This window comes from Loxodonta africana, chromosome 6 (assembly GCF_030014295.1).
Source record: "Loxodonta africana isolate mLoxAfr1 chromosome 6, mLoxAfr1.hap2, whole genome shotgun sequence".
Classification (NCBI taxonomy): Eukaryota; Metazoa; Chordata; class Mammalia; order Proboscidea; family Elephantidae; genus Loxodonta; species Loxodonta africana.
Genome location: NC_087347.1, coordinates 23,575,131 through 23,863,488, shown reverse-complemented (window position 1 = coordinate 23,863,488; position 288,358 = coordinate 23,575,131). Strand labels below are relative to the sequence as shown.

The window sequence follows — 288,358 nt, the reverse complement described above, 5'->3', positions numbered from 1 at the left end:
GTTACGTTAGTGAGGCTCTAGCACTGTGTCTTATGTCAATCACTTTAGAGATACAAAAGGAGCAGTTTAGACACAGAAGTAAGCAAGCAAGGACAACCTGGGGAAGATTGATGCCACATGGAGATCACCAAGGAACCAAGTAATAGAAGCGGAAAAAAGACGAGGCCCTTCCCCCAAAGCCAACAGAGAAAGAAAGCCTTCCCCTGGAGCCAGTGGCCTGAATTCAGACTTCTAGTCTCTTAAACTGTGAGAAAACAAATTTCTGCTCATTAAAGCCACCTGCTTGTGGTATTTCTGTTACAGCAGAGCTAGATAACCAAGACATTGGTTTAGGTTTAGGCTCAATCACTCCCCCCCCCCCCCAACTAAGACAAGTACCAGAAATTGGGGCTAAACTGGCAGTTTGGGTTAAAGAGGTCTGTGCTATGGAGATAGAAAAATAGAGGGGCAGTCAACAACCAGGGAATTACAAAAAGTAACTTAGAATTACCTTTAGTGATTTTTCCCATCTTGAGAAAAAAATACCAAGTCAATACATAGAAAAAGTAATTATAATTCTATGTCATAAGAGTGCCTTTAATGGATGGTAAAACCAAAAACCAAACCCACTGCCGTCGAGTCGATTCCGACTCATAGCAGCCCTATAGGACAGAGTAGAACTGCCCCATAGAGTTTCCAAGAAGCCTGGCGGACTCGAACTGCTGACCTCTTGGTTAACAGCCATAGCACTTAACCACTATGCCACCAGGGTTTCCTAATGGATGGTACTAAAAGAAAATAAAACAGCCAAAGGTTAGATAGAAGGAAAGATACAGAATACCACAGGAAGAGATCAAAACTGGAAGAAAAGGAGAAATAGCAGGTGGGAGGGGATCAACAAATCCCACCCAGGCAACTTCCAGTCCCTGACAAATTGCCCTTTCTCTTCATAATTTGTCCCTCTGGCTTCTGTTTTAATGCTTTTGTTTCTATCTTCCCCACTGAATGGACAAAATAAGCCCAGTTTAGGATGGATCTGAGTTTCCTGGGTGGCACACACTGTTTGTACTCACCTACTAATCAAAAGTTTGGTGGTTCGAATCTACCCAGTGGAGCTGTGGAAGAAAAACCTGGCAATCTGTTTCCATAAAATGAGCCAAGAGAACCCTATGGAGCAATTCTACTCTGTAACACAGGCAGTCACCACAAGTTGGAATCAACTGGACAGCAATGGGTTTGGTTTTTCTGGTTTGGGATGGATCTACCACATTGCCAGTCAGTAATACTCATCTCTCCAACACTAGCTTCCTTATTTTAGTCCACATGCCCTCTCCTTCACGTCTCCCTCCCTCCATTCAGTTATAATCCTCTAGTCTATTTGACTGTCATAGGACTTCACACATCCCTGAGTCTTTACCCAGCTCTATGCTCCTGGAGGGTCTAGACCCATCATTGCAGCCTGTGACAGTGTCTCCCTTGGCCTCACCATCACAACCACCATGGAAGATATCTCTGCTACAGACAACAAACCTAGCTCTTTGGGGGAAATAATTGTAGGAATGCCTAAAACCCAAACTAGATGTAAGAAGGACACTCCCTCTGACCTATCACTCAGTAACAACCCCATTTACATCACTCAGTTACATAGGACCGACTGTGTAGTAAATCACTGTGTATTGCATCGGTAAGGATAGCAATGGTTCTGCCTTTGAGAGCACAAAGGCATGTGGTTTTCCACAGTAAGATTTATAGTAGAAACCCTGCTTAAGCTCTCAAAGAAGGGTGAAAAGGAGACAGAACAAGGACTTTTAGGCCACAAGCAGCCGCAACCCCTGCTCATCTAACGGTATCTGGATATAGATGTGGAATTTGGGTGGGGGGGGCAGGAGGTAGATGTTCCTTCCATGACCCTTGGTCTTTAAAGTAGCCTAGACAGCCTGGTCTTTGGTCCAGCAGCTGAGCCTGTCCCACTCATTCTTTCATCAAGCCCAGAATCCATTGTGTTAAGGTCAGGGAGATTATAAAATCTCAATATTTCATTATTGTTTATATAGGTGTTACCTATTATTCATGTTACTTAATGAGTTTTAGTAGTACCAGTGGGTAAGAGCTGTTGTACTGTGGAAGTCAGAACACATTTAAATTTTTTACACTAATTCTTAAAGGGAAAAAAAAAAATCCAGTGTTCTAAGTTCATTCATCATAAGATGTATTTCCTGGAATGTAAACTTGAAGTATGACAGAGATGTCCTTTACCCCGAATAAGAGTGCTGCCACCCTTTTGCCTGACTGATGCCCTCCTCTGTGACCAAACCTTCAAGCGTAGATGGCGCCTTTGCTGAGCCTTCCCCCACTCTCTGTAAGAATTAAGTGTGTTAACCTCTAATTCTTAATCCTTGCTCCCCAGGGCAGAGGGCTATTTCCTTGCAGAAAACGGGGAGCACCCTTTCCTTAGCAAATTGAAAGAGCATTCCCTCAAAGGGGTGAGTTTTCATTCTACATCTCTGTGCTGCTTACCTCTAGAAGTTTTCCAGATGAGAATAAAATGAAATTGGCCTCGCTTGGAGAAGCCAGCAGACATTTCCTTTTAGAAAAACTGGAAGAAACCAAAGAAAATTGAACTGCATTTAAATCCACTTCTAAATTTTCCTAATCCTAAAAATTTTTTATCAAAATTAACAAGAAAAAGAATAAAACATATATGTATGTATATGTGTGCCTTGGAAACCCTATGCGGCAGTTCTACTCTATCCTACAGGGTTGCTAGGAGTTGTGATCGACTCAACGGCAATGGGTTTTATCGAAATTTTAAACGTACATGCATTTAAGCCAACACATCCAATGGCAATGAACTGGAAACAATGTTAATGTGCACCAATAAATTATGGTACATCCACACAGTGGAATGCTCAGCAGCTGTTAAAGAGAATAAATTAAAAAAAAAAAAAAGTCTCTTAAAGGGAATAAATTAGATTTATATAAATTGCGTTGGAATAATCTCCCAAGATTAGGGGGAAAAAACTAAGGTGCAAGAGATACATATGCTATAATCCCATTTGTGTGAAAAAGGACGTATACAGACAGAAATATAGTTACAGACACAGATATCTTTGTATATAGTCACTTGCATTTGCATAAACCTTTTCTGGAAGGATGAGCAAGAAACAGTTACGAGCGTTACAGCGCTCCTTCCACGTATGCCACTGCATTTTTCCTTTTTATGTGGCAAGCTTTGAGGAAAGGATTTCCTAGCTCTTCTAACCAGGTTTATCATTCCATGAACCAGAGACAGGAAAAGGAGGGCTAGAAGGTTCCCAGGTCTCAATTTTGTCCTTCCCGCTCATTGCCTAGAAGGAATCTACTGTAGCTTACATGAGTTGTCTTTCTGATGGTCCCTTTATGAGGCTCATTTACATTGTGACCAACTCTTTATAGGCTACGGAGTCTCTATATATCAGTATCACTAAGCCTCAGATGCACTAGCAGCTACTGTTATGGTCGGGCAAGGAAACTCCTCCAGTGACTTAGAGTTTGACAGTATAGAAGAGGTATTACCGCCATCATAGACATGACCTTGTCAGGCCTGTTCAGAGGCACAGAACCATTACTCTCTAGCATAAATCACTTTGAAATCCCAGCCTCTGAGAGTAGGGGCTAGAGGTAGAAGTCCTATTTCATGAGCATGTCAAAACTCCTTCAAATGCTGTGAATTATTTCCTTTGTCCCAGCTCGTTACTCATTTTTCATTCATTTGCTCCCTCTTCATCCCCTTTCCCTCACGGCCGATCCCCCTTCTAATCTTTTAAGAAGAGTGCTCTTCTTTTGTCTATATGAGTGGATAAAGACTCATGGATACGTAGATGAATTTAACAAATTTCCAAATATAATACTCTTTGCCTTTCTCACTTTCATTTTCTTGAAAATAGAAGGTTTACATCATATTCCATTGCAATTTTTAAACCTAGCTTCCATTAATTTCTCATTCCATGGCATGGGAAAATAATTACTGTTGTGATATGTATTTTAATTTTTGCTCTGTAAAAACACTAACAGATAATGAATTCTCCAAACTGGAATGGTGATGACTGGATCAGATTTTTTTTCAGCCAGGATTGTTTTCCAAAGAGTTTACAGAGAAACATTCCTTAAAGGAGTGAGGATTTTGCACAGCATTAATTTCCTTGCACAAGGCTATTTTGGGTGCACATTGTCAACAGATCCTAGTGGCTTGTTTATTTCGAACGCACAGCTAGCATACTTCACATACTAGTATAGAATGCCAAGAGAAATCATAACCAAGTCCATGGCCTCCAGTCTCAGTATGCAGGACATGGAGAAGTCAAATTAGAATGCACAGACAGCATGAGGGCCCAGCCTCTGATCTCAGGTTTGAACATAATTACCTGTGAGACCTAGATCAAACCACTTCAACGCTCCAGGCCTCACGTGGACAATAAAGGCAATGGGTTAGGTGGTCTTCCAGTTTTATGAAGGTGGGTGAGAATGTCCTTATTAAAAATCCATTTTCCAGTGAGATCTTTCATCTCAAAAAACTGTCACTCTCTCCTTTGGCAATTGACTTCATTTCACCTGAAAATAGTTTCAAGGAGGAGGGTAGTTGTGCATAGAGATGATATAGCTCCTAGTATGGCAGGGTCTCCCAATTCCTCACCTCTTCAGATGTGCGGAGGTAATACGATTCCCTTACTTCTCTGGTGGTTTTCCTCGTGAACCCTCATCAATCTGGGTAGTGAAGAAACTCTGTTTTAGCTCGATCCCATAAGATTAGTCTGATTCAGTCATTTAAACACCCTCTTCAGAAAACGCTTCAGGCTTCTTCAGGGATGGTGATCAGACTGGTAGAATTTTGTTCTCATCCCTGAATCTCCCCAAGAGGAGAAGTGCACAATGGCTGATCTGAGGAGTTCCATGAAGTTGTGGCTGCTGAGGTGTGACAGGCCCCCTGGCTTTTCAGCTGACATGCTGGCACATGTCACAGAATCCATTGCCCTGACCACTTCCCAAAAGTGTTGTAGTCTAGGCACAGCTCCACTTCTTAGCTGCCATCAGCACTCCACCCATCCAACAGCCACTCAGCACCTCTGCATTCTCTTGTCAGGGTGTATTGTACCCTTCTGGTCCCTTGAATGCCACGCACTGTCTGGACTCCCTCATGGCTGCTGCTGGCCAGCATCCTGGGGTCCACTGAAAGTGGATCTTACAAGAAAGGTTTCCACTAGCCCTATTAATCTCAGGTTCTCTCCATAAGTAACTGTCTTAGCTTCCTAGCTCTGCTGTAACAGAAATACCACAAGCGGGTGGTTTTAATGAACAGAAATTTGTTTTCTCACAAGTTAAACCAAAAAACCAAACCCACTGTCGCTGAGTTGATTCCAACTCATAGTGACCCTAGAGGACAGGGTAGAACTGCCCCATTGAGTTTCCAAGGAGCACCTGGCGGATTCAAACTGCCAAGCTCCTAGTTAGCAGCTGTAGCACTTAACCACTATGCCACCAGGGTTTTCTCTCACAGGTTAGGAGGCTTAAAGTCCACATTCAGAGCACCAGCTCTAGGGGAAGACTGTCTGTCTGCTCTGGGGGGAATATCGTGTCTCAGCTTCTCTAGCCTTGGTGTTCCTCGGTTCTTGGCAGTCTTCACATGGTATCTATCATCCCACCATTTGTGCTTGATTTTCTCTGTGTCTACGCTGCTCTTGGAAACCCTGGTGGGGTAGTGGGTAAGTGCTCCAGCTGCTAACCAAAAGGTTGGCAGTTCAAATCCACCAGGTGCTCCTCGAAAACTCTATGAGGCAGTTCTACTCTGTCCTATAAGGTCACTACGAGTTGGACTCGATGGCACCAGGGTTTGGTAGGTTTGGATACTGCTCTTATATCCCTTGGAAGCTGTTAGGTTTAAGACACACCTGTCACTGATGTGGCCTCATTAACACAACAAAGAAAATTCTATTCACAAATGGGATTATACCCACAGGTTAGCATTCCAACACATATTTTGGGGGAGGGGGAGGGGGACACAATTCAATCCATAACAGGAGCTAAGTACATCTAAAGTCCATCCCCCTTGCTGTTGAGCCTGGTCTGGGAGCTTAGGGAAGAGAGAGCATGTTTCGCTGAAATCTTGGAATCTGACCTACTCAGTCTACTTTTGTCTCCCTTCTCACTGTAATTCATAAGGACCAGAAGGAGCAGACTTCAGACTTACCACTTCCTCTAAGTCTTCCGTTCCTTCTACTCTAGGACAGCAAACCTCCTGACCCAGACATCATCAGCAGAGGGCAGGAAAGGGGTGTCTGCACTGAACTCTGGAAGAATCTGGGTCCTGGGTCTAGGATCTGAGTCTTCCTGGCTTGATCCTAATATGTTAAAAGGAGTTAAAATAATTTGGCAAATCCTTTCTCTCTCGACCAAGCTTGGATTTCAAGTTTATTGGCCCAGTGGAAAATCCAATTTTTGTCTTTGTCTTTGTGTTCCTGCTGTAGCAATCCTAAACCTCCCCAAGGTAAATAAAAGAGCATGCCTAGCAGAATGGAGGAAGACCAGGAAAAGGAAATGCAAAGGAGAGAAGCACATGAAAATATTTCACAAAAATATTTTCCCTATTACAATATGCAATATGCTATGTGTTAAAAAGAGAGGTCAGAGAAAAAGGAAATGGAAGAAGTAAGAACAGATTAAATTATACAGCTTATTTCTAACATATTAGGATAAAATCAACTCAGCCTTAACTGATAGACCTGGAGGAATCTCTCTCCCATTTTTTTCCTTTCTTATGGTCTGGCCATAAAATACAGACACCTGGAAATATTAAGTTGTGGGCAAAAACAAACAAAAAAAAAGCCACATTTCTGCATGCTTAAATAATACTCATTTCATTGGAGTTACAACTGTTACCAAGGAGCCCTAGTGGCTGAACAACTAAGTGCCCGGCTACTAAGTAAAAGTTTCGTGGTTTGAACCGGATCAGCAGCTCCATGGGAGAAAGGCCTAACTATCTGCTCCTGTAAAGATTGTTGTTGTTAGATACCATCGAGTCAGTTTCGACTCATAGTGACCCTAGGTACAACAGAACGAAACACTGCCCTGTCCTGTACCATCCTCATAATCCTTGCTATGCTTGAGCCCATCATTGCAGCCACTGGGACAATTCATCTCATTGAGGGTCTTCCTCTCTTTCACCGACCCTCCATTTTACCAAGCTTGATGTCCTTCTCCAGGGACTGGTCCTTCCTGATAAGTCCAAAGTACTTGAGACAAAGCCTTACCATCCTCACTTCTAACCAGCATTCTGGCTGTACTTTTTCCAAGACAGATTTGTTCTTTCTTCCGGCAGTCCATGGTATATTCAATGTTCTTCCCCAGCACCACAATTCAAAGGCATCAGTTCTTCTTACAGGATGAGGCAGTTCTACTCTGTCACATGGGGTCACTACGAGTCCAAATCAACTCAATGGCACCTAACGACAACAACAAAAACAACCTATTGCCACTTTGACCTAATTTTAGGGGTTGCATTAGCTTTTTAAAATGTAGTTTATGGAAATACAGAAAAGTGCACTTATCCTAAGTGTGCATCTCAATGAATTTTCACAAAGTGGACACACCTGTGTACCCGCAAACAGATCAAGAAAACAGAATATTACCGACACCCCACAAGCCTCCTAATGCTTTCTTCCACTCATTATATCCCCAGCCCAGGGTAATTTCTAGCCTGGATTTTTAGCACCACCAATTATTTTTGCTTGTTTGTAAACTTTATGTACTTCATGTGTACTTATTTCTGTCTGGCTTCTTTCACTCAACATTGTGAGATTCATCCATGCAGTTGCATGTAGTTGTAGTTCATTTATTCTCGTTACTGCAAATGGTTCCGCTGTATGAATATACCACAATTTATTTATTCGGTCCATTGTAAATGGACATTTGACTTGTTTCCAGTTTGAGGCTATTATGAATAGTGCTGCTATCAATAGTTTTATACATGTCTTTTTTTTTTTATTATTATTGTGCTGTAACTGAAAGTTTACAAATCAAGTCAGTCTCTCATACAAAAACCTATATACACCTTGCTACATACTCCCAATTTATCTTTCCCTAATGAGACAGCCTGCTCCCTCTCTCCACTCTCTCTTTTTGTGTGCATTTCTCCAGCTTCTAACCCCCTCTACCCTCTAATCTCCCCTCCAGGGAGGAGATGCCAACATAGTCTCAAGTGTCCACCTGATCCAAGAAGCTCACTCCTTACCAGCATCCCTCTCCTACCCATTGTCCAGTCCAACCCCTGTCTGAAGAGCTGGCTTCGGGAATGGTTCCCGTCCTGGGCCAACAGAAGGTCTGGGGGCCGTGACCACCGGGGTCCTTCTAGCCTCAGTCAGACCATTGAGTCTGGTCTTTTTAGGAGAATTTGGGGTCTGCATCCCACTGCTCTCCTGCTCCCTCGGAGGTTCTCTGTTGTGTTCCCTGTCAGGGCAGTCATCGGTTGTAGCTGGGCATCATCTAGCTCTTCTGGGCTCAGGCTGATGTAGTCTCTGGTTCATGTGGCCCTTTCTGTCTCTTGGGCTCGTAATTACCTTGTACATGTCTTTTGATAAATACATGTATTTATTGCTGTTAGGTATATATCTAGGAGGAATTGCTGGAATACAGGGTGCATACATTTAGTTTTAATATATTCTGCAAACAGTTTTCCAATGTTATTATACCAATTTATACTCTCACCAGCAGTATATGAGAGTTCCAAATTATCCATACACTTAATAATGTCTATCTTTTTCCTTTTAGCCATTCTAGTGTGTGTATGGTAGTGGTATTGCCCTGTGACTTTAATAGGCATTTGGGAGAACAGTGTGTGTGCATGTGTTTGTTTCATCAAATTCTTTGGAACAAGGCTGAATGAGTTAGGTCCCGGGTCTGGATCTTACTGTGTAAAGTTAGAGAGAGAAGTGCATTTTCCTTATCTGTTAAATGAGATGATTGAAAATGACAGTGCTTAGAAAAAGCGATCACCTTAAGTTATGTCTAGATGTCTAGATGCATAGAGAGAGAGAGAGACAGATAGATGGACTGATTGATAGATGATGGATGGATGGATATAGAGTGATGGATCAGGGCCGGGACAGGGAGAGAAAGAAGAAGGGATTATATTCTCCTATATTTCTAGACCATGTGTCTGATCTGGGACAGCCACATTCGGAGCCTAGAAACATGTGGTCTTCTCATAATACTTAGTGTAGATTATGGCTATCTCCCTTCCTTAACTTTGAAGTAATTGCCATGAACTTCTCTTCTGCTATCATCTCTCAGAGTTGAAAATCCAAGTTACTTAAATACGTACAAGTAGCCACAGAGGTAGATTCACCTGGGACATGCTAACAGACCCAAGACATGCATTACACAAGGCCTTTGCTGTGGTATACATTTCTGCTGAGGGAATCCAGAAGCTGAGAGAACAATTATCATTTGGAAGATTTAGAAAGACAATGAAAGAAATAGCTTGGTCCCTTCCTCAAGAAATATAATTATCTGAAACAGCAGACATCTTAGGATAGAGTTCAAGGTGATACCCAGGGCAACCACAGAGAAGTGAAAGGAGAGGAGAATTTGAGAGCGCAGTATGCTCTGATGGATCTTAAAAATATGATCTTCTCTAAAAAATAATGTTGCTTTTGACCCTGAGCCATCATGTGTGCACTAATATGTTGTATTTACAAGATTCAAAGCTGTTTGTAATTCTCGACCAACCACATCAAAATCCTTGAATTTGCAGAGTGCATTGCAGGTTTCAAGGAGCTTTTATACCTATTGTTCTTTTTTCTCAATCTGGCTGAAGCATTGACCCAAGATTGAGATTGCAACATAATAGTATAGCCTATGGACTTGTAGGAGAGGCCAGAAGCCAGGAATGGTCTCATAACTGGGGAAGGAGAAGCCTTAGTTCAACAGCATCCATGTTGAAGTTGTCATTGTGAGTTGGTGCTGAGTAGACTCCGACTCATGGCAACCCGATGTGTGCAGAGTAGAACGGCTCCATAGAGTTTTCAAGAATATTATCCTTCAGAAGCAGATCATCAGGACTGTCTCCCAAGGTGCCTCTAGGTGGGTTTGAACTGCCAAACTTTCAGCTAGTAGCCAACCACTTAACCATTTGTACCACCCAAGGATTCCTCATGTTAGGGAATATCATTTTTTGACTACTAGCCCTTCAAACATTATGCTCAGTCTTGCCCCTCAACTCCCAGCCAACTTTCAAGGACCAAGCTGGCAAGTTGAGTTGATCTCTTCCTTCTAAATGTAGGAAGGGCCTCGTGGGCACCCATCTATACCTGAGGGCAATGAGAGTTCCCAACATGTCTCCTGTACTTGTTTGCTGGGTGTGGTACACTGGTTACCCAATTTATTTCTCAACAGTTATGACATTTGATCTCCCTTTACCTTGGCTCAGGAGTGAGTCAGTACACACAACTCAGGCACAAACACTCAAAAGCAAAAGTTTTTGCATCATAGACAGCTTGTCACACCTGAAAATCTAGAATGCCATGGTGCAGAAAAATCCTTTTCCTGGAAAATGACTAGTCTTTCTCCATGTGTCTGCTCATCCCATTTCCTCACCGTATTATAGCTGGCTTCAGATATGAAGTAAAGTTTAGGGGTGGAGGGAGATGCCCCAATTCTTTAAATCAACATATCCACATTTTTCCATGGTTAAGAGCAAGTGCTTTCAAGCCAAGGGAAACTAGATTAGGATCCTGGCTCTAACACTTGCTAGCTCTAGGACCTAGGGACCTAAGGAATCCCTCTCAGCCTCAGTTCTCTCATCTGTAAAGTAGGGGAAATAGGCTTGTTATGAAGTTTAAATGAGATACTTCAGACAAAGAGTTTATTAAGCATCCTCAATCAATGATAGGTGTTATTATTGCTATTTCTGTTCCATTACCCCCATCACAAACTGTAGTGTTCACTATTAGACTCTGCCCTTATCATCCCTAGACATTTCTGCTTCAGTGCTCACTCACATGACTTCTAACTGCCCGAATCTTCTTTCTCTTGCCACCAAAGCCTGCCTTGCCAACCCATGCAGCAGTTCAGGAATTGATGCCCTGGAAGCAGTCCTCAACCAAGGAATGATGGGAGTTGGTACAACAATACCCCAGCAACTTCACTTCTCAGGAAGAATAACTCTGTTTTATCTATATATGTTTTATCTACTTCTCAGAGTACAGTGTTACAGCAGGACTTCCCTTAGGGAACCCACGACCCTCTCCTTTGGCCCATGGATCATTCCCCTTCTTTGGACAATCCAAATGCAAATCTCCATTCTCTCTTGTGGCAAAAAAAAAAAAAAAAAATTCCTTCCATCTGGTAAAGCCATTGCTACCTTCCTGATATTCAACCATTTCAGGAGAAAGTATATGATCTGCACTGAAGGCATTGATGAAAAACAATATCCCAGGAATTGATGGAATACCAATTGAGATGTTTTGACAAATGAATGCAATGATGGAAGTGCTCACTCGCTTATGCCAAGAAATTTGAGAGACACCTACTTGGCCAGCCGACTGGAAGAGATACAGATCTGTACCCATTCCAAAGAAAGATGATCCAACAGAATGCAGAAATTATCAAACAATATCATTAATATCACATGCAAGTAAAACTACTCTAAAGATAATTCAAAAACAGTTGCAGCAGTACATCAATAGAGAACGTCAGAAATTCAAGCCAGATTCAGAAGAGGACTTGGAATGAGGGATAACATTGCTGATATCAAATGGATCTTGGCTGAAAGCAAAGGATACCAGAAAGATGTTTATCTGTGTTTTATTGACTATGCAAAGGCATTCAACTGTGTGGACCATAACAAATTATGGATAACATTACAAAGAATGGGAATTCCAGAACACTTAATTGGTCTCATGCGGAACCTATACATAGAGCAAGAGGCAGTTGTTTGAACAGAACAGGGGGATACTGCATGGTTTAAAATCATCATATGCATTCTATGTGTATGATGAGAAAATAATCAGAGAAGCTTGACTATATCAGGATTAGAGGAAGTCTTTTTAACAACCTGAAATATGCAAATAACACAACCTTGCTTGCTGAAAGTGAAGAGGACTGGAGTCGCTTGCTGATGAAGATCAAAGAATACAGCCTTCAGTATGGATTACACCTCAACATAAAAACAGCAAATATCCTCAAAACTGGACCAATGAGCAATGTCATGATAAATGGAGAAAATATTGAAGTTGTCAAGGGTTTCATTTTACTTGGATCCACATCGATGCCCATGGAGGCAGCAGTCAAGGGATCAGGCAATGTATTCCATTGGACAAATCTGCTGCAGGAGACCTTTTAAAGCATTGAAGAGCAAGGATGTCACCTTGGGGACTAAGGTGCACCTGACCCAAGCCATGGTATTTTCAGTTTGCCTCATATGCATGTGAAGGCTGGACAGTGACTGAGGAGGACTGAAGAAGAATTGATGCATTTTTTTTTTATTGTGCTTTAGGTGAAAGTTCACTGCTTAATTTGATTTCTTATACACAAATTTATACACATATTGTTACGTGGCATTAGTTGTAATCCCTACAATGTGACAGCACACTCCCCCTTTCCATCCCAGGTTTCTTGTGTCCATTCAACAAGTTCCTGTCCTTTCTTACATTGTCATCCTGCCTCCAGACAGGAGCCACCCATTTGGTCTCGTGTATATGATTGAACTAAGAAGCACAACCTTCACAAATATTATTTTATGTTTTATAGTCCACTCTAATCTTTGAAGAGTAGACTTTGGAAAAGATTTTAGTTCTGGGTTAACAGAGCATCTGGGGGCTATAGTTTCGATGCATTTGAATTATGGTGTTGGTGAAGAATGTTGAGTATGCCATGGACCGCCAGAAAAGTGGGCAGAAGTCTTGGATGAGGTACAGCCAGAGTGCTCCTTAGAAGCATGGATAGAGAGACTTCCTGTCACTTACTTTGGACATGTTATCAGCTGCCAGAGAAGGATATCATGCTTGGTAAATTAGAGAGTCAGCAAAAAAGAGGAAGACCCTCAAAGAGATGGATTGGCATGCGGCTGCAACAATGGGCTCAAACGTAGCAACGATTGTGAGGATGGCAAAGGATTGAACAGTGTTTTGCTCTGTTGTACCTAGGGTCACTATGAGTCAGAACCAACTCGGTGACACCTAGCAACAACAAAAACAACAAGCTTCCTGACACCTATGAAGTGGGGGGGGAGGAACCTCTTTTTTGTTAATGATAAGCCAACGGCCAAAAATAAGAACTGCTCATTTTTCCATCAGGTAGCCTTTTTCCATGTAGATAGCTTGGCTCACTTCACCACAGCTCTGCTTCTTCCCTAACGGTGATGGAAGACCATAGAGATACATGCTGATGTTTGCTGAAAAGAACAAAGCCATGGGAAACAAAATGGACCAAAAGTCAGTTTGTATTTACCGAATTTATTTAATTGACTTATTTAGATTGGGGGTACCAGTCTAACAGGCTCTGGTTGTCTTAATCAAAAAAGAATATCCCTGAAAGGACATTAATGGTGCAAAATCATCAAGACACTGGAAGATGTGACTTAGAAAATGAATGACAATCCAAGGAAATCTAAGGACTTGGCAATTGGAGCCATAACGAAAGTCTTCCAGCTAGAACTATCTGGTCCATACAATGCCCGCTGATATGACAATAACTACTAAGTTTCCCCACATCAAAATCCCTCCCTCAGAGCCAAAGTTCCCAGAGAAAGACACTAATTGGCCAAGCCTAGGACACTTGTCTTCCTTTGGCTGCAGTGCCACAGAAAGAGGGAAGTAGATTTCTTCCAGCAAAAATATCTACCCCTAAATTGTGATTCCACACAAACAATCACGAAGATGGCACGGAAAAGGGCAATGTTCTTTTCTGTTATACATAAGATGTAACAGAGCTGACTCAACAGCAACTAAAAACAACCAAATGGTAATGGGAGGTCAACATAAAAGAGGAGGTTAAATAATGGACAAAAGTCCATTACGGACACCCAGCAATTACTGATCTTCCGTAGGTCTTAGTCTTAGTCCCATTTTCATCATCTGTAAATGGGAGTTGGACTGAGTAATACTTAAGATTCTTTCTAGACCCTAAAGATTCAAATTCTATCACCTGTCTCATGTCTTCCTCTGACAGTCAGTTATATTTTTGAAAGCCAGCATGAGAGAGAACTTACAGATGGGTGCACTTTACCAGAGATGTCATTCGTTGTGTTGTTGTTAGTTGCCTTCAAATCAATTCTAACTGGTGATGACCTCATGTGTGCAGAGTAAAACTGCTCTATAGGGTTTTCAGTGACTGATCTTTCAGAATGAGATCGCTAGTCCTGTCTTCCAAGGTGTCTCTGGATGGGTTCGAACCACCAAACTTTTTGGCTGATAGTCGAGCATTTAACTGTTTGCGCCACCCAGGGAATCAACCAAAGGTGAGGACACAACAAATGTTGAGTGAGCTAAGCTTATCATAAGTAAAAAAAAAAAAAAAACTTGACATTCCACTGAAATGCCTCCCTGCTTACCTATGTAGTCTCAAAAACTACCATATTTATTTTGTTCATATTCAAAGGAAAATACCCCATTTCCTGCCTCTTTTTAGATGGATTTCTCAACACTGTTTCTGCTCTTGGGTCTCCTTTAGATCCAAATTATTTGTTTCTCTGGACCTACGTAATCTTCCTGAACTTGTCTTCCAATCCTCCACTTGAGTCATCCATCTAACCAAAGCTAGGAAGTTCATAATTTATTTATTAAACTACTATTTAATTGTTCCCAGTTGTCCATGTACTTTGTCCTTTAGAGAGCTAAAATGATTGTTTAAAATCAATCGTTTCAGCTATTTTAGATTTTTATTCTGTCAAGCATGTCTTTTTGTTTGTTTTCATTCCTATTTTATTCTAGATGGAAATTGCTTTCCCACCCCTCCCCACCCCCTAACCACCACCAATGACTAAAAATAACCAATTTGGAATGTTTCTGTGCATTTCTTTAGCAAAGACTTCAGATAATTCTCTGTAGTTCTTTCTTCTTTGGGCAGCCCTCTCCAGATCCCCTATGGTTTCCATTTAGAAAACAGGACAATCCCTCTGTAATGATTTTTTTCTTTTCTTTTCTTTCTCAGATCTTTACATAGCTCTCTTTGCATTCTCCAGTGTGTTATCCACATACTAGTTTTTTTAAGTCCCACATTCTTCTTTTTCAGGACCGCGGTCCTTTGTGCTTTAATTACGGTGTCTTAAGAGATTCTTCAGCTGCTTTCATGCTCGTGAATTTTATACTTCCTCTTATTGCACCTTATTCACCAGATTTCTTAATTCCTCAAAATTTGCTTTCTTGAAATCCAATACCTTTGTATAGCTGTATTGTTTGAACCTACATCTTATTATACTTAATGTGAGTCATCTGTGGACACTGGAAACCCTTTTGCTTGTCTGCTATCTTCAAATAATGATTTTTTAGCTCCCCCCCACTGTTAAAAATCATATATACTATTACTATTTCCTTCCAGCAATTTAGAATCTGTAAAAATAATCAAAACTCTAATATTTAATGAAATTAAAATATTAAATAGAATTAAAATAATGTAATTCTTTCATCCCTTAATAAACACCTTTGTTGAGGATCAAGCCAGAATTATCTAGCACAGTGCAGGCCTTTTTTTTTTTTTTTAATGATCAGGAATCAATTTCTTTATGAGATGGACCTAGTTTCAGGAATCAATTTCTTTATGAGATGGACCTAGTTTTGTTGTTTTTAGTTGCTGTCAAGTCGATTCTGACTCATAACGATAGGAAGAAGGATATATTGTTTATGAATCAATAACGGAAGAAGTTTGAAAGAATAAGGCAGAAGGATAAGGTACCAGAGAAGTTGGAAATATGTATATTAAATGTACAAGAATCTACCTTTTGAAAATGGCAAGTTACAGATAAATACAGAACTCAAACATGGAAAAATGAAGGTTAAAACCACTTCCTGGAACAAACTTAGTTCTTGGAATTCTTTTGGCTCAAATGTAAGGTTATTATCGTAAAAATCGTCATGTGCTGCAACCCTGTACCAACTTCAAAGTGAGTATCAACAAAGACGATTGCTCTTAGACTTGAGAAAGACTGTCTTGACGGAGGCAAGGCAAATAACACATGAATTCTGGTTGGTTTGAGTAGAAAGAGAACTAGTAATTGAGGAAAAGAGTTTAACCAAAAGGATTTGAGTCCATTTGATTAAAAGTATTTTTTAAAGTCTCACATGAGCATCCCTGAATATTAGAGTTTTTGAGGTTTATCCATCACTAGTCATTTTCCAATTAACTGTACATCCTAATACCCTCGACCTAGTTCAATGGCTTCAGTGACTGATAATTTTGCTTCTTTTCAGAACAGATACTGAAAGATGAAGCCTTAGGACTGTGATTACTATCATTTTGTGGGTTTGCATTTGCAATCCTAATTCTTTAGAGGTTGTTTTTTGCTTCCCAGTCATCATTTCAGTATCAGGTAGCACCCATCAGGTGAATTTGGTGCAACTCTGGAAGGACTTGCTGGGATTTTATCAAGATGTGATAATTCAATCTAATAATTGCTCAGTTAGTTCTTTCCTTAAGTAAAAGTTAGCTATAAGCATGCATATAAAATAATAATTAACTGCCACACTTGCATCCATATGTTTAACATTTTACATACATTATTAAGCAATGAAAAAAAATACAACATGGATGAATCTTAGGAAATAATGAGTCAGACAATTACAAAATGAGGAATATTCTATTAGAAAGGGAGCAGGGGAACATATTTAGTACAAAAGTCAATGCCATTTAAAAAAAAGAAGAAGAAGAAAAGCTGAGGAAATATATCTGATTAAAAGAAGCTAAAAGATCCCTGGTGGCAGAGTGGTTAAGTGCTCAGCTGTTAGCCTAAAGGTCAGAGGTTCGAACCTATCAGCCGCACCACAGAAGAAGATGTGACAGTCTGCTTCTACAAGGATTACAGCCTTGGAAACCCTATGAGGCAGCTCTACTCTGTCCTGTAGGGTTGCTATGAGTTGGAATCAACGGCACACAACAACAGCAACAAAAGAAGCTACAATTAAATGTAGTAACTGACCCTAGACTGGGTCCTAGACTAAAATGGAAACCTTCACTGGAAGGGGAAAAATCCTATAAAAGGCTATTAGGTCCACTAACAAAATTGGATAATGGATAGTAGATTGGATTAGATTGTATCAATATAAATTTATAGAGTTGATAACCGTACTAGGGTTATATAAGAGGAGATCCCTATTCTTAGGAAATAAAAACTAAAGTATTTATGGGTAAAGGATCATGGTGCATGTAACACTCTGAAAAGACTCAAAAATATGTATATATAAAAAAAATCATATATACATGAAAATCACATAGGTGTGGTAATCATGTATATATGGAAATTGTGTATGTATGTATGGAGAGACAGGCAGAGAAAGACATGGTGATCACAAACGATCAAGCAAATTGTGTGAACTGTTAACAATAGGTAAATCCAGGTAAAAGGTAAATGGGAGTATTTTGTATTATTTTTGCAATTTTTTTAATAAATTTTAAATTATTTCAAATAAAAAGTTTGAATAGTATATAAGGTTGATCAAAATAAGCTGGACTGAACAGAACTCATTCTGAGTGGTTCCTTTTACATAAAGCTCAAAAACAGGCAAAATTAAGCTATATTCTTTAGGCTTGCATAGTAGTAAAACTATAAAGAACAGTCGGGAAATGAATGTTATAATAGGTATGTGGGTAACATGATCCCATAATAGGATACCCTAATAGGACAGTGGTCACCTCTATTGGGGAGGTCATGCTGGGGACTTTGGAGTTCTAGCAACATTCTATTTTGTGCCCTGGGTGAAGATTACATGGATATTTGTTTCATAATCATTAAGGTGAACCTTTATATATTTTTTGAGCTTCTCTGTGTTTTTTTTTAAAGGAAAAAACACTACAGCACAGTGTCTGGGGCATAATCAGCACTCATATAGATGTGTTCAGTAGTGAATAAATGTATGACTCATTCGTCACTCAGTCTCTCAACAAATTTCTACCCCCTCTCACAACCAAAAAACCCACAGCCATCAAGTAGATCTGACTCATAGCGACCCTGTTGGACAGAGTAGAGCTGCCCCATAGGGTTTCCAAGGCTGTAATCTTTACAGAGCCAGACTGCCACATCTTTCTCCCATGGAGCAGCTGGTGGGTTCGAACCATCGACATTTTGGTTAGCAGCCAAGTGCTCTTTAACCACCATACCACCAGGGCTCCTTCCTCCTCTCCCAACAGGTAGCAAAATGACCAACTAATGACCAACTAATTGGTTAAATAGTATCATTACAACCACTTCAGAAACTGTTGTAGATTTTCAACAGCGTTGGTAGATTCAAATGAGATCATGTTTGTGAAAGCACTTTTTATATAAATATTAATTGTTCTTTTCTGATAGTTTAGAATTTCCCAAAAGAGACAAGCTCATTTTTTATTCTCTTGCTAATGCCTACCCTGGAGCCAAATACGTATTGACTGCACGATTAATCTTTGTCAAATAAATGAAAATCTAGTTTCTTAAAGTGATTACACTTTTCGAAGAATTTTTAACACGTGTGAACAAAATAGAAGTTATATAGAGAAAGCGAGGGAGGGAAAATATTTAAACAAAATATACTCGCTAATTGTTTCCTTTTAAGAATCACCAAAGAACACATATCTTTGTCAATATTTGTATCACACATCGCTCTTAAATGTAATTATTAGAGGAAGTATCCAGGACAGTAAAATAACTGGTTTTATAGTCAGGAAGGAAACCCTGGTGGCATAGTGGTTAAGTGCTACGGCTGCTAACCAAAAGGTTGGCAGTTCGAATCTGCCAGGTGCTCCTTGGAAACTCTACGGGGCAGTTCTACTCTGTCCTGTAGAGTCACTAGGAGTCGGAACTGACTCGACGGCAGTGAGTTTTGGGTTTATAGTCAGGAAACATGAATTTTACCCGTGACGAGGTTAACTTTCCCACTACCCATCTGTCAGGTTGTTATACTATATTGGCTTGTATGTTGCTATGAGACGGGAATCTATGCCACCAGTATTTCAACATGGTCTCCCAAGTTTCAGCGGCACTTCCAGGCTAAGACAAACTAAGAAGAAAGGTCTGGTGATCTAGTTCCAAAAATCGACCAATGAAAATCCTGTGGATCACAATAGAGTATTATCCAGTGCAGTGCTGGCACACGAGCCCACTAGGTTGGAAGGCGTTCAAAATACACGGTGGCCACAACAATGAACTTGATCATGAAGATGACACAAGACCTGGCAACATTTTGCTCTGTTGTACATGGAGTCATGATGAATCAGAGCCAATTCAAGGGGAACTAACAATGGGTTAACCTTCACCTAATGTCCCAGGCCTTGATTTCCTCACAATAACTTGAGGCCCTTGGAGTTAATTTCTCGTGTCTTTTACGTGCCCCTTGGAAAGTTTTCGTTATGAGATCAATAATTTTATAAAATGTTGTGAAAATATGAGATCAAATTCTTCTAACCAAGAATTAACTTTCCTTTAGAAAAGATTAAAAGTAAAAATCACATCTTCAATGTTTGGAGAGGAAACTTACCATTTCCCACAGGCATTTTGTGCTCACTCTACCATATAAAAGTTCTGTGAGGACTTCTCATGATATTGCAGATTTGGATACACAAGGCTTATCACTGGGGAAACTAATAAAGCATGGTTAACTGACAACCCAGGAGCTTCCCCTATTGCCTGAAAATAACAACCGCAACCAGTTGCCACAGAGTCCATTCCAACTCATGGCGACCATGTGTTGCAGAATAGAACTGAGCTCCACAGGGTTTTCATGGCTGTGACCTTTCAGAAGTAGATCACCAGGCCTTTCTTCCAAGGCATCCCTGTCCCTTTGCATACACAGTATAAAGAGATTCAACTCTGAGGCAACAACAACATATAGAAGAAACTGGACTGTTTCTGAGAAAGGCTAACTGACCGGCCCTGTATACAGAACTAACTGAAGAAAAGGATTCAAACAAATCAAGTGAGGACTCATATTTTAATGTGTACACATGCATATAAAAACCATGAAATTAATCTGTTCTGCACTGGGTGGTGCCCAAATCCCTAAAATTTTAAATAATGTATGGCCAATATTTCTTTAAATTATACAAACAGAGCAACAGTTGGGTGACAGGTGTTCTGTTTACTCACTGGTTTTGGAAATATTTCCTGCCTTTAGTTTAAAGTAATAATTATGGTCTTTTCTTAAGATATTATCTTCCCTACAGGGAATGGTGACATATTTGTTCTGGTCCTAAAAATACCCCTGTGTGCAGTCAAGGCAAAGAGTAGAGTGTTGGTTAGTATGAAAATCCATTCTTACTGGGCTGCTATTCTCAGTTTCTTTGAAGCCACAGATTAGGGCCCCAGAAGCCAGCACATTTGACACTGGAAGGGTCCTCTTGAACACCGCTTAAGAAAATCTCGCAAAGCTATTTAGAAAAACATAAATTCAAACCTAAGGTCATGTTTCTGTGTAATGCCTGTATATTTTCAATGTGTAGCTCTCTGAAAAGGTTGGTAAGAAAATTTTTGCCAATGCATGTGACTCAAAATCCTAAATGAGAAAGGAAAAAAAAGAGGGGGGGAGTTGCAAAGAGATGATGTTATTTATTTGCCCTAGGCAGATCAACCAGGTTTCTGCTGTTCTTACCTCTTACAGGAGACAAATAAGTCAATTCTAACTCATGGAGACCCCGTGTGTACAGAGTAGAACTGCGCTCTATAGGTTTTCAAGGCTGTGACCTTTCAGAAGCAGATCACCAGGCCTTTTTTCCAAGGCGCCGCAGGGTGGGTTCAAATCACCAACTTTTCAGTTAGTAGTCAAGTGTGTAGCCATTTGCACCATCCAGGGACTCTGTCTAATGCACTCACCACACCCATTGCAAGCCTCAGAACACCTGGGGCCTTATCTCACAAGTGCCCTAAAGGAATCGAGGCCCAGAATGTATGCAGGTATAAAGCATTGGTCCTGGCGTTGTTCTTCCACAAGCCTAATTCTTTTCATAATCATTCCTTTAATATCTAGTATTTGTATTTTGGGTTAGACTTGAGGCTAAATGAATACAGACATTTGTGCATGACCAGGTGGTTCTTTGATCATTGCCTATTCAAAAACTTAATTTAAAACCTATTTTTAAAAATGAAAAAGATGGTATCTGATTTGGATCATTTGAGAGAAGTTGGTAAGATTCAATACGAAAGGTCAAAAATATGAATTAAAAAGAGCAGCCTTGAAGAAAAAAAAAGTCACTCCCCCTCAGAACCAAAAAAACCAAACCCAGTGCCGTCGACTGGGTTCCGACTCATAGCGACCCATAGGACAGAGTAGAACCGCCCCATGGAGTTTCCAAGGAGCGCCTGGCAGATTCAAACTGCTGACCCTTTGGTTAGCAGCCGTAGCACTTAACCACTAGGTCACCAGGGTTTCCTTCCCCCTCAGAGAAGGCTGAAATACAGACAACTATCTTCATGATCCTTGTTGGTATGTTTGAGTTTATCGTTGTAGCTACGGTATCAGTCCATCACACTGAGGATTTCCCTCGTTTTCGCTGACCCTCTCCTTTTCCAAACATGATGTCTTTTTTTAGCATCTAGTCTTCCCTGATAACGTGTCCAAATGTTGTACCTAATTAAAGCACAGCACAGATTTCAGAGATTCAGAAGCACTCTGGGGCAAACTATGTCCACCTAAATATACGATCTCTATATAGTCAATACCTCCAGCTATCACATGATCATCAGTCTGTCTTCCAACTCCAACCTTTTAAAGGGGGGCCCAAAGGGGCACAGTACTTCAAAGAAGCAGGATATCCAACAGCCAAATACTGAAGGTCAGCCCCCTGGGATCACAGTTCCAGTTCCACACCTGACATTCTGCATTACCATGGGAACTGGCTTAATCTCTCAGTGTCTCAGTTTTCCAATGGATAAAGTGACTCTAATAATAACCACATTATTCCCTCAGGGAAACTGAGACGGAGTTTTAATCTTCTCATAGCAGGACTTCTTACGACAACTGAGGCATCTTCTGATTTGAATTATATTATTTTCTAAAAATATAAACATACGATTCATTTATCAGCTAAAAATAATAACAACTACTATTTATTAAGCCTCCAATATGTCAAGTAGTAAGTTAGGTGCTTTCGAAGACACTGATTTAATCCTCACAACCCTGTGGTTAAATTAGGTATCCTTGTTATAGTTAGTTGCTGTCAAGCCAGCTCCAACTCTTGGTGACCTTATTTATAACAGAGCAAAACATTGCCTGGTCCTGCGCCATCTACCAAACACGACGTCCTTTTCTAGTAACTGGTCTTTCCTGATGACATGTCCAAAGTAAGCAAGCCAAAGTCTTACTATCCTCGCTTCTAAGGAGCATTCTGGTTATATTTCTTTTAAGGCTGATCTGTTCATTCTTTTGGCAGTCCATCATATATGCAATAGTCTTCACCAACACCATAGTTTGGATGCATTAATTCCTTTTCATTCTCCCTTGTTCGTTGTCCAGCTTTTGCATGCATATGAGGCAATTGAACAGAACACAGCTTGGGTCAGGCTATCACCCATTTTTTACATATGAGGAAACAGACTCAAAGATGCCAAGTGACTTTCCCCAAGACTACATAACTGGTCATGGTGTGGACAGGATTCATACCTAGATTTATAGATTCTGACTCATAGTGACCTCCTGTACCAGAGTAGGGCTGTCACATAGGATTTTCTAGGCTATAATCTTTGCAGAAGTAAATTGCCATGTCTTTCTCCCATGAAACTGCTAGGTGGGTTCAAACTGCCAAGCACACAGTTAGCAGCTGAGTGCTTAAGCACTGCACCACCAGAGCTCCTTTTCAAAGTGTCTAGCAGATACTAAATATGCCTCCCATATAGGCAGAACAGGCTAAATAATCACATTCCTTAGCTTTTGACCCTTATTGCTTCAACTCAATGCAATAATACAGATGATGTCACTCTGATGAGAAGGCCTGGGAGTTGCATGTGTCATTGATTAATAAAAAGGTTTCAAAGAATATGAAAATTACTTAATGTCATAAAGACATATGTGCCATGATGTTTGTGCTTATTGCAGTATTGTAAGAGTACAAAAATAACAGAAAAAAGAAATTAGATGCTCACTAATAAAGGAATAACTAAATAAATTATAGCTTATTCATACACTAGACTATTGTTGTTATTATTAGCTGCCAAGTCAGCCCCTGACTCACGGTGACCCCACGTACAACAGAATGGAAATATTGTGATCCATAGAGTTTTCTTTGACCGGTTTTTGGAAGTAGATCTCCAGGCCTTTCTTCCTAGTGTATCTTAGACAGGAAGCTCGGCTGAAACCTGTTCAGCATCACAGCAACACACAAGCCTCTACCGACAGATACGTGGTAGCTCCACACGAGGTACGTTGGCCAGGAATCAAACCGCGGCCTCCTGCATGGAAGGTGAGAATTCTACCACTGAACCATCACGGCTCCCAATAGATTACTAGGCAACTATGAAAAAGACTAGATGCACTTCAAGATATGTTATAGAGTAAAACAAGCAAGTCACAGAACAACATGTATTACATAGATACTGTGTGCGCCTATGCTCCAATCTAGGTTATGAAGAAGTGGGTAGAGATATCTATATGGATCCAGATAGACATATTCTTTATGTACTTTCCAAGTACTTTAAGTACTAAGTACCTTTTAAGTCAATAGCAGTTACTGCCAAGAAGTGGAAAAGGTTGGGGGCAGGAAAATGGAATCTTTTACTCTAAACTTCTGTGTGGTCTGAATTTGGACAGTGAGCATTGATTGCTTTGTAATGGCTTAACTTCCTTAACAAATGCAAAGGAGTTTTTTGTTTGTCAAATCTTTCCAAACTTGGACTTAATGTGGAAACAAAAAGAAAAGGGGTCCTTGGTGGTGAAAACTGTATGACCTGCTTTTGTAGACTTAACCTTCTAGTGTACATATATCACACACATATCGCTACCTGGGAGTGATCAGTTCTTGAAGGATTTATAAATAAAGCTCTGTTTCTCATTGCCAGAAACCTGTACCATGCAATGACTCTTTTCTGCAACCCCAACAGACGGCAAGCTGGTAGCTAAGCAGTGTAAACAACTTAGAAGACCAACGTGAAGACCCTTCAGGAACCTTGGCACCTTCCTGATGCTTGGAAGTAGTCCCACTCATAATTGGAACCAGGTATGCCTGAAAGGGGAGCTGCTGCGTACGTCTACCCAATAAGGAACCCAACCAGCTACAGCATTCGCACCAAAGGAAACATGGGTAGAGCAGCTCACTGCCTGCCCAGATCCACCTTCTGGGACAACAGCTCAGCTCGTAATCTGAGCCCAGAAGCCCATCATGTGTGACTTGGTATAGGCCAGCAGCACCCCAATAGCTCTACTAAATGCTGACAATCCTCCAATAGATGAGACATGGTCTCTTGGTCTCTATATGGCCTTGTAAATGTATTTCTTGGGATATGCCAACGTGACCATTTCCAAGTAAATTCAGAGGGACTCTAAGCTGCATGCTAAGTACCGGGAAGAAGGAGAGAGGCTTAGCATGGCCTTTTCTCTCCCCATCTCAGATCAATCCATGTCTTTTATTCCATGTAAGAAACGTTTTCACTGGAATGGCCTAACCTGCCTCTGTCAGCCTGTTTTGCCAGGAACTAGGCAAGTATGAGTCTCTTAGTCTCTGCCAGTATTAACGTAGTCAGCAGGAAGGGGCAGTCCCCATCAAATACAGGGCGGGGGAGGGTGGGGAGGCAGGAAAAACTGAGAAGGAAGAAATTTAACGAGGAAAACTTGAAGGAAAACTTCTGGACAGTTTCACTGAGACCCACCTTTCCATGTTTGTGGGAAGATGCTATGGGATAAGTTATACACTGTTCCTGTTTCTCCCTTTTTGATAAGACAGGAATGATGAGGCCAGAAGAGGTGGGTTGTTGCAGGGAGCAGATAAGTGTGTGTGGTGATTAAAACCAAACATATGAAGAGCATCTAAAAGTGTGTATTGATAACAAGTGAAGCACCAGTCCAGTGGGACTCTTTTTAGTGAAAAGAAGAAAATTGAGCAACAAAAACCCTACAAGAAAAAAAACACAAAAAAGGAAACTGAGTATCTTAAAAGCCATACAGAAAAAGATATACCAGCTTCTTCCTTGCTCTTAGACTGGTACATTTTCAACATCTTAAATTGCCGATACAAAGAAAGAGCTTTTCTAAAAACTTTGAACCGGAAAAGGAAGACAAACCCTCAGGAGCCTTCGCTCTTTCTTTTGAGGTACCTAGTTGATATCATCAGCAACAGGTTGTCCACTAAGAGTAGGAGGTGTGGCAGGTGGAGCCTGGGACTGGTACAGCCCACAGCTGGCTGCCAGGTTCTCCAGAAAATAGTCTGTCTACAATGGCTCTCTGCTCCCTTACCCTGATACCTTCCATGGCCTCCAGCAGCATGTGAAGATCCATCCCTGCTTCCACCTGTCACCTCCCTGAAGTCTCAGATTTGATCACTCTCCCTACCAAAGCCAAAGTCTAGCTGCATCTGTGCCCTGGAGCCCACTCTGCTCATCCAGGGTTTTAACTACCACTTCTCTGTAGATGGAGTGGTACAAACAATTAAGCACTTAGCTACTAACTGTAAAAGTTGGCCGTTTGAATCCACCCAGAGGCACCTCAGATGAAAGTCCTGGCAATCTACTTCCGAAAGATCACAGTCGTTGAAAACCCTATGCAGCACAGGTCTACTCTGAAACGCATGAGGTGGCCATGAGTTGGAGTCACCTTAACGCCAACTGGTTTATGGGTCTCTGCAGATGACGTTCAATGTACAACTCTAGCCCTAAAAGCTCACACTCTGAAAATCTGGTCAACACATAAAGTATGCTAAAAAAAAATGTTTATGATATTAAGTTAGTCGACAATGATTTAGTACTATCACTTATTGTTTATAGTTTATTTTCTGACTCTTCCACTGGAAGATATTTTATGTCGACAGAGGGTTTGTCCTGGACACCACCAAATCCTTGATGCCTAGAGACGGGCTACACAAAACCATATTCAGGTAGTCCCCAACTTATGACATATTCAAGTTACGACCAACCATACTTACGACCGTCTGTTTTTATTTTTTTGTACATCTTATTGTTAGCAATACGTACTGCATACAATGTTGCAGCAGCGCATAAATTGCTGATGGTATCATTCTCAGATGTTTGTGTGTAATGTTTCCAACCCCTAAAGACAAATAAAGGTTGATTTATAAAGATACTGGTAATAAAAGGCAATAATAATGAAAACTAGAGAAAAAAGGTATTCAACTTAAGTCAGAACCGACCTACAACGGAGTTGTCAGAAGAAAACTACATCGTTACTCAGGGACCACCTGTAGACACTTCAGTAATGGCTCCTCCTAATTGAGATGTGCTGTACATGTAAAATGCACACTGATTCCAAAGACTTCATAGAACGAAAGAATGTAAAATACACATTAATATATTTCTACGCATTATATGTTGAAATGATAATATTTTCGATACATAGGGTTAAATTGTTGTTAGTTACCAATAAGTCGGGTCAGGCTCATGATGACCTTATGTATAACAGAATGAAATGTTGCCAGGTCCTGCTCCATCTTTGTCATTGCTAGTATGTTTGAGTTCATTGTGGCTGTTGCGTCAACCCATTTCATTGATGGTTTCCCTCATTTTTGCTGACCCTCTACTTTACTAAACGGGATGTCCTTCTCTAGCAATTGGTCTGATGATGAGTCCGAAGTAAGCGAAACATATTATTGAAATTAATTTTACCTACTTTTATTTTTTTAATGTGGCTACTAGAAAATTCAAAATTACATATGTGGCTCACGTTCTACTTCATTTGGGCAACATTGGCCTAGCCTATTGCCTGGCACACTGCAGGTGCCCAATATTTATAGAATAAATAGATAGATAATTACATACACATATACATTCACACTGTGGCTCCTTGGACCCACCATTTAAACTTGCTAAGCCTCTTTTGTGTACGGGGTCATCTCGACTTAATGGTAACTTAGTGAATGACAACAACAAAAAGCCTCTTTATTTTTACTCTTTGAAGAAAGAGTAAAAAAGTCTCTATCCCACAGGACTTGCGAAGATTAAATGAGATAGTGGTGCCCAAACATTAAAATATTATCCAAAGATAACTCATTTTTCTTTAAAGTTTGTTGACTGCTTGAAGAAGAAATGCAGGGTAACTGAATAATCTCCTAATTATTAAGACAGTCCTATTCTGAGAACACACAAACACAAAGAAAAACTCTGATTAAAAAAAAAAAAAGGATAGGATTAATTCTCTGAAACCATGTTCACTCCCAATCTTACGCAGTTATTACAGCAGAATTCAGCAGAAAAGGAAGAGTTTGCCAAAATTATAATGGAAAATAGGTTTCTTTGAAGCTTAGTGAAAACATAAATATTTGCATTATAGATTTAGGCTTTGGTGGGTTGTTTACTCTTTGGAGTAATTAGCCATTCATTTGGGTAAAGTACGTTTTTTACATGTCAAGTAGGCAATGGTTTCAAGGGGGAAAAGAAGATGGGACAGTGAATGAAAAGAAGGTCAAATTAGTTCAGGAAGTGGCAAGCTAGCATGTAGGAAAATCACAGCCATTCCTGACCAATGGGTCACTGAAGGTCTGCCCCCAATAACCATACCTGCAACTCTCCTGAATACAATTGAAATGGACAATTTAGGGGGAAAAGAAGAACCGAAATCCAAGCTTTTCCTCTTTATCACAGAGCAATCTATTTAAAGATAAGCCTGAAAGTACATAAAAATTTATTTAATTTGCAATTCAGTGAAAATTATATATACTTAAGAGAAAGGGGGTTACTGAACTCATTTTGTGCTTCAAATTTAATCAAAGGGAACTTGCTCTTAAGCACGGACCTATTCAAAATTCCTTAAAATATGCCTTGTAATAGAAAGTCTAGGTTTTGTTGTAGAGATGGAAGACCTCGTTTTTTTTTCTCACAAAAGCAGTTGCTGTCAGTTACTAAATGTTTGCCGTACACTAAAGCAGTGGTTCTAATTTGCCCCCCCGCCCCAGGGACACTGAGCAAAGGCTGGAGACATTTTTGGTTGTCATGTGGGAGTACGATGCTATTGGCATGTAGTGGGTATGGGTCAGGGATGCAGCTAAGCATCCGACAATGCAAAACACAGCTGGACCACAACACAGAATCATCTGGTCCAAAATACCATTAACGTCACTGTTGCGAAACCATGTACTAAAAGAACAGGGTCTATAAAACATTTCAGGCATTTTTTTAAGTGCTTTGTGCTGCACACAGCAGAAGATCGAATGAAGTTGGACACATTCTTGATGGCATACAGCAGACATTGTCGAGTTTTTGTTGAGTAACACTGAGTCTATTTCAACTCATAATGACCCTCTAAGGCTAAGAAAGCATAAACATCGTTCATGTAGTGAAAAAGGTAACTCATTATAAAAATATTTAGGGATAAACCATTAAATAAGTTTAAAAGTATATTGTTGGTGTTAGGTGCTGTTGAGTCAGTTCCAACTCATAGCAACCCTATGTACAACAGAACAGAACATTGCCCAGTCCTGTGCCATCCTCACAACTGTTGCTATAATTGAGCCCATCATTGCAGCCACTGTGTCAATCCATCTCCTTGAGGGCCTTCTTCTTTTTCCTTGACCCTCTGCTCTGCCAAGCATGATGTGCTTTTCCAGGGACAGGTCCCTCCTGATAGCATCTCCAAAGTATGTGAGACAAAGTCTCACCATCCTTGCTTCTAAGGAGCTTTCTAGCTGTACTTCTTCCAAGAGAGATTTGTTCATTCTTCTGTCAGTCCATGGTATATTCAATATTCTTCACCAACATCATAATTCAAATGCCATCAATTCTTCCTCAATCTTGCTTATTCACTGTCCAGCTTTTACATGCATATGAGGCAATTGAAAATACCATGGCTTGGGTCTATACCATACAATGTTCCACTGCTACGGCATAAGATTTTTACTGGCCAATTTTTTCAGAAGTCGACCGCCAGGTCCTTCTTCCTCGTCAGTGTTAGTCTGGAAGCTCCACTGAAACTTGTCCATCATGGGTGACCCTGCTGGTATTTGAAATACCATTGGCATAGCTTGCAGTATCATAGTAACACACAAGCCACCACAGTAGGAAGAACTGAGAGATGTGTGGGGTTTATAAATCAAGGAAAAAAACAATTCTAAGTGGTTAATATAATAGGCAAAGTTTACAAAGATGAAAAACTTTCCTTGATGAACTTTGGTCAACGTTAACTCATTTAGCCCCCGATATCTAAGAATTTTGTATGAGGGACTTGGGAGAATATTAACATAGAAAAGCCCATTGTTACCATAAGTAAACTGACCATATAGCTGAAGTTAGGATAAAAAAAAAAAAATAAAAGTTAGGATAACCCTATAAGAAATGCCTTTGGAATTAAAGAAAATCTGAGAGGCACTACACCATAGAAAATAAGAACCTAGGCTTTAGAATCATCAAAGGACAAGCCAGGATTTGAATTAAGACATGCTCTGGGGCAAGCCTCTTAATCCCTCTGAGCCTCAGATTTCTCATCTATAAAATGGGGATAAAAACACCCACTCAGTGGGGTGGCCGTGAGGATTATGTGCTATCGTGTATGTAAATTGTCTAGGATGGTGCCAATGACCCAACTGTTAATAAATACCAGTTGCCCTGCTTCTTAATTCCCCTAACGCTGTTTTCTTCTTCACTACACCTAGATGGTCATCATTAGGTGAGATGTAAGAGAAGGCCTCTTGGCTCTTGGAGGTATTATGGAAACCTTGGTGTTCTGAGAGATAGCTAACTCAAAACAAACAAAACACAACAACAAAAAGCCTTATATCCAGAAAACTATAATAAAAGAAAGAAGTAGTTGAGGAAGCTGGAAATCTGGTTTCAACAATACTGATGACAAACCTTGGAAAAGACAGAAGTCTGTTCATGTTGGAACATTCCCAGTTGAACAGGACACTAGTCAAGAACACAGTATAATTTATGTTATTTCAATAGAATAAGACATGACCTGGAATTTGGGAAAGAACCTGGTATCTACAGCTAAGTGGAAATCAAGAACTGGTTGCAGATGTTCTCAGGTCAAAATTTATTTGTGAAAATCTTAGAGGGTCTAGGTTACAGCTCCGAAAAGTTCAAAGGGTTTGAATCATATATTTATGATGGATTTTTCAAGTATCTTTATAGCCATATTTTAGTTTTTTGTATTTGTCATCATCCTATGAGATAAATACAGCAGGTGTTAATGTTCCCATTTTGTCAATCAGTAAACGGAAACTATGAGGTTAAGATATTTTGCAAAGGCTTTACTTTGAACTGGTGGCAAAATTGGTCCTAGAACCTCGAGTCTCCTCTCTTGAGCCTTCTTTCCATAACATACCCTCACACTCTTTCTTGTCACTTGCATAATCAATTTAACAAGTATTTTTGAGCGCTGAATCAACATAGTAATTCAGTCTGCTTCAAAGACCTACAATGTACTTAATTATATATTGCATACCTAATTATATATTATACAACATGTGCAGTATGTACGTAATTATAGCATGTCATATAGTAATATGACATAAGAGAGGTACAAAAAATATGCTCTCTGAATTGAAAGGAAGGAGAGATTCTATCAGGTAGAGGAATCAGGAAAGACTGGAGGTGGCATGTAAAGCCAGCGTTGATGGGTGAGTGGTATTTTGACAAAAGGAGACTCAGAGAAAGAGAAATGAGGAGAGAAAGAGAGCTGAATATTTGAAGGTATTTTCAGGGATCAGAGAGGGAAAATTTGACAGGACCATACAGTACAATATATCCAGAAGTGGGAGGTTAGCTTGGAAAGTTAGACTGACGCCATACTGTAGAAGTGTTGGAATGTCAGGGTGAGAAGATTATACTTAACTTTGTAAACAATGTGGAAATTTTATAAAGTGGGATGAGATCAGTTTGAACTTCTAACAACAGTTTTACTATTAAGTCAGTCCTGCTTCCATCTCCTACTGAAATCCGAGCATAGGTCTCTTAAGTATTGCTCACCTCTGGCTAGTCTCTATATTTCTCAAGTATAGAAGTTGTATCTTAATCATCTTTACATTTCAGTGGCAAGGTTAGCCTGCCTATCACACAGTAGACACTCAGCAAAGGTTTTTAGAGTAAACAGTTTTAAAAAGGAGTTGAAATAATGAATGAACAAATGAGCCAAGGAGGTGACCATGGAAATGAAGGGAATACACATAAGAAATAATGTGGGAAGGAGACCAACAGTGTTTGGTGTGACTTGATGGGATATGAAGCAGTGGAGAGGAAGAGCAGACATGACTTGGAGGCTTTGCTTCAGCTAACTGGGAGAATGGTGGGTATTGAAAATGGTTAGAAGACAGAGTTGATTTGGGGTAGGAGATGATAAGAGGAGACAAAGTGTGAACAGTGCATTAAATAGAGTTAGTGGGAAGCCTAGCTGCATTTCCACATTTTGGTGCACATATCACCTCCTGGATAAAATGTCTTAGCAGGAACACTACAGGGAATACTGCATATTCTGTCAATGAAGGAAAAGTGTGGTTGCCTAAAACTTGTACTTTGATGAAAAGTGGAGGTTTTATTAAAGATCGTGATACTTACCTGTGACAATTATGAAACCTTGAGAAAACACTAGATACTAGGTTACTAACTCAGGAAATCTTTGCCATTCATCTTTGTACAGTACCTACACTTAAAGAGTTTGGAGACTAGTGGGGGTGCCCAGTAAAAACCCAGTGCTGTCGAGTCGATTCTGACTCATAGCGACCCTATAGGACACAAATAGCACTTCTCACTATAGCAAGTGCCCTAAAAGAGGCATAACCATGCAGCAATGAGTGCAGCACTTCAAACACACTTAAGAGGCATTTTTCAATGAACAAATGAATTAGTATATGAGTGAATTAATAAGTACTGGCTCAGAAAAGCCTACAGAACACAAAACTATTTGTTCTGTGCATGTTACATTTGATATATTCCATATCAACCACATTGTTTAAAATATCTCTAGGCATTTGGGATGGATACATAAGAAATATTGATTCATTTTCAATTTTTTTTTAATCATTTCACTTTTATTTGACAAACCTAGGCAACCTTCCTCAACTGGTCAAGGAATTGGATAACAGGTAAGGTTGGAAAAGATTGGGTAAAGGAGTAGATGGGTCATTTCTCCCACAGGATCACAGTTCTTGTGGAACCATTTTCAATACCCACCATTCTCCCAGTTAGCTGAAGCAAAGCCTCCAAGTCATGTCTGCTCTTCCTCTCCACTGCTTCATATCCCATCAAGTCACACCAAACACTGTTGGTCTCCTTCCCACATTATTTCTTATGTGTATTCCCTTCATTTCCATGGTCACCTCCTTGGCTCATTTGTTCATTCATTATTTCAACTCCTTTTTAAAACTGTTTATTCTAAAAACCTTTGCTGAGTGTCTACTGTGTGATAGGCAGGCTAACCTTGCCACTGAAATGTAAAGATGATTGAGATACAACTAGTGTTGTGTGCCACTGAGGTGATTTCAGCTCATAGCAAGGCTATGGACAGCGTAGAACTGCCCCAAATGGTTTCCTGGGCTGTAATCTTTATGGAAGCAGATCATCATGTCTTTTCTCCCACAGAGTAGCTGGTGGGTTCAAACCACCCACCTGACTTTTTGGTTAACAGCCAAACATTTAACCATTGGGCCACCAGGGCTCCTTAGGATCACAGTGCACAGAGCAAATAAGCACCAACACTACCACCATCACCATCCCTCACACACACACAAATTAAGGCCAGGTGGTTCAAGTCCAAGTTTGCTAAACAGAAAGAGGAGCCAAAGGGTAAAGCCAACACAAGAAGCCATGGCAGCTCTCAGTGAAGAGTATCACTGCAAATAGAAGAAAAGTAAGATCGTTGAAATTTCCAAGAAATTGAGGGGCATTCACCACAATTGTTCATGGGGATCCCAGTCAATTGGATGGGCCTAAAAGGTACATGCAAATATACTTAAAAAATATACAAAATTATCGTGGTACAAAGTAAGCATTAGTACAGGGCATTTCTTACAGGCAGACACAGAGAGTTTCCATCTTTGGAAAATACCACCTGCAACTTTACACAAAAGTTTATATCTTTAATTTGTTATTTTCATATAAACATGGATTTAGAGATTTTTAACTTTTGAGAATACAATACATGCAAAAAGTGCACCAGGGATGATGTATTCATTTAAGACGGTCCAAGTAAGAATCAAAAAGTTTAGATGGCAATTTAGCACTAACATTTCTGGTATGATGGGAATTCTAATTTCTTTGGATGAGATGCATCTAAGTGAAGCTTTTGTAATTAAGGATTCCAAATTGCAGAGATTTTTTTTTTTTTAGTTGTGGTTTCATATATTATAGATATGACTAGTCATTCAATTCTCCTTGAATCTTATACCATTAGAGATGAGTGTTAGCTCCATGGCATTCTTGCCTGATGGGTAATATTATCATGGTTGAGAGGTTGGCACTTCAACTACCCAGAAAATATACATCCTTCGTCAAAATTATGGAGGAACAACAGTAAGGAAGTCACGTGTATTTAATGGCAAGGTGGCATTTTCACATTATACGGAATTGTGTTATGTTATTTGACTTTATTAAAAAAAGATATTGTAAAAGAGAAGAAAGAAAGGTAAATTATGGAAGAACATAAAGAGAATGAGGACTAAGTGCTTAAGGGTGGTCTGCAAATCTCAGAATTTGTTACTTGGAGACATCGTTAGGGACCTTGGACTTCAAATGGTCAAAGTCTGACATAGAAGCGTTGATCCAGGCAATAACATTTGGAGCAAGCCTCATTGCAACCAATATGAAGGGGATGATCAAATTATTAGGTCAAATTGGAATTTCATTAAATCAGAATAGCTAGAAGCCAGTGATTTCTAATCTGGAAACAAGGCAAGTCGTCATATACCCCTGAGGCTTCTGTTATTTTGTAATTGTAGAGCAGCTGGCTATCTGATCTCTAGGGTCCCTTCCTGATCTGTTGTTGTTAGTTGCTGTCGAGTTACTCTGACTCACGGCAACCCCATGTACAACAGGACATTGCGCAGTCCTGTGCCTTCTTCACCATCATTGGTACGCTAGAGTCTATTGTTATGGCTGTGTATTTTGAGCACCTCTAACCTAGAAGGCTCCTCTTCCAGCACTGTATCAGATACTATTCTGTTGTGATCCATAGGGTTTCCATTGGCTCATTTTCAGAAGTAGCACCAGGCCTTTCTTCCATTCCTGACCTAGAGTCCTAAAATTCTACAGTGCTGCCCATACCATCTATGGTGGAAAATGTCTATACTACTCATAAATGGTTATTTGACCTAAAGAAGGGCCCTTTGTTCCGTGAAAGTGGCTGATCATCCTCACCATTTTATTTCTTAACACTTAGAACTTTCGTGAAAGGTCTAATCCAGGAGGCACCAGATGTTATGGCATCCTAATTGCTGTAGATAATCAAGTGCTTAAAAGCGTTGTACGTGCGTGTGGAACATCTTCTGGGGCCCTGTTTCCCAGGCAAGAACATGGAAACAGCTGTCTCACTTGAGTTTAAGTTCTTAGGGTTAAAGGGATATGCTATTACCAAATCAGATTGGATGAATTACCTTTTAAAACAAAAATCGTTCCTCTGTAGTTACACAAAGCAACTGCTTAGTTTTAAGCCAAGTGCTGGGGATGGAAAGAACCTCACTCAAATTAAAATGTGTGCATGAGAGAGAGAGAGAAGAAATATATATATGCCTGTGTGATACGAAATGGGAAAAACAAAGAAAAGTCTCAAGCTCAATCATTACTGTTAAGATTTTTCTCTTTATAACCGGTTTTAAGCAATTTGATTTTGGTGTGCTTTGAAGTAATTATCTTCGTGACTTTTATGTTTGGGATTTGTTGATCTTCTTATATGGGTGAATTTATAGTTTTTTGTTTTTTAATCAAATTTCAAAATTTTCCAGCCATCATGTCTTCAAGTATATTTTCTGCCCCTTCACATATCCTGTCCCATGAGCCCTAAAGTTACACATGTATTTGTCCACTTTAAGTTACCCACAATTCACTGTTGTCCTATCCATTTTCCTGTCTTTTTTCTCTGTTTCATTTTTGATTGTTTCCATTGCTATGTTTTCAAATTTATTAACCTTTTCTTCTGCAGTGTCTAATCTGTAATTAATCCTAACCAGGGTATTTTTCATCTGAGACACTGTAGTTATTATCTCCAAGAGCTCAATTTGGGTAATATGTATATTTTCCATGTTTCTACTTAATAGAGTCACCATAAGGCAGAACCAACCAGATGGCAACCAGCACTATTTAATATGCTCGATCTTTCCTCTAGCTTCTTGAACATATAGAATACAGTCATAATAACTGTTTCAATACCCTTTTCTACTAATTCTACCATCTGTGTCATTTCTCAGTCAGTTTCAATTTCGCTCAGTAATCAGAAGGCCATTTTGGGGAGGAGAAATCACCAGCTTCACAGGATAATGCCTGATTAGTTTAAGCCAATCATAGTAGTTCCATTTCCCTTGTTAATGATGAGTTTATAAATGGGCACGTAATGCGTCCTGACCAATGAGATGCAAGGGAAGACTCGCTATGGAACTTATTGTGTAAAGACATATGTTTGAAGCTGCTCAGACAATTTTGACAAACCTGAGGATAAAGGCAGCAAAATGAAAAAGGCCATGGAAGAAGATGAAAAACATCTGTATCTCTGATGATATGTTTGAACCCTATAAATCAAGCCCCCAAATATCCCTACTTTCAAACTTCTTATTATATGGGATAACAAACCCACTTATTGTTTAAGCCATTTTGAGCTAGAGCTTTCTGTTATCTGCAGCTGAGAGCATTCCTACTATAGTGAAACCTGTGAGAGCCGGAACTCCACAGAACTGCTTTGTTTTTCTGGTTATCACAAATTTTCTGCCTATGACAGGATGCAGTTTTACCACTTTTCTATCACTTTCTGTTAAAACCTGCTGCCATAGAGTCAATTTCGACTCATAGCGACCCTACAGGACAGAGCAGAACTGCGCCATAGTTTCCAAGGAGCACCTGGTGGATTCGAACTGCCAACCTTTTGGTTAGTAGACGCAGCTCTTAACCACTACACCACCAGGGTGTCCATAACTCTCTATTAGTGGAAAATATTTGAGTTTACCTTCTCTGACAGGTTTCCACTTTACATAGGTTTTGGCTTTCTCAGGTTTTACTATAATGTACCAAGTGCTGACTTGGTGATTAACCTGCATTATCTTATTTAATTTCATTAGAAGTTCTGTAAGATGGATATCATTATTGCCATCTTTCAGAAAAGAACTTAAAGTTTAAAAACATATTTAATAACTTGTACCACTTCGTGAAGTATCAGAGCTAGAATTCAAACTCAGCTATGCCTGACTTCAGAGCCCAGACATGTCATGTGATAATTCTGCAATAGATGGTGGCTCGGTTTCATGGAATCATTAAAAATTATTTTGATGCCACCATCTTAGCCATGGCTACAGTGAGAATCGGTGTCTTTTTCTCTTTTCTCTGATAGCCAGACAGAGTCCTTCATGGCAAAATTCTTGCTTCCTGGCACTCAGCAATCCATTTAATCATAAAGATTTCCTAAAAGATAAGGACTTCAAGTACTTGCTGATGATCAAAGACCACAGCCTTCAGTATGGATTACACCTCATCTAAAGAAAACAAAAATCCTCACAACTGGGCCAATGAGCAACATCATAATAAACAGAGAAAAGATAGAATTTGTCAAGGATTTCATTTTACTTAGATCCACAATCAATACCCATGGAAGCAGCAGTCAGGAAATCAAATGAAGCATTGCATTGGGTAAATCTGCTGCAAATGACCTCTTTAAAGTGTTGAAAAGAAAGATGTCACCTTGGAGACTAAGATGCGCCTGACTCAAGTCATGGAGTTTCAATCACCTCCTATGCATGGGAAAGCTGGGTGATGAACAAGGAAGACCGGAGAAGAATTGACGCCTTCGAATTCTGGTGCTGGTGAAGAATATTGACTATACCATGGACTGCCAAAAGAAAGAACAAATCTGTCTTGGAAGAAGTACAACCAGTACACTCCTTAGAAGCAAGGATGGTGAGACTACATCTCACCTACTTTGGACATGTAACCAGAAGGGATCAGTCCCTGGAGAAGGACCTCACACTTTGTAATGTAGAGAGGGTCAGCGAAAAAGAGGAAGGCCCTCAAAGAGATGGATTGACACAGTGGCTGTAACAATGGACTCAAGCATAACAAGGATTATGAGGATGGTGCAGGACCTGGCAGTGTTTCGTTCTGTTGTACACAGGGTCACTATGAGTCGGAACCGACTCGACGGCATCTAATAACAGACAACAAAAGCTAAGGGAGGACAAATATTTCTCACTCTGAGGAAGTGCTTTCTAACAGGATGATCACCAAAAAGCAAATGAACTGCCTTAGGAAGTAGCCACTTCTGTGCCGTAGATGCTGAGTGGCCTTGTACTGAAGGTGTTACGTAAATCTGGCAGGCAGCTGGGTAAAGCAATCCATTCCTCATCTAAAATGTTAAGATTTCATGAAACTGACTAGTTTTCTGTGAATAACTTATCTTTGCCCTTTCTGTTTGTCATTTTTCCCTTTTATTTTTTTATTTCTCCAAAGAATGAAAAGATGTATGAGGGAAAGACCCAAATAACTTCCAACTTTACTAAGAAAAGATTCTCAGACGGTACAGTGTGACTATTCATATTTTATAGCCTGGCATTTCTTTCAATCTGCAAATATCAAGTGTCTGCCCTGTGTATACCACTTGGCTCAGCATTTTCTAACTAAAAAAAAAAGTACACTACACATTCCTTCCCATAAAGAACTTTCAATAACTTACTTGATCAGATGCGTGAGCATAAAAAGTTAATTAAAATATAAGACAAATCAAGTGGTGTTCTTTGACAGAATATGATTACAGGCAAAATGAGGTAGACTTTAGTGGTCTGGTGCTTTGAAAGAAAGAGATATTCTTCTTTTTGCATTCTTAAAGAAATAACTTCAAGCCAAACAAACTATTTGCTAATTGTTGGCAGGTTTTTTTCCTCCTTGGAGTAAATACCCATGTAGTAAACACTCCTTAGTTGCTAAGATGATCAAAAGTATTAGGCAAAATCTTGACCAACATCGACCACATAGAACAACATGTTTTCAATCACATCCTTACATTTTACATTTACAGCAGTACTTCCTAACCCAGGGTCCACAGATCCCCAAGGATCTTAGACAGATCCCAGAGGGGTGTGTGGCATTGGATGAAAAGAAATATCTTTAGTTTAACTAAGCTCTAACTGAAAAGTGGAGTCCCTGGCTGGTACAAATGGTTAATGCATTTGACTGCTGACTGAAAGGTTGGAGGTTCATGTCCACCCAGAGCCACCTCAGAAGAAAGACCTAGTGACCTACATCACAAAAAAATCAGCCACTGAAAACCCTATGGAGCACAGTTCTACTCTGGTACACATGGGGTCACCATGAGTTGGAATTAACTCTACAGCAACCGGTTCACTGAAATGTAATGTTTCCTTTAACGAACCGCAGTGGTATTAGCAATTTCTGTGACATTGCTACCAACAGAAATCGCAGGTATTTTCATAGCACATTACAATGTTGTGGGTATCTCAGTGGATCCTTTATGCTTGTCCCTACTCCAAAATGACAGTCATTATTAAGCCTGCTGCTATACTTTTATTTAACACATTAGTAAAGACACATGTATTTCTATATCTATTTGGAGCATCATTATGTTATGATTGGTTTCCTTGGTAATCCTATATGTTCTGTCTTATGCATTTAGAAACATTATTCTGAGACCCATAAGCTTTACCTAACTGCCAAAGGGTCTATGGCATGAAAAGCTTCCCCACCCCTGGTTCACACATCTTCATCTTCTGCTTTGATTTCAATGACTGTTCGGCAATTAGCTTGGCATCAGAGTCCCATGTTTGTGTTTGTCTTACATTTGAGTTTGGGGTCTTCAGGTTTAAAAAGTTTGGGAATAAACAGAGATCATTCATGCTAAACAGAACAAAATTTTAATTATTCTAAAGTTTTCAATTTGTCTCTCGTCTATACTTGGGGCATTTTTACCCCGATTCAATAAACGAAAGTAAACTAATCCCAAATCCCACTACCTTGTAAAAGTGAAGTGTCCAGATATGATGCATGAACTCATCAAGTCTTGGATCTGGAACGTATTTTATGGGTTTCAGGAGTTTCTACCCTGGAAATGAACTTCTTCCTGCCATAAGGAGAGGTATAATCTCCATTTTCTTTCCTTTTTGCTTTAAATTCCCTGAGCACAGTTTAACCTCAATGAACTCAGCCCTTATGGATCAGATGCTTGCTCTTTGTAGAGCTTATATTTCTTTTACACACAAAGCAAGTTAATTCATATTACATGAACACCTTTTTCAATGTACATGTAAAACTTCAGCAGGGCATACAAATTTGCATTTTTTTTTGTTTAGATTATGTTTGTTTGCTCTGAAATTAAATGTGAGGTGCATTTATTTCAAAGAAGTTAACCTCAGAAGATGGACTGTTGGCCAATTAAACTCATATGGTAAATTTATTTTACCGTATTCACGATGTTACCTCGTATTGCAGTTAAGGATCAACAGAAATTAAGTATAAGCTAGAATATTAACAGGAGGTGGTACATTGGTTCAGCAATTGTAAGAAATGTACCACACTAGGGCAAGATGTTATTAATATGGGAAATTGTGAGGGGGGGTATATGAGAACTCTGTACTTTCTGCTCAATTTTTCTGTAAACCTAAAAATGCTCTTGAAAAAATTAAGCCTGTTAACTTAAAAACAAAAAGAATGGCTGTTATTCTGCTTTATTTTATGTGAATATGGGAAAAGAATTTCAGGATGACACATTCAAAAGGAATTTTCTATGTGTGGGGTGTTTTAAATTTCTGAATGTCTTAAAATTCTCGCATTACAAACAGCTTCCAGGCATATGTACACATTGAAGAAAGAAAAACAAGTAACTGGTCAGGAAGAGCAGCCCATAGGAAGTCATGGTCCAACCATGACATTTTAGGCCACAGCCTTGGTGTATAGGCTGTTAATTCCCATGGAATTCCAAGGAAGAGTTTAACCATTTCTGCATATGTTGATTCACCTTTCTAGCCACTGAAAGCATGTTTTGTTTTGTTTTCAAAAAATTTATTTTCATCGAGGTTTTCTTCTTACCAAGATTGTATATTGAATTTTTTTAATAATTTTTTTTTTTGCTTTAAGAATACAAATAACCCAACATTTGCCATTTCAACATTTTTCACACGTATGATTCTGTGAGACCGATTACATCAATCGTGATGTACATACAACTATCACCAATATCTGTTCCCAAATTTTCCCTTCCCATTAAAAAAACCTCAATATTACCTAAGCAATGACTTCTCCCTCTCCCGGTCCATCCCAGCCGTGGCAACCACTAGTAAACTCTGATCTCTGGAAGAATTAGGGAAGTGGGTGTGCATCAACAGAGCTCATCTCTCTCCTTTTTCTTCCTCATGTGATAAGCCACATGAATCTTAACATTCAGTGCTATTTCAAGTGCTTAACTCTTTCAGACAAATGATGGTTTAAGCCTCAAGGGAATTTCACAGAAAATATGGTCCTGAAACAACTGCTTTCAGTAAAACTCATTGTAATAATTCACATAGTTTCATATCCGTAATTACACATTACATATTTCTTTTTCTAGAACCATACTTTGTCTCAACTTACAGCTTTTATGATCACATGTACCTTCACGGGAGATCCAGTATGAAAATTATGACAAGTCAGATGACTCAAACTTTCAAAATACGCTGATGATACCAATTTGGGTATCTCCTTTGTGTTTCCACACACGCATACACAAGAACCCAGTTAATTTCCAGTTTTAAACCTTATAGAACCCTCTTGAGAGATTACAAGGCTGTTTTCACGGCTTAGCGTTCCATGTGAAAACAAAACAAACAGGGTTTGACTTGAAATCATCTAGGCTTGGGTGGAGGTGTGTCTCACACTGGATTAAGGACGGCTGTAACATCTGATATGCTAATGATACACAGGCAATAATGGAAGGTGCAGGATGAGTGGAGCATCAGGGCTGCAGTAATTCATGCAGACTTAATTTATCTGGAATGTGGCTGGGGTTATTACCATGAAATTCTGTGAGGATGAGTAATTTCCACAACGTCACTCTTGAAGCTTAAGAGAGAATTTTACATTTTGAGGAGGTGGGGAAGGGTAGAGAAAAGACCTAAGATTCCTTTAAAAAAATAAGAAGAAGAACTGAACTATTTACACTAAGGAAAACTGGGATGAACGGGCAGACTTTCAAGTACGAAAAAGACAAATCTTTTTCATGAGAATCTTGTAATACTAAAAATGATCCTATTAATTAAAGATCATGCTCAGAGGCTGAAAAAAAAAATTCTTCCCACTCAGATTTGGATATCCAACTAAACAAGTCCCAATATAGACCTCCTCAGGTAAAATACTGCATAATGTCCTGTTGAAAACCATTGTCCAGCTTTGTGAATGCTCCCAGGTTGATGAACTCGCCATCTGATTTACATATTAAAGTAAGACTGAACTTTACTTTGCCCACGTAAAGATACTAACTACGCATCCAAGACTAATTTTGAAATATTTCTTAAGAAAAATTAAATGCTTTGTTTTCACAAATATGTAAAAACTCAAGTGAAAATATCAGGTCAAATACAATCTAGGTAGCCTACGTAAAATGTAGTATGTACAACTTTGCACAAATGCAGAGAAAATCTTAAAGGGCATCTCAAAACCATGAATCCAAGAAGTCTGATGCTGTTAGAGAATCATGGATTTATTTGCAAGGCAATAAAAAAAAAAGTCCTCCTATTTTACGCCCCCACCCCCCACCAGCACCGCAATTTTTTAGTAATCTCTGTGTGAGTCCATTGTCAACACTGTAAACACAAGCTCTGGGAAGAGGCAGATAGATGGCCATTAAAATCCCAGATCTCCAGCTTAATCGGTGTGACATTAAGCAAGTTGCTTAACTCTTTTGAGTCTCGTTTTTGCTGTAAAGTAGGACTGACAACACCTTATAAGGGTAGGTGCAAATTAAATAAGCAAGTCTATGATGAACTGAGCAAAATTCCTAGCACTTGATAGCACATAATATGTCACTATAAAAACTCATATCTGCACACTCAAACTTCGAAAAAGGATTTTCTAAGCTCTTTAATGGCATCCTGGGTAACTCAGTAAAGGATACTCGTAATTACATTAATACGCATAATCTTACTACTGTTTGATTCGAGGCAGCTTACAAATATACAGGAAATACAACAAGGAAATCAGCGCTAAGGATTTCATTCATTCAACACACGTTTATTGAATACCTACTATGTGCTCATTTCTGCAGTGACAAGACATGTGATCCTGCCTTCATGGAACATAACCCATTGCCATGAATTGATTCCGACCCAGAGAGACCCTGACAGGACAGAGCAGAGCTGCCTTATAGAGTTTCCAAGCCTGTAAATCTTTTCGGGAGCAGACTGACACATATTTCTCCCATGGAGCCACTGGTGAGTTCAAACCACTGACCTTTCGATTAGCAGTCAAGCCCTGAACCATTGCGTCACCAGGGCTCCTTTCATTGAATGTATGGTCTTATATACTTGGTAAAGACTCTCTAACAGCATAAGTCTTCTTAGAGTCATTGTTTTGTAATGTCCTTTAAGATGTTCTCTGCATTTGGGCCCAGTTGCATATGCCACATCTTACACAGCCAACTTAGATTATACTTGACCTGTAGAGTTTATACACAGAATTGTATAGAAACTATCATCAATATTAAGGCTTTAACAGTCATTCTGTTCTCGTCTCTGATATTTTGTCTTCAAATCACAGACAGGTCAATAAACCATCTTTGGATGAATATTCTTAGTTGGATGATTTGTACTAACAGACGGTTACTAGACATGTGAAACAGTGCTTCCTCTATCAGCATGATTGGGGTGATAGAAGGGCCTGCACCCCACACGCACACGTGCACGCATGCAGAGATTACACTGAGCAAGTATAGACTGCTCTATGCTGTGCATCTCAGCATGGCCTCAGCAGCCCCAGGGATGAACCCCAGAGTCAGGTCTGACAGTGTGCCTCCACCGGTCCTACAACTGTGACCACCTTCTCCAGTAACCTTCCAAGCTGTGATCTCTGAAGTGAGGATGCTCAAAGTGATGCGGCGTTGGGAAGACAATTTCATCTTAAATTTATCACAATAACAAAGCAAATTATGCCTTACTAATATTTAAGGTGCAGCGTGACCTTAGAGTGCTCACTTGGCCTGTATGCCATGTGTGATGCTACCTGGTACCTGAGGGAGGACCAGGCGCTTCCCACCGCAGTGGGACTTGACAGTGGTGTCTCCTCTCCTTTGTTCTTGTGCAGCATACTGGAACATTCTGCAGTTTACAGGTGCCAGACTAAACAGTTTTGGGGATTATGTTATCTGCTTTTAACTCAACCAAATAACAAAATGGACCAACGAATCAAAGAGGGTCTGGCAAAGAAACTGTGCATTGAAGACAACACAAACACTGGAAGTACAAGCAAACAATAAAAAGGAAGGAACAATCCTCAGTTTCAGAGGACCTGGAACTTCTCCTGTCCCCAGTACAGTCACTTTCGCAGCCCCATCAGTAAAAACAATGACAATTTAATCAGGTCTGACAAAAAGACGACTGGCAGAATCATGCCATCCAAACTCTCTAAAGTATGAGTTTTATCCACAATATCAAACAACAGCCTTGCCCTAAGTAGATGATGTGTCTTGAGATATTATTTAATGATAGATTAGAGTCACCGTGATCAGCAAGACATTTAAAACCTAAGCATTAAAAGCACGAAGCCCAAGCGATAAATTTTTGTTTTTTGGGGTTCTTTTTTTTAGGCAATTTTTAAAGTCATGTAATACTCATTCAGAACTTTACAAAATTTCTCTGAGCTTTAATGGAAAATATTTTAAAGTCATTTCTGACAGTTCTTGCATAATAATGAAAGAAAAAAATTCTGTCTGACACAGACAAGCAATTCCTGGGTAAGGCTGCAGGAATAGCATCCCACTTGAAACTTAGACTCTACTTCACTCAGCGCTGTTGTAACAAAGGCATAAAAGCCAGGCGTGCACGGAGACGCCCAGGATGCCACTGAAGGGCTTACTTTTCCCAAAAACAGTGCATTTCTTTCATAGAAGGTTCACAATGCTTTGTCACAGAGAGCGTTGATACCACACGTTTCCTTGTTGTCCACTGAGAGTAATTTCAAAAGTTGTCTAGCTTAAAAAGGAGTTACAGACTTTTTTAACTACGTACAAAAGCATTCTAAACTTGCCAACATTTTCCGTGATGACCGATAACTCTCAGTGGCATGCACCTTGAGGATTCATTGAGGTATATCCACCCAGCCATCTGTATCGAAGTGTCATCTGTCCCTTCAAAGTAAAGGCACAGTTTAGCAATAGCTGAATATAATCAGAGAGTAATGCTTTCAGAGAGTAATTCAAGCTATAAATTCCAAGTATTTGAAAACAGAAGTTTAGAAATATTTTCATTATGTGACTTGTCGAAGAATAAAAACGTATGTCACAATTAAAACTCCTATCTGCACACTCAAAGCTATAAAGGACTTTCTGACCTGCCTTGAAATCTGCAAAATGGAGAGTTTGAGGGAGTTTTCAAGCCATTGGTTAAAAATATAAAAGTTCACTGTATTATTAGTTAGGGAAGAAACACTAACTGACAGTGGAAAATATAGAAATTTACCAGCCGAATTTCAACAAAAACGTTGCATGATCGATGAATGAAATTTAAAAAGGAGTATATAAGGTGCAGCCATGGAGGCGCATCTTATTTGAATCTGTGCGTCTTTGAAAGTTGTATTTTTTCAGCTATGAAATCTGTCATAACCAAGTGTCAAAATAAACAACTTTGAGACAGACCTTCTAAGAACTGTTTCATAATATATTTAACTCATATTTTCAGAATAATGCAGTCTGTTTCATCACATTGCTCTTACAAAAATGTAATTCATAATAACTAATGAGACTAAAATATGTTAATATTTGAGTGAGAGCAAAAGAGTTTGATTAGTGATGAACAAAATACAGTGTTAACATTTATAAAATATGATGTCTTTTCTCAAAAACATCCAAAAATGTTTAACTTCTATTCTTACATGTGTTTTACAATGTACAGAATATGTGTGTACATAACATATATAAATATATTTATTTATAAATAATACAGTATATATTAGATCCAGTATATTATTTACAAATAAATTTATTTATAAATATATATGTATTTATTTATTAATATCTAATGTAAATAAATATAAATCTGTAAATGTATTTATATGTATAAATATATAAATTGTAAAAAATTTATTTATAAATTCATATAGGTATATATTTTTGATATTTATAAATGTAAAGAAATACATTTATAGGTTTATATATTTTTTAATAAATTTATTTATTAATTTATATATTTAATATACAAATATATGTAAACATTTACCAGTGGGGGTTTCAGGTAAAAACACAAAGGGGGCGTGGAGAACACTCTCCAGGTGACCGTTTCTTAGAATGTGGTCCACGAATGTGGTGCCTCTGGGTCACCCAGGGTGCTTGCTAAAAACGAAAATTCCTGGATTTTGCTCCAGAACTACTGATTCAGAATCTCTGCAGGTGTGTGGCCCAGGGTTCTGCATTTTTATCAAAGTCAAACAGTTCACAAAGGAGGGTCTCTAGCAAAAAGAATCATGCCTGCCTCTCAGCCATCATACGCAGTATCCCCCCGGCTCCCAGAGACTGCAGATGGAGCACAAGGCTCCATCCCCTCGGCTGGCAAAATGAGAAGTCTGCTCTCTGACTTATTAAAACGAAGGAGTCTTGGGAAAAGTAACAGCTGTATGATCAGAAAAAAGAGGATACATTGTGCATTCCTGCCTACAAGAGGAAAGAATTCAGTTTATTAGGAAAAATTTAACTTTTCTAGGACTTTTCCTCCCTAGAGCTCATGGTAATTTATGGATATTAACTTTTTTAACCACGCAAATCCCGATGGAATAGTTAGAAGGCCAAACTGTGAAATTCTGAATATAAAACTAAGTATCTAAAGGATAACACAGTTAAAAATTGTACAGATTTCAATATGCAGTCAAAAAATAAGGACTAGCTTCTCTCCAAGTAAATCTACACCAGATAGAAAGTGCCTTTTCTGTCAAACTTTGAGAACTTACAAATACATACTCTCCCCTTTTTTAAAGATAAATAGGACTTTACTTCAATAATACAGAACCAAGCAAAACAGTTCCGCTGCTTTCTATGTCCCTCACTGGCCTTGTAACCACAAAGTCATATACTCTTTGGATCTTACCTTACAGTTTGAAGGAGCATCTCAGCTTTCCTAGCCAAGCAAAAGCTTTTTTACGTTTTCTTGGTCCTGTTCTGTGTCATCTGCCTGTCAAGAAAGCAGTTGCTTGTTTGATTGTTAATTGCCCTTGTTTTTTTATTATAGAACACATTGAAATTTGGGTAAGTAACATGTTCTTCTTTGTAATTAGATACAGTAGTTAAAATATCTTTCAATTCACCATGCCATTTTCCTTTAATCAGCACATCAGCCAGGGTTTAAGATGATGACAGAGTCATATCTGCATTTTTACCACAGCGTACTGCTCAGAGAAAATTGTGTTGCCAATCCATTTTGTAATTGGAAAGAAATTCAAAGGTAGGAGTGTTCTTATTTTTGCAGACCTTGAAATGTGTAAACTAACTGAGAGGAAAATGTGGACACTACAATCGTTTCTATCACCAAGAGTCAAAAAGATTTTTCCATGGGTCTTAGGACATCTAGGACTATAGTCACCATGTATGGAGTGCTCGTTAGAGAACAAGAAGGTTTTAAACAAGTTCTCATCAAATCTCCTTCAGGGAAAAGTTTGTTTTTTGCTTTTTTTTAGCACCGTTTTTCAGATGAGGAAATTGAGTATTAGAGAGATTAAGTGATTTGCCCAAGGTCAACCAGGAAATAAGAAAGTCAGCCAAGCCTCCTGACGCTAAAGTTCATGCTCTTTCCGTGGAGCACCCCACATCCTATCCGACTCTCTCTCTCTCCCCTGTTGAATAGAAACCTGACTCTGGCATCCCCTCCTTCGGGGTTTATCTCCAGGTGAACTCACCCCACTTGGCCTTCCTTCCTTGGAACCAACTCACTCGTGAGTGAGGGATTAATACCGGTGACAAGTCAAAATGGGGAAGGGGGAGCCCTTTGGGTAAGAATCAGTGATTGAAAGAGTTTCTGGAGTCAGACTCCTGAAGTTCAAACCCTGGTTTTGCCATTGACTACCTGTCTTATCTTGGGCAAGTAACATAATCTTTCTGTTGCTGTTGTTAGGTGCCATGGAGTCAGTTCCAACTCAAAAGGACCCTATGTACAACAGAACAAAAAAACTGCCTGATCCTGTGCCATCCTCACAATCATTGCTTTGTTCAAGCGCAAGGTTGCAGCCACTGTGTCAGTCCATTTTGTTGATGGTCTTCTTCTTTTTCACTGCCCTCTACTTTACCAAGTATGATGTCTTTCTCCAGGAACCGGTTCCTCCTGACAACGTGTTCAAAGTATGTAAAACAAAGTCTCACCATCCTCCCTTCTAAGGAGCATTCTGGTTGTACTTATTCCATGACAGATTTGTCATTCTTCTGGCAATCCATGGTATATTCAATATTCTTCACCAACACCACAATTCAAAGGCATCAATTCTTCTTCAGTCTTCTTTATTCGTTGCCTAGCTTTCGCATCGCATGCACCCAAGGCAATTGAAAATACCATGGCTTGGGTCAGGCACACCTTAGTCCTCAAAGTGACATCTTTGCTTTTTAACACTTTGAAGAGGTCTTTTGCAGCAAATTTGCCCAATGCAATGCATCACTTGATTTCTTGACTGTTGCTTCCATGAGCACTGGTTGTGAATCCAAGTAAAATGAAATTCTTGACAGCTTCAATATTTTCTCCATTTATCATGATGATGCTTATTGGTCCAGTTGTGAGGATTTTTGTTTTATGTTGAGGTACAATCCATACTGAAGGCTGTTGTCTTTGATTTTCATCAGTAAGTACTTCAAGTCCTCTTCACTTTCAGCAAGCAAGGTTGTGTCATCTGCATATCATAGGTTGTTAATGAGTCTTCCTCCAATCCTGATACCGGGTTCTTCTTCATATACTCCAGCTTCTCGGATTATTTGTTCAGCATATAGATTGAATAAGTATGGTGAAGGGATACAACCCTGACGCACATCTTCCCTGATTTAAACCTCACAGTATCCCCTTCTCCTGTTTGAAACACTGCCTCTTGGTCTATGTATAGGTTCCACATGAGCGTCATTAAGTATTGTGGAACTCTTATTCTTCCCAATGTTGTCCATAATTTGTTATGATCCACACAGCTGAATGTATTTGCATAGTAAATAAAACACAGGTAAATATTTCTCTGGTATTCTCTTTCAGCCAAGATCCATCTGACATCAGCAACGATATCCCTGATTACACATCCTCTTCTGAATCCAGCTGGAATTTGTAGCAGTTCCCTGTCAATGAACTACTACTGCAACTGTTTTTTAATTATTTTCAGCAAAATTTTATTTGTGTGTGATATCAATATTTTTCAATAATTTCCACATTTTGTTTGATCTTCTTTCTTTGGAATGGGCACAAATATGGTTCTCTCTCAGTTGGGTAGCCAGGCAGCTGTCTTCCAAATTTCTTGGCATAAACAAGTGAGCACTTTCAGCATTACATCCATTTGTTGAAACATCTCAGTTGATGTTCTATCAATTCCTGGAGCCTTGTTTTTCTTCAATACATTCAGTGCAGCTTAGACTTCTTCCTTCAATAGCATTGGTTCTTGATCACATGCTGCCTTTTGAAATGGCTGAATGTTGACCAGTGCTTTTTGGTACAGTGACTCTGGGTATTTCATTGTTTTTTGATGCTCCCCACGTCATTCAATACTTTGCCTAGGTCCACATGTATAGTCATCAGTTTATGTTGCTGAAAAAAGGCATTTCCAACGAATAGATCATTTGGCTTGCAAAATTCTCTCATGCAATCTCTGCCATCATTTCTATTACCAAGGCCATATTTTCCAACCATGGGTCCTTCTTCTTTATTTCTAACTTTTGCATTCTAATCACCAGTAATTATCAATGTATCTTGATTGAAGTTTTGATCAATTTCAGCCTGCATAAGTTGGTAAAAAATCTTTAGTTTCTTCCTCTTTGGCATTAGTGGTTGGTGTATAAATTGGATTTATTTATTAACTGGTCTTCTTTGTAGGCATATGGATATTATCCTATCACCGACAGCACTGTACTTCAAGATAGATCTTGAAATGTACTCTTGGGCAATGAATACACCATTCATCTTCAATTCATCATTCCCGGCATAGTAGACCATACAATTGTCTAATTCAAAATAATCTATACCTCCATTTCAACTCACTAATGCCTAGGATATCAATCTTCAAGTGTTGCACTTTTGACAACTTCCAATTTGCCTTGATTCATACTTCGTACATTTCACATTCCAATTACTAATGGATGTTTGCAGCTGTCTCTTCTTATTTTGCGTTGTGCCACATCAGTAAATGAAGGTTCCGAAAGCTTAACCGCATCCGCCTCATTAAGGTCGACTCTACTTTTAGGAGGCAACTCTTCCCCAGTTGTATTTTGAGTGGCTTCCAACCTGAGGGGCTCATCTTCCAGCACGATATCGGACAACATTCTACTGCTATTCATAAGGTTTTCACTGGACAATTTTTTCTGAAGTTGATCACTGGGTCCTTCTTCCTAGTGTATCTTAGTCTGGAAGCCCTGCTGAATCCTGTCCCCCATGGGTGACACTACTGGTATTTGAAATATTGGTGGCATAGCTTCCGTTATCGCGGCAACACACAAGCCACCACAGTATGACAAACTGACAGACAAGTGGTGAGTGATCTTTCAATGACTTAAAAAATTTAAGTGAAGAACCTGGATGCTGGAGCTCAGACTGCCTGGGTTTGAACCCCAGTTCTGTCTGCCTCTGATCAGCTGAACCACTCTGGCAAACTCTTTACCTCTCTGGGCCTCGGTTTTTTGTTTTTTTGTTGTTCATTTGTTTACTGTGTTTTAGGTGAAAGTTTACAGCTCAAGTTAATTTCTTATTCAAAAATTTATTCACATATTGTTTTGCGATATTGGTTGCAATCCCCACAATGTGACAGCACACTCCATCTTTTAATCCCAGGTTTGCTGTGTTCATTCATCCAGTATCTGTCCCTTCCTGACTTCTCCTCTTGCTTTTGGGTAGGAGTAACCCATCTGGACTCATATATTTGCTTGAACTAAGAAGCAGGTTCCTCATGTGTGTTATCGTTTGTTTCACAGGCCTTTCTAATCTTTGTCTGAAAAGTAGGCTTTGAGAGGGGTTTCAGTTCTGGCTTAGCTGTGTCCAGGGGCATAGTCTCGGGGATTCCTCCAATCTCTGTCAGACTAGTAAGTCTGGTCTTTTTTGTGTGTGAATTTGAATGTTGCTCTACATTTTCCTCTCCTGCTCTGTTGTGGACTCTCCACGCTAATCCCTGTCAGAGAGGTTGGTGGTGATAGCCAGGCACCATCTACTTCTTCTGGACTCAGGCTGGTGGAGGTTCTGACTGATGTCGTCCTTTAGTCTCTTGGGCTAGTATTTCCCTTGTGTCTTTTGTTTTCTTCATTCTCTTTTGCTCCAGATAGGATGGAACCAATACATATATCTTTGATGGCTGCTGCAAGCTTTTAAGACCCCAGATGCTACTCACCAAAGTGGGATGTAGAACACTTTATTTATGAACTATATTATTGGGCCTCGGTTTTCACATCTATGACATGAGAGTATACTAGTACCAACCACATTAGAGTTGGGGTTAAATGAGACAATTCATTTAAAGTACTTAGAACTGAGTCTTGCACAGGATATGTACACAATTATCATTACTATTACTCTAAAACTTATCCTAGGAGTTACTAGGTGGTCCAAACAAACAGTTAAGTGCTCAACTACTAGCTGAAAGGTTTGTCAGCTTAAACCACCCAGAGGCACCTTGGAAGACAGGCCTGGGGGTCTGCTTCCAAAAGATCACAACCTTGAACCCTATGGAGCAGTTCTACTCTACACATATGGGGTTATCATGTGTCCAAACCAACTTGATAGCAACTAACCACAACAACATCTGTAAAAATGAGAATAAAAATACAACTTGAAGGAGTTACTGTGGAAATTGTGGTGATAAGTGTGGAGTGCTAAGCCCAGGGCATGGTGCAATGTTAGGTGACCAGTAAATGTCCACAGTCCACTCAAATGCAAGCTCATCAGGGTAGGGACCTGTTTACCCTCCTCACCTTTGTGTCCCCAGAACCTGGCATGTAGTAGGCACATAATACATTGAGAATGGTTACATTATCTATAACCAAAGGCCATGCCAAGCAGCATAGTATGCTGGGTTTGACCCACTCACCAGAAAAGAAAAGCTAGAACCCGTTGCTGTCAGCATATGCAGAAAGTTCCACACTTTCTAAATTAAAATTTTACTTGGAGATAAATTACCACTTATTTTTCATGCATAGACTTTTTTTTTTCTTTGCATTTGTTATTCCTGCTCCAATAGCGGTTATGAACCAGGCCACAGCAACCAGAGAGTGGTGCCTAAGATGGCACAGTGATCAGCCTATGGCCCATGGGCCATATCCAGCCTTTTCTGTGAGACCCACTAGCTAAGAATGGTTTTTACAGAAGAGCATCAACCGTGGATTTAAAGATATGGAACACTAACCTTGAGCCCCAGCTAAGCAAAACATTATCCTCCCTGAAAGAATTCATTCTTCTCATTAGTATATCTGGTTTGCAAAAATGATACTCAATTATTATTTCATCAATAAAAATATTTGTGGAAAAGATTTTCTCACTTGTCAGATGAGTACCTTGGGGTAGGACCAGGCAACATTTCATTCTGTTATACACAGAGTTGCCATGAGTCAAAACAGACCCAAGGGCAACTAACAACAATAGCCTCAATTTTACCTCTTGGCCTGCAAAATCTAAAATATTTACCCCTTGGCCCTTTCAGAAAAAGTTTGCCAGCCCCTGTCTTAAAGTATCTAAGCTGGCTGCTGTGAACTACAAAAACTTCACCGATCAACACATTGGCTTTGAGAAGGGACGGTACAATGTGTCTCAGAGGACCTTGTAAACCACATGAGAAAACACGCTGGGAAAATGATTTGCTGACACCCTAGTTCTATGCCTTCACAGTTTTAAAGTAAGAAAGTTTTGCCCACCCAATTCCAGTCCCACACACTCAGTGGTGAAATGTATTTATAAAGCCATGTGATCAGAAGCATCGCGTAGTGTTTTCTAGTGTGGGAAATAAGATCATCATGTTGTCTAAAAGGACCTATTCACTGGGAGGAAGCTATTTCATATCACATGATAAAAACATGTTAACTTCTAGAAACCACCGTGAAGGTTCTAGAGGCTATGCTCTTCTAATTTATTTCACTTATTTATTCATTTAAAATGTCACCTTTTCCCACGAGCCCTTAAAAGCACACACCATACTCAGTTTTACTCTGGATTAAGACATTTTTTGGCTCTTGACATCTCCTAAATGATGACAGCTAGATTCAAACATTAAAAGTCTACTAAAGAAAAATAGGAGTGGATTCCCCATTAGACAATTCTTGCCCAAGAGCCAGAAAGTTAAAACTCTGGAGCTATGAAGCCTGAGGGAAAAAGAAATTACAGAGAAAAATGCTCAGTCTTGAGATCCTAACAAAGTTCTTTCTAAAAATTCAAAAATCAGGATCTGGGTCAAACGGCAAAAAAAAAAAAAAAAGCACCACCATAGTGAGTTAGAAATTTCCAGAAGTCTCCAGTGAAGGAGTAGATGTTCGTATTAACAAAATATCCCACAACATGACAGAATATAAGAGGAAGAGACGTGCAGATATGCAAACAGGGAAAGGCAAGACTATAGAGTCCTTGCTTGTGTTTTATCTCGAGAAAGTGGTAGGAAAATGAGGTTGGAGGCCAGTTGTGATACCCATACTGTCAGACCTAGAGAGAATTAGGCAATATCAGTGGGGCTTGCAAACACCGCTCTACCAAAATAGTAGCTCTTTACTTCTAGGAGCCACAGGTCATGACCTCTCGGGGTTTTGGCCTCGGTACATGTCACCCACTGCGAAAATTACCCCCTGCTCTCTGCCTGCAGGGATAGTTCTGGGAAAGGGAACAAAGAGGTTTTGACAATTCTTAAAAAGTAGAAAATGTAAGAAGTCATGCCTTGGCTGTTTTTTCTTTTCACTCATTTGGACAGGGAACATCAGATTCCATACATTGCAATGTTTATAGATCACGTATCAATGCATCCAAGTATTCAAAACAGTTTGAGGCTTACGACGTAGCAAGCATCCCTATGACATCCCTTAAAAAAGCCAAATATGTATAATTTCTCACCACAAAACGTTTCAATACATGTTTAAACTACATGATGCAAATGGTCAAAAGACATTCAATGGTGCTTTTGAGAATTTATCAACCTGCAGTTCTCATAAAAGGGCCCATATAACGTCACCCCTTCTATAATAGGTTTTACAACAGAAAGAAAAAATAATCAAAGAGAAACCACAGAACCACAATCTTAAAGATGAAACTGACCTTGAGAAATTAGTCCATCACTCGGCTTCTCCCATTGCCTTCACACTTACCCCACACCTCAACCCAAAGAGTATCTTTAATGCTAAGCTTAAAAATAATGAGATACCACCAGTTTCCAAAACAAGGAATCTCCCGTTAAAGAAAATTTGACTTACGAATGACACAGCATATAAACGGTCACTACCAGTCTTTGGAGTTCCCAGGTGGTGTAAACAAAGCACTCGGCTGCAAGCCGAAAGGTTAGAAGTTTGAGTCCACCCAGGGACACCTCAGAAGAAAAGCCTGGTGATCTGTGTCCCAAAAATCAACCCCTGGGAACCCTAGGGAGCACAGTTCTACTCCGACTCACATGGGGTCACTATGAATCATTTAGGGCAGGTACAGTCAAACAACGTGCAGATATTTTCTCATGTCACCCAATTAGCAGATCTCATCTATGGAATAAAGCTGTCTGTCAAAACTTTTTGGCACCATGTTACCATGTAGCAGGTTATATCAGTGAGTCACAACCCATCTGTCATTTTGCCATCATTGTGCTATATTGTGGTGCCTTAAAGAGTCTTGGTAGTGCAGAGGTTAAAGTGCTTGGCTGCTAATCCAAAGGTCAGTGGTTCAAACTCACCAGCTGCTGTACAGGAGAAAGATGTGGCAGTCTGCTTCCATAAAGACTTACAGCCTTGGAAATCCTATGAGGCAATTCTACTCTGTCCCACAGGGTTCCTATGAGTTGGAATCAACCTGACGGCAGTGGGTTCGGTGGTGGCTTATGTGTTGCTAGGATGCTAGAAGCTATACCACCACTATTTCAAATACCAGCAGCGTCACTCATGGTGGACAAATTTCACAGAGCTCTCATACTAAGACTAGGAAGAAAGACCTGGCAATCTGCTTCTAAAAATTAGCCAGTGAAAACCCTATGGATCGCAACAGACTATTGTCCAGTATAGTGTTGGAAGATAAGCCCCTTGGGTTGGAAGTCACTCAAAATACACAGTGGCCACAACAATGAACTTGAGCATATCAACGATCACATAGATGGCACAGGACTGGGCAATATTTTGTTCTTTTGTACATGGGGCTGCTGCTATGAGTTGAAGCTGACTCAGCTGCAAAACAACAACAATATACCAGTAAGAATGTTGCTATAAGCTACAGACCGAACTCCAACTGACTTAAGAAAAAGGAAGTTTAATATCTTACATAACAGAAAGCCCAAAGTAGAGGAAAGTTTTAGGGTTGGATAATTCAGCAGACCAGTGATGTCTAGAGAAACCAGGTGCTTTCCTCTCCCCTCTACAGCCCACTATGCCAGATGCCACCTAGTATTGGGACCAAGATAGAGGAATCAGCACCAAACATCCTATCGTGAAGCCACAATGTTGAGAGACAGAAGATAAAGTGTATCTTCTTTTGTTTTTTTTCCTGGAACCAAAACCTTTCCCAGAAACCAGTTAGGACACGCCCTCTCATAGGTCACATGATCATTTTTAAACAAATCACAGGCAAAGGGGCTGTGATTACACTTCCAACAATCCCACCCACACCTGGACCTGAGGGACACATGTTCAAGCACTCCTAAAACACAGCTGCATGCAGATGGCTAAATACCTTAATAACATCAAAGTTCGATTAGGAAAGAAGGAGGCAATGGAGGCTGGGGAGGCAATCAACAATGTAACGCAGTGTAACCAGCAATGCCCACCGCTGAGATAAATAGTCCACCTGTCTGTGGACATTGTTTCTTACTGACTCTAAGGCAACATCAACAACTGACCACAGAACCTTGGGGTTTTCTTACACACAGAAATGAGGAGTCTAGAAACCAGAAGATAGAAAATACAGTGCAGTAACTATGTTAGTATGGCCTTTTTCTTATTCGATGATTTCTATTATCCCAACCCAGGAAACCCTGGTGGTGAAGTGGTTAAGAGCTATGACTGCTAACCAAAAGGTCAGCAGTTCAAATCCACCAGAGGCTCCTTGGAAACCCTCTAGGACAGTTCTACTCTGTCCTATAGAGTTGCTATGATTTGGAATCGACTCGACGGCAACAGGTTTGGGTTTGGTATTATATTACCAATGTGGTGGAGTGTAAAATATAGCAGACACATTAAAAAAAAAAAAGTATCAAATTAATTTCCTATAAAATCCCTCCCCATACAGTATTCCTTCTTCCACAACTGGATTCCCCATCGCCGTCACTCCCATCTCCTCCTATATGTACATCCCTGCCTCACCCACTGGAAGATGTCCTTCAGTCGCCAAGGGGAATTTAAGGATCATAGCTAGATAGCCCAACTTGGCTGTTCATCAGTCTTTCTCTGAACCCACAATAAGCTTCACATCTCCATAAGTTAAAACAAGCAAGGCATAAGACCCTGTAACTAATGGTTAAAAGCATGAGTCCCTGGGTAGCACAAATGATTAAGCCCTCGACTACTAGCTGAAAGGTTGGTGGTTTGAACCCAGCCAGAGATGCCTCGGAAGACAGGCCTGACAATCTGCTCCTGAAAGGTCACAGCCTTAAAAGCATGAGCTATGGAGTCAAAGAGGTGTCAGAGCAAAATCTAATTAACCCTTAGTTACCATCCTTGTGAATTCGAGTACATGTCTTAATCTTCCTTTGCTCTGGTAAAATCAGAGCTCTAATAACACTTACCTTCTAAAATTGTTGTGACCATAAGATAAAATAATGTGAATGAAGTGTTTGTCATAGCGCCTGGCACAAAGGAAGCATTAGATCAAATGAGCTATCATCATCACTTTTTTCCAGGAATTTGATCCATGTTAATAAAATCAGCACGTTGTAATTTCAAAGTGTGACTGCCCCCTCTGCACATTTCTAGCTGAAGTTTTGTTTTGTGGGATTTTTTTTTTCTGAAGTAACAATAATTTAATGACCTTCTGGGGCACTTGTCTCCTAAATTGGTGTTTGGCTGTTTCTCTATTACTCCCTATTTTGGTTTTTTCATTGATTTTATTTCTCTCTTTCCTAAATGAATTCTCCACATGGGAGAAAAAACGAGTGTTCATATTACAAAATGCCAAAGATCCAGGTAATTGTAGCTTAATGCTCTAAAAGGGGGACTAACAATTTCAAGATCAAAAATGATACTTCTCATTAATGTGGATGATCTTATATCTTAATTATACAAGGCCCAAATTCACACTGTTATAGACAAAACCAAAGTTTACATTGTGAACGTAACTGAGCAGAACCACGCTTGCAGCTCTAAGTCTGTGCACAACCGACACAGCTGCATAAGCAGCCCTTAGTCCGAGCACCGCCATTTCTCACTTGAACCATTTCAGTAGCTCCCTAACGGGTCTTCCTGACACTACTCCTTACCCCCTCCAGACTAGTCTTCATAAAAAGCCAGAGCAATCTTTCAAAAACAAAAATCAGATGGTCACTCCACTGCTCAAAACCCTCCAGTGCTTTGACATTTTATTTAGAATGAAATCCAATGTTCTCACGTGGGTAACAAGGCCATGAATGACCTGGACCCCCCAGCTCTCCCAGGCTCTGTCCCACCATTCTCCCCTCCCTCATTTATCCTCCAACATGCCAAACTCTTCCCTCTTATTGCCTTCACACTTTTTCTGATCCCTTGCATAGAACCGTTTTCCCAGGTTGTCCCATAGCTAATTCTTTCTTGCCACTCAAGGCTGCTCAGATGTCACTACTCAGACACACTAGGTCTAACCACTCTACCTAAACAGCACTCACTTCCAATCTTAACTTCTTATTCTGCTTTATTTTTTTTCCTACCATTACAGCTTGCCCTGTTGTTACTGTTAGGTGTTGTTGAGTCCATTCCAACTCACAGCGGCCCTATATAACAGAGTAGAACTGCCCCATACAGTTTCCTAGGCTGTAAATCTTTACAGAAGCAGATGGCCAGATCTTTTCTCCCACAGAGTCAATCACCAACCTTTTAGTTCTCAGTCAAGCACTTAACCATTGCGCCATCAGGTCTCCTTGCCCTGGCATTTATTTATGGTCTGTCTTCTCCACTGGAATGCAAGCTTCACGAGGATAAGCACTTTGTCACTTACACACATCTCTATATCCCCAGAGCCTAGCATAGTGTTTGGCACAGAGCAGACACTCAGTTCATGACTTTATAGCACAATATAGAAAGTTGGCCTTAACACAATAATTGTAGATGCTTTGGAAGACAGTGGGAGCCATCCTTATTTAAGAACAACACTTGCAGTGAATTTTTGGTGCTAGAGATGGTGTTATCATTCTTATAACCCCTTAAAAAGTGCCACCAAAAATCCTGATATTCAAATCAGACACAAACCAAAAACCAAACCTGCTGCCCTCAAGTCGATTCTGACTTATAGCAACTCTGTAGAACGGAATAGAACTACCCCCTAGGGTTCCCAAGGCCATAAATCTTTACAGAAGCAGACTGCCACATCTTTCTCCCGTAGAGAGGATGGTGGGTTTGGTTTGCCTCCGAGCACTTTAACCACTGCGCCACCATGGCTCCCTCAGCTAAACACAAAGGGTCTCTAAATTCATCTTAATGTCAAAGAAATCATTAGCAAAAAAAGTTAGACAATCTGATATGTTGTGAACGTACATTAAATATGCTATGCCTTTGCAGTAACTTGGAAACCCTGGTGCCATAGTGGTTAAGTACGTGACTGCTAATTCGCCAGGTGCTCCTTGGAAACTCTATGGGGCAGTTCTACTCTGTCCTATAGGGTCACTGGAGTCAGAATTGACTCTACAGCAGTGGGTTTGGTTTTGGTTTTGCAGTAACTTAATCCGTATTAAAATATATACATTTTTTACATTCATGGGAATAACCTGTGGAATGAAATCATTATTAATGACCACCAAGGAAAATCAGAGAAACAGTCATGTTATAAGATTTACAAATGCTTCCAAGTCATGGAAAGGAAAAATGTCATCCTTCGGCTCATAGTTTTCCAGTAAAAGGATATAAAACAGTGCTGTAATTATGTTCTGCAGATGTTGTGCTAATATTTTTGCCATTGCATATGAATTTAATCAGGTGGGGGGTGGCACAGAAAAGAATTGATGTATTTCCATATTCAGTAGTATTAGTTCATAAGGAAGGTTACTGCGTGTGCTGCTACACCGTAAATACTCCCAATGAAAGCAAAAACCGTGGTCTCTATAGCCAGATTATATCATTGCTGACAAATTTCTTCAAACTATCCACCATTCTTGATTCAAACTGTTTTTCTTCTTTTTCTGCCCACAATTTACAAGGGCATGATCAAAAAATTTCATTACTGATGCTCCACGATTGATTTGTGGCAATGTTAACTCAAGCTTTCCTCAATTTATAAAACAAAGTCACTTTAAGTTAGGCTTTTTGAAAGCCCTTTTGCAAATAACTCACTTTTTTTTAATAAAGTTAGCCTTTTTTTCCTTTTCTTCAGGTATCACCTGAGTTTAGGCAATAATTTTGTCTTGTCAAGCTGGACTTAGCAGCACAAGGTGTCTCCAAAAAACTTAAACCCAATACCATCCAGTCGATTCCAACTCCTAGCGATCCATTGGACAGAGAATGGCCCCATAGGCTTTTCAAGGCTGTAATCCTTACAGAAGCCAAATGCCACATCCTCGTCCACTGAGTAAGGTATCTATACCCCCCTTAAGATAGACTCCATCTACACAGCGTCGTTGTTTCAGTGTTCAAAGGATACTTCTGTCTTCAAAGTCATATTTCTCTGCCATGGACAGGTCAAATTCTTATTTCAGTGCTTACTCTCCTTGAACTCCTGGTAAAGATCTTTCTTTGAAATGGCTTTCTCGGAGCAACTATAACCCAAAAAGACAGTTAATGCCAGGAAAAAGTAAAGCAACATGACAAAATGAAGAAATGAACATCGTCATATGGTTTGGATTTGGGATTTTTTTCTCTTCTGTAGCATTTTTTACTTTGCTTTCGAGTTTTCTTTCCAGTAGTTGAAAAACACTGAGAGATGAGAGAATCTAATTCTCTTTAACCCTGCTATAGCCTAAGAATAAAAAGGGGTGACTTCGAGTTGAGATCAGTTAGTGACCTGTTCATTTCCTCCTTTGCAAGGACAAGTCTTTCCTACCGGCTGAAGTCTAGCTGCTTGATAATGGATATTTAACCATAAGGGCCCCAAGGAGGGGAAAAAAACCTCATTCCTAAAACTGAAACTTACAGATCGAATACAAATGTAAACGTTCGCTGCAACTCTAAAATACGTTTTAATTTGGGTGACATGAAGACTTGACAATTTTTTTTCCAGGAACAATAAAATGAAGCTAACAAGGACAGAGCATTTTTTTGTTTTTCAAATAAAAACCAGAATCCTAACTCTCATTTCATATATTTGCCTTTGAAAAATGTAAGAGACAGAAAAAGTATACTCCAGAAACTTTAAAATTGACTCAGAGTTTAATATTTTCATTGCAATTTCCAAACAAAAAAGACCAGGTTCTAACTTTACTTCCAAGAAAAGGAAATGCTTTCAGAAATTTCTCAGAAAATGAAATCCTTAACTGCCCTGGGCATGTCGAGAGAGGTGTGGGGAATTTTCAGATGTCTTTTTTTTTTTTTTTTTTTTTTAGCGTCCTTTGTCCCAGGGCTTGAAACCGGTTCATTCCAGATCCAACTCCCCCTGAGAATTTGCCTTTCTAACACGTTCCCAGGTGACGCTACTGCTGCTGGTTGGGGACCAATTCCAGAACCACTAGCAGAGCAGTGGTTCTCAAAATTTATTATACACAAGAATCACCTGGGGATCTTATTAAAATGTAGATTCTGGTTGAGTACATCTGGGGTGGAAACGCAAATTCTCAGCAGGAGTTCAAGCCACAACAAACCTGTTTGAATCCCTGGTTTGTCTGAGATCAGCTCCCCTTGCTTGATTGTAGTGACCTGAGCTCCCATGGACTCTGACTTCCTATTATGTTTTACCAGGAAAGTAATTCTAAAGTAAACTAGTTTTATAAAGTAGTGAAACCCTACCTCAGCGACAAACATGCTCAAACACACACAAACCCTCCATCCCTGGCCAAACGACAATCCCAGCTGTGTCTGCCTGTGATCTGAATTCTAGTGGCCAAGCACGCCCTCTTTGAAGTGGAGGGCACCTCTGCCGACCTGCATTTGGCTAACTTTGCACTGTTTCTCTAAGCCTGACCCCTGAACTGATTGTCTGATGACTAATTCATATGCTAAGAGGGCGGTATATCAGTATCACTGAGCTGCCTGCGTTTGTCATTAAGGGTTTGTAGTAAAAAGAAAGATGAAAGAGAAAGGTGTAATATTAGACCAGCAACCAAACATCTTATTGAGTGCGTTTTGAAAATGTGACTTATGAGAGAAATAGGCAACTCGTTTTCAATAAGCCTTTCAAGTAATGTAGGAGGCCTATATATTTTTTTTATTCGTAACGTCCCAAACTTTAATTCCTTTCTTTCCAAACTATTGGCTACTTTTAAAAATCTATGTTATGCATGAACAACAACACTGTTATGCATGTTTCAAAATTGTCTAAGAACGTCAAGATTAATCCTTCAATGGGCAGAATATGAATTTTGAGTTAATCATGTCTGCCTCTGAAACTAGTCTGTTCTTCTGCCGCCATTACGTCACCAAAGGCACCAAATGAAATTTAAAGAAAAGAGTGTATGTATATGAGTGTCTCTGTTTGGAAAAGCTAAGTGGCTTGTTAAACCAATTGCCAATTTTACTGAGCTGTTAAGATAACCTTTTATGTTTCACATACATGCAGAGGATGAGAAGTCTAATTTTTTAGCTTCTCAAGAAAGAAGTTCTAGTGAATTTTGTCCACAATCCTTTGTCCACAAGATTTATGTTCTATTAATACTGTGAAAGATAGTCTGTTGGGACATCTTGGCAAATGCTGCAATGAAATTCTTTAGAGGAATAGTGGAGCCTCTAAATGCAGATAATGGCTCTTTGAACAGACTCTAAAGACCCATTTCCCTAGACTGGTCCAATTCTTTTAAAGAAATACATAACGAGAAGTCAAATAAAAGGGGTGGGGCAAAACGAGAAGATTAAAAAGAGAGTAAAAGATTAAAAGGGGGAAGGAATATAAGGAAAATTCAAAAGGGAAAAAGATCAAAAAGGGGATTAACCACGTTAGTTGTTGTTTTTCAGAAATTAAAAAAGTATGGAGGATAAGGAATTTGTTTCCTTTTGGCCCAAGAAAAAAATGCCAATTATGGTAGCTAAACTGCCCAGATCACATATCAGCATGCTTTGGAAATGTGAGAAATGGATGGGAAATATAAACACAAAGCAATAGCTTACAGTTATGTTATGAATTAAGCCAGAAAAATATCAAGATTTAGTCACTGAATAAGCTGCCAAGGTTAATTTTCCCTGATGAACTTGAGCAAGATCAGAATAGAAGCGATAGCACTGTAGTTGCCTGGTTTTTGTGCAATACCCCCAATGCTTTCGACACTCAAAGTCTTCGTTTTCTCGTGGAAAAAAACCTCAGGCAAAGAGAATGAAGTCAACAACAATGAAGATATGAAATTCCCTTTTGTTTCTGGATTTTTATTTGATTGGTGCCCTAGGTTCTGGGTTTAGGTCTCTGAGAGTGTAAAACCAGGTACTCAACAATACCACCATGTAGAGACCCTTAACAGTGGTCTTTGTGTATTATTACTTTTTTGCTTTTTTAATAATACCATTTTGAGATCAGGAATTAATTATTTGAATCCACTTCTAAAAAAAAAAAAGAGATGTTTCAGGTTGTATAAATTAATTTGAAAAAGTTAATTTTGTACATCTCAGAATGGAATATACGATTTATCATTGAACGTGCGTGCGCCAGTCTATTTAGCTTATTTCATTCCTTGAGAATTGGTGGTAATTTTTGCATTATATTGTTCTGGTCCATAGATTTCCTTTTGGGTTTGGTTTTAACTCCAGTTAACCTAAAACGAAGCTGCTTTTGTTGTTGTTGCTTTTGTTTTGTTGTAACCACTGATTTTTTTTAAGCCAAATATTTATTGCTTGGAAAAGAAGAAAAATCAAATAACTTAGGAACTTTAGTAGATAAATTAGAGAAACGGTAGATCCTGAAAGAGAAGCCAGAATGAAGGAAAAAAATCAAAAAGTTGTTATATTTCTAAATAAATAAAGTACAAAGTTCAAATTGTGCTGGGGTGTTGGGGGGGTTGTTATATTCCACTAAACCCAAATGAATTCTAATAAAGACACAGATCTAAACTATACATTCTTTGATAGAATTATATAAAATTTATTTTTGCCATTATGTACGTTAATGATACATGTAATATACTCATCAAACACTGAGGGGGTATATTGACACCACTAACGCAATTTAATAAAATTTTCAATAGCGTTTACTATCACCTATTTTGCCCCCCCCCTTTACTAGATGTGTAAATATTTTTCTAAAGATCAGGTGTCTTAAGTTTTATTCAAATTTTCCTTAAAGACAGGTAGCACAGAATACAATTAAGAAAAGCACATGAATTTTATATTAATGGTTCCCTTTGTCACTGGTCAAAAGGAACAGGCTGTCTGCTTCTGAGGACAGGTCACTATAAACAAACAACTTAGGTCAAGAGCCACAAGAGCTGCTTTGCCTCCTGCTGTCCCCAGCTCCTATGCACTTTGGTGGAATGGTTGGGGGTGGGAGCCAATATGGCCAAACTCTAAGGGAAGAAGGATGATGGGTGGGAAGTAGACTGAAAATAGAGTTGCTTAATACAGGAATCCCACTTCTGGGAATCTATCTTATGGAAATAAAAGTGCCAATGTAAAGGAATATATGTACAAAAATTTTACTGCAGTATTTCTATTAGCAGAAAAACTCTGTCTATCCACCAGGAAATTATGTGATGAATTGTGATAGCTCCACCCTTGGGAATATTATGTAGTGGGAGGTCTATGGTCTATTGTTAAGAAAAAATAAATAAAGCACAGAGTAATATGCAAAAAAAAAAAAAACCATGTATGCAAATATAGAATTGTATGTTTATGTGAACATAAAGGATATGTGAAAGGATACTATTAACATTGGAAGACTAGAGAGAGATGTATAGACTCTTATCTTTTTATTGATATACTTCTTTCTGGTTTGGTTACAAGAAATATAGAATTCCTTTTACAAATGTTTAATCTATTAAAAGGCCATAATGAGAAAAAAATATAATTTTCGCCCCATCTTTTTTTTTTTAATCCTTTGTTCTAAAATCTAATTTTTTGAGCTGATCTTTTAAAAAAAAAAAATGACAAAGAGGAATTAGGAATGCAGAAGAATATCCAAGTAGGCAACAGAAATTGAAGTAAGAGATTATCTGAAGGATGATTGTTTCAGGAAGAAGGAACACCAAGTGCAAAGGCCCTGAGGTAGAGAATGCTTGGAGTGTTAAGAAATAGCGCAGGCCAACATAGTTGGAGCTGTGTGAACAAGAGCATTAGAACAAAAGAGGTTGGAAAGGAAACTAAAGTTCAATTATATAAGACTGTGTTTTTTCTAATTTTTTAGCTGCAACTCAAGAAAAGCACTTCTGCTTCACAAACCAGTTCATACATATGTACGTGTATACACACACACAAGCAGATCACAAACCACAGTTTGAGAAACACTGTATTTTATTCTGTGTGTGAGAAAACATCATTGGAAACAGAAGAGTTACAAGACTTGATCTACGCTTAAAAGAATCACTCTGGCTATTGTGTGGGAAGTAGTCTGCGGATGGTTTGGCAACTGTGGAAGCAAAGATTCCATTTGAGGTAATGAGGTAATGGTTGAGGTGAGAGAGAATGGTGGCTAGACTGCAATATTAGCAGCAGAAACACTGAGAGGGAATTGGATTCAGGATATGTTTTTAATACAAAGCCACAAGAATGTGTTGGTAATTTGGACATGGAGTTTGAGAGAAAAAGAAGAGTCAAGAATGGCTCTGAGTTTGGGGGCATGACCAACTGGGTGAGTGGTAAAGCCATTTACTTAGATGAGGAGCAATACAAGAGAAGCAGGTTGTGATAGAGAGGAGGCAAAGAGTTGTATTTAGAACTCTGTTTGAACTGCCTATTAAACATCCACTTGGAAGAGTTGAGTGGTCCCTTTTGAAGTTAGGATAGGCGTGTGTCTTATTCCAGCCAATGAAATGTGAGCAAAAGCAAAGTGTGCCGTTCTGGTGGAGGTGTAAATTTGGGCAACATGGCCATATAGATGACTAGTAAAACCACAGAATAAAAGGAAAGCTTTTAGGGTAGGATTTTTTAAACTGTGGGTCTTGACCCATTAATGGATCATGAAATTAATGTAGAGCTCATGACCGGATTTCTTTTAATAAAATTAAATGAAGTGGACAGGAGGGGAGGAGAGGGGAGAGAAAGTATCAAAGGATACTGCACACACACTTAGCAAGTACTTCACACTTGGCAAAAACACTGCAGCTAATGATGATGAGCCATATGAGAGAGACAGTCAGGAGGAGATAATGATAAATTCATGTGCTGACTAACAGTATTTGATCCTTTGTTCACCTGCATTTGATTTGACCTTCTAGTAAGCTATGCTTTCACTATAACAGGATAGTTAATATTGCACATACTTTCAGTTAGGACATAGGCAGTCAAAGCAAATTGATAGAGAAAACCCCTGAGTCACAACCTAATGCTAGACTTTCCCCTACCAGCCTTTTTTCTCACCCTTTCTGCCTTCTTTTTTTTTTTTAATAGCAGTTTATACCCCATTATTGTTGTTGATAGGGGCCATCAAGTCAGTTCCAACTCGTAGCAACCCTATGTATAACAGAACAAAACATTACCTGGTCCTGAGCCATCTTCACAATCATTGTTATGTTTCAGCCCATTGTTGCAGCCCTGAGTCAGTACATCTTGCTGAGGGTCTTCCTCTCTTTCACTGACCCTCTGCCACCAAGCATGATGTCGTTCTCCAGGGATTGGTTCCTCCGGATAACATGTCCAAAGTAAGCAAGACGAAGTCTCGCCATCCTCGCTATTAGTGAACATTCTGTCTGTACTTCTTCCAAGATAGATTTGTTTGTTCTCCTGGCAGCCCATGGTATGTTCAATATTCTTTGCCAACACCATAATTCAAATACATCAATTCTTCTTTGGTACCCCAGAAGGCGTTATAATATTAAGAACTGAAGGACTCAGCTGTGACCACTTCTACCGTAGTTATTTTTGTGTGTACTCAAGAATTTGGATGGTGGTGACATTGTATGTGTTTATGTCCAGGCTTCTAGTCATACTTGTGTGCCTCAGGAATTTAAGCTGATAAAATTAACAAACCTCAATTTCCTTTCTCTTCTTTAAAATCCAAGTCTTATATACATGAGAATAGAGAAAAGAATAAAGAAATCTCCATGGCTTCCACACATCTGAGGGCTTACTGTCATCTACTATAATAATAAGATTCAATCAGAACAAGCCCTGAAACTCACATCCAATGACCTGAAACACTCACCCAACAAATATTTGTTGAACAGCCATTAGGTTCCAGAAAAATTATCTCATTTATTTCTCACGACAAACCTGTGAGAGAAGAATTAAAATCTCCATTTTATAATTGAGCAAACCAAGACTCAATGACGTTTAAAGAGTTGCCTATTCAGTTTATCAGTGGGATTTGAGATTGCAAACCAGATCTTTCTGAGGCCAAGCCCAGCTGCTTCTTGTTACATATACCACAATGGCTTCATCTAATTGTGCTATTAGTGTTGTTTGTCAAAAGAAGAGATGGAAACAACCTACTTCTCTATCACAAAGGGAATGGCTAAGTAAATTATGGTACATTCAACAGTGAAATACTGTTGAAAGAGAACTATATGATATAATACAGAAAGGTGTCCAAAACATATTATTTAGACATAAAACAATGTAACAGCAACAACAACAAAAAAAAGGCAGAATAGTGTTTGTTGAATTTTTTATTTGGCATCAAAAAGGATATATACAGAGAACCCACATACACAATTTGTTCAATACAGAGAGAAAATTTGGGACACAATATAGCAAGAAACTGTTAATAATGGGCTATCCCTGGAAAGAAGACCTGGGGTATAAGGTGTGAAATAGAATTAGTTTGCATAGTTTGCCAAATGTGTTGATAACTTAGGTGGTAGTCATGAGTATGGTGGTTGTTGTTGTTGTTGTTGTTAGGTGCTGCCGAGTTGGCTCCAACTCATAGCAACCCCATGTACAACAGAACGAAACACTGCCTGGTCCTGCACCATCCTCACAATCATTGTTATGCTTCAACCCATTGTTGTAGCCACTGTGTCAATCCATCTCTCCCAGGGTCTTCCTCTTTTTTCACTGACCGTCTACATGAGTACGGTAGTTCAGATAATCCCAGATCTTTTCTGAGGCGCACAGGAAAGGAGAGGACATTTCTCCAACCCTTTATGAGTGATGCTGTGTGGCTTCTTTTGGTCAATAAAATGTAAGCAGACATGAAATGTGTCACTTCAGGAAGGAGTCTTAAGAGCTAGTGCACAACACACCACATTTCCCTCTCCTATCCGACCCATGCTGGAAACATGTGAAGAGATAAAACTTCCACCAGCCAGGGTCCCTGAGTGACCATTGTGAGCAAAGCTCTCCTGCCAACCCACATTGGACATGTAGAGAGAGCAAGAAATGAATCTTTGTTATTTAAAACCCCTAAGATTTGGGACTGCTTGTTACGGCAGCATCGCCCAGTCTGTCCTGACTGAAACAAGATAGCAAAGAAATGCTGGGTGTAAAGAGAAATATAAACCTAGCAACTACATCAGAGCTTTTTTCGTATTCTTGAATGTTAAGGGGAAAAAATGTGTTTTAAAATAATAAATTAGTGTGTTTATTAATTAATCAAGTATTTATTGATAGCCAAATATATCCTAGGCAATTTTAGACCCAGGGTATGTACCACTGAGTAAGTCAGAGAAGACCCCCACTCTCACAATAAATGCAAATAAATGGCCAAGAAGAAGAACGATGCATGCTCTGGTGAAAATAAAGAATAAAGCTGCATGATGTGATGGAGAGGGAAGGGATGACAACCTCAGTCTGGGTGGCCAGAGGGGCTTCTGGGAAGAAATCAGTTTAGCTGATAGTCACAATTACAATGATAAACCACAAAGAAGTTTCCTTAAGCTTTTCCTTTACCGCCAGATTTTCTCAAGTGGGCCTATATTTCATTTTAAATCGGAATAACACCATAAAATAAATAAATAACAGTGGGTGAAATGACGGGATAATGGAGTCCTGAGTTAGAAAACCCAGGAAGCCCAGGCTTCACCCAGCAAGGGAAGGCCTATATTCAGTTACACCTGCAGATGGAAGCGATAGAGTCCTAAGTGGACACAGAAGCAAACGTTGGCACCTCTCTAAGTGGAGCAGGCCACCCATTGAAAAAGTATCCCATAAAACATCAATCAAGATAAAGGTAAAAGGGGTGAAATGTGTACACACATAAAAACAATTGAAAACATATTTGCCTAATTATACAGACAAAGATATAAAGATAAGTGCTGAAAGGGGATGAAAAACGAGGAGATGGGGAATCTCTGCTCTAATGGAACCCAACTCCAGGACTGGTAATATGGCCTCGGGGACAAATGCCACCAATTACAAAGACATTAAAGAGTTAATAAAGCCTGTGAAGTGCTTCCAAAAGAAAGGAGAATCTGAAAGGAGGAAGCCACAATTGTGCTTTTATCAGCAATTACCCTTTCATATTTTTGTATCAAGTGAACTTTATTAAATCATTCTGCAAATGTCAAGTGGGATGTGTCTTTCTTGGACTATTTTCCCATTTCATGACACAGACTGAGTAACTGGATAACATAGACTGTATTTCCAAAGACTGGAAGACATTTACGCCCAAATGCTTGTTTCCTGTGGTGTGATATTAGTCACTTAGACAATGGGGTTTTTACGATGCTGTGCATGGATAGTCTCTCTGCCAATTCTTTCTTTGGGGCCTGAAAATCTTCCAGTTACCAGCTGTCAGAAAAACATTTCAACTGTTTACCATTAAAAAAAAGAAATCAGTTGCAATTCTTTTCTCCAGCAGTAAGGCATGCTCTCCTCAGGTTGCCGCAGTCAACAATTTTCTTTTAAATAAATTATTCAAAAGGCACATACAATCCACTTAGCCATCAGTAGAATAAATTATGAAAGTTCTCTTAAGCAAATGTCTTCCTTTTAGGACAAGGGTTGAGACTCTGAAAGGCTGACTGATCCAAACGTGGCCCTCCATATTTAAATGCTTCCTGCATCTTCAGAGTGACAATAAACAACAGTTCATTACGTTTGTATAGTATCTTTTATCCAAAAGTAAAACTTTTTTTCAAAGATTATCTCATTTTTCTTTCAGCATCCTTAACAAGTAGGTGGTTGTTTTTGTTGTGGTGGTGGTTAGTTGCCATCGAGTCAGCTCTGACTCGTGGCAACTTCCTGTGTAACAGAACAAAACATCATCTGGCTCTACACCATCCTCATGATTGTTGGGATGTTTGCGTCCACTGTTGTGGCTACTGTGTCAGTCCGTCTCACCGAGGGTTTCCCTCCTTCTCCTTGGCTCTCTACCAAGCATGATGTCCTTTCCTAGGGATTGGTCTTTCCTGATGATGTGCCCAAAATCTCACCATCCTCACTTCTAAGGAGCATTCTGGTTGTATTTCTTCTAAGACTGGTTTGTTTGTTCTTCTGGCAGTCTGTGGTATATTCAATATTCCTCACCAGCACAATTCAAATGCATCAGTTCTTCATCTGTCTTCCTTTTTCCTTGTCCAGCTTTCACACGCGTATGAGGGGAGTGAGAAGTTTGGGTCAGGTGCACCTTAATCATCAAAGTGACATCTTTGCTTTTAAGAACTTTCAAGAGGTCTTTTGCAGCAGATTTGCCCAATGCAATATGTCATTTGATTTCTTGACTGCTGCTTCTGTGGACATTTATTGTTGATTTAATTATTAACAACTTCAGTTTTTTTCTGTGCTGTCATTATTCCCAGTGAGAAGAAGCAAAGAAAACCAAAATGTTATTAGTTGTGTTTGGGTTGTCGCTCTTTTGATGATTTCTTTATTCATCTTTCTACTTCTCTTTATTTCCCAATTTTTCTTTAATAAGCTTATATTACTTTTCCAATGAAAACAGAGCTTTTAACATTTTGAAATAAATAATAACAGAAAGTGTTACCCCATGATACACCTCCCCCAAGGCAAGAATTAATAATGTCTTTGCTCTTTCTTTCACCTACCCATTGGCCTCTATACCTTATCAAGAAGCAGAGTAACGTGTCTTTTACCTACACCCAGTAGGGAAGGAAAGAGAATGACCATTCCTTGGAAGCTCACTATAAGCAACAGAATTGCACTAAAACACATTGAAAAAGGCCCAGTTAATCTCACCACCCTATTAGCTAAGCTTACTCAGTTCTCACTTGACAGATTTGAAAATGGCAGCTCAGAGAAGCTACTGCCTCAAGGGCATAAGTAAGCTAATAATAAGCAATCAAATCAGGATCCCAATCCAAGTCTGACTGATTCCAAAGACAATGGTCTTTGCAGTACTACACACACAGCTCAACTCACATCATGCTATTCACCTCCCTCTACTACATCCTCCACGGAGAAATTAAATAAAGTCGCTCCCCTGCTTGAATGCCTTCAGTTACTCCCTACTGCATACAGAATAAAAGCCAAGCTCCTTATCGTGGTCTACAGATGTGGCCAGGCATGACCCAGCCCTGGCCAAAAACCAAACCCATTGCCATTGAGTCAGTTCTGACTCATAGCGACCCTATAGGATGAAGTAGAAATGCCCCATATATTTTCCAAGGAGCAGCTGGTGGATTCAAACGGCCAACCTTTTGGTTAGCAGCCATAGATCTTAAGCACTGCACCACCAGCCCTGGCCTGTCTCATCTTATGCCACACTTGCCCTCTGCACACCAGAGCCCAAAAAACCCCAGTGCCGTCGACAGAGGCAAAGGCCCAATTTCAATTCCTCAAACGGGCTGTCACACATGCTGTTTCTTCTGTTTAGAAAACCTCTCTATTCTCTACTCCCAGGTCTCTTTTCTTCTCATTCTCTGAGAGGCCTTCCCTGAGAGCTTGTCTAAGTGGATCCCGTTATTGTGTCCTATTCTCCTTCCTAACACTCAGCACGATATTTAATGATATGCTCACTTCTTTACATATTTATATCTATCTACCCTACTAGGCTGTGAGCTTCAAGAGCCAACAGCCTAATCTCTTTGTTGATTACAACAACAAAGACACTAAAACAATTCCCAGATGGCAGAAGACTCTCAAAAAGTATTTACCAAATAAGTGAGTCAAAGTGTTGGAGCTGAGTTCTCAACGACTCCCTGTCAGAATTCTAATTGTTAATGTAATTTTTTAATGTTCATTCAAAAAGTCATTTGGCCTGCCTGGGTTCAATTCTGCTATAAATTAGCATCTGCCTCACTCTCATCTTCAAAGATGTGCAAATTGTATTATTGGAACACAATTTTTCCTCCCCTCCCCAACCTTGTCATGGATTTCACTGGGCCCATTGTACCTGAGGAAACCCTGGTGGTGCAGTGGTTAACAGCTATGACTGCTAACCAAATGGTCAGCAGTTTGAATCTACCAGGCGCTCCTTGGCAACTGTATGGGGCAGTTCTACTCTGTCCTATAGGGTTGCTATGAGTTGGAATCAACTCGATGGCAATGGGTTTATTGTACCTGAGCATGTGGCTGCCACATACCTGAAAAATGTCATGCTTCTTTTAGCAAAGAAAACAGTGGGAATGACCATTGGGTTGTCAACCAATGGACTACCCCTGCCTGGCACCATGAGGTTAAAAGCCCACAGACTCATGTCTGCAAAAATCTACTCTCAATTTCCTCCTCTAAACACCAAAACCTGTTGCTTTTGAGTTGATTCTGACTCATCGCCAAGCTGTAGAACAGAGTAGAACGGCCCCCATAGGGTTTACAAGGCTGTAATCTTTACAGAAGCAGACTGCCACATCTTTCTCCCGCGGAGCAGCTGGTAAATTCAAAGCCTGATTTTTCAGTTAGCAGCTGAGTACTTAACCACTGCACCACCACTAGAGCTCCACCTATAAACACAGATTTCTGTAAAAATCAAACCTAAAAAAGCTAGTCGTTGGTGGTGTTAGGTGCCATTGAGTTGGTTCAGACTCATAGTGACCCTGTGTACAACAAAACAAAACACTGCCCAGTCCTGTACCATCCTCATAATCATTGCTATGTTTGAGCCCATTATTGCAGCCACTGTGTCGGTACATCTGGATGAGGGTCTTCCTCTCTTTCACTGACCCTCTACTTTACCAAACATGGTGTCCCTCTCCAGGGACTGACCCCTACTGGTCCAAAGTACATGAGGTGAAGTTTCATTATCATCGCTTCTAAGAAGCATCCTGGCTGTACTTCTCCTGACAGATGTGTTCATTCTTCTGGTGGTTCATGGTATAGTCAATATTCCTCACCAACACCATAACTCAAAGACATAAATTTTTCTTCATTTTTCCTTATTCATTGTTAACTTTCTCATCGCATGCATACAAGAAGATGGAAAATACCATGGCTTGGGTCAGGCACACCTTTGTCCTCAAAATGACGTCTTTGCTTTTTAACACTTTGAAGAGGTCTCTTGCAGCACATTTGCCCAATGCAATTCGTCATTTGATTTCTTGACTGCTGCTTCCATGGGTGTTGATTTTAGATCCAAGTGAAATGAAATCCTTGACAACTTCAATCTTTTCTCCATTTATCATGATGTTGCTTGTTGGTCCAGTTGTGAGGATTTTTGTTCTCTTTATGTTGAGGTGTAACCCATACTAAAGGTTATAGTCTTTGATCTTCATCAGTAACTGTTTCAAGTCCTCTTCACTTTCAGCAAGCAAGACTGTGCTGTTTGCATATTGCAGGTTGTTAATGTGTCTCTTCCAATCCTGATGCCTCACTCTTCTTCATATAGTCCAGCTTCTCAGGTTATTTGCTCAGCATCCAGATTGAATAAGTGTGGTGAAAGATTAAATAAGTATAGTGAAAGGATACAACCCTGATGCATACCTTTCCTGATTTAAACCACGCAGAATCCCCTTGCTCTGTTCATAATAACTGCCCCTTGGTCTATGCACAGGTTCCTCGTGGGCACAGTTAAGTGTCCTGGAATTCCCATTCTTTGCAATATTATCCATTCTGATACTCCCAATAACTGAGGCTCCAATCTCATCATAGCACTACTAAGAAGCAGTCTTGCACTAAAATATTCCTTGGAGTATAAACATAGGGGGTGGGGACATTGGAAACCACTGCCTCAGACATACCCTTATTGTATTTTCTTTAGGTCTTAGAGACATACCTGTTTTCACAACTAGAGTTACTGTCTAGTCACCATCAGTAGAGATTCTCTGGAGCAGAGGTCAGCATATTATTTTCTTGCTTGTAACTTCAGTTTCATTATTTTTGGAAGTCTCAGTGGTAAGAGGGAGTCATTTAAAGACTATGGCCATATATGGCAAAAAAAGAAACTACATCTTCTCAATAAAATTATATTCACATAAAAGAGGTATTTTGTGACTTTTCCATTCATGGTTATTAAAAATAATCTCTCCATTATTTTAGAAATTTGGATAGATCAATGTGCAAGTTTAAAAGCCAAGGAACACATTTTATTATCTACATATTATGATTAATATGATTAAATAATAATATTAATAGCAAATATTTATTGCTTACTCACCATTAGCCAGGCACATATAAGATCTTATTTAATCCTCACTAGAATCTCATAAAGGAACCATCTCCATTTTTCTTTGTTTGCAGAACTGGAAACTATATTTTAGAGAAATTAGATGAACTACCCAAAATCACACAGCTATCAAAAATTTAAAAATAGCTGTGAATAGTCTTTGTAAATCCTAAAGGCTTACACAGACTGTTACAGACACATAGTGCTGCTCCTCAAACTCTGACATTTACAATTCAAGAGAAATTCTACAAATACAGAAATACATACAAAGACATTTTCTTACAATCAATTCTCAGGTTAAATTTATTTCTAATATTAAAATTTGGGAGTGAGGAAAAAACATTAGGTAAGACAAAAAGCCAAAACAAAGCAAACAAAAGATGTACTTAGATTTCATCTTTTTTTTAAAAAAAAAAAAAAAAGCGTATTTAAAGAATTCTTTTTTTATTAATATTTCATTTGTTGTTCACTGTAGGCAAAGCATAAGTCTGAGCACATGGAAGAAATGGAATACATAAAAAGCTCAGCAATTCAGACTAAATCATGAGGACAACAAAAATTCTTGAAAATTATGGTGGATACCTGGAGAAACGAGGCAAGTATAGAGGAATGATTGTAAGTGGTGATTTTTCTTCCTAAAATTCCCTTTACTCTGTTATTTTTTTTTAATTTAAATGTAATTTAATGAACATGAAAAGATATGGGTACCCTTGGCTCAAGATTGGACAATAATAAGCAAAAATGAAACAGATTCTATGTTCGTAGAACAACATATTTGTCAAATTTTCTCTAGAGTTGTACTATTTTTTAAAAACAGAAAAGAATTGATAGAACTTTTAAGAAATGAAGTTTCATCATTTTCAAATACATGTATTTGTAGTAGTAACTTAAGCTACCAACTAATGAAGTGTTGCCAAGTATAAATTTCTAGAAGTCCTTCAAAATACATATACATACTCCTCAGAATAATTACCATGGAACTTTGTTGGTTTGTGGGATTCTTTTGTGATCTCGAAGACTCGTTTTATCATTGGGCTCATTATCATCAATATAATCATATTTACACCATAAATTTTCTTGGCAAATTCTTCATTTTTAGCACAAATGTAGGCTATAATTTAGCTTTCCAACTATATTATCAATTTATCCATAGATTATGAGCTTCTTGAATATAGGAACCACAATTTAGTTTGCCTTCTTATCTCCCCAGATTCTGGGACCTAGAGAAATGCAATGAATTCATTGAAGTCTTACATGTCCTCTTTATTTGTTTCCAATGGAAAGGGGCCCTCCCTGTGACATTATCAGCAAGCTGGAAAGACTAAGCATGTAAGTACAGAATTTAGTATTTAAATCAGTTAGAACTGAAAATATATTTAAGTGTTGAACTATTAATGGTAAGCAACAAACTGATTCATTCAATAAACACGTCAAGTAGGTGGACAATGAGCAAAATAAAGATTTGAATGCAGAATGACCAAGACACCATCCTTATCTTCCAGAAGCTTAAACTATGGAGGAGATAGACGTGTTGAAAATAGTCATGAAATTGTTTATATAGGTAAATCTTATGTTCCAGGTCTCATGGGATGATGATTATATAAAGACACTCTTTTCTACGTCCAATGTATTATAGTGCAGACACCTACACTGCTTAACTGCAAGAAGTCTAGCCTTTGGCCAGATTCCTGTTGGCCAAACATCTCTGGGAATTCTTGGGAAGGGATCACACATTCCACAAATCTCACTTTGCCATCCCAGCCAGCCATCTGACTTTGGTTGGCTGCTGTACATGATATGTCTTCACCTATCCAATCAGTCTTCCTCAACCAGCATCATTCAGGTCACACTGATTCTCCCCATCCACAACAAGAACCCCCCCCTTAATCCTTAGGACAGTAGCTAAGACTGACTTTTCTCAAGAGTTGGGAATAGCAGAAAAAGACTCCAGCATGAAGAACTTATACCTAGGTACAAACAGTGGGCCCTCCCAGATTCACCTCTGCTCTTATCCACCCTGCTCTGTGTATGGAGCACATGCTTGGCTCCTGTGCCTACTGGTTTCTCACTGGATACATGGAACCCCAGCAGAGGATGGAGAGGGGAAGAAAGTGAGTTCAGGGTATTTGTCCCCTGGCTTCTTCCTTTGAGGCTCCCTCTGGGTATCTGCATTCCCCCAGCAGAGGTCACTCTCAGAGCTACCTCCTCTACATGACCTTCTTTTCCAGGGTCCCTCTCCTTCCCCCTCAGCAGTAGCTCTCCTACTGTCCCTAGGTTTCTACATAATCCCTTATGATTCCTTATGCATCCTTATGGTGCAGTGGTTAAGTGTTCAGCTGCTAACCAAAAGGTGGGTGGTTCAAACCCACCAGCCACTCTGTGAGAGAAAAGACCTAGTGATCTGCTCCCATAAAGATTTCAGCCTAGAAACCCTGTGGGGCAGTTCTACTCTGACAAACTGAGTCACTAGGAGTCAAAATCAACTTGATGGCACACAACAACACATTCCTTCAATTTTTAAGTCCTCTTTATTTGTACAGAAACCCTGATGGTGTAGTGGTTAAGTGCTACGGCTGCTAACCAAAGGGTTGGCAGTTCAAATCTGCCAGGCACTCCTTGGAAACTCTATGGGGCAGTTCTACTCTGTCCTATAGGGTCGCTATGAGTCAGAATTGACTCGACAGCACTGGGTTTGTTTTGTTTCTTTTCTTTATTTGTAAGTCCTCTCTTCATTTATATCTTCTCTTAATTAAAAACCTTTCTTGAAATTGCTGAATTCCAGTGTAGCAGCTCCTTCCTATTGCAATTCTGACTGATTAAGCAGTGAGGGTACAGCACCTCCAGACCCAAATGTTCACACAGGGGCTCTCACCCTGCCGCAGTGTTTCTGAGAACAGTTTACTTTCCTTTGGCAGGACTCTACCCTCTCAAGCTTAGAAAGAAGTAATTGGTTTCCCTTTAAGCAAATATAATCTGCAAACATAAAAGTCTTACCTACAAAGATAGCTTTTGACATCCTTTGGCATAGAGCTGCTTAGCTTCTCCTTATCTCTATCCTCTACATCCCAGAAGAGGTTATTTGTTTTCCCTTTATATAACTAGAAAAGCCCTGGTGGCACAGTGGTTAAGCATTTGGCTGCTAATCAGAAGTTTGGTGGTTCAAACCCACCACCCATCCTGTGGGAGAGAGATGTGGCAGTCAGCTTCCATAAAGATTTACAGCCTTGGAAACCCTGTAAGGCAGTTCTACTCTGTCCTAAAGAGTCGCTAAGAGTTGGCATCTACTCAATGGCAATGGGTTTGGTTTTGAATTTTTGATTTACATAACCAAGAGATCCACTAAAGTGTGTTTGGTAAAGGGGAGAGGTAACATTGCCCCCAAAGAATACTTTAAACTTGGAGCTTAAAAAGAGGAGGAAAAAACAGTTTTTCTATTTCTACCCATTAAGGTTGAGCAAAGAGATCTAGGAGCCCATTCTCAGAAGAGCTCCCCTACCACACACTTGACTAATTAGTAAGAATGGATGTCCGCATCAGACTGGGACACTGGGAAAACGTGAGGCATCTTCACCAGCTTCCCAGTTCTTATGGGCTGAATTGTTTCCCTCAAAAAAATGTATGTTGAGCTTTTAAGAGCCCAAATGTTTTTTACATTGAAGTGTTGCTAAATTTTGTCCACATAATGTAATTTATTCCAGTAAATACGTTTTAAATAAATAAAAGATATGTTGAAGTCCTACCCCTCGGTACTTGTGAATGTGACCTTGTTTGGAAATAGGGTTTTTGAAGATATTAACGGTTAACATGAGGTCATACCAGAGAAGAAGCGGCAGAGAGACAGAGAGAGAAGACAGCCACACGAATACAGACTCAGAGATTTGAGTGATGTATCCATAAGCCAAAGAATACCAAGGATTGCCAGGAACCACAAGAAGCTAAAAGAGGTAAGGAAGAATCTTCTCCTAGAGCTTTCAGAAATAGCATAGCCCTGCTGACACCTTGAATCCAGACTTCTAGCCTCCAGAACTGTGAGACAATAAATTTCAGTTGTTTTCAGCCACTCGCTTTGTAGAACTTTGTTATGGCAGCCCTAGGAAATGAATCCCCCAGCTGAATGCCAGGGACAAGCATAGAGTAGCTTCTAGACCTCCAACAAAAGCCCCCACCAATGAAAATGCGCTAGGAGTTAACATTACACCTTGACCAAGCTTTTGAGGATCATCTTAGGAAAAAGATAATCATAGCAGCTCGAAATTCTCTCTTCTAGTAAAAAAGAAAGGTAGGGAGAATAAATACACTCCCCCAATGAGTTTCTTACCTGGACCTTAAGGTTGAAGTTCTCCCAATCTATTCTTAGGAAAGAAAGAAGTGTCCCATTTTGCCCTATTTTAGAGCTTCTGAGTCTCTATCAGCTGGGGATTACAACAATGCTCCAGTTCTGAAGAAAAAATTCAAGCCCCAAGTCACAGTATTGAAGGATTCTACAGGGAAAATATTAAATGACACAGGAATCATCAAAAGAAGATGGAAGGAATATACAGAGTCACAGTACCAAGAAGTATTGGCAGATGTTCAACCATTTCAGGAGGTAGCATATTATCAAGAACCGATGGTACTGAATGAAGAAGTCCAAGCTGCACTGAAAGCACTGGCGAAAAACAAGGCTCCAGGAATTGATGGAATACCAACTGAGATGTTTCAAGAAAAGGACTCAGTGCTGGACTCACTCACTCGTCTCTGCCAAGAAATTTGGAAGACAGCTACCTGGTCATCCGACTGGAAGAGATCCATACTTGTACTAATTTCAAAGAAAGGTGATCCAACGGAATGCAGAAATTATCAAACAATACCATTAATATCACACACAAGTAAAATTTTGCTGAGGATCACCCAAAAGCAGTTGCAGCAGTACATCAATAGGGAACTGCCAGAAATTCAAGCCGGATTCAGAAGATGACGTGGAAAAAGGGATACAATTGCTGATGTCAGATGGATCACGGTTGAATGAAAGAATACCAAAAAGATGTTTACCTGTGTTTTATTGACCACAAAAAGGCATTCAACTGTGTGGGTCATAACAAATTATGGATCACATTGTGAAGGATGGGAATTCCAGAACACTGAGTTGTGCTCATGAGGAACCTGTACTTAGACCAAGAGGCAGTTGTTCCAAGAGAACATTGTGTGGTTTAAAGCCAAAAAAGGTGTGCATTGGGGTTGCATCCTTTCACCATATTAATTTAATTTGTATACTGAGCAAATAATCTGAGAAGCTGGACTATACGTAGAACCGGATATCAGGATTGCAGGAACACTCATTAATGACCTGAGATATGCAGATGACACAGCCTTGCTTGCTGAAAGTAAAGAAGACTTGAAGCACTTACTATGAAGATCAAAGATCACAGCCTTCAGTATGGATTACACCTCAACATAAAGAAAACAAAAATCCTCACAACTGGACCAATAAGCAACATCATCATAAGTGGAGAAAAGATTGAAATTGTCAAGGATTTCGTTTCACTTGTATCCACAATCAGTGTCCATGGAAGCAGCAGTCAAGAAACCAAAAGACACATTGCACTGGACAAATGTGCTGCAAAAGACCTCTTTAAAGTGTTAAAAAGCAAAGACATTGCTTTAAGGACTGAAGTGCACCTAACTCAACCCATGGTATTTTCAATCGCCTCATATGCATGTGAAAGCTAGACAATGAATAAGGAAAACCGAAGAAAAATTGATGCCTTTGAATTATGGTGTTGGCAAAGAATGTTTAATTATATTCCAATTATACCAAAAATTGCCAAAAGAATGAACAATTCTGTCTTGGAAGTATAGCCAGAATGCTAATTAAAGGCAAGGATGGTGAGACTTCGTCTCACACACTTCGGACATATTATCAGGAGAAAGACATGATGCTTGATAAAGTAGAGTGTCAGAGAAAAAAAAAGGAAGACTCTCAATTAGATGGATTGACACAGTGGCTACAACAATGGGCTCAAGCATGACAACAACTGTGAGGATGGTGCACGACCGAGCAGTGTTTTCTTCTATTGTACATACAGTTGCTACAAGTCAGAACAGACTTGATGGCATCTAACAATAACAACCAGCTCTGGGTCCTCTTGCTGATGAATGTGGGAGACCCAGCCCCTGTGTGGCCTCCCTTAGCTTCTTTTGTCTGGCAAGCCCAGAGCTGACATTACGTAAAAATGGAATTGGGGTGTCCTTTTTTTTTTTACCATCTCATCAGCCCAGCACATTTCCATCTATCCTTTGAGATTCAGATATAGCTTCCTTTGAAATGTGTTCCCCGACTGTCACATGGAGTTATGCCCTCTCCTCTAAGCTCCCATACTAAACTTTACTTATATATGATTTTGTTTTCCAACTGTTTGTTTACTTATCCAGCTTGATCCTCTGACATGGTTCTGTTGAGAGCAGGAACTGTGTCTTATTTACCTTTAAAACCCTGCTCCCAGCATACAGTAGAAACTCGGTAAGTATCCAGTCAGTGAATCAATTAATTAGGAAACAAAAATCACTGCCTATTTCTCTCCCTCTACAAGCAGTGAAAGAACCAGCAATTGTGGGTTCATTGTCAAGGCTTGGGAGCAGTACGATGTTGATGGAGTGGGAAGGAGCCAGACAAGCTGAGATGGGAGAATGGAAAGGCAGTATGTTTCCAGTTCCATGTTTAAAACTATCCTCAATACCACAGGATCCTAAGAGCCTGCGAAACAAGAGGTTACCACTCCTCTTGGGGGAAAGCCCAAACAACACTGATTTGTGTGTGTAGAGACTTTGTAGGCCTCCAGCTGGGAATATAACGGGGTCACAACAAAATATCAACAAAGAATTCCAGACTCATCCTCACCTACCATCACACGAACTGGTGCTTGCCTCTCTGCATCTGGCCCTCTAGTTCAAGGGGTGGTAATGGGACTTGGGAGGAAGAGACCGTTGAAGTGTCTCATGTTCCAATGTGACTTCTTTCCCTCAGCTGTGCTGTGGGAAGGTCCCTGTCCACTGCTGCAGACCCAAGAAAACTCATCAGTCTGCAGTCAGTTCACCAGTCAAGGCAATCTCATCAATGCTGCAGCCAGAGGCATCTAAGCTCTTACTTCTCAGCCCTGCCTGCACCCACCTCTGTGGTGATTCCATTGGTCTGGGAGGTTGTCCAGATAGTCTTTTAATTTCTCAGATAACTCCAAGAACCACTGCTCTAAGCCATCAGCCAGCAGGTTCTTTCCTTTTTCTGTTCTAATCCTCCCAGTGTTGAATCCAACCTATCACCACCTTGTGCCCTCAGCATCAAACAGAAGCACCAGAAAGATGGCTTTTAAGTGACTAGTTAGACCCCCTGCCTCCCACTCCTTCCCAAGACTTTACACCAGTCCAAAGAGAGCCCAACCTCAAGATAATCTGTGTGCCTTTGGTCCTACATGAGCCAAAGACAGGCCCCTATACCCCAGGGATTATTGCAATGTCAAACTTGTTCACCCCAGCTCACACACCATTGAGGGTGAGCTCCTTCCTCAGATTACATGGAGACGGTATAAGAGAGTCACTCATCATTCACTTATTTGCATTGTGAGTCAGATATAGTGCTAGGCATTTGGAATAGAATGGTCAGCAATACCCAAAGGTGGATCTGTGAAGGAGATGGAAGTAGCTTGTTTCACTGACATTTGGCAAGAAGCCCTGAGGCCAGCTCCGTTTCTTCTTTTCTCTCACATGTCATTTAACACTGGCTTCCAGGTCCATGAGTGCTTGTTTGTGCTGATGCTGCCCATGTGGAGCTTTTTGCAGAAATACTCTCACTTTTCTGCTCCTCGATGTTTGACACCAACTCTCCTTATCCATGCATGATTAAAAGCCAAAATTCATTCACTCAGAAGAAGTTGAGGTCCATCATCCCAAAGATTTCCTTTCTACAGAGACCTTAGTTCTGGTCCTGTGTGGTCATTCTAATTCTCAATCGTGTAGTTTGAGGATTGATTTTTTCCATGCCATATTCACACAAAGAGGATTAATTACTCCAGCCCCTATTTCATTTAAGACTTTCTAAACTCAACAGTCATGAGCCTGGTCCGTTGCACTGGTTCTGTGTGCCAGCAGTAACGGAGATCTCTTTTGACCTTGCGTGTTCTCCAAACATCCGTATATTGGGATTTCCACGTGTGAAAATGCATTTTGAAAGTTTGCTATTTAAAGGCATAAAACAATGTCTGTTTCCATCACAGATGTGAAATGTGTTATCTATTCATAGGAAAATAACTGCCAAGGAATGGCTCAGCAACTGACATTAGTACATCCACTATGAATGACTTTAAGTTTTGATTTTCAGCGTTTTTTAAAGTTTTCAAATGAAATCTTAGAACTGTATGGACAAAGGGGCACACTCCCATGATCAGGTTAGAATGCAGTCGAATGCCAAGGGTTCAAGGTCCTTAGGACTACTTGTCTCCATGGATGAGAGTAAGGACCCTAAGTGGGGCTAGGACTGGGAGAAGTCAGGTCCCCATTCTTTTGGAGACTGAACATAAAATAGAACCAGGAAAAAAGAGAGACCTACAGAGACTTTTCAACATGAAAAAATATGGGTAGAGCAACAGATTCCAGATAGATATAGATATCAGAGAAAGGCATAAAGAAGTATATCAAAAAGAGATATGAGCCACACATGGAAAGTTCTGAGATCAAGAGACAGAAGGGAAAGTGATCATGTAAGATCAGGTTTCCATTGCGTGATCTCACGTTCCGGTAGCGTTTCTTTCATCTACTGGGAAGTGAACATTAAATTTTTTTCTGAAGCCTGTTTTCAACAGAAGTTTGGCATGATGATAGGTTGACATAGTGAAGTGAGTACTGCAAGATGCTTGAGGAGGGGGAAATAGACAAGTGTTGCTTCGGGGGCACTGAGCTTCTGTTAACGGTTATGAAAAAGTTTGGAAACAGTAGTGATGGTTATACAGCATTGTGACTATAATTAATGTCACTGAATTGGACACAAAAAAATGGCTATTGCTAACAGCACGACCTCAGCTGAATTGCTTAACAGCTCTGGACCTCAGTCCTCTCATCTGTAATGTGGGCTAGTAATACTCACCCCAGAGGATTTTGTGAAGATTCAACAAGATAACAAAAGTAGGTGCTCAATGAAGTACTAGCTTTCTTTCCTCTTCTTATTGGCAAAAGGGCAACAGATTTGGCAAGAAAGGTGAATGCACGCAGTGAAAAAAGCTAAGGTACTGTAAGAATCTGCAAAACTGTCCTACCACATCTGCAGTCCTTGGGATTTTTAGAAGATGAACTCACGGGCTTTAGATCAGTGCTGATCAATGGGACTTTCTGCCATGATTGGGAATGTTCTAGAGCTGCACTGCCCAATACTGTCACTCCCAGTCACATGCTATGTGGCTAGTGCAACTGGGAAACTTTTTCATTTCATTTAATTTTAATTGCTTTAAGTTAAAATAGCAATACATAGCTAAAAAAAAGAAAGAAAGAAAAGAAAAACCTGTTACCATCAAGTCATTTCTGACTAATAGCAACCCAACAGGACACAGAACTGCCCCATTGGGTTTCCAAGGAGCAGTTGGTGGATTTGAACTGCCAACCTATTGGTTATCAGCCGTAGCTCTTAACCACTGTGCCACCAGTGCTCCGATATATAGCTAGTGGCTACCAAACTGAATAGCACTCCTTTAGATACTTTTGGTCTTGGAGAAGCAGAAGACTGTTAAGTCTAAGTACAGAGATACCGGAATCATTCGGCCTGGGTTCAAAACCCAACTCTGCTACATGTTAGCTGTGTGTTCTGGGTTTTGTAGTGCTCCCCCAAAATTCATGTTCACTCGGAACCTATGAATTTGACCTTGTTTGGAAATAGAGTGTTTGGGAATGGAATCAAGTTAAGATGAGGTCATACTGGATTAGGATGGCTCCTAATCCAATGACTTGTGTCCTTATGAGAGAAATTTGGACACACACAGAGGAAAAGACCATGTGGAGGCGGAGGCAGATTCTGGAGTGATGCACCCCCAAGGCATGGAACACCAAGGATGGCTGACACCACCAAAAGCTAGAAGAGGCAAGGAAGAATTCTTCCCTAGAACCTTCAGAGGAACTATGGTCCTGCTGATACCTTAATTTCAGACTTCTAGCCCCCAGAACCATGAAAGAATAAATCTCTGTTGTTTTAAGCCACAGAGTTTGTGGTAATGTGTTACAGCAGCCCAAGGAAACTAGTACATAGGTGATCTCACAACCTCCTTTTGCCTCAGTTTCCTCATTTATAAAAGAATGTTAATGACATCACCTGCCTCATATAGATGTTGGGAGGAACAAAAAAGTTAATACAAGAGCTTCAAAGCGTATTGTGATTTTTTTCCCCTGTAACAACTGTCCTCACACCTTGTTGCGACTATGTATTTACTCATCTGCCTTACCCACTAGGTTATAAACACTGCTATAATGCCAGCATCAAGCACTGTGTCTGGCACATTTAGACCCCCATGAGATAAGTGTTAGAAGGAAGAATGAAAGGATGAATGAAACAGCAGTAACATTTTTCATGAAGAGTGAACAAAGCAGTAAAATATAAGAAAATATGAGAACGTTGAATAAAAATTTCAGTGGGGATGACTGTTGAATGATGACTCTGCGAATAAAAACTCGCTTCCAAATGACAGAGAAGGAATTTGAAAACTGTGAGAACCCAAGAGAAAGGAAGAAACATGGACTCAAGGGGTTTTTCTAGATTCCTCATCTAAACCGATTGCCATCAAGTCAATTCCAACTCGTAGCAACCCCACGTTTGTCAGAGTAGTACTGTGCTCCATGGGGTTGTCAATGGCTGGTTTTTGGAAGTGGGTCATCAGCCTTTCTTCTGAGATGCCTCGGGTGGACTTCAACTGCCAACCTTCCAACTAGCAGCCAAGCAAACTCATTAGCCATCTGCACCACCCAAAGACTGCCACCTAGGAAAATTCAAATGTCAACCCTTACAAGCTTGTTCGGCCAAGCTGCTTTGAGAATACAACTGAGCTGTGAGATGTCACTTGTCCATGTTATGTTCTAAGTAAAAAGTACGATCAGAAGTGAAGTGCATCTTTGGTTGAGTTCCCACTTCCCAGTTCTTTAAAAATACATTCACCAGCTTCCCCAATAAAAGCAGTGCTGGGCAAGTTTTCATAACTGTTTATTCATTATAAATAGTAAATATTTACTGCACTTTTTACATGAAAGACATTTTTACAACACGTTGTTGGTTGAGGCTGCAACACAAAGATAGTACGTCTTTTGTTCCATTGCCCTCTAAAACCACTGTATGAACTAATCTCGGTACTACGTCTAGTCTCACTAACTCACTACGTCATAGTTCTTAACTCTATAAGGAATGTATTTGTGCCTACCTCATTCATTGTTCCAATAATAGAAATAAATAACACTGCCTTCCACCTTCTTGTTTGTCTTAACATTTCAAAGAACAAATTTATTGACATTCTAAAATGTCACCACACAAACGTATGTAAACCTCAGTTCCTATAGTCTTTTAATAATGGATATCGTTGTATCATTTAAAAGTACATGAGCGCCACATGGACATTTCTGTTCTTGCCCTGCCTTTCATAGAAAAGAGAAGAATGTAAACGTGATCATTTTAAAACCATTATTATCTGACATGGTCTCTAGTCAAAAGGAGCAAGCTGGGTGTTGGTTGTCCAGCAAATGGTAAACATCACTGCATTCTACCACTGTGACTACTGGGCTGCAAAAAGAAAAGCACCTGCAAAAATATAGTTCAGATTCTGTTTCTAATGCCTCGGTCATTGCCAAAGCATCTGTGAGGTACACAGTATTGCACACTGATAACCGGCTGTGGGAAAGCACAGCACTTCTCTGCCATGCCCTTCCCATCCTCTAGGTTGGCTTCCAAATGAATATGAATTGGGAAAGCATCACACACCTTGCCCCACACCAAAAAAAGAAAACAAGCTATTCTTCATATTATCCCATATCCTGTGAGCAAGATGTGTCCATGACATTTATTGACAACTGGATTATGAATGAGGATAAGATAACAAATAATTTATTTGGGAAGTCCTTTACATCTAGCCTAGCGCTTCCTAAAAATGGTGGCATTTATTTTTAAATCAATTTCCAGTGTGTGAAAGTAAAGGAGTCCTCCACTCCTGCTTCATTAAAGAAGTTTTAACTTTGTAGAAGTGTCAGCATTTGACATCAAAAAAAGTTATACTTTATAGTATTCTCCTACTATATTTTAGAACATTCTGCTTGCCCAAACCAGTCCAGGTAAATCTCAGACACACACACACACACACACACACACACACACAATGGAATGTCTTAGCTCCTTGATCACCAGCACTAAAGACGGGATATTTTGATATGTAGCCATGTTAAACCATTGCCTTAAAAAGCTGCTTTTGTCTCTTATTACTCCAAGTCTTCCTCTTCTCAATTGCTTTTGTCCAACATGTTCAAAAGAATCTAAAACCAACCACTGGAGAAGAAAATCAATCACTCTCCTGTAGGGACTGCCCCCTAAAAGGAGATATTTTGTTCTGAGAAGATTCTTCATGTCTAGGTTGTGGAGACCAGAGACAGGGCCAGTTATAGCTCCAATGGGCAGTTCACTTACGCAATATCTGGCTTGAGATAATGAAAGGCACCTGTAAGGAAACAAACACAGCTTTTTAAGTCAGGCTGGGCAATTCACAGCATGGGGCAATATCAGCTACAGGCTGACAACGTCATATTTAATACCACGGTATCAAAGGATTGTGACTAATATTTTTATTCCTGAGACAAGTCTGACACAACTCTGTGTCCCTGGGATTATACCCCATATGATCCTCAAGCTGACCTCATTAAGAACATGTGTTTCTAATGCCGGGGTTATTTCATTTTAGCCAACCCTTGTGTTTTACCTAGTGGCAATCAGGTTTCACGTCTCAGCAATTAATAACCTCAAGATGTTGTTGACATCAGTTAAGAAAATAATTATACAAGGGTGCCCTTGCTGGAACAATCAGCTGGCTTTGCCACCAAATTGATACTGGGATAAAAGGCTTAATCATGCCTCTAACTTTCCTTTCTTAAGGAAGAGTTGAAATTCAATTGTCATCCTTCCTTCCAGGAGTGATCATTCCTAGAAAGTCCAAGGCTTACTTTGTCCATACTGCCCATATTGGTAGCCCGTGACAGGGTCCATACTGTAGCCCGTGGTGCTATAGGTGGGTGGACAATAGGACTGAGATGTTGGAAGACTGTCCAAGCTCTTCATATGGTCTAGTCTCTGACTGCAGCTGGCCGACACCGTGGTAGTAGGCTCCAGGCCCCCCGTGAGAGGGGAGAGCGCATAATCGGTCTGGGGCTGATGAGGTACCCCACCGTGGTTGGTCAGAAGTCCCATTACCTAAAATCAAGAGGCAAATTGGAAAGAAGTTAAAATGCAGGGAGGACTGGATTGAAACCCATCGCTGAAAGAAGAACTTGAAGTCCAATTTTTGTTTCTTTGGACATCTAGTGCTCGAGAGCTGTCCAGAAGTCTGTGACCTCAACTCAAAGTGGTTGAGATATTACATCATGCCCAATGATAACATCTGAAAAAAGGAAGGAAGAGAAGGTGCAACAGCAGATTATCTTTTCGAAAATCTGATAAAAATTATTTACATTCTAAAAAAACTATCTTATGTGGCGGAGCATAGTTATGTTTATTGGAGATTTGGTGAAAGTTGATAGTGACAAAATTGATTGAGAATCAACAGGATTCACAACTCTAAGAAGATGGAAAGTCACTAGAACATGAGGAAGGAAAGACGAAAGGGAAGGACAGAGAAAAAGGAAGAGAGAAATTGCACCATGCCCCTAATAGGATTTCTGGAAAAGGAAGGGACAGAATGGAGGGAGGTAGAGGAGGAGAAAGGAAGATAGATGTTATACGTGAGCATGTAGAAAAATGTCTACTTTTTCCTATGTGGTAGCTAAAAATATATTACATCTGGAAGCTTCACTATGATTTTAAATAAGCATTGGCTAATATAGAAAAAAAAGTTAAATGAATCCATATCAAATTCTTTGAGTGTGTTTTGAGATTCCTATGTCTTTTTCACAGTGTTCCCTCTCGAGAAAGCTCTTCTTCCTATTATAAATAATTAGTCCCTCCCGGCTGCTCCCTTGTGCTTTACACATCCCTCCCACTATGTAATCATTAGTTCAGTTGCCTACTTTGAATTGTGAATGCTTTGAAGAGAGCAATGGAGCCCTGGTGGCACAGCGGTTAAGAGCTCGGCTGCTAACCAAAAGGTCAGCAGTTCGAGTGCACCACCTGCTCCTCGGTAACCCTATAGGGCAGCTCTGCTATGTCCTATATGGTCACTATGAGTCAGAATTGACTCAATGGCAATGAGTTTTGAAGACAGCAAATTACTCATCTTTATATCCCTTTCACCGAACACAGGGCTTGACACGTATTAGGTGACGAATGAACAAGCAGTGGACGATTCTCCAAGTAACTGTCTCCATTACCTGTGCTTTGATTTCTTCTCTAAACTAACATTTCATATATGAGAAGTGTTCAAAGGAAAGGCTGAAATGCAAAAATATTATAACATCAGTTCAATTTTTTAAATAATTCTCGAGAACAAGACAACTTTTTTTTTTAATTGTGGTAACAGAACACCGTTCAGACAAGCATGGTGAGTGTTTCACAAACTCCAGCTCACTGACCCTTACAACACTTTGTTGATAGATGGAAGTGGATAATTAATTTTGCAGCTGGACAACTGCCACCAGATGGAAGAAGCGATTTTCTTGACTTCATACGATTAGGGTTTAAACGCAATTGCAGAAGAAATCTAACTGCTTGCGTGAACAGTCTCCAGAAAATACCACCTTCTTACAAAGCATTTAAATGCAGAGACTCACCACTGCACAAAATTTCCATAATATCCCTGTTTTATTTTAAGAAGTTTGAAGCATATGGAGATTAAAGTGTACAAATAAATGTAGGAGGAGAGGGTAGAAATGAAAACCACGCCTGGCTATAGACTCCTGTGCCACCACAAGGCAACACTCACTCAAAGGCAATTAAGGCAATAGAATTCCAGGTCTAGGGGTCCTGGTGGGGGGGGGGGGGGTACTAGTCCTGCATCTCAGAAAGCATCTAAAATCAGATTCCAAAAACAATGATCCCACAATTCCCTTTGGTAGGGTTTGCATAATCCTTAGAGCGAAACAAAATCTTCTTGAACTAAAGCTTTAAACTGATCCATCTTCAATTAGCCCCAAGAGATCTGTCTCTAAGAAACAAAAATAAGAAAATCTGTTCACCACCTTCTGTGAATTACCCTCCCTTCCTCCACTGGAACAGACCACTCATTTCCCTTGCCTTCTTCCATAGGCCCTGTTTTCCATTTTATTGTCTCCCTTTCATTTAAATTATGTGTGTACATGTGGAAAGGTGAGCCAGTGTGGGTAAAGCAACACCCAAAGCCAAAACCAAACCATCCAGTCAATTCCAACTCATAGCGACCCTATAGGACAGAGTAAAACTGCCCCATAGGGTTTCAAAGGCTGTAAATCTTTACAGAAACAGATTGCCACAGCTTTCTCCCGTGCACCAGCTGGTGGGTTCAAACCACTGACCTTTACTTTAGTAGCTGAGCGCTTAACCACTGCACCATCAAGGCTTCTTTAAATAAAATTGATTAAGAATCAGTAGGATTCACAACTCCAGGAAGATGGGGTTCTCACAAGGCCCTACCCAACATTGTGTATAGTAAGTTAATTACTTCATTTTCTCATTTTAAAAACTTGGACGTAATCAAGAATGCACATAAGTTACTTCTTGAACGTTCTTACACCTACAAGGACTTTTTTTCTTTGCTTTTTTTGAGGTGATGTAGATGACTTTGCTGTGTGTACTTGGAAAGTTCATAAACTTCAATGGATAAAATACTAATTTATTAAATATTTTACTTTAGCCAAAATTATGCAAACTTGGCTGCTAACCAAAAGGTCAATAGTTTGAATCTACCAGGTGCTCCTTGGAAACCCTATGGGGCAATTCTACTCTGTCCTGTAGGGTCGCTATGAGTCAGAATTAGAAGAAGAAGAACGTGACTTTATAACAGAGATTGTTCAGTGCCAAATAACACCTCTTTCAAGTCAAACATACCTCTTCATGGAAAAGAAAGAAAAGGAAAAGCATTCAGTTTATAAATAGGAAAAATGATATTTTTTTAATGAAAAGGACATAAGGATCATGGGCACAGATCTTTTACTATAAATAAACTGGGCTAAGTAAAACACATGAACTTAGAAAAATCAATTTTGTATCTGTATAGGTTCAGAAGGAGAAAATCTTGTGATACTAGATGGAAAAAAAATGTATTTTAAATCATATGAAGCAGTTCTACTCTGTAACACATGTGGTCACCGTGAGTCACAATCCACTTATCAGCAATGATTTGGGTTTTGGTTGGTCCTCCGTGAACACAATGACTTGAAAGTCAGTTAACGGTATGTCACTTCAACGGGGAATGGAATACTCTATATACAGCTATAGTTGAAGAGCTAAGTGCAGAATTGTATTCAAAACATGCACAGTCTTCCACAAGCTGGATGTACATTTTTGTGATAAACTTTTTTTAATCCTCTGCCTTACATTTCTTGTTTGCATAACTTTGAAGGCAGTAATAACTTTGTCCAGGGCAAAAAACCATGAAGATCCCAAAAGAGAAGAAATGAGTCCTTCCTAAAAGCAAAATTCAGCTTATGGTGTTGTTCATCTAGCAGCTTTCTTAGATCACTGAATTTGGAAATTCTTTAGGACAGGATTTAACTATATGACCTTGAAATATTCTATTGGAGGATGCAGAAGATACAGTGCTGTCTGTTGGGGCCATAGTCTAGGGCAATAGAAAGAGAGCTCCTCAAAGGTTTCAAGGACAGAGTGCCATTAGGACATTCCAGAATGTGACTAGAACAGAAGTGGTACCCGCTGGCTCTTCCTATCAGTATGGCCAACGTTACAGACAGAAAGCTAGTGAAGGCTCTTACTTTAGCAATATCCCTTAGCTTAGCAGCCCAAAACATGCAATGGGGTTTAGTAGTAGAATTGTCACCTTCCATGCCATAGACCCAGGTTTCATTCCCAGCCAATGCACCTCCCACACAGCCACCACTTGTCTGTCAGGCGAGGCTTGCGTGTTGCTAGGGTGCTGAATAAGTTTCAGCTGAGCTTCCAGGCTAAGACAGACTAGGAAGAAACCCTGCTGATCTACTTTAGGAAATCAACCAATGAAAACCCTATGAGTCACAAGGTCTAATTCCATTGTGTATGGGGTTGCCATGAGTTGGGGGCTTAATCTACAGCAATAAACAACAATACAGGCAGTGGTTAATATAAAGGAATAAAGAGAACCAGAGATCTGACATCTTTGGTCCCTCTGAAGTCCATGATGGAGTTCAAGAGACATTCTACAAATTCTGATTCCCACTGATAGCCACATATCATAATCGTGATTTTTTTTCCCTATCATTATAGGTTTCTCAAGAATTCTGTAAGGATAGAGAAAAGCAGGACTAATATTTTCCAACATTTGGTCTGAAATTGAGATTAATAAATATGTATAACTAATGCGATTTATTTCAATATTTTAAATAGGGAAAAATTGAGAAATATGTAGCGTTTTAATAACTTGCAATTTAGAAATTAAAAAGGAAATCTGTGTAGGAAAAAAAGAGTGAGTATATCAATACAAAATGCATTACTTTCCACTAACGTAATTTAAAACCTCAAATCTCCATGGAAGGGTCCCATTACATTTCTATGTATGTTTCTTAAAAAGCTATTTTTTTCATTTTATGTGGTTGAAGGGAAGCTATGGAAATTTCTCTTTGCAGCACAAAGATGTTGGTAAGCGAACTCCTTAGAACTCCCCCAATGTGGGTATGGAATGTCTTCCAGTCATATTTTCTTTTTTAAGAACGTTGTCAGGATTTCTTTTACACATGCTTTTCAAAGTCTAAAATAAAATCTTCATTTGTTACAAGTGGGATTTTTTCCTCTCCTAATCTTTTTTTTTTTTTTAATCTATACATGGAAACCCTGGAGGTGTAGTGGTTAAGAGCTATGGCTGCTAATCAAAAGGTCAGCAGTTTGAATCCACCAGATGCTTCTTGGAAATGTACGAGGCAGTTCTACTCTGTCCTATAGGGTCACTATGAGTCAGAATTGACCTGACAGCAGTGGGTTCTTTTTTTTTTTTTTGGTAATCCATACATTTTGCTAACTTATTGGTAAACTATTTCTACTATAACGCTGGCATTTTTGTCTGATACTTTTAAAATTCAGGTTGGGAGTGGACGGCACAAAGCATAGTTGCCTGGTTTTCACGATTTCCAAGGAAAAGAAACAATTTCAGGGCTACTCAGTTCTATCTCCTAAATATTGACAGCATTCTTATTAAACAGAGTTAAGTCCAAGGGTGACCACTGAACTGTCAGTTTATCATACAGTGGTGGCTTACATGTTCCTATGATGCTGGAAGCTATACCACTGGTATTTCAAAGACCAGCAACATCACCCACAGTGGACAGGTTTCAGCCTAGCTTCCAGACTCAAACGGACAAGGATGAAAAGCCTGGCATTTTACTTCCAAAAATTAGCAAATGAAAACCATATGGATCACAACGGAATATTGTCCAATATAGTGCTGGAAGATGAGCTTCCTAGTTCAGAAGGCGCTGAAAATACACAGTGACCAAAACCATGAACTTCAGCATACCAACGATTGTGAAGAGCAAGCAGGACCAGGCAACATTTTGCCCTGTTGTACGTGGAGTCGCCATGAGTATGAGTCAACTCAATGGCAGCTAACAACAGCCAGCCCAGGGGATGTAACCTCCAGGAGGAGAGTTCTCTTTTAACTAAGTTCTCTCTTCTGTCCCATTGGGAAGGGAAGTGTGTGGGGGGCGGGGATGGGGACTCTTCTTTCTTTTAGTTGTATACAACTCTTAGGTGAGGCACCTGGAAAAAAACCAGATTCTAGATTTCTAAATTCTTCCAAAACATTTTCCAGCCACCGTTCTAAGTCTTTTTTCTTTCTAGATAACCTTTACGAACAAAGTCAAAGTCTCAAAATCTTAAGTGACACTTCTTGAGCCAGCTCTTCAGTTGTTTGCATATTATTAGAGACATTTTTTGAAGATCTCTTTGAACTCATTCTCGGGTTTCAGGATTCCAAATAGGTTGTTTATATCTTGATTGGGAGATTATATGGTTCAGGAAAAACTAACTCTTCACAACCGCTTCATGTCGTATTTCTCTTGAATTACTTTTCCTATTGTAAGTAAATGTAAAAGATAAAAACTGTGGGCCAAATTAAGATCTACATTTAAAACAGTGTGTCTGGAAAATATTTGTCTTGGCACACGTGTTACAGTTTTGCTGTCAGGTGAAAATGCTAAAGCTTATCAGAAATCTAAAACAATCAATAAATTAAGGTGTACATCTAGGCACTTCTTTTTTCCTTAGTAGCAATCCTGGTTCATGTCTTGATTTTTTTCCCCTTTCTTAAGTGATCGAATCTTCTGATTTAACATTGAATAACACACACTTAGTTACTTTTTTTTAGAAACAAATCACCGCACATTCAAGCTGCATATGATATAAAGCGGTTGAATCTTTTCTAAAAATCTTCTTAACCTTCCTTCCCAAAATCCACTAACTATATATTTTTTTATATATATATATATTTTTTTTTAATTTAGAGATCATTTATTCCCAGAACCAAACAAAAGTATTCAAATGTTTATCCAAATGTTTTCTGCCACTGTGGGTGTTTCTGGAGTCATCAAATGGTTAAATTTCAGTGACTATATCTTCAAGGCTGAAAAGTCTAAATTTAAACAGCAGGGACTTTCCTGAAAACAGCATCTTCAAATTCAAATGCCTTAGGAATTATCCTGCAGTTGATTAGCATCTAAATAATTAGATTTTTGGTCCTGTCCTTTTGAAAGCTGTAAGAGGGAAGTTGCCTGAAGGCAAAAGTTTCTCTTAAGGTATGTACGGTGACCTTCTCACCCACACTGAGAGTTATAGGAAGGGCACTGCTGACTGTTACCTCACCAGGGCATGGAGAATGCCCACGAAATCCATTCTAACTTTCATTTTCATTCTTAGTTCACATTTTACAAGTAGCTCTGTTTAATGCATGATGAAAGAGTATGAATGCCAGACTAAAAAACTAGCGTGATTCATATACCTCTCAGTGACAGACACATATGTTTTAATCCCATGTCCTTTGACCCATTAAGAAAGTAAATTTTGTCTTTTTTTTTTTTTTTTTTCAGGATACCTATTCCCTAATACGGAAACCCTGGTGGCAAAGCGGTTAAGCGCTACGGCTGCTAATCAAAAGATCAGCAGTTCAAATCCACCAGTTGCTCCTTGGAAACTCTATGGGGCGGTTCTACTCTGTCCTATAGGGTCGCTATGAGTTGGAATCGACTCGATGGCAACGCGTTTATATCCCCAATACAGAAACCCTGGTGGTTTCATGGTTAAGTGCTACGGCTGCTAACCAAATCTTGGCAGTTCAAATCCACCAGGCGCCCCTTGGAAACTCTATGGGGCAGTTCTACTCTGTCCTATAGGGTCGCTATGAGTCGGAATCAACGCAACAGCAATGGATATTCCCCAGTACAGCTCTATTTTTCAATTGATAATGATATTCTTTAGGAATCAATGACTAAAATGTAAATCTAGCCAAAGAATGAGGATAGAAATGGCTTGCAAGAGGCTAAAACATATATGTTACATATATCTATAATAAATACATATATATATATGGTTTACTTCTACCCAGTGGTGAACAATCACACCATGTCTACTATCAATAAAATCAAGCTCATTTAAAAAAAAAAAACCCCAATCTACCTAAATGAAGCATTATGCCATTTACTACAGTTGATATTTGACTATGTTAGACCCACCATGGGCGTAATAAAATTCTCATATGTTTTAATTCATTTACGCATGCCTGCATTTAATATGCTTTGTGACCATGCCTGCAATTAGTATGATTTATGAGAAAAGAACACGTGCAATATTGGGGGGATAGAGCATACTTTTTTTTTTTCTTCTATGAATGAAAAATATCACAAAATGGCTCAAGGAAAATTGTTGGCCCTTAACTAATATATTAAGATGGACTGGCGGAGCCCTGAGTAAACTTGGGGGAGTTAATGATATCCTCTTATCTGACCCTGACACATTTGCAGCATGTAATTTACAGAAGCTCTGTCCAGGGAATCTTGACAAATGCCCCTAAGGATCTCAGGGCAATGTTCCTTTCTAATGTAAAACAGATGTGGGTCAGATACCCTCATTCATCACTTAGCACTGAGAGTCTCCAACTCTTTCTGGGAGGAATGACATTACCTGCTGTTAACTCTTTTCATTTCAGGAAATGTCCCACCATCACAGTAGCCCCTCTAAAGGGTGAGCACCCAAACCTATCACCGTTTCAATATAACCTGTCTGAAAACATGACTGTGGAAAATCGAGCATATATCTTGGTTTAATTTCATGACAACTTTGGGACACGTTTGCTAAATAGTAATTGACCCTTTGGGACGTTGGATTTCAAATACAGAAATAGAACGGCTCCATGCTCGGGCATCCCACCATACTTCAATGAGATGGGGTTTAAAATGTTATCTCTAATTGTGCATAAACTAAAATTACATTCAAGAAAATGCTGGGCTAGGAAAATGCGCCCTAACAATCGCTCACAAATGCAAACTTTACTGAGCCTGAGCCGCACAGCTCTATTTGTAACTCACAAACAGCTTAGAGCAAACCAGGAATTCACAGGACTTTCAGTGCGAAGGCCTTTCCCAAGCAGAGGGATGTTAGTCTGCACTATATTCCCATTCCCTCAAAATTTGCTCCTCCACCCAACACTCCAAAAATGTGGAGGGCAGACATTTCAGCCTATTCAACCCAAAACCTACTGCTGTCGAGTCAATTCCAACTTTTAGCAACCCTGTAGGACAGACTAGAACTGCTCCCTTAGGGTTCCAGGGCTGTAATTTTTATGGAAGCAGACAGCCACATCTTTCTTCCACAGAGCGGTTGGTGGGTTTGAACTGCTGACCTTTTGGTTAGCAACTGGGCACTTACCCACTGTGCCACCAGGGTTCCTCCAGCCAACTAGGTCATACAATGGTTAAGCGTGCGGCTACTAACCAAAAGCTCAGAGGTTCAAATCCACCAGAGGCTCCGTGGGAGAAAAGATCTGGAGATCTGCTCCCATAAATATTACAGCCTAGGAAACCCTATGAGTCAGTTCTACTCTGACAAACTGGGTTGCTATGAGTGGGCATCAACTCGATGGCACCTAACAACAGAAGAGGAAACAGTTGCCCAGCTCAACAAAGAAATTTCTTCTTTCTTCCAGACCCATGTGTGATGTAGGCAAATATTTCTAGCCCCAAGATCGATTTTACACTATTCTAATCTACTACAGAATGCCTGGAAACCAGAGAAGAAAAACTTCCCTGCACGTCTGTTCAAATGAAGAAAGGTGCGTCCTTAAACAAAACCAAATCAAACCTATTGCCATGGAGTCGATTTCAACTCACAGAAGCCCTATAGGACAGAGTAGAACTGCCCCATACGGTTTCCAAGGCTGTAATCTTTACATTAGCAGGCTGCCACATCTTTCTCCCACAGAGCAGCTGGTAGGTTGGAACCATCAACCTTTCAGTTAGCAACTTGAGTTAGCTAACTTTCAGTTAGCTTAACCATTGCACCACCAGGACTCCTTAGAGAGAAAACAGAGCCAACTAAAAAGGCTAACTGATACTGAGCCAGTGAAAAGATGTCAGCGCAAACATTTCTATTAACCATGGGAAAGCAGAAGACAGCCTTGCAGAAGCCTAAAAATGAACAAACACTAGGAAATGGCTTTCTGGCCTATGTTTTACAGGCTGTACAGTAAGGTAGAATAAGCATTCACTTAGGACACATGGAAGTTTGTAGCTACTCTAAAAATACAAGACAACATCTGAGAACACAGTCTTCCAGGGACCAGAAGCTAAACCCCTCTCTACCTTTATTCCCTCCCCTACCCAATTCCAGGGGCACCAGACCAAAAACAATGTTTTTTCCCTTTTCCACCTGAAAACTTACTGGTGTTCTTGATCATAAACTGGGCCATGGCTACATTTCCTATCGCACAGGCAACTTTATGCAGGCCATCAATATACAAGGTTCACAGTGAAGCCACTTACACAGCTCTTTGACCTACAGAAATTAAATCAGCCCCAGCAGACCTTGACAAAATAGAGTCTTTGTGATCTAGTGATTAGAAGAATGCTCCCTGATTGCTTAAGTCCAAATTACTTAGATTGTCCCCTACTTTCCAAAAGCTTTCTATTGCATCTGTGGTTTTGGCTCCTTTATCCTTTGCTGGTGAGAGAGCAGCATCTCCATGCATGAGATACCCCTGCCTTCTGATTTATGCAGTATCTTGTAATATAGAACATGGACTGTATATTTTAATAATGTGCTCATGTGGATATTATATCGTAATAAATCAAAGCAAGAATAAGAAAATGGCAACAGTAGGACAACCCTCCCCACTCCAAGCCCCATGGAATAAATGAAGGATTGCTAGCTCTAGTTTTTGTTGTAGAGTGTTTTCATGTTACTGTGATCCATATTACTCAAACAAACTGATTCTAGCATGTTATATTTCTGGGGACTATCTTAACCAGTTGTCATTAAGTTCATTCCGACTCACGGCGACCCGATGTGTGCAGAGGAGAACTGAACTCCATTGGGTTTTCAAGGGTGTGACCTTTTGGAAGCAGATAGCCAGGACTTTCTGTCTAAGGCATCTCTGGGTGGGTACAGACCACCAACCTTTTGGTTAGTAGTTGAGCACCTAACCATTTGTGCCATCCAGGGACTCCAGGACTGTCTTAGCCAGGCACGTTAGAATTCCTGTCTTCTGACTGGATATCAATATGAGTCCTTAGTTCCACAAAGTGTCTATGTGGAATACTTAAAAATACTCCAGTCCACCAACAAACTGCCTTTCCTTTGATGCTTCTCAGTTTCCACATTTGCTTTATTTGTCAGGGACAAACAAAAGTATATGTTTTGTCACAGCTTCTCATGACGTCTTTACATAAACAATAACGAAAGCCCCATTGCAATAGTATTGTTGTTATTTTTTCAAAAAGTATTTACACATAAAAATGGTTGAAATGGCAAGTGTTTAGCTATACATATTTTTCCACAAACCAAAAAAAAAAAAGGCATTTAAATTCTAAGCACTGCATTCCTCAACATAGTTCTGTAGGACAATTCTTTTCAATCTCTTCTAATTTTAACAAGAGTTATGAAACAGAAGCTGAGATAGTTTAAGCAACTTACCTGAGGATGTACGAGTGAGGGGCTGATAAGTATTGAAATCTAGCAATTTTGACCTTGTGGCTTCTACTTTAGATCAATGAGTTAGAAACACCCTGCAAACAATTCATGAAAACCACTGGAACTCTCTTTCCTTCAGTCTTATCTGCCTTAACCAAACATTACTAAGCAGTTGATAACCTCTTGTTTAAAATCATTCTTTTCCTGCTAAGTTCTTACACAGAGGGTTGACAATGTGTTCAGGTGGAAAATAACATAAGTCATTAAATAAAAAGAAACACACACAAGTGAAAAAATCAAGGTAGCCATTATAGAAATGGACAAATCACGAGTTTGGGACTCCATCTATATTTCCTTTCATTCAGAACTTCCTAGAAAATGTTTCTCAGAACTTGGTAATACTCAACAAAAGGGCTGCATGGTCCAAATAGAGAAACACTGACTTAAAGTTACATATGTTTCCATACTCAAGACTGACAGAGCCTTTAACGGGCTAATGTGCTCCATAACGCTGAAAGATGAAGAGATAGAGTTTACGGAATTTCCCATATTTTGTTTTCAGAATACTTTTTCCCCAAACTACTATTCCAATGAGGCCACTTTAGGGAACAAGCCTTTATTATCCTGGGTGTTCAAAAATGATTATGACCTAGTACTATTCCTCAGAGTCCCTGGGTGGTGCAAATCACTAAGTGTTCAGCTGCTAACCAAAAGGTTGGCAATTCAAACCCCCCCAGAGGTACCTCGGAAGAAAGACTTGATGAGCTACGTCTGAAAGGTCACACTTGAAAACCCTGTGGAGCACAATTCTACTCTGTAACGTGAGATCGCCATGAGTGGGAACCGACTTGATGGCAACACATTTCGTTTTTTGGTTTTGGACCATTCTTCTAGGAGCTCATAATCAAAAGGAGAAATGGATAAACTATAACACAGTGTGGTATGTATTTTAAGGTACAAACACAGTAACTTGGCATCAACAGAGCCTAAAGCAAGAAATTCTGCCTGGAAGATTCATGAAAGTTGTTGACATTGACCAAGCACTCTTCCCATGGAGTCAAACAAATAGAAGATCAGCTCTAAAGAGAACGATGTTCGAATCTCAGAACAGATACAATCGTTTAATTAAATTTGTTAATGTAAGCTACCCAAAGGAGAGATTGGTATTTTGTGGGAATAAAGATAGTTATTTCTTTAAATAGTGTCATTCCCTTCATTAGTTCAGCCCTGAGAAGTTGCTGCACAGTCGCCTCACAGCTGAGAAATAGTCCCTTCAATTTAGTAACACTACACTGTGAGTCTACAAAATGCCCCGCCTCAAAGGGTCTCCCAATTGCCATCTTTTCCACTGATCAGTGGGAACGATGCGATCACTAATCACAGAAACTCTAGTTGACTGAATTCTAGCTAAATGTCAAGAGTAATTTTTAAATATTATACTGTACACATTGAAAAATATATACCTCTGATGAAACCCAGACTGTTTTGCAGAGACAAATTCTTTAACAAAAAACAAACAAACAACAACAAAAAAAAGTATACAACTAATGACTGAATCACGTCCTCTATGTCTGCATAGCATAAAGCCCACATTCGGCCCCTAATTGAATAAATATGCAAGTATTCAGATTTCTGTAGATATTGCCATTTTGCAAATGCAGTAATAAATTAAAAGCTTTACATTGCATTCCAACCACATATAAAGGGTTGATTCAGACCATTGGCCTCACACTAGATTCCAGCCTGGCTTCTCTGTGTATTACCGACTACAAAGAAAAAATTTTATCCTAGTATCTTAGTTATAGACTAAGCAATCATACTCAATTTTTCCCTCCTCAATGGCTAGAGGAATTTCAAATGGGCCTAAAAACCATGAGGTTGTTGCAGTTGATTTGTCCAATACATAGGAGAACATAGCTGACAGACTTTCTGTTTAAATCAACTCAGCAAACACACACACAAAATTTAATTTAGCAGGAAAGGTTTTCCTGTGACTCATTTCAGGGACATGATGTAAGATGCAGTCATTGGCTGCTGTTCCCTCCCTTTCTTTCAAAAAGGAGATTTTGGCCAAATAGTTGTTTCTCTCAGAGTTCTCCAAATCTGTAACAAACTCAAGAGACCATGGCTAGAGCTGACATAAACCAGGGCTCTCCTTACATTGTTTAAGGGTAGCAACCACAGTCTTCAGAGAAAAACCAAAGGCACCAGGTCAATTACAGCCTACACTGACTCAACGAATGGATTAACAGCCATGTTTTTGCCACGGAGCAGAACATCTCAACAAGCTAATATGGCAGAATGGAAATATGCACATGGCCAACAGTTATTCTCATGTAGCTGGAATGGGCTCGTTTATGATCATAAACATCCTTGAGGCTTTGTAAACATGTGAGGCTTCTGAAGCCCTGGTAATGAGCTCATACACTGCTTTGGAAATGAAACAGAAAGACGCTCGAGCTTTTGAGAGGCAGGCACTTTTGTACAGAATGCCTTTGTCCAAGTTTTGTTTGACACCCAACCAATCTCTTTAATCAAAATCACTCCTTTTCTTTCCACAGATGAATTTCTGGAAAGTGTAAAGGGGAAGGAAGGAAGTGCCTCCATTAGGAAATGGCTGGGTTGCAGGCCACCTGCTCGTCTGGTTCTTAGCAAGGAAAAAGGCAGGCGGAGGCCACAGGATTTGTAACCTGTGTGTGAAATGGACAAAACAAATGGCCCATCAGCCAGGCTAGCCATCAAGTAGCTTCTGCACATGTACCCAAAAATGTCCAGAAAAATCATTCTCCTGAAACAGAAGCTAGCCCAGCTATGAGGATACACCATATTACTTTAACATGTATCAACAGGACAAGAGAAGGTCAAGGAAAGACCATATCACAGTCAAAAAGATTTTTCTCCCCTATATTAACCAAAAAAGCACCCAGTGCAATCATTCTTAATGACTACGTATGTCCCAGCCCCGTAACAAAGTGATCCCTAATAAGCCTTTATACCTTCAATGGACAAAGAACCATCAACTTGCTTTGCAGCTAAAGAACTTGAGATCATTGTTAACGCTGTGGTCCAAAAATGACAAGCAAAATCAAAAGCAGTCTTGAGTTTTGTGTACACATATTAACACTTAAATGCTTTTCCCTAATAAGTTTCAGGATTAACAAATGTTTGTCAAAGGCAACTGTGCTGAGCAATTGAAATCTAATTTGAAATGGAACTACGATAGTCTAATACATATATGCATGAAATGGACAAGCCGACTAATAAGCGTAGCTGACACCAAATATGCAATTTACATACATTACACACCAATAATCTCAATTTTCATATTATTCTTTAAAAGCAACTGGATGGGTGGTAGTGTAAAAGGTTTGCTTTTGTGAAATGGGAGTAAGAACAAAAGTTGGTTCTGGTGTCTTATGCCATCAACCACAACCTTGTGTTCGTATGAAAATCTATCTGTCCTTCGTGGGTCTATTTCAGAGGGTATCTCTTCGCCACAAGGTTGTGACGACTCAACCAGACTTAAGAGATGAATAGTTGCTACGCTTGATGAGATCTGCAGACCCACTCTTTGTTCCTGAGGTGCCAAGTGGTGAGCAAACATCAAGGATTTCTTCAAGCATTTTTAAGCCCGGTACACAAATCTTTGTGAATTTTTTTTTCTTTCCTTAGTTGATTACCCATGAAATAGGACAGGTGTACTGGTTATTCAATTACATCTTACCCAAGACCTGGACAAAATATGAAAAGAGGCTTCTGAGTATACCTCTTACCATGGGGGATTTATTAATAACAGTTAAACCCTTCTCTAAAACAAAAAAAAAAAATTTTATTTTTTATTTTTTTTGTAATTTAAGCCTATTTTCTTATTGGGTCATTGGTTTCACTCATAAACCAGAAACCAAAATCTACTCATCTGCTGTAAACATAAAATGTGTTCATAATAATTCAGATTTATACCAAATGTATTTTTAAGTATTGATGAATTGAGTGAGTACTCAAAACTTATGGCCTCTGAGGTTGCAAAGAGGACTTCCTCTTTTTAAGGAGGAAAATGCTTAAAATGAACATAGGAAAGGCTCAGAAAGCTTCTTGGATATCGAATGACTCCATAGGAAAAAAAAATGTCAATGATATAAGAGTAAATGAATGAAAACCATATGGATCAAATTTTCCCTAAAATACACAGTTTGAAAAATTAAGGAGGAAAAGTGCTTGGCAAAATGTGTTTTCGGTTTTACCAAACCCAAAACATTTGAAGAATCATTTGCAATGGTTGATGAACCCTAAATGCAGCCAACTTGGCCCACTTTTGTGTACTACATAGCAAGAGAAAGGCTTTCTAGAAACCATGCAAACCTCTGATACTGTATTTCACTCCAGAAATCATTAGAAGCTGTCACCAAAGAACTGTGGAGTTTGTAGGATGGGGATGGGGCATGAAATGATAAAAGTTCGTTAATTTTATTACCGTTGTTTTGGGGGATTTCGCTATGTGTGTTTTGGGGGTGGGGTGCAGTGAGGGTTGTATTTCTTGCAAAGCAAAGTTAATGAGGAGAACATGAGCCAAATGTTAATTAGCCTCATGTCTTCAGCATATGGTATTATTTCCTTGGCACTCCCGGTTCCAAGTCAGCATTCCTTTTCCCCTCCTGCAAATGCAGAAAGGTGCTGGTAACATACCGTCTTGGTAGGGAAGGGAAATGAATCATCTGTATTTCCCTATGCTCCATATTCTCCCCTACGCCAAGAGAACACAGCGTTTCCAAAGAAGGCAACTACTGCAGGGGAAAGTCCTTTCTAGAGTAAGAAAAATGGTTTTCTTCTCAGAGGATGTTCCGTTATTCATTACAAGCCCCATCCCCTAAAAGAGTTATGACAATCATACCTATTCAGAGACAGTAGGAAATTTGGAGTCATTAGCCTATCTGCCCTCTCACCCATCACTGGGAATCTGGCCTCAAGTTCCCAGAAAGAACCAGCTTTTGAGGGAATGTGAAACCAAGCATTCCACTTGGGAAGCCATCTGAAATACCTCAGGAAAGTCAGGTCAAATTATCAGTGCTGAAGCCCTTGGAAAATTTCTCAGGGCCTTATGCTTCCTCTGGTAGAAACCAGCGAGTCAAATGTGTAATTTGTGTTCACAGAGTAATTAGTAATGCCTGGAAGAGAAAAAGAGTTGGCTCTTAGCTCTACCACTAACTCACTCTGCCGCTTACATGACTACGTTGAGTTAGCCTCAGTTTTCCCATAAGTAAAATAGGGAATATTCCCAAGATACAGTTGTTGATTCCAGAACAAGATAACTTACCCATGATTAAGTAGTGCATAGACCCTTTCAGTAGATTGAGGATGAATGTGACCAAAGTTTCTGAAAGTTTTGGTCTCTATTCTGAGATTTAGAATGTTTCATTCAAAACTGGCAACTGTTAACCCATTGCTACATTAATCTTACCTGCTGCTCAGGTGTGACCTTCCTGAGCCATTGCTTCACGCCTGTCCCTCACAAAGCTGAGACCATCTCCAAGAAAAGGACTGAGAGCATCTAAGAAGATCATTTGGCTAGTGGCTCTGATTCTGAGCCCTTTAAAGAATCTCGGCTCAAGGGGCAGATATTTTAGAAACTTCAAGCAAAAATCAGCTACAGTCTACACACACACAGAGAAATGATCCGCCTATCCTTATGGTATCTATTAATTGCTTGACAAAAACAAGAAAGCCCATTCTACAGCAGTTCATAGCCGTTATAGCTCATGATTTCCAAGTTTGAATGCTAAACAACACATCAAATTCAATGACACTAGGGAAAAAGATCAAGTAAAATGTGCAAATATTTTATTTAAATGTTCAGTAGCTTCGACCAGAGAGGTCTACAATAAAATGACCATAATGACTCAAAGAACTTTGGATTCCATTCAGTTTAAAACGAACAGATGGAGAAAGGCCTATGTTGAAAGAAAGAGAAAAAGCAAAATACAAAGTTATATAAATTACCATCTCAATTATGTTTTTAAAAAAGGCATAAAACCTAAAAAGATCTAGAAGGCAATATACAAAAATCTTAACAGTGCTTACCCCCAGGGGAATTTTCTCTACTCGAAAGAGACTTTTAAAAAAAATTTTTTTTTCCATTTCTACAATAAGCGTGCAGTACTTTTATTATTGTGGGAAGTTAAAAGATTAATGAAAATTAGGTTTAGCAAAAAGAGTATTAATTAACCTGAACCCAAAAGCTTAGAAAACGAGTCTCTATTACATCATTTTAAAACATAATTAAAACTCCCTGCCGCTATTTTTTCCTGAAACCTGTTCAGCCATCCATGTGCTACAACGGATGAGCTAACTGCGAGCCAAGGTTCCAGGTTCTAGGCTCAATTCTTCCACTCATCAGTTCTGTGGCCTTCAGTGGGCCACAGTCTCTTTGGGCCTCAGGGGGTTTATCTGCGTGTTAGAGGGCCAGGCAGAGGCAGAGGAAGTGGAAACGTAGGTAAAAAGGAAGAAAAGATATAGTAATCTTAAGATTTAAAAAAAAGGAAACAGTTGCCATCAAGTCAGTTTCAACTCATGGTAACCCCACGTGTGTCAGAGTAGAACTGTACTCTATAGGGTGCTCAAGGCTGTGACCTTTTAGAAGTGATTGGCCAGGACTTTCACCCAGGGGACCTCTGGGTGGATTGCAACTGTCAACCTTTCAGTTAGTAGTCAAGCACTTAACCATTTATACCACCCAGGAACTCCTAATCTTAAGGTTCGTCCCATTTTTAATGCTATATGAGCTAATATACTAAAATAAGGCCTTCGGCAGTGACTAAAGGGTCAGCACCCTTTCTTTACTCTCTTCTTTAGACGAACCATGCTATCTGACATGAACTAATGTCTTCAAATTTCTCTTTACATTATTTTTAATAAAGCCGCCCAGCCAAAAGTAGGTCTTCTAGCTAAAATAATGGCTTTTCTCAGAAGTGATAGATCCCAAAGGCTGTAGAAGCCTGAGTTCTAATTCCGCTTCTCCTACTCTGTTGTTCAGTAAATATGGTTGGTAAGATGCTGATTTACAAATTGCCTTTCATTCTCCAACTGTGCCTAAGGAAATAAAGCTAAACTTCATATTTTGTGTCTCTTTTCTCAGTCATTGGGGATGTTACAAGAATTAAGAAAACATAGATTCTTTGTGCTGGGTGGAGGCAGAAATGTATTGCAGAAATGTAGAATATCCTGGATATCTGCAATGTAATAAATAAGGAATTCACATAATATATAAGAGCATAGTAAATAAAGAAATACAGGAAAAGTTGTCACTGGAATTTTCCATTGATATAGAACTTCCCATACTACTGCCAGCCCTGAAATCATAGCCAGTCTCTTTGAATCCAGGATTAACAGTTTCAAGATCAAGGTCTAGCAGTTCCACTTATAGAACACTTAGATAACATACTAATAATAATACACTTATTATAACATATAAGTTCATGGCCGTATATAATACAAGGAAGTAGCCGTTTCACTTACATAATGCAGGTTGGTGTTATTTTCATTATGATTAAAGAGAATAAGGCAGTCAGGGATGCCAGAGAAATCCCAGCTCTCACCTTACAGAGAGACAGGGTCAGAGTTTACTTTTATTAAAACTTTTGACCAAATCATGTTCATAAAAAGCTTTTCCATGGCCCAAAACAACTAATTAAAATTTGCTTTGATAACTACTTCTGATGTTACTTCTAAAGCATGGTAGAAGCTTATCTGGCATGAATCTGAGCCTCTTTAAGATCAATCTATGAATATAAGTTCATGAACTTCATGCAAAATCACCTCCACAAATGCCAGGGCTTTAAAATTAAATGTATTAAAGTCCTCTAGGAAGCACTTTCATTGTTTTCATGTGATTTTTTTCCAACTGAGGTTTAAAGCCATCTCTTTTTTTTTTTTTTTAAATCAGGATGTGCTTATAGGAATCTATGAAACTTAATTACATTTACTGTTACAAAAAAAAAAAAAGGTTTATGAACTTTTGCCTTTAGGCAGAAATGTTTATTTCATTGCCTTTGCTATTCGTTCTTTTCAACTCCCATGGCTTTGAACTTTTCAGCTTCTCAGAGTTATCACCGCTATGCAGAGCCCAGAAACTCCACTCCGGAGACGCAAACCACAAGTTGAAGAAAACGAAGAAGGCAAAGATATATGAGTCGTTATTTTGGCCACCCTTTGTGCCATTAAAATCTCATTTTCTGCCTATTAGAATACCCTCTTGGTGCTTAGGCGGCGGTGATAGTCAGTGATTAGTGTGTAATTGAGTATAATTGTCTTTTCACTTTTCATTTGTGTCATTCTGAGCTTCTCTCTGTTTTTCTAGCCACCAAGAGGAAAAAGGGACTTGAGAAAAGATAAAGCTGTTCAAACTCCCCCGACCCTGAAGAGATTCTCGATTGTAATTATAGATTGCAACCCCTCTGTGACATTTCTCCAAATTTAGTGGGCAGCTCTCCTCACCACCTGGGCCAAGTGCACTCTAATAAAATCAAGTGATCTGTATTTAAACCACTGCTAATAATGTCAACCTCAGACAGATGCCACATGTAGGAAATTTAACCAGCCCTCCGACATGCAATCAAGGCAATTTATTAATATGATCTCCCAAGAAAAGCTCATAGTCCAATGCAAATGAGAAAAACAATTATGGCATTCCAATATTTATCTATTCCCAAAGAGTGGTAATGCTCCTAATTTGTTGGCTTATAACTCATTTATTCCCAAGTTCTGTAGTCATCAGCTGGGTCTCGCTCCACAGGACTCGCTTGCTTCCTCTCTGATTGTTTCATCAAAGCTTTGGTGTTTTCTTGGGAAGTGCTTTTGCTCACAAGCCCATCAGCTGACCAAATACCATTTAAAAAAAAAAAAGACCCAATGTTTGTGAGCTTCTTAACCAAAGCCCAGAACTAGGGGTGGAGAAGACAACACATGACAAATGCCTTGACAACTAAGTCTAAACACAAAGGCTTCATGGTTGCATTTTTTAAAATCACTTGAATTTCAAGTCTAAGCTACAACTTTTGATGCAGCCAGTAGGAAGGGTGGAGAGAAAGGAAACTAGAAAACTGAAATCATGTGGCTTGTATAAAGAATACATTATGGTTTAAATTTGGCAATTCATTATACTACTGCCTCAGGGAATTGACTATTTGGTTCTGGTATACAGCAAATCGTCTGTCTGGAAACACGGGACTGACCTGAGGTGAAAGGCCATTGCCAATGGTGGGGTTCATGGGGTTGGAGGGCCCAGACGGAGGTACAAAGCTGTCTGTATAGCTGGAGAATCCATGCCTGGTGCTGGGGAGGCAGTAGGCAGAGCTGCTCTCTGGGTTGGAAGGAAGAGTGCTTTGGTGTACAGTGCTCGGAGGAAGCGGCTGAGGTCTGTGAACAGTGCTGCTGGGATCCGACACAGCTGAAATGAAGGAGATTGTCAGCCATAACGTTCCTTTGTAGACTGGCAGTCAGTCACCAAGCCATCAGTAGTTTCTAGTTATCCCATACCTAATCTATTGCATACGTAATCTAGTCTTGGTCAGATTAAATGTTAATCCCAAACTGCATTTCCTAACCTATTCCTATAGGATCACTGGTAACAAATACAGCCATGTCCCTGCATGTATTTATACAAATGTAACTCATTTATATGCTCTCACCGCAAACTCACCCAGGATCTGAAAGCAAAAATCACATTAACAATACTCAAAAGATTGTTTTGGTAGTATTATCAATCATCGTGAGATTAACCAGTCTCATGTTTCTTTTAAATAAACTTTTAAAGCATCTAAATATGAGTATAATCATATAGTTTCAAATTCCTGGAACGCCATCTTCCACAATCCAAAGTAATTTAGCTTTATCATTTAAAGTTATTCCAGTCACCTCTTAGTGCTAATAAATAGCGACTTTATCTAAGTCTTTTATTTTATCTAAGTTTACCTTCTCTCTATTACTACCACAGATAGCAAGCATCAGAGAACTTCAATGAATTGCAGACTAAAGAACAAATGTTGAGGTAGAACTTTAATCAAAAAAAAAAAAAGCCAATCGCATGTTTATGTAGGAGAGTTGTTTGTTTCATTTTGTTTTGCTTTCCAATAGTGCAATAGAATTATATTACAACACGGTTTCTCTGGGGAGGTTCAGATATGTCACAGGGCAAACTACGTTTCTGAAACATGACAAGTACATTCAGGACAATGTGAGGTAATACAGTTCATATATAAACAGCATCCACGTCAGCTTCAGAGAAGGATTTCACTGTACAAAGAGAAAGGAAGTTAAAGTTTCATCTTCTCGACTCCCTTCCTCTATACCTTGAGGAATAGATGTGGGCTGGTAAGAGGTCTCCGACAGCTGGTATGTTGGCAGAGTCGGCATGGCGGTGGGGGGGAATCCCCCAGGAATGAGATGGTTGAAAGCCATCAGTTGATTGGCCCCAGCTTGTTTCCTCCATCTTGCACGCCGGTTGCTAAACCAGACCTATGGATTTAATTTAAAAATTTGAGGATTTCACTGATGAAATAATAGTACATTCTTAATGAATTTTTCATGTTAAAACAGATTAAAGGCCCCTTACTGACAGGGCAAAGGATTGCAAGAGCCCTCCACCTTCTGTGTTGCTTAGGGGTACTGTCAGGGGAGGGAGGAGAAGTAGATTTCAGGGTCAGTGAGGGGCTTCAAAGGCCCTCTGTGGTCCTGCAGCAGTGCCCCCGTGAACCTTGTGATGGCCATGGGCAGGGGTAGCTGGACAGGGGTCAGAACAACGAGAGCTCCCAACAAGCACCATCAACATCCACCCACCTTCATGTATCACTGCATTCTAGAAGGATCCATGAACCTCTTTGACTGCTCCCCCCGACCCCGCCCCATAGCACTTGTCCTGAATTTGGCCTCACCTGTTACACTAAGCCTTGTATATTTTTATCAGTCTCTCTCTCTGCATTTCTGTGGTCAGTATGGGCATATCTCCAGGACAGCCCTATCCATAGAACGGAAGAGTAAGTGGGACCACTTTACTGTTCCGTTTAAAGTGTGAGACATTGCCCTGATCTTAATGGGAATAAATGCCCAAGTATTTAAAGAAATAACATGTTTTAATTAGGAAGACTTCTTAAATATTTAGTTCATTTATTACTTCTTTCAATAACAGCTTTAAGCATCTACTCTATGCCAACCACTGTGCTAACCAGCTACGTTCAGGGCAACCTGAAAGAATATAATAAAATACCCTCAAGGAGCTCAAAGCCCAGGTATTTTATGTAAGTAGATGGAGAGAAAAGGCAGTAATATCAGCCATAAATGTAACCGAACATCTCAAATTTTGAGAAACTGATAAAAGGCCTTTAATGGGTCTCATGATGGTACCCAAATCTTATACACATCTGTGGAGTTTAAACGTAGATCTTAGAGCTATTTTTCCAAGGTGTACACATAGTGTTTCTCCAAAATGAGAGAGGATTTCTACCAATTAAAGATATTCTAAGTCCTATATCAAAAGCTCACTGAAAACAACATGGAGAAAGCGATGAGTTTGGGGCTGAAGGGATAAAAGGATGAATAAAATAGGGCCCTTGCATTAGAGTAGCTTACAACCTTGTTCAAGTCAACAAAAGGTTTCCGAGCACCTTTTTTATATATTAAACTTTGGACAACAGGAGTGAATAAGAACATAATCCCGTCCTCATGGAATTCATGGTATAGTCAAAGAGGTCAATAGACTTGCTCACTAAATGTAGAAGCTCCATGTTGGAGGTACGCAGAATCAGGGAAACTTTAGAACAGTGGAGACAGGCCTGCAGTTCATTTTCAAAGGCTGTGTATGATTTCAAGGAGGAATCATTCTAGACAGAGGTGATAGTACAGAGTAGGAACATGCTTGTTCCAGAAAACCAGTGTGACTGACAATAGGACGTATAAGATAGGATGATGAGGCAATAGTGGTTCAGTGATAGAATTCTCCCCTTCCATGCGGGAGACCCAGGTTCAATTCCTGGCCAACGCACCTGATGCATAGCCACCACTGGCTGTCGGTGGAGGCTTGTGTGTTGCTATAACGCTGTAACAGATTCAGCAGAGCTTCCAGACTAAGATGGACGAGGAACAAAGGGATGGAGATCTACTTCTGAAAATCAGCCAGTGAAAACCCTATGGATTACAACAGTCTGATCCATAACCTATCAGGGGGATGGTGCAAAAGTGGGCAATGTTTCCTTCTGCTATGAGTCGGGGGCCAACTCAATGGCAACTAACAAAATGAGGTTTGAGTTTCCCATAACATTATGTTAACAATTATACAATTTAGTTGTAATCTTTTAAGTCAAACCATTTAAGAAAGAGAGAAGGGAGGAAATTCTCCCTTCCAGAGCAGGAAAGCCTAATTTAACAAATACTTTACCAAGGCATCTGCTTAAACATTTGTTATGAGTCCAGCCATTTGTCTGAAATAGTGTTTCTAGCCATTGTTGCAAGATATTGGTAAGGAAAGCTGTTTGAACTTCCCCAAAATATTAACATTTCATACTCCTTAGCTTTCCAACAGGAAAAGAAGATAAGTCAATATTTTCCTATGTTGGTACATAATTGAATTAGAGTTTTACTTAACTTAATAAATTGCCACCTGGGATAATAGAACCAAGAACAGTGCTTGATTTCAGGTCTGCGTTTTTCAGTTGTACTTTCTCACTGCAGGTCTAAGTGCCTGTTAACGTAAGTCCCAGAGGCACCAGGGTAAGAAAACCATTTTTAGAGAAGTGCTTGGAACAGACTGTGTCAGCCTGGGAAGAGAAGGCATGAGAAATTAGGACTGTGTTCATACGTGAGTGTACTGTACTATAACCACACACTGTAGTCATAGTTTATATTATAAAACCTCGAGACTGATGGGGTACACCTGGCTCAGGTGAGGTGGTCCTCACACCTATCCAGACCAACCTGTGCACCTCCAGCTTTAGGTACTAAGCTTGGAGGAGAGTTGATCTCCCAAAAATTCTAATGTGAACTTCATTCATTCAGACTTAATAACTGCAACTATGATTCTACTGGTGAGATCCTTTATGAAGGACTCAAAAAGCTTGCACTTCCATCATTATCAAAGCATGCTGCCAATCTCTCTGTGCCAATTTTCTTCTGCAACCTTTGGATAAGTAAGCCAAGTTTGATTTCCCCAGGTGGTGGCTATGCTTGATCCTTCCCATCAATCTCAGCCTACGATTGATCCGAGGTTCATTCTAACTCCATCTAACCCAATTTTGTAAATCAAAAACTTTGCTCACAGGGGATTTTTAGGGCAGTGAAGCTATTCTGTATGATATTGTAATGGTAGATACATGACATAATGGATTTTTTAAAACCTATAGAATGTACAATACAAAGAGCGAACCCTAATGTAAACTATGTTGTTGTTGCTGGTAGGTGCAATCGAGTCAGTTTCGACTCATAGAGACGCCATGTGACAGAGAACTGCTCCATAGGGTTTTTTAGGCTATAATCTTTTCAGGAACAGATTATCTGGTCTTTTACCCACAAAGTTGCTGGGTGGGTTCAAACCACCAATCTTTCAGTTAGCATCCAAGTGTTTACCCATTGTGCTACCAGGGCTTCCTAACATAAACTATGAACTTTAGTTAATGATGTTTTGATATGGTTCATCAATTGCAACAACTGTACTGCACTAATACAAGATGTCAAGAATGACAGAAACTGTGTAGAAGGAAAAGGAAGTATGTGAGGACTCTGTATTTACTGTTTTATTTTTTTAGAAACCCAAAACTGCTCTAAAAAAAAAGTACATTAATTTAATTTTTTTTCTGTACTAAAATAAGAAGGAACTTAACTTTCTACTAAAAAAAAAAAAAAAACCATTGCCATCGCGTTGATTCCAACTCATGGTGACCCTATAAATACCTTCAAAACACAGAAGCCAAAAGACTATAGGTATAAGGTTTGTTTGCTTTTCCCAAAGCGATACAAGTAAGTACTGAAGGCACTGAGTAAACCCATCAGGAGCTGGGTTAGAAGATGAAGAGAAATAGAAAGCAAATCTTTACTTAAAAATAAACCTTCCAAATGAGGTTCAAGAGTTTTCCAGAGGAAGAAATTTAGAAGTTGTTTAAATTAAGGCTAAATAAATCCAGAGAGCTATTCCTGAGAGAAACAGTGCTTTCCAAGGTCTGGTGTGCCTGTATATCTAGCCATTTAGCCAGATTTTTTATTATCTTACCATTGCCAGCCTTCACCGTCATCCAGAACCCACTGAATCTGCCAAAAGAAGCACTAAAAGGAAAAGATGCTGAAGTTGCAAATTGGGAAGTGGTCCTTCCCTTCCTTAGGCTTCAAAATTCATAAAAGATATAGCTTCGATTTTTAATGGGGGAAAAAAATGCTCCTGAAATAGTCTTTCTTTGAACTCCAGAACTGGTCAAGCATACTGAGCCAGGGATGCTGTTATCATCTCATATTTAACTGAAAGGCGTTCCCTGGATACTCAGGCAGTCTTAGATAATCCTCTCGGTACCGTATCACTAATGCCTAACAGACAATCGATGAATAATCTGCTAAGGACGTATGTGACTGTAAGTGTAGAATAAGTTCATCTACAATGGGTGGAGGACACTTATGACTCATTGGTTACAGTTACTAGAAACTTCTTTTTGTTTTGAAAAGAGTAGCAATAGCAACCCAGTCAACCCGGCCACTTGTGTTTGAAGCAAAATTTAAGTTGATTGAAAAATTCCCACAACAGCATGATAACTAGAAGAAAAAAAAGAGACAGAGAATGAATCTCAAAAGGAGAAAAAGGGTTTTATCAATTTTTCTCCTCACGAGTAAAATAAGAAACCAATTTTCTCAGATTTCTCAATAATATAAGTTGGGAAAGACTTGGTTCATTATAAGATACAGTAATATTTTTATTCACAGGGGTGCAATGCGAAGTATACTCTGGCCTTAGCCAAGGTAAAAATTTGAATTCTGGCTCCTCTACTTATTGCCTCTGTGACCTTGAACAATTTGCTTAATGTCTGTTGTCCCTTGTTTAGTCATCTGCTAAACAGGGGAAATAAAATGTCTACCTCATAAGGCTGTTAAGACAACTTAAATGAGACAATACAATCAAAGTGCTTAAAAGAATACCTAGGAGATAGTAAGCGCTCAATAAATTTCACTGTTAAGTAAAATCTCACACCAACACCTCTGTCTGAAAAGCCCAAGAACTAAAGCCTTGCTTTGTTTTCCCAGCTCTGTGGTCTACAGCCAAAGCCTTTTGTGCCCACAAGCAAACAGGAAAATACCCAAATAACACTTCAAATCATTGAAAGCCAGTTTGGCTTGAATGGAGGCTGAGGTCAAATTTGTTTCCAGGCTTCATAGATTAGTGCTAATTATCCCATGGTGTAAGCCTAATTTTGTCCATCAATAATTTACTGGTTCACATTTTGGCATGGTCCTCAAAGGCAATCTAACCTGCATTATTTCAGATGAGTTATTTCAAGCATAATTTTTAAAAATGAGGAGAGAATCTAATGCTTAATCCTTAGAAAGAATACTCACAGCAAGACTATAAAATTCTTGATTAAACACTAGTCTTGCTGATATCTAATGCTACAATGCCAAGTACAGTATTTTTTAAGCAGGTAAATTCGAGATGAGCAGCTGGTCCTTCTCATTCATTTCTATCTCCTTTCTCTTTCTTTGCCACACTCTTCCAATCCCTTCTATCTATCATTGCTGCCATTCAGCTTGGACCACCGTATGGACAGCAGGTTGGGGAGGAGGGGCAAGGTTGCTAAGGAGAACCACCTGGCTCCTCTGAATGTCAGAAGATAATGGACACATACAAAAACATACTCAAACTACACCCATATACATCTCAAAAGCAAACTCCCACAAAGCGCTAAGAATGACCATATTTGGCCTCATTATGGAGGTCAGGGCCAAATATTCCATACTGTGTTAACTTCTGAACTATACAAATCTGTTAGGTGACTTCAAATTCTCAGAGGTCCCTAAGAATTCCTGACTGCTGATGCTAAAAGGGTCCTGAGAATTCGTGCAGAGTAGTCTAATAGTTTTTATTTTGAAGGGGGAGCATTTGAGAATATGATAAAACCTGGGGTCCCTTCCCCAGTCAACACTCATGGCTGCACACACATTTGCACGTGTACATACAAAGGCACGAAATTTTGTGTATAAATCTCAAGTTTCTCAGATCTCCTGAAGTTAATCTATGGTTATCCCGGTGGTCCCTGACCCAAGCAAAAATCATCAGATCTAACCTTGCCCCCCCCCCTTTTTTTTTTTTTTTCATTTCAACCCAGCAGGATTAAGTACCTTTTCCAATGACACTTTGGGCCAACTGGGATCAAATCCCACATTTCTGACTACTACTTAAATGCTATTTCCACAAACAGTTTCCTTTTCTGCCTTCCCTTATCTTGATGGTAAAAGAGAATGATGCTTGCCTACTTTACGGAGTTCTTATATGCAATTATTACTAAAACTTTTGCACACCGTAAGTATTTACAACCCATTCTTCCCAACAAAACTTCAATGCTTGTAGTTATTTGCATAACAACATCTAGCCAAGAGGTGAATAAGCCAAACAGTCTCCGATGTACAACAATTCATAGGTTGTGTACTCATATGCAGCCATGATAAATACAACATAGGCTTCTGGCCAAACAAAGTTTTGTGAAACCCTGAAAAAAGACCTAAGTTATTTTAGCCTTAGTCTCATCTCTACCTAGAAGTGTTTAGAAATATTCTTCCTCAGGGGGAAAAAAATGGAGTGTAGACATGGTTTAGGGTTTTTTGGTTTGGGTTTGGTTTTCCCAGGTGCCCCAAATTAAGCTAACTCACACTTTATGGCTATCACTCATACTGAGTTGACTTGGCTACTGCTTTCCCAGATCCTTCTCAAAACTAAAGGATTTTGTTCTGGCATTTTAATCAGTGATTAACTACTCTTCTTTTTCCTGCTGGGTTAGTAAAAGATCCATATGCTGGGTGTTCTAGGGAATTTGTTAGGCTGTAGATCATAGCTGTGGTGAAGACATGATGTGTCTCAAGGGAACTAAAGAAGCCAAGAGGAATGTAAAGAGTCACCGGGTTAAAGCCACATTAAGACAGCTGTTACATTAATGAGGGCCCTGCTTTGGAGAGGAGGTCACTGTATAGAAAAATATGAACCACCCTTTATTGGTTTGATCCCATGTCCTCTGAAAGTTAATGGGCCATTATTATTATCCTCTGACATTCACTGAGCCGGATGAGAGTGCTGGGTTCTGTACAAGCTGCATGATTTTAAAACACATTCCGCTCCTGTCCCCGTTTTTGGCAAAGACAGGGAGAGGAACCTTCAAGCATCTTAGTATCTTCACCACTCTCCTTATTCGATTTCTTTGAAAGAAATGTTTATATTTTTTATTCAAATTGAGTTTAGAGCTGATACTCTGTCTATCTTAAGGAAAGACCCAGTATGTGGGCTTGGCCAATCACAAAGTATATGGGCCACATCCTAGAATACAGTGGGCACTCAGTAAAGGTTTGCTCAAAGCATGAAAGAATAATTGGATCTTATTTCACATTTAAACCAGGTAATAACAGAACTATAATAAAAGCAAAATAGATTATACACATATATAATATTTATAACATAATCTATTATATATATTATAATACATAAAAAAAATTATATATATTATAATACATAGCTCCTATATAATAATACTTATATGTGCATATTTTCATGATTTATGGTTAATGGTGGTCATCTATGTAAGGGACAACAGGGAGAAACACTGTATTTCAACACAATGGGTAGAGGGATTCAAAAGTTCCAACTTTAAAGCATTTACATTACAAGCCTTGTTGTATCTGTGACTCACCTCTTCACTCATTTTTCCACCCACCTCCAGCTTATCCAATCAGGTGCCTCCATACCACCTCTGAATATCTTCTTTCCTGCTATCCCTCCTTTTCCACTCCCATTGCGCTGACCTTTGCCATGACCATATTGCCTCCCTTCCATCGTATGTCCTCAGCCTAGCTTTCTAACTATATCCCTTCCCTCCACACTGCCACTCCCTAACCAAACTGGCCCATTCTATGTTCCCTAGATATTGATAGAGTGAAAATGAAGAATCACCTTATATGCAACTCACCGGCTTCCGGCTCTTTGTGCCTTTGCTCATATTCCCTATTACTAATACACTCTCCCACCCCACTCTCCTTGTCCAATAAATATCAGTCAAGTCTAGAAAACCCATCTTAAATCTGCCTTCTTCATGATCCTTTCTTGGTTACTCCAACAAGATCTCATCTTTTCCTCTTCTCAACTCCCACTGCACTTAGCCTCTCTCTTACAGCACTTCTCGTATCTCCTTCGCTTTTTAATTATTTGTATATTTACTTTGTTCTCCATGTTAGACTAAAGCTCCTTGAGAGAAATGTCTTTAACTTAGCATTCCTTGACTCTCCTAGTTCTACACTGTCCTATAGGGTTGCTATGAGTCAGAATCAACTTGAAGGCAACGGGTTTATGGGAGAGTGATCACATGGGAAGTCAAGTTGAAGAAAACAATCTCTCTGACTAGGTCTCTGCAGTCTGGAAGAGACTGTTTCTGTAAAATTCTGTAACGGTCTAAAACCAAACCCAAACCCACTGCCATCAAGTCGATTCTGATTCATAGCAACCCCAGAGGATTTCCAAGGCTATAAATCTCTACGGAAGCAGACTGTTACATCTTTCTCCCACAGTGCCAATGGTGGTTTCCAACTGCCAACCTTTCAGTTAGCAGTTGATCGTTTTAACCACTGTGCCACCAGGGCTCCTTCTGTAACAGTGGAGATAATTAATGAGCTGCACATGAGAGTTGATCCACTCTAAGATGACTAGCTTGCTGCAGAGTGCCTAGCCTCACTTTGACTAGAAAGTCAAATATCTATAAAGACCACATGACATTTCCAGGTAATTTCTGAAGCTGTAAGGAATTTCAGGATACCCTAAGACATTTACGAGCCCTGGTGGCACAAACGGCTAAGCGTTAGGCTGCTAACCAAGAGGTCAGCAGTTCGAACCCACCCAGAAGCTCCATGGGAGAAAGACCTGGCAATCTATCTTCATAAAGATTAGAGCGAAAAAGCCCTATGGAGCGGTACTACTCTGACACACGTGGTTGTGATGAGTTGGAATCAACTTGACAGCACCTAATAACAACTAAGACATCTATAATCTTTCAGATAGAGCTTTATTGAGGGGAAAGTTCATCATTAATAACAAAAACATTCTACCACTTATTATGTCAAAGTAACTTCTTCCAGAAGATTCACAGCATATCTAAGAGTTCAAAAAAATCATTCAAAAGGGTCTTAAAATAACATAACCCCAGTTCCATCAAGTCAATTCCGACTCCTAGCGACCCTACAGGACAGGGTAGAACTGCCCTCTAGAGTTTCCAAGGAGTGCCTGGTGGATTTGAACTGATGACTCTTTGGTTTGCAGCCGTAGCACTTAACCACTACGCCACCAGGGTTTCCTTAAAATAACATAGCTACTTGAAATGCTTCCAGACTATAAAATCCTTAAAGGAATTATGCCTTCTGCACCATTGTACATCTTCGTAATTAAAAGACCACAGAGATGAAGTGTGTGGGATCCAATCACCTCTATCACTTACTAGCTACATGGCTTTGGGCAGTTAAACAGACTGAGTCTCAGTTTCCTCATCTATCAATTGTGATAACAGTAATACCAACCTAGAGTATTAATGATAATTACACGGTTTAAGATATATAAAGCACTTACAACAGTGTCTGGCACAGAATAATCACCCAAAATTTGTTTGCTACTATCTGTATACTCCTCACAGAGCCCATGCAGTGCCTGGCCCATAATAAGGAATCCTGAAATAATTAATGAATAGCATGAATTGACACCCGTGTGTGTGTCATATACAACATAGTCATATTCTCCTAGTAATGATCAATAAACTCTAAAGATACACGTCCCTATTAAGTACCATTTCTCATATACTAATTTTCTTGGTTTTAGATTACCAGTTTTTTACCAGTTGCCGTCAAGTCAGTTCTGACTCGTGGCTATCCCATGTGTGTCAGAGTAGAACTGTGTTCCATAGGGTTTTCAGTGGCTGGTTTTTTGGAAGTAGATCACCAGGCCCTTCTTCTAAGGTGCCTCTCTGTGCATTTGAAGGGCCAACCTTTCAGTTAACAACCAAATATTTGTACCACCCACATGCTTTAGACTGGAAGACACTTTTTTTTCCTATCTGGATTTGAAGTAGGGCATGGATGTTTGATGTCAGTACCTGTACTCGGGCCTCGGTGAGCTTTGCCCTCTGTGCCAGCTCCTCCCTGGTATAAATATCAGGGTAGTGAGTTCTCTCAAAAGCTCGTTCCAGTTCTTCAAGTTGTTCTGCTGTGAAGGTGGTTCGGCTCCTGCGCTGTTTCCTCTTCAGCGGTAAATCTGGTTCAGAATCGATGTCAGAGCCTTCATCTGATTGGGGTGCTGAGGCTGAAAGCGCAAGAGGAAAAGCTGATCAAATCTGAATCAAAAAAACAAGTCTGACTAAGCCATAAGGACTTAAAACCTATCTAAACACATTTCCAGTGCCTTCCATGGACATCAAGGCTCTCCATGTGGTATTACATTATTAAATAATATTTCATCTCTTCCCTGACCCCATCTCCTTGCCCCCAGGCAGCAATAATCAATAATTGCTCTCTGCATCTATCTCTCTCTGCTATCCAAGGGTGCCGATTATGAGCTCTTAGAAAACAAGGAAAGGCCTTATTCTGTGTCTTCTCATGTTATTGTTGTTAGGTACCGTCGAGTCGCTTCTGACTCATAGTGACCCTACATACAACAGAATGAAACACTGCCCGGTCCTGTGCCATCCTCACAGTCATTGCTACGTTTGAGCCCATTGCTGCAGCCACTGCGTCAGTCCATCTCACTAAGGGTCTTCCACTTTTTTGCTGACCCTCTATTTTACCAAGCATGATGTCCTTCTCCAGGAACTGGTTCCTCCTGTACTTAACACTTAATAAGTACTCCATTCAAGCCTAATGAATGAATCACAGTTCATCTGGTCCCTGATACACTTTCACCAACTTTTACACTGGCAAATCTGTTAACAAATATTTTTTTAAATTCCAAAATTGGCTCGATATCTAAAAAAAGGCAATAATAATAAACTATTGCAAGAGTCCTATGAATTTATAAACTCTAGGACTCATATGGGGGGGGGGATGGTGGTTCAGAGGTAGAACTCTCCTTCCATGTGGGAAACCTGGGTTTGAATCCTGACCAATGCACCTCAAACACAGCCACCACCCATCCGTCAGCGGAGGCTTGCGTGTTGCTATAATACTGAACAGGTTTCAGTGGCGTTTCCAGACTAAGACAGACTAGGAAGAAAAGCCTGGCAATCTACCTCTGAAAATCAGCCAATAAAAACTCTATGGATCACAAAGGTCCAATTCAATTGTATATGGCATGACAGGTAACGATGACAACAACATCACTCCTATAAGAAGAATCATATTTAAATTCAGTGTCTCACTGCCAGGTACTGGGAAACTCAGCAGAGTATACGTACTATTAATACAAATCTCAAGATATGCTTATGAAGAACCAGGCACAGTCTAGTAGAGTATCCCTAAACTGAGGTTCAGAGCCTGGGTTTCTGCTGACCAGGGTAGGGCTGCAGCCCAGGACCCTGCCTAATTTGAGGAAACCAGTGGAAAAGGAAACGCTGAGCCTCTTGTTCAATATTTATCATGAATTTCAAGGCAGCAACAGTAGAGCGTTAAGTCAAGAACTGAGCCCTTCTGAGCACAGGACTGTGGACACCTGCCTAGGTCGTATGCCCCTTAAAGTGGCCTTGCTGCTGCCCCCTCGGCACCAAAGCTTTCATTTGCCTGCACTGAGCCAGAGACCTTCAAAATTTGGTGTGTGGGTACCTAGGAAAGACATGGGGGAGCTGGGAAATAAACATGACTTACGTTAACAACACAACATAGCGTCTGTTCCCATAAGGACAGGGTCTGCATCCCTATGGAGGGAATCTGCAGCTAAGACTAACGAAACTTCGGGCACAGGCAGTGCCATTTGCAGGCCAGGATTCAATGGGGGCAGGAGTGGGGTGAGCATTCAGTCCACGTCTGCTAGCACTTCTGCAGCAAGGGGAGCTGTGATGGAGATGTATCACCTGCTGACCTCTGGGAGGCCCTGCGGTTTGAGGATGCACCTAACACAGGGCTCAAAGCAGGACAGCAGCCCTCTCCTGAGACCCCATGCATTGGGGCCGTGGGCAGAGGGCCATCAAACAGCTGTCAGGCGGCTGTCACAGGGTATAGAGGAGGAGCCAGAGTGAACGAACAGAAGCAGCCTAAGCCTATCCAAATCCACCCTGAGAACTTCCAGATAACTGGGGGCAGGGTTCCCCAGGGCAAAGGCAGTGGTGTGCTGTCGCAATGGGAAAGGGCAAGCTTAAAAACTGTGGATTATGAATGCCAATGTCAAGGAAGTTCATTTGCACTCTCAGGCTAGTATTGGCAAAATTCAACCAGCACTAGGAGCAACGTTAAAATGCAATAGCTCTAATACTACTAATGGTCCTTGTCTTAAGTTCGAACTTAGCTCTGTCCTGTAGAAACCTGAGATTTCATTCTATTTCAGTGTAAATTTTAAGCTGCCCCCAAAAAGTACACATAGAAAATGAGCTTGTAAACATGATTTGAAGCTTTCTAATATTTTAATACATCTTGATTTTTATTCACATTCAGACACTGTGAAATTAAGAAGTGTTACCTGACAGATCATAAGAAAATGTATAACCCAAAACCAAACCAAACCCAGTGCCATCGAGTCGATTCCGACTCATAGCAACCCTATAGGACAGAGTAGAACTGCCCCACAGAGTTTCCAAGGAGCGCCTGGCGGATTCGAACTGCTGACCCTTTGGTTAGCAGCCATAGCACTTAACCACTAGGCCACCAGGGTTTCCAAGAAAATGTATGCCTGCAAACAAATACTTGTTCAGAAAAAGCAAAAGGGGAATACAATATACAATGCTAGGTATTATGATAGGTTTCAATTATATTATCTATTTTAATACAAAATGGCCTCATTTAGTATAAATCTTATTTCAGGATATTTTAGTATTAACCTAAAAAAAAAAAACCTTTCTATAGATATGCAAATTTTTTAAGTAATATTGATGTGCTAAAAAAAAATGCTATGCATTGCATTATAAATTTCAAAAGCTCCCAATGCAATGTATATGTGTGGGTGCTTGGATAAACGTGAGCTACACTACATGAACAATATCTGTGTGTAATTATCAAGCATCAGAATCACCTGGAGGGCTTGGTCAACCACAGACTGCTAACCCTACATCCAGGATTTCCCATCAGTAGGTCTGGAGTGGGGGCCCAAGAATTTCCATTTCTAACATGTTTCCAGGCGATTGATGCCATTGCCACTGATTAGGGACCACCCTTTAAGAACCACTACAATAGAATATTCCAGATTAATTATTCCTTTCCCTCTCAAAATTCCCAAGTACTTAAAATACTTCCTGCCACAAATTACTGGAAAAAAAAAAGTAACTTTCCTTTGTTTTTAAAATATAACAATATGCTCCCCAAGAAACAAATTCCTTTTGCCCCTAAGAAGACAATAAATTCTCATAAAATATTTCCTTCTTTGCTTCCAGTTTCTAATGCCCTGGTCATTCCAAAGTGAATTCAGGTGAAAAACTTAACCGCATGTAACGAATGACCAAAAATTTCCTCTGCCTGTGAAAACCCCAATTTTTTGCTTGTGCTTTCTCTTACTATGATCCCATTAGGCTAATAGTATGTGGAAACGTTTGTGTTTCCTTTGGGAGTCTCTGGGGTTATTAAATCCTCCCAAGTAAATATGATGTGCCATACACTGTCAGGTCAATTAATCAAAATCATCTCCGGTTTCTGAAGAAAAAGACTGTTTAGATTTATGAGTACCAGCTAGAGTTAATTCTGAGGGTCAAGACCACTGTGTTTCACCTTAATAATCAACATCCTCAAAAGATAAGCTCTGTGAGCTCAAGGCCCTTCTCTCTCTGCCTTGTCCACTGCTGGAACCAGGCCTTCAAACCAGTTTGTTCTAGTTCACCCACCTGCTAAGAATTTGCCTTTCCACCCCCAGATGGACTGGATCAGAATCTACATTTTAACAAGATTCCCAAGTGATTCTTAGGTATACATTCTTGTGTATACATAAGATAGGATCTATAGTTTAACAAGACCCCCAGGTGATTCTTATGTATACCTAAGAATCTATAACTGAGATGGAAATGTAAATTCTCATTTATACCTGTATACATCTGGGGTGGAAATGCAAATTCCTCAGCAGGAGGCTCGAACCTGAACAAACCAGTTCAAACCCCTGGCTGGAACCTTTGGTGCCCAAAAAACACATGTCGAATGAATGAAACCACGGTGTAAAATTTAAGTTTTGCTTTAACACTGACTTCTCTGCCGCCATCTAACTTCTTTAAAATGGGAATTCTGCCCTTACAAGTCTTCCAACATCTATTTAGATGAGCTTTGGGGTTCTGTCAATCTCCAAAAATTAGTTGAACATTTTTGCAAGTATTTGCATGCCTGCAATTTTCTAGAGAATAATTATCAATTTTTTCAAAGACAATTATAGTTTAGGGAAAAAAAAAATGAAGAGCCACCAACAGCTAGGGATTAAAAAGACTCCGAGTATTTGAGGGTTCAATAGGACAGCCTTTACCGCCAAAAGTAAAATTTTCTTTAATAAGCTAACAAATCACTGTTTTTATTTCTAGACTATTTATTCAAAAGCAATCTAAAGGTTGCATCTAAATGGCAAAACGTCCATCTAGCATCATTTCAAAAGACACCAAGGAAATGATTTGCTTGATTTTTCTACTGAAAATTTATCTGAACCAACTGATCACTTCTGGCATTACGAAGCCACAATCTCAACGAGTTAATAATAACTTTTCCTCATCTGTAAACCCCACAAGGATGTGGGCTTAAAAATATGTGAAGTCAGCAACCCAAGGTTAATCTACCAGTTAAGGAATACCAGCTATTTCTAAAGACTAACCACCACAGACCCTTCACCATTTTTTGGAAATGCTATTTCATGTATCACTCAATAAAAACAAAATTCAGTATTTGCACAAAACTTGACTCACAATAATCTGAATATGAATCATTTCATTTTTGCCAAGGACAAATATAAAACTGAAATCCCAGTTTGATAGTGAAAAAGAGACAATTTTGTTGAGGCTAATCTATTTTAAATACTCTACTGGAGCTACTAGAACAAATGAGATACTCGATACAAAGTATCTAATCTCATTGCTAAATATTACATCAAAGTAAAATAAGACTTTTCAGGCAGCTCGGCTGAAAGAAATTATATACTTCTTCTATGCAGATTATGTAGTGCTATGAGTTGGAAACTGTAAGCAGCATTATTAGCAAGACAGTCGTCTAAATGAATTAATAAATTGCTACATAATACAGCAAGTACATTAAATATAATCTCTTTGATAAACTATTTCTATTGTTCAGCCTCAGTATTAAGTGGAGATTTTAATTATATTTAAGTCACTCAATTATATTCTACACATGCCTTCAATTGGCTTTATTACTCATTAAGTAGAGATGCTGCCACCCAATTTGAAATTCCAGCAGAGCTCTCATAAGAAAATCCATATCAATACATAATATATGGCCTTCCAAATAGAAATTGTATTGCTTTCCATTCCATAGCAATCCTCAGATTTGCTCTCAATCCATATTCTTATCAGACTCTGAAATCCTGACTCTATTATCAAAACCCCTTCACAACTCATTCTCTGACTTACACGTTAGCTTAACTCAGTGTCACCAATGACCTAGGCTTCCTGGGTCATTTGGCTGATTGCCATTATTGCTGCCGTTCATTCCAAATTTTAAAAAGCCTTCCAAGATCAAATGAAATTTGTAGAAATATTACAATTGGATCAATATTAGACACTAAATCAAACATTTTTTCCAGTCGAATTCAATTCAACCGAACATACATTTACTGAACTCTCTATATGTTTAAGGTACAGTTTCTAAGCAACAAAACACTATGAATCAATTTGCCAAGGTAGTGAATATATTTGTTAAGAAATTAAAATAGTGTGACCATTTACAGTCTCCACAAACAACCAGCAAAGACCACTGGTCCTAAGGCCCAGGGCCAGCCTGCAACCTTACACTGACCACAAGCAGTTGAACTGATCCCTCATTTCACATCTTTATTAAAGTCCTGTTTTGGGCATGTTTTTTATTATAACACATTTAAAGACATCTTAGTGAAAGGCTATCAAGAGCTGTAAAGGAACCTCAAATTCTTTTTAAACAAAAGTGCAGCAAATAGCTTGAAATATATTCAGATATTCATAATTTATTCAACAGAAAACCCAGACTGATGATGTGTGCTTCAGCTGAGTACCACAACTCTGCTTTTTATGAAAGTTCATTTTCTTTTCATATCTCAAATTAATTAAAAATTTTTTCAGTGTCAAATTTTTAGCTAGTCCAATAATTTCACATTAACTCCCAAGGTTAAACTTGGGAAAATGTACACCCTCAGTTTTAAAAAAAGAGGGGGGAGGGGAATCACATATAGGGTAACCATCATACCCCACAGGATTACAAATTCTTCCTTTGGAAACACATCAAAACGGGAGAAGGCAGAAGTATTACCACCAGCGGACTAACCATGAAGTTTAATTAAAGAAGGAATTACAGAATTAGAGAGTATGTCTTTGTCCGTTAACCCCTCGTGACCTATTCTGTGGCCTCGGGAAATATTTCATCCTGGTTAACGCTATTATACATGAAATCTTGCCTCGATTTTATAGGGCTTTAGTCACGTGCAATTCTATAATGATTGGTTTCCAGACCATTATCATTCAGAGATGGGGAACAGGCAAAAAATGGAAAAACAAAATAATTCACAAGCATGAATTTGGCACATTGTCTTTCTTCTCAGCAAGACCTTTCATTTGAATAATTAAAGAATCAAAACATGACAACCATTTAAACTCTGTGTTTGCACCAGATATAATACAATGCGATTTACAGACACGGGGGAGGTGGGGGCTCTTTCTCCTCCAGAGTTGAAGGCTGAACTCCCTTAGTCATTATATTCATTTACTCTAAGATGGTCTCACACCAAAGCTGATGGTCTTTTCTTCTGTACTAATATTTCTGAGCTAGACTTGTCAACATTTTTACTCCAAGCTGTGTTTCACTGATAAAAAGAACAACATAAATAAAAATTGCATGAGACCATTTCATGCTGTGCCTGAGAGTTTAAGGGTATTTCAGAGTATATTACATAAGGTCTTTAACAGATCAACTCGAAGTTTGACGCACCTTTGGCTAATTGCAGGCTGTCTCCTGTGCTGGTGCATTTTGCCATTCAACATGAAGGGCACCACAGGACCAGTAGCTGTTTTCTGATCTGGAGCCGCCTTTTTTACACTGAGAAAGATGTGAATCACCTCTCTCGTGTTTACTCGGGTGAAAGCCAAGAGGAGGGAAGCAAGACTGATATTCCCTCACAGGCCCAGAGTAAATGACAAATGACATTTTCCCTTTGTGATCTTTGGGATTTTTGTTGACTTATTTGGAGGCTTTTGTTAGATCCCAAGAAATGGCCTGTGGCTGAGGCCTATTCTACCAATTTCCACGCTCCATCTGTGGAATCCATCAACGGGGCATTTACCCGCATTCAGGGCTCTGACACCTGCCTGGCAGGACGCAGGAGACACAAAGAAAGCCAGAGTGGATGAGAAAGGGGAGGTTGGTTTTGTTGTTTTTTTTTTTTTTCCAGGGGAGAGAAGAGGGGGGAGGTTGAAATGGATGCACAGTAGGGGTTAATCCAAGCCAGTGGAGAGACTTCAGCACCTGGAAGCTTCCCTTCTACATTAATTCACAAGCTAAGAAGGAATTGGGGAACTTATTTTAAGCATTTTTAAATTGTCTGTGTGTTTAGTCAAGAAAAGAGATAACCCTCTAAGAGGAACAAACCAAAGATTTGTAACAAAATTCTAACGTACATATAGAACGCATTTACAACCTAACAAATGCCAAGCGGTGAATTCGAATTTCCAGAATTCTTAACCCAGAACTAGAATTTGAGTCATCGTTACTTATGTTAGTTGAAAAACTAAGAAAGGCAGTTTATGACCCAACCAGTTGTCTACGTGGGGGAGGGGGTCCTGCTTTGTTTTTGTCACCTCTACGGCTTCTCTCCCAAATGTGCCACGACAACCTTTAACAAATGTAAAAAGATAGGACAATTTATGGCAAACATATTCCCTGCTTTCTGAGAAGGAAGGTGTTTTTAAAGAATGCTCAGATTTACTCAAAAAGTAAAGAATGTTACCCTTGAGTACTGCACTCTTTTAAAAAATTACAGGAGCCCAAATGGACGACAGTTACCATAAAGCATAGATGAGAAGTTTGAGGGGCAGTGAGATGAAGTTTATGGGAATGAAACAACTACAACAGAAATAAAGGGAATGTGGTGGACACAACGTGAAGACTATAACCAATGTCACTGAACATTATTTTTGGAAATATGGTGGAACGGAAATGTGTTTTGCTGCATATATTTTCACCAAAAATACAATAAAATATTTAAAATCGTTTTTCAAAAAATAAAAAGAACACTCAAATCTAATGAAGACCCTCCAGCCATTCACCTACCTTCTTTCCTGCCCAGCAGTTCGCCATTTTTGGCTGGAGAAATAAATGTAACGCTATTCCCCCTCCCCTCTGACCCGAGTCCTTCCCTCGGAAGCCGCCGGCTCACAGCACGGGGTCATTAGAAGGAAAATAAGCTCCTGCCAGGTCGGCACTAATCAAAATAGCACAAATAAACCCTGACACTCAACAACTCCCCAAGTGCCCGCCGCCCAGGGAGGAGAGTACAGATTGGTTATGAATATGGCAGGCCGCGGGGGCAGCTCAGGAGGGCCAGGCCGTGTGCTCCAGGCTGAGAGTTATTTGAAATGCACAACGTGGACCGTTGGTGTTTATTTAAGATAAGAGCTGACAAGTAGAGGCTGGAAGAACGGCCAAGCTGCCTGCAAGGTGCTGAGCTGCGCAGTCCCAAATACCTCTATCTCCTAAAAAATGGTTCCAATTAATCTGTTAACTTTCAAGTGCACAGGGGATATCTACCCACCTTACACTGGAAAACCTCTCTACAGATGGAGTTCTCTCCCAACAGCCTCCACCTTATCATGAGTCATTAACAATAGGGATACAATGCGGCCAGAAAGGATCTTTCTCCTTCATTCATTTCAACCCTACTAATAACTATTTTTAAGGAGCCCTGGTGGCGCAATGGCTAAGTGCTCGGCTGCTAACCGAAAAGGTTGGTGGTTCAAACCCACCCAGCAGCTCCTCGGGAGATAAGACCTGGTGATCTGCTCCTGTCAAGACTAGAGCCTAGAAAACCCCATGGGGCAGTTCTTCTCTGTCACAGGGGTTACTCTGAGTCAGAATCAACTCTAAGATACCTAACAACAACAATAGTTATTTTTAGCAACTGGATTCACTAATATATTTAAGTAAAAATACTCCTGTGCCTTTTCTCATGCCCTGAGAGAAGCTACACTTGGAATACCTTGTTTCAGAACTTCCTTCCAAAGTCCTGAAAGTGAAAAAGAAATCTGTTACTGGCTTAGGAATGCTGACACTGCCCCAAATTAACCCAGTGGCTTCTTAGCCCCTTTATTTTGAGGGTCACTATCAGTCCGAATTGATTCAACAGCAGTGGATGGGGTTGGGGGTTGTCTGTGTGTGTGTATGGGTGTGATTGCGTGTGTGACAAGATTTCTTTTTACAGCATGAGTCTCTCAGCAAATAAGGATGAGGTCACACTTGTCTACTCCACCCACCCCCAAAAGTGATTTCTATTTGGGAAAAAAAATTTTTAATGACTTTTTTAAAACTCCATGCTAACTGCCACCAGTTTTTCAAAGAGAAAAAGAGACTAAAGCCCCGAGAAAATGCGTTGCTATTCAATTAGGCAAACTGATTAGTTAACTAATTAATCAGCTAACAGCTTTCTAAGAATAGTCTCCCATGATAAGAATGTTCCCCCCTCAAGAGCTTAAAAGTCAGTCATAATTAAAATGAAAAGCCAGGGCTGTTAGCCGCGTTAAGTCTCTAAAAGCAGGCAGCTAGGTTCTCCTTTCCTGGGATTGGACTGCCCGGAGTAAAGAAAGGTAATTTGCACGCTGAAGGGGAACAGGAAAACAGTAGTTCTCGTGAAAGGAAAAGGGCCAAGTGACTTTTATTTACAATTGCCAAGAGAGAGGCCATTATTGACCATATGTGCCACAATTGCCCCCTTATCACGGGCTGGCCATCATGTCCTTTGGGAGCTGTTAATGAACTGGGTAATTGAGCTGCTGACATGTGTTCCCAAAACAAAACAATAGGAAGAAGAGACAAATGAACATTTTATTTGCCAATCAGAGTAAGTTCAGCTTTTCACTGCGCTGCAGCTAAGTAACTGACTGAATCCATAAAACAGTGTATTGAGAGCCAGCAGATGCAGACACAATAATAGTTAACTGACAGCTTATGGTCCATCTGTGCTTAACATTTTGTTAAAGAAATCGCCTGACTTGCTAAAGAGACAAATCATACAGCTGCCCCAAGTACTGCATTATAAGAGATAAATCATTAGCTAAACTGTGTCATGCTTAAAATGACAATGCTTATTAACACTTACGTTGGGACATTTTGTCAGCACAGCTTGACACAGTTATTACTTACTAAAAATGTGACAACTCATAGATATCCGATGGAATTGAGTTAGAGGGAGAAAAAAAAACAGAACACTGCAAACAATTTGTAAGAATAATAGGCATTTTTAATCTCTCACGATTAAACATGCATTTCTAAGATGCTATGAATGAAAACAAAACCAAAAAAAAAAAAAACCCATGAACTAGAACATGAGATTATGTTCCACATAGCAATTACGTATTTATATTTTATTTATTCAAAAGTACAGAATATTATATGGGACCAAATAGGCACCTCCTGCTGAAAAGCAAGACAACAAAAACAAGATAGGAAAGGAACTGGACAAATGGACACAGGGAACCCAGGGTGGAAAGGGGGAGAGTGCTGACACATTGTGGGGATTACAGCCAATATTACAAAACAATGTGTATATAAATTTTTAAATAAGCAAGTAACTTAAGCTATAAACTTTCACCTAAAGGCACAATAAAAAAATGTTTTTAAACTGTAGAATATGAGAAATGCTCTCATTTTATGGGTTGATGACCATCAGTTGCCTCAATGATATTAGAACAAGGAATAAATAGTTTAATAGAAATCATAGTTCCTAGCCACTTAACTTTTACAAACATACTCACCTTCTTCTTTAAGGAAAAAAAATTTTTGTTAATAGAAGAAAACCCTGTTGAAAAAGACAAGCTTTATGAGGAGATTTAGCTTATGTTTTTTGATACTGCAACTGAATTAAAACCACATTTTTTTTTGGTCCAAGTCTGGTTCATCCACTGCCCTGAGAAGAACTCGGCTCTAAAATCACGACTGTGTGAACTGCTTAACTAGAGGCAGGACGTGGAATTCTAAAAGCCTTTCTTGGAGTGGTTCCTTCACCATTGTGGCCAAAATTCACATAATAATAATAATGATGATTTGACAAGACAAGTGGCTATTCACTGACCCGCTGGCCGCCTACCACAGCCAAGCTCTTTGCATGCTATGTTCTTTCATCATCACCAAAACCCTGTTAGGAGAGGTATTATCTTTCCCATTTTACAGATGAGAGAAAATGAGGCCTGGAGAGAGAGATGTAACCTGCCTGATCCATGAGAACTCAGAGAGACTACCCAAACATAAGATCTTATTAGCATTGTCATTTGAAGAACAGGATTGACGTGGGTCAGAAGAAAAACTGTGGCCAATCTCTTCACATTTTTTTCTTCCTGGTCTAAAGTCCCAGGACTCAGATGTCACAGTCAACTCTGTAAATCAGTTATGAAAACATGGCCATAAAAGGTGACTAATATTTTCTGCAGTGGTTGGTGTACCTAAAAATCACGGTATGTACAGTTACCAAGAAAGAATTGTGGCTATGAAACCTAAGCCTTTGCTATATTAAAAAATACATATATATTTACAGGGCTTTAAATAAGACACCATGTGCTTAACAAGGCTCAGAACATAGTTGTCAAAGACAAAGAACCACCTTGTCTCCATCTTTATTTTCCACTCTCGAAGATTTTTGCTATTCTGTGTATAAGTCATTCTAAAGTCAACAAACAGATGAAGGCTCAGCATATAAAAGAGGTAACAAGTTACAGAGAGAGCCTTTCGGGGGGAGAAAACAAAAGAATGCTTTTGCCGCCTGTGTTAAGACAAGACTATCCAAAGACACACAAAACCAAAACAGCTTTCTCCACAATTCAACTTTGCCAGGATTAGCCTGACGGGAGATGTTTGGAAAATAATAGAAGAAGGGTAGATTTAAGACAAAAGTTAAATACTACACTTTTTGTGCCAGGAACCTACCTGAAGAGATAAGAAGGTAAATGACTAAGAGGACTGACATGTCAGTGCCAAGCATTTACAAAATTGCAGAATCATCGGAAGGAACTCTAAACCAATCCCTCAGTTTCACAGGTGGGGAACTAAAGTCCAGGGAAAGCAAGTAGGGTTGCCCCAAATCACACATCATTCAACAAACACATACTGAATGCCTTAGGATGTGGCAGGTATTGTCCTAGGCACCAGGGCTGCAAACATGAGTAACACACAGAGCCTAAACTCAAAAGGAAACCCGGGTGGTATAGTGGTTAAGAGCTACAGCTGCTAACCAAAAGGTCAGCAGTTTGATTCCACCAGCTGCTCCTTGAAAACCCTATAGGGCAGTTCTACCCTGTCCTATAGGGTCACTATGAGTTGGAATCCGATGGCATCAAATTTTTGAACTCAAAAAGTAAAGCCCAGTTCTCTAATTCTCATTCCAGTGTTCTTTCCATTGAGGCAAAGGAAAAGTCAGTATACATAGGAGATAATCCAGCCATGCCTTGAAGCAACAGAAAGATTAAATAGCCTCCCAAGGCTGAAAACCCTAGATACATTATTTACTAAAAAAGAGTGCCACAGACTATGAGCATATGATCTTTAATATAGAGATCAAAACAGCACATACACATTTTAACTGGTGCCTCGCATTTGGCATTTCAAGACTGTTTCTTTGCTTCAGATTTTCCATTGGGCTCCATAAGGAAGAAAAAGGGTAACATAGGAAGGTGGTTTTGAGAATCCCAATCTTATCTGGGTCAATTATCGCTTGTTGGAAGGTAGAAAGAGGGAATAACTGAACATAAATTAAAGAGGAAACTCTTCTCCTGGAGGCAACAGAGAAGGCTAAGCTTAATCCTCACTGGCAAATGAATTAGTAGCAACATCAAGGTCATCATCAGAAATCACACATGGAATGCCCACTGTGCAAGAAATACTTCACTAGAGGCTGGGAGGAAGGGGATAACGAATACGAAGAGAGTGTGATTCTTCCCCTTCATCCTGCAAAGGCATGAGGCTCCAGTCTAGAAAGCAGGCTTTCCCATTATCTTCATACCCTACCAAAGGAGCACTAGGTGGAATTGGCAAGCCAGTGGAGATGAGTAAGCAGATGATATGAACCTTAGATAGAACCAGCTGCTTTCTGAAATTCTGTTTTCCTCTCTATATGTCCAATCAACAGTTGCCATTAAACTCGAAAGAGGCGGTATTAATGGATTGGGCCACAAAGGAAGGCACATAGCACCATGGTGGAAGACCTATAGCTCTGAAGCTGGACCAACCTACTTCAAATGCCCACTTGGCCACTTGCTTTCTGCTCTGGTGTAAGCAGCTTAACCATCTGTACAAGTTTTCTCATCAGCAAAATGAAGTTAAAAACACCTGCTCAGTGGGTGGTTGTAAGGAAAGGAGGTAGTCTGAACAACACAACAGGGTTCCTCGCACAAGATACATCCCCAGCAACTGTTATACTTTCTGCACCCTGACACTTCTTATTTCCAACCCTACCAGGCAAAAAGGAGTAGAATAAGAAAAACGCTCTGTATAAATTCTAAGATTAAGAAAAAATGACCACCAGAACTTTGAAGGTGTTTGTCGAAGTTCCCAAATTTGTAAATATAAATGCCATCCAATCCCCCACCTTATTCCTTATCTGAGGACTTTGCCCATTATCAGCCTGTATACATATCCTCTTAAGGATATTCAGCTAGCTCCATGCCTAAATCCCTTAAAAATCCAAAATGGAAAGCAGAGTAACTCAATTCCACCTGGCCCAAGACACGTGTCTGTGGGATCACTGATTAACGTAGCTATGAAAGTAAATAAATTCTGTGCTCCCAAATACCTCAGGGCCTAAACAAGAAGACTGAACCTAACAAAAATCAGGCAACCAGCCTAAAAGAAATGAAAGTATACTTGGCCTCTGCTTTATGCCAGCATTCATTGAGGTTTTCCTGGAAATCTGTGTTTTTGAGGGACTCAGAATATATTTGTTTGGAGGCAAATTTTTGTCTTACATCTACTGATATGGATATCTAAAGCCAAATGAAGTATAGTTTTGAGCAATTTATGATCTGTGCATTTTCATGAGTGTCCACAGACAATCTGAATAGTTCAGGTAGCCAACTCCAGAAAAAAATATCAAGAATTTCTTTGATAGCAGACTGCCACAATTATTGCACAATTGCCTTGCCTCGCCACAATGCCCTCCCAGGCACAATCTTGCAGAGCTTGAAGAAATGAGCAAGGAAGTGCTAGGAAGGGAGAGGAAGAGTGAAGAGAAGGGAAGAGAAGAGAAGAGGTGAAGGAGAGAAGAGAACAGAGGAAGAAAGAAGAGAGGAGAGACAAGAAAGAAGTGAAGAGAGTCAATTTTCCTTAAAGAAGAGTATTAAGGCAATAACAGGCTTAAGAGTCAGTGGGTTGACCCCCAGGCACCCCTTTCTCCAAAAGTCTCTGATGACAAGTCTTTTTGAGTCAGAATAGCCTGTTCTGGAGGACTTGGAGTAAGCAGCGAAGTCTGAAAACTTGTCCTGATCCCTGGTGGTTTCAAATAAATTAAAGACTCTCCTGAGTGAAACCAAAGAAAGTTCCACCTATCCTTCCCACCTGCTCCAGACATCCATATGTCCGGATGGATGCCAACGATAAGTGTTGGCAATTCAAATCAAACTCAAGCCCTACTCTTTATTACTCAATCATTTTATCCTAGGAAGAGTTTTTTGGGCAAAAATTTATTTATTGAGTACTTGTTTTTACATTATAAAAAAACAAAATTTGGGAAATGTCTAAAATTAAGAAACAGTGATCACCCAAACATCCCCCTCCCAAAAAACCGTTGATTTTAATTACAGAATTAGATTATAAAGATGGATGGATAGATGGACAGATAGACAGATAGATGATTGAAAGATAATTGATAGAAAGATGATAGAGAGATGGACTGAGAAAGAGAGAGAGAGAGATGAGAGAGAGAGAGAGAGATAGGCCAAAATCCTTTAATGTGTTTCTTTCCATTCTTTTTCTCTATGTATTTTATTAACAAAATGTAAGTTTTTAAACACTCTTTTTTGATTAGCTACACATTTTAAAAATAAAGAGAATGTATTCCTCCAGAAAGTATTCAAACGAATGTATCCTTGTTGTTTTAGTATTAACAACAAAATTGTTTGGTTGATAGTACTAATGATACTTGAAATTTTAACTTGAATTCTGAAATTATGTGGCACTACGGCTTCCAATTTGCTTTAGAAACCTGTACATACATTTGGATATGCATGTATATGTGTTTACCCATCTCTACCTATGAAGATAAACGCACATACATTCACACTGCATTTACATAAAGCAGGTGTATAATCCATTCAAACAACCATTAAACCCGCTCTCACGCACCTCTCTTTGCACTTTCACAGTACATAAACCACAGTTTTAAGAAAACCTCTCAAAGTCCAGAAACTCTGGTGGTGCAGTGGTTAAGAGCTTGACTGCTAACAAAAAGACTGGCTGTTCGAATCCACCAGCTGCTACTTGGAAGTCCTATGGGGCAGTTCTACTCTGTCCTATAGAGTAGCTGTGAGTCGGAATCAACTCAATGGCAATGGGTTTGGTTTGGTCAAAGGCCAGGGTGTTTATCCTTACTAACCATCCCTCCCAAGTCCGCCTCGCCTCTTCCACCCAGGCTGTGTAGGAGGGAACCTTTGAAAATGCTTCTTCTTGATAGAAGACAGGACAGGCAGGTATGTAAACGTCTGGGTATAAGCCTGTGCATAGAAAAAGGGCTAGCTAGAGAAGAAAACCAACGGAAGCACGGGAAGACAATGTTCCAAGACCCTTCAGGTAACTAATTATGTAATTAGACTGCATGGGGGGAATTAGGAATATATCATCGTTTAAAATCTTCATCTTCTCCACTACCCGATAGAGATGTTTATGCTTTGTGTGAAATGTGCCACTTCGCAAAGAATTTTAAAAGCCGGAAATCACTTTAGGAGTCCCTGGGTGGCACAAACGCTCAACTACTAACTGAAAGGGCGATCCTAACTCATCTAGAGTTGCCTCAGAAGAAAGGCCTGGTGATCTTGCTTCCGAAAGGTCACAGCCTTGAAAACCCTCTGGAGCAGTTCTCCTCTGCACACAGAGGGTTGCCATGAGAAGGAATCAATGGCAACTGGTTTGTTTTTTGTTTCATTTTGTTCTGTTTTTTGGTTTTTGGACATCACTTTAAAGATCACCAGACCACCCCTTATTTTACAGATTCAAAAAAAATGAGGGTCAGATGGATGAAACTATGCCTCCCTAGTCACTTGGCTTGTTAGTGGCAGAGGTAAATCTCAAACCCAGATCCTTGACTTCTAAATTCTGTCTCCTTTATCACACAATTTTCTATGGATCTGCGGGTAAAGCGTCCTCTATTTTCTGATCAGCTATGGTAGCTAGAGTCTTCTTCCAACTAACAGACCCACTCAGTTCAAAAATTAATGAAATGAGGTGAGGCACTTTGGAATCAAGATGGTTGTTGTTGCTAGGTGCCATCGAGTCAGTTCTGACCCTTAGTGACCCTATGTATCACGGAACAAGACACTGCCCCATCCTGCACCATGCCAACAATCTTTGTTATGTTTGAGCCCACCTTTGCAGCCACTATATCAATCCGTCTTCCTCCTTTTCGCTGACCCTCTACTTTACCAAGCATGATGTCCCTCTCCAGGGACTGATCCCTCCTGACATGTCCAAAGTATGTAAGATGCACTCTCACCATTCTTGCTTCTAAGGAGCATTCTGGTTGTACTTCTCCTGAAACAGATTTGTTCGTTCTTTTGGCAGCCCATGGTATATTGAATATTCTTTGCCAACACCACAATTTAAAGGCGTCAATTCTTCTCCCATATCCCTTATCCATTGTCCAGCTTTCGCATGCATGTGACACTACCGAAAATACCATGGCTTGGGTCAGGCGCACTCTTCAACACGACATCAAAATCAAGATTGGGCCCGGAGAAGATATATTTATTTCTTTAGTGCCTCAGACATTCTATGCATACCTAACCATTACGTAGAGCTGTTTCTGTTTCCGATTTTTAAGGTTCTTTACCTCGTTTTATCTTTATAACAACCTTGTGAGTTAGTTACCATTATCCTTCTTTTTAAAATGAAGTTGCTACTCAGAGTGTTTAAAAGAGCCTGCCCAAAATCTCAGTAAGCCAATCAGGTATCAGAACCGAGAAGACAATAATCCCCAATCTTAACACGAATTTAACTTTAAAACTCTAACTTAACTCTAAAAATGCACAAAAAATACATTTCTAGGTCATCTATTGTTTCGTATTATCCACAAACTTTTTCACTCAAGTAATATGTGTATTTAATTTCTGATCTTAATAACCAATTTTTATAAGAAATAAAGATTCATATATTCCTCAGACTATCAGCTTTAACATATGAAAAACTATTAATTAGTGTGAAGTTGAACATGTACACAGATACCTGCTAAGAGTTCACTTAATGGAATTCAGAGTTTTCATTGGGCCGATTGATAGAAACCTACTTCCCAGAGCCCCCTGTGTTTGCCAATATGATTCAAGGGTCGGTCACATCTTGACTTTCTTACCCTAACTCATTTGTTCACACTGTTCTACCCAGCATGCCCCTTCTGTCGATCTGTGCACAAAGTCACACCTAGGTCTCAAATCCCAGTTCCACAAATCCTACTCTGGACTTCTCTCTTATATATATCCCTTCTCTATTCTCCAGGCAGAAAAGGAAAGCAGTGATTCAGTGGTAGAATTCTCCCTTTCCATGTGGGAGGGCTGGGTTCAAATCCCACCAATGTACCTCATGGGCAGCCACCACCTCAGCCTACAAGTGCAGGCTTGTGTGTTGCTATGCTGTTGAACAGGTTTCAGGAGCACGTCCAGGCAAAGATGAACTAGGAAGAAAGCCCTGGCGACCTTCTTCTGAAAAACCAGCCAATGAAAACCCTATGGATTACAATGGCCCAATCCTGTTGGCAGCTAACAACATACCCCAAGAGCACTTTATACTTTCCGTACACTCAGCACCTTTCTTTCTTAACTGAACAGTTGACTAAACTTGCATGTCAGCTCTTGGTACTATCCTCTAGTTGCAACAACACTTATTTCTCTGATTGATCTCTTCCTTGAATTAGTGTAAATTTAGCTGTGTGTCCCAGTGGTGCTTTTTCATTTAAAGGGTCAGTCAGAGGTCAGCAAAGCAACTAGTAAGTTCATACAGGCAAATCTAATGAATGCAAGCACCACTTGAATAAAAGCAGATTTTGAGGGAACTGGGCTCTTGGCTTGCCAGTTGAGTAGGTTCACAAGTGAAAAATGAGAGGTTGTTTCAAGAGAAATGGCTTTGCATGTCAAAGTTCAATGGTTATTTTGACCGCCAAGATGCTGAACAATTCACAAATGGTAGAGGAGAGACTGACTGAGAGTGTCACGGCGTTATCCCAAAGTAAGGAAAACCCACTGAGAGGAATGTTTTGAACCAGTTCTAATTCAATCTTTCCTAGGATTCCAGTTAATTTTAGGGGCATCCAGAGGCCATAGATGCTCTGCTTGGTGTCCTCAGTTGCCAACCAGATAAAACATTTTAAAGTGTTTAGCAAACTATAACATTCACACAACATACATGTTTTTATCATCACTGTCGTCACCACCATATTACGGTTACTGTTATAGTTACCAAAAAAAAAAAAGAACAAATCTGTCTTGGAAGAAGTACAACCAGAATGCTCCTCAGAAGCAAGGATGGCAAGACTACGTCTCACATACTTTCGACATGTTATCAGGCAGGATCAGTCCCTGGAGGACATCATGCTTGGTAGAGGGTCAGTGAAAAAGAAGAAGACCTTAAGGAGATGGACTGACAGAGTGGCTGCAACAATGGGCTCAAGCATAACAATGATTGCGATGATGGCGCAGGACCGGGCAGCGTTTCATTCTGTTGTACGTAGGGTCGCTATGAGTTGGAACCGACTCAATAGCACCTAACCAATTATAGTAGACAATGGAGCACCAATTAGACAAACTTCATTAGCCAGTATTAAATTAAAGCAGCATTACATTAAGCCTTCCACTTTCTACAGAACACAAAACACTTTAAGGGCATAACGTTCTTCTTTGATCAACTAATACTTGCCCTTCTTTTTCTCAAGCTTCCTGATTCTTTTCTTTGAATACAGAAAGATACCAACAGTGTCATTTCTCTCTCAGCTTTGTTATCCTCCTCCTGAGAAAATCTTTCCTTCTGACATTTTCTCCTTTAGTCTTAGACCTTTTTAGAAAAGGAAAGAAAAGAAACCATTGCCACTGAGTCAAATACCAACTCATCATGACCCTGTAGGACAGAGTAGAACTGCCCCACAGGGTTTCCAAAGCTGTAATCTTTACAAAAGCTGACTGCCACATTTTTCTCCCACAGAGAGGCAATGGGTTCAAACCACTGACCTTTTTGGTTAGCAGCCAAGCTCTTAACCACTGCGCCACCAGGTTCCTTCTTATGCTTTAGGAAAGCCTCACTCTTGAACTTCCGGAATCCTACATATCTCTCAACTTGAAAATGCAGAGCTGAGAGCAGATCCATGTATTGTGAGGCCTGAAGCCATTTAGTGGGGGGACTGAGGGGACTCCATTTTAAGAAAAAGAAACCCTTTCGGTTAGCAGCTGTAGCTCTTAATCAGTACGCTACCAGGGTTTCCAAAAATAGCTTACCTTTGTATATTTTACAAAAAAAACATGAACATATGATACATTGTCAGAGCCTTCAGAAAGGACTAGGAAGGGGTCCTTGCAATTGGCGGGCCCTGAAGCTTAAGCTTCCTGAACTTCATTGTAAATTCCCTTTGCTCATGAACCTCTGCTGAAGCCAAGAAGCTCCTAAGTATGGTACCCGAGAGAGACACTTTCCTTCTAAGTCCACCCTTCCTGCCATGAACAGAGCATGAGAGTATAAATGTACCAAGGCAGCAGTAATGACAGCACCTCTACTCCTCAAATAGCAGGGACTAGAAAGTAAACCAATAGTCATGATTATAAACTAGCTAGAGTCTTTAATGCGAAATGGGGTTTCTTTCCCAGTTCTACTGAATCAACCCTTGGAGGTAGCCACTTCCTCAGCCTACAATTAAGGGCCTATTCTATAAACTGTAGCAGTGGGGACTTACAGGTTATGGATAGTTCAGAGAACCTCATGTTATATACAGGAAGCCATTCTGCTTTGTTTTATAACCTTAAGAATTGTTTTGGGAACCTGACACATTTCATACATAGGTAAAGGGATGTATTACTTTCCAAGGGCTGCTGTAACAAAGAACCACAAAGCGGGTAGATTTAAACAACACAAGTTTATTGTCTCAGTTCTAGAGACTAGAAGTCTGAATTCAGGGTGTTGGCAGGGCCATGTGCTTTCCAAAGTCTGTAGAGGAAGATCCTTTCTTGTCTCTCCCAGTTTCTGGTAGCCCCAGGTATTCCTTGGCTTACAGCTACAGCATAACTCCTCAGTCACACGGCCGCCTTCCGTGTGCATGTATTTCTCTTTTATAAGGACAGCATTATGATGGGATTGAGGTCAGTAGGTAGAGCAAGTAGTTTGCACTAGACTACTAACCCAAAGGTTGGAGGTTCAAACCCAACCAGCAGAACCACAGAAGAAAAGCCTAGTGATCTGCTTCTGTAAAGAGTACAGCCAAGAAAATCCTACGGAGCAGTTCTACTCTGAAACATGGGGTCACCATGAGTTGAAATAGACTCAATGGCAACAGGTTTGGTTTGGTTTTGCTATGATGGGATTAGGACTTACCCTATTCCAGTATGACCTCATGCTAACGTAACTGATAACATCTTCAAAGACCCTATTTCCTGAGGTCACGTCCTCAGGTACCAAGAGTTAGGACTTCAACGTATCACTTTGGGGGACACAATTCAATCCACAACACAGGGGTCTCAGGAGTACGACGGTACCTTCATGAAACCACACCCAGGTATGTTGCTCCTCAATTGCGTACGCCTTACTCTTACAGGCCTCAAAAGAACTGCAGTTTGAAATTCTATTTTAAAGATTATTTTTTTCTGGGATGAATATGTATTACTTTTTGTAATAATGGAAGAAAAAAATAACTTGAAACGTTGAATGAGCATTTGCAAATAACCTTGAATCAATTCAATATTTTAGCCAGCATGCATAATCTTTTCATACCTAAAAGATGATAATACTAGCACTCTCCTCAACTTGAAGAATGTCAGGGTAACAAAAATGGAATCGAAAAAACCAAATCCATTGCCATCGAGTTGATTCCAACTCATAGCAACCCTATCGGACAGGGTAGAACTACCCCATAGGATTTCCAAGCAGTGGTTGGTGGATTTGAACTACCAATCTTTTGGTTAGCAGGCGAGCTCTTCACCACTGTGCCACTAGGGCTCCAACAATAATAAATACCACTAAAAAATTCTAGCCCTGTTAATAAACTTTGTAACATCTTGCACAGAAAATATCTACACCACAGAAATCTGAATTGAGTTATTATGAAAAGGGAGGCATGCACCAGGCATATGCCAAATCTAGTACCTTAGAAACTGAAGGGGAGGAAACAGGGCAATTAGAAAGTGACAAGAAAAAACAATGCATTTGCTTAGATTAGTTGGTTATGTCAGTCATAGGGCTCTAGAGTTTCACTTAGTGAAATATTACCTTACATTTCTTCTTTACTTGCCTCTGAAGATGTGGCTTTCATCTCATCTGAGATTCTCTTAAATTCTGAATGATACAGATTTGCCTGAAATGACTCATTTGGGACTAAATTTCTCTACATTTCTTCACAGGTTTTAACAGGCTTAACGATCATTTGCACTTAGCAATTCAAACATGTTATCAGTTGAGGAAGATTTATTAAACATGAAATTTGAGCTGACCTTGCCAAAATTCCTGGATATTTTTTGGGAAAAGTGAAAAATGCATATTTGCATTTAAAGGACCACCAAGCCCAACATTTCCATTGTCCTTTAGAAGTGTTCCATTACGTGGGTATAGCCAATTTTAGGAAGTCCCTGGGCAGTGCAAATGGTTAACACGCTTGGCAGCTAACTAAAAGGTTGGCAGTTCAAATCCAACCAGATGTGCCTTGGGAGAAAGGCCTGGAGATCTACTGCTGAAAAATCAGCCATTGAAAACCCTGTGGAGCATAGTTCTACTCCGATACGCAGTGTCACCATGAATTGGAGTTGACCTAATGGCAGCTGCTTAGTCAATCTCCGATAAATGAAGGCGAGTGTCAACAGCCCATCACAGTTTCACAGTGGCTTTCTGAGATTGCTTGGCTGCATAACCAAAAGTTACCAACAGAACTCTAATACTGTAATCTTTACGGAAACAGATTTCCAGGTCTTCTTCCTGAAGAGCTGTTGGGTGGGTTTGAACTGCCAGCCTTTCAGTAAGCACTCCAGTGCTTAACCATTGCACCACCAGGGCTCCTTTCATTACCCATAGCAGGACACAAGTTGAACTCTCTCTGCAGTGTGGATTGGGGGAGGTTCTGCCCTATCTCTCACTCCTGTTCTCTCCCCACGTCCAGGCATGAATAAAGTCAGAGTCTTCTGTAGGATTTTTCCCCAGGAAGACACAGATCTCTGTGACGTTACTCAACTTTTGGAGCAGGTGCCAAACTTCATTCACAATTAATTGCAGATAAGAACAGAGCTATTGCTTAGTTCACAAGCAGATAGAGAACCAGGAAACTCTTTGAATAGGACACCAGTTTTCTGGATGGCCTGCAGTCTTGGTGCTATGGCTACTTTAGCTTAATATTGACCTTGTTGTGACTTCAGACTCTTGAATTGTCTTGCACCTCGAAGCCATGAACTCTGACTTGAACCACTGTCTACATACACCCCCAAATATGCTAGAACCATAGTTGTCACCTCACTCCCCATTCTGTGCCCTCATGTCCCACAGACTACTCCAACCTTTTTGTCATCTCCAAGGTAGCAAGTTGACCTCATGGGTAAATAAGGTTAGTTGGGTAAGTTGTCTACACTGTATGGCTCTCAGTTTTCCCACCTGTAAAGGAGTAATAACAATCCACAGGGTGGTTGTGAAAACAAACTTAGAGGAGTGTGAATAGACTTTGGAAAAATGTGGAGTATTTTAGAAATAAAAATAGAAGTAAATCATAGAGTCGAAGTATAAAATGTATATCCTGGTTTGACATTAGTACTCTAACTTTACAGAAAACAAACCCCCTAAAGATATGTTAAGTTGAAGTTCAGGACCCAAAACTTCACACTAACCAAGACACTGTCTACATGGATAAAACCTCAATGATGCCACACATTGCAGCCAAGCAATCTCAGACATGACAACGAAACAAGCTGTCAAGGATATAACTTGAGTCACATAAACAGACGCAACATATACCATACAGATGTTTAGACATATACTTTCTTGCCTGGGGGAAAAAAAAGAGGCCAAATTTTTTAGTAATCTCATCACAAATTTTTTTCTCTAACTTCATATTCACTTATTCACCAAATGCTTACGTAGTTTAGTTTCAATGCTGTGCAGCCAGCGGTGCAGGCAAAATAAATAGGTGAACTGACAGAGCTCGCAAACTAACAAATATCAAGTAAAAAATACATATATCTGACATTCAATCCCCAGGAAGTACCAATTGCAAAGTTTTTTTCTTTTTTTTCTAATTGAGAACCTAGCTTTAAGTTTTCAGTCAGACATGTTAGATGGTTAACCAGATAACAGCTGGGCTTCTAATCCCATTTTGTGTTCAGGGGATATGCTCTTTGCCTTGGGGGCGAGGGGCTGTCGCCATCATTTTTCACTTTACCTTTTGCCACAGTCTATTTTCATCTTACATTCAGACTGGTTTTGTTGTACTAAAATATGCTTGTCTGTTCTGACATGCTTCCTCTTGCAATAAGCTTTGTCCAACATTTCAGATGTATAAGGTTACCCTGAGGGTCTCGAATTCAAGGTCTCTTAGATGTCCAGAAAGATTTTTGGAAATCTGGGTTTCCCACACTCACTGTGCGTATTTTATAGCAAAGGCATCTCTGAGATTCAGCTCTGGATTTGCCCCTGAACTGACGTTTCCATCAATGCCATGATTATTTAGGGTGCAAGAGGGCACTGTGGCTGGCTGAGACTACAGATCTCTTACGAAGACTTGGTAACCACTTATTTTCACGTCATGTCAATGTTTCTGATGACACCATAAAGTATAAGCACACCCAACAGCTAGTGGATATCAAAATGACACTTAACATAAACTCTCACACACTGCTGTTGCTGTTGCTATGTACCGTCGAGTCGATTTTCAACTCACAGCAACCCTACGTGACAGAGCAGAGCTGTCCCATAGGGTTTCCTAGGCTGTAATCTTTCCAGGAGCAGATTGCTAGGTCTTTCTCCCGCAGAGCCGCTGGGTGGGTTCGAACCGCCAACCTTTCAGTTAGCAGCAGAATACTCAGCCATTGTTTAAAATGACAATTTCTTGGCCCCACCCCAGACCTGCAAAATGAAAATCTCTTAAACTTTGTCCCAGAAAGTTCTTTTTAAACAAGGACAGCAGGAATTAATCATAATAATATCTAACACTTCTCCAGCATTTACCATACCGGCGATGTTCTGAGCCCTTCACAAACATTCGCTCAGTCAACATAGGGGGCACTTGGGTTCCCTGAAGCTGGAGAAACACCGGACTGGATTCTGGAGTAAGATGCATGTACAGTCGAATCCTGGGCCTGCCATTTCCTAGCTGTGTGACCGTAGACAGGTTACTTAAAGAAAGGCCTGGAGATCTACTTCCAAAAAATCAGCCCTTGAAAACCCTGTGGAGCACAGTTCCAGTCAGACATCCACGGGGTCACCAGGAGTCGGAATCAACTCAATGGCAACTAATAACCTCAGGGAACTCACTTGTAAAATGAGTATCAATTCCTGCTTTGCATGGTGTTATAATGACAGAATTTCTGATATACATAAAGCTCCAAGTAGATACCCACTAGAACTGAGGGAGTGTGTGCTATCTTACTGTGGGTGCTTAAGTGCGTTTAAGAAAACGTCCAAAATGTAGTAGTTATGACATACTCAACCCTATTCCTCACTTGCAATTGTTCGCACCTACCCTGAGAATAACTTGTTGCTATCTAGTCAATTCTGACTCAGAGCGACCCTACAGGGCAGAGCGGAACTGCCCCATAGGGATTCCAAGGAGTGGCTGGTGGATTCGAACTGCTGATCTTTTGGCTAGCAGCTAGCTGAGCTCTTAACCACTGTACCACCAGGTGGAAACAGTTAACTCCTTGGCTGCTAATTGAAAGGTTCAAACGCTCCAGTGGCTCTACGGGAGATAGACCTGGCAATCTGCTCCAATAAAGATTACAGCCTAGAAAACCCTATGGGGTAGTTCTACTCTGTCACATGGGGTCGCTATGCGTAGTCGCTAACCAACTACACAGCACCTAACAACAGCAACCTTGAAGGATGAGCAGTCATTTCTCTGTGGTTTGTGCCAGATAGTGCCTTTAGAAGGCTGAAGTCTCGGGGCTCTTTTCTTCCTTCTGATATTTGGAGCGTGCTAGATTCTATCACATTCTAAAGGGGCAAACTGGCTGCCAAGGCAGATCTTGTAAGCGCTTCCAGAGTTTGCAGGGAAGACTCCCGCTCTGCTTACAGAAAACCTTCGTCATCTGCTGAAGGATTCCTTGATCCTCACCGGATCCCCTCACATTCCCTTGACTGCAATCCCTCCCTCTCCGAGACCCCTGCGGTCCTTCCTTGATCGCTGCGGCTCACACTGAGCCAGGCGCTTCCTGATCCTTCCCTCTGCCTCTCCATTCCCACTGAGACAATCCCGCAGGCACAAAGACCCCCTAACCTCCGCTAGCCCCTCAAGCTGAGAGACTCGGAAACTGCTCTTTGATTTCTCTACTGCAAGGAATTAACTTTTCTTTACTAGTAGCCTGCAAGTCCCGTTTTCTCATGCATACGCAGTCAAATATTGTACGTAACAGCAATGTTTAAAATTGTCTTTTTTTTATTTCCTTTTCCTAAAAATCAATAAGGTATTTTTAATGTTGTGCTTCAACGGCACTACTGTTTGAAAAAGTAGCCCAATTCCACCTCAAAAAGGAGTCGTTGAATTTGATAAACTAGCTCTCCATTTTGATATTTTGTAGACTTTAAAAATACAAAGGGGTCCACCCAATACAAAAAACCCCAAACTTGGGATCAAACTGTATCACTGAAATGGACCCTATGGTTGTGAGATCACTTTAATAAGAGGAGTTTAAGAGAGTGTGATATGGATGCTGGTAAAATCTGGAAAACAATCACAGAAGGCATGCGTACTCAACCACCACGCCACAGGCTCTTTTATGATGAAGAAAAACAGTACTAAACAGGAAAAACTTACACACTAAAAAAAAAATACATGTTTCAAATTGTTTACAGTTTGCTTAAATGCCTCTAAGTACCTTGTTCTTAACAGGGACACTATAAGTATTTGTTGACTAGATGGATCAGTATTTGTTGGCCTTCAGATAGTCTCTAATTTCTCATACTCTTTGCCCTACTGTTGAAGTTTTCAAGTCCTTTGGTAATTCAAGATGTATTTGTTTTTGTTTTGCTGTGAACTCATAGAGCCAAATAATAATACATTTTTATGTATTTTAAGTATTAGCAATATGCTGGGACAATTCTTTTTCTGCCTCAACAACACCAAAAAAAAATTGCAGTTTGCTAATTTTTTAATAATTTGAGAATTTATCATGCTAATTATGGAGACTCCTGTTCTCCATGACTCCCACCGAAAAACTGCCTATTTCCCAGACATTTTTTCACCAAAAACATCCTTCATTCCATATAGGAAAAGTAACCAAAATTGAGTACCCATCTCCATTTATCTATATTCGTTTAAAATGTCAGTAAGAATGCATGCCATGGTCACTGCTCATGCAATAATATCTTAAAAAAGATGAAGGGTTGTGAAGACATGAGGGCCCTTACGTGATCCAGCATCTGAGAGCGGTATGGAGGAGGGCGCTAAGGCTGGAGGGGGTCCTGGCCAGGCAGGAAGTGGGCGACTCTTGTCCACTATTTACTTAATCTGTAGTGAACAATTCACCTGGGCTCATCACGGCTTTGATTTACTAATCTGTAGTGAATCATTTCACCTGGGTTTCAGCATGTCTTTGATGAACTCTTGGTGAAACGCCGGTGAAATGGCTCACTACAGATTAGCAACTAAATACAATTAAGCCTGTCCATACCTCATGTACTGTAAACTGGTCCATACTGTTCTTACTGGTTAATCTGCCCCTGTCTGCCCACCCCCATGCGCCCCACTGACCACGGTGCTGGGCACGGAGCATTCGCACACCAAGGCTGTGGGAACGTCCAGGCTAGGGAAGGAAGGAGATTTGTAACCAGGAAGGGCAGCAAAGCCGTCTAGAAGAAAGAAGGAGAAAGAACTGCTTCAAGGAAAGGGTATACTCAAAGACAGCGTTCCATCCAAAAACTGACATGAGGGCTCTCAAGCACAAGCATTTATGTCTTAAATCAAATTAAGATTAACTCATATCACACCATCTAATTTTTTTGGAGGGGGCTCTTGTGATGGAAAGAACAGTATATTTGCCTGCCCCTTTCTAAGCTTCAGTTCTTTTATCTGCAAAATGGGAATGATAATATTTACCTCCTAGCATGGTTGTAAGGATTAAGTTATATTATGTATATGAAGTTTTATTAGTACCTCTTATTAGATTATTATAATTGAGCACACTTTTCTGACTCCACTATTAAATAATATTTAGTAGACCTAATAGGGTAAAAAAAAAATTTTATCTGAATACCTTGATGCAAATTTATTTAAACACAAAGCTTATATTCAGAGCAGGAATGACCCTCCCTACTCCCTTCCATTGACCTAGGGATAAACTCTGACCTGCTGTTTGATAACCAGACTTTTTCTGAAGCTGCCTTGTTCCTTTAGGAACTGCAGCTTGACCCCAGAATCTGGAAATGGACACACATCAATATAGCTCTCTCCTCCCTCCTCGACTTGCCAGCAAGAACCTTAAACCTTTGGACTTGATCCCTCAACTTTACATATTGTTTGCAATTAGAGAGAATTTGGGACAGATAAAGGATTTCATTTCCATCTGAGTTGTATTGGGTGTTGATGATATCTTTCTAATGTGTGGACCTGAAATTCAGTTCTTTTAAAAAAAAAAAGTTCTCTTACTGGTAAGGCTGAGATTTTTTTTTTCCTCAGTCTTATTCTCTAGGGTCAAATCTGAGACTTACTGCATAGCACTGATTTAACACACACTAGAAAAATCTCAAACCCTGAGGCATACTGAGAAGTGAGCTGATAAACCTGCCTTGACAAGAAAACTAGAATAAGGAAACTTCTTCCTCCAGATTTGGACCCTTGTGGTTTTCTTTAAAAAAAAAAAAAAAAGTAATCTTAAGATGTTGAGTTTCTTAAACTAAATTTGGCAACCTTCGTGGTGTGGTGGTTAAGAGCGACAGCTGCTAACCAAAAGGTCGGCAGTTTGAATCCACCAGGCGCTCCTTGGAAACCGTATGGGGGCAGTTCCATTCTGTACTATAGGGTTGCTGTGAGTCGGAATCGACACAATGGGTTTGGTTTGGTGGGTAAACAATTTATTTTATGTTTTATCTCACTTACATCAGCTGAGATCTACCTTCCAAGTGTGGTTGCTTATAGAGAAAACCCTATCTTAATACTTCTAAATGAACACACACACCAACACGAACACACACTTGGGAGCAACCGACACAACTTATCCAACATAAAGAACATCATTGTTTGAATAAACCCACTCCCCACTTCCTGATAGGTTTAGAGATGGAAATCCCTAATTCCTGGAATCACGTTACATTAAAAGCAGGAATCACACTCCTTCTGCATGTTCTGTATTTAGATTAAAAGGTGAGACCCAGAGGTTGTACAAAGCAAACAAGCACTTTACAGGTAATAGATGATACATGAAATACTGAGACTAGGCATAACATTATGCCAGTAAACATAGATTAAGGACATCAAAATAAAAAAGAGTTTATAAACTACTAGTCCAAACAGACAAATTGTATTTGGGAAATAACACTGATCATGTTTACAGAAAGAAAAATGTATGTGCCCATATATTTTTTTAAAAAACCATTTCAAAACCAGAGCTAGTGCTACAGAATTCAGTTTTTATTGCCTTTTTATTTTTCATTTTAATGGAAAAAAATTAAAAAATAACTTTTGCCCTAGAATCAGAATCTCTGTACTTTGAAGATGCTGTCCTTTCTCTTTTCTCACAGAAGGAATTTGCTTGACCTCGAAGTAAGATGCCATTTTCTGATTGGCCTCCAGAGAATGAGGTTCTCATCTCAATTCTGCTACATGACTAGTTCAGTAGCCTTAATGTCTCTGATCCTCACTTTCTTCATCCATAAAATGGGAGAGTAATGTCCTTCTGCAGACTTCAAGCAAATGGTTAACATGCTTGGCTGCAAACAGAAAGGTTGGAGATTCAAGTTCACCCAGAGACACCTCAGAAGAAAGGCCTGGCCATCTCCTTCTGAAGACTCAGCCATTGAAACCCCTGTGAGCACAGTTCTACTCTGATATACGCCCTGAGTCAGAGTCAACAGCAACTAGTCTGGTTTAATGAGCTTCTGCAATACAGGGCAGTTGCTGACCAAAAGCTCGGAAGTTCAAATCTACCAGCTGCTCCTTCAAACCCTATGGAGCAGTTCTACTCTGTCCTATACAGTCACTACCAGTCAGAAAACCACCAAGGTCCAAATCTGGAGGAAGAAGTTTCCTTATTCTAGTTTTCTTGTTAAGGCAGGTTTATCAGCTCACTCCTCAGTATGCCTCAGGGTTTGAGATTTTTCTAGTGTGTGTAAATCTGTGCCAGGCAGTAAGTCTCCGATTTGCCTGATGACAACAGGTTTTTTGTTTGTTTGTTTTTGTTGTTCTGCAATACATCACAAGATTGAGGTGGCAAATAAAAAATACACGTAAAAGAACAATAGAAAAATATAGAATTCTAACTATCACTGCTGGATTGTGACGGTTTCACTGAAATATTTTTCTATTTGTCCTTTAACTAAGAAATCCAATAACTACCGTTCATTTACATGTGTGTATATTTCAGCACCATAAGGTCATGGTTGGGAATAAAATTATTTATGGCAACACAAAGTAAAGAAATAACGCTTTCCTTGGAACTATTAAACAATGCCCTACGGCCACCTTGCCTTTGTATAAATAACTAAAATAGATTCACATTGTAGCCAGAAATATTCAGCATCACTTCCTTTAACACAGTTCAGACTCTCAGAAGCAATCTGAAATTACTTAGCTGATTTTTTTTTTTTTTTTGAAACAACCTAGATGTCCATCAACATATGTCTGGATGAACAAAATGTGTTACATACACACAATGGAATACTACTGAGCCATAAAGGGAAATGAAGTCCTGATACCTGCTACAACATGGATGAACCCTGAAAGCGCTGTGGTTGAGTGAAATAAATCAATCACAAAAGGACAAATATTACATGCTCTCGCTTATATGAAATAACAAGAATAGGCAAACGCACAAAGACCAAAGTTTATTAGTTAGCAGTGACGAAAGGAATGGGTGGGAGGGAGCCATTGTTTAGGAAGCAGTGGGTTTCTGTTTATGGTGATGGGAAATTTGGCAACAATTATTGGTAATGGTTGCACAACATGATTAATGTAACTGGTATCACTAAAATCAAATACCTAACAACTGTCGAATTGGCAAATGTTGTGTTTTATATATATATATGTGTGTGTGTTAACAACCATAAAAAATCATAAAATTTTTAAAGACTATAACTTTTAAGGAGTAACCTGAAATAAGCAGACTTTAACCCAGAACTTCCAAAATTAGATTGACAAACAGAACTCTTCCGCTAGGCTTGGCATCCACATAGCAGGCTGCCAAGACGCCCAAGATGATTGACTATATAACAGCCTCCCTTGAAAAACCAGGAGTTTCACAGGTTATCTCTACCAAATTTGAAATTCAATTGTTGAATCGTTGATGGTATTTCAAGCTCATTTTCATAATGCTAATATTGAGTTTGTGTTATGTTTTAATCTTGCTAGAAATATTAGAAGACAAAAAAATAACATCTAGTATACGTGTCAATTTGTATGGGACATGACACTCAAAGTTCACTGGAGCTTGGCAATGAAATTCTAGACTAGGAGGAAAAGATACAAAGGAGACTGTAAGAAGCTCTCCAATTGTCCCCTTCTGACATAGAAAACCAACCAAAACCCATTGCTGTTGAGTCGATTCCAACTCATACAAACCCTATAAGACAGAGTAGGGCTGCCCCATAGAGTTTCCAAGGCACACCTGGTGGATTCAAACTGCTGACCCTTTGGTTAGTAGCCGTAGCACTTAATTACTACGCCACCTTAGAGTGGACGTGAATTTCTTTCTTCACTCGAGCAGAAACAGAAAGCAAAACTTTTTACCTTCTACTTCCCTCACTGAGTTCCTGATATTCTAGTTTTTAATTCGTGGGTCAGAACATTGGCCCTGAAATCCTATAATAGTATATACATTTGTGAGAGCTTTGAACAGGTCCAAATGCTTAAAACTATATAAATTAAATAAATGATAGGGAAGCCCAGGGCAGGCTGGCCTGTTCTTCCTGAACATATATTAAATGATTCATGTATGCCTTCCTTGTTCTCTGAGGCTGATTTCGAATGTTGTGTGACAAATGCATAAAGCAAGTTAAACACGCATGGCAAGTCAAAGCTTATCTCTGATGCAGATATCATGACTTTGTTCAACCTCTCTGACTTAGAGCCAACCACTTTACTAAAACTGCACTCTTATGTGGCAGTCTGCCCCATAAAGATTTACAGCCTTAGAAACCCTGTGAGGCAGTTCTACTTTATCCTGTAGGGTCATTATGAGTCAGAAACAACTCGATGACAATGGGATTGGTTTTTAGTTACACAGAGAAGAATTTATAATACAATGATAATGATACCCCCAAGTTGGCAGATAATTGTATTAATTTTGTATTTTTTAGAACTAGATTTACTTTATTTCTCTCTGATTTCCAAAACAACTGTTCAAAGCCAAAATAAAACACCTTTTCAAAAATAATCTGTTGCTAGCAGGATTTTTTGCAGATATAAACAAGTTGATTGTAAAATATATGTGAAAAAGCAAAGGAAATAGAATAGCAAAAACTATCCTGAAAAAGAACAAAGTTGGGGGAATCATACTACATGGTTTTAAGGATTACTATAAAGCTACAGTGATCAAGAAATTGTGATATTGGCAAAGGAATAGACACACAGATCAATAGAATAGAACTGAGAGCTCAAAAACAAACCCACACAAATATGACCAATTGTTTTTTAACAAAGAAACAAAATAACTCAATGGAGAAAGGAGAGTCTGTTCAACAAATGGCAGTGGGACAATTCGACATTCATAGGGAAAAAATAAATAAACCTTGACCTAAGCTTCACAACTTACACAAAAATGAACTCAAAATGGATCCTACAGTTAAACACAAACTATAAAATTCCTACGTTGTACAGGAGAAAAATCTTCACGACCTGTGGCTAGGCAAAAAATATTTATATAACATCCCAAAAAATGCAGTCCAAAAAAAAAAAAAATTTGACAAATTGGACTTCATCAAAATTAAAAACTATCACTCTATAAAAGACATTGCTAGAAGCATGAAAAGACAAGCTAGAGAACTGAAGAAAATATTTGCAAATCACATATCTGACAAAGCCCTCATATCCAGAATATAAAAGAACTCCCAAAACTCAACAATAAAAAAAACAAAACCTCAGCAATTAAAAAAAAAAATTCTTTTGAATGGGGAAAAGAATTGACACTTCACTAAAGAAATGCATCTAGAGATATATGGTGAGCAAATAAGCACATGAAAATATATTCCATATCATTAGGAAAATGGGAGTTAAAGCCATGATTAGATAATATCACACACCCATTAGAAGGGCTAAAATAAAAAGTACTGACAACATCAAGTGCAGTAAGGATACAGAGTGAGTGGAACTTTCATAAATTGCTGGCGGGAATGCAAAAAGATACAAGCACTCTGCAAAAATTTTGGGCAGTTTCTTATAAAGTTAAACATACACTTACCATTAAACTCAGCAATCTCACCCTTAGGTATTTACCCTAGAGAACAGAAAACTTGGGCTCATGCAAAACCTCTGCATGTATGTTCACAGGAGCTCCATTCATAATCACCAACAACTGGAAACAAAACCAAATTTCCCTCAACAGGTGACTGGATAAACAAACTCTGATATATCCATTAAATGGAATGTTTCTCAACGATAAAAAGGAATAAAAGATTGACACGCAGAACAACTTGGATGAATCTCATCCCAGATGAATCATGTTAAGTGAAAGAGCCAATCTTTAAAAAGTTGCATACTGTCTAACAAAGGGCTACATGAACTAGAGACTACATCATCCTGAGACCAGAAGAACTAGATGGTGCCCGGCCACAACAGATAACTGCCCTGCCAGGGAGCACAGCAGAGAACCTCCGAGGGAGCAAGAGAACAGTAGGATGCAGACCCCAAATTCCCATAAAAAGGCCAGACTTAATGGTCTGACTAAGGCTAGAAGAATCCCGGCGGTCATGGTCCCCAAACCTTCTGTTGGCCCAAGAAAGGAACCATTTCCGAAGCCAACTCATCAGACATGGATTGGACTGGACAATGGGTTGGAGAGAGATGCTGATGAGGAGTGAGCTACTTGCATCAGGTGGACACTTGAGACTATGTTGGCATCTCCTGTCTGGAGGGGAGATGGGAGGGTAGAGGGGGTTAGAAACTGGCAAAACGGTTACGAAAGGAGAGTCTGGAAGGAGGGACTGGGCTGACTCATTAGGGGGAGAGTAAGTGGGAGTATGTAGTAAGGTGTATACAAGTTTATATGTCAGAGACTGACCTGATTTGTAAACTTTCACTTAAAGCACGATAAAAATTATTTTAAAAAGTTGCATACTGTTTAAAGCCATTTATATGATATGCTCAGAAAAACAAAACTCTAGTGATGGAGAACATATCAGCAGTAGCCAGTGATTAGGGTGGGAGCAGAGTGTGATTACAAAGGGGCAGCACAAGGAACTTTTTTGGGGTGACGGAACTATTCTGAATTCTGGCGAGGGAGGCTACAGGAATCTATACAGGTGTTAAAATTCCAAAATCATCCATTTTACCATGTGATAATTTTTTTAAATAAAATTTACCATCATGAAAAAGGAATGTAGCAAAAATCCTCAATAGTTTGTAACTCCATGCTCCGATTATCAACTTTAGGAAAACACAAAGGAAGAAGCAAAGAGCTGAGCTGTTAAAATGCCACAGCACTTCCCATTTTTGTGTATCAGGTTCTTTTGGTCCTAAAATGTCCCTTTTCATTCACAGTGGAAGGATTTTTTGTTCCATTAAAAAACCCCAAGGGTATAAAATTTCATTTTCTTCTGAAACAACCCCTGTTGCCAACAAGTTGATTCCAACTCATAGAGAACCTATAGAACAGAACAGAATTGTCCCATAGGATTTCCAAGGCTGTAAATCTTTATGGAAGCAGACTGCCACATCTTTCTCCCATGGAGCAGTTGGTGGGTTTGAACCACCGACCTTTTTGTTAGTAAGCCAAGGGCTTAACCACAATGCTACCAGGGCTCCTTTCTCAAACTACACTTGCCTAATTAGAAACGTTTAAAGTGGCATATCTAGTCTTCTGAAACTGTGGTTACATTTTAGAACATGTCGTTTGTTCACTTTTAACAGAACAGAATAACGACCCCCCCCCAAAAAAAGAGTGGCCTTATTTTGCTTTTTAAGACTGAGGAATTTTGGTGATAGGACATCTAGCTGACTTCAGCTTCTTGCCATTTCCCACACACGGTGTTTGACTGCTCCGTGCCTTTGCCCAGGTTGTTCCTTCTGCCTGGAATGCCCTTCCCGTTTAGCCCGTCTTGGGCTGGTTAGCTCCTAGTCATCCTCTGACACTCAGCTCTGAGATTTTCTCTTCTAAGAAGCAAGCATTCCAGGAAGCTGGGGATGACCAGGGACGTTCCCCTGCATTCTCATAGTTCCCTGAACTTCAAAAGGCAGTTATACCTAGTAGATTGGCATAATCTGTTCATGTGACCATCTTCTTCTCCAGGTTATAGACTCCTGGAGAGGAGGGGGCATATCTTATTAATCAATATTCTCTCTAGTAACTAGCATATAGTATACATTCAATAAATAGAATTATATTGTAGGGATTGTATTGGTTTCTTATAAAAACGATCTGAATTAGTTTCTGGACAGGAAGGATGGATGGATGGATGGGTGGACGGGTAAACAGGTGGACAGGTGGATGCCATTACATCTATTACAACTCATGGCAACCTTATGTAAAACAGAACAAAGCATTGCCTGGTCCTGCATCACCTCATGATCACCAGCTCACTGGAGTCCACTGTTGTGGCTACTGTGCCAATTCATCCCACTGAGTGCCTCACTCACCCTCACTGGCCCTCTACTTCACCAAACATAATGTCTGCCTCCAGCGACATAGCTTTCAGCATCACAGCAACACACAAGCCACCGCAGCAAACTAACAGATGGGTGATGGGGACCAGGACTAGACTCACCTTATTCATACAGGCTCTGAACACCTATGTAACATAAATTCTGATTCCCCAAGTTCCATGTTTTCTCAGTAGTTCTAAGTTTGCCCCCTGTAGATCCTTAATACTTGGAGCAAGATTTTCTTCTCTTTCAAGATACTGGGCATTAGAGCAAGCTAGACTTCCAGTAAGTCAAGAATAGGGTGGTGGCTTTGACTTCTTTAGTTCACACACATACACAAAGAATCTGACAAAACGCCTGAAATTCTCATTTAGTGCCTGTGAATAACTCAATATTTTAATCAATCAGCAAACTAACCTGCCTCATCGATTCTTCTACCTCCTGTCACAACTGGGCTCCCTGATGCCTGCAAAGGGTTTAAAGGCAGGCCAACCCAACAGTGCTGGGAGTGGACAGCCAGTGCCATACCTGAGGCAGGCCCAGGATTTACAGGACTTGATGCTTATAAAATTTTAGGAAATCCTCTTTTTCAAAGAATACAAGTTTTACAAATACAAAATCAGGTTCAAAAAGTGAATATTTGCTTAGAATGGGGAAAAAAAAAATCACCACGAACGACTACACCTCCCTCTTGTGTGTATGTCTTGAGGTGATTTGCCAGGAATGCTTACATAGATACACTTCCTGAATGCATCCTGGTTTCCCCTCCCCACCTAGAACACTCTAGAGCTCTCAGTGAACTCCAGCACTCTCGTGGGTTCATGCACATGAGAGCCCTAAAGCTTAAATTTATTAGCTACCTGGAAAACCCACCTCTGGGCCACACCCCACATATTAGATTAATGAGGACAGTACCTGACGTTTATTGAAGGGCACCATGCAACCCGTTGCATTATCTCATGTATTCTGCGTGGCAATTCTATAAGGCAAATAGTATTACCTTTTCTCTCTCTCTCTCTTTTTTTTTTTTTTTTTACAGTTGCTGTAACAAAAATTAGCATAGCGTACTTAAAAAATACCTCATGGTGGGGAGTGTGTGATTGGCTAATAAACATAGATGGTGTTCGTTATTCACATTAAAATAGAGTATTCGTCCATTTCATAGACCTAGCAGCTGCAGGGAAGGAGGGCATACAACCTGAAGATAGCCCCCTCAGTATTTTCTTAATGCCACAAAGGCACCGCTATATAATGTGGTAGGTAGCAGTCTAAGTGCTAGAGACAGGTAAACCAGGACTCCGAGGCCAACTCTGCCCCCTATTAGCTGTTACTCAACCACTCTAAACTTCTGCTCCATGAGCTATAAAACAGGAAATACATTACTGTTGTTTTGTTGTTATCTGCCTGACCCTAGAAGGGCTGTTTGTCAGATCCAAAAATAAATTCATGTTAAGGGAGGTAGGAGATAGAGAAAAATCCTTTCCTTTCTGATTTGGAAAAAAAAAATCAAACCGGTTGGCATTGAGTGGATGCTGACTCATAGCGACCCTATAGGACAGAGTGGAATTGCCCCACAGAGTTTCCAAAGAGCGCCTGGTGGATTCAAACTGCTGACCTTTTCCTTAGCAGCCGTAGCACTTAATCACTACGCTGCCAGGGCTTCCCTCTGATTTTAAGAAGCCACCATAAGCTCCCAAAAAACCATTCGAATTCCAAAAATTTCTTCTATGCATCCAGGAAGCAGCTGAGGGGGTGACAGAATCCTGTGGATGGCATTTTAAACCTGTGAAAGCAAATGGCCTTGAACCTGGAGGTACAACTGTAAATCTGCTCTGTAAACTAGATTTAGTCAATTCAATCCAAAGTCACCAAGGCATAGGCAGAGCAAATGGTAAAACCCATCTCAACTGCAGAGCCACAATCTCACCAAGAGACTGCTGGTGCTCCTGACAGCTCATGAGGGTAAAAAAAAAAAAAGGTAAAATGGGAGACAAGTGGACCCCAAGTTGTTCTTCCTCCTCACTGTTGCCCAACCTTCACTCCCTTGCAACAAAAATTTTGAGTTTACTTGGGACAAGGAGTAAGAAAAAAAGAGACTAAAAGGGTAAAACGTGGTGGAAATTTGCAAATCACCCAGGAGTAGGAGTGAGGGGAAGGTAAATTAAAAGCAAATCACTGCTAGTCTTTCTTATGTCAAGCTGATCATGATCGGAAAGGTCCATCAACATTTTCAGCCTTCTCAGATCATGGACAGGTCTTAATCTTTTCAGATACTATGATTTTTAGTCATCCTGAAAAAAGAACACCAACCTGAGCTGTTTTAAAAATTAAAATAATACAATTCTTCAAAATTACTGTGAAAAGAAGAAATGTCCTCCTATCAGTGGAAGAGTTTCCATGATTACTATTGGTGAAAACGTCCAAGCTTCTTCTATTTGTATTGCCTGATTACCCCCCCTTACCTTGCAACATACTGTTTAATTAAGTTTTTATTATTATATGGGGTATTTGTGGTACTTTTCTCCCAAGAACCTTAGGAAACTTGCAAAATTACAGCCAATTCCTGTTAATTAAGGAGCTCCTGCTCTGTTATTGGTTTCAGTGGTAGAAAGTACTCTGAACCCCTCAAACATTGCTCTATCATAACTTTAAACTGGACAGGAGACAGAACCCATGGGTTGGTCCTACTAAATAGCTGAAGTTATTAATATGTTAAAAAATAAATCAGATAACTCCACTTATACAAAATATCTAGGATAGGCATGGGTATCTCTTTAGGCAAAAGACCAAATTTTATTAGCAGTTACCTGGGGCAGGTGAGGGGGGGTGGCCTGGTTGCTTAGGGCACACTGAGCTTCCATTAAAGGTGATGGGAAAATTTGGAAATGGATACTAGTAACAGTTAAACAATATAACTAATGTCACTGAATTAAAGAATGTTAAAATGGCAAATGATACATGACATATATACTTACCACAATTTTAAGAAAGCATATAATTTGTTTTCATAATTTCGTATGCAATTCACCCCGGCTGACCCCCCAAATCACCAATTTTTTTTTTTTTTTTAAGAAAGGGAAAGTTTTCAAACCCCAGTGTGTGTGACCGGTGTGTTAAAATGAACAGTAACGGAGTACCTAGTTCAATTAATTGGCTTTTTACAAAGGCAGTCACTTCTGTATTAATAGCTACATTCTGGAACAGTTGGTCAAAAAGCTGCCTAACAGAACCTTCGGACCTATCACTTCTCTGGCTCCAGACAAAACGCAATATCCACAAACACAACATCAAACAACAATCTGTAGGAGCCCATGTTGCAAATCATGGAAACAGAGTCCGCGGCTGCCTATTTCACAGTCGGCTGTGTTTGGCGTTTACAGAGACGCATTCGACCTATCCACAGACATTTATATGGGTGCTTGGGCTCTGCTCCTCTCTTACCCATACACCCCTGAGGGAATCCAGAAATCTTTTCCATCAGTTTGCTCACGCTTTCCAAGAAGGGCTTTGGTTGATATTAGCGAGCTTTTGTTTTTTATAATGACCAATAAAAATGGAATCCAAAGATAGCCATCCTAACCACATTAATAGAAGCCAAGCAAACCCTCCAATCAGCCCCCAGCCCTCCTTTCCCCCACCACCACCCCAACTCTAGGTAACATATGCAACTCTCTGCACTGTTACCAGGGAGGCCTCTCCCAAGTGTGTTTCAATAGCCAGGCACAATGGGGAAAGCTAAGCACCGAGCTTCCGACTTCATTCTGAATCTACCCTTTTCTACCGGGGCAGAGGGGAGGGGGAGAGTTAGCCAAATCCTTCATATTATTTGAGCACAGCTTTGGCAAGTTAATTCCCCCCCGCCCCAAAAAAAGAGCTTTCCTTGATGGGTAAACATGTTTGTCTTTAAGGATTGCTATAGGAGAAATCATGCATATCCCAGCCAGCCCCACATGAAAGGAGTTAAGTGATTCTCCAGCATGCTAATGCTTGAAAATGCCATATTTGTGCCATATTTGGACCTTTTTTCTTTTTTTACTAGGAACTCAACTTCAATGCAGCCTCCACCTCCCCCCTCCAGCCTCCCTCCCACCCCTTTATGTATATATGTTGCATAATTACGGGGCAGTGAGTATTTATCACCTTTTCTGGGCAGTAAGCAGAAAGAAATACAATACCATTACTTCCAGTTACTGCCTTTCCCAAGATAATTAGGTAACAAGTGGCCGGAGCCTTGGTAAGCCCAGTGCTGCTCAAGTTAAGTGATTGACATGGCTCTGTCTGGCTGCTCTATTAACTGTTTCATTTTGTTGCTATTTGCAGTTTGCTTGGCTAATACTCCGAACAAATACAGACTGTTTCTTTAGCCCCTTTTTTCTCTTTGACCTTCTCCTGCCCATTTTCTTTGACTCACTTCAAACTGCCTTGAAAAGGCCTGTTGAATGCACACAGCCATCAGAGAGCCAGGTCCATCCCGGCCCTTGCCCTGACTGCCTTACTTCAAAGATGGGCCGCATTCTTTAATTGCCCTTTGAATTAATATCAAAGGGTCACAATGCGAGTGCCAAAAGAGAAAGGGGCTTTAATGAAGCAAAGAGCTGCCATTCATTTGCAGATAAGCACGTTTTTATGCCTGAATGGTCACCGCAGCCAAAGGCTGCGTGAAGAGGAGGCCGGCCAGAGAGGACTTTTCCTTAAGTAGTGATTAGTTCAAACAAACAAGAGTAAACAAATAAAAAAGTCTACAAACAGTGACAACAAAAAATAAAGAATAAGGCTAAATGTGTGAGCCACGCATCCCCCTCCTAGACTTTCCTTTAAAAGCAAAAAAAGCTGTAGTTAATTAGAAAACCCATTCACCATTTTTAATCCCATATTTCAACATTGAAATTCCAAGGATGAAGTTCAACAACATGCCTGAGCTAGAGTATTTTCAGTCTGAATTTTGCACTATGGGTAACAGAAAAGGAAAAGGTTACAACTTCTAGATGTAAGGGGAAAAAATGCAACTTACACAAAAATGTCCCAAGGCTCAGAGACATACTTTTCAAATGAATACTGGTGCTTAAGTTGTTGATGCTTCGCTAACTCTTTCAGTACAGAGAATTTAGTTTGCCCTAAAATAGTAAATAAAAATGTATTTAGGTTATATTTTTTATTTCTCCCAAAGAGAAATCACCATTTAGTGGCCACTGGCTTTATAGTCCCTTGTAACGCTGTAACTGCGACTATAGAATGAAAAAACCAACAGCACCAGAGGTCCACGTAAGGTAAAATAGGGCTGAAATCATAAATAATCACGGAGTGAAACAGTAAGCCATGTTTCCCCTCTTCGTCCTTCTCTTTTTGGAGAGGTTGGTGGTTGAGGAAGGACTTCAGTCCTGGTGAATTCTCATTTTAGCTAAAGCTCAGATTAGCATCCTTGGTGCCCAGCTACACACTGGATGGTTGGCCTCTGGTAGACATAACATTCAGCCCATCACCTGGATTTTTCAGCCTTTGTCTGGATAACTTGGGAGACAGAGTTTAAGCTACCCTCAGTGCGGTACAAAGAAGATTCTGTTCAATCCATTTCCGAAAGCGAGTTGCCAATTTTGACTTTGTGTGCATAAAATCACCACTGCTATATTAAAAAGAGAGACAGGAAGACAAGAGCTCTCTCTTATCTTTGGAGACATAAAAACTATCTTCTCTTCACTGGCCTTATTTTCCATGAGCTTGTCCATCTGGCTCAGAGTTGCCAACATAGAGCGAGAAAACGACAGCAAATAAATGTCAGAGAGTCAGCCAATCTGCATAAAACTCAACTCCTTTTAGAGGAACTCCTTCCTGGCCTGCTGGGCCTTCCAATCTCCTGACATGAGCCAACAGGCTTCAGAACAATGTGGAAATCAAAAGACTTCTTTTGCACAAATCCAAACCCTTACCAGCAATTCCTCCATACCAGTTTTCCACTAGTTCCGCCCTAGTATGCTGCTTCGCAATAATACAGCAATGTTATCCCTGCGACTCCATCCTGTATGTCCTGGATGGAGAATTATTTCAGTGTTATTTTGAACTGGCCACAGGAAGATCCACTTTATCCTTGTTAAACTGTATTCTGAGAAAGCATAAGGCAAATCAGCTTCAAATCTTGCTTCAATGAGTATAATAGCCATCAGCAGACTTAAGTAAATAATACTTTATATTTGCTCAGAGCTTCTAATGTGTGCAAGGTCACTAATACATCATAAGGATCCTTTAAGTTGATGAGGCAAGTATTATCACCCCCTTTTGAGAGGGATCCAGCCCAGAATGGTTAGTGATTTTCCCATGATCACATAGCTAGTTAGTGAACTGGGACTAAAACCAAACGTTTTAATCCCCAAACCTTTCATAAAATCATGCTTATAACTAGTGCAGTCCAGTGTTCTGTGGTTTCTCTTCCAAAACCCACAAGTAGAATAAACTTCAAAACACTGCAGATCCAATTTAATGAGCCACAAGAGAAGTGTTTGGACCACGTAACTCACTGCTTCCTCAGGATGCTACTGTCAGACAAATACAACCATTGATAAACTCTGCCCCAAACATAGCAATAATGATGATGTTGAGACAATGATCTGAGGATGAGAATATCTTGCATTTCTTCCAGGGTTTTACACTTCTCAAAGTGTTTTCACACCTACTACTTGATATAATTGTATGATTCTTTTGGTACAGGAAAAAATTTTTTTTTACTCTGATTTGAAATGCCAAGAAATATGGCAATGTAAATCCCTAATATACTTTGATATTACATGAAGTGAAGCAATTTGAAGTTTTTAAATCTAAAGAGCCTAGTTAGTGAAGCTAACCAAGCAATAGGTTTATTCTTGTGTGATGCTCAGTAAAATCGAAGGGAACCTGAGATCCAAGTTAAATTTCTATGCCCAAGGGACAAATCACTTATCACAGCATTCTCTTCTGGACCCACCTTCCCATCTGCATCTTGGAAAAGGTGGTTTTGAAATCCAAGTTCATGGGAAAGATCCTTCCTGAAGGCCTAAACTGCAAGCTGCGAAGGCACACCAGGAAAGGTGTTCCACCTTCACCAACGGCTGTTTATTAAAGGCTTTCAGAGGCTTAAAAATGAAAGCCTTATCCAGATGTCGGCGGGAGCTCTCTACTGAAGGCTTTCACTTTCACCGTGTCACTGGGTCCTAACCACAAAGCTGCTGGCATTGCAGGCAACCCTCCTACCAGCCACATTGACTTGGGACCTGATGAATATTTAGCTTAGGGAATACTGCTTGCTAGTCTCCACTGTATTTCCTCCACTTAGAGATCAGAAGCTTCCAAGAAGCTCTCAGCTTTCATGAATCAAAAGCGGAGGGAGCCGTACTGACATTTGTAGTTACAAAAGTACATTAGTGTCATTTCTTTAAAATGCATATATATATTTAAAAAAAAAAAAAAAACACAATTACACATATATATATGTATACCCCTTCCAATCTTGCTGCCTCCTCTCCGGAGCACCAGCCTGTTGGCCAAGCACAGAGTGCTGTGTCAACTACAGAGGCTTAAAGGGGAAGAAAATGGGATCTAAACAAACCTCTAGGAGCAGACATCCTGCTGTAGGCTTCAATGGGAAACATTTGTTATGAAGTAATAATAATTTGCATAATTTGGGGGAAGACTTTGTTTTCAAAGTAATTCCCTTTTTCACCTGCTTAGGCCTTTGCCCAGGGATGGCTTTGGTTAAGGTTTGTTGATGGAGGCTCATGTTTAACCAACTGTTTTTAATTTACAAATTAAACTTGTCAGAAGTAGAAATCCTTCCCTTGGAACTCTTCCAATATGTCAAGAATTAATTCTAATGAAAACGGCATTGCCTAAATGCAGGATGGCCAGTCACTTACTTTATTTACACAAAGTCCTTCTCAGTTTCTTTGATAAAAGCAACTAAATCTTTTTCCTCTTTCATGTTTTGTCAGCACTTGATTCCTTTTGTCCCTTGGCTATTTGCCTAGCTGTGGACAATAAGGCAGGAAGAATAGAAGCAGATTGTTGGAATGGCCCTCAATAAACCTAATTATGACATGTTGACTGCCCTCACCATGACACAGTCAGGGGACCCAGGCTTATTCAATTACCCTTGCCAGGTTTCTCTTTCAGACCTAAAGTTATCCTTTGACTGTTTGTATTTCTGAACAGTATTCATGTTCATTGTGAAAGAAAATCCCCTGGACTTTGAGGGGTTTTTAAGTTGATGCTGTTATTGTAGCTAATTTTTATTAACTGAATGATAACATGATAAAGAAATAGACTTTTGTTATGTAATAAGAACAAATCAGTGTGTGCTTAAAGTTACACCTTTCTTTCCTTTTTCTCCCAGCCAGCCTGGCAGGACATGTAACCTGAATTAATAAACAAAATAATTTCTTCAATCTGCCTGTCCCCATATAACATCCAGCCCCCCAGAACAGGACTGTTGCTTCGCTGTGATTTTTCTTAGAAAATAACCACCAACATGTGATTCTGGTGTTGGGGTGTGTGTGTTTTGTTTTGTTTTGTTTTGTTTTTTAACCACCAAGAAAGTTCTCTGCCCTCTTAACACCAGAGAACATAAGTTCATTGGTACCTTTACATCAACAGCTATTTCTTCAGCTGTTTGAAACAGACAGGATAGACAGTATTTAATTAAAACTCTGGCTGCTGGTTGGAGGAGCCCTTTCCTCCTCAAACAGATTGGCAGGAGGGGGGATCATGCCAGTGGTCCAGCAAAGCCAGCATATAAAAGCTGTGTGTCAAGTGAACAAAAGAGTGGAAAAATGAAGGAATGCCAAAAATCAGCTTCTAGCTTTTTAAGTCAAGTAGGTCTGAGAGAATTTATATTCAATTGTATTTAAAGCAGCACAAAGCTCAGCAGGACGATTGGTTGGTAGTTGCAGAATCTCTGGGTAATTTGTTATTTTTTCTATTGAGAAACTCATTGTTCCATGTAGGTAATTTGACAGCTCCTGAGACTATGATAGACTAAAAATCCAACTACCCTATAACAAAGTAGGTGCTATGATTTTTTTTTAATTCATTTCTCAATGTATTTCCTTCCTTAGAAAATCCCCATTATTCTAATCAAAGCCAGCCTAAATTATAACACCACTGCAAACGGAATTGGAGCTTTGATATTTATTTGCTTTCTAAGGAAATTACCTTTTTAATCCTACGTGAGAAAGCAACTTCACAGAGGACTTGTGCAATAAAATATCCAGAATCCTGAACGTTTGAAGAATGTTTGGAATAAGTACTTTCTAGACTACGTTCTGCTCTGCTGGTCCCTGCCCTCATAAATAGCAATAGTTTCATTTTCTCCCAATTCTAGAGGGATTTTTTTTTTTTAAATCAAGCATCCAAAATAAATCATACAATAAAGTCTAAGCATTATTAATACAATTTCAAAGAAATGCATATTTATCTTATAGAATGTTATTCTACAGTTTTGTTTTAGCATTCATTTTCTCTTTATAGATTTTATTCATGTTGACTTTAAAGCCCCTCTGAACAACTACAAAAATAATCTAATAGTAATCTACCTATAAATTAAAAAAAAAAAAAAACTCAATACCAGAGAGGAAAAGAGTACCTGTCTCACCAATGTAAAGCTCAAGTGTTCTTCCAAAGTGCTCCAGTTACTTTAATCAGCAACGGTAACCTCCTGTATAAAAGATTTTTTTAAAAGTCTGCTTTTGCTACTTTATAGTGGAAATGTTATTAAAATATCCAAGATGTCTCAATATTTTAACATGAAGCATATGTATTTTTGCATTCCCTGAAATGTTTTAATGTTTTTATATAATTAAACAGAATAACAACTCTTCTTCGAATCTCAACTAGCACTTCCCTAAGAAAACATGAAAAAAAAAAAAAAGAGGAAATCAAATACTCAGATCGAGTACGGCTCACCACCCCAAACTTGGCAAGACATTATAAATGCCTGCCGTTTTAAAAGTTATACGATTATCTTGCTATTCAAACTATATTAAACAAATTTATGCCACAAGCCTCACAAATTCGAGTACTTCAAATCTGTTGGAGCCCAACTCACATGGCAGTAGAAGTCAGAGGTTTGCCTGTGAATACAGGAAGGGGAGGCAATCGTTTGAATTGTTTTGGTTTGTATGGAGTTACCCAACAAAAATTCTAATGTTGACTGAACGTGGCTAAGATCAGATTTCTTCTTTCATCTTTAGGTCAAGTAGTGACTTTCTCTCTTATCAAATAAAAATTTTAATTGGCAATTCGAAGTTCAAAAATTGCAATATATTTGCTCTGAGTACAGGTTCATGCTATGAAAAATAGAAACAAACTCTTTCACATGGTCAACAGTAGAGCTTATGATTCTGAATGTATAAAGGAGTATACATTCCTCATGTTCTCATTTTATAAAGTTCAGCTTATATTTTAAAAGGTTACTAAATACTTTACAGCAATATTTTTACGTGTTGCCACAACTCTAAGTCAAAGAAAACTACAACAAAAGGTGAGCTGTAGCTACCATGTATATAAACACTTAAGAAAAATTACGCATGCAAATATTAGTTTAGAATATTTTATACGCCCTAAAAATTCCTCAAACAAAAAATAAGTTTTCATAATGCCTTTTACATTTTTCACTCTGTCATTCAGTCTTTGAATCAAGGATCGTGAAAACGATGAGCTTCAATATCTCGCTGTATACATTTGAGTGAATCATTGTCTATTTTCAGAATAGAAAAAAAAAAAAAAAACTCCATTGCCATTGAGTCAAATTCTGATTCATAGTGGCCCTACAGGACAGAGTAGAATTGCTCCTTAGGGTTTCCTAGGCTGTAAATCTTTATGGAAGCAGGCTGGCACATTTTTCTCCCGTGGAGCGCCTGGTGGGTTAGAACTGTCAACCTCTCGGTTAGCATTCAGGCACTTAATCACTGTGCCACCAAGGCTCCTCATATATACCTAAAAAGCCAGTCTGTAGATGTTGATTTTGGAAATAATTCTCCCCCACAAAAATAAAAGAGTAAAAGGTCCTTATTAAAATCTTCTTCTGATAGGCTATTATATCTGGCTCAGGATTGTTTTAAATGTAACAAAAATATTTCTTACTTTCTTCCCAAGTTTCTAAAATGCTTCATAACAAAGTCCTTTCAGAAACAATGAAAAGTTTTTGGATCTGAAATAATCCCCTGTTTAATGATTACAATTTTTTTTTCGAATTGTTTTGAGTGGGAAAATTTAATTGATTCAAATTAGATTTTATTTCTACATGTATGTGTGTATGTCTTAAGTCAGCGCCAAAAAAAAAAAAAAAAAAACTTGCTTAGCTGATTCCATTCCTGTCAGCTAAGTATGAGGCATAACTAGGGAGTTAATTTAAGTTTACCGTTCATAAGATGAAATGAATGAAACATTTTCCAGTTCACTCACTCTCTTCAAGCCCAGATAGGTTCTAGCTTTGACTTGTAGGCTACCAGAAATCTCACGTGTTCATCTCTAGACACAGAGACAAGTGCCTGGGCACAGAACACTTGAAAGAGGAAAATGTCACCATCCTGTTTAAGCAACTCTAACTTGCTCCCAGGAGAATCACATGCAGCCGAGCTAGGGGGAAGCTCCCTGAAGACTACCACCAGGCCTTTCTAGCCTCTTCTGGAAGCCACAGCTTTGACAAGAAGCGCAAGAAAGCATGCATTTCGCTAGCTGGATAAAGAAAAGCAACTGTATCCGCCTGTTCAACTACACAGAAAGACTTCTTTCTAGCAGGTTCTGTCCTCACCCTTACCCTTTGAGCACCTAAGAACCTCTTTCCCGCTAAAGACAAGAAAGGTAGGAGTGGCTCACCTTCTAAGACATAGATAAGCCAAGGACTCCTATAGTTTTGCTCTGATTCCCTGGCTGCCTGGAGGCCCTACTGTTTCCTTAAGCAGCTGCCTGGGGCTTCCAAAAGCCTGCTGAGAGGCCAGAAGGCCACAGCAGCTGTAGGCTAGAAGAGATCTCATCCAACATTTACATTTTTCAGAGGGACAGAATGAGGTCCCAGGGAAAGTGAACTCGTCATAGTAAGAGCTTCAGAGTCCAAAAAGAACCATCGAAAAATTGCCTAATGCAACCCTTACAGACAAGGGAATTAAAGCCAAGACCCGTGGCCGTCGGATGGATTCCGACTCATGGAGACCTTATATGACACAGTAGAACTGCCCCCATAGGATTTCCAGGTGTGCCTGGTGGATTCGAAGTGCCAACCTTTTGGTTAGCAGCCCTAGCTCTTAACCATTGCACCACCAGGGTTTCCAAGGTGTCCCAGATTAAGGGCTTTGCCCAGGGGCAGATTAACCAGTAAACTCAGTATGCACCACCTTGCACTGAGCAAGGTACCAACACTCGGGCTTAATTGTGTTTACTTGTGCATCTGTGGTAAGCAATTTCACATGGGTTTTACCACGTTGTTGCTGTGTGGGGAACAGGTGAAACTGTGCACTCTGGGTTGGTGGGAAGGCACGACTGGGCCGGTGCGTACCTTGCTTACTGAATAATAAGCCCTGGTCTTGCCCACCTGCCCACATCTCATGAGCAGATGTTCCTTATCTTCTCGTGAGCAGCCAGCCCAGGATCCCTCTGCAGGGCTTCCTGCTGTCGTGGGTGCTGTGCAGTGTAAGGACCACATGAGTCAATTCCCAGCAGCTCTGGGTCACCAGACCCAGATTTTGGCTCCTTGAGTAAACAAGATGATGCATAAAAAACCAGCAGTTTTACAACCAGCACATGGGTGTTCACAACCAGCACAAGAATTCACTGCCATGACCTGAAACTTTGACATTTCAGGGGGCTCCTCTTAAGAAATACGTATCTTACTTTGGCAAAGTTTCCAAAACATAATCATATGAAGACATTGCTAGGGCCCCTCTGGGAGTCTGAGGGGCTCTAAAGTTGAAGGTTCAGGAGCTCTAGGGTAAGCCCACCTCTGACGAGGACTCCTCCTTCACCCTCGACTTGAGAGGACCCAGGGGACATGTGGGCATTTTCTGGATGCAAGCATTCACTGCTATTATCTATTACTTACAAAACCCCAATCGAATGTTAAGTGCCCACTTTGGGGGCCCAGTAGGAATCCAAGGTCATTTGAAGAGTCCAAAAGCACAACAGGCCATTTCCAATGTGCAGATATTGCAAGTGCAATAAACTCTGTCTGTTCCATTGAGACCCCTGTGGCTTACATCCTCAAAAGCAACGTATTTCTGAGGCTCTTGGCCCCGGACTGAGAATCTAGAGGCCTCCTCAAAATTCACAGGACTTAAACCTCTGGCCTTCCATCTCCAGAAGCTCTCCCAGCTAGTACATCTATCACACATGCCCCTTGGGTCCTCTTAAGGAAGGAAACTTCGTTTCTGCAACTTCTAACCACTAGCCAGGGACCACTAGAAGTGGGAGCACTCAGACCAGACATCTGCCTCTTGGGGAAGGTTGAGCGCTCCAAGGCAGGATGGGCCCCACAGTGCCCTCCTTGTCTATGGCTTGCGGCCAGAACAGGCCCCTCCTGTCCTTCTTCTGCCCTGCTCTTTACCAGGGAGGCCAGAAGGACACAAACCAAAGCATCAAAGAAGTAGGGAAAACCCACCTGTGGCAGGGGACGCTCTTGGCCCAACCTGGCCCTGCCTCTTCCTGGACAGCCCCCAAGCTCACCGCGGCGCATGCTCTGGCAGTCTGTCATCAACAAGTGCTCCCTCACTGCAGAACTAAGCCCACCCATTCTCAGTGAAGATCAGATCCACTGGGGTATGAGTTGAGGGGTGCCACAAACTACCCCTTACCCCACCAAAAGCCTTTCCTACATTGACATCTGAAATTCCACCATTAGGAGTTCATTCCCCTATGTGAAGTTGTCAGCTCCCCAGGGTCCCTTTGGAAGGTTCAAACACCCCTGGAGGGGTGACCCATCGAGTCTTGATGTGAATGACGGAGAACTGGTGGAAGCATGTGTTATATGTAGTTATGTGAGTGGGGCTGCTCAAGGGAAGGACAAGCCAGATGGAAGCTGGCGGGGGGGTAGGGGGACAGGAAAGAAAGGGGAAAACCCCAAATCTGACTTCATTCTTCCATCTAAGGTGAAAGGGCCATGGAGCCCTTTGTGGATGGAAAGCTGGGAAAGCATTTTTCAAAGGGCTTGGGAGAGGAGTTGAGGGAAAATATTCAAACAACCTCATGAAAAGAATAAACTTGTTCTGGTAACATCATTTCCTATAAATTATAGTTTGAGTGACAGTGCTTTTTATCCCTCTTAAAGTTTTTCCAAAAGGATTTCCAAGTACCAAAAATTTCAATGTGAAAGATAGTCATTGTCTTTCCTCATGAATTTAATTTGGGTTTTCCATTTTTTCAAAAAATAGAAAGGATTCATTTCAGGGGAAAAATCGTTAGTTTAAACTAGTTACATTAAATTATAGTAATTCAATAAAATGATGAAAGTTAGCCAGCAAACAAAGATTCAGACCAAATTCGGTTCTCTGTGTCATTTGTAGTTTGTAATGAAAACGTTGTTCCTTTCCTTATCTGACCAAGGTATATAGTGGTACCCCATTTGGAGTGAAAACTTGTGCAATGGCTTAATTTCAATTTTCCTAAAAGGACAGACCATTGTAAGACAAGTGTGCCTTGCAACAAGTGCTAGCACTGACCCACCCAAAGATCCATATTCCCCCACTCTCTTCCAATGCAGTTGCCATCAAGTCAGCTCCAACTCAGAGTGACCCCCATGTGTATCAGAATAGAACTGTGATCCACAGGGTTTTCAATGGTTGATTTTTTGGAAAAAAATTGCCAACCCTTTCTTCTAAAGTGCCCCAGAGTAGACTCAAGCTGCCAAACTTCTGGTTAGCAACTGAGTGTGTTAACCATTTGCACCACGCAGGAACTCCCCTACCCTACTCTCAACTGAACTCTTATTCAGCCTCTTAGAAAACAAGATGAGATGACCACCCCAGATACCAACTGGCTTGATGCTTAGGAAAGCCCCAACATCAACTGACACTTTCTGAAGACAAGGGGAAGACAGAAATCAAGGCCCCAGAGGGACACCCAGAAAAGGGCAAGATCAGGCCTTGAGTTCCCAGCCTGGTCCGGCTACCTCAAGCCAACTTCTTGTATAATGAGGGACTTGCCCAACATCCAGGTATTTGCCCTCCCCCTCTGCACTCTTAAGCTTCGCTCTTTATAGTTTCTGACCTGATGCTTAATCCCCAGTCCTCCATTTGCCTTCCACTTTCAGACAAAAATTCAGCAAGTATTCAGAGCTTGGCAGGGCCAGTGACCACAAGCAGACATTGGCTTCTAGTAAGAAACTATAGACGCTGCCTTTCGACTGCCCTCTGATGAATGTGTGTGTGCCCGTGTAAACGCCCAGGATGTGCCCTGTCTACATAAAAGCTGAACAAATCTATCACCTGGAAGGTTCCCACGCTGGATAGATTCCCAAACGATATTCAGCTCTGACGTATCGCTAGCCTGCCAGAGGCACTGTGACAATACCACCACTTATTTGCCAGACTTTCTGAAATGGACTCCCTGTCTTCTTTAGAAATGGTCTATGAGAATGTTAGAAGAACCAGACTTTTCCAAAATATAACTAACAATTCAGGGGGAGCCAGCCAGACACTAAGATCTCATCCACTTGGGAATCATGAAATGGAACGCTGAAGTATTCCCCCCCAAGAAGAACTCACGGTTCCCTTCCTATTTTAAAATGTTGTACATCTGCAGATCAGAAGACAAGAGGTGGTTCTCCCAGCGGGGCTCCTAAAGCAATCTTGAAGCATTCTGAAGCCCTGAAGAAGGGCTCTGCTCACCGCTTCCCTTTACCTGTGTGGATGATACCAACGTAATGATGTGTCTTGAATCCAAAGTTTTGACCCTCTGCTGATGTGGGTATGAAAGCAACTTATTTTAAATGGTCTAAGTTTCTGTTGAGATCATCATAGCAACATGACAAACAAATCATAAATTTTCCTAGTTTGGATTATGTCATAATGGTCAAGTGCTCGGCTGCTAAGTGAAAGGCTGGCAATTTGAACCCATCCAGAAGCTCCATGGGACAAAGACCTGGCAATCTGTTCCTGTAACGATTACAGCCAGGAAAACCCTATGGAGCAGTTCTACTCTGTCACAGGGGGTCACTATGAGTTGGAATCGACTCAATGGCCCCTAATAACAACAACAGATGATCCTTCCTATGTCGGCAGCTGCATACTTCTGCAGGTAGTAATCAGATGTCACAAATTCTGTGCCTCATTCAATCCAAATTATGCACAGAGCTGGAAGAAAGAAAAAAAAAAAAAAAAAGGCTGCTTTTGATTCTTCTCAGCTCTTCGCAGATGCTCCTGTTTACACCCCTGGCTCCTTTAGATTTCCGTCAGCACTTCAGAGGGAAAGCAGGAAGAAAACCCAGGGCACCTAGCTAGCTGTCCTGTGTACATCTAAGCCCAAACAAAAGTTTGAACATGAAGAAAGTGCACCTTCCCGCCTCCTGCCCAGCAGAGCCGAGGCTGGCTGCGGAACAGTCAGAAAAGAAGGCTTGTTTTTGTTTTTGTTTTAACCAAATCAAGCTTTTTATTTTCAAAGATAAATCGTTAGCTCTAACTCCTTCTTCTACTTCTGAAGAGCCCGTTGCCAAGGAGGAAGGGCTTGAAATATTTACTTTATAATATTTACTGGTGTTCACATCCAGAGTTTTCTCAGAAGGGTTTTGGGAGGGTTATTTTTCTCACATACTTGGAGCACAGTTCTTTCTGGCAGATTTCACAGACTTCTAGCTTAGGTAAACCAGGTAGTCAGCAGCGTCAACCACTGAATTCCCAGGCATCAGATTTAAGGGAAAACAGCCTGAAATTATCTGAGGGAGGCAAGGTATGCAAAAAAAAACATAAAAAGTCTTTTGTGCACAGAAGGGAATGGATACATACTCCTCAAAAGGTCTTAAAATTAAAAATCAGCCATTACCAAACTCAAGAACCCCCTAGAGCATCAGGCCAACACTTCTAAAAAAAAAATTAGAAATATAAGACCATATTTTTTTTCATACTCTTCTCTCTTACTAGATCAAACCTAATTTGGTGACCTTGAAAGACAATTTCTCTTTTGTAACTAAACAATCAGACTATGCTGCCTCTAAACTGTTATAAAACTATCCAAAATTTTTTTCCAGAAAAACTGGTAGGCTTGCTTGACATAAAGAGACTATTCCTGACGGGTGATATTATACAAACAGCAGGCAAGAATAAAAAAAGGACCCGATAAGTCAAACAGAAAAGTTTTTCTTGGATTTAGAAAATTTTCCATTCAGAGAAACAAAGGGACATTGGTAGAATTTCCAGAGAGACCTGCTTGCACAATGGTTAAACACTTGGCTGCTAACCGTGAGGTTGGTGGTTTGAATGCAGCCAGCCATTCTGCTGGGGAAAGACCTGGAGATCAGCTTCCATAAAGATTACAGCCATAGTAAACCCTGTAAGGCAGTTTTACTCTGTCCCATGGGGTCGCTATGAGTTGAAAACGGACTCCATGGCACCCAACAACCACAATAGTTGTTAGAACAACTCTCTAAACAGTAATTTCAATCCCTATGTTCCTACATATGGATGGTGGGAGAGGAAACAGTCTCGTTTTTCTTGTAGGTAAACAGCCTCTCTCTCCATGCCTTTCAAGCCAACATGCCTTCACCATTTGCTCTCAACCCAGAACCCAAACACCACCAAAGCGATCAAAATTACAAACGTCATCCCCTTTGCCCCTACAGAAGAGGAATTATTTTACGAATAAATCCACACATGCTGAAAATGCCATCAGTAGACTGGAAACAATCTGAATGTTGTTAAATGAATCATTGGTTACTGATACAACGGTGTACTATGAAGCTATACAAACGAGACTGAGGAAAAGTATCAGGCCCAGATATAGAATAATTACTGAGATATACTGTAAAGTGACCAAAAAAAGATAAAAAGCAAGGTGCAGACTAGCTTATACAGTAAGCTACCATTTGTGCAAGGGGAGGGCGGAATATTTTTTAAATGAGAAATGTAATTGCTTATTGATGCATAGACTTTCTGGCACGATAAACAAGATAATGGAACGGTGTACTATGAAGCTATACAAACGAGACTGAGGAAAAGTATCAGGCCCAGATATAGAATAATTACTGAGATATACTGTAAAGTGACCAAAAAAAGATAAAAAGCAAGGTGCAGACTAGCTTATACAGTAAGCTACCATTTGTGCAAGGGGAGGGCGGAATATTTTTTAAATGAGAAATGTAATTGCTTATTGATGCATAGACTTTCTGGCACGATAAACAAGATAATGGTAAATGGAGGGCATGTAGGGTAGGAGACTTTTCACTGCACACCCATTTATATTTTTTAATTTTGAACAAAGTGAATGTTTTATCCATTCAAAAATAAATATGATCAGCTGAGCAAAATAAGTCAGACACAAAAGGGAAAATACTGTACAATATCACTTATATGAAATAAACAAATACATAGAAACCAAAGTCATTAACGGTTATCAGGGGTGAGAAGGAGGGAGAAAGGGGATATTTGCTTAGCGTACATTGAAGACATGTTAATGGTGGGTGTTTAATTTGGAAAAAGAGAGCGAAAATGATTGCAAAACTTAACGTAATCAGTTCACTGAATTGTACATGTAGAAATTGATGAAATGTTATATGTGGTGCTGTGTCTGCATTACAATAAAAAAGAAATATGATCACTTTAAAATATAATCTGACCAAGCATCTATTTCATTTGAGTGTTTGGAGGATATGAGATCAATCCTCAGAATAAAAAAAGGTTTTGCTTTTGAGGCGGGGGGTTGGTGCCCATAATCCAGGACTCCCTTTGCCTCCAAAGGCCTTCAGGGGGCCAGCACCATCCCGAAGGAATGCCCCACGGCTGACCAGCAAATTTTTATCAGTTCACCAGGGGCTGGCCAGCCAAGGAGCCTGGCTGCCTGCTGCGACCCCTAAGCCGTAACAGCTGCACAAACTGGCAGCGCCCCAGCCTGACCTATCTCGGAGACAGGTCAGCCCAGTGCAGGCGGGGATAAGAAAACAGCCTTCCTCCCCTCCAGTGGCCGCACTACCACGCTGCTCCAGCGGGAGAAATGCGGGGGCAGAAGCTCTCAGCCCCGCAAAAGCCAGGCTACTTTCTTTTCATACCCCCAGTGCACCCCCACGTCACAGGAGTCCCCACCCCTTCGGGACCAGATGGAGGGAAGAACCAAACAGGAAGGTCATTCAAGTGTATACTCCAATTTACAGAGTGCTACTTGGGAAGGTTTCCTTCCCATTTCTGAGCTCCACTTGTGAAGGAGAGGGACTTGGGAAGAATCACGTACACAGAATCAGGTACACCACCTCAGGAGCGGAGCTGTGAAGACATTTAAGAACAGTGACGCCCGCTGAAGACGGGACGAAATGAGAAATTGTACTAAAAGGATGCCACAACATGAAGGAATGCAACAGAACTGAAAAAAGTAAGAAAGTATTATAAGGCCCATTTTCAACAGGCAACTCGTGTGGCATTCTCTAAGCCAGAAAAACGAACGATGCAAAAAAAAAAGAACAGTTTGATTTAACAGTTGTTTTTTTTTTTTTTTAAGTTTTCATCTGAGAGAGAAAAGTAGCCTTTCTGGAGCTGAGGGGGTGGAGAGGTGGGGAGAGTAATTAAAAAATGTTTTTATACATCTCAGTGGATCTTTTTAGAATTTTGTTTTTCATATCTAGAAAATCAATAAACGCTTGTACATTAAATAGTTGCTTAGAAGCTCAATTTTTTTTTTCACCTGGCAAAAGTAGATCGTGTGTTTGTGTGTGTCTGTGTCTATGTGTGTGTGTATGCATATTGGTCTTCATTGTTGCTTCCAAGCCCTGAATTAAGCTTTTATTGGCCCGTGGGCAGAGCCCATCTGCCAGTTTGTAGCTGGTCACTTTCTACTTATTCAGAGTCTTTTTTGTTGTTGTTGTTAAGAGTTTGAGTTTTGCTATGACAGGTGTAATCTGGGCATAACAGGCATTGCTGCATTTTATGCTCATAGTACCCTGGAAAGTTGGTATGATGCAGCCCATTTTACAAATGTCAAAAGTATAAGTTCACACTTTATATATGCTTGGTCTCAGTTTCTGAGAAAAGCTGGTGATACAAGAGCCGGCCACTTTTTCCCTGGGTACTGTGCTCTTATAAGGCAAAGACGTGAAAAGGGGGCTTTAGGGTATGTTTAAATCAAAACAGACAAGAACTCGATTGCCTTAAGTGAACCTCACTCAGGAAACTGGCCAAGTGGGGATACAGAAAGTAGCAGCTTGTTGCTTTTCTGATCATAAAGTGAATTGGACTAATTATTTTTTTTTTAGTTCAGGTGAAGCTCAAACATGATACTTGAAATACACACACATACACACTCACACACCCTTTGGCCAAGGTTTTCTTAATCACGACAACATATTTGGATACTGGGAAATTTTTAAATAGATATTTATAGATAAAAAAAAGATATAGATAGGCCCTATAAGTCTATAATTACTTCAAAATAAAATGTTTTTAAAAAGATAGACCCTCTAAAGGAAACAAAGAGGATATTAACACCCCCCAAGCAATGCCCCAGTACATGTTAATAGATTAAGTGGGCTATGCCCGTACTGTTCTTGTTAGGTGCTGTTGAGTCGGTTCCAACGCATAGCAACCCTATAGGACAGAGGAGAACTGCCCCATAGGGCTTCCAAGGAGTGGCTGGTGGATATGAACTGCCGACCTTTTGGTTAGAAGCCGAGCTCTTAACCACTATGCAGCCAGGGCTCCAACTATTGTTGTTAGGTGCCATTTACTCAGAATGATCCCATGTGACAGAGTAGAACTACCCCATAGGGTTTTCTTGGCTGTAATCTCGCCAGGTCTTTCTCCCATGGAGCTGCTGGGTAGGTTCAAACCACCAACCTTTCTGTTAATAGCAGAGTACCTAACCGTTGTGCCATCAGGGCTCCTTGCGCCATACAGGGTTTGCCAAAGAGATGAGGGGTACAGTGGCTGTACTTTGGCATGTTTGTTTAACTGTAAAAATCACAAGATATAAACGAAGGCTTTGTGTTCAAAATGCAAACATCTATATGACTAAAGCATTTACTATGAAAGTACACAAAAAACTAAACCAACTCCAAGTTACTGTATACCAACTGGCTTTCTTTTCTAACTATTCTACCCTAACTTACTTATTGTTTCCATCCAATGACATAAGACCAAGTGTATTTAATTCTCTAGTTATTTCCAGAAATATGCCTACCATAGAATTATAAAAAATGTTTTAATCTACATTTACACCCCCATAAAAGTATACTATTTGAATTTTCAAAATGATCCTGGACATTCGTTACTGCTAAGAATCAGTGGTGTTTCCTCGTCCTCAATCCTAGGTTGGTCAGTCAGAAAGAATCTCCCGTCCTGTCACAAAGCATTTTAAATCAACTATTTTAAGATGGAATCCATTGGAATTAGATCCAGGATAAATGAATGGGAAATTGCTTCCTAGAATTGAGAGTTTATATTAATATACTATTGTAGAGGCAGTAAATCCGGCCAGACAAAAGTGTGTCAGAGCCAAGACATCACTAAATGGGCTTAAGGAGACAAATAGCTAGTTTGCCATTGACCATGGTGAGTTTTAGATATTCTGGTTTTACTGGGAAAGGATCATTTCCCTAACTACTACGGTAAGAAGGATGACATAAAAATTCACATTATTTTGATCAAGTTGCTTCGCCCCAAAGAGAAGTTGTTAGAGGTTTTTGTTTATTTGAAATCTTGCAACCAAAGGGAAAATGCTACAAACTTTGCTCTTTGCAATGTACAAGATAAAGCTGTTTCTCAGACTTTCTAGAAGAAATATGCATCACAGTAAAATTCTGAACTTCACACCATCGTTTCTTATTAAAATGCAACTTCTTTTTAAAAGAGAAGTGCCTCTTACATTGCAGAAATTACTTGTTAGTCTTAGCTTTTGTCAGCAAGGAAGGAAAACAGGCATAGAATGTAAGAATTCATAAAATCTATGATTCCATAAATGCCTTCAACAACTACATTCTATATTTTTTGTATCTTCTAACCCACCTCTCTTGAATAGAAATGTTAATGGGCATTTTTGATAACTGTCCATGCCCTGATATATAAAAATTAGAAATTGTATGTATTCTGTTCATTTGGGAGCTTAATCCCAACAAACACAGATAATTTAGGGGAAAGTTTTCTTAGAGGAGAGATGCTCTGATTCTGGCAAAAACTCACAATGATATTGGAACTCCATGTTCAAGTCCAACACTGCAAGGTGAAGCTGAACGCTGAGTGGTGCCACACTTGACCATGAACTAACATGAAAGAGTGGGGGTGGGGGCAGGAATCTTTCCCAAGAGACAGGAGATAGCCACAGGGTGCCTTCTGCTTCCACTTTGGGGTACCTCTTCCAGGAGAAGGGCCACTTCAAAATATCTCCTCACTTTCCCTGTGCCCTTCAAGATCACAGTTCCTGAGCTAAAGACAAACAGCTCTTAGGACAGCAAGTTTGTCCTGGTACTAAGATCAGGCCCAACTGAAGCTGGAATCTGCTGTCCCCTTGGCAGTATATGAACACACAGCCTGATACCCAAGGCGGAAAACTCACTTTAATTCTACGGGTATGTGAAATATACACACACGTGAAATCTGCAACAAAGAACTCTCTAATGCTGGACCTGGACCCAGGACAGGGGAACCAGTTCTAAAGTTCTCAGCTGACTCTAACTTCAGGCCTAATCTATTTCAGGCAGCTGGTCTATACTGAAATGAAGGGCACTAAATGCTCCACCAGGAGCCCTGATAGCACAGTGGTTAAGAGCTCAGCTGCTAACCAAAAGGTTGGCGGTTCAAACCCACCAGCCGCTTCTTGGAAACCCTGATGGGGCAATTCTACCCTGTCCTACAGGGTCACTTTGAGTTGCAACTGACTCAACAGAACCTAACAACAACGAATATTTTACATACAGAGCATTTGCATATAGGTGGATTACTAATTGATTGGTGGGGTGGGGGTGGTTATAATAGAAAATATTAGAAATATTCACTAATGGATATTTAGTATGTATTTCAAGACATTTAAATTCTGCATGTCAAGATTCATCTCATTCAAGAGTAAACAAAAAATGTAAATAGTAACAACACTAAAAATAAACATAATACCCTATGCACAATTATTGAAGACTGAAATGAGCACAGTCAGAGAAGGGGATTCAGAAAATCCCCCACACAGACAGACCGGGATGCACAGTTGAATACCCAAAGCCTGAATCTGGCATAAATTTCACAATCTCAGAGTGATTTGTTGGAATTGCGAATTAAGCACAGAGATGATATTTCCAAAAGGAGCCCTTACAGGAATTTCAGCTCTCAAAATAAAAACCTACCCAAATATATTAAGTTCTAAAACCAAAAAAAAAAAAAAGTTTTTTTTTCTTAATCTAATAGTTCTAAAAATCAGCAGTCAAAAAAGTCATAAAATGATTCAGGAAAACATTTCTCTTAGCATTCAACAGCTGCACTGAGTATGAATCGGGAGGCTGTGCTGTTACTTCAAATTCTGGTGACTCTAGAAAATGTACTCCATAAGACAAGCAAACCTTTATTTTGTGCAACTTGGTAGAGCTGACTGCCAGCATAATTCATAGTGATCGACTTATAAATAAACTCTAACAATGCACAAACTACAGACTCAAACAAACACATATCTACTCCTATATTACAGGGGATTAAAAATATACACAAGAATCATCTAATCATCTATAAACACAAAAATTATAGAAACACATGTAGAGAAATGTAACCAATAGAATTCCCTTTTTCCTGTGTATTTAATTATTCCCCACCTAGTTTTACGTAAAAAGCCACATCATTTCTTTACAACATTGCATCTTGGAAGACAACTTTATCGAAGCACCCATTTTTAGAACCTCAGTGACATGCAGTTAGTAGCTCCCCTGTCTCCCCCTTACCCACAAAATGAGAATCTATTTGATGATAAATTCACCATCGTAGCTTCAGTTCTAAACAAGAAATCACCATAGGATAATTAAAAACACCCCATGAGTCTCTGCTCTACAAATGTAAGACATGTAACTGGTTTTAGTTCCTCTTTCCTAAAGAGAATTTGGTCAGTTCTTCCTTAGAGGTTTCTGAGGAAAAGGAGGATTTTCCAAGACAGATAAACTGAAATGATCCAGCTTTGATCTCTGTGGTTAAGATTCCCTCACAACAGAAAATAGCCACTGAGGTCCCCCCTCCCCGCGTTTTAATACGTAACAATGGTATCAACAAACAGCTACTTAATCAATATTTGGCCAGAGCTGCTGAAAACTTCCTTTTCAGATTTTAATTCGTAGTTGTAAAACAACCCCAGAGCAGCCAGTGAGATAAGACATTCAACTGACTGCTTAATTGCCTTTTAGTGTCTTGTTAGTTATATATGTACATCCTTAATGGTTCCTTAATCTTTATTTACCCGCACATAAATAAGTTACCTGTCATAGACCCCAGATAAACTGAACCTTCTCAGCCCCAGTCCTGGCCAAATTCTTCTCTCTCACCATTTGTTTGTTGTTATTGCCAGGGCAGCTGCTTAGTTGCATTGGCTATTTACCTATGTACAACTTGAACATCTAACCTCGTGTTTAGGAAGGATTTTTTTTTTCCCTTCAAAATATATGTATTCATGAATGTTAAAAGTGGGTTTAGCGACAACACTCCTATTCACGTGATTGATTTCTGCAGGCGCACTTGTAGGTTCTGCCTCACTGCCCGATGGGTTTTATGGCTCAGCCCTGGGGGCTCTTAAATGATCGCTCTGTAATTATTACGCACTTGAGACCCCTACATCCCCCGCTGGAGTGCTATCAACAATCAAATCCAACCCCAAAATTAACCTACAATTCCAAGCATTAATTAGAAAATCTGCATGCTTTCAATAAGGCTAGAAAGGATGCAGTAACTAAGCAGGCAATGAAACCAACGAAACAAGCCAAAAAGAAAGGGCGACTATCCCAGTGCCGTGGTCCCTTCGCCGTTGTTTCAGCAAGAAACTCAGTACGAGCTCAATTCTTAACCCCCCCTCCCAAAAAAATGTCCTTCCCTCTTCCCCCGCTGACTGGGAGGCAGGCGACGGCCTTCCATTTCCTTCTATTTCAGTAGCGCTCCTATTAATGATAAAGTCCGCTTTTTCTTGATTTCACTGGAAGTGAAATACTGCAAGGACCTTTACGACTTGTCTGCGTTTGTTTAACTGCCCTAGCCTATGAAAAGTGGAAGTCACAAAACCCCACAAGTTTACAAACAAATCAGGACTCAACCCAACTTTGGTCACTTTTACTTTGTCAAATGAAAAAGCAGCCCTGTTTTTTTCTTAAACGTTCAAGTAGGAAGAGAGAAAACAGGAAAGCAATACAATCCCTCCTTCGACCATTGCTTGGGTCTCTCAGCTCAATCTCTGAAATTGTTGCAAACTTCCCGCCCTCACTTGTGATTTAAAAAGGAGGGAAAGTCTATGAAAGCGTATCTCCAGCCCCAATCAAAACATCAGTTTGGCAATCTGGCCTCTCTCCCCCTGCCCTCCCGAGCTGCCACTTCAAAGCCGGGACAACAAGTCAGTAATTGTAACGTTGCATCTAAATATTTAAGCGTGAGTCCCGCCGTCGCGTGTCCACTATACAGTTCTCATCTGTCCTCTAATTCCATTACAGCACAAAGCAAAAATGTTTCCCAAAACTCACAAACAGGAAAAGCGTCACCCTGCTGGAGGAGGAGGAGAAGGAGGAGGAGGAGATGAAGGACCCGTTCCTATTGATTAGTCACCGCTTTTGTGTTAAGGGCTTTCTCTAAAATAAGAAGAAAAAAAAATAGGGGGAGGTTGCAGAAATTTCACTAATGTGAGCCTCAGGCAAGGGAGGAAAAAAAGGAGAAGAAGGGGGGAGGCGGGCAGTGTCTAGATGAAAGTGAGAAGGACATAAAGGAGGCAATTGAGTCGGCTGCAGCCCGGCGAGCTAAGCTGTGAGCCGGCCGAGCGCAGGGGAGGGGGCGGCGCGGCGCTTTGGCGCAGGGCGCGGAGTGGGGGCCCGGGCTATTGTGGCGGCGCCCGCGGGCCCGCTCCGCCGTGCCGGGGGAGGAACAGAGGCGCCCATTGAGCGGCCGCAGCGCGGGCTGTGCACACTGCCCCTGATGCCACGACCAGGGCTGGGGTTCTCCGGCTGCGCCCGCTCCGCCCGCTCCGCCCTCGGCGCGAGCCAGGGGCGGGAGCGGGAGCGGGAGCGGGAGGTGGGGTGCTCCCTAGCCACCTAACCTTCTCCTCCTACCCAGGCCAGGGACCTGAAAGAATCGGCCCCGCACGGACGCATGGCGCCTAGTGCGCGCCAGGGCGGAAGGGCTAAAGCGCACCCGGCCAGGACGCTGCGCTATTCGCAGAGTGGACAAGGAACAAGGGAAAGTTGGTAAGGTGAAAGGGGCCATCTAGGAGATAGGGCAAGGCCCCAGACAGAAGGATGAGAGGAGCTGGCTTGTGTGGTGCCTCTTTCTGTGTCCTAGTGTCTGCCAAGCAGACCTCAGGCTAAAAACGCCCCTGGAAAGGCAGTCTCACTAGCGCCTGCCAGGCGGGTAAGGTAGCGAATCGGTCCTCGGCCAACCTCCGCCTCCTCCACCTCTCCTCCGCCTCCTCCGTCCGGGCGCACAGAGCCCCTTATCAACGTCCACCGTATTTTCCAAGCGGGGCAGCCTATAACGTTTGATACCCAAACACCAGACGGAAATTTTTGAGGTTTCTAGACCTTCCCTTCAAACCAGACCTCACTCTGTCCTTCTCTGGGCCCCCCTTGCCCTCCAGGGCTTATCTGGAAAGGAAACTAGAGGTGCTGAAGAGACCAAGTCTGCATCTGCCTTGACAACCCCAAATTAAATTAGGCTTCAGCCTTTCAGGGGGCGGAGGGAATGTGCGTGTTTTCAACAGCACAGCCCCGGCTGGGAAAAATACTCTGATTTTTAAAAATGGTAGCAATTGCCCTTGAATGGCAGCCGGCCCAGCTAGACGGCCCAAAAAACTAGAAACATTTTGTAGGTGAAATGGCCACTTTTTCCACACTGGAGAGTCCATAAAACTTTCTGGCACAGCAGCTATTGGGGCTCATTGAATAATTCATCCCTCATTGCAAGCCCATAATGTCTATTCTCAGGCCTTTGTGGAGCTGTTTTCTCTTCTTTTCTCCTTGAATTATAAAAAGGTTGCCTTCCTTTGTTCACATCAAGCTGCTTCGAGCCGGAGCTTTGTCTGGGCCAAGCTAAAGTGTGAGTTTCAATGGACTCTCCAGGCTTTGTCTCCCAAGTTCATCTCCAAGTGTAGATTGTGTAGAGAAGGCCTTCTTTGTAAAAGCTGGAAAAGTTGTACAAATGTTTGACCAGCTCATTTGGGGTGTTTTGTCTCCTCGGCCTCGATTGCCTGTGCTCCAAGGGAGCGGCTGATCAGCCCGCGCCGGTGCCTCCAGCAACAAGTAGCCAAGCCATTGGCTGGGAGCCCCTCCGACTGCTCTCTGCCCCTTGCCCGGCTGCCCACAGGGGCCTGTTTGATTTGGGGTTGGCTGGCTGGCTTCTTGCATTCCTCCCACCCAGCGCTCCTCTGCCGCGTTGAGTTCTGCAATAACAGCCAGGGTCTCTTCTCAGAGACCAGGGCAGAAGCACACCTCTCCAAAAAGAAGGGCCTACGCCAAGTCCAGGGAGGGAAGCAACAGCATATGTATCTCCATACTCAACCTGCCTTGGTTCTTGGCATCTTTTCTGGCCGGCAGGAGCAAGCCTGAGCATCTACACTTCTGTTCATTCGGATTTGGAACATCCAAATCTAAACGTCCCTTACAAGTGATGTGCAGATTTTGCACTGGTTTGTAAAGCAGCTACTTTGAGGGGCCAGAGACCTGCCCCGGGGCTAGGAACTACAGGTAAAAGAGGCAACCAGCCCCACCCTGAATACCACCAGGTGAGATCACAGACCCAGCTGGTTGTCATGGGCACCTCCAGGCACCCCAAGCCCACCAGGATCTTGGCAAAAGTGAAGTTGGAGAGCCACCTGCTTCTTCAGGCCAAATCCAGGACAGGAGTGCCCTCCAGGGCAACTCACAAATTCAAACCAGCCCAGAGAAGTCCACCTCCTGGGCGAGAGAACAGGGGGGCACCAGGTGACTCCAGGCCCCTTGAGTTTAAGGAGGTGCAACCGTGCCCAAGGCCAAAGGTGCTGAGATGCAATTCCCCTCTCCCCCTGCAGTGTTCCACTCCCCATCCAACTCCAAAACTGACAAGATTGTCTTTTTTTTTTTTTCTTCTTCTTGGTACCTCTAAATTAGTGTCTGAGGATGACCCGCAGCAGGTACAGGGGAAGAAAGTTGCACTTCTGGCTGGGGCAGGAGATGGGGGGGGGGTTTCTCTTGGTGCTGACAGGCCCAAGCCAACAAAGAGCAGCTGGTCAGCACCCCTGGGCAGAGGAAGGGGCCAGCGCTGCAGGCCCAGAAATCCAAGGCAGATCCCCTTGGTTTGTAACCCAGAGCTTGGGGCTGCTTTTGGTTCCCAGATACAAACAGGTCAAACCTCTACACAACTGAAAACCGGTTGAAAATTAAGAAGGAAAAAAAAAAAGAGCCAAGGCACAGACACTGCACACATTTATGAGGCAGCCAATGTGGTGAAACCATCCAGGCCCACTGCCCAAAAGAGTTGTCTCTCACTCTCTCCTGTCACATGTGGAAAACTCTCTAGAGACTCGGGCCTTTCCTGAGGACACAGAAGCAAAAGCTGTTTCAACTTCTGGAGTCCTGGGACCCTCTGCCCCAAAGCCTCCCCCACCGCTAAGAGACAAGAGGGAGTAACTCACATTCTAGACACCCGGGAGCTGGGAATGGGGCAGAAGAAAGGTTTACAAAATGGAGAAACGAAACAGCATAGAGAAGATTTTTGTTTTAATTGCAAGTGTTTCTCCGGGTTGTCATTCGCATGCTGTCGCTCTGATGCTTGGCTGTGAGCGAGGTGGGACCCTGGCCCGAACCCGGGCTGGGTCGCCCTTAGGCGCCTCAGCGTCAGGGCGCTGCAGTCCGCGGACTCAGGCCCTGCGCGAGGCCCGTGGGTGCTGCTTACCTCGCTCACTCAGGATGCCGTCGATGCTGTGTTTCGCCTTCTTCTCGCTCTCCTCCGCCTCCTTCCTCTCCAGGTCAGCCTCCTCCTCTTCGCCTTTCCCGAATTTACTCCTCAGGATGCGGCTGATGGAGCTCACTGGGGGCGGGAGGGGTGGGCGAGGGGGCGCACACGGTTGAGACGCGCGGGGCTGTGCAGAGAAGAGCCCCCCAGTACCCAGACCCGGCCCCCTGCGAGAACCGCTCCCGGCACAGCTCGGTTCTGGCGTCCCTTCACTCGGGCACCCCCTCGCCCTCCCACTCACCCCCCTCCCCGCACGACCGGCCTCTGGTTGCCAAAGGCGGGAGCCTGGGAAAGCCGCCCCTCCAAGTTCAGGCGGGAAAACGCCAGCTCTGTCCCCCTCTCCCCAGCAGGAAGTGCTTCCCTTCTCGGCTCTATGCACGGGGCTCTAAATCACCAACCTTGGGGAATTCTCCCGCTAGCCCACCCTGCACCCACCCTCTCCTGAAGGCATTGGGCCCCGTGTTCCCGTTGAGGGAGCAGAACCACAGTGGACCTGAGCCCTGCAACCCCAATTTTTTTCATTTTCGAGGCCATAAAGAGTTTCCATTTCAACTCCAGAATCGTCTCCTATTGTAAAATCAAAAGAAAACGCACTCTCCCCCATTTATTTTTTCCAGATTCTAGTCTGGTAAACAAACCCATGCTCTGAAATATCTCGTTCTCGCAGGGGGAAAAACGGAGTTTCTTTTTAATTAAAAACAAACTCTTCCGCGTGCCCTCGCGCTGGCCCCTCTTCTCCTCCGTCTCCCCCAGGCTGCAGGGGGCGGGTAGGCCGGGCGGGATGGGCCTCAGGGCGCTCAGGAAAAACTCGGGGCTGTGGCTGAAGCGCCCCCTCCTTCGCGCAAGCTTCAGAGGCTCGGCTGGCATGGCCTCGGCTCCCTTCGGGTGGGGTTACCAAAACATTCGTTTCTCTTTAAAAGGGAACATCAATATTAATAAACTCTGGGCCTCCGCCTCGCGTTTCCTGCCAGGTCCCTTTGACAGAAACCCTCTTTGGGGAGCCCTCGGTGGAGGTCTCTCACCACCACCACCACCCCCCAGACCAAACTGCTAATCCCTCCCTCCCTAAAACACCAAGAACGGTTGGTTCTTAAGTATTTCAAGGCCTGGGAGGCTGCCTCCCAATAGCCCGGATCGATAATTGGGGCGATGTGGCTCAGACGAGCCGCCTTGGTAATAGCGACTGACGGCGCGCCTGGGGCGACGTTTATGAGCCTGGTACCTGAGGGCACCGTGTTTCGATCACAGACTGCGTCCTTGAGTAATTTGTCACGGATTTCCCAGCTGAACATGCCCGGGTTCTCTCTTTTGTATTCCTCAATTTTCTTCTCCACGTCAGGCGTTGTCACCTGCTTTAAGAGAACAGGCCGGCAGGCGTTGGTACCAGGTATCCTGGGCCAGACGCAGCGGTGGCCACACCACCTCCCTGCCTGGATCTGTGTTCCCTCCTGCATACCCTGAGAAGGTCCCCCTTGTCACCAAAAGGACCCCAACTTTCTGGGCGGTTTACTTTTAAAAGAGGCACACCGGAAATCACCCCAATGCGGAGAGGCCTGGGGCCCCCTCCACTGTCCCCAGAAAAGCTCGGCCAACCGAGGTAAGAAAAAAAAAAACAGTTATAACACCTGAGGGAGGGGCGTAATACTTTCTGATCCCTGGAAATCAAGGCAACCCGTTACACAGAATCAACACACAAAAATGAAACTAAAGAAGGAATGCTTGAAAGAGAGGCAGAAAAATCAAGTTCATTTCTCCAACTAGTCCCTCTTCAAAAAAGCCAAGATTTCACTTAAAGCAAAGAGCAGAGTGATAAGTAACAGGTGAGAATCTAGGTTTCTAAAAATTTCAGCGGATAACAAATATGGACACTTTGAGAGACTGGCTTCCCTCCCCCACCCCCCCCCCAAAAGAGTTTCCAGAGTTCCCAGACAGGTTGTGAAGGGGTTCGGGATAGAAGAAAGGGGAAAGGGGGTTGGAGGGCGTCAGTTGGCCATAACCCTCCTCTTGGTTTTGCCCTGTGGTAACTAAAAATTATATTGGATTTTCCCCCGCATGCAGGAGAAAAGGCAGGTTCTGTGTAGTTCCCTTCCGCTCACCCTCAACAGTGTGACGCTTTTATTTTACAAAGGGAGCCAAAATAATTTGAAGACTACACCAAACTGCTCTTTAAAAAATCCTCTCATTACAAAAAAAAAAAAAAAAAGACACCCTAGTTTTGACTCCTTGAATACAGTTTGGACGGGGCGGGCGGGGGGAGGTTAGGGCTGCGGTGGAAAGAGAAATGCTGTCGATACAACCGCTAAGCCTTCAGAAAACCCAGATTGGTTTTGGAAAGGGTGATGCAGCGGGTGATCACTGGAAGGCTACTTGAGGAAAAAAATCGTCAACAGGTGGGCACCTGCAGCTGGCATGCCTTAGGTGTTATCTATTAAAAGAATTTGATGGGGGTTCTAGGGCATTAAAAAAAAAACACGCTATTTCCTCTTGGCAAAAAGGCCAAAACTTTAGCTTAGCGTTCATCTCTGAGCGATGGGCCCTGGCAGCCAGCGAGTTTCCCCACATACGTACATCTTCTCGGACTTAAAAAAAGAAAGAAAGAAAAAACTCCTTGGAAAGCCTCATACGGCATTATTTGTCTCCCGCCCACTTTTTCCCAACCCTGGAGCCCGCAGAAGGCCGGAGGCGTCGGGGCCGGGCCTCCACGCTCACCTTGGGCTTGCTGCCGCCGATGGCGCCCGGGCGGATGGAGCCGGTCTCCTGGTACCTGCACAGGATCTTGGAGACGCAGCCGTGGGACACGCGCAGCTGGCGCGAGATTACGCAGGGCCGGATGCCGTGGTGGGCCATCTCCACGATCTTGTGGCGGATGTGGTTGGGCAGGGGCCTGCCGTTGATGAAGACGCCGCCGAGCTGGTTGACGCGGCCCTGGCCCAGGGGGGTGGACACTGTGGACAGAAGGGACAAGAGCGGCAAGAGGAAAGTCACTTTGGGAAAAGGAAAAGCAGCCCGAAGGCCAATCTGCATGTCACAGTCCCCAGCGCTGAAGCTGCTGTCATCTGCTCTCGGCCACAACACCCTCTCACAGTTACATCTGTGCAAATTATTAAGTAATTCAGGTGTAAACAACGCTCTTGGAATCTTGTATGAAGATAGCCACAGAAGTAAATTAACTTGCCCCAGAGAAACTGCTTTTCCTTTGGGTCTAGGAGAGGTGGCAGTTTGGGGGAAGCCTGTGGGTGGCGCAGAATGAATCTTGCCCGAGAAAAAGCCTGCTTGCAGAGAGAAGCTGCCCCAGGCACAGGCCTCTCCAGCTCAGCTCCACCAAACCCTGCCACACTGGGCCGCTCCTTTTCTAAAGGACTTAGGTTAGTTGACAGCCCTTGCGGTTTCTGGCTAAGAAAACAGCAAAGGGTCAAAAAGGGTCCGAGAGAAGGCCTCAGGGAGCAGCGCGCGTCACCTGTTACACCTCAGGACAGAGAGCAGCGGGGCCTGTTCGCAGACGCCCTGGTCCCCCACTGGAGCTCTGGGTACTACATTCTACTCTGCGCCGAAGGAGAAGGGCGCCGCGGGATCAACCGCCCAGGCTTGGGCGGCCCCAACCTCGCAAACTGTTTGGAAAGCTCTGCTCGCAAAGCTTCCTGCCTCCAGGGGCTTCCCAGAAGCTTCGGGCTGATTGCAGGGCAGTTTCCCAAAGTCCTTACGAAAACTGTGAGATGCCACTTGAGATAAAGGGAACTTTAATTGATTAATTAATACTAAAAACTCCAATCACGGTGCTTGCGTCAGCCACCCCAACAGCTTTTCCCCCACGGCAAGAAAACTCTTCAGGAAGTAACACAAGTTTAGCACATGTAGGCGCAACTGGAACAGTCTTGAGACACATTGGAGCTGAGAAAGTGCGTAGTAGTTGCTTTCTGGTGCTCGGAAGCCGGCTCACCCCTTCCCCGCCACGGCCTTTCCAAAACAACGGGGAAAAGTGGCCCGGGCCTGGGTGCAGGCCTGTCCGCCAGGCTCCGCGAGGGTTTGCGAAAGCAGTGCGCTGTTTGCAGACAAAAATCGCGGGAATCGTGGCCCCGACTGTTGCCTCCTGAGGCGGGGGTGCCCGAGGACTGGGCTCCCTGGACGCGCTGAAGGAGCCGGTGGTTTGAGCCCCCGGTGGGGCGGGCGGCGTGTCCCAGGCCCGGGCTCCGGGCGGCCCGAGGCCCTGGCTTACCTTCCAGCGGGAAGCCGCTGCGCGGGTAATTCTGGCCAGGGCCGGGCCGCATCATCCTGGGCACAGCGCCGGCCAGCGTGGTCATCCTGCGGGCAGCTCCGCTCGGCAATTAATCCAGGTGCAGACGCTGAACGCAAAGGCGAGCGTGGCACGAGGGACCCTCGGGAACTCCCCCGAGCGCAGAGAGCTCCTCCCCAAAAAGACTAGAGGGGCGAGGCGGATAGGGTGGACTGTGCGCTCCAAGTCCGCCGGCTCGAGAAGGATCCGCGAGAAGGGGCCGCGGGGAGGCCCCGGAGTCCAGGCTCCCGAGCCCAGGGCGGAAAAGTTTGGGGCGAGTCTGGGCTAGTGGCCCCGAGGCTGGGGGTGCTGGGAGGGGGCTCGGAGCGCGGCGACGAGCGGGGGAGGGGGCGGGGCGGGAGCGCAGTCGCCTAGTCTCCTCCCGTCGTGACACCGAGTGCGGGGAGCCGGGCTCGGGAGCATTTATTAGTTCTTTCACCCAAAGCTTGGTCAGGAGCCCTGAGCTGCGATTGGCCGAGGGCGAGACCGTCCTGAGTGGCGGAGACAAGCGCTGATTGGGCGAAGGCGGCCACTTTCTCTTCCCAGCCTCGGCGGGGCCGAGGCCTCAGCCGGCCCCGGGAGTGACCTGAGCCGCGCCCCTTCCCTGAGAAAGAAGGGTGGACTGTGGAAAACCGAAGAGACGACCCGGGGGAGAGGGCAACGCTGAGGATGGAGAGGGTTTCTCTGTCCCTGTCACGTTCTGTGTGTCGCTCTCGCCTCTTTCTCCTTGACTTTATATTTACCTTTTTGTGTCTGTGTGTTTCTGTCTCCGATTCTCTCTACCTGTCTCTGTATGTGTCTGTTTTCTCTTTCTCCCTAGCTCTCTCTTCTCCTGGTTTACTGCCACTGGAGGGGGCACAATTCCAGTAAGAAGCCATTAGGGCCCCAAACCCGTTGAACCTTCTCTGGTTAATGCCCCGTGGCCTAGGCTTGTGCCTCAGGTCCTTCCTGTGGGGCTTTTCTCAAGAGAACTCCAGGGCGTAAAGATAAAGTTCTTTTGTCTTCAGGGTCTGGGGGTGTGGTGGCACTGTGAAGCCTAGGGAACAGGTCTAGGCCCCAGGACGCTTGTTGGGGGAGGGTCTGTCTCTCCTTCTTGATTTAAAAAACCACTCTCCGAAGCCGGGGCTCTAAATCTCGACGTATAGATCCCCGATATGTCGGCAGAGATACGTCTATACGTTAAAGTTTTGTCCGGCTGCAGCGTTTGTTCTCAGGAATTTATTATGGCATTCAGACTAAACTGCTGGAAAAATAAAAGGAGCAAAGACTTGGCTAGGAGCTGAAGTGTCCCCAGCAGGATATGACGCCAGGAGTGTTGTAAAGACTGTCTGTCCTCAGAGAAGGTACCATTGTGCATGGCCTTTTATTTATAACTTGGTAAGTGCCAGCGAACTCGCCTCCTTTACACCCCCGAGTGCCAGCCCCGCGCTCCGCACTGCGCTTTCTTCGCCCGAGTCTATTCAGGGACTGTCACTCCAGGACTGCGCGGTATTCAGGGCCTTAATCAATCAAAAGGATGAGAATCGGGCAGGTTTTTCCCTTTGAAATAAAGGAAACAATGACTTCTGGGCTTCAAGTTCCCCCTTTGCCTTTTACGATTTTCTAATTTTTTCCCTGCGCTGAGTTCTCCACCTCTCTCTCTCCCTCCCTGTCTCTTTCTCTGTCCTCCCTTCCCCCACCCCCTTTGACAGTTTTTACGTGAACTCGGGCTCCCACCCCCACTTCCCCACCCCCTAATTAAGGCAAACTCAGAAAGCAAGATTGGAGGAGAGAGAGAAAAAAAAGTATAGCTGCTCAATGGCCCTTTAAAAATACATTCGCAAGTGGAGCACGCAAGCAGCTCCCGACTAGGCCCAGCGTTAGAAGGCTCGTTGTAGGCTCAGAAGAGCCGAGCCAGGCCTCTGGAGAGCAGAAAATGTCTGTCTATCCCCCGACCCACCTCCGGGAGAGCCCCGTGTGCTTTATAGTACAAAGGAGAGGCACGCTGCTAGGAATGAAGCCCCGCTACACCAGGTTTTACGTACAGTGATTCAACTTGTATGTAAAAGTTTTTGTGCACTTGGGGGCCGCCAGACTCTGCGTCCTCATTTCCTAAGCCATTTCTCAGGGATAGAATCAAGAGCTCTGGACGTTTCCCAAGTTTTCTGTCTTCATAATTCTGAGAGGACCAGACAGAGCACGTTCTAGGGTCAGCGGAAAATGTTGAAAAATGTAATCGTTGAGAGAGAGAAGTCGAACGCAGGATCAAATCGTATTACAAAAGACCTGCGGGTCCAGGGCTGGTGGGTCTCCTGTGTTTTTAAGCCGAGGGTTCGTCTGAAGGCCCTCGGCGCCACGACCCCGCGGTCTCCTGCCGCGTTTTCTCTGTCCCAGGAGCTGGCAGGTCTGTGAAGGGGCGAGTTTGCTGCTCACTCGTACTCGGTCTCCCGGAGTGCACGTCCCTAATGTAAACGCGGGGAGAGGGGGCTACCCTTGAATTGAGGTACTGCTGGTGGAACTGGGTCTCGAGAGCCCATGGGTGCTGAGCCAGTATGTACAACCATAAACTAGTCGTCACTTGCTCTAAAAATGTGCAAATGGAGACCGAGAGAGAAAGAGAGAGGGAGGATGTGTCTGCAGCTCTGGTGTCCGGGGGCGACCCCTTGTCTCTCCTCCCAGCCTCCCCTCCGGCCAAGCGCTGGAGGTTCTCTGTAGCCAGAAGATTAGCTCAGCCATTCGACACCCGGTCAGGCTCTGGGGTCCCGGAGAGGGGTGGATGGGCAACCTCGGCTGGAGGAAGCTGGGCCGGAAAGGCTGCGGGCCACTTCCAAAGACCTCGGAAGTCCGAATTCCCTGGGCCTTTGTCCCCGAAGTCTGAGCGAGAGGTCCAGGACCACGAAGTCAGCAGAGGCTGCAAGCTGGGGTGCCCGCCTGCCGCCAGGTCAAACCCCGGAGCCTGGGATTGGGCAGGGCCGAGTGCAACAGGTCGCCGCATCCTTCCCTAGCCCTGGACTGGTTGTGAAGAACGTGTCCCTGCTCAGTTTTTCAGCCCCCTTTTCGCCATCTCTGAAGCTCGGGTCGCCCCTTCTTTCTGAAGTCTCTCTAGAACCCAAAGCCCCCCCCCCAACCGACCCCCCACTCCCCGCAGCAAGAAGGGCATCTCCACCCAGGCCCCTTCCCCTTTCTGGAGCCTGTGGGCTATGGTACTGGCGCTAATTGGCAAAGGAGTAACCCCCTTTTGGGGCTTGGGTGCCCAGGGCCCCTGCCCTGTGGACCCAAACAGTGGTAGCATAATTACCCCAGCCTGACGAAACACCCAAAAAGCCGCAGAGAGAGTCTCTACGGCATTTTTTGAACGAGTGTAGCTTCCACCCGGCGCTATCTGTGCACGTGCAAAACGAAACTGAAGCCTTGAGGACAATATTCGGATAATTTAGGCAACAAAAAGGGGGCGGAGAAGGAACAAGTTGCCGCTGGCTCCCCAACCCCCCAGTTTCAGATCCATCTCAGGTGAAATACCTGCAGGTTGACTATGCAAGCCTGGGAAGTTCGGCGGGGTTCACTTGCAGGCTCTCCCTCTCCCGCCCGCTTGGATGCGCTGGCCCACGGCTGGGTGGCAACTGTCTGGTCGTGGAACACCCTTCAGCACGTAGCCTCCGCACTTCGGAACTTCGGGCACCAGAGTTTCATGGCTTATGGATTTCGTATGAGATGTGAGATGACCTCACTTCTAGGAGGACACAGGCCTTAAGAGGAAATTGTGATCTATGCAAAATAATATGCCTGACTTTGTGGTGGGGGGGGGGCTCATCTGAAGGGCCAGGCTCAGGCTACTGGCGTGGCCTGGCAGAAAAGTGCCAGACCGCCGCCGCCCGGCCCCAGTGTTTTTCTGGGGTTGCAGTCCGAGGTCTGAGCAAACATCTCCGAGGCCTCTCAGTCCCACTCTCCCGCGTAGAAAGTCAAAACGCCGAGTTCTTGACCACACGCCTTTTAGCAAGATGGCATGATACCAGATTGGTGAACGCTCGCTTAAGCAATCGCAGAGCGGGCTGCAGCTACCATCATGAGGCCCCCCGCAGTTATTTATCAAAAGCCTTGGCGCCGCCCTTCTCCCCCAGCGGAAAGTCAGTTGGGATGAGTTCGGGTGTAGGGACTGAAGGAGGGTCGGGGCGCCGCATTGCAATGCACCGAGGGCCATCTGCAGTGGCCTGTCCCCGTCGTGCCCACGCAGCTGGGGGAGGTGGCCAGTGAACTTGTGCGCGGGCTCTCGATCAAGAACATATGGTTTGTGGGAAGAAAAGGAAGAATCGAGAAAGAAAACGAAGGGAGAGGAAGAAGAGAGATGTAAAATTGTTTTTGAAAGGGAATGAAGGAGTGAGAGAATGAATCTCCTATAGCGGTCCGTTTGGTTCTGAAAAAAACTAGTTTTACGCAAACAAGAAAGATGCCAAAGCCCCATTCTCCAGAGAAAAAAAGCTCAAAAAGCGTTTTGTAAAAAATTAAATCCTTCTAATCATCAAAAAATGTTCGAACCAACTCCGTAAGAGTCCGCGGGGGTTTGAGTTTAAAAGAGAAAGTCGTTAACTATTCTGCTGGCGTGTATGGTGCGTGTGTGTGCGCGCGCGCGTGTGTGTGAAAGAACCATGTGTGTATGATGGACGGTAAGGGTTGGGGAGCCTGAGCCGGGGCACAGGTATTGGGGAGAGCCTGGGCCTTAGCAAGGGAGGGGAAGGCAGACCTGGGCAGAGATGGGGGAGAGGAGAGAAGCTGGGGGAGATTGATAGGGAACGTGGTGGGAGCGGGGGTGGGGGTGATGGAGAGTGGGCATCTGTTAGCTTTGCCTAGCTGCCTGGAGGGAGGGGTGGGGGGAGGCAAATGACCACTTCTGGAACTCCTGCCCCAGGGCGTTTCGGGGGCTCATCGGTACAGAAAAAGCCTTGACTGTGGGTCGGATCCTCCAGTGGGCGGGAAGTGGGGCGGGGAGGGTTATTTCCAGGCCTTTCTCTTGGATGTAGCCAGGCCTCTCTCCGACTCCAAGCCGCCAGGGTGCCTGAGCCGCCGTCGCTTCTCGGCCTAAATCCCTTCAAGCTCTGCAGGGACCTTCTCCCCGTCAGCTGGAAGGGTGGGGGGCGGGGTGACGCTAGGAGCAAGAAGAAGCCTGGGAGGCGACTGTTCACACCCGGGGTCTCCCGGCTAATCCGGCGCAGGTGGGGGCGGGGAGGGAAGCAGCAAGGGAGCCTGAGACCTGAGGGCTCTAGTGAGCCCAGGGCCGATGGCCCCTGAGTTTTAGAAGCGCTCTTAGAAGTGCTGCGCAGCCAACCACGCCCATGCAGCGCAACAGGTGCGGGCAGGAGCGGACCTCCAGGGCCTAGCCCGGAGCAATCTGGCCGGAGCCCTGGGCGCACTGGCCGGGACCGGAAGGAGACATTAGGAAGCTCTAGCAGGGCTTGGGACATTGCGGTCGGCTGCGCTCACCTTGTCTCCCAGCTACTACGCCCCCGCCCGGGCAGCAGCTGGGAGAGCACAGCACACGGACGAGGCTTCCGAACTCGCCGCCCTGGAACGCATCTTCTCCTGACCCCCTAGCCCTTTCAAAGGATAGACAGGGAGAGGAAGAGAGAGAGACAGAGCGAGAGAAAACTTCTCATGGTGGCCACCAAACCAGGAAGCAACAGTCCTTTGAATCTATAGACCTGAAATGCACCAAGTTCCTTCCCTCAGACCTTAAACTTTCTCTCCATCTCCCTCCCCGCAGGAAAACACCTCTTTTTAAATAAAGTTCCTCTTTAAACCATTCGTAGGTTCTGGTGAGGGGAGCAAGAGAATACTTTGGATTCAGAACTTGGAGATGGGAGAATCCTAAAGAGAAACCCAGAAAAGATGAAAACTGATCATCTCCGACGCCAAAATCGATCAAAAGGATTAGGCCGATCCAGGAGGCTTAGCTGGAGGGCACCCGAGAGAGGTGGAGCCCCAGAGCTAAACAGCAGTTCTGAGTGCCCCTCAGAGAGCTGGCCCCAGTCCCCTCCGTGACCTCGCACGGTCCTGCATCTTCCCCCCGAAAAACCTCCCTAGGGGACCCAGCCCTCAGGCCCCCAACGCCCAGCTCCGGCCGAGAGTTAAGACGAGTAGCCCCAAAAGGAATGAGCTGCAGAGCCTCTTTTTTCTTCTTTTCTGAACGAAATCTAATACTATCTGGCTGCAAAAATAGATATTACCAGCCCTGAGTCTGAAAGATTAACATTTGCAAATGTAGGAAACGTAATCTGCATGGCTAATTGATTTCCAGCGTCTCAGTTTAAAGGATAAAGATCAATATCTACATGATGGATATTGTATTAATAGGGGCATAAATAAAGGCCGAAGAGTCGTTACCGAAACCTTTGAAGCCGCATCTCCGCTCTTGGGCCCTCCGCTGGGCCACTGCGTCCACCCCCGCTCCCGGACACACCCACGCCAGCCCCTTCTGGGCGGGAAGTACTTGCTTCCCTCACTGGGGGTGGGGAGGATTCTCCGCCTAACTGTATTTTTTAATGGGGCTACAACCAAGGGAGAGGCAGCACCCTATTTTTCTCTGCGCCGCCATGCGTCAGAATCGAAAGTGTAGCAGGTGGACGGTAAGGTGGGAGAGGGGACGGTATTGTTGCAAAACGCACCACACTCGGATACTTAGAAACACAGACATACACAGACATACAGTCACGCACGTGGTCACACAGCCGCATAGAAATCCGCACACAGATATATACCATCACACGGAGACACACACATTCATCCATGGACACGCACGCAGGGGGCAGGCCTTAGGGCACCGATGAGAGACGAGCCCAGGGACTGGAAATCGGGACTCCCCAAGGTCCCCATTGGGTGGGGTAAAGGGGGCTGTAAGGAAGCACAGCTCCCAGCGCCGGAGCGTGTGAGGAAGGTAGGGGCGCCCTCCACTTCCCGCAGGGTTCGTTGAGTGCAGGCAGGCCGCTGTGCACCGACGCAAGCGAAGGAGGAGAGAGGTTGTCGAGCCTCAGGGAGTTGCACCCGGGAGACAGAAGAAGAGAGGGCAGCTGATTGGGGGTACCTGGAGCTGGAAACCCTGGCGGCCTAGTGGTTAAGAGTTGCGGCTGCTAACCAAAAGGTCGGCAGTTCGAATCCATCAGGCGCTCCTTGGAATCCCGATGGGGCAGTTCTACTCCGCCTTATAGGGTCGTAAGGAGTCGGAATCGACTCCGCTGCAACGGGCTTGGTTAGTTTGGTTGGTTTGGAGTGGAAACGAGGATACTGCAGTCCCGGGATTGACAATTAAGTCTGGATCCCAGCGGCTACCTCTGCCACGCCGCCAAGGGAATTTTCTGAATGCAAGTAAGTCACCCTCAGGGTCACTCCTCCGTTAATTAAGAGGAACATTTCAACAAAATGAGCGTCATCTGTATTAATTACGCAGCCCCGAGCGCGCTGTGCAGAGGGCCCCTCATCCCTCCTCAGAGCGGTTGGCGAGGAGCGGAGCTGCCCGGGATCCCGCCACCACTTTGCAGTGAGCTGTGCAGGCAAGGGCAGAGGAGACCCGGATCCCTAGCCGCCGGGCAGCCTGTCCCTGAGCCTGGACCTGCGGCGCGCCAGCTCAGCAGTTCCCAGAACCCCCAACAGGCCCGGGAAATGGCCCCCGCTCACTTGTTCCCCCACTGGGGCACACACTCGTATACACACAAAAACCCACCAAGACTCGAACAACATAATTCTCGACCTGGATCCTCCACCCGCCCTGCCGACCCCCCGCCGGGCCCACTCAGCTCCCTGCTGTCTTCTCCTCTCCCTGCAGGAGCCGAACAAAAATTGATTCCGAGTGCCCCAAGTCCCGGCTGAGCAACCAGCCAGGGGGGTTTGGTTTACGCCTGGGGCGAGAGTGCAGAAACCCCAGTCCAGTCTCCCCAGGAAGCCAGGGAGAGCTGCTGTGGTGGGGTGGCGGGGGAAGGAGTCCTTAAATGAGCCAGGGATGCAAGAGGGCGAGGGCGCTGGGCAGGTGGAGGGGGGCCCTCCTGTTCTTGTCAGAGAGACCCGGGAAAGCTTGTAGACTCCGGGTCGCGAGTGGGAAAGTTCGTAGGGGGTTGGGTCGCCAAATTTAGGTCCAGGGCTACTCCTCCGCACTCTTGTCGGCAGAGGGCAGAGACCCTGGGCGCTCAGGGCAGAGTGCGATGGGGCGGCGTGTCCCTTGTTAACATCCACCCCCCCCCAACCTGGCAGGGGGACGACCGCAGATCTGTGCGCCCGCTTGGCCTGTCCCCGCACTCCTCCACCAACCTTGCAGGCCCTGCCCTCTTAGCTCCCTGAGCCTGGACCATTGGGGCTGTGATTCCTCCACTCAAGACCCTTCAAGAAGTTCTGCCAGATAAAAAGAGCAACTCAGGGCCCCTAAAGAGCAAACACATCCGAGGTTGTCCCGGCTGGCGGATGTGTGGAGCTCTTCGTTGGTCCGAGCCCTAGTCTGCGGGCTCGGCCCTAGCGGCCACTGGATCCGCTCCTAGTTGCTTCTCTTCACTTTGCATCTCGGTTATAAAAGCTGGCTAAGCCTGGCGTCGGAGGTCAGGCCCTCAGACAATCTGTCAACTAAGGGAATGATTCGTGAGCAGTTGCATCCTAGGGTCCCCTTGGATGTCGACCTCCTTGGGGGGCGGAAAGTCACGCTGTACCCTCAACCTGTCTCTAGAGCGCGGTGCCCAGGAGGGCGCTGGCACCCAAGCTGTGGACACGCAGTGGCCTGCAGAGAAGGCCACGCTGGTGGAGCCAAGAGATGGGGACGGTGGCAGCCCACCAGCACCTCCCCTCTGGCTTTAGGAATGCCTGAGATGCCACCCTCTTGCTAGCTGCCTCCTTCATGCCAGGTGGAGGAGAGCCCACAGATTGACCTAGCAGGACACACTGGCCTGGAGCGCGCTCTCATTCAGTCATCCACTGAGTGCTCAGGCTCCTTTGCCAACAGGTCACCTCCTCAGGGCAGTCCTCCAGGAGATCCCTGAAGAAGTCAGATTTCCTTGCCCAGAATTATTTTATAGTATTTTATAGTATTCCCTCTCCCCACCCCCACCCCCAGCTCTGCAGTGCTGTGTCCCCAGAGTCAGCACAGTGCCTGGCACACATGGCTTTTCATTCATTCCACACAAAATTACTGAGCTTCTGCTACTAAGTGCTAGGACTACAGCAGTGAACAAGACAGACCAAAGTCCTCTCCTGGTAGAGCTGATGTTCCAAAAGATAACCAGGAAGAATATAAATGTAACCTGTCAGATTAGTTGAAAGACCACAGAGCGGCTTCAGAGAAGCTTGAAGGACTGAGAGGGTGGAGGAGAGGGGTGGGGTGGGAGGAATGGACATGGCTTTTCAACGTTGGTCCAGGCAGGCTCTGTGGAAGTGGCTTCCTGAAAAGAGGGAGGGAAGGAGCACTGGCTGAAAGAACAGAGTGGAGGGACAGTTCACATCAACAACACTTCAGTGAGTGCCTTCTGTGCACTGGGCAGCCTGAGGGCCTAGCAACCTCCAGTAGGACCTGGGCACCCAAACCTGCAAGTTTTGCTGAGGTGTGAGGATGGTGGGTTTTTGTTGTTTGTTTTCCCAGGGAGGAGAGATTCCTGGTGCCAACACTGCATTTGTGCTCTTCCCAAAATGAATCAGCCCTGGAGTCCTGTTGGAGCCCCAGGTCCCTGAGGACATTTTCTACTGTCCTCTTTTGAAGACATCCCTCATGGGTGGAGTGGAAGGTGGACAGAACCTTTGCAGGAACAGGCTGCACCTTCTATCTCCTGGACTAGGGCCGCTGTCGCTGTCACCATTGCTTCTGGCCATTTGGGACTCATTTTCCTCCCTTCCCATGGTTGGACCCCTAACATCTAGGATCCCCTTGGGCATCTGCACCTAGGCCTCCCTTGGCTGCAGCTCACATTCTCATTTGAAAGAAAACCACACCCCAGCTTCTTGGTGTCCACACCTCCCAGCCACCTGGTCCTGTCACTCCCCATTCCCCAAAAAGAAGGAAACTTCCTCCTGGCAGGGAAAGTGTTGGGTGAGCTAGAAGTGCCCTACTCCAGACTATATCCCTTATGGCTGACCCTGACCAGCTGCCACCAGCTTAAGACAGGGGAGGAGAAAGATCCTTCTTCGAGAGGACCTCAAGGCCCCAAAGAACCTGGCATCTTCCCCAGAGCTGGTGGTTTTGTGAAATAAATGGAAAAGAAGCCAGCAGGGCTATTCACTAGAGAATATCAGGCTTCACAAGTTTCATATGAATAGGAAGACTTAAAAACATCTTTCACTATGGAGTTTTAGGACCAAGGAACCCAACCGATGAAGTAGGGGCACCATGTGTGGCCCTACTTGAAAAGAGGCCACGGTTTTCTCAGAGCAGTATCCAAAATAGGTGCTCCAGCAAAGGCAACATCCCTTAGTCGTTGCAAAAATTCTTGATAAAGCAAAACTGCGTGATACAACTGAGCTACTTGGTAAAGGAGAAACATAGAAAGGTGAAGAGCTGTAGCAGAGGCAGAAAGAACCTTGCAGAACAGGGTTCAGCACAGCCAAATGGGAATGGCCACATCCTCTCCAGACCTAAGTTGTCTGTCTCTGAAGCAGGCTGACCCGGGTCCCCATTAAGCCCAGGCAGCCATGAGACTCACCCATTTCTGGTCCTTCAGAGCAAGGCCACCTTTCCCATGGGGGTGTCCTTACACCCTACTCTACTGGTTAGCGAGAAAACTTTGATTTCAGAAGAGCAAATGGAGTGGTGTCACTGGGGGAGGATGACCCAGCAGAGCAGGATTCAGACCCTGAGGCATCCAGAACCAGAGAGGCAGGTCACCCTGGGAGGAGATCAAAAAAGCTTTCTGAGCTCAAAAAGTGGCTTCGGAATGGATGGTTTGAGAGACAGAAGAGAGGAAAGGAAGGAAGAAAGGCGAAGGGAAGGAAGGAAGGAAATGAAGATAAAAACTCCTGAAGAGAGACTTGCTCCAGAAATGAGACAGTGAGAGAATGGCCACAGGCCAGAAGAAGCACTATTGCTAAGCTCTTTCTGATAAATGAAGCCTTAATTGATACCCTTCACAGAATCCAGGTGGGCTAATACCAGGCAATGATGAACGGGCTGTTCTGATTTGCACAAGGTATTTTCACTGGGAGAAGTGGTCTGAATCCCCACCTTACTCTTTCAGAATATCCCAGCACAGGGGAGACACTTGTGTGTTGGGGGCGTCAGGATATAGGGGGATGAAGTGAGAAAAAGGGCATTAGGAAGGAAAATACAACATCATGATCCTAATACTGTCAGACACAACACACACATCTTTTCTTAGTATTGACTTAAGAAAAATTCTATTTAGTTTGCTCTCAAATTTCTCCATTTATTTTAAAAATAAAGCAAAACAGAGCTTAGATGTTGCCCGTTCAAGTAAAGCAGAAGTGGGGGGGGGGGTGGGAACAGGAGAAAGAGGGGATGTGAATAAAATGAATATGTCTAGCAAACACCTTTAAAGTACTGGTAATGGAAGTGGGTGGGGGGCTCAGGGAAAAAGATGTCACCATCTTCTCACCACCAGAGGCTGCTAAGTAAGGCACACCTGTCCTAGCCTCCATCTGAGAGACCAGGCCACGCTCTCCACTAGACTTCTCTGAGGACATGCCCAGTGTCTGGGGTTGGTGACATGAGAGCTCAGAGGGTCTGGTGCCTGTTGGGCCAGCTGCTTGGTTTCCTTGCCCTGAAAAAGCTCTCTCTGGTTAAAAAGAGACCTTGGAAATTGGTAATATGGCAACAACAGCACTTAACAATAGTGATACATAGTAATTTTTTCCAGTTGATTCCAACTCATGGTGATCCCATGTGTGTCAGAGTAGAACTGTGCTGCATAGGGCTTTCAATGGCTGATTTTTTTTTTTTTGAAGTTGATTGCCAGCACTTTCTTTGGAATAATAGTAGCATATATTAATTGAACAGTTAGTGTGTGCTGGCATTGTACTCAACACTTTACTAAGATTTACTCCTCAAAACAACTAGATTATACCTAGTTTAAGGAGAGGGGAAAGAGCACAAAGAGGTTAATTAACTTGCCCTAGTCACACAGCTATGGTGCTGGAGAGCTAGCTAGGATTTGAACCTAGTACAATGTTATATTGCCAGTCCTGTTCTTTTGGAAAAGTCCTGTTTTTACCACTTCTGATCAGATTCAGGGAAACCCTGGTGCAGTACTGGTTAAGTGCTATGACTGCTAACCAAAAAGTCTGCATTTCAAACCCACCAGGTGCTCCTTGGAAACCCTATGGGACACTTCTACTGTCCTATATGGTGGCTGAGTTGGAATCGCCTTGACCGCAATGGTTTTGGTTTGATCAGACCCAGAGGAAGTGAGATCTGTAAGCTGCCTTAGTATTTCACCTCTTGCTATTTGCCTTGTTCTAGCTGTAAATAAATATCAACACAAAAGTTTCTTTTAATGCCTCTGGGAGGCACTGACCTAGTTTATCTCAATTGGAAGGAATTTGGAAATCTGCTCCACCTCTATCCCCTTTGAAAACACATCTAATGCTATAATCCCACTTAAAAAAAAGTTTGCTTATTTTAAACAATGTTTTATTGCTCTGGTGGCGAAGTGGTTAAGAGATCCGCTGCTAACCGAAAAGGTTGACAGTTGGAATCCACCAGCAGCTACTTGGAAACTCTGTGCGGCAGTTCTACTCTGTCCTATAGGGTCGCTATGAGTCGCAATCAGCTCAACGGCAGTGGTGTTTTAGTTCACTCAGGGAGAATTTATTAGCCTATATTTTCATGCCTAAAAGAACCTGGGACCCTTTAGCCTCACCCACCGTCTGGTTTGGGCCGGCGCATGGCAGGCGGGTAATGAACGTTTGTAGAATGAACCCCGGTCTTCCTGCCTTGGTGCTAAACTGGCGATCTCTGTATTTGGAACACGTCATCTTCCGGGCTTGGTGAGATCCTCCCAGGCCCCTAGCAGTGCGAGAGCCCCGCTTCTCCCCGACCGCCACGTGCCAGGCTGGAAGACACGGTGGCCGGCCTGGATAAGGACTGTGGGCTGCGGAGACCTGGAGGAGCCGCTCTCTGGCCGCTGGGGTTGGGAATGGAAGCGCAGTCTCTTCCTGGGAACTCCGAGGGGTTTACAAATGGAAACCCACAAACTCCTAAAGTGTTTCTAAGCCGCCGCTCTCTCGTGCCCACGTCTCACCGACACGCTCCCAGGCAAAGGCAAGGTTTGTCAGAACATCTTTTGCGTTTGGGGGACCCGAGGGGGAAAGTGGGGAACTCTCGGCGAGGCCCGAGGGCTGGAATTCGCGGAGAATCACCATGGGGGCCAAAAAGCACAGGAGAGTTGAAGGGCTGAACGAGCCGGTCTCCGCGCCCCACGGAGGCTGTAAGGCTCAGCGCACTGCCCGGTGCGCACGGTCTCCGTCCTCCTGAGCCGGTTCGTTTGGATCGTATTGTAAAGACCACATGCCAACGCGGAGCTTGCCGGCGGCGCTGGGAGGGCCCGTGGGCATCCAGGGGTGGTTAGTACATCTTCGGATCACAAAGGACTTACCCTTCAGATCCGGAAATCCCAGCACGTCACTAGACCCAGAGAGTTAAGGCCAGAAGGCCAGGTTCGACCCAAAACAAAGCAAAACAAACAAAACAACCAAAACGGATAAATCCAGTGACTGGATTGACAAGGTACCGTGACAGCTGTTTCCCTCCACCCGACAACTGGGCTCAAGACAGTTTCCTCGTGCCTTCCATTTCTTCCACCGCCCGCACTTGCCTTTCTGGATCCAAAGGGCCGGTTCGGCCTTCAGGTGGGAGGTGACTGGGCTGGGGGTGGGGCGAGGGACTAGCAAAAGAGCCTCCGGCCCAGCCCCAACGCGGGCCAGCGCCTGTCACTCCGGGTGGCCTCGGAGTTCTCTCTGGCCTAGGAATTGCGAAGGGCGCTGGAGGCCGTGCCAGCCCCAGGGTGAGACATTCCAGCCCCAAGAGCTCGGCCCCCCCCCCCGGGGTCCCTGTCGTGGCAACTACCCGGGGTCCCCATCGCGGAGTAAGCAGGGACAGCCGGCAGTCCCCGGCGCGACCCTGCCTGTCTCCGAGAGTCTTCAGCTCAGCCGGGCGCCACCACGGCGTCAGCGTCCAAAAGCAGAGAAACCGGAGTCCTCCCCACCTCCCCGCGGGGCGCAGCTCTGCCTCCGCGGATATCTCTTCCCACCTGGCCCCGGAGCGTGGAATTCATTTGCACGCTGAGTGACGAAGCCTCGGGAGGGCCTTTGAGAAGAATTAACACCTCTCCCGGGGAGCGTCTTAAAACACAACCCTGAGCTAGATCAGCTCGCATGTCCGCACCTGGCGGCGACGAGGGGACAGCCGCGATCCCCCTTCCTCCGAAAGCCCAGCTGTCACCCGCGTTGTTTTGTTAATTTAACCTCCAGGCTTGTCTGATTATCCACGTAATCCACCCTCAAATCCCCGCCTTGTCACTGAATTTTGATAACTCACGGCACTTGAAAGCACTTACCTATGAGGGGGCGGCGCAGAGAAGCCCTGTAGCTGGGGGAAGTCGAGGCCGTCACCCCGCCCACTTTCGGGAAGATGACTGCACTTCACTCGCTTCTGCAGAGCTCCTGGAGCCGCACTCCCCAAATATTGACTTAACTGTCCAAGGAACACAAAGTCAACCGGGGAGAGGGAGAGCGAGAGACGGGAGGGAGAGAGACAGTGAGTGAAACGATTAAATAACTCTCCTTTGACTATCCAAATTATGATCGCTTGAACAACCCAGGAATTGGTCTGCGATGGCCCAGTTTCTAACAAACGTTCATTAAAGTGAGATTAGGGAGACGGTGGCATTTCAGGAAAAAGCGTTGTGAAATATAAGGGCTCTCAAAGATAAATCCGTAATAGAATCACCTGGTGCCCCTTTTAAAATACCGAAGCGCCCCATCCCCCCACCGATTAAATATAAGTCGGGGGGGGGGCGGAACTGGGTGTCTCAGCCTGGTTATTAAGGGCCCTCACATGACTCTAACTTGCCACCTACTAAGGCTCACGTCAGTATAGCCCTTTGCCCTGCGTGAATTCAGTAAGAAATGGGGCTCTACGGACATATTACTTGCCTTGCAGAGCTTGGTCCCAAGTATATTTTCCAAGAAATAATTAATTTACACCGGGAGTTACACAAAACTGCACGTCAGGTGAGCTTAATCTCTACCTCTCAAGTTTTAGTACAAAATATTTTAAAATGCACACACAGTAGAGAGATAAACTGTATAAATGTATCTTTTTAGTATATGATAGACGATATTCATTATTGTTGAGGTAAGAGGTAGCTTTGAGGATCCTATATTGCCGTGGTTCTTGAAATCATAGTTGTTGAAATAAAAGTGTCCTACTCTCAGCGTTTAAACACTTTTCCTTCAGTTTATTTGGTGGTGTGTTTCATAATACTAGGAGCTAAGCGAACTTTGTATAATTTCTCCTTTCTTCCCACTTCAAAGTACTTTTGTAGATACTTTTTTTTTTTTTTGCCTTTCAAAAACACTTCATAGGGGAAAGCAACTAATTTTACCACTTCAACATCCCTCACTCTAACCCCATGGAGATGTGGCATTTCTAAACCAAAGATAATTCAGACTTATATGCAAAGACAAATTGTTTCTAAGGAAAGTGGGCTCGGTCTTCCTGAGTTCTACAAATACTGTTGGAAATTGGAAACTCGACACTCTTCCTTTCCTAAATGTATTTTAGAATCAGGAATGGTTGAGAATTTACCACAGAAACAAACTTGCTTCTCTTTGACATAATTTACATCCGGCAGAAGAGAGCAGAAGCCTTGGAATCAAAATCGATCCTTGATCACGAAGGAAACAATGCAGATGGTAGATATTATCAGGCTTATTTTATAAGGGCAATCACAAGAGACCTAGCAAAGCACAGATTAAATCTCTCACACACTTTATTCATTCACATACCTTCGAACCAAATCTGGCTGCAATCATTGCTAACGCTCATTTTGGAAATACTGCTATAGTAGATATTAGTAGCTCCTCAGACGAACTCACAGTCAAACATACACAATACAAACACAGGATTTCAAAGGGAGAAATGTAAATGGATATTCAGCTAGGATGTCGTTCATTGGCCAGGATGTGGATCGAATCATCTTTGTATAGTAGCAGAAATTGAAGATACTATTAACCAATGTGGATAGAGGTACTAGTCAAAGCACAGAGCAACAGGGATTTATTTGGTTATTGAAATCATCGAATTAGCAAGTCTGTAAAGAATAATTAACTTAAAATGGCAAAAATTGAAAAGTTAATTAAAACAGGGAGAAGCAAATAATGAGACACTGAATAGACGTTGTCCTCAGTGTTGTCGGAAATTTCATTGCAATATATACTTGCTCTAACTAGGCAGGCGTCGCTAGCTTTGGAGGGGATGGTGCAGACACGCTCATTAAAGCAAGAAACTGAAAGGAATCATATCTTGAAATCTCACGGTGCAGAACTGATTAGAAATGGAGACCAGCTGTCCCTTGGTCTCTGCAGTAACTCATCACTTAAGTTGGACTTTCATATATGGTGCTGATTTTTTCTCAGAACTCAACGTGCTTTCATAGATTTTTTTTTTCCTTTCAAAAATCTTTATGAAGTACGAAAGAGCAACTGTTTACCGAAGTCACCCAGGGTCACGGGGCTATTGAGTGGCAGTGTGCATATGGGGAGCCAAGTCACCAAGGGTTTCCCATTCAGCAGACTCAACAATATTTATTAGCCACTTACTATGCGCTGAGAATTGGTGTAAGTAAGCTTTAGGGGTAGAGTAGATGGCTAGACAGGCAAGGTTCCTGTCATTGTCTTTCCATGCTGGTTGCAGGACAAGAGAACATGTAACCAATAAATAGATGGAAATAAAGAAGAAAACCAGGCTAGATATCCACCAGGTGAAGAGTGGTTAGGGTGGCCCTCTGTAGGGAGGTAACATTAGAGTCTTGGAGCTCTGAATGAAAACAAGCCCATGTATTCACATAGGACATTAGTTTCCAAAGCATATTCACTCATATACTCTCCTGCATGTACAAATCCTTACATTAATCCTACGAGGTAAGTGGGGCTGATACTTTTTGTGCCCATTTTATAGATGGAGGAGCCTGAGGCTTAAAGAGGTTAAATAACTTCCCCAAGGTCTTTCCGAGTAAGGGGCAGAGCCAGTATTCAGACTCACATCTCCTGAATGAAGCGATTCATCCTCACACCCCAAACCTGACATTCTTTCTGGACATGGACACTTCTCTGAATCACATTGCATTCAGAGGTCCAGTGTTTAATTCCTTGCCTGTGTGATGGATTTCTTTCACTGGAAAGTTAAACTCAGTGGGAGTGTATGCTGATACTCTAACGTGCATCCCAGAACCTAGGCAGAACGTGGGTCATGGGGGCCCCGAGTTCCTAAGCGGATGTGTAGTCCACACCTGGTCCAGCTTTTTACACTGACTTTACTGGGTTTTCCTCACTCATGAGCTGGGTACATGTCCAGGATTGAAACCAGCTCTCCCAAGTAGATGAGAATTGCCATGGGCAGGAAGAAAGCCCTCCAGACAACGCACTCATTGATATTCCCACAATCACTTCCTAAACTCCTCCTGTGTCTAAGGTTTTGGTGTCTCCTAGGCCTTTTCACATGATGCAGGAAAGGATAAATCCAACTGCAGAATGGGAGGGACACCGAATGCCAGAGAACCACTATAAAACAGGCGAATGTTTTCCATCACCCCATCCTGTCACTCAGTTCTGAGTAATACAATCAGAAATGAGCAATAAAGCAAGGCTAGATAAGGAAAAAAAAATCCTATTTAGGTTCTTAGCTACTAATTATATCTAATTGATTTTTTTAACTCCAATGTCTCATTAGAAGTTATGAGAAATTTACACATGCAATCCATGTAATTGGTGGCTTACATTGTGACTGAGGTGATTCAAAGATGTATTTCGCATTTATAAGGAATAATCTAGTTTATGTCATTGGTATACCTCATCTGTGGAACATAAATAAACTCTCTAGGAAGCAAGTGGGTCCCCAAGCAGCTTTTGACAGACTTCTGCATTGCTGGTTTAAAGGAGTGAAACAGCAAACGTGTTAAAATGTACACGAGGTTTTACATCCACTAAGTCAAGTTCTGCTACTAAAAATGCATATTTATATATATATTTTTATATGGTCACTATGGGTTGGAATTGACTCGATGGCAATGGATTTGGTTTATATATATATACATGTATACGTATATATGGAAACCCTGGTGGCGTAGTGGTTAAGTGCTACGGCTTCTAACCAAAGGGTCGGCAGTTCGAATCTGCCAGGCGCTCCTTGGAAACTCTACAGGGCAGTTCTACTCTGTCCTATAGGGTGTGTAGGAGTCGGAATCAACTGGATGGCACTGGGTGGGTTATGTATACATATAGACGCACACATACAAATAAGCATACACACATATACAGGTGCAGACGCACTCATGAAACTAAACAGTAGCAAATGCAAACAGAATCTCAACACTGGAGACAAATGATGAATAAAAGATAAAAATGAATGCAGAATTACCACAGTTTCTTGGGTGTATAAATAAATTAGAACCCGTCTGGAAATGTGATTCCTTGTATGAGGGACCTGAAAACATTCAGCAGAAATCAAGAACAGCCAACAACAACAAACAGCTGATGTTTTAGTGAATACTAGGAGCAGATAAGGAAGCTGCTTGTCCCTTCAGAATAGGACAGATCTTATTGGGCCTTCAGGGAATCCTACTAAACCCTTGAAGGAATTCCACAGAATGTCCACCCTAGCATACCTTCCCACGTGTGAATTATTTCTCACTGCCATTCAAAGTGTAAAATTAGGATTTGACTACTTAAGGAAGACAAGTGCCACACAAATAACTTGGAACAATTTCGCTATGAGATAAATTTCAAGCAAACAGATCTTTGTATAAATACTTCTTGTTTTTATCATTAAGACAACGCAGAGATAAAACATATCATATCGCAGCTCCTAAGTTGCAGCCATACCACTTATCAATGGTCAATAAATTACTTCACTCATATGATAGATACAAATACGCCATTGAAATTCAGTTACTAGAATACGTGTCAGGCTATCATGCAGACAGCTTGCATAAATTACAGGGAATAATAGTGTACCCATGGCAGCTCCTGTGATTTTTAAGCATGAAAACTTTGTCTTATTCCAAATTTTAAAAGATGGAATAAAGGATGTTTTCATGTAAATATATTTGGAATACTTGGGTTTCTTAAAAAAGGCATCCAAGCCACCCGTAACATACACTCACAATTCATCTTTTTAGTTACAAAAGCAGACAGATACGTAGTCTTCTTCATCTCATGTGACTGGAGGTGAACATTTCAGTGATCCCAGCAATATCAAGCTGCTTAATTCAAAATATTTTTCTGATAAATGTATATTGTCTGTGTATCTTTGTAATCAGAGGCAGAAAGGCTTGTCAGTTAATTTCATCTTTGGGGACTATTTTCTCTTTTATCAGATAATTTAAAGTCATTAGTTGTTTCACAGTATAAAATCTTGAATCAATTATCGACACGCCTTTCTTTTCTGCTCCTAATTTCTAAATGTTTTTGGGCTGGAGGTATGGGAGAAATCGGACTGCTTATCAAATAACTTTTCTGGAAATTTGAATGCACAAAAATGCCCAGATTTGTATATTCGAAAATAAATTATTTTAAAAGCGAAATTTAATTTAAAAAAGGAGGGGGAAGAGGGAAGCCTCCAGTTCATAGTCTTCGGGAATAGCTTTCAATATCTTCCAGGTGGGGGCAACAGTAAGTCAATTTTGAGAGGAGAAAGGAGAAGAGGCTCATTAAGCTCCCTGAGTCCAGTAACAGAAGATGAAAATGACTTCCTGGAGGTAAGATCATGGACACATCAACCACACTCTTCCAGGAGATGGGACGTCTGGGTTCTGCTCAAGACACCGGCCATGCGCCGCAGCCTGAGGCGCCTTGGCGGGGAGGGATCCAGCGACCGGGGCGCGCTGCCGCCTCTCTGATCCGCGGAGCCGGCCGGAGGCTCCGAGCACGCGCGCGCACCGCGCACGTGCGCCCTCGCGCACAGTTGATGGCAGTTGGATAAGTCGAGCAGCCAAACCCTTCCCTGCGCGGGGGCTCCCGGGGCGCATACATTGCCCTCAGGCTCGGGCTCGCTTCCTTCTAGGACCGCGGGGAAGCAGGGGAATCTTTCTCTACCGTTTACACTTCATTCATTCCGACTGTGGAGAATTCCAGCCCATTCACAATCGCCGCAGACGTGTATGCACGCGCGCGCGCCTACACTCTTAAACTCTCAAGTCACAGGCGCCAAAAACCAGGGTGCAGCCGGGCTGTAGGGATCCCACTTCTCTTTCCTTTCTTTGCAAACTCCTGGTCACGGGGAGGGATGGAGGCGCGCTCTGGAGAGCATGAGGGTGGTGCACGAAGTGGAGGCTGATCTCGCACAGTCCTGGCCGACAGGATTCCCCACCAGCACGCCTGCCTCCTTGGTTCCCTGTCTGGTCTAGCCCGGAGGAGGCGGGGCGCGAAAGCCCGAGGGGCGGGAAACTGAGGCCCGCGGTGACCGGGTAGCAAGAGAGTGTGCGTGCGGGGCGTGGGGGCCGCAGGGAGAGGGCGGAGAAGCTTCCGCGCACCGAGCCTGGGCCTCTTCCTATCCGGTCGCACTGGCTGGAGTGCAGTCCGGCTAAGTGTCGCTCCTCCGCGCGCCGCGCGCCGCCCGTGCCCTCGGGCCACCGCCCCTCCTCGAGCCTCCAGCAGCACCTTCGGGCCGATACTTGAGCCAGCAGATGACCCAGGTTACGATGACCGAGAACAGCGCCAGGATGCTGGCCACTGACAGGCATATAGGGCCCACGGGAGACGGCGAGGGCGAGCTGGCTGCAGGGGCCGCGCCGGGAGGCGCCCCGCCGCCGGGGAGTCCCCCGCCACTCCCGTAGTGGTTGACAAAGATGAGGCCAGTGAAGAGCAGCACCACCATGGAGAGGAAGGAGAAGACAACGCATACGCAGCCAGCTGTGAGCGCGGCGCGCTTGCAATTCTGGCAGCTCTCGTAGGCGCCCGGGGCGCGCAGGCCGGCGCGGACGCGCGGCTCTCGGGCAGTGTCCTGGGCAGGCGGCGGCGGCCGCGGCTGCGGAGGGGCAGCGGCGTCTGGCGGAGCAGCGGCAGCCGGCGGAGCAGCGGTTGGCTGCGGGGCTGGTGCGGGAGCGGGACGGCGCGCTGGCAGCGGCGGGAGGCGGTCCTGGGGCAGCGGGTCGTGCGCGGCGCGCAGCGCCAGCGGGCAGGCCTCGGCGAGCTTGGTGTTGTTGGGCAGGCCGTGCACTCTGCTGTTGGGCAGCGGCGTGCGGTGGCGGCACACCGGGCACGCGATGGCGCCCGGCGGGCCGTGCCAGGGCGACAGGCGCGGCGGGCGCTCAGGCGCGCTGGCGGCGGCGGCGATGGCGCGGAGCTGCAGCTGGCTCAGGCACTCCTGGCAGAAGGTGTGTAGGCACGCCAGCAGTTTGGGCGCGCGCCGGTCCGCGTCAAAGTAGTTGTAGCAGATTTTGCACTCGTAGTCCTCAAGCGGTGTGTGGCTGAGGGCTGCCGCCGCCACGCCCCGGACTCTTGCGCCCCCGCCGTCCCGGGCTGCCTCCGCGGCGCCCCCGGCTCGCGTGCCCTCGCTGGCTCCCGCCGAGGACCCCGGGCTGCCGCTCTGGCTCTGCTCGCTGCCACCGCTGTGGTCGTTCGCCGGCGCTGCCATGGCATGATCCACTCCTCATCGGGGGCAAGGTGAGGCGCTTTCCTCCCCCTGAGCCACCGCCTCGGGCCGGGCGGGGAGGAGGCGCTTCTTCCCCCCTCTGGCTGCTGTCGCCGAGCGGGGGAGGCACCGCTGGCTGGGCCGGGCGGAGGCGCAGCCGTGCCCGTTTCCCCCGCCTCCCTCCCCCTGGCGCCGAAGCCTCGGTCCCTCCCCATCTTCGGCGCATCTCTGCCGGCCCCTTCGGTCTCCTTGGCTCTGCTGTCCGCTTTGGCTGCCAGTTTTTTTTTCGATTTGGATTGGGAGTTGAGGGCGGCTGGAGGGTGCAGGAACCGGATTTGGGGTGCGGCTGTTTAAGGATGTTGCGCCCCTGCAAAACGCTCCCCCTCCCTTCACACGGGGGATAGGAGAACCTGATCCTGCTTTTTCCTCCTCTCTGTTCCTTTTCCTCCCCATCCCCACTTCCTTATCCTGGTTATTCCCTGTTTATCCTCAGTCTGGGGCTGGGTCCCTGGCGAAGCCGCCTCTCCCCTCACCAGAGCGAGCTCACCGGTGATGTAATGCGGAGCCCGCTCAGGGCGGGGGAGCAGCGGCTCAGCAGCCTGGCAGCAGCGGTTCCTTCCCGTGGTGAAAATCGTGATCTCATGTCTCCCTCCAAGGGCGAAAGCCAGGGATCGCCACGGCATTTGCGCTTTGCACTTTAATTAGCAGCGCCCAGGCAGCCCTGCCGCGCTCTTCTAGGGGTGGACGGGGATGGGGGGCATTCACCGTTTGGGAGAAATTCTGGAGCTGAACAGTACCTTTTTTTTTTCCTCCCTGAAACATTTCTCAGTACTTTCCTGGCATTTAAGGATAGACAGTTTCATAGCTAGGTTTGGTTGTTTTCCTGACTGACAGTGGATCCAAGGCATTGTTTCATTGTAACGAGCCACCATCAGACTTTAGATCTCCTGAGACTGGGGCTGCACAGGTGTTTACAGAGCAGCAAGGGGGCAAAGCTGTTGTCAAACCAATTAACAGACTTTCAAAGTTCAGCTTACTTTAGCTCTTGGTATCACTTACCCAGCTTACTCCAAGTAAACGTGTAGCATACAAATATAGAACCCAAACCCCAGGAGTCGCATGGGACAGATCTTCCCTATTTTATTAAAATTAATAGAAGCCCACCTGAGCAGGATGGCAAGGAGTAGTGCTTCTTTAATGAAGCTCAGAAGAGAGCAGGAGTGGTGAGTTTGGGAACCACCTGAGAGATGATGATCAGATATTCCTAACTGCCCTGTTTCTCCAGGTTGGACCTCACCCTATGAAGGGGGAAGTCCACTTGGAAAAAGAAAGGACAAGAGGATGGCTTTGTAAGATTCCGGGTTCCTACAAGATGGAAGTGTTCCTCCTTTCTCTCTGGGCCCTCTGTGGAATACAGCAGCATGTCCCTGGGAATGTTTGTATAGAGAACAAATGAATGGGAAGCCAGCTGAAGGAAGAAAAGGAGAAGGAAGTCAGGAAGGAAGGAACCACCAATGTACAGATAAGATGTGGAGAGGAAGAATCATCATAAAAATCTGTTTCTATGACATTTGAAAATAAATTTATTTGTACTCTTTGTGAAGAAATAGGAAATGTGATATAGATGTCTTCAGTTGGAGGAACCTTAGATGAAGCTCATTAAAGGCCATTGCCTTTCCATTTCCTAGTTCCAAATTTTGTAAATGAGATTTGGGGTAATGGGACGCTGTTTTGAAGGATCTCATTTTGTGGCAGGGGGCTGTGATCAGAGAGGACAGGGTGATGGGACATCAGGAGAAGGCCTGAGTCTGGTCTTGGAATATTACAAAGTTGTTGTTAGGTGCCATTGAGTTGATTCCAACTCATAGCGACCTTATGTATAACAGAATGAAACGTTGCCTGGTCCTGCACCATCCTCACAACTGTTGCTATGTTTGAGCCCATTATTGCAGCCACAGTATCAGTCCATCTCACTGAGGGACTTCCGCTTTTTTCGCTGACCCTCTACTTTACCAAGCATGACGTCTTTCACTGGAGACTGGTTCCTCCTGATAACAACTCCAGAGTATGTGAGATGAAGACTTGCTATCCTTCTAAGGAGCATTCTGGCTGTGCTTCTTCCAGGACAGATTTGTTCATTCTTCTGGCAGTCCATGGTATATTCAATATTCTTTGCCAACACCATTATTCAAAGGTATCAATTCTTCTACTACAAAGTTATTAGAAAACTACACAAACCTAACTCTAATGGAGGAACACTGCTTTCTGTTCTGTTTCCCCTGTTTCGCTGATGACTGTGAAAACCCTGGAAATGTACGCTTTATGCAGTTTTAAATGGGGTTCTTCCAATTCAGGCCATGATTAGCCATGGGATGAGAAGAGACAGAGTACTGATGTAGAAAAAACTTAATGCAGGGCCCCAAAGAAGGGAAGCACAGAAACAGGAGTGGCTAGTGTGGATTTATAGTCTCCTTCTCCACAGCCTACTCAGTTCCTAGGCCATGTGGCACTTCCATGGCAAAGGTAACGAAAAAGAGTTCTGAAGGTCCGCATGCTTGGCTGTCACTTTGCAAAGATGTCACTTTGAGAATTAAGATGCACTTGACCAAAGCCATAGTATTTTCAGTTGCCTCATATGCATGCAAAAACTGGGCAATGAATAAGGAAGACTGAAGAATTGATGCATTTAAATTACGGTGTTGATGAAGAATATTGAATATACCATGGACTGCCAGAAGAAAGAACACATCTGTCTTGAAAGGAGTACAGCCAGAATGCTCCTTAGAAGCGAGGATGGCGAGACTTCATCTTAAGTACTTTGGACATGTTATCAGGTGGGACCAGTCCCTGAAGAAAGACATCACAGTTTAGGAAGAGTAAGGAGGCCAATGGCAGGAGCAGAGTGAGCTAGGGGAGGGGCCAGGAGAGAAGGCCACAGAAGGTGTTGGGGGTGAAAGATCATGTAGGGCCTTGTAGACCTGAATCCAGACATTTTAATTATGTTTTTCATTCAATACCAAAAACCAAACCTGTTGCTGTCGAGCCGATTCCGACTCATACTGACCCACAGAACTGCCTCATGGGGTTTCCAAGGAGCGGTTGTTGAATATGAACTGCTGACCTTTTGGTTGGCAGCTGAGCTCTGAATCACTGTACCACTAGGACTCCTTTCACTCAAAAGTAATCATTAATTTGAAGTCCCTGGGTGATACAAACACTTAATGTGCTTGAGTGCTAACTGAAAGGCTGCAGGTTTGAGTCCACCCATGGGCACCTTGAAAGAAAGGCCTGGCGATCTACTTCCAAAAAATCAGCCATTGACAACCCTGCACAGGTCTATGCTGACATGTGTGAATCGCCCTGAGTTGGAATCTATTCAATGACAATTGATTAAGGTAACAATTAATTTAACAAATATATAAGTATCTTTCCACAATATTAGTTGTCTTTATAAGCAGGACACCTTTTATGCACTAGTGCTGCTATAACAAATAGCACAAGTAGATGGCTTTAACAAAGAGAAGTTTATTCTCTCACAGTCCAGTAGGCTAAAGGTCTGAATTCAGGGCGCCAGCTCCAGGGAAGGCTTTCTCTCTCCGTTGGCTCTGAAGGAAGGTCCTTGTGATGCATCAGTCTTCCCTTGGTCTGGGAGCATCTCAGTGCAGGAACCTCAGGTCCAAAGGACATGCTCTGCTCCCAGCGCTGCTTTCTTGGTGGTATGAGGTCCCGCTGTCTCTCTGCTGGCTTCTCTCTTTTATATCTCAAAAGAGATTGGCTTAAGACACCATCTAATCTTGTAGACCTCATCACTAATCCATCTTATTACATCATAGGGATAGGATTTATAACACATAGGGAAATCACATTAGAAGATAAAATGGTAGACAATTATACAATCATATAAGGAAACCATGACCCAGCCAAGTTGGCAGATATTTTGGGGGGACACGTTTCAATCCATGACATGCACCCTTTATGTCCTTGCTCAAATGTCACATTGGTGAGGCCTTCCCTGACCATCCAGTCTAAAACTGCAACCCCTTCCCCACTTCCTGGCTATTCCTCTTACCCTGCTGTTTTATCGACTTGCAACATGATTTGTGAGGCTCAGTGCAAAATGAAAACGCGGGGCCCCTTGTCCAAAAATGATTAAGAATCTCAAGATGGCGGCGGCAGAGCATAAAAGCGAGTGCGAGGCCCTTCTGAGGGAGGGGCCTGTACAGTTGCACAGGCATGTGCTCATAAAGCCAGCCTGCCTCTGACAACACCATATATTTAATTTATTTGTTTATTGTCTCTCCCTCCTTATATACACATCAGCTCTGTGTGTGTGTGTTGTGTTTTGTTCCCTGCCGTATATCCAAAGCCTAGCAGTAGTACCTAGCGTATAACCAGTTGCCATCGAGTTGATTCTGACTTATGATGGCCTCGTATGTGTCAGAGTAGAACTGTGCTTCACTGGGCTTTCAGTGGCTGATTTTTTACAAGTAGATTGCCAGGCCTTTCTTCTGAGGTAATTCTGGGTGGACTCAAACTTCCAACCTTTTGGTTAACAGCTGAGCTTGTTAACTCTTTGCCTCACCCAGGGACTCCCACCTAGCACAGAGTAGACAAGAAATATTGTTGCATAAACAATTTCTAAAAAGTATTTCATTGTGTTTAAGTGAAAGTTTACACAGCGAATTCGGTTCCCATTTAGTTTTTCTTCCCTGAGTCTTTGGTTTCCTTCTTTCTCTGTTGTTCCAGATGAGAGACCAATAGTTGTACCTTAGATAGCTGCTTGACAGCTTTTAAGACACCGGACAGTACTCACGACATCGGGATATAGGACATACACTTTACGAACTATGTTATGCCCTTTGAGTTGTCCCATTAGAGTATGGTTCTAAGCCTTCAGACCTGGAAAACCAATCTCTTGAGGTGTTTGATTATGTCTAAGAAGTATCTGTAGCTAGGTTCCCTGTGTAGTTTATTATATATATGATAAAAACAAACAAACAAACGCATTGCGTCGAGTCAATTCCGACTCACCGTGACCCTATGGGACAAAGTAGAACTGCCCTATAGAGTTTCCAAGGAAGGGCTGGTGGATTCAAACTGCTGACCTTTTGGTTGCCAGCTGAGCTCCTAACCACTGTGCCACCAGGGCTCCATACATATGATAGACAAATGATTTTTAACGGCTGATTCACATTTCATCTTCTCGCTCTATCCTAATTTCCCTAAACATTCATCCATCAAAGCATATTTAGGTAGCATACTATGGTAATAAAAATTTTCATCTTATAGCCTTTTCCATATTTTGGGTTAGTGCTTTAAGATTCTCAGAAGTGGAATTTTTGTAGGCCATTGTCCTCAAAAATGTAATTTATAAAATATTACTGTCTGAATGACTTTATGTCATATTAAGCATTAATTACTCTTTGACAGTTTGAGTCCTTATTTAATAACACACTTTATCTACTAAAAAAGACCCTTTTATCCTGTTACCCTACATGTTTACATAGTAGAAAGAGGAATAATTGTCTCTTCAAGAATTTCATTATGACTGTTGAAACCATTTCTTTTCTTATTGTTTGCTTTAATTTTGTTTTGTATAAACAAAGAAGAATAATTGGGCCAATTGTATGATTTATATAATAAATTCATCCCATTTTCACGTATGTTTTTTTCATGGGACTTTTAGTGTTCCAGTACATTGTCAGTTTGTGGTTTTCTGCTTAAACTGTAGTCTGTGCAAGAAAATACATGTGTTTTGGGGCCTCCTGGGACTGTTAGAAGCTGCTTTTTAAAAAATTTCAGCTCTCTATTAGCATAATGATTAGAGATGGCCACCAAAGGAGAAAAGCCAGAGGCTCCCTTGGTTCATAACCCTGTGCATTTGTCATTACTTATGCAAACCATTAAGTGCTTAATGCCCTAGAGTTTATAGCACTTGACAGATTGATTGGTACTGTCTCTGGTTTTTCTTCCAGTTGGCCATCACCAAGGGGGATCAAATATCTGTAGACCAGTGCTAAGGAGAATCAAGTCTAAACAAGATGGGAGATAGGTAATAGCATCCCAAGCTCTTCTGTTTTAAAATGCTTCAAGTTAGACAAATGGCTTTTCTGCTCTTTGTATTAGCAGATCTTCACAACACTTTTATAATTTTTTGTTTTTCTATTCTCATTTTTTGATGAGGGTGCTAATACAGAGCATGAAGGTCCATCTCGCTTATCCAGGGCCATAGGGTAAATTCATTGTGGTGCTGTGATTACAAGTTGTGTGCTTACAAGCTCCATTTCTGACTCCAGGGTAACACTGCCTGGCCTTGGCTGGGACTGTCCCTTAAAACTAGAGCGCATGCTGTTTTGATCTTTTACAAAATATACCCACCAAAAAGTTTTGTATTCCTAGACATGTAGCTCAGAAAACAAATATTATCTGGAATTTTGGAATTGATTGCTTAAATAGTAGCAGTTTGTAACTTAATTTAATTTGGTGAGAATTATTTTATGGATATGCACCCAGTTTCTTTGCTTTTTATTCCAAAGCTTCTGAGGAAAGGTCCCTGTTGCTCTAGAAAACTAGCCTTAAGTTCTGGAGTCCATCTTCTCCCATCTAATGAGGGACCTTGTTTTCAACAGTGTTGGGAAAAAGTTCTCCCTGTCTGTTAACATAAAAATACATTGTTTCCAAACTCAAGAAGCTTCATAACTGCTCCACTATGGACATAAGGATAATATTTTGAGACACCATGTCATTTGATTTTTTCTCTCAGAAATTACTTTGAAACTGAAGCCTGTCCAACATTAAAGCTAGTTTTAAGGCGTATAAGATTATTAAAAACAAACAAAAATGGACGAAGAGCTAAATTATAGATTTTTTTATTTCCAACATCAAAACCTGTTGCTGTTGAGTAAGTTCTGACTCATAATAACCCTATAGGACAGAGTAGAACTGCCCCATGGGGTTTCCAAGGAGTGTCTGGTGGATTCGAACTGCTGACCTTTTGGTTAACAGCTGTAGCTCTTAACCACTACGCCACCAGGGTTTTCATTTCCAACATACCAAAACCAAAACCGAACCCAGTGCCGTCGAGTCGATTCCAACTCATAGCGACCCTATAGGACAGAGTAGAACTGCCCCATAGAGTTTCCAAGGAGCACCTGGCAGATTTGAACTGCCGACCCTTTGGTTAGCAGCTGTAGCACTTAACCACTACGCCACCACGGCTTCCCATTCCCAACATGGGCATATCTAAACCCATAACTAAGCCTTTAGTCTTGAAGGCTATTACTTTCTATTGTAAGATGCAGATACTTGAGAGAAAAGAGCATTTTTGAATTCTTGTACAGCCCACCAGCCCTTTGGTGGTGCAACCAGTTAACGTGCTCTGCTACTAACCAAAAGGTTGGAGGTTCAAATCCACCCAGAGACACCTGGGGAGAAAGGCCTAGTGATTTACTTCTGAAAAAAAGCTATTAAAAACCCTAGGGAGCACAGTTCTCTTCTGACACACATGGGGTTGCCATGAGTCAGAGACTACTGGATGACTGATTTTTACTGGTAAAATCTGAGATCTAGGAGAATAGAGTTTATACCATGCGCTGGGGTTCTCAACTTCTCATGGCATAACGAACAGAGCATGCAGGTATAAACTAGAGATAACTTGAGGGCATCTCTCTGGGGCTTAGGGATAAAATTCAACAAATTTTGTTTGTATTATATAATTATTAAAAGAAAATTCGTAACAAAGTATTAGGGAAGATGTTAAATACATAAATTTGTATGAAACTTCCAAATATTTTCCGGATTTTTTAAAATGAGAAATTTGACCTACTTCTGAGAACATGCCTTTTTTCCAGGTTAAATGGTTGAAATACTGCATATAGCTCTTGATCAAGACTTTATAAAGATAAGCTCTTTAAATGCTTGCCATCCACCATGGACAAAACATTTTGTATAAGCAGGTGATAAAAAACAAATTTTCAAACCATTTTTATAATCACTGAAAAACATGCAGTGAGAATTATACCTGTTTTCCCACTTCTTAACAGATGAAATCTTGAAATTTCTTGGGTAAAGTGAATTGATTTCAAATCCAATCAATCTCTTTCTTATCATGTATTTCAAAATGATGATGACGCTTTAGTCTGCAGATGTCCAGGCATTGCTGGGGCAGGTACATAAGCTGCAAGAAGATAGGAGAATCTGATGGAGGTGAAGGCAGAGGTCTGGGCCACCCCTTGGAGTCACCCCCACCAGGAGCCCCTGCTCCCTTCCTGTCTTAGTTCTCTGGTACTGCTGTAATAGAATACCACAAGTAGATGGCTTTAAGGAACAGAAATTTATTTTCTCACAATTTGGGAAGCTAGAAGTTTGAATTGACAGCATCAGCTCTAGGGATGGCTTACTCTCTGTCAGTCTGGGAGAGGGTACTTGTCTCTTCCAGCATTCCTCAGTTCTTTGGCTGTCTTCAGGTGGCACCTATCGTCCTCCACTTGTGCTTCCTTGTCTCTGTGTCTATGTTGCTCCTTATAACTCAAAAGTGATTAGGTTTAGGGCACCCCGCCCCCCACGGATATGGCCTCATTAACATAACAAAGAAAACCCTGTTTCCAAATAGGATTACATCTACAGATATAGGAGTCAGGATACCAACACATATTTTGGGGGGACACAATTCAATCCACAACATTCTATTCTTTGCCCCTCCACCCGCAAATTTGTGCCCTGCCCACATACAAAAACAAATTCACCCTGTCATGCTACCCTTGACCTGCTTGCTGCACCTTGGAATACAGGCCTTGTTCCTTAAGTGCCTGACGCTTGAACGCCTTGAGCAGCCCCTTGGGCCTCTTGTCTGCCATGACAGTGGCAAGCTATATTCATTTCCTATTGCCACTGTAACAAATTATCACAAACTCGTTATCTAATAGTTCTGGAGACCAGAGCGATGAAATGGAGCTGTAATCAAAGGCTTCATTCCTTCTGGAGGCTCTATGGGAGAATCTGTAGACTGCCCAAGGAGCCCTGGTGATTACGTGCTCACTGCTAACTGAAAGGCCATTGGTTCCAACTCACCATCCGCTCTGAGGGAGAATGATATGGCAGTCTGCTTTCGTAAAGATTACAGCCTTGGAAATCCTATGGGGCAGTTCTACTCTGTTCAATAGAGTCACTATGAGTGGGGATCGACTGGACGGCAATGGGTTTTTGGTTAGAGGCTGCCCACATCTTTGGCTCATGGCCATATCACTCATCACATTTCCTTCTCCCACTCTGACTTTCTTGCCTCCCCCTTGTAAGAACTTTGTGATTACAGTGGGCTTACCTGGATAATCCAGGCTAATCTTCCTATTTCAAGATCCTGAATTTAATCACATCTGTGGGGAGGGGACCCCAGGTGGTGCCTGCAGAAATGGAGGAAAATCAAGCTCTGATCCCTTGGTTTCTGGGGAGGACTTTTAGAGCTCACTGCTGAGTATAAAGGAGCCCTGGTGACTCAGTGACTAAGGCGCTCCACTGCTAATGGAGAGGTCGGTGCTTTGAAACCACCAGAGGCTCCATGGGAGAAAGATGGGGCAGTCTGCTTTGGTAGAGATTTATAGCCATGGAAACCCTATGGGGTCACCAAGGGTTGGAAATGACTCAACGGCAGTGGGTTTGGGTTGGCCTAGTATAAGTTCCAGGAGACCTCCTGCTTTCTCTCTAGCCTTTCTCCCCAGGTGCCCTTAGAGTCCTTATCTATTTAGGCATCTGGGACATCATTGCCCCAAAGCCCTGAATTAATCCATCAATGGAGACAAGGAGGAGATATAGGAAATTATCAATTAATGCCACATGAGCAAATGGAAAACCAGGTGCTTTCTCTGCAGCAGATTTAAATAACTGCTTTTCTTCTATACAGGGTCTGTGAAGCCTTTCTTTTGAGAAAATGAGAAAGCAGTTTATTGTGCAGTTTTCCAACCCCCACCTGGGCTGCCTACTCAGAAGCCATAGGCCTAGAGCATGATCTGATAATTCAGCCTGGGAACCGAGTCTCTTTCTCTCCCAGTTACTTCTCTCTATCAGGGAGCCTCCCCTCCTGTTCTTGCTACACAGGAAACTTGCTCTGTGCATATGTGTGTTATGTTGTACCTGGCCAACCCCACTTGTGTGTCTTGTCTTGGTGGGAAGGGAACTAGGTCCCTTGCCTGCAGCACAAGAGGAGCGTGCTTGGCCTAACTGCCCTGCACCAGCTGTGGGGATGGAACTTGCTGGCCATGGGGGGCCTGGTGCTACAGGTGAAGCTGACCTTGCTCTGTCTCTTCTCTCTGGGAATAAAGCATTGTTCCACTGCCTGTGTGTGTAAGCTGTGCTTTTGATTGGAACCTGGCTCAACACTTTTACTACTCAGATCTTTTTAAGGTTTCAAAGAGATGTAGGTCTGGGAAGCTGGGCCATCTCGTTACCTGGGAGAGTCTCTGAGGCTAAAATTATCCCCTTAATCTCCAGGAGCCATTCAAGGGATTATGCCTCCTTTGCCAACCGGCTACAGACTCAATCCTAAAATAACTTCTCCCCCCTCCTATCATCAGGTGCCCTTTGTATGCCAAAGGCAAGATTTGCTGTACCTGCATGCAAAATGCTTTTCTCTAAAATGTCTTTCTGCAGCCTGAGTGAGACCTTTTAAGCCAGTTTGCAGTGTTGCCAGAAATCTTTTTATCTTCTGAGTCTGACTTTGGTTTTAGATGCTATAAAAGTTCTTAATTAGGTAGAAAATGTGTGTTACAGTTAGAAAAGCTCTTTCTCTTCAAGCTATGGATCGTCTATGTGGAGAGCAAAAAGTAAGGTACAATACTTTTAATAAAAAGAAAAGCAACATGAGCTATTAAACTATGAAAAGGCATGGAGGAACCTGAAAAGCGTATTGCTAAGTCAAAGGAGCCCGTCTGCAGAAGTGGCATAGTAGGAATCCAATTGTAGGACATTCTGGAAAAGGCAAAACTATACAGACAGTGAAAGGGTCAGCGGTTGCCAGAGGCGAGGGGAGAGAGATAAATAACAGGTGGAGCACAGGGTATTTTTAGGGTAGTGAAACTATCCTGTATGATACTATAATGGTGAACCCGTGGCATGATGCATTTTTCAAAACCCGTAGGACTGTATGGCACAAAGAATGGGTCAAATGTAAGGAACCCGAATGTAAACTGTGTTCTTTTATTAATAATAATAGATCAATATTGGATCATCAGTTTTAATAAATGTCCCACAGGAATGCAGGATGTTAATCACAGGAGAAAGTGCGTAGGGGAAGTGGGGTATGTGGGAACTCTGTAGTTTGGGCACAATTTTTCTATAAGGCTTAAACTTCTCTAAAAAAATAAAGTCTATTAAAAAAAAAGAGAAGGAAAGCAGTTTCTTGGATGCCATACGTAAGAGTAAATAAAGCCACAGTGGGCTCAAGCAAACCAACAATTGTGAGGATGGTGCAGGACTGCGCAATGTTTTGTTCTGTTGTACATAAGGTCACCATGAGTCCGAGCCCATGCAACAGCAACGGATAACAACAAAGCTGCAGTTGTATTGCATTAATGTTGTCATGATGCTTCTGAGCACCACAATGAATCCCCAAAACTCAAGAGGCTGCCTCAGTATTGTGAAGCCTTATAGGTACTCGAATTTCCAGCCTAACACCAGCAATCGTCGTTGACTGATAGGGAAAAGAAAGGCCAAAGAGGGTGTATGTCTACACATACAACGTCTAACGGTGTCTCCGATCGAAAGAAGAGGTATTGCAGGTGCTGAACAACTACCCGAGGTAAGGAGATGGCCCAGCCTCCAAGACTCCAGTGTCTTTGATGTTTTTAAAAAGCCTCACAGACCCTGTATGGCAAGCAAGTCCTTGATGTGTTTAATCTCCGATTACGAAATTTGAAAGGAAAGGGAATTTCAAATTAAAACACTTCAGACACTTTGTGAATTGCTCACCCTTAGCTCTCTGGCTCTTGTGTTTTACACACATGTTGTTGTTGTCGGGTGCCATTTAGTCTGTTCCAACTCATAGCAACCCTATAGGACAGAGTAGAACTGCCTCATAGGGTTTCCAAAGAGTGGCTGGTGGATTTGAACTGCTGACCTTTTGGTTAGCAGCCAAGCTCTTAACTACTATGCCACCAGGGCTCCTTTATACACATACAAGTTATATATATACTCCCTAAGCATTCTAACTCCAAGGGAAATTTTTTTAAAAGAACCACCTTTGATTAGAACAAAAGAGAGCAAATGTGAACAGAAGGAGAAATACTAGAAGGTCTAGATAAAAATTACTTTGCCTTATCTTTGAGAAGCCCTAGGACAGTCACTGTTATTCAATAAATGCAGTGGAGAATCTCAAAAAACAGTGAAAGCTGTTGAGGCAACAGACAGAAGCTTGATAACTAGAAGTATGTAGGATTTTTCTCAACCACTTGGTAAACTAAAAATATCACTGCAGAAAATCATGCAAGCAAATATATTTGTCTTAGTATTTTTTTTTTTTTTAGATCTATACAAATAGTTTAAATGACCTTAGTAGAAAGAAATGAGAACCATGTCTTAGGGATTGAATTGTGTCAGTCAAAAAGATACGTTGAAGTATTAACACATCAGTGAAGTGAACGTGACCTTGTTTGGAAAAATAGGGATTTTCTTTGCGGATGTTATCAGTTAAATTAACAAAGCCATACCAGAGTAGAAAAACCAGACTCATTGCTGTTGAGTCAATTCCAACTCATAGCGACCCTAGGACAGAGTAGAACTGCACCGTAGCGTTTCCAGGGAGCAGCTGGTGGATTTGAACTGCCAACCTTTTGGTTAGCAGCTGACCTGTTAACCACTGTGCCACCAGGGCTCCAACCAGAGTAGGGTATGTCCTAATCCTAATCGCTTCTGAGTGGCATTTTATACAGAGAAGGACAGACACAAAAACAGCCACACGTAGGGTGAAGACCGCATGTGATGAACCATCTATAAGCCAAGGAATACCAAGAAAAGCCCGGGGCCACCAGAAGCTGACAGACAAGGAAGAATCTTCCCTTAAAGCAGAAGCCCTGAATTTGGACTTCTGGCCTGCAGAGCTATGAGGTAATGAATTTCTGTTCTTTAAGGCACCCACTTTGTGGTATTTTGTTATTGCAGCTCTAGGAAATTAAGACACGATAATAGTAATAATGACAGTTATTATCATAGTACCATGTACTTTAATTTTTATATTATACGAAGCATTTTACATTCCATTATCTCATTTTATTTTAGTCCAAATCAGCATTTCCCAAAGTTATGGTCCCCAGAGCATTGTTGTTATTAGGTGCTGTTGAGTCACGGGAAGGAATAGAACTGCCCCATAGGATTTTCTTGACTGTAATGTTTATGAAAGTAGATCTCTAGGCCTTTCTCCCACAAACCCGCTGGGTGGGTTCAAACTACCAACCTTTTGGTTAGCAGAAGCCTTAACTGTTTGCACCACCAGGGCTCCATGTGGAGCATTAGTCCCTTAAAAAAGACTTTTGTGATCCAAACCCACTGCCGACGAGTCGATTCTGACTCATAGTGACCCTGTAGGACAGAGTAGAACTGCCCCATAGAGTTTCCAAGGAGCGCCTGGTGGATTCGAACTGTCGACCTCTTGGTTAGCAGCCATAGCACTTAACCACTATGCCACCAGGGTTTCCCTTTTGCAATCAGCACTTGAAAATTCATTATTAAGTAACTCAGAAGTCCTGTTGCAAAGATGTAAAGCAACCAGGATGATGTCATAACCCAGAGTTTGCTAAATCTTTATGGCCACGATTTTTTTTCTTTTTTTTAGTAAACCTGCCAGTGTCCAATGGAATTAAGGTATGACTGAACCCTGATGGCACCGTGGTTAAGAGCTTGGCTGCTAATCCAAAGGTTGGTAGTTCAAATCCACCAGCTGCTCCTTGGAAACTGCTCCTATGGAGCAGTTCTACTCTGTCTAATAAGGTCGCTATGAGTTTGAATCAACTCGACAGTGACAGGTTTGGTTTGAGTTTAAAGGCACTCTGAACAGAGAATTTGATTTTACTTTTAAAATTTTATTATGTTGTTGAGAATATCTACATCAAAAATACACCAACTCAACCATTTCTACATTGATTACATTCTTTGAGTTGTGCAACCATTCTCACCTTCCTTTTCCTTTTCCCCATTAACATAAACTCACTGCCTCCTATCTTTTGAGTTGCAGTTGTCAATTTGATCCCATACAGATAGTTCTTAAAAGAGCATAATGCTCAAGGCAGACATTTTTTACTAGTTCAGCTAAACTATTGTTTGGTTTTAAGAAGACTTCAGGGGATATTTTTGGTTTAAGTTTAAAGATTATCTCAGGGCAATAGTTTTAGGGGTTCATCCAGCCTCCATGGTTCCAGAAGGTCTGGAGTCGATGAGAATTTGAAATTCTATTCTGCATTTTCCCCCTTCTGATACGTATTCTTCTATAGCATTTTTGATCGAAATGTCCAGTAATGGTAGCCGGGCACCATCCAGTTCTTCTGGTCTCCTGGCAAAGGATGCAGTTGATCTTGGAGGCAATTAGCCACATATTCCATTTCCTCCTCCTATCCCTGACTCTCCTTCTTCCTCTGCTGAGCAGAGAATTTTAAATGAACAGTTTATAAATGCTGGATTGTAAAAAAAGAGATTGTTCAAAGTGGGTGCAAGAAATAACATAAGAATCACTCCTAAAAAGAGCGAGGAGCAAAGTCTACTTATCTTTTCTCTGCTTCCCTTTTTGTCTCTGCTGTAGGTGATTTCTTGTTTGTTCTCTGCATCAAATCCATGCATCATTGAATTCTTCCTTAATCCCTGTGAGGGACTGAGACTGGGAGTTAGATTTGGCATGCATGGAGACCTGGGGGTGTTTGTAATAAAGAAACCAGGCAATTCTTTCCATATGCTATTCGCCCATCTACATGAAACCATGTACTATCCGACTGGTGGCAATGCCTTTGCTGAAAAGGAACAGATTCCGAGGTCTAAGGAGCCAAGCCAGACCGGCTGTGTTAGAGTGGATCTGCTTGATCGCCTCTGCACGTGACAATGATTTTGATAATGTTTCCTACAGAGGAAAAAGAGAAATCATCTTTCATCTAGCATGGTTAATCATAGTTTGCTGTTTATATATTTTTCTCCCTGACCACGATATATCCTTCCTCCTAATTTCTTCTGTATTTTAAAGAATGGCTTCCTCCAAAACATTGTAAGAGTTCAAAAACCTTCAAACTATGTATTATTTATCCATCTGGCCACACAGATTCCTTCGGCGTCATTACAATCCATCAGCTGCACGTTTGCTGACTTAATAATAAGCAGAGTAGGTTTTCAGGGGACTCAGGCAGCTGTAAAAGGCAGGCCTATTAGGTTGTATCATACCCACTACCAAGGGCAGGGAGAGGTACTTGCGTCAAGCCAGGGGCCAGCCCGTGGGCCTGAAGCTTATGCAGTTCTGGAGGTCCATTTTTTAATTTTTTTGTTGTTGTTGAGAACATACACAGCAAAACATACACCAAGTTAACCGTTTCTACACGTACAGTTTAGTGACACTGATCACATTCTTCTGAGTTGTGCAACCATTCTCACCCTCCTTTTCTGAATTGTTCCTTCCCGTTAACATAAACTCACCGCTCCCTAAGGTTCCTATCTAATCTTTTATGTTGCTGTTGTCAATTCAATCCCGTATAGATAGATCTTAAAAGAGCATAATGCTCAAGGCAGATATTTTTTATTAGTTAAGCTAGTCTATTGTTTGGTTCTAAGAAGATTTCAAGGGGTATTTTTGGTTTAAATTTAAAGATTATCTCAGGGTAATAGTTTCAGGGGTTCATCCAGCCTCCATAGCTCCAGAAAGTCTGGAGTCCATTAGAATTTTAAATTCTGTTCTGCATTTTCCCCCTTTTGATAAAGATTCTTCTTTCTAAGAAAAATAAACTATCAGGTAAGAAATTGAACATTCATTTAGAATTATAAAATAAACCGTGACTACAACAACAAGACACTTAAAGTGACAAATTCTAGAAAGATAGCAAAATCCAGAAAAATGACTTTAAAAAAATCAATTAGTTATCTGACACATCTCTCAATAATATTATTTGATTGTTTTTTCATAGGACAATGATTTTGTCATACTTTCTATAGATCATAGAAGGAAAAATCAGGCTTTCATCTAGCATGGTAGCTCAAAAGATATTTTTTATTTTGGAAAAGTTTTAGAAGTAGACAGTGGTGAAGGCTGGACAACATTGTGAATGTAACACTTTAACACCTAAAAATGGTTAAAATAGAAAATTTTACACTATATATATTTCATCAGAAACCCTGGTGGCATAGTGGTTGGGAACTATGGCTGATAACCAAAAGGTTGGCAGTTCGAATCCACCAGGCACTCCTTGGAAACCCTATGGAGCAGTTCTACTCTGCCCTTATAGGAATCAACTTGACAGCAACAACTTTGGTTTCGGTTTATATTTCACCACAATAAAATGGGAAAAAAAGGGCTTTTTTTTTTTTTAATTAATGATGCTTGGAAAGACTCCTTTTGGCTTCATAGCTCATGATTGATATTGCCAAGTACCAATTTTTAGGATTGTTAGCAACTTTGGGAAAACCTCTCTCAAGTTTCTTTCATGTACTGGGTGTTTGTTGCAATGACTAATCTTAAGTAGCTTTTGATTGACAACACTTAACAACCAGTTTGTCTTCAGTGTTGTGAGATATGATGAGGGTTATGTTGGGCCTTGCATTTAACAAAGTGGGGTGTACTGGTACAGTAGGTAGTAGGATTATTCTTAGAAATTGTTTTTGTACCAGGACAATTAGCAGTAACTAAACAGAAGACTTGATGCATTGAGACTGTAGCATTGGCGAAGAATACCAACTATACCATGAACTGCTAGAAGAACAAACAAATCAGTCGTAGAAGAAATACAACCAGAATGTTTCTTAGAAATTATAATGGCGAGACTTCAGCTCTCTTACTTTGGACATGTCATGAAGAAAGACCAATTACTAGAAAAGAATATCAAGGAGATGGATTGACACAATAGCTGTAACAATGGACTCAGACATACAAAAGATCATGAAAATAGTGCAGGATCAAGCAATGTTTTGTTCTGTTATACATAAGGTTGCCATGAGTTGGAGCTGACTTGTTGGCAACTAACAACAACAGACTATACATAAAGGAGGTTGCAAACTGTGTGTATCCCCATCAAACTTTCCCTTAGTCATAGTCCAAAAATATCCATGGCTATCCCTGTGCCACCTAACACAAGGGGAAATATGATCAAGAGGAAGTGGGAAGAGATACCATCTGCAGTTAAAAAATTGTCCTCTTAGAAGTTTTACAAGAGCATATGGCCATGGGAGCACTTACAAGTGAAGGGCCCTGCAACTTAAACTTCTTCGTTTTGTGGTAAGTCCACTTGTAGTTTAAACTAAAATTTTCTTCCACCAGGGCTGCTGTTGATTCCTTAGGAAGGATATACATCTGCATCTTGAACTTAAGGACCAGATCTGTAGAAAATACGATCCAAACAAAACACAGAGGAGACATGTACATGACTGTATTCCAGCTGGCCAATTTATTAAATTTAATAAAACAATTACTTGGCATTATATGGATCAGTGGTTTTTAAACTGGCAGTGAGTTAAAACCATCTATGTAGTTTTCAAAAAATACCCAGAAATTCTGATTCTCTAGACCAAGGGTGAGGCCAAGGAATAAATTTTAAAGTTTCCCAGGTGATTCTAATATGCTGCCAGGTGTGAGAACCACTGATGTATACAGTGTATCTAGAGGAATGCAGAGGCCCATTACAGCATCATGGGGCTGAATACAGCGTGAACTTATCAAGAGAGAGTCCACAACAGTGAGTTCAAACATATAAATGGCCGTGAAGATGGCACAGAATGGGCAATGTATCCTTCTGTTTACATAAGATCACCATTAGTCGGACCAGACTCCGTGGCAACTAGCAACAACAAGAGCGGTGAGTTCCCATCAAATCAACTAGGCCAGCACTTAGTAAGGAGGGTGTGAGAGGGACTTGTATTAGCCCAGGCTCTTTTGGGCACAAATAGAAAAATCCATTTCAAATTAGATGTTATTGGCTCCTGTGACTGAAATACCCATTTCAGGCATGGCTGAATGAAAGTTTAAAATGGCCTTACACACAGCATTTCCCATGGAAAGAAAGATTTTCAATGGCTTCTGATGAGAGCCTTGCAGTAGAGTTTTATTGCCCTGGCTAGGTCAAGTGTCCATTCCTGACCGAATCACTACATCCATATTGGCTAATTGGCCCGACCTGGGCCACATGCCCAGCTCGGGTGCATAGGGGTTGGGTTATCCTCACCTGAAACTCATGACCTGGTTTTTCCCCTTAGGAAAGTTGGGCAGTTACAGGCAGAAACAACTTATGAGGGAGTGGTTGCCTTCAATGGCCACTGGAGCACTTCCACCTGAGGGTAGACTGTCTTTGTGTTGAATTCACTGACTTGGTCTACCTCTGGTGTCATGCATGCCTGAGGCTCTGGTCCTGACAATTGAGTGCCATGGGGAAGGGTGCCATGGAACCTGCCTGGTGGCCTGCAGCCTTGTACTACAGTTTGGGGGAGGGTCTTGTAAGTAGTACTAAGAGAGTCATATGCCTGAGCTAAGCTAACAGTCCAATATCAGGTGGTCAATCAAATGAGGCTAGATAGGTAAAGAAGACCCGAAGCCCAAGGAGGCAGAAACCAAGGAGAGCTGGCAAGACCATGTTTCCAAGTGCATGGAGGGCTGTGGATCTTGATTTATGAGCCTCAGCTGGGGTGGCTGAAGTAATCTTCAAATCCATTTCCATAGCAGCTATGGAGCACAGCACAGCCAACCACATGCTCAGCTTACCAACCATGTTTTTCCGTGATGAGCTATGCTTCACATCAGGTGCTTATTGCCTTTACATGCCACAGATCAGTGTTGTGGTAGACAGAGAGATGTACCCCCAGATCTTTCTTCAAGGAAGAACTAGCTGTGCTGTAGGGGGGTGATCAGCATGAGGACTCCAGCTGACAGCTCCTTCAGGGTCTACTTCCAATGCAGAGAGTCACCTTTGTGATGCCCTTCCTGGAGCTGTCTGCATCTAACAACTGAGGGAGGAAGGGATGTCAGTCCAATGTGGAAAACTTTAATATGCATACTTGCTCCAGAGCTCCTCCTCGTCCTGGGCCTCCTCAGTTCTACATTGCTATGATACCGCATTTGTCAGATGCTGCAATTGGTCTCACTCTGCCCATTTCTGCTTCCTCCATGTCATTTCACAGACACTGATCCCTAATAAACATCCTGTGCCGCAAACTTTGTCTCAGCATCGGCCTTTGGAAAACCCGACCTGCACCAAATATCATTACACTTAATTACCTTGTAATTTATCTGTTTGTTAGAAGAGGAAGCATCAAACATACAAACTAATTTTTAATTACAAAAAAAAAAAAGCCCTTCTGGATTTCCTTTTTTCTGAAAGAATGAACTAAGAGTGTTAAATTAAAAAAAACTAAATTGTTTATTTGCACAATAGTCATATATGATATAAAGCAATTAATTATAGGTTGATAGATTTTGTGTGTTAAAAACGTGTTAATTTTCCCCTCAGTTCCTTTCATTAGCTTCTTTTAATAATAAAAGATTTTTTAGAAGCTCAGCAAAAAAGAGGAAGACTCTTGACGAGATGGATTGACACAGTGGCTGCACCAATGGGCTCAAGCATAGCAACGATTTTAAGAATGGCAAAGGACCGGGTAAACTTTGGTTCCGTTGTACGTAAGGTCACTGTGATTTGGGACCAACTCTATGGCACCTAACAACAACAACAATAATAAAAGTAGAAAATTTCTTTGAGGGCTGTATAAAGTCATGAAAAGTTTTTCAGAAAAAAAGCTCTATTTTAATCAAATATTCAGGTAGTAAGGAGTCATTGTCTTCACTGTATGTTTTAAATCAAAATTAAAAAAAATTAAAATTAAACTCAACACCGAAACTTTTAAAAACAGCCTAGTTTTCTTTCATCAAGGCACGTCGGTCTCTTGAAATACATCTGCATGATAATTTTAAATTTCTGTTTGATTTCATTACAGCTGTGGAGAACCAAACCAAAACTAAACCCATTGCTGTTGAGTTGATTCCGACTCACAGCGACCGTGTAGGATAGAATAGAACTGCCCCATAGAGTTTTCAAGGAGAGCTTGGTGGATTTGAACTGCCAACCTTTGGGTCAGTAGCCCTAGTGCTTAACCACTAAACCACCAGTGTTCCCAGCTGTGGAGAGTGGCCAATTAATAGAGACCTGGAGTTTTTAGAGTTCCGTTATTTTTTTGTAAATGAGGTAAAGATGTCATAACTTAGATTTTTAAAGTTTTGATACTTTTTTTTACCCAAGTAATAAAGCATACAGTTTAAAAGTCCAAATAGTTCAGTAAAGTTTATAATGAGGAAAATCCAGCTCTCTACTCCATGGCTCCTTACTTTCAGCCCATTGTTAATTATGTATATTTTGTTCTAACGTGTCTCTAAATTATGTACTTACATCATTACTTCTTGATCTGCCAATGTTGGATGTTAAACATTGACTTTCTGCTATGATGGGTGAGAATTTATCTTCCCCATCATCCCAGTTTTTATTTTTGTATAACTATTTTTAGTTCCTTTATAACTTTAAATGTTATTGTTGTTGTTAGGTGCCATCAAGCCAGTTCTGACTCATAGTAACCCTATGTACAACAGAGCCAAACACTTTAAATAGTATGCCAAATACTGTATTTCTTATTCCATTGGTTTTTTTAAAAAAAAGACTGTAACTTTTAGAGCCATTTAGGTTTACAGAAAAATTGTGCATTAAATATATAGAGTTCCCATATGCTGCTCCCTTGCATATTTATTTCTCTTATTTACACTTTGCATTCCTGTGATATACTTAATTATAATTGACAAACCAATAGAGATACATTTTATTAACTAAAGTCCGTATTTTACACTAGGGTTCATTCTTTGTGTTACACAATTGTCTTAGTTATCTAGTACTGCTGTAACAGAAGTACCACACGTGGATAGCTTTAATAAAGAGAAGTTGATTTTCTCACAGTAAAGTAGGCTAAAAGTCCAAATTCAGGATGTCAGCTCCAGGTGAAGGCTTTCTCTCTCTGTCGGTCTTCTCATCAACCTTTCCCCAGACTAGAAGCTTCTCTGCACAGGGACCCTAGGTCCAAAGGATGCACTCTGGTCCTGGCCCTGCTTTCTTGCTGGTGTGAGGTCCCCAACTCTCTGGTTGCTTCCCTTTCCTTTTTATTTCTCGAGAGAGAAAAGGTGGTGCAGGCCACACCCCAGGGAAACTCCCTTTACATTGGATCAGGAATGTGACCTGGGTAAGGGTGTTACAATTCCACCCTAATCCTCTTTAATGTAAAATTATAATCACAAAATAGAGGACAACCACACAATACTGGAACTCATGGCTCAGCCAAATTGATACACACGGTTTTGGGGGGACATAGTTCAATCCATGACAATAATACTATAGGTTTTGGCAAATGTATAAGGTCTTGTATCCACCGTTATAGTATCATATAGAATAGTCTCACTGCCCTAAAAATGTCCACTGGCTTTTAAGAGTCCCTCTTGATTGCCTAATCTTTTATGAAATGGCTGTTAGCACTCTTACCCTTTCCTCAGTTTCTCTTCCCTCCCTTACTTTCTGACCTCTGTTAAGGATTCTTCAACCTTTATATTGCCAATGCTGGTAAATTTATATTCTGTTTTGTAATCGTAATCAAGCACCCTGTGCTTTGTCTATGGAGTCCCTGGGTGGTGCAAACGGTTCATGCCCTTGGTTAGAAATTCAAATCCACTCAGAGGCACCTTGGAAAAAGGCCTAGAGATTGACTTGCAAAAAAAAAAAATAAGCCATTGAAAGCCCTATAAAGCACACACTGACACACATGAGGTTACCAGGAGCTGGAATCTACTCAATGGAAACTGGTTTTTTGCTTTGCCTGTAAGTTGATTCTGCGAGTTGAAATCTAAAAGAAAACATTTAATGTTTTATGAGTCACAACTCTGGTTTCTCATGGAGCCATGTCGTGTATTATAATTGCCCACCCCTCTCTGTGGTTTCTGTCATGACCGCTTGTATCTCTCAGAGAAAAATGTTCTAGGCATCAAAGTCAATTGTCTTCTTTCTTACATTCTATCAATTATTCAAAACCATACTCAAACATAGTTACTGTATATTTGAATTATGATTTTAATTGATTTTTTTGTTTTTCCTAGTTTCTCCTTGCTTCTTCTGTTATTTTTGCTTTTGAAAAGAACAATAATATGCCTTATTTACTATATTCTGAATATCTTCTAGATTCTTCATTATGCCTCTTTATTGGGTTTTATTCAGTGTTTCTTTTTTTTAAGAATGTCTTCTTGAAGTCCTCTGATTTTACTTCTAGTTTGGACTGATTTCTGTTATCTTGAAATTTGTTTTAATTAGATTCCTGGTTACTGACATGGTTTCTTGTTTCCCATATTATCCCCTTTCTTGGCATTCATCTTCAAGTAAATTCTTCAGAAACAGATAGCGTACAGTAAACTCCCTGGGTCCTTGGGTGTCTAAAAATGAAAATGACCATTTCCCCCTCACAGCTGATAGGTAGTTTCTGAATGGAACTCTTGGTTCAAAATTGTTTTTCCTCCGAAGTTGCCTGCTGACAAGGCTAATGCATTTGAGCCTCATTCTTGTGGGTGACCCGTTGTTTCTCTCTGAAAGATTTAAGATATCCTTTTGTTCTAAGTGCTCTCAAATTTCACAATAATATGTCCAAGTCTGGGTCTTTAAAAATGTTTCTACTAAGAAATACTTAAGATATATGGAAGGGCACAAAGAATAATACAATGAGAATAAAATATTGGATATAGTCTTCATTTTTCCTCATTTCGTCTTCTTGGCTTTTGGAGGACTCTTACTAGACTTTTTATTAATTGAATGGATTCACCTTCTGTATCTCTTATTTTTCCTCATATTTTCTATGTCTTTGGGGCTTTTGTTGTTATTATTCTTTCTTGGGGAAATGTCCTTGACTTCATCTTCCAAATATCCTACTAACTTTAAAATTTTTATCACCAGAATTTTCTTGTTTCAGAGTGATCTTTCTCATTTTCTTGGGGTCCCTTTAGACAGGTATTTTTTATGGGTGCAATGTCTTCTAGACTATCTCTGAAGATACTAATCAAGATTTTTGAAAGATCTCTTCTATTACCTGAATTATTTCTATTTTCTCCAAGAGCAATTTTCCTGTCGAATAGAAAGGTTGAGTGGGAGAGGTGAGGATGTAAGTGGAGCTTGTTGACTGGTGGATGAGGTTGTCAAGGTGGCTCTTCCCCTGAGAACCCACCAAATGAAAAATGTAGACCAGCTCCACTTGTGGTCCTCTTCTCAGCTGAGAATTCACTCAGTTTCTTTAGAGGAGAGCCCTCTGATTTTCCCCCTGGCGATAAATGATCGATGGCCTGTCCACTGTATATGGGAGTGGGAGAAATGGGTGGGGAGTTGATTTCCAACTCAACTTTCTTTTGCTCCCTTATATCTTCAGCTCTCCCCAACCCCTATCATATCTGAACCCAGAACCACACTGAGATCTTGCTGAGCAGATTGGTTCCCTTCTCCACTGAAGCCCCCTCCTCAAACACTCTAGGCTATAGCCTCCTCAGCTGCTTTAAAAAAACCGTTAACTTATATCTGCTGCCATCTTGAATTTCTAGAAATTTGCTGAAATCACTCATCTACAAAGGTCCCTTCTGACTAGCTTTGCTTTTATTAAGTTTTTACTCCTGTACTATCATTTTAATGGGATTTCCAGAGAGGAGGGAATCAAATGTGTGTGCCATCTTAAATAAAGAAAAAGTATTTTCTACTTCTACCCTTGATTATAAAAATTATAGACCCTCATTATAGAAAGTTTATGACTCATTTGTCCCAAAGGAGCATACAATGATAAACTTCTGTATCTTTTCAATATAAAATAATCAACATATTGGACCAGATTGGATCTAAGTTCCCGAAGAGAAGACAATATTCATTTACTGAATATTTTTTTGTGGGCCAGATACTTTATAGATATTAATTCATGGAATGCCCATTTTACAGATGAAGAACCTGAGACTCAGTTAAGCTATTTGCCCCAGGTCACACAGCCAGTAAGTGGCAATTCAGTCTCAAATCTTGTTTCATCTGATTCTGACACCATGCATACTGCCCATGAAGGGTAAGAAGCTGCTACAAAGTATGAGTAATGCCAACAGAGGTGATGTCAGTTGATATAAAATAAAGACCTAAATTATGTTGTTAACTTGTTCACCGCTATAGCCAAACATACAACGTAAGTGATCAGGAAGTTATTTGTGAGTAGAAGGCACTCTTGACTGCTCTCTGTACCCAAGACTGCACCATTAGAGGGAGGTGGTTTCATTGACCCACAGGTCTCCTGTGACAAGCCGGCCGTTGTTTTCTATTTTAGTCCTGTCATTGAGAGGTTCTGCTGAGCTCTGTCATCAGCAAATGCACTATAATCATATTGGCATTTCGATTTCAGGGAAAAGAAATCGTTAATTAAAATGTACATTCTTGAACACTCACAGTACGTGTAGGATTCTGCTGTGGAAACTGCAGCAAGTGGATGGCAAATTTATTAATCAGTTATCAATTAATCAATTATTGCTGCAAATCCAAACCAGACTGACAAAGAGTCCTGGTCATAGGATTCTTTTAAAAGGTGCAACTGCTTTACTCATATGAATCTCATGTTTCCTTTTCTAGGTTTGAAGATTTAAAAGAGTGACAGAGTCTGTGGGCTAATTCAATCAAATATTTATTACAATTTTTAAAACCTACTTCATATGATGAATTTTATACAGTGAAACCTGTGAGAGCCAGGACTCAATGAGACTGCCTTGTTTTTCCGGGTTTCACAAGTTTGACAGGGTACAGTCTTAACACTTTTCTATCGCTCTCTATTAGTGGAAAATATTTGCATTCTCCTTCTCTGACAGGTTTCCGTCTTACATGGGTTCGGGCTTTTGCGGGTTTTACTGTATATACAAATGGGGAAAAAATGAGAACTGTAGCTCTCCAGATAGAAGCTCTTCAGAACAGATGTCATCATCTAGATGTGTACTCTATGGGAAGAGATATTAATCAAAATAAGGGATAATAATATTGTTCTTAAACGGTTATAGCTAATTTCTAATTAGCAAGAGAACAGACATATGTGGGGCAGTCAGAGCACATTTAGGTAGAAGCAAATAGCCTCTGCTTTGTTTAGTACATTTTGAAAGGGCTTGAGGAACAAGGGATGCAGCTTTTCTTATTATTTTAGTTACTGTCTTAATTGCTGGAAGCAAAAGTGCTGTGTCTAGAAACCTCCGTATAGGCACAGCAGTAAGGAGACAGAGTTTACAACATGCTCAGAAAACAAGTCTTCCAGTTCTAATTTGCTATCTTCTGCAGGTTGATAAAAATACCTCGGCTAGGGAAAATTTTATCAGCTGGTAATAATGAGTTTCTCGCCTGTATCTTTTTCCATTAATCAATACATAAATCTTTAAGAAATTTCATTTCTCTTTTTGTACTCCATAGACTGAGAGTTGGTATTTTGCCTGTGAAATTCAAAGAAAGGGAGGACAACTCTTGGCAAAATAGAGTATTTTTGTTGTAGTTGGTTGGGAGGGAAAGACTTGAATAAGTCCTCAGATAAATTCTATCTATGTTCTGCCCAATTTTTAACTTTTATAAAAGGCCGGGCATGAATTTGCTCCAGTTCCTGCCCTGCGTGCAAGTATTAAAGTTACATTTACCTTTGACTTCTCTCTGAGTAGCTCTACAACCTCAAAGTACAGTATATTTGAAATTTAAGGAAGGTCAGTAAAAGAACCTGTAGTCCTGGGAAGGTTATAGTTAGATACATGGCCAGATGACATTGGCCAATGAAATGGTTTTTATGAGTGAGAAGAAAACCTTAGTGATGTAAGAGACCGTAATGATATGAGATGCTGTACATGAACTGTGATCACTAGAGTTGAAATCCTAGCAGAGCAAAAGAAAAAGAACTGACAATCTGTGGTTCAGTCCAACCTGCCCACTGCCTCTGTGCGGAAGTTAGAGCTCAGCTTTCTGAAGAAATGCAAAATAGAATTAGAGATGATGTAATGCAGTTTCAGACCAACTTTCATACCCAAAGGGAAATGGAGAATTAAGGCCATTATGTAGATAATGGAGACATATCTTTCTTTATCAGGGATTTAGAAGACTTGGAAGACCATCTTTAGACTGGGAGGGGTGAAAGTGCTGTATGAGGACGAGAGGATGCACCAAGGATAACTGCTATGATGTCATGTAATAAGGCCTAGGTGTTGTATTTCATAGTAAAATATAAACGACATTTAGTGATACAGTGTTTTCTTGTGGTAATTAGCAAAGTGGATAACTATACTCAAGAACATCAAAATATTTAATAGTAATAAACCATTCAAAGGAAAGGACACAATAAAAATTATATATGGGATTTTGTTTTTTTAATTATAGGACTTGACATACATTTTGAAGTAGTGTCTAATAATTTTAAAATGATATGCCAATCAGAGTCGGAATTTAGAAATGCTATTTTAAGCTTTTTGGAGCTGCTGGGTGGCACGAATGGTTAAGCACACAACTGCTAACCAAAAGGTTGGTGGTTCAAGTCTACCCAGAGGCACCTTGGAAGAAAGCCCTGCTGATCTACTTCTGAAAAACCAGCCGTTGAAAACCCTGCAGAGCACGGTTCCACTCTGGCATAAGTGGGGTTGCCAGGAACCCAAGTTCACCTGACAGCAGCTGGTTTATTTTAAGCTTCAGGTCCCTAAGTGGCACAAACGATTCGTGCTTTGCTACCAGTTGAATGATTGGCAGTTTGAACCTCCCCAGCAGCACCACAGAAGAAAGACCTGGCGATCTGCCTCTGTAAAGATTACAGTCAAGGAAACCCTATGAAATTCAGTTCTTTTCTGTAACACACAGGGTCACCATGAGTTGGGATCAACTCCACTGCAACAGGATGTGAAATTCGATTTTTGTTGTTGTTGTTTTGTTTTGTTTTAAGCTTTGCAAGATAAGAACAATTCCACAGTTTACTTTCACTGTGAATAAGGAAGGTTCTACTCTTCTACTTACAAATACACAAATAACCTCCTGATCGCCTCTATCGTACACATTGGCTGTGGCTACAATCAACTTAACTGTATCAACTCCGTTGCTAACGCTGTAACTGATAATGGCATTGAGGCTGATATGGACACCTTCTTGCAAAATGCTGAGTTCTACCCACACATCTATGGTCAACTGATTTTTGACAAAGGTGCTAAGTCCATTTGATGGGGAAAGAAGAGTCTCTTCAATAAATGGTGTTGAAAAAAATTGAATTTCCATACACAGAAAAATGAAACAGGACTTATGCCTCACACAATACACAAAAACAGATCCAAAATGGATTACAGGCCTAAGTGTGCAAACTAAAACCATAAAATTCTTAGAAGAAAATGCAGGAGCAATGCTCTAGCACCTAGTTTTCAACAATGGATTATCTAATATAATAGTAAAAGACAAAATAAATAAATGGGACCTCATAAAAATTAAAAACTTTTGTTCATCAAAAGACTTTATCAAAAAAAGTGAAAAGACAAGCTACCAACTGGGAGAGTATCTTTGGAAACCTTATATCCAATAAGAACCTAATAACAAAATTGTGTATAAAACTTGGACAACTTAATAACAAAAAGACAGACCCAGTGATAAAATGGGCAAAAGACTTGGATATCTCACCAAAGATGACATCTAAATGGCCACCAAACATATGAAAAGATGCTCAGCATCATTAGCCATCAGAGAGAGGCAAATCAAAACAACAATGAGATACCATTTCACTCCCACTAAAACCAAAAAAGCCAAACCCATTGCTGTCGAGTCAATTCCGACTCATAGCAACCCGATAGGACAGAGTAGAACTGTCCCATAGTTTCCAAGGAGCGCCTGGTGGATTTGAACTGCTGACTTTTATGGTTAGCAGCCGCAGCACTTAACCACCATGCCACTCTTAGCTGGTTGCATAGTGCCTGGGGTCTTAAAAGCTTGCAAGTGGCCATTCAAGGGCCAATAATTGGTGTCTGTTTAATTGGAGCAACAGAGGAAGAAGGAGAATCAAGAATAGGAGAAGGATATGGAACGTGTGGCTAATTGCCTCCGTAAATAACTGCCACCTTTGCCATGAGACCAGAAAGGCCGGATGGCTACCATTACTGAACATTTTGATCAAGGATTCTATAGAGGAATCCTGATAAAAGGGGGGAAATGCAGAACAAAATTTTAAATTCTCATGGATTCCAGACTTTCTGGAGACATGGAGGCTGGATGAACCACTGAAACTATTGTGCTGAGAGAATCTTTAAATCTTAAACCAAAAATATCCCCTTAAGTCTTAAAAACAAACAATAGTTTAACTTAACTAGTAAAAAATGTCTGCCTAGAGCATTATACTCTTTTAAGATCTCTCTGTATGGGATCAAATTCACAACAGCAACTTGAAAGATTAGATAAGAACCTTAGGGACAGTAGGAAGTTTATGTTAATGGGGGAGGAACAACTCAGAAAAAGAAGGGTGAGAATCACTGCACAACTGAAAGAATGTAATCAACACCACTGAATGGTACATGTAGAAACGATTGAATTGGTTTATGTTTTGCTGTGTACAGTCTGAACAACAAAATACTTGAAATTTAAAGAAAATGCAGAGTTCTGAATCAATTGCATGTGTTTAAAAGATCAAAAGCACTTAAAAGAAATTTTCGGGATGACAAATACCATCCCTTCATTTTGCCAGCTCTAGAATATTTTCAAGTTAACTGCTAACTAGTCACAATGTTAACTGATTGCTAAAACTAGCGAAACATTTGTACCAATGGGAATTATATACCACAGAGCTAAAAAGTCTTATTTCACTGAAGAGTAAAAAAGTAGGCTATATAGGACTCTAGCTAAGCACATGAACAAAGGAGTCAGAAAAACTTTGTGGGAACCCTACCCCCACTGTGACCTTGTGAAAATTATTTCTAAACCCTCTCAGCCTAAATTTCTTCATCTGAGGGTTTAATAATAGTATCTACTCTTTAGAGGTTGTAAAGATTAAATGAAACAAGAGTATTTAATAGTTGCCTGACACATTCTAAATTGTAAGATTTGTTTAATTTTGCTGGAAGTTTTTTCAACAAGCCCCTAATTTATTGTCTTATCATTTGGGAGCATAATTACAAGAGACTTTAAATAGAACAGGAAGCCCTGGTGGTGCAGTGGTTAAAGTACTCGGCTGCTCACCAAAACGTGGATCATTTCAAGGGAAAAGAATCCACCAGTTGCCCTACGGAAGAAAGATGTGGCAGTCTGCTTCTGTAAAGATTTACAGCCTTAGAAATGCTATAGGGCAGTTCTACTCTGTCCTACAGGGTCTCTATGAGTCAAAATCAAATTGATAGTGATGGGTTAAATAAGCCAAAACCAAACCCAGTGCTGTCGAATCGATCCCAACTCATAGCAACCCTGTAGAACCTTCAAAATATTTCGTATACAATTTCCACCATGATGAAATAGATGGCCCAAAATATGGTTATCCAAAGTTATCTTCGAGAATTTCTACCTGTGGACATTGTTTGGGAGTTATGTTAGTCCAATAGATTGTTTATTTTCAATAACAGTTGTAAGTTAAAGATGAGTAATACTGAATTTTTTCATTTATTGATTGGTTCATTTATGCATTTATTCATTCATGTATTCAGTAATCATATCCTCTCTATCTAGAATTTGAACTAGGAGACCCAGAGGGAAATTCCAGTATGGAGGAGGCACTTGAGCTGAAAGGTCATTTAGATCAAGGCTGAGATAGCTAAATTGGGCCAAGTAGGGATGAGAGAGCAGAAACAGAACTTGAAAGTGCGAGCAAGAGCCAACCTGAGCAAGAAAGAGAGGCCAGGCAGAGCCAATGAGCAAGGCCCTGCCAGAAGAGGACAAGGCCTGTGCTTAGAACTATTTTTGCTCCTAGATTCACATGCCATGATGTCTGCTAAGTTCTGGAAATTTCCTTGACTCCCTAAATTATTGCCTCCTCCCTCCGCATTTTACCTATGCTAGCTTGAGTGAGTTTCTCTTCCTTACAACTCAAAGAGCTAGCACATAGCGGACACTGAAGAAAAGTTTCCTTTGGACCTGGTAACTCTACTGGGCTCCCTGTTAACTCAGGCTGGAATCCCTTTCTTGGAAGCTAGTGGGGGCCAAGACATCATAACTAATGTCAATGTCTCTTATTCTAATGCGTTTGAAGGAACAACAGCAGCAAAATACAGCATTTTGGAGGAAGTACTGATAAGGGAAGGAGCCCTGGTGGTGCAGTGGTTAAAGTGCTCAACTATTAACTGAAAGAAAGGTCAGTGGTTTGAACCTACTAGCTGCTCTCTTGAAAAAGATGTGGCAGGCTGCTTTCATAAAGGTTACACCCTAGGAAACCCCATGGGGCAGTTCTATTCTGTCCTATAGGGCCACTGTGAGTTGGAATTGACTCCACAGGCAAGGGATTTGGTTTGTTTTTTTGTTACTGGTAAAGGACTTGGTTCTTGGCATTCTTAGCTCACCTACCTCTTTATTGCCACTGAGTTTGCTGGTTGCAAATGGCCATGGCAAATGTCAGCATCAACATTTGACTGGTACAGGAAGGAGAACTCAGAAGTAGGAATATTCTTTATTGACATGATATTATTCCACTAAGTAACATGATCATATATAGATATGATGTCTCTTTATAGTTTGGGAGATGAAGGCACTGAGATGCCAAGTGATTATCCAGTAAGATTGTGTTAGACAATGTTCTCGTTCTCTCCCTGAGTTTCTTTCTGTATTACATCAGTTATCTGGTAGTTATTTAACCTTTCAGCTATGCAATCTCATGATAGGGTGTACTACGTACATAATCATGCTTCCTTATTGACTATTAATGTGATTTTTTAAAAAGCCCTAGACATTGTAAATAGAAAGTACTTTAAACTAATACTCAGGAATGGCACCACAAAACTGCAGGAATTATTTAATGGAAGCTGAAATTCCGCACTGCCAATGAAGCACGATATTTAAGAGTTGAAACAAATGATGTATGAGATTACAGCTTTGAGCTGAATAAATAATCTTACCTTGTGATTGTTTAAAATAAGCATGATTACAAGGGAAGATTAAATATTATGTATTGCTTTACAATATTTAGCACTTAATCCCTCAATGTTACTATTATTTACTAAACAGTTATTACAATCATGAAAGGATGAAGTGCTACATATTATATAGCATATGTTATATAAAAAAAAAAAAAAAACCCACTGCTGTTGAGTCGACTCCGACTCACAGCGACCCCATAGGACAGAGTAGGACTGCCCCATAGAGTTTCCAAGGAGCACCTGGTGGGTTCGAACTGCTGACGTTTTTTTAGGTTAGTTTAACCACTACGCTACCAGGGTTTCCATACTTTATATAATATATATTATTATAAATAGTCATCATTTATACATATCACAAAGAACTTTATTATCATAAGTGTTATATAAAAAATAAACATTAACTATCAAAATACCATAAATGAAATTCATTGCCTTACATTATATAGCACTTTATTTATCCTTAAATAATTATTAGCATTTACTACTACTAATTATTTACTAAATTATAATTAGTATTATTTTTTATAAAAATTGTTACATATAATAGTCATTTATATGTTACACAGTATGTTATTATTATAATGTAGCACTGTATTCTTAAATAATAATGTAACTATATCGCTAAATAAAGCCCTAAATATATCTAAACAAAGCACTACTGCATTTATGATAACAAAATGCTATATACCAAAAAAACCCCAAACCCACTGCTGTCGAGTCGATTCCGACTCAGTGAACCCATAGGACAGAGTAGAACTGCCCCATAGGGTTTCCAAGGAGTGGCTGGTGCATTCCTACTCCTGACCTTTTTTTGGTAGCAGCTGAGCTCTTAACTACTATGTCACCATGGCTCAAAGTGTTATATAGTATTGCCAATTATTTCATAATATTTGAAAAATGCAGAAAATAAGGGGGGAAAAAAGACAAGCAAAAATCCATACATCCAACTTCCAAATACAATCACTTGTTGAGACATTTTCAAATCCCAAATACAGTCACTTGTTGACATTTTCATCTGTTTTTCTTTTGGCCTTTATTTCTAGGCAAAGATTGGGTCTGCCTCAGGTTCCTCATCTCTAAAATGGGCATGAAAAGAGCATGTAATCTCATAGGACTGTTCTGAGGATGGAATGAGTTAATATGTGTAAAGTTCTTAGAATAGGATTTGCAAACCCTGTTAGCAGTTATTATTACCATTATCAATGCGCATGTGGGTTCATTTTACTGATAGATCACTTAGAATATTTGTAGGTGAATTTCCTCTGTCATTCTCTTTTTGTGTTATCTTTATTGGGATATGATATTAAGTTATGCTCATTTCATAAAATGAATGGGGGGATTTTCATATTTTTCTATAGTTTGCTTTAGTTTAAATAGCACAGGAATTTTCTGTCCTTTAAAGATTATAACTCAGCTATAAAACCCTTTGCATCTGGTGCTATTTAATACCCTGTAAAAAAAAAACTTTTTTTTTATGTTAGATGATACAAAGAGCCCTGGTGGTGCAGTGGTTAAGCACTCGGCTGATAACTGAAAATGTTGTCAGTTCAAACCCACCAGCTGCTCCGAGGGAGAAAGATGTGGCAGTCTGCTTCTGTGAAGTCTTACAACCTTGGTTTTCTTATTAGTCCAAGAAAGTGTAATCTGGGCTGTAGCAAATACCTCTTGTTGCATTTGGATAAATAACAGGAGAAGTAGAACAGGATATACATAGAATTGGCCAGCAAGCTACTTGGTTACATACTGTAACACTCTTACAGACACCGGATTTATTTGGTTGGTAACCATCAGGAATAAGTACATGGGCTAGATCATTACTGCAAGTAATATTCTTAGTCTGCATCCTGACAGTATTAGGAATAATAAAATTTATCTTCTACTGTCTTACACACTTAAAAGGCAAAAGAAGGCCTCAGGCTAGAATGTTGATGTACATTGAGTCTGCTTACTCCTGGCAGTGCGATGGACAAGAACATTGCTCTTAAGATCCTGGTGAAGAACCAGACAGTATCCGGTGGAAAACCATCACCATGAGTTTAAAGAGCCTGCAGTGGCTGCCATCTAGGAGCTTGACTAAGTCCAGGTATTGATCATCGATGTGTTATCTCCAATCTCTGATCAAAAGAAGGGAATGATTTAGGGAGATAATATTGGAATCATTATTCCCTGTCCTTGAGCATAGAGAATGTGACCCAGCTGGAGCTGGGCTTACAAGGCCTCACAAGGACACATCAACTGGGCCCTGAGGTATAAAGACAATAGATAGGATAATCATGGAAAATATTTTTTAGGGAAACTTTCACAGAAGCCAATGAAACAGAACACAAAAGACTTTCCACTGTTATTTTTTCTATTAGCATTTAGTGAATAGGAATTTGCTGGACCAATGAGGACCCTCCTGACTGCTGTTACTGAAGCATGTACCAGTGATTATTAAGGAAGACAATTCAAAATGTAGAGTCACAGTTCCTAGCCAATCTGTGAAAAGGTGAAGCTTTCAGTGGTTTTGCCCATTTGGTGACATTAATACCTACTGATGGCTCTGTAACGTTCCTTGGACTTGGGCAGACACGCTGTGGCAGATTCTTGTCCATTTCCCCACTCTTGTCTATTCTGTAATATTCCTGGGACTTGAGCAGACATAGCCGTGGCAGTGCAGTTGGCCTTTTCCCACTTTTGTCTTTTTGAATATATGCCCAGTAAAATTTGCTTTTTGCTTTAAAAAAAAAATACACAACCTTGGAAACCTGGGGGGTAGTTCTACTCTGTCCTATATCATTGCTAGGAGTCGGAATTGACTCAACGGCAGTGGGATCTTAAGATTATGAATCTGATTTCTTCTCTGATTATTTACTTGCTCAAGTTTCCATCTCTTCTTAGTAATATATCATTCGTTTCTGAAAGAGTTCAAAATTTATTGACGTATACTTACATTTATATTTTTATAATTATTTTTTCCTGTAATTTTCTGATTTTATCTCATTACTAATGTTAGATGTGGTTTTCCTTAATCCCTTTTACAAGGAGTTATATTTGTCCCTTTAGTAAATCAGCTTTTGGTTTTCCGTATTCTTTCTTTTTATTTCATTAATTTCAGGAATTTAAAATTAATTCTCATCTGCTTTCTTTTGATTAATCTTTATTATTTTTTAGGGTTTCTTATTTTGAATACTTAAATTGTTTTTAGTCTTTTAAAAATTATAGAATTCTAATCTTTTAGAAACGGGAATTTTCATGGCAATAAGCCCCTTTAGAAAAAAAAAAAAAAAACCTTTAATATTTATAACTATTCCTTTGGTATTAATTCCCAAAAGGAAAATTAACAAGCCAATGGAGAAAACCTTTTAAGGACCCTTGTAACATTTTGGAGCCCTGGTGGCACAGTGGTTAAGAGCTATGGAGGCTAACCAAAAGGTCAGCAGTTTCAATCCATCAGCTGCTCCTGGGAAACCCTACAGGGCAGTCCCACTTTGTCCTATAGGGTCGCTATGAGTTGGAGTTGACTCGACAGCAACGGGTTTTCGGTTTTCGTGTAATATTGTAGAAGCTACATAGTGTCTACCCACCAAATAGTGTCTAAAATCCTGTTTTATGCAAGGCTATATTCAGGAGGGAAACCCTGGTGGCCTAGTGGTTAAGTGCTATGGCTGCTAACCAAGAAGTCGGCAGTTCAAATCCGCCAGAAGCTCCTTGGAAACTCTATGGGGCAGTTCTACTCTGTCCTATAGGGTCGCTATGAGTCGGAATCGACTCGACGGCCGCGGGTTTGGTTTTTTTTGTTTATATTCAGGAAAGAGTACATAGAGTAGCGTACTTACAAAATAAATTAACAGATTTTGGTTCTCCTATTTGTGTTCTATATCTAATGGAAACATTTTCGTATTTTGTTTCATATTTGAAAAATGCTTTAATTGCATTTCGGCTAATGTCACAGGATTTTTTAAACTGTCCCCAAATCTATACTGAAATATGCGTGGATTCAATAGAGACTTAGTGGACCTGTGAAAGGAAATTTTTCTTTTTAATTGGATACACGGTAAAGAGGAGTAGATTCTGGTTACCATAATAGTACGGCATTTATAGACAAAGCTCAGGGAGAAAAATCTGGCTTCTATTTGAAAAAACAAAAACAAAATTCATTTGCTGTCAGTTTTGGATTTTCATACTTCAAACTTTGTTAATCAACAAGTATTTACAAAAGTTTAGAACATTTGCACCTCTCCACCGCGTTCCTATATCCCTGGTTCAATATCAAAGGAAAGCAGATGTTACACTATGTGTGATGACACAATGCCAATAGGACAATTAATGATCCGACCTCCCATTTGGACTGTATAGTCTCAATTTCTAGTCAAGAGTAAGCCCTGTTAATGGTAATGGGGAACTAGAATGGGAGAGTGTTGACACATTGCAGGGTTGGCAACCAAAGTCACAAAACAATTTGTAGAGTAATTGTTTAATAAGAAAGTAATTTGCTCTGTAAACTTTCACCTAAAGCACAATAAAAAAAAAATTCTCAAAAAAAAGAAAGAGTAAACCCTGTTAATGGCAGAAATAATTTCACCAGCAGGCTCATTTTCCAGTGCTAACAGGAAAAAAATATGTATATATGTATATATACCCAGGGAATTATGATAAAAATTCAGTATACTATCTGAGATATTATTAGCTTCAAATACAAAATGATAATGAAGATGTCTGTCGGCTTCCCTCCTGCTGCTTGTTGTGCTTAGGGCCAGAGAGCCTCTGTGTTAAGCAACTGTATCTAAATACGGCTAGGAGGTGTAAAAGGTGGTAAACCAATTGGTTAAAAAAAAAAATACACACAAATTTGTAAAGATTAGATAATATCTGATTTTTTACATCTTAGAATGGACTCTGTAATAATGCGCTTAGGAGAGATGGTGGAGGAGACCACCTTAGTGGTGAGGTTTTAGTGTACTAGAAAGACCTGCATGCTTTATGAATCCTGTGCCAGCTACTGTTTGGTACCCAAAATTCCACTGTTAGAGCTTCATTCCTTTAGCAGAATTTCTTACCTTTTTAGGTTATGATACCATTTTGAGAAGCCAAGAAAAGCAATGGCATGCATTCCAGGAAAAAAAAACACATAAACATAGCCCCATAATGTTTCATACTATTTGCACCAAATGTAATTCATTTTCATGCATAGACACACTATAAAAACAATCTTTACTTATGCTTTACTCCCATTTCATCCAGGAATTAATGGTCATTCCTGAAAAAATATGCAGAATTATTGCAAGCATATCCAAAAATATGCAAATTTTACATATGAACAAATAAAACAAAAGATACATTTTAATCTGCTCAAAGTGAATTTAACAAGGCTGCTGTTGTTTAGCTTCAATGAAAGGATGAAACTGTGGAGTGCTATTTGATAAAATTCAAATGTCGTCTTTGACATTCAATGGATTCCATCCATTGGTTTGACTGACAAGTGCTGAAAAACTCTTGTTCACAAACGTGTGTAGTAATGGAATCAGAGCTCCCATACCATGCTTGGGGAGACAAGGGCAGGCTTCAGTCAAGGAATGCCAGAATTCTCCAGAACTCTCGGATTAATCCATGTAGCACCAGTTCCTTTGTGAGATCATTTTTGGCGGCGTCTGCAGGCTTGATGTCAGCAAGTTAAGGATCACGAACACATATTTAATTTCAAGATCACTGAAGCAGAAATAACCATCAAAAGAATTCTGCAGGGTTCCAGGTGTCTGCAGACTTTTGCTTGCAGAAAATTGGGGGAAAAAAAAATCAACCCTACTTCAGCCTGAAGAAACATTTCTTGTAGCACTGAAAAGTTAATATGATTACCTCCTCCCATCTCCTCTTCCAGAATAGCAGTTGGGACGGAAGAGCTCCGGATGGCTCAGCAGCTCTCCTAATGGTCTGTGAGCTTCAAATGGAAAGAATGACCTCATTGATTTGATCAAAAGTATCCACCAAATAAGTCAAGCCATGAATAAACTCATCCATGTCCAATTGTTGCAAGTAAACTGCTTTTCTTTCCACATTCCCTGTCTCCTCTCATACTTCCCTTCAATTTTTTTTTTTTTGCCTGAAGGTCATTCAAGTACTGAAGACATGTCTTCTAGAAAGCCAGCAAATTTCTGCATATACGAAAAGTATTTTATTTTCTATTACCCTTTCTTGTAAAAGTAATATATACTATATATAAAATAAGTATGTTATATATATAATATATAAAAATAAAGTGTACAATTTGATAATTTTTCAAATGTGTTCACACGTGTGAAATTGCTACCACGAATATAGTGGACGTATCCATTACCACCAAAAGTTTCCTTGTGCCCTTTGTAATCTTCCCTTTGAACCCCCATCCCAAGGCAACCACAGATCGAGTTTCTGTTACCTTAGTTTGCATTTTCTAAAATTTTATTTAAATGGAATCCTACAGTTTGTACTCTTTTGATCTATGCTCTTTCATTCAGCATAATTTTTCTAAGATTCATCCATGCTGTTGTATCAATAGTTCCTTCCTTTGTATTGCTGAATAGATTCCATTGTGTGAATATTACCCCATTTCTATATCCACCCATATGTTGATGAAGAATCAGGATGTTTCCAGGTTTTGGCTATTACAAATAAAGCTGCTATGAATATTCATACGCAAGTTTTTGCATGGATGTGTGATTTCATTTCCAATGGGTAACTACCCAGGAATGGAACAGCTGCATTATATGGGAGGTATACAACTAACTTTTCAAGAAACTACCACAGTGCAGTGTTTGAGAGTTCCAGTTCCTCCATACCCTTGCCAGCACTTTAGTATGGTCAGTCTTTTCAAATTTTTGCTATTCTAATTGGTGCGTAGTGGTATGTGTGTGTTTTCATTGGAGTATTTTTTTTTTTTTTTTTCTGGTCTTTGAGCACATCTCTTGCTTTAGGGCAAACAGATGTCTCAGGCTCACCATGTCCTAAACTCCAGGTCCTAAACTGTCCATTTATTTAGGCAGCCCTTGTTCCTGTTCTTAAAACATTATTTAGAAATCAGGGTTTGGGCACTAGTGGAATCACCCCATGCTAGCAAGCACCTTTAAAAAAAAAAAAATTGGAGTAAAATGGTACTTGAATAGCATAGACCTTAAAAAAAAAAAAAAAAAACTTTAAAAGAAAAAGTTTCTAAGGTCCTACCTCTGACCAAATCAAATCAGAATCTTTGGGAATATATCCCAGCATGGATGTTATTCTTTGTTATTTTGTTTTGTTTAAATATTCCCAGGTGATTGTAATTGTGCTGCTAGGATTGGGAACCCCTAGTGTGGGCTCTTAAAAAAATGCAAACACTGTTGAAAATAGTAACACCTGAATATGTGGTCACTTCTTTTTACACCTCATCAATGCCAGGGAGAAGAGAAATAACCAGGGTGCTTGAGTGTATGGGAAATTGCTGGAAAGCGCAGAAGAAGGGAAAGAAGCCTGGCAGTTACACAGTAAACTGCCTTTTTGATTGGATCAAATCCAATGAGCTGGACCTCTAAGTTGTTTACTAAAAGAGCAGTAAAGCTTTATCAGGAAATATTTGCTTGAGTTGCTGGCAGATTGACAGAGTCCATGCACTGTTTGGATAATTCCACACTGATGTCCCTTATTCATGTCACCATGTCCCAAGGTTGGCCAATGGCCACCACTGCTGTTTTGCAATAATTTTGAGCTGGAACTTGAGGCAATAGCTACGCTGCCCTTCAGTTCTGTGGTATAAAATAATTTTCTGCATCAGTCATGTCCCTAAGTGTCTCTCTACATGTAATGGTCTGAAATCTCAAATAATGGTACTGCTGGTATGGTGAGAACACATAGAGGGAAGATGGTTTTCTCATGTAATTTGTCAAACTTCCAAGTACTCATCTATTCTCTAAGCCAAGTTGGAGCCAGATGTCTATATTTTAGAATTCAATTATAATTGATTGAAAATATTGTTTCTTAAGAGCCAAAAAACCAAAAACTCAAACATGTTGCCATTGAGTCAATTCTGACTCATAGTGACCCTATAGGACAGAATAGAACCCTATAGGACAGAATAGAGTTTCAAAGGAGCGCCTGGTGAGTTCAAATTGCCGACCTTTTGGTTAGAAGCTGTAGCTCTTAACCACTACACCACCACGGTGTTAAGAACCGATTAACTAAAAAAAGTGTCCTGGAAGGTTTTGCTCCTCCACTTCTTAATGTGTAAATTTCAAACACAGAAAAGTTGAAGAAATAGCACAATGAACACCTGTACACACTCACCTAGATTTAACAGCTGATGGCATTTTGCCATGTCTGCTTTCTATTTCTTTCCATCAAATACATACATATAAACCCGTTACTGTTGAGTTGATTCTGACTCATGGTGACCCCATATGTGTCAGAGAAAAACTGCTCCATAGGGTTTTCAATGGCTGATTTTTCAGAAGTAGATCACCAGGCCTTTCTTTCCAGCACCTCTGGGTGGACTCAAACCTCTAAATTTTCAGTTATCAGCCAGGCCCATTTACCATTTGCACTACCCAGGGACTCCCCCACATACATATATATGTATGGATTTGATAGATGTGATGATCCATTTGAAAATATGTTGCAGACATTATAACATTTGCTCCTTAATATAGCACTTTGCATTGCTTGAGAATAAGGATGTTCTCCTGTGTAACCTTAATGTCATTATCACACTCGAGAAAATTTAAAATAGTCTGTATATTTAATCCATAATCAATTTTCCCCAACTGTCCAAAGAATGCTTTTATGGCTGTTTTTATTTTCCTGAATAATGATCTAAAAAAAAAAAAAAAAAAAAACTTGCCTTTGAGGCTACTCCAACTCATAGTGACCTTTCAGTTAGCAGCTATAGCAGTTAACCACTACACCACCAGGGTTTCCAATGATCCATTAGGGTTTATTTATTGATTTTGGTTGTTATGTCTTTTTAGTCTTTTTAATCTCAAATAGCCCCCTTTCCCCATCACATTTTCCCACCCCCATGACGTTGACTTTTTGAAACCACTAGGCACGTTATCTATAGAATGTTACAGATTCTGGTTTGTCTAATTATTTCTTTCCAACATCATTTATTTTGTTCCTCTCCATACTGCGTTTCTATAAATTACGAGCTAAATGTTGTAGTTAAACTACAAAACTGACTGTCTTAGTTACCTAGTGTTGCTATAACAGAAATACCACAAGTGGATGGCTTTAAAAAAAAAAAAGTTTATTCTCTCACAGTTTAGGGGTCTAGACATCCAAATTCAGGGCATCGACTCCAGGGGAAGATCCTCCTCATCAATCTGCCGTGGTCAAGGAGCTTCTCAGCACAGAGGCCACTGGGTCCAAAGGCTCTTATTTCTTGGTGGTATGAGGTCCATATGTCTCTCTGCTCGCTTCTCTCTTTTATACCTCAAAAGAGATTGGTTCAAAACACAATCCAATCTTATTGAGTCCTGCGTCATTAACATAACTGCCTCTAATACCATCTCATCAACATCATAGAGATAGGATTTAAACACATAGGAAAATCACATCAGATGACAAAATGGTGAACGATCACACAATACTGGAAAATTATGGCCCAGCCAAGTTGATAGATATTTTTTGGGGACACAATCCCTGATGTTGGCCATCTTTTTTCAGCTCCTCCTATCAAGCAGGGGAGTCCATTTCTTCTCCCCTTGACTCTGGGCCTGGCCATGTGACTTGCTTTGGCCAATGTGACATTAGCAAATATGACACAGCAAAGTTTTGGGAAGTGTTTGTGCATTAGGGTTTGCCTACCTTCCCTACTCTTGGGAGCCCTGCGAGCTGAGCTAGTGGGCTAGGTAAGGAGAGAAGTGTGACCAAGTTATTACTGTCCCTGACTGATAATAAGAGTCAGGCCGTCCTTGATCACACAGCTGGCTCAGACCAGAAGGACCATATGAAATAAATGGCTGTTGTTCTAAGCTACTAAGTTCTGCAGTGATTTGTTCTGCGCCAAAAGTAATTGATACAGATATAGAGACTTGATTAAATTCAGGTTCAATGTTTTTCACAAGAATACTTCCTAGATGATGCTGTGTAATTATTGCATCCTATCACAAGGATGATGTTATCAGTAGAAGGCTTATTTTTGAACCTGGTTAAATGTGAGTTAAAGGAACACAGATATGTGTTTATATCATTCCTCAAGTTAGCATCTCTAGATTTTAGTATCAGGTCACTCTTTAGTCATCAGTTTGTAGGGCGTTTATACCCAAACCCAAAACCCACTGCCATCGAGTCAATTCCGACTCACAGCGACCCTACAGGGCGCTTATGGTGACTAGTAATGATATCGTGCCCACATGTTCGGACTGACCCACGTCCACAGGTAGCACTACCAGTTGACTCTGACTCATGGTGATCCCATGTGTTTCAGTGTAGAACTGTGCTCCACAGGGTTTTCAATGGCTATGATCTTTCAGAAGTAGATTGCCAGACCTTTCTTTTGAGGTACCTCCGAGTGGATCTGAACCTGCAACCTTTTCATTAGCAGTCCAGCACATTAACTGCACCACCCAGCAGCAGTGTTTCTGGAGGGGAGGGAATTATCTCACCTGGTTATAACCATATATTATTCTAAAAGTAATAATGCTGAAGGGTACATTTCTAAGGACTTTGCTCAACTTAATTTTGGAGTTTTGCACTTGTCTTCTAGATAGACAAATCAAGTAATATCTTAATAAAATGACCAAGTGGGTAACTATCCCATTCTTGAACATTTAAAATAAGCAGGTAGTTATTTAACCCAAAAATGAAAAAAGAGCTTCCACTCAGCACCACAATTACTCAATTATGGCATTGTTTTGGTCAGAAGGTGAAATTAAGTAAGAAAAGTGAAAGGAAGGGAAAAAAATAGGAAAAAAAAATTTTTTTAAAGGAAAAGATTCTTTATTGGTCATCTGCAAGGCTCTGGGCCCCTAGGCTGAAACTTACCCAATTGCTTATGGTGGGGAGCCAAAATCTCCCTTATGGCCAACTGATCCACCATTGCCATTTCTTATCAAACTCCAAGCATTTGCTTTTCATTGAATAGAACCCCCCTTGGAGTAAGAGAAAATTTAGGGGTTAAATACCTTATCCCAAACCATATGAAACTATTTTTTAAAACAAGTAGAGGTATATAAAATACAAAATAAAAAAGACCAGAAGGAAATTTATGTTTCTTTGGGAGGTCTTTTTTTTTGTTTCTCTTCAAATTATCAACATATGATTTCATGTGATTTTTGTCTTTTTTTTGTACTTTCCTTTTTTTTTTTAATATTGAGTATATTGCTAGGAATAAAATTATAAATGAAGTTAACACAAATACTGGAAAGTTAGAAAAAGAAAATATGATGTCCTTATATACCTATATAAATTTTTTTCTATGTAATCTTTCAAAATTGGATTAAATTTTATACTATACAAATTTTCAAAAAAAAAAAAAAAAGCACAAAAGGGAATACCACAAACCAATAGCAAAATTCATCACTGTACATCAGCTATCATCGTCAATTTGCTGCACTTATTCTGCCTATCCTTCTTCTTTTTTTTATTTCTGAGAGTTTTTAAAACAAATTCCAGACATCATGTCATTTTAGCCTGAAATACTTCAGCATGAATCTTACAAAAAGGAAAGGGGCACTTTCTTTTTTTTTTAAATGAAGTTTTTATTGATTTTTTAAAAATAATTTTTATTGTGCTTTAAGTGAAAGTTTACAAATCAAGTCAGTCTCTCACACAAAAACCCGTATATACCTTGCTACACACTCCCAATTACTCTCCCCCTAAGGAGACAGCCTGCTCTCTCCCTCCACTCTCTCTTTTCGTGTCCATTTTGCCAGCTTCTAACTCCCTCATCTCCCCTCCAGGCAGGAGATGCCAACATAGTCTCAAGTGTCCACCTGATCCAGGAAGCTCACTCCTCACCAGCATCCCTCTCCAACCCATTGTCCAGTCCAATCCATGTCTGAAGAATTGGCTCTGAGAACAGTTCCTGTCCTGGGGCAACAGAAGGTCTGGGGCGCATGATTACCGGGGTCCTTCTAGTCTCAGTGAAACCATTAAGTCTGGTCTTATGAGAATTTGGGGTCTGCATCCCACTGCTCTCCTGCTCCCTCAGGGGTTCTCAGTTGTGTTCCCTGTCAGGGCAGTCATCAGTTGTAGCCAGGCATCATCTAGTTCTTCTGGTCTCAGGATGATATAGTCGCTGGTTCATGTGGCCCTTTCTGTCTCTTGGGCTCCTAATTGCCTTGTGTCCTTGGTGTTCTTCATTCTCCTTTGAGACCAATTGATGCATCTTAGATGGCTGCTTGCTAGTGTTTAAGACCCCAGACGCCATTCTTCAAAGTGGGATGGAGAATGTTTTCTTAATAGATTTTATTATGCCAATTGACCTAGATGTCCCCTGAAACCATGGTCCCCAGACCCCTGCCCCTGCTACACTGGCCTTCGAAGCATTCAGTTTATTCAGGAAACTTCTTTGCTTTTGGTTTAATCCAATTGTGCTGACCTCCCCTGTATTGTGTGCTGTCTTTCCCTTCACTTAAAGTAGTTCTTACCTACTGTCTAATTAGTGAATGCCCCTCTCCCATCCTCCCTCGCTCCCCCCTCACGTAACCACAAAAGAATGTTTTCTTCTCAATTTAAACTATTTCTCAAGTTCTTATAATAGTGGTCTTATACAATATTTGTCCTTTTGCAACTAATTTCACTCAGCATAATGCCTTCCAGATTCCTCCACGTTATGAAATGTTTCACAGATTCCTCACTGTTCTTTATCAATGCCTAGTATTCCATTGTGTGAATATACCACAATTTATTTACCCATTCATCTATTGATGGGCACCTTTGTTGCTTCCATCTTTTGCTATTGTAAACAGTGCTGCAATAAACATGGGTGTGCATATATCTGTTCGTGTAGAGGCTCTTATTTCTCTAGGATATATTCCAAGGAGTGGGATTGCTGGATCGTATGGCAGTTCTATTTCTAGCTTTTTAAGGAAGTGCCAAATCGATTTGCAAAGTGGTTGTACCATTTGACATTCCCACCAGCAGTGTATAAGTGTTCCAATCTCTCCACAGCCTCTCCAACATTTATTCTTTTGTGTTTTTTGGATTAATGCCAGCCTTGTTGGAGTGAAATGAAATCTCATTGTAGTTTTGATCTGCATTTCTCTAATGGCTAATGATCGTGAATATTTCCTCATATATCTGTTAGCTACCTGAATATCTTCTTTAGTGAAGTGTCTATTCATATCTTTTGCCCATTTTTTAATAGTGTTATTTCTCTTTTTGCAGTTGAGTTTTTCCAGTATCATGTAGATTTTAGAGATCAGGCGCTGATCAGAAATATCATAGCTAAAAACTTTTTCCCAGTCTGTAGGTAGTCTTTTTACTCTTTTGGTGAAGTTTTTGGATGAGCATAGGTGTTTCATTTTTAGGAGCTCCCAGTTATCTAGTTTTTCTTCTATATTCTTTATAATGTTTTCTATACTGTTTTTATGCCATGTATTAGGGCTCCTAATGCTCTATTTTTTCTTCCATGATCTTTGTCATTTTAGATTTTATATTTCAGTCTTTGATCCATATTGAGTTGGTTTTTGTGCATGGAGTGAGGTGTGGGTCTTGTTTCATTTTTTTGCAGTTGGATATCGTATGCCAGCACCATTTGTTAAAAAGACTGTCTTTTCCCCATTTAACAGTTTTGGGGCCTTTGTCAAATAGCAACTGCTCGTATGTGGATGGATTTATGTCTGGATTCTCAATTCTGTTCCATTGGTCCATGTATCTGTTGTTGTACCAGTACCAGGCTATTTTGACTACTGTGGTGGTATAATAGGTTCTAAAATCAGGTAAAGTAAGGCCTCCCACTTTGTTCTTCTTATTCAGTAATGCTTTAATTATCCGGGGCCTCTTTCCCTTCCATATGAAATGGGTGATTTGTTTCTCCATCTCATTAAAGAATGTCCTTGGGATTTGGATCAGAATTGCATTAAATATATAGATCGCTTTTGGTAGAATAGACATTTTTATAATGTTAGGTCTTCCTATCCCCGAGCAAGGTATGTTTTTCCACTTATGTAAGTCTCTTTTGGTTTCTTGCAGAAGTGTACTGTAGTTTTCTTTGAATAAGTTTTTACATCTCTGGTAAGATTTATTCCTAAGTATTTTATCTTCTTAGGGGCTACTGTAAATGGCATCAATGTGGTGATTTCCTCTTCGATGTTCTTTTTGTTGATGTAGAGGAAACCAATTGATTTTCGTATGTTTATCTTGTATCCCGATTCTCTGCTGAACTCTTGCATTAGTTTCAGTAATTTTCTGGAGGATTCTTTAGGGTTTTGTGTGTATAAGATCATGTCATCTGCAAATAGAGCTACTATGACTTCTTCCTTGCCAATCTGGATACCCTTTATTTCTTTATCTAGCCTAATTGCTCTGGCTAAGACTTCCAGCCCAATGTTGAATAAGAGTGGTGATAAAGGGCATCCTTGTCTGGTTCCCAACCTCAGTGGGAATGTTTTCAGGCTCTGTCCATTTAGGGTGATGTTGGCTGTTGGCTTTGTACAAATGCCCTTTATTATGTTGAGGAATTTTCCATCTATTCCTATTTTACTGAGAGTTTTTATCATGAATGAGTGTTGAACTTTGTCAAATGCCTTTTCTGCATCAATTGATAAAATCATGTGGTTCTTGTCTTTTATTTTATTCATGTGGTGAATTACATTAATTGTTTCTCTAATGTTGAACCATCCCTGCATACCTGGTATGAATCCCACTTGGTCATGGTGAATTATTTTTTTGATATGTTGTTGAATTCTATTGGCTAGAATTTTGTTGAGGATTTTTGCATCTACATTCACGAGGGAAACAGGTCTATAATTTTTTTTCTTGTGGTGTCTTTACCTGGTTTTGGTATCAGGGATATGGTGGCCTCATAGAATGAGTCTGGTATTCTGTCCTTTTCTATGCTCTGAAGTACCTTTAGTAATAGTGGTGTTAACTCTTCTCTGAATGTTTGGTAGAACTCTGCAGTGAAGCCGTCCAGACCAGGGCTTTTTTTTTTTGTTGGGAGTTTTTTGATTACCTTTTCAATGTCTTCTTTAGTTATGGGTCTATTTAGTTGCTCTACCTCTGTTTGTGTTAGTTTAGGTAGGTAGTGTGTTTCTAGGAATTCATCCATTTCTTCCAGGTTTTCAAATTTGTTTGAGTGTAGTTTTTCATAGTAATCTGATATGATTCTTTAATTTCAGTTGGGTCTGTTGTAATATCGCACATCTCATTTCTTATTCGGGTTATTTGCTTCCTCTTCTGTTTTTCTTTTGTCAGTTTGGCCAGTGGTTTATCAATTTTGTTGATTTTTTTCAAAAAACCAGCTTTTGGTCTTGTTAATTCTTTCAATTATTTTTCTGTTTTCTATTTCACTTAGTTCAGCTCTAATTTTTATTATTTGTTTTCTTCTGGTGCCTGTGGGTTTCTTTTGTAGCTCTCTATTTGTTCAAGTTGTAGGGATAATTCTTTGATATTTGCCCTTTCTTCTTTTTGGATGTGTGCGTTTATTGATATAAATTGGCCTCTGAGCACCACTTTTGCTGTGTCCCAAAGGTTCTGATAGGAAGTGTTCTCATTCTCATTGGATTCTCTATATTTCGTTATTCCATCCTTAATGTCTTCTATAATCTAGTCTTTTTTGAGCAGGGTATTGTTCAGTTTCCAAGTGTTTGATTTCTTTTCCCTGCTTTTCCTGTTATTGATTTCCACTTTTATGGCCTTGTGGTCAGAAAAGATGCTTTGTAATATTTCAGTGTTTTGGATTCTGCTAAGGCTTGCTTTACGACCTAATATGTGGTCTATTCTAGAGAATGTTCCATTTGCACTAGAAAAGAAAGTATACCTGGTTGCTGTTGGGTGGAGTGTTCTGTATATGTCTACGAGGTCAAGTTGGTCGATAGTGGCATTTAGATCTTCCGTGTCTTTACTGAGCTTCTTTCTGGATGTCCTGTCCTTCACTGAAAGTGGTGTGTTGAAGTCTCCTACTATTATTGTGGAGCTGTCTATCTCACTTTTCAATGCTGCTAGAGTTTCTTTTATGTATCTTGCAGCCCTGTCATTGGGTGCATAAATATTTAATATGATTATATCTTCTTGGTGTATCGTCCCTTTAATCATTATATAGTGTCCTTCCTTATCCTTTCTGATGCATTTAACTTTAAAGTCTATTTTGTCAGAAATTAATATTGCCACTCCTGCTCTTTTTTGATTGTTGTTTGCTTGATATATTTTTTTCCATCCTTTGAGTTTTAGTTTGTTTGTGTCTCTAAGTCTAAGGTGTAACTCTTATAGGCAGCCTATAAATGGATCTTGTTTTTTAATCCATTCTGCCACTCTCTGTCTCTTTATTGGTGCATTTAGTCCATTTACATTCAGGGTAATTATGGATAGGTATGAATTTAGTGCTATCATTTTGATGTCTTTTTTTGTGTGTTGGCAGTTTCTTTTTCCCACCTGATTTTATGTGCTGAGTAGATTTTCTTTATATGTTGTCCTTTCCTCATATTTGTTGTCGTTGATTTTGTTTCTGCTGAGTCTGTATTTTTCCCTTGTATTTTATTTTGATGAGTAGAATAGTTTGTCTCCTTTGTGGTTACTTTATTATTTACCCTTATTTTTCTAAATCTAAAACTAACTTTTATTTCTTTGTATTGCTGTAGCTTCCTCTCTATATGGAAGGTGTATGGCTACATTTCTTAGTCTCTCTTTATTATTTTAATGTTGTCTTCTTTTATATCATAACATCGCCATTACCCTGTATTGGGCTTTTTTTTTTTAAATCTTGCTTTGTTTTTTTGGATTTCCCTATCTGGGTTGATTTCTGGTTGCTCTGCCCAGAGTTCTAGTCTTGGGTTGATACCTGATATTATTGATTTTCTAACCAAAGAACTCCCTTTAGAATTTCTTGTAGTTTTGGTTTGGTTTTTATGGATTCCCTCAACTTGTGTTTATCTGGAAATGTCTTAATTTCACTTTCATATTTAAGAAACAGTTTTCATGGATACGATTCTTGGTAGGCAATTTTTTTTCTTCAATTTTTTATAATATGTCATCCCATTGCCTTCTTGCCTGCATGGTTTCTGCCGAGTAGTCCGAGCTTCTGCTGCTATTCATAAGGTTTTCACTGGCTAATACTTTTTAGAAGTAGACTGCCAGGTCCTTCTTCCTTGCTTGCTGAAAGTGAAGAGGACTTGAAGCACTTACTAATGAAGATCAAAGACCACAGCTTTCAGTATGGATTACACCTCAACATAAAGAAAACAAAAATCCTCACAACTGGACCAACGAGCAATATCATGATATATGCAGAAAAGATTGAAGTTGTCAAGGATTTCATTTTACCTGGATCCACAATCAGCAGCCATGGAAGCAGCAGTCAAGAAATCAAAAGACGCATTGCATTTGGTAAATCTGCTGCAAAGGACCTCTTGAAAGTGTTGAAAAGCAAAGGTGTCACCCTGAAGACTAAGGTGCGCCTGACCCAAGCCATGGTATTTTCAATCACATCATATCCATGTGAAAGCTGGACAACGAACAAGGAAGACTGAAGAAGAGTTGACACCTTTGAATTGTGGTGTTGGCAAAGAATATTGAATATACCATGGACTGCCAAAAGAACAAACAAATCTGTCTTGGAAGAAGTGCGGCCAGAATGCTCCTTAGAGGCAAGGATGGCGAGACTGTGTCTTACATACTTTGGACATGTTGTCAGGAGGGATCAGTCCCTGGAGAAGGACATCACGCTTGGCAGAGTACAGGGTCAGCGGAAAAGAGGAAGACCAACAAGGTGGATTGACACAGTGGCTGCAATAATGAGCTCAAGCATAACAACAACTGTAAGGATGGCGCAGGACCAGGCAGTGTTTTGTTCTGTTGTGCCTAGGGTCACTATGAGTCAGAACCGACTCGACAGCATCTAACAACAACAACAACAACTGACAGTCCGAGCTTATTCTTATTGGTTCTCCTTTGTAGGTGACTTTTCGTTTATCCCTCGCTGCTCTTATAATTCTCTCTTTATCTTTGGTTTTGGCAAGCTTGATTATAATATGTCTTGGTGACTTTCTTTTAAGATCTACCTTATGTGAGTTTGATGAGCATCTTGGATAGATATCTTCTCATCTTTCACAATATCAGGGAAGTTTTCTGCCAACAAACCTTCAACAATTTTCTCTGTATTTTCTGTTATCCCTCACTGTTCTGGTACTCCAATCACTCGTAGATTATTTCTCTTGATACAGTCCCACATGATTCTTAAGGTTTCTTCATTTTTTTTAATTCTTGTATCTGATTTTTCTTCAAATATATTACCAAAAAACAAAACAAAAAAAATTTTTTTTTTTATGTGCCAAGTGATTTATCTTCAAGTTCAGAAATTCTAGCTTCCACTTGCTCAATTCTACTCCTCTGGCTTTCTACTGAGTTATCTAATTCTGTAATTTTATTGTTAATCTTCTGAATTTCTGATTGCTGTCTGTCTGTGGATTTTTCCAGCTTATTAAACCTTTCATTATGTTCCTGAAAAATCTTTCTAATTTCTTCAGTTGCTTTGTCTGTGTGTTCCTTGGCTTGTTCTGCACATTGCCTCATTTCCTTCCTGATGTCTTCAAGGGTTCTGTATATTATTTTGTATTCTGCATCTGGTAATTCCAGGAATGCACTTTCATCTAGAAGATCCCTGGATTCTTTGTTTTGAGAGCCTGTTGAGGTGATCATGGCCTTTTTCTTTATGTGACTTGATATTGACTGTTGTCTCTGAGCCATCTATTAGTTATTGTATTAGTTTATGCTTGCTGACTGTGTCGTGGCTGCTTGCTTTGTTTTGTTTTGGTGTACCCCTATGGGTTGCTTGAGTGAGCTACCTTGATTATTTTCACCTTTGGAGCTCTGGTGTCCTTTCCTCATCTGGCTAGAGGTGTTATCAGGTATATCAGTCTAGGAGTCCATTCAGCTTTCTTGTATGAATTCAGCTCAGGTTTCCAGGTAGCTGATATCATGTGTGTGGTACAGGCTTTGTCCTACAGTCTTAGAGGGGCAGGGGTGATTGATATATATACCAGTATCTGATTGCAGCGAGGGGTCATACTCTGAAAAAGGCAGAGGGCTGAGAATCGACCCCCAAGTGTCTCTGAGGAAAATGCGTCTCTGTTCCCTAGAGCATGCTGGTGGGTGGGTTCTGCAGAGGAACCATGGGCACCCAAAGTTTTTGTCGTAAGGACTGGGAGGTACCAGTTATCTTTGAACCCCTGTCATGGGTGGCTGGGTGATCCAAGTGGAGCTACCAGTCCTTAGGTCCCTGATGTGGGTAGGTGAGGACCTTGTTTAATAGGCAAAGCAATGTCAAACGTCAAACACCCACCTCTCCACTGCACAGCTGAAATGGTTGGAGTTTGCCAACAAGGGCCTATATTCTTGAAATAGGCCCACAGAGGTCCATGCAGAAGGGAAAGGTGCTCAAGGTCCCCGGATGGTTTATGCCTGGACAGGAGCCGCTTCTGTCCTGAGCTCACCCAGTTAATGAAGCTAGCAAATTATCTTTTCCCCCCAGTTGCAAATTTTTTTCCTTCTCCAAGGCTGGGAGGATGGCTCTAGGTGCTCACCAGGGTCTATCTCAGGCCCAGGGATTCAGCCACTGAAGCTGGGTTGGGGGGGTGCCACAGTAAAATGTATGCAAGTACTTAGCTTTTGCCGAGAGCGCCCTTCTGCTCAGGTTCCAGAGGTGTGAGTGGGCTGTGTGGCTGGCAGCTTCTCCCTGAGGAAACTGTGGCCGAACGCTAGGCTCATCCCACCATGGTCGCCGCTGCTCCGGGAATGGTGCCTGAGGGCTCCCCCTGATTGAAGTCTGGTAACTCCTCTCCGCTTCTGAACGGCCTCTTCGTCCTCCTGCCCCTCAGTTCATTGTCTAAGCTTGCCTTTGATGCTCAGGGCTCCCAGCTTGTCACAAATATACTCGTTTCACTTGTTTTTTCAGGTCTTTGTTGTAAAGAGGGCTCGAGGAAAGTGTCTATTCCGCTATCTTGGCTCCACCTTGGCACTTTCTTATATAACCACTACACATGACCACACATAATAAAACAAACAATAATTCCTAATGCCATCCAATACATAGGCCATAATCAAATTTCCCCTATTTGCTCAAAGACAACTTCTTGAAATTGGTTTTTATGTCTCAGGATCCAAACAAGGTCCACTCATTGTATTTGACTGTTGTTTTTGTATCTCTTAACCTTTAATCTGGAACAGTCCTTCCTTATTTATGTTTGTTTGCTTCTTAGACCACTGAGTACTTGAAGAAACCAGGACAGATGTCTTCTAGAATGACCCACATTTTGGATTTAGCTGAATAGGTATTTTTTAAAAAGAAAGTAAAAGCACTGGAGTTGTAATACTATAAAATCTGGCCCTCCTTAGCATCTCTGAAACATGAAACCTCCATCAATGTAGCTATGAGCAAAAATCCATAGTGGAATTAGTGAAAGACTTTGATGTAATGAACAGCAAACTAAATGGACACAATAAATTTCATTCCCTTGTCTGAGGAAGTGTTAAATGGAGCAAAAAAGAAATTAAATACATGGAGTATTTGGCTTTTTGAAGAACATTTGAAATAGTGCTTTAAGGAATGAAACTAAGAAAAATACTGTCCTTGTAAGTCTTTGTAAGTGAACACCATTGTATGAATTGAAAACTGACTGTAGGGAAGTCAGCAAAGAGTAAAAGTCATCTTTGAAATTTAAGACTATGGGAGTTTTGACTCTCTTCCCACTTACGGGATGTGGTTGGATTCCCAGGAAAAATACAGGACATCCAGTTAAATTTGAATTTCAGAAAAATAAAAAATAATTTTTTTTAAGGATAAATATGTCCCATGTAATATTTGTACTAAAAATCATGTGTTGCTCATCTGAAATCCTAATGTAGCTGGGCCCCTTTTATTTTTATTTATAAATCTGGCAACCTGTAAACAAACCCTCTACAAAAGTAGAGGGAGGAAGACCTGAGGAGTTGGTATAATACCAGGCAAGGATATTGTGTGAGAATATTGTCGGCCTCTGGACCCACTTCTGAAACATGGGAGCCATGTGTTTGTGGTGACCTCCAGTGCTTGAAGAAGACTGGTTTCCTGTACATAAGCTCCTCCGAGCTGAGGGACCTGTGAAACCTGAATCGAATGGGAGAATATTGCTGCTCTGTCCTTTCTATCTGAAAAACAAGAGTCACACAGGATAAAAATCACAAAGGATTCTGGGATAAAAACAGGGGCCAGGATCCTAGGACTTGCTTGACCTCTTGTACGATTGGACCCTCTTTCTTGGACTTGTGCAGCTATCTCGAGAACACACCTGAGCTAGCCTGCTGGAGGAATGTAAGCGACATGTGGAGGGAACTGAGTTATTAGCTGAGGCCATCCTAGACCAGCCAGCCCCCTAACTGACCAGCTGGCTGACTGCAGAATAAAATCAAGCCCAACTCAGACTTGTAGGCTCAAGAGAAGTAATAAACAGTTATTGTTTTAAGCCATTATGTTTTGGGATAGTTTGTTATACAAGGAATAATTGACTAATAGAGTGGGAGGGTCAATCTCACACTTAAATTAATAGATGGCCATCCGAGTTCTGCACAAGAATTCTTATAATTTGGAGGAGGGCTCTATGTTTTTCCTAAAAAATGTAATTCTGGATCTTCTGATTTTCAGCGATGTTCAACTTTCTTACAACCCCCAAATTCTACTCCGTTAAGCATGAAAGCCATTGACAACTCATTGGCCTGGAAAATTCTAAGTAAAACCTTCATACGACTCCTCAGTCATCAGATACCAGTAAAATTATTTCAAGGCCAATGGAGTTCACCTCTGGGTCAGAAGATTCTGGTATCTCTTAAAAAGTACAGATTGATACCATTATTTTGTGAACCATGAAATTGGTAGCTCCTTTTTTCTGCTATTTTTGATCTCGCATTTAAAGCTGACTTCACTATTTCAATTCAAGCGTGAATACTTCCATGATTAAAAAAAGAGAAAGACACTGGAGGTAAAAAAAAAAAAAAGACGAAGAAGAAGGAGAAAAACCACAGAAGAATAAACACGATTCAGAAAGGAAGATTAAGCCAGGAAAAACTATGGCCACAAGAGCAGAGGGAGGCTCAGGGTCTTTGGAAGTCACACCTGGTAAGAAGGACAGAGGGAGAGACGAGGTGAAGATCAGAGAACTACCCCAGTAAACATATGGCAGTGAATTAAATTATCTTTTAAATGAAAAAAATAAAACAAAATATTCCTGGAGTCAATTAGAGCTGGACCAAGTCCTGACTCTTGTAATTGAATATGGGAAATGATTTGGGACTGTACTGGATGTTGATGAAGAGACAGAACGTGGAATTCAGGCTCTTTTCTTTCAAAGTAATTCCTTTGCATTTAATTCAAGCACATACAAAAGTTTTTCAGTCTTAAAATAGCAGGTCTTCCGAAGACCAAAACAACAAAACCAACAACCCATTGCCATCAAGTTGATTCTGACTTATAGTGACCCTATAGGACAGAGTAGAACTGCCCCACAGAGTTTCCAAGGAGCAGCTGGTGGATTCGAACTGCTGACCTTTTGGTTAGTAGCCAAGCTCTTAGCCCAAGAAATGGTAAAAACAAATGATCTTTTTATAAAGCATTTTCCCAGTTTAAATGTGCAGAAACTTCAACTTTAGTATCGCTGTCTGAAAGGCTATGCCCTTCTGGTTTACAGGTCAGGAGTAAATTACTTTTTAAACTATTAAAGGAGAAGTTGGAAATTCTGTCAAATCACCTGACTATTCCCACAAGAGCCTTGGTGCCTCAGTTGTTAAAGTCCTCAGCTGCTAACTGAAAGGTCAGCGGTTTGAACCCAGTAGCCACTCTATGGGAGAAAGATGTGGCAGTCGGCTTCCGTAAAGATTACAGCCTAGGAAATGTCTATGAAGCAGTTCTATTTTGTCCTATAGGGTAGCTATGATTTGGAATCGACTCAAAAGCAGTGGGTTTGTCTTTATTCCCACAAAGATACCATCTCAGTGACTGAATTACAACAGACAAACCTTTGGTGTTGAAAAGGCTTTGACTTAACTGTGGCAAGTATTTAAGGACAGATTGCAGGAGACATAGGCACAGTCATTATCTTCATATCATAGAAACAGCATTTCTCATTTTTCTTTCTATAAATCTTGTGTCTGAGAGGAATCACTGGGTGTTGCAAATGGTTAACACACTCACCTCCTACCACAAGATTGGAGGTTCGAGTCTACCCAGTGGTGCCTTTGAAGAAAGGCCTGGCAACCTACTTCTGAAAAATCAGCCATGGAAAACCCTATGGCGCACAGTTCTACTCTGACACACGTGGGGTCGCCGTGAGTCGTGGTTGCCTTGATGGCAACTGGTGCTTCTGAGGTTGGACTCTAAAACAAATAGAAATGTCCACTGGAGGGTTTAGAGATTAACTCAGTCCTTCCCTTTACTTTACAAAGGCGGCAACTGTGACCAAGGTCACCCAGCCTATCAGTGGTAGACTCCATTCCTAAAAGTTTGCTTTTGATTTTCTGGTGTCCTTCCATGGCCAGGAAACTACTAGATGTCCTTCTCACAAGGTGTACTCTACTCAAACATAGCACCACATGGCAAGGAGGGCCTACCTCACTCCTGGCATCTTGGCACATTCCGTAAACAGAGCTGTATCACACACAAGCACAAACCAGAATTCTTTTGTTGAAAATGACCTTCTGTTAAAGCCAGAACCTTGTCAGCTCTAACCTTGATACAAGAGACCTTGCAATAGAGCCATTGCGGGGGGCTGGGAGAGAGAGAGAGACAGAAACCCAACCCAATATGGACAATGTGCAAAATGTCTGGCCATTTAGGGAGAAACAGAATAAAAGTAATAGAAAGTGATCATTTACCAACAAGAAATAATCCAAGTAAAACACTACCCAGTAAGCATACGGGAAAACATGTTTTCAGGGATCACGTATCTACTTTTCCAACCTCTAATGAACCATACCGTTCTTTGTGCATTGTGGTAACTTATTTCTTATTGCTTTTTACTGACTTTATTATCGTTGGCTCTAAAGGAGCCTTGGTGGTGTAGAGGTTAAGTGTTCAGCTGCTAACCAAAAGGTCTGTGGACCCACAAGCCACTCTGTGGGAGACAGACGTGGTAGTCGGTTATAAAGATTACAGCCTTGGAAACCCTATGAGGCAATTCTACTCTGTGCTATAGGGTTGCTATGAGTCGGAATCGACTCAACAGCAACAGGTTTTGTTTTTTTATTATCATTGGCTCAAATTTATAAAAGCAATAGGAAAGGGGGAAAAAAAGCAAAGCAAATTATTGAGGTAAGCTTGGAAATGTGAAAGGTTATATCAAGATGACATTTGAAACACAGGTCCAAGTTTCCTTTGAATCACATAGTTAAGATCACAGAACAGTGTGGGAAATGAGCCAGATTACACGGTACGTTAAAAGAAACTGGAGTTATTTCCTCATCCCCACAAAGCAGGCAATGCCACGGACCACTGCCTTTCCATGAACCGGGGAAATCCTTTCCATCTTTTAGAAAGGTTCTATTTTAGTCCTTGGAAAGTATATTTGCATTTCTTTGATTGAACTTTTCTCCCTTCTGAACCATATTCTGTATAGCATAAGTTCTAAACTTCTTCCCTTTGGCTGGGGATAGTGTGGGATGAGTAACACACAGTTTCCAGTTTTTCGAAGTTTATTAATGATTGAGGTGTTTCTCTGTTATAGAGAAGTTAAGTAGCTTTGAAAGGACATTGGTTTGATTTTCCTGATGATGAAAAACAGCCTAGTAGTTCCTATCAGTCTTAGAAATTTAAGTTTATTTATGTCCATTTGTGTTATAAACATAAACCCTATTGCTGTTGAGTCGATTCCAACTCACAGGGACCCTATAGGACAGAGTAGAACTGCCCCGTAGGGCTTCCAAGATATTTATGGAAGCAGACTGCCACATCTTTCTCCTGTGAGTGGCTGGTGGTTTCAAACTGCAAACCTTTTGGTTAGCAGCCAAGCTCTTAACCACTGTGCCACTAGGGCTCCTCCTTATAAACATAAAAAAAATTTTAAAAAAAAATATTTTATTTATTTTTTTATTATTATTATTTTTAAACATAGGCCACTTCAAATCAATTGAGTACCTGTAGGTTGGCTTCGAGATCCATAACAGTAACTAAAAGAGATTCAATTCAGATACGATTCAGCTGCCAAAAATTGTATTTAAAATTAGACTTTTCTTGCTTGTGTCACTGACAGATGTTGGGAATGTCTCTTTCTGCAGAACATTTTTCAGGAGGCAATTTAAAGCTACTTTAAAAATCATTCAGTGTTTACTCCCAAGGTCCTAACTGGAAGTGGGCAAGACCTCTTGTCTGTTTGCTTGGTCCTGGGATGAGCTTTGTAGTGTTTCAGGAAGTATTAATTCCTATAAGCAAGCTTCATAGTCTACTCAGGTAAAGTAAAGATGGCAGAAAACCAATGCTTCCTTGAAACCTGAAAAGTGTGCATTCTTTTAATAGAATAAGTAAATATTTTGCTTATTAAAAATAATATAATATTAATCTAGACAGATTTTTATCTTTGGTAAGTATTTCTCACTTATTGAGTTATGGAGAAAGAAATAAAAGGCTTTTATAAGACAAAGTGTGTTTTACTGCTATACTATTGAAATTGAAAATTGGTTTGCAGATTTTATGATATGGCGTGTAACATATATACCCTAGTTAATGCTAAAAGTGTTTCTCTGCTTTCAAAGCTGTAATTATATTTTGTTTTCATTTTTAAAAAAACTGTAAAAACTTGGGTATTTCCCCAGTCTCCTGAAAAACAACTCCACCCTTTGGGCTCACAGCTCCACAATCGGTGTCATAACTTCCTTTTCCATGAAGGGGAGTGTTATGGATTGAATTGTTTCCCCCCAAAATGTGTGTCAACTTTGCTAAGCCAGGATTCCCAGTATTGTGTGGTTGTCCACCATTTTTGTAATCTGATATGATTTTCCTTTGTGTTGTAAATTCCACCTTTATGATGTTAATGAGGTGGGATTAGTGGCAGTTATGTTAATGAGGCAGGACTCAATCTACAAGATTAGTTTGTGTCTTAAATCAATCTCTTTTGAGATATGAGACAAAAGCAAGCAGAGTGACAAGGGGGACCTCACACCACCGAGAAACAAGATCCAGGAGAAAAGTACATCCTTTGGACCTGGGGTCTCTGCACTGAGAAGCAACTTGACTGGGGAAGATTGATGACAAGGACATTTCCCCAGAGCTGACAGAGAGAGAAAACTTTTTGGGAGATCGACAGCCTTCTTTCATTTGACCCTCTCTGTCTGTCCCTTTTAGTCCAAACTGGAAGTGTTTCTGATGATGTAGAATTCTCAAGAACCTTGTGGGTCTCCTATGTATATCACAGGGAACATTCCATTTAAAAAGAGGCTCCTCTGCATATCCTTCCTGGATAATCCCATCGCTATTCTTGGCTTCTGCTGAGATGGCTGAGGGGATCCCTGAGTCACATGGGTAATCTTTTCAAAGAGTTCTCTGTGTGACTGAATACACTGACCTTTTTTTGATTCTTCCAAGGTACTAGCAAAAAGTTGTTCAATCTCATCCTTGGCTTTCTCTCTGTGGCTTTCTTTCCTGACAGTGAATTTTAATATATTCTCCTCATTTTGAGATCTTTTGCAATTCTGATAGGCTAAGAATTTTCCAAATCATCACCTTCAATACTTTCCTTGGAAATTGTGATGGTTAAAGTTGTGTGTCAACTTGGCTAGGCCATGGTTCTCAGTGGTTTGGCAGTTATGATGTAGTTTGGTGGCTATGTAATGGTGTAATCACCTCCATGATGAGATCTGATATAATGTAATCATCTCCATGATGAGATCTGCTATGAGCAGCCAATCAGTTGAAAGGGAGTTTCCTTGGGGATGTGGCCTGCAGCCAATATATATGGACTTTCTGGCAAAGCTCTCTGGCTTCTGCTCTGCTCTGGATACTGTCTTTAGCTCATCATCATCTGACCCCTGGTTCTTGGGATTTGAGCCAGCAGCCAGCCATCTTGCCTGATGATCTTGGGTTCATCAGTCCCTGCAGCTATGTGAGTCAGGAGAAGCCTCCAGCCTGATGCCTGACCCAAGGACGTGGGACTTTCCAGCCTTTACAAATGCATGAGCCATTTCCTTGATATATATCAATCTGTGGTTTTGCTTCTCTAGAGAACCCAACCTAAGACAGAAATATTCTAAGCTAGACAACCAAGTCTATTACTTACAAATTCTGCTTTACACATAACTATAGAACACAATTGTGCTAAGCTTTCTGCCACTATATCACAAGGATTCACTTCACTGCAGTTTCCAATAACATGTTCCTCATTTCCTTCTGAGCCCTCACCAGAAGCACCTTTAATGCCTACATTTCTACAAATAGTCCCTTTATGATGATTTAGGTATTCTCTAAGATGATGTAGGCTTTCTCTCCTGCATTCCTCAATTTCTTCTCAGTCATCACTTATTTTTGTTATCGGTTATGATGGACTCGGTTCTGACTTATGGCAACCCCATGTGTGCAGAGTAGAACTGCTCCATAGGGTCTTCAAGGCTGTGATCTTTTGAAAGCAGATTGCCAGACCTGTCTTCTAAGGTACCTCTGGGTGGGTTCAAACTACTAACATTTTAACTAGTAGTCAAATGTTTAACCATTTGAGCCTTAAAATTCTTTCAGACTTTGCTCACTACCCAATTCCAAAGCCAGTTCCATATTTTTAGGTATTTGTTACAGTAGCACCCCACTTCCTGGTACCAAAATCTGCATTAGATTCCTATTACTGCTGTAGTGAATTACCACAGACTTAGTGGCTTATGACAATACAGGTTTATCATCTTATAGTTCTGGAGGTCAGAATTGCCAAATCAATCTCATTGGGTTAACATCAAGGTGAGAAACCCAAACCAAACCTGTTGTCTAGAGTTGATTCTGACTCAAAATGACCCTAAAGGACAAAGTAGAACTGCCCCATAGGGTTTCCAAGGAGTGCCTGATGGATTCGAACTGCTGACCTTTTGGTTAGCAGCCATAACTCTTAACCACTATACCACCAGGGTTTCCATCAAGATGATGGTAGGGCTGTATCCCTTCTGGAGGCTCCAGGGGAGAATCCATTTCCTTCCCTTTTCTAGCTGCTTATATACCCGGGCTTGTGGATCCCACCCAGTAATTGCATCACTCTCAACTCTGCTTCCATAATCACATCTCCTTCTCTGACATTCCTGCGTCCCTCTTATATGGATCCTTGTGACTGACTATATTGGGCCCACCACCTGGATAGTACAGGATCATCTCATTTCAAGATCCTTAACTTAATTACATCTGCAGAGTCCCTTCTGCCATGTAACAGATACACAGGTTTCAGGGATTAAGGCATGGAAATCTATAAAGCCATTTCTGTCAAGTCAATTCTGACTCATAGTGACCCTATATATTAATTATCTATCAATCTGCCTACCAAACTCCACAAATAAAAAATATTGATAACATTGAGGTGGACATTTTTTTTTTTTTTTCTGCAGACCAACTGATTTCATTCAGGAAATTCCTTTCCATTGCATGAAGTGTTGGTGGAATTATCATTGAAGTTGCCCAGCTCAACCCTACTGAAGGTGTATGCACTTGACAAACTAGGACTCTCAACTCTTTCCCCTGAATTTTCAATCATAAAGAGAGTATTTGTTACAAAAAAAAAAAAAAGACTAGATTTACAGGTCTGACAGAGGCTGGAGAAACCCCAAGATGATGGCCCCAGACACCCTTATAGCTCAGTAATGAAGTCACGCCGAAGGTTCACTCTTCAGCCAAAGATTAGACAGGCCATTAAAACAAAATGAGACTAACTGGGCACACCAGCCCAGGGGCAAGAACAAGAAGGCAGGAGGGGCAGGAAAGCTGGTAATGGGAAACCCAAGGTCAAGAAGTGGGGAGTGTTGACATGTCATGGGGTTGGCGACCAATGTCACAAATACACAATAAAAAACAAAACAAAACAAAACCCAGTGCCGTCGAGTTGATTCCGACTCATAGCAACCCTATAGGACAGAGTAGAACTGCCCCATAGAGTTTCCAAGGAGCACCGTTTGGATTCGAACTGCTGACCCTTTGGTTAGCAGCTGTAGCACTTAACCACTACGCCACCAGGGTTTCCAAATACACGGTATGTGTACTTATTGTTTATTGAGAAACTGGTTTGCTCTGTAAACATTCAAGTACAATAAAATTAAAATTAAAAAAAAAAAAAAGATCTTTCAAGAAAGCCATAGATGATATTTTGGTGAACATCTTTCAGGATTCCTCTCAATACAACCTAGATCCATGCTCAATACAACATAGATCCATGGCCCTCTTTTACATTGCAAAAAAGAAAAAAGAGAGAGAGAAACTTGAAAATGAAAGGAGAGTACATTTTGAAATTGTTTTCATTCTGGAGGCTGCACTGTGGCAAGTGGCTTGGTTTGCTCTTACATCTTGGATCCCTGGGCTCTCCTGGTCCTTGCAGAGCCCGAACTCTCCAACCTGCAAGACATTGCTTATCCTTCTAGTGAACTCCTGTTTTTCTTTGGTAGTCAGTATCAGCTTCTGTTGCTTGCAACTAAAGACCCCTAGATGACACAATTACATTTTAAAATTGTTACTTAGAGTTGACATGTCAGCAAGAAAATACACTTAAAGAGCCTGTGTGGTTTCTTTTTTGGTAATAACCTCTCCAAGTTTCTGTTTCTTCAATTGTAATGTGGGAAAAATAGAACCTACCATGTAACATTGTTGAAAGAATAAAGTAAACCAAAAAAAACCCAGTGCCGTCAAGTCAATTCCGACTTGCAGCGAGCCTATAGGACAGAGTAGAACTGCCCTATAAAGTTTCCAAGGAGCACCTGGCAGATTCAAACTGCCAAACCTTTGCTTAGCAGCTGTAGCACTTAATCACTACGCCACCACGGTTTCCGAATAAAGTATATGTAAATCAAGTGCCACAGGTAGGTGTCCAAGACAGGGCAACTACGACAGAGAAAATTGGCTTTCCAGATTTCCTTCATTTTTCAGTTCCTCACTGCCCCAAAAATCATTGTTGTGTTAACAGTCTGACTTGCTTGAATGAACAGCCTCTTTTGGTTCATTTCTGTGGCAAAGAAGAATGATAATACCTCATTTGTTCAAAAGTAAATAGAAGTGAAATTCACACCTTGAATAGTATGAAACAAGCCTCCTTGATTCGTAAGTCAGGTTGTGTCACTCCTCTGTCAAAACTATCTGATAACTTCCTACCTCATTCAAAGTCTTTGCCATGGCTGTCAAGGCCCAACATGATCCACCCCTACCTGCAGCCCAGCTGTCTGAATTCCTCTCCGCCCAGCCATCCATCTCTGACTCCACCATAGCCACATTGGGGGTTCGAGCTATTCCTTAAACAACAGGGCTTCACATGCCTCAAGGTCATTGCTGTCCCCTTTGTCTGGAATGCTCTTCCTCCAGATGGCCATTGGACTGAGGAGCTTCACAGGACATGGACTTCCAGTGCTAAAACCAGGAACATCCCAGGCAAATGCGATGAGTTGATTACCCAGCCAGAGTTTAAGCATTACAAAGGCAGAAGTCTTGGTTACATACTGGTGTTGCCACAGCCTTTAGGACAGAGGCTCGTGTTTCCAAATGAAAGTGTTATTGGTATTCTGGGCTGTGCAATTGCGTGAGACTGCAGCGCAGGATGTTTTGCAGCCTTTGCCCCCGGTATAAATGCTGGTGGCACTCCCCAGTCATTCAATCATTGTAATCACACACACACACTCACACACACACAGCCCCATTGCTCCACGCATTTCCAAATGCCGCTGAAGGCACTAAGCCACTGACTATGCAGTTTCCCAACCTTGGCACTATTGACATTTGGATAGGATAATTCTTTGTCGTAGCGCTGTCCTGTGCATTATAAGATGTTTCACAGCATCCCTGGCCTCTACCCATCATATTCCGGTAGCAAACCCCTCCCTCCCCAGTTGCGACAACCACAAATATCTCAGACATTGCCAAATGTTCCCTGAGAACAAAATCACCCCTCCCTGACTGCCCCATCACCCACCTTCATGGAGAACAAGTTGGTTATGGGATAGAAAAGAACAAGAATTTTAAAAAGGAGGTAATACATCATAGTATCGTAAGAAGAGAGAGGTAAAGGAGAATGTATGAGAAAAAGAAAACTCTTTTGATTCAACATAGTGGTGAATACTAAAGTCAGATTGTAGGGTCTTAAGGAGAGAGTTGAATCAAAACGGCAGCAGTGAAGGTGGGCGTTGATTTAAGAAGTTAGTTAGAAGACAGAGGAAATTGGGAACCTTTCCAGAGGGCAGCAAAGTTAGAAAAAGGTCTTCTTTTTGCTTTGCCTCATTTTCCCAAGAGAACGGAGAATTTTGCAACCTTAAAGGCAAAAGGAAAGAAGCTGGTAGAAAAGAGACTAAGGACATTGCTGATTTTAGAGAGAATAAAATGTAATTTTAAATAGCTAGTTTTTTACTTTTACAAAAGAGAAGGTTCAAGTGTTTGGGTGAATCAGTATCTGGTGAACCCAACAGATGCAGAAAGGGAGAGGAGGTAGGGCCTTGAGGGTTGGAAACCTAGCCCCTGGGAGATGGGGCAAACAGAACAAAAAGTATAATTAATGAGAAACTGGCTCTAAAAGGTTTATTCAACCAATGGCAAAACTGACTCAGTGATGATGCTGACTCCTCTCTGCAGGGCCAGGATTTGGTCTAGGGTGTGAGGCAGGCCTTGGCGCACTGGATAGAAGACAAAATGGTAGTGTTAGCAGACCACTGGGGTGGAAGATCAGCAAGACCTAGACAGCACTGCCCAACGCTTATGCTCAGCTCGTTAAATAGAGAGTCCTATTTTAAAAAAATTCTTGCAAAAAGCATTGCGGGGTAGAAAAGCACTCTCTTATCTTTAGTAATCTTTGTTGTTAATTGCCATCAAGTAGGTCCTTGACTCATGGTGACCCCATGCACAATGGAATGAAATGCTGCCTGGTCCTGGGCCAGCCCCATGATCAATTGTGGGTCAGACTGTTGTGATCCTTACGATTTTCAGTGGTTGATTTTTGGAAGTAGATCTCCAGTCCTTTCTTCCTAGTCCATCAGTCTGGAAGTTGTGTTGAAATCTGTTCAGTATCATAGCAGTTAGTAAACATAAAAAAATAGGGACTTGGAAAGCCGGAGTAAAATCCATCGAGGGTCCTACTCTAATCCACACATAGAGTTAGGAACATGGCTGGTACTAGAGTCCATATAACCCATCTCCCAGTCCAGTACCTTCTCACTAGAAAAGGTCATATTTGTTATCTTCTATGTTGGAACAGGAGCTCTGGTGGTGCAGTGGTTAAAGAGCTCAGCTGCTCACCAGAAAGTCAGCAGTTTGAACCCACCACCTGCTCTGTGGGAGAAAGATGTGACAGTCGGCTTTCGTAAAGATGACAGCTTTGGAAACCCTATGTGGCAGTTCTACTCTGTCCAATAGGGTCGCTATGAGTCGGAATTGACTTGACAGCAATGGACTTGGTTTGGTTTTATGTTGGAACATTCAAACGTACAAAACAGGACCTGAACAAAACTTTCTTAGAATTTCCAACCAACTGTTGAAGCTTCACACCTTAAAAATAAACACTGTGTAATTTTTTTTTTAATCCAAATGACTAATGGGCCATATGAACCACAGCCTCCACCAGCCCAGAATAACTAGATGGTACCTGGCTACCACTACCAATTGTTCTGATAAGGATCACAATAGAGCATCCCAGAAAGAGTGGGAGAAAAATGTAGAACAAAATGCAAACTCCCAAGGAAGACCAGACTTACTGGTCTGACAGAGACTGGGGGAACCCATGAGACTATGGCCCCTGGATGCCCTTCTAACTCAGAACTGAAACCACTCCCGAAGCTCACCTTTCAGCCAAAGATTAGGCAGGCCTGTAAAACAAACAATAACACATGTGAAGAACGTGTTTCTTAGATCAATCAAGTAAACAAGACCAAATGGGCAATACCTGCCCCAAATCAAAGACGAGGAGGGATAAGAAAACTTGACAAAGGGACACAGGGAACCCAGGGTGGAACGGGAAAGGAAGACAGTGCTGACTTATTATGGGGATTACAAGCAATGTCATGAAACAATTTGTGTATACATTTTTGAATGAGAAACTAATTTGCTCTGTAAACTTTCACCTAAACCTCGAGCGCGCGCGCACACACACACACACACAAATACTGCAAACCTCTGCCTTTGTGCTGTCAGTGATAAAAAAAAAAAAAAAAGTGATAAGCTGCTCGTTTTTTTTTTGTTTTTGTTTTTTTTTTGCCTGTTTCACATTGGAGTAAATTTCTGGCTAATTACACTAGTGTAAAACTGGTTATGATGCTTAAGGCCAAGTTGACAGCAGAACAATTACTTAATTTCTCTAGTATGAATAAGCTCATGTGTCATATTCCTTATCATCAAATTATACTTCGGCAAAGTAATTGCTTCCATAAAAGACATTTCACAAGAATGAAGCTGGTGAACCAAAGGCTAACTATTTGGAAAAGGTATATATGCATATGTATGTATTCAAAGTACTTAACTACACATTAAAGTAGGTGGAGTCCCTGGCAATCTTACATAAAGTATTTTGAAACTCAGCGTTACAGTTCCCATAAAATGGAGACAGAGTGCAACACCTCTGTCTTAGGCTGGATTCTCTAGAGAAGCAAAACCAGTAAAATATCTATATATATACACATATATTTAGAGAGAGAGAAAGAGAGATTTATACCAAGGAAATGGCTCATGCAGCTGTAGAGGCTGGTAAGTCCCAAGTCCGTGGGTTGGGCTGGAGGCTGATGAATCCCAGCATCAGCAGGTAAGCTGCTAGCTAGTTAAGTGCCGAGAACCGGAAGTCGGATGAACAGGAGCCAGCCGCAGGATTCAGAGTGAGCAAAAGCCCATGAGCCATGCCAGAAAGCCCACCTACATTGGATGCAGGCCACACTCCCATGGAAGCCCTCTTTCAACTGATTGGCTACTCACAGCAGATCCCATCATGGCGGTGATCACATTATTATATGACTGCCAAACTACATCATAACTCCAAACCACCAAGAATCATGGCCCAGCTAAATTGACACACAGTCTTAATGATCACAGACTTAACCGTTATCACCTTGGGACCTGTACACATTTCCTTAAACCGTACATAATCTTTGAATAAAAACAATTATAAAGTCACACGAGTACAGCAAAAAATGCAGTAGCTCTGTTTACATTTTATAAGTGAAGAAAACTAAAATAATTGATGCACACATCCAAGGAAGAAATCCTCATTTCTGCAACCAGTCACGTGGTCATAACTGGTATTTAGGACTGCTTCCTCTCACCACCCATTCCATATTCCCTTTGCCCTCAGCAAGCACCTCAGCTGGTCATGGTTCTTTGCCTGGTGGGGTGACCCAAACCTTCGTTTCTGAAGGGTCTGGGCCATTACTAGTCATGTTGGAATTGGGTTGCTGCAGTTTTCCAGTGCCTTTAATCACAGGGCATGGTAGTATTAAGAGACACCCCAAGGGATCTCCTGCTTTCCAGACATACTCTTCCTCACCTCCATTATGTAATATCAATCCGATTTCCTCTTGGTAGTTAGGATCAATCACATCAGACAATATGGTAACTTCTTTCTTTGCCTGTTGATGCAGAAGCATAAAGAATCCAAAGTGGCCAGGTAGCATTCTTAACTTCCAGTTCAGTGGAATCAGTGATGTGTCTCCAGGTGGGAGGATTCCTCCCTTTGGAACTAAGACCTCTAGACCTCACAGCATAGGGTCGCAAAAACAGGATGCAAACATTTTTTGAGTGGGTTACTAGGGGTAATAGTGAGTGGTATCACTTCCATTTCCACCCTTTGATTCCTAGATCCACAAATCCTAGCTATGGGAGAAACAGCACCATATATTTGATGCTGGTTTAGAGCATATACACTCTTCTGGAGAACATTGCCCCCACCCTGTAAGGTATTGCCACCTAGCTGATGCCATAATTGTGTCTTTAGAAGACCATTCCATCCTTCTGTCAAGCCAGCTGCTTCAGACTGATGGAGAATGTGGTAAGACCAATGAATTCCATGAACATGGGCCCACTGCCACACTTCATTTGCTGTGAAGTGAGTCCCTTGATCCTAGGTGATGCTGTGTGGGATACCATGACAGTGGATAAGGCATTCTATAAGTCCACGGATGGTGGTTTTAGCAGAAGCACTGCATGCAGGGAAGGCAAATCTATATCCAGAGTGACTATTCCAGTAAAAACAGAACACTGCCCTTCATGATGGAAGTGATCCAATGTAATCAACCTGGCACCAAATTGCTGTCTGATCACCACAAGGAATGGTGCCATATCAGGGACTCAGTGTTGGTCTCCACTGCTGGCAGACCGGGCACTCAGCAATGGCTGTAGCCAAGTTGGCCTTGGTGAGTGGAAGTCCATGTTGCGAGCCCATGCACAATCTCCAACCCTGCCACTCTGGCCACTTTGTTCATGAGTCCATTGGGCAGTGACAGGAATGACTAGGGAAAAAGGATGATTGGTTTCCACAGAACATATAATCTTACCCACTTGATTGTTAAAATCCTCCTCTGCTGAGGTCGGCCTTTGGTGAGCATTCACGTGAGACACAAATATATTCACTTCTTTTGCCCATTCAGAGAGGTCTATCCACATACTTCTTCTTTAGTGTGTTTCAATTAAACTTTTACAGTTGTCATTAAAAGTCTTGTACATTATTTATCAGATTTTTTTTCTCTAGGTATCATATTTTTGAGGAGCCCTGGTGGCTCAGTGGTTAAAGTGATCAACTGCTAACCAAAAGGTCGATAGTTCAAAATCACCAGTGGCTCCGAGGGAGAAAGATGTGGCAGTGTGCTTCCCTAGAGATTTACAGGCTTGGAAACCCTGTGGGGTCCTATCAGTTAGAATCAATTTTGACTCAATAGCAGTGAATGGGTATCATATTTTTTGCTGCATTTGTACATTATATATAAAAATATATTTTTAAATTGTTTTCTAAATGTTTGTTGCAAGTTTGCAGAAATGCAGCTGACTTGTATGTGGATGGTACATTCTTATTCACATACAGGGCAGAAAGCTATTTTCATCCTCTAACAACCAAACGAAGCCCTGGTGGTGCAGTGGTTAAGTGTTTAGCTGCTAACCAAAATGTCGGCAGTTCAAACCCACCAGCTGCCCTGTGAGAGAAAGATGTGGCCGTCTGCTTCCATTAAGATTTATAGCCTTGGAAACGCTATGGGTGCAGTTCTACTCCTGTAGGGTTGCTATGAGTTGAAATAGACTGGACGGCTACAGATTTAGGTTTTGTTTATTCAATATCATCTGTTTTACTTGCTTATCAGATCTTACACTTTCATGAGCTTTTTCTTCCATTGCTACATTCATGTTTTTGTGTACATTTTTTTTTTTTTAATGTTTCTAGTAAGTGGAAAAGCTATTAATAAGACACACAACATTTTAGTTGTGTCAAATAGGGGATCACTTGGTCTGAGGGCCAAGGTCTGTTTCTGAGACTGTGTCCTAGGGTAACTCCTTAGCTATTTTGCCAGGTATTCTTAGCTTCGTGCATATGGTCCTGTGTCGGCCCATTTGCTATCTTCAGAGCCAAACACTGATGTGTATTTTTAGCAACATGATTACGCTTCTTCCTTTATCTGCAGAAGCCGATCTCTTTGCCAGTTATAGTGTCCAGTAGTTGACCAGCTGCCATATGTACTCTGTTCCTGTCATTAGATATATTTTTCTTCCTTAGGTTATTTACAGAGGTGCTCTTCTCTCTGAGGCAACACAAGCTTTGCCAAATCATATACCTGAGGTGAGTTACTTACTTGTACAATCTTTGTTATTCTAATTAAAGTTAGTACCCAAAGAACCAAAACCAAAACCAAACCCACTGCTGTGAACTTGATTCTGACTCAGTGGCCGTATAGGTGTCTTAGTCATCTAGTGCTGGTATAACAGAAATACCACAAGTGGATGGCTTTAACCAGGAGAAATTTATTTCCTCACAGTAAAGTAGGCTAAAAGTCCAAATTCAAGGCGTCAGCTCCAGGGGAAGGCTTTCTCTCTGTCAGCTCTGGAGGAAGGTCCTTTTCCTCAGTCTTCCCATGGTGAGATGCTTCTTAGGTGCAGGGACTCCAGGTCCAAAGGACACGCTCTGCTCCTGGTGCTGCTTTCTTGGTGGTGTGGATTCCCCACTCTTTGCTAGCTTCCCTTTCCTTTTATCTCTTGGGAGATAAAAGGTGGTGCAGGCCACCCCCCAGGGAAACTCCCTTTACACTGGATCAGGGAGATAACCTGAGCAAGAGCGCTACATCCCACTGTAATCCTTTTAACCACAGGTAGAGATTATGATTTATAACACATAGGAAAATCACAAAATGGAGGACAACCACACATGGCCTATCCAAGTTAATACACACATTTGGGGGGGGATGTAATTCAATCCATGACAACGGGACAGAGTAGAACTGCCCCGGAGGGTTTCCAAGGCAGTAAATCTTTACAGAAACAGACTGCCACATCTTTTTCCTGCAGAGCAGCTGGTGGGTTTGAACCACCAACCTTTTGGTTAGCAGCTGAGTGCTTTAACCACTGCACCACCAGGGTGTCTTAAAGTCAGTACAGTGAAGGTTTTTATTTTTTTAGATACACATGTTCAGATCCAAAAAACCTGAGAGGGAAAAAAAGAAAAAAATGAGCCAAGCACCTAGTTATTATTTTTTAAAATAGAATTATCCCAGTCAGGTGACCAACACCCAGTGGTACTGGCTTCTGAACCAGGGCCAAATCATAATGGAATTCTTCCTCTTTAAAAATATTTAATCGGTATGTGGGCACCTACCCTGGTTTTTAAGTTGATGGTTGGTTTTCCTTTCCTTTTTTTTAACCAATCCTTGTAGTTTAGTGACTGTGCTAGCGTTGAATAACTACATATTTTTTGTGAATTAGTCCTTAATTGAGCTTTATCAGAGCCCTACTTCATAATTAAATTTACTCATCAGAAAAAATGTTCAGACTGCTGGCTAGAATCACATGATTTGATATTTCAATTCCATCCTCATATAGCTTGTCAATGGCCACCATTTACTGGATGCCAACTACATGCCAACGGAAACCCTCGTGGCTGCCAACCAAAGGGTCGACAGTTTGAATCTGCCAGACACTCCTTGGAAACTCTATGGGGCAGTTCTACTTTGTCCTATAGGGTCGCTATGAGTCGGAATCGACTCGACGGCACTGGGTTTGGTTTTGACTATGTGCCAAGTACTATTCTAGGTTGGGATTTTACAAGCATTACCTCTAATCATCACAGCAATTGAAAGGCTAGGAAAAATTACTCTTAGTTCATTTGACTGATGGGAAAACTGAGGTTTGGAAGGGTTGAATCCTGGTCAAAAGAACAAACAAATCAGTTTTAGAAGAAATACAACCAGAAGGCTCCTCAGAAGTGAGGGCAATGAGACTTTGGCTCACTTACTTTAGACACATCATCAGGAAAAGAATAATTGCTAGAAAAGGACATCATGGTTGGTAAGGTGGAGTGTCGGCGAAAGCAAGGAAGGCCCTCGGTTAGATGGATTGACACAATGGGTGAAACAATGGACTCAAACATGGCAACGAGCATGAAGATGGTGCAGGACCAGGCGACATTTTGTTCTGTTACATATAAGGTTGCTGTGAGTCGAAGCTGACCTGGTGGCAACTAACAACAACAACAGCAACAGATCACTTGCTATAAAATATAATTTTAATCCATTATTAACTAACATTACCAACTCACTGGTGGCCTAACCATTGAAGAATAATCATGTACTTTAGGACAAAAAGCAGATTTTCTTCCATTAAACTGCTACTGGGGAGATGTCCCACTAAGGCCCCAGGCTAAACAGAAGATTTTGCCTTCACTACAGAGGGGGACAAGCTTCCGGTTCTTATGAATAAATAGTTCACATCTGTGGAGGCGGTCTGCAAAGCAACAGACACGGCTCTCTAGCATCCTGTCTAGTGTTCAACAGAGCCATAAATTCCAATTACCTCGTGTATATAAATGGTATTTACCATGGTTAGTAAACTCCATTCTTGACTAGAATGTGGATTTATAAGGCTCCATAAGTATTTATTAACCAAGTAATACACTGGCGTTTTTATGGGGCATAGTGTCAACAACAACAACAAAAAACTGTCAAAGCTGTATTTAAGACTCTAGAACTTAGAGGTAACGTACGTAGTTCAGCCATCAAACCATAAACATGCTTGATTGTCCTGCTAGCTTCCTGCTATCACTTCAGCTGATCATCCAGAAAGCTGTCCTTCACTGCACACTGGCCACAAACGGTAGCGATAAGCTGAATTTTATGTGACAAAGCTTTTTATGTCACCTTGCAAGGCAGCGTCAAACACAAATTAACCAAATGATGTAGGCTCAACTGTGTCTACAATGATGCAGATAGGAAAAAAGCTTGGGAACCTAAGAAAAGTTTATTAGAGTTAAACTAAGGAAGAAACAAACGTATCACTATCCATAAAATGACCCTTGGAGAAAAAGTAGGGTAGGTAAATGACATCATCTCAGTTTTACAGATGATTAAACTGGGGCTCAGGGAAGTACAGTGAATTGCCCAAGGCCCATGTTGACTGAGACATGAATTTGAACCTGGCTGTGCCTGACTCTAAAATTCATACTACCTGATCATTCCGCCTCCCAGCATAACTGGTAACAAGAAAGGTCATTATTAGCAGTAAGGAAGGGTGTTATTAGCAATGAGAAAGAGGCATGAGTAAATTTGCATTGCCATAATTATTCTTCTGGAGAGATAAGTATTTGTTATTCAAGTAAAACAACTTTTCCTTATTAAAATTGCCAATGTGTGAACATGTTGGCTCCCCTTGAGAAGACTGTTGCAAATGCCAAGGTGGGTAAATGTAAAGATGCCTAAGGAAATTCAAATACAGGACCATTTACTGACAGACATCAACTATGCTGAGGAAGGCAAGAAGGTTTGAGGACCAAACATATGAGTAGAATTAGTGGTACAAATGCCTGCTCTAGCTCCTTCATTGGATTCTAAATTCCCTAAGGTGAAGGTCCATGTCCTCTTGTATCTAACACTGGGAGATGGGGCTCCGATGAATAACATTGCTGACTGTCCTTCCTTCATTCAGAACGTATTGGTTGTAAACTCAAATTCTTCAGGGACCAAGCTGGCAATGAAGTGAGCAGGGTCGACTAGATACAAGATAATGGAGAGACCGGGGCGGGGGAGGGGAGGAAGACTGTGGGAGGCCCAGAGCGATGCCCAGTCTACAGAGGGCAGCAGATACTCAGCTCAGACACTTGTTGCCACGATCAATGTGGACCCGGTGATGTCAGGTCTCCTAGTTTTTTTTTTTTTTTTTTTTAAAGAAGCTAGAAATCTGTATTTTTACATAAAACTGTTTGATTTTTAAGGGTTGGCAATTAATCCAGTTCTTAAGATCACAGTGTGGACCAGACTCTAAGTCTCTGCCTTAGATGCCGTTTCCTGGGTGTCTCTAGCTCTGTATTTCTCTGCAGACTGAGCTCCAGAGCCTCTCTGGTGAATTAATATGATGGCGCAACTGAAGAGATGTGGTGGCACTGTAGGTAAGTCCAGTTCTGCATTATCTTCACCGTTGTTGGTATGCTTGAATCCATTGTTGCAGCCATTGTATAGCGCCTACCAACCTAGAAGGTTCATATTCCAGCACTCTATTGGATAATATTCCTTTTTTTTTAAATTGTGCTTTAGATGAAAATTTACAGAGCAAATTAGTTTCTTATTAAACAATTAATATACATATTGTTTTGTGACATTGGTTGTCAACCCCATGACGTGTCAACACTCTTCTCTTTTCAACTTTTGGTTTCCCATTTCCAGCTTTCCTGTCCCCTTCTGCCTTCTTGTCCTTGGCCCTGGGTTGGTGTGCCCATTTAGTTTCTATTGGACAATATTCTGTTGTGATCCATAGGGTTTTTATTGCTAATTTTCAGAAGTATATTGCCAGGCTTTTCTTCCTAGTCTGGCTTAGTCTGGAAGCTTTGCTGAAACTTGTCCACTATGAGTGACCCTGCTGATATTTGAAATGCTGGGGGCGTAGCTTTCAGCATTATGGCAACACACAAGCCAATACAGTACAAATAACCAACAGTGGTAGAGACATAGTTATAGGTGCCTTAGTTGAAAGAACCTTTATTAAACCTGTCCCTTAACAAAAGGCAGTCATTCAAATAGAACAAGGGGATACTGCATGGTTTCAAGTTTAAAAAAGGTGTGCATCAGGTTTGTATCCTTTCACCATACTTATTTCATCGGTACACTGAGCCAACAATCCAAGAAGCTGGGCTATATGAAGAAGAGCACAGCATCAAGATTGGAGAAAGACTCATAACAACATGCAATATGCAAATGACACACACAACCTCGCTTGCTGAAAGTGAAGAGGACTTGAAGCCCTCATGAAGATCGAAGACTACAGTCTTCGGTATGCGTTACACCCCAACATAAAGAAAACAAAATCTTCACAACTGGACCAATAAGCAGTATCATGATAAACAGAGAAAAGGTCAACATTCTCAAGGGTTTCATTTTACTTGGATCCACATCTAATGCCCATGGAAGCCGCAGTCAAGAAATCAAACATATTGCATTGGGCATATATGTTGCAAAAGACCTCTTTCAAGTGTTAAAAAGCAAAGATGTCACCTTGAGAACTAAGGTACACCTAGCCCAAGCTATGGTGTTTTCACTCGCCTCATATACATGTGAAATCTGGATAATGAGTAAGGAAAACTGGAGAAAAATTGATGCCTTTGAATTACGGTGTTGGAGAAGAACACGGAATATACCACGTACTACCAGAAGAACAAACAAATCTGTCTTGGAAGAAGTACAGACAGAATGCTCCGTAGAAGCGAGTATGGTGCGACTTCGTCTCACATACTTTGGACACATTACCAGGAAGGACCAGTTCTTGAAGAAGGACATCATGCTTGGTAAGGTAGACAGTCAGTGAAAAAGAGGAAGACCCTCAATGAGATGGATTAACACAGTGGTTGCAGCAACGGACTCAAACATCAGAATGATTGTGAGGATGGCACAGGACCAGGCAGTGTTTTGTTCTGCTGCACATAGGGTCACCATGAGTCAGAACTGACTCAAGAGTACCTAACAATAACAACAACTAATTTACCAAGCATGATGTCCTTCTAGGACTGATTCCTTGTGATAACATATGGAAAGTATGTGAGATGAAGTTTTACTATCCTTGCTTCTAAGGAGCATTCTGGTTGTACTTCTTCCAAGACAGATTTGTTCATTCTTTTGGTGGTCCATGGTATATTCAACATTCTTCAACAACACCACAATTTAAAGGTGTCAATTCATCTTCAACCTTCTTTATTCATCATCTAGCTTTACATGCATATGGGGTGTTTGAAAACACCATGGCTTGGGTCAGGCACAGCTTAGTCTTGAAGGTGACATCTTTGCTTTTTAACACTTTAAAGAGGTCTTTTGAAGCAGATTTGCCGAATGCAATGTGTCTTTTGATTTCTTGACTGCTGCTTCCATGGGGTGTTGATTATGGATCCAAGTAAAGTGAAATCTTTGACAACTTCAATCTTTTCTCCATTTATTAGCCATCCTAGTGGGAGTGAAGTGCTATCTCATTGTGCTTTTGACTTGCATCTCTCTAATGATGAATGACTGTTGAGCATCTTTTTGTATGCTTCTTGGCCATTTTTATGTCTTCTTTGGAGAACTGCCTAACCAAATTAGTGGATCATTTTAAAATATTGGGCTGTTTATCTTTTTGTTGTTGAGTTGTAGGAGCTCTTTCTATATTCTGGGTATTAAACCCTTATCCAATATACAGTTCCCAAATTTTTTCACCCATTCTGTGAGTTGTCTATTCACTTTTTTGATGAAGTCTTTTAAAACACAAAAGTCTTTAATTTTGATGAAGTCCATTTTATCTATTTTGTCTTTTGTTGCTCATGCTTTTGGTGTCCTAGCTAAAAATGCATAGTCAAAAATGAGGTCCCAAAGTTTACCCGTGTTTTCTTTGAAGAGATATATGGTTTCAGCTCTGCTATTTTGGCCATTGATCCATTTTGAGTTAATTTTCATATACAATGTGAGGTATGGATTCAACTTCATTCTTTTTCATGGGGAGACCTAGTTGTTCCAGCACCGTTTATTGAAGAGACTATTTTTTCCCCATTGAATGGACTTGGCACACTTGTTTTTAACGTTTTCTTTAAAAAAGAAAAAGATTGCTGTACAGAGGTGGAGCCAAGATGGCGGAATAGACAGACGCTTCTGTCGAGCCCTCTTTACAACAAAGACCTGCAAGAACCAGTGAAACGAGTATATTCATGACAAACTGGGGGCCCTGAGCATCAAAGGCAAGCTTAGACAATGAACTGAGGGGCAGGGGAAGGAAGAGACCGTTCAGAAGCGGAGAGGAGTTACCGGACCTGAATCGCAGGGAGCCCTCAGGCACCATTCCCAGACCAGCGGCAGAGGCAGTGGCAGCGGCTGGTGGTCCTAGCGTTGGGCTGCAGTTTCCTCAGGGAGAAGCAGCCAGCCACACAGCCCACTCACACCTCCGGAACCTGAGCAGAAGGGCGCTCTCGGCAAAAGCTAAGTACTTGTGTATATTTTACCGCACTCCCCCCCACCCCCAACCCAGCTTCAGCAGCTGAATCCCTAGGCCTGAGATAGACCCTGGTGTGCACCTGGAGCCATCCTCCTGGCCTTGGGGAAGGAAAAAATTTGCAACTGGGGGGAAAAGATAATTTGCCAGCTCCATTAACTCGGGGAGCTCAGGACAGAAGTGGCTCCTGTCCAGGCATAAACTGTCCATGGACCCTGAGCACCTTTCCCTTCTGCATGGACCTGTGTGGGCCTATTTCAGGAGAATAGGCCCTTGTTGGCAAACTCCAACCATTTCAGCTGTGCAGTGGAGAGGTGGGTGTTTGACGCTTGACGTTGCTTTGCCTATTAAACAAGGTCCTCACCTACCCACAACAGGGGCCTAAGGACTGGTGGCTTCACTTGAGTGGCCCAGCCACCCGCGACAGGGGTTCAGGGATAACTGGTACCTCCCAGTCCTTACAACAAAAACTTTGGGTGCCCATGGTCCCTCTGCAGAGCCCACCTACCAGCATGCTCTAGGGAACAGAGACAGATTTCCCTCAGAGATATTTGGGGGTCAGTTCTCAGCCCCCTGCCTTGTCCAGAGCGTAACCCCCTGCTGCAATCAGATATGAGTATATACACCAATCACCCCTGCCCCTCTAAGACTGGAGGATAGAGCTTATACCACACACTTGATATCAGCTACCTGGAAACCTGAGCTGAATTCATACAAGAAAACTGAATGGACTCCTAGGATGAAATACCTGATAACAGCTCTAGCCAGCTGGGGAGAGGACACCAGAGCTCCAAAGGAGAAAATAATCAAGGTAGCTTACTCAAGCAAGCAGCTACGACACAGTAAGCAAGCATAAACTAATACAATAACTTATAGATGGCTCAGAGAAAACAGTCAATATCAAGTCACATAAAGAAACAGGCCATGATCACCTCAACAGGCTCTCAAAACAAAGAATCCAGGGATCTTTTAGATGAAAGTACATTCCTGGAATTACCAGATGGAGAATACAAAAGTTTAATATACAGAACCCTTCAAGACATCAGGAAGGAAATTCAGAAATTCAGAAGTTTAACAATAAAATTACAGAATTAGATAACTCAATAGAAAGCCAGAGGAGCAGAATTGAGCAAGTAGAAGCTAGAATTTCTGAACTCGAAGATAAATCACTTGGCACTAATATATTTGAAGAAAAATCAGATAAAAGAATTTTAAAAAATGAAGAAACCTTAAGAATCATGTGGGACTGTATCAAGAGAAATAACCTACGAGTGATTGGAGTACCAGAACAGTGAGGGATAACAGAAAATACAGAGAAAATTATTGAGGATTTGTTGGCAGAAAACTTCCCTGATATTGTGAAAGTTGAGAAGATACCTATCGAAGATGCTAATCGAACTCCACATAAGGTATATCTTAAAAGAAAGTCACCAAGACATATTATAACCAAGCTTGCCAAAACCAAAGATAAAGAGACAATTATAAGAGCAACAAGGGATAACAGGAAAGTCACTTACAAGGGAGACCAATAAGAATAAGCTCGGACTACTCGGCAGAAGCAATGCAGGCAAGAAGGCAATGGGATGACATATTGTAAAAAATTGAAGAAAAAAAATTGCCTGCTAAGAATCATATATCCACCAAAGCTATCTCTTAAATATGAAGGTGAAATTAAGACATTTCCAGATAAACACAAGTTGAGGGAATTTGTAAAACCAAACCAAAAATACAAGAAATACTAAAGGGAGTTCTTTGGTTAGAAAATCAATAATATCAGGTACTGACCCAAGACTAGAACACTGGGCAGAGCAACCAGAAGCCAACCGAGACAGGGAAATCCAAAAAAAAAACCAAAGCAAGATTAAAAAAAAAAAAAAAAAAAAAAGCCCAACACAGGGTAACCGCGATGTTATTATATAAAAGAAGACAACATTAAAATAATAAAGAGGGACTAAAAAATGTAACCATACACCTTCCATGTGGAGAGGAAGATACGGTGACACAAAGAAATAAAAGTTAGTTATAGATCTAGAAAAATAGGGGTAAATAATAAGGTAACCACAAAGGAGACAAACTATCCTACTCATCAAAAGGAAATAAAATGAAGTACAAGGGAAGAATACAGACTCAGCAAAAACAAAATCAACAACAACAAATATGAGAAAAGGACAATATACAAAGAAAATCCACTCAGCACATAAAATCAAGTGGGAAAAAGAAACTGTCAACAACACACAAAAAAAGACATCCAAATGACAGAAAAAAAAAAAATTCATACCTATCCATAATTACCCTGAATGTAAATGGACTAAATGCACCAATAAAGAGACAGAGAGTGGCAGAATGGATTAAAAAACAAGATCCTTCTATAGGCTGCCTACAAGAGACACACCTTAGACTTAGAGACACAAACAAACTAAAACTCAAAGGATAGAAAAAAATACATCAAGCAAACAACAATCAAAAAAGAGCAGGAGTGGCAATATTAATTTCTGACAAAATAGACTTTAAAGTTAAATCCATCAGAAAGGATAAGGAAGGACACTATATAATGATTAAAGGGACAATACACCAAGAAGATATAACCATATTAAATATTTACGCACCCAATGACAGGGCTGCAACATACATAAAAGGAACTCTATCAGCATTGAAAAGTGAGAGAGACAGCTCCACAAATCAAACACTTGGAAACTGAACAATACCCTGCTCAAAAAAGACTGGATTGTAGAAGACACTAAGGATGGAATAAGAAATTCAGAGAATCCAATGAGAATGAAAACACTTCCTATCAGAACCTTTGGGACACAGCAAAAGTGGTGCTCAGAGGCCAATTTATATCAATAAGTGCACACATCCAAAAAGAAGAAAGGGCCAAAATCAAAGAAATATCCCTACAACTTGAACAAATAGAAGGAGAGCAACAAAAGAAACCCACAGACACCAGAAGAAAACAAATAATAAAAATTAGAGCTGAACTAAGTGAAATAGAAAACAGAAAAACAATTGAAAGAATTAACAAGAACAAAAGCTGGTTTTTTTAAAAACTCAACAAAATTGATAAACCATTGGCCAAACTGACAAAA

The 288,358-nt window shown here is 41.3% G+C and overlaps 2 protein-coding genes across 3 annotated transcripts; both read right to left on the bottom strand.

Annotated features, from left to right (window-relative positions):
• Positions 1-86,385: 86,385 nt before the first annotated feature.
• Positions 86,386-188,265, bottom strand: PAX3 (paired box 3). Of its 2 annotated transcripts, XM_010601662.3 has the most exons (10): positions 188,181-188,265; positions 186,677-186,912; positions 185,190-185,319; positions 183,908-184,042; positions 118,699-118,904; positions 108,691-108,856; positions 107,575-107,789; positions 87,067-87,313; positions 86,537-86,567; positions 86,386-86,398 (listed from the first exon to the last, which is right to left on the bottom strand). In XM_010601662.3, exons 1-10 carry the CDS (start codon positions 188,263-188,265, stop codon positions 86,386-86,388), a joined length of 1,464 nt encoding a protein of 487 aa, XP_010599964.1. The 2 variants fall into 2 exon arrangements, with proteins under 2 accessions (XP_010599964.1, XP_003406091.1); XM_003406043.4 differs by having other exon boundaries at positions 86,386-86,567; positions 185,190-185,316.
• A 20,718-nt stretch (positions 188,266-208,983) lies between these two features.
• Positions 208,984-210,036, bottom strand: RNF228 (ring finger protein 228). Its single transcript, XM_064287417.1, has one exon. The coding sequence runs from the start codon at positions 210,034-210,036 to the stop codon at positions 208,984-208,986; it is 1,053 nt and encodes a 350-aa protein (XP_064143487.1).
• Positions 210,037-288,358: the final 78,322 nt, after the last annotated feature.

Excerpts from the sequence above, each read along its gene's own strand:
- RNF228 (XM_064287417.1), bottom strand. The coding sequence starts at position 210,036 with ATGGCAGCGCCGGCGAACGACCACAGCGGTGGCAGCGAGCAGAGCCAG.
- PAX3 (XM_010601662.3), bottom strand. The coding sequence starts at position 188,265 with ATGACCACGCTGGCCGGCGCTGTGCCCAGGATGATGCGGCCCGGCCCT. Across the intron at positions 186,913-188,180 it reads CAGCGGCTTCCCGCTGGAAG|TGTCCACCCCCCTGGGCCAG; the intron begins GTAAGCCAGGGC and ends TTCTGTCCACAG. Across the intron at positions 185,320-186,676 it reads TCGGCGGCAGCAAGCCCAAG|CAGGTGACAACGCCTGACGT; the intron begins GTGAGCGTGGAG and ends GTTCTCTTAAAG.